The following is a 288,358-nucleotide window of genomic DNA, read 5'->3' as shown; positions in this document are numbered from 1 at the left end:
CAGGATTAACCTCGAGATTGCAATCCCAAGTCAACTTGGGATAATTTGCAAAATAGCACCCGACTTTATGAATTATCCCACTAATTCAAAGATGCATATGCACTCGGGATTATTTCATTCATGGCATCAGACCAGAATGCATCTATGTCTCGCTCAAGCAGGCATCGTTCTTCTTGCGATGGTGGAGATAGGGTTTCTTGAATCTGGAGATTAATCGCGAAGAGGGACGATTTGGGCTAAAATCTTGAGATTGAGCAAATTTGGACTGGTGCAGCACATCCTATTATTACTACATTTCCTATTGTATTGGGCATGCTAAAATGGGCAGATCATAAGCAAAAGGATGCCGAGTGCAACCTCCTGGAAGACTTGGCTTTGACTTTTGCTAATATGTACCTTATTCAATCTATGAAATCATCAATTTTTTTCTTCAATTTGCGAAAACTAGAGCAAAATGCTTGCTGCCCTTCTTGCGCCGATTAAAAGAGACTGTGTATGTTCAGGTGGATTTACCAGAAATGTATACAGGAAAACACTTGAGAATAATGTATTCGGCTAATCAATCAATCATCAATTTATTGGTTTTGCACTTCTCAATTCAATAAGCTTCATTATTTCTTCATGTCAACAGAGACAATGTACACATAAATACCAAGTTGGGAAATACTACTTATGTTTGACCTCTGTATTGTTTAGCCACTGTCAATAATGAATTTGAGTGTTTTAAGGCTTTCATTGACCTTGATGACTACATTTACATGTTTCTGCTGACATATTCAGAATTGAATTATATTCAGAAATTTTATATCATATGATATCATAGCTAATATGGTCATATTTCAAGAAGATTATTCACAATATCAATGTGCCAATTTGTGCATTTCATAAAACTGTACATGCACTCAAGTTGCACCATTTCTGTGAAATCACCCATTTGTGTCGATCGCAAAAGATTTGTCTGCAATAGTGCACTCAAACCATGCATTAATTGACTTGTTTCAAAGTAATCAACCCATTAAAGTCATTACCCCATTTAATTTATTTTGTTGTTTGTTCAATGTATTTTTGTTGATGTATTTTAACTGTTTGTAAATGTATTTATTATTGTTAGTTGGACTACTTGAAGAACAGCTTTAGCTGAAAAGGGTGTTCCATCCATATAAGTGGAAATGAATAAATATATGATTGAATAAATTTACGAATAAATACATAAACATATAAAAGAATAAATAATGGATTTTAAAGACGGCTTGACGATTTAAAATGATTTATTAGCGGGCTAGCAAAATACACATTTTAGTTTGTTTTGATTTTGAAAGGGGGCGTGGTTGCCCGAGAAAGGGCTCGTGACCCGACCCGTAAAGGGCGGGGCAGCGCTTTTTGGCGCCCGCGCCAAAGAATTTGGGCACAATGCCAGACATTTGCCGCGGTTGAGCTATGCGCGGATAAAAGTGCGGGGAATGCTTCATTTTCGTTTTGGCTTTCAATGAAGAGAGATGACGGTGCATGTGTAAAGCGTGCTTACAAAATTTTTTGAAAATTTTCTTTCGGCACTGGCAACTAGGCCTAGGTGGCAGATATTTCGACATTTGTCTAGCTACCTATACCGGATATCTACGCAAAGGATTCATACTTTTATTGGATTATACAGACGCTGATTTCAGTTTTTTACTGTCTTCAGACTTCAGCCTCAGGAATTGTTGCCGTAGAACTAAGACTAAGTTAGCTGTGCCGATTTGTGGACCTAAAAGATTCAGTTTGCAACTTCAGGATTGAATTTTTTCTTGGCGGTTCGCTTGATTGAACTTTGGAGGTGATTGCATCCAGGATTCATTGGACTTGGGCTGAGTGGCGGAGCTTCGAGTCTAACTCTAGTTTCGCGAGTTGATCATGCCAAAGGTTAAGGCCAAGAAAATAACGACCGCAGGTGCGAGGAAGGGAGATGACACACCGAAGAGGAGGCCGGGTCGGCCGAGAGGTCCACGGGCGACGTCAACCCCCGCAAGTGTGGATCTGGGGCTGGGAGGCGGCAACAACGGGCCAGGAAGGAGCGGTGAGTTAAATCCCTCTCAGTCTCAAGTTGTCGATGTTGATGAAAAAAGTGGTAGGCCTAGGTCTAAAGTTGGTGATAAAATGGCAGAGCTAGATCTAGATCTAGTGGGGCGGGAAGGCCAGGCGCCCGTGGGCAGATCTATTGCTTGGCATGAGATAGTAGCTCAGGAGTCGGATACCGGTAGCTCGGGGCAGGCTCAGCCAGCAGTTTCAGCGCCGGCGCGGTCGGCAGGGGTAGCCGAAGATCTAGGCCTAGATCTAGTGGAGGTCGGTGTTGAGAGATCTGAGCCCCAGGCGCCTAGGCTTTCTGCCGTGTTGGGGGCACCGGAACCATTTATTAGCGCATGCGACCCACTAGGTGTGGAAGTGGCTATCTCACTGAAGGAAAAAATTTGGGCAAGTGAATATATAGATTTGGGAGTGCTCCTTAAGCATAATAATGCACGTGATGAGTTTGGGGCCTTGAGTGTAGGTGACACCACTTTGAGTTTGTGTCAATCGGGATCTGGTCTTGGTTTGCAACTTCAACCTCAATCAAAGGCTAAGAAAATCATGTCGGTAGAGCAGTGGACTTCGGTGTTTCTAGTATTTGCCTCAATTTACGCTGAGAAGCACATTGAAAGGAGCAGGGAGCTCATGAAATATATGGATTTGATAAGGCATGCAGCCCGTGCGTTTGCAGGTTATGGCTGGCGTGACTATGACACTCAGTTTAGGAGCAAGCAGGCGCGTTTACCCGGGCGATCCTGGGCGAGCGTCGACGCCGAGTTGTGGTTGATGCTGGTGGCCTCTAATGGTCCGCGGCAGCGCCACAATTTACCCCATGCCCCTCGCCATCAGTTCTACAGAGGGGAGTACGGCGCGAGAAAATCTTTTCCCTTCGGAGGAAAGGGACCCGGAGCCAATGGCACACCCAGCCGAGGCGTGTGCTTTGCCTTTAATAGAGGCAAGTGCATGCGAGGCAAAGCTTGCATCTATGAGCACAAGTGTTCCCGCTGCCAGGCGACAGGTCATGGGGCTAAGCAGTGTAGCCAAGGGCGGGCCGGTTCCAGTCCCGCTGGCAGTAAATAGGTCTACGGCTAGTGCGGTGTCGTCTATTGCTCCGACCCCTATTAAGTTAGCACGTTTGGTGCCCATGTTAGCTACTTATCCTAATCAGGAGCATGCTCAGTGCTTGTATAATGGTTTTAAGTTTGGTTTTTCATTACATTTTGAAGGGGACAGGGTCCCATTGGTTGTTAAAAACCTGAAATCAGCATTCGAACACATGGATACGTTGAAAAAGAAATTGAGGGATGAAATAGACTTAGGTAGGATAGTTGGGCCTTTTGTTGTTCCTCCCTTCGAGAATATGAGGTGTTCACCAGTGGGGTTGGTGCCCAAAAAGGCCCCAGGGGAGTTCCGTATGATTCAACATTTATCGGCACCCAGGGGAAATTCAGTTAATGATGGCATACCGGAGGGGCAGTGTACAGTAACATATTCGTCCTTTGATTCGGCGGTAGATATTGTGACGCAATTGGGGCGGGGTGCCCTTATGGGAAAGACTGACATTAAGTCAGCTTTCAGGCTCTTGCCTGTTCACCCAAAAGATTTTGAGTTGCTTGGGATGTATATAGATGGTCGTTACTATTTTGATCGTTGTTTGCCGATGGGCTGCGCAGTTTCTTGTTCCACTTTTGAATGTTTTAGTACTTTTTTAGAGTTTTGCGCGAGAAAAGTTGCGAAGTCGCAAAATATTGTCCATTATTTGGATGATTTCTTTTTTGCAGGCGGCCCTGCCTCGGAGGATTGCAGGCGGGCAATGCATTGTTTTGAAGCAATTTGCGAACGATTTGGGGTGCCCATAGCGCGAGAAAAAACGGAAGGCCCGACCACACAGTTGTCATATCTTGGGCTGGTAATAGATAGCGTTTCTCAGCAGGTTCGGGTACCGGAGGACAAAATTGAGAAATTAGTAGGGAAATTAAATTGGGCGGTACAGAAACAAAAAATTTCCCTAAGAGACATTCAGTCGATTGTAGGTAGTCTAAACTTTGTATGTAAGGCAATTGCTCCAGGGCGAGCATTCATGAGACGGCTCATTGACTTAACTAAGAGCGTTAAGCGTCCTTTTCACATGGTTAGGTTGACGAGAGGGGCTAAGGCTGACTTGCGGGTTTGGTTGGAGTTCTTGGCACATTTTAATGGTCAAGTTTTCTTCCGGGCTCCAGGCTGGTTTGGAAGCGAGGAAATTCAGTTTTTCACTGATGCGGCGGCTGGCATTGGTTTTGGAATTTTCTTTGGAGGCAGGTGGGCTCAATCCAGGTGGCCTGCTGATTTCCAGGCCGGTAGGAGGTCTATAGCTTTTTTAGAGCTATTCCCTATTTGGGTAGGCTTGGAGATTTGGGGCATGGAGCTAAAGGACAAGAATATATTGTTTAATTGTGTTAATCAGGCCGTGGTGGCAGTACTTAACAAGCAGTCGGCGCTATGCCCTGATATTATGGTTTTGGTGAGGAAGGTGGTGATTATATGTTTAAGCAATAATATAGTGTTGAGGGCTAGGCATGTACATGGATGTGATAATGGTATAGCTGATGCACTATCTCGATTTCAGATGCCGAGGTTCCATGCGTTAGCACCGGGGGCCGCCCGGGAGGGCGTGGAGGTTCCAGTCCGTCTTTGGAAGAGCTGGCTATCGAGAGAAGTCGACTGCTGATGGCTTCTAGGGCAGCTCGAACACACACAACTTACTCTATTGCCTTGGGGGCATACGTGAAATTTTGTAAAGTGTACGGATACGACCCCCAGCTACCCCCTAATGTAGAATGGGTGGCGCAGTTCATTTCTTATTTATCCTTTATGGGATATGCAGGGTCTACTATTCAAACATACATATCTGGGTTGGCATTTTATATGAGTTCATCTGGGCTAAAGGATGTGACCAAGAGTTTTGTGATTACAAGGTTAATTGAAGGGTGTAGGCGAAGTACTTTGAGAAGAGATGCTAGGCATCCAATCACATTGTCTGTGTTAAATAGAATGCTCGCCTACTTGAGGCATGTTTGTGGTAGTCATTACGATGTTTTGATGTACTCTGCTGCTTTTTCAGTGGCATTTTATGGTTTGTTGAGAGTTAGTGAGTTGACAGTAGAGTCCAGGCATAGATGTGAGTCTATTCTGCAGCACACAGATGTTAGGGTCACTGGCGATGCACCGCATCGCAGGGTGGAATTATTCCTAAGGAAGTCAAAGACTGACCAGCGGGGAAATGGGTGCACCATTTCGATACCAGAGTTGGGGACAGTTAGCTGCCCTGTGATGGCGGTTATTCGTTATTTAGAAATCCGCCCAAAGAATGGTGGAGCCTTCTTTTGTTCATATGGTGCTCTCCCGCTAACTAGGCGTGAATTTGGAAACATGATAAAACGATGTTTGACATACGGGGATATGCCGGCGGCAATGTTTTCATCGCATTCCTTTCGTATTGGGGCGGCTACGACCGCTGCCATGGCCGGTTGCTCGGATGAGGAAATCCAACGCATGGGGCGTTGGGTTTCGAGTGCACATCGGAGATATATAAGACTCGACATGGTTAAGTAAAAAAAATAAAAAAAAAAAAAAAAAAAAAAAAAGAACGAAAATATATATGAAATGATGATTTTAGGTTATTTGACATTTTGACCAAAATCAGGTGTAAGTTATCTTCCAATAATGTCACAACGCGTTTACTTTACACGAGGACATGTGCTTTAATCAAAGCCGTGGCCGATGGGTTGTTGGATATTTGGGTGTATAATTCTCAATATATCTGCTTACATGGTATTGTTTTATTTTATTCAGCCCTATTCAGAAGCAGGGTGGTATGTTCAGTGCCAAGAGGCTTGTTTACAAAGGAGCCCTTGTTACAGTATACATTATACATTATACATTATGCATCATATATTATACATTATACATTATACTTTATTACATTCTTTATACAAAATGAAGAAAGAGATGGTACTATATTGATGGGAATGTGTTTATACGTTATACATTATACATTATACCTTATACATTTTACATTATACATTATACCTTATACATTTTACATTATACATTATACATTATTATAAATTGATTGGAATGTGCTCAGACATTATACATTATACATTATTATATATTGGTTGGAATGTGTTTATACATTATACATTATTACATTATACAAAAGGAAGAAAGGGATAGTACTATATTGATTGGAAGGTGTTTGGAACATCAGATTGATCATAACGACCCCCCCCCCCCCCCCCCCCTGTACATGTTGATATCAATATACATGTATCATCAAAATAACTCTGGGCTTAATATTGAATGAGTAAGTGCGGGTTTAATGATATCACACAATTACGAGCATTCTGCTTTTTAGAGAGAATGTTACAACGGTATAATGACGTGTTTAATATCAATGCTTTCAGGATTAAGGGGAGGGGTCAAAAATGTGATTACATACATTGTATCTTGGAGGGGAAAACCCCGTGATGAAGGGGTGGTGAAGGGTAGCAGACCTTTCAGGGGGAAATTTTCATACTTCAAAATTCTGCCCAGCCCTCTTTTCTTGTTTTCTATTACAGGACCTGTGGTGTGGATCATAGGGGACTCGATAGTGTTTTGGGCACATCGCAGGGCGAAGAACACCGGCGAGGCTGACCTTGGACTTGGAACGTCGGTCCGCTGGTTGGGGAAAAGGGGGCTACGAATTGAAGGGGTAAGCGATTGGTTAGATAAGATGGGTCGGAGTGAACCAAAGCCTTCAGTAGTAGTATTGCATGTAGGAACGAATGACATTGAGGCACTGTCCAAGAAGAAGCTGGCTAGTTTGACGTATAGACTTTTTGACGCCAATAAGGACAAATTTCAAATAGTGTGGTCGGACATTTTGGAGAGGGTTTGGTACCCCGCTGGCTGTACAGGAGATCAAGGTAAATTGGACTTAAAGAGAAGGGCGGCCAATAGGTACGCCAAGGCTTTAGCTGCAAGATTTCATGGTAAAGCCATACCGCATCCATCAATATCCCATAATGACATTTCGCTGTACAGAACTGATGGCCTACATCTGGCCGATGAAGGGTTGGACAGATTTATCAGTGAGTTAAAAGTTGGTCTTTCATATCTTCGTTGAGTATGTATTTATACATTTTACCTTAGTCGCTCCGGCGTGACCGACTCCAGACCGTCCGATCCGATAGTATGAATAAGGGTTTTGGCTGGTCTGGAGCCGGTTTCACCAGTGTGTCTATGCTTTCATAATGTATCATTTGTTGTTATTTAGCTGCTCATGCATTTACGTTCAATGTATGCATGCATTAAATCATGTTGGGGTCAGTTATGGATAACCTAGATATACATTGTAATGGAGGAATGAGCAATGTTCCCTGGTACCCCCCCCCCCCCCTGGTAAAAGCACTAAGGATGATAACGTTGGTGAATACTAGTAGAATGATCCTGTAATGGTTGCTAAGATTTATTGAATATCTTGGTAGATACGAGTAAAATTTTGACGTGTTTGTTGGCGGTCGATCATATATAAATAAATTATATATTCTCGTTTGGCGGTAATTTGGCAATTAGGCCACCTGAAACACGTATTTTCCAAGAATAATTGGGTATTTCTGGTCATGCCAGGGCAGGCATGTGGATTTTAATCAATTATGTTATGTTATTATGTAAGTTGCAGGTCCCCACTCGTTACCTAGGTGAGGGGGACCTATTTGTACATACAAATGTTTGAGAACGCTGTTAAACTGAAATAATTGTGTCATGCTTAAAGTTTAATCTTAGCCTGACCTGATCTTAAAGGCGGGCAGGCTGGTCTATAGTCATGGGCATTCATATATCTCTATATGCTATATTTATGTCATCTGTAATCCACCGATAGCTCATAATTAATAGCTGTGCTGGGATTCCGGTCCGGCTAGCAGGGAACCAGTGGGAAAACAGCCATGAATTTTAAACATTGAAGAACTTACGAGGGGGGCCTTCTAGCCGGGGGTTTAACCCCTCTCCGAGGAGCTTATTAAACAAGGGTATCGGTTGGTTACAGACATTATCGGTATATGTATATGTGATGATATTCATACACTGTACACAAAAAGCAGAATTGGTAAAGATGCACATTCATCTCTATTTTCATTAAAGCCACGACAAATCGCAATTCACTTGTTCTTGTTGTTTTGTTAGCCGTGAATAATGGATTTTAAAGACGGCTTGACGATTTAAAATGATTTATTAGCGGGCTAGCAAAATACACATTTTAGTTTGTTTTGATTTTGAAAGGGGGCGTGGTTGCCCGAGAAAGGGCTCGTGACCCGACCCGTAAAGGGCGGGGCAGCGCTTTTTGGCGCCCGCGCCAAAGAATTTGGGCACAATGCCAGACATTTGCCGCGGTTGAGCTATGCGCGGATAAAAGTGCGGGGAATGCTTCATTTTCGTTTTGGCTTTCAATGAAGAGAGATGACGGTGCATGTGTAAAGCGTGCTTACAAAATTCCCACCTCCTCCCCATTACCATCCTCTAGTTATAATTAAGGGGGATGTTGACATATATATCGTGGGGGGATTCTTGCATATTATGGATATGGTTGTGTATTTATTGTCCTTGTGCATTCTTAATGTTATTTTGTTTATTTAGTTTTTGTTTGCAAGGAAGAAGTCAATTCGAAATTACTATGAAGCAGGTTATGCCTCAAACGTTCATGTGAGTTGTCATAAAAATCCAAGTTATGGATGGTTATAGAAAAAATCTGGGGATTGAAATTATAATTTTCTCAGGTCATTTGAGAAGAAATGTTTATGAATTCATAATTTCTATGTATGTTTTATTTTCCTCTACCATGAGCATTATATATGAAGAAATGTTTGATAAGATTGCATAGGCTTCATTTCAGATAAAGTTATTTCTCGGGTCTGCATCGGACTCCTTAGGAATTGGACGGAAGTATTGTCCCAATTTTTAGGCTTCTTCAAGTTCAGCCGAATGTTCAGGTCTTTAGGCGTAGTATGTTGGTATACTTATGTGAATTTGTATGGTAATTTTGTCATGGTGTATTTATTATTAATACTGCCCACCTTTGGTATAGGAAGCAGCTCACGCATCAGTCAGATTTGAGTTATGGTTTTTAAATATCTGTTGTGTGCTGCCCGTTCAGGCAGAAATTGTGAAGAAATGATCGTTTTGGGGAAAGATATTGAAGAAAATATTATTTAGTTTAATTGCATTGATGTATATGTTAATGACGAACACGCATTGGTCATTTACAACGAGTGATACTTTCGTACCTTGCTTCCCTTTGCCAGAGTATGGCCATATTAGTGAATTTCGTTTGGTGAAACAAATTTCTTTCTGAATTCAATTTCCTTTATTAAAGTTCCTTTAAGGGGCTCAATATTTTCAGTGGGATGAAAATTGGATACCTATAGTTGGCTTGAATACCAGCAGTAGTTGATCTTGGCAAAGTGTGATTAGGGGGGGGGGGGGGGGTACAAGTACTTTTGCATTTATATTTTCCAGGGAAGTTGTATTTGTTGAATCTATATGATACTCTATAATGAATGGTGTATGAAGTAGTTGGAGGGTGATGGTATACTTTTCATGGTTAATTTCAGAATCTAGGCAGAGCCTAGGCTGATAGAAGAGCGTAACACGAATCCAAATTCGAGGGTGTTTGACCTGGTCGCACACCAATCCTAACAACGATCGTCGTGCATAAGTGGGCCGTAAGGGAATTTTATCCTCCTGTCCTATTTTGGCCAGTGGGCAGGCGGGTTTTCGCCCTTACTCGTTTTTGGGAGGAGTGTTGACGCCTTGTGTGTTGTTGAAAAACAAGCAGTTGAAGTTCTGGGGGCATGATTTCAGTAAGAGGCGCATTATTAAAGTACCTCCTTTTTTCCTTTCCATGCCAGGGCAGGCATGTGGATTTTAATCAATTATGTTATGTTATTATGTAAGTTGCAGGTCCCCACTCGTTACCTAGGTGAGGGGGACCTATTTGTACATACAAATGTTTGAGAACGCTGTTAAACTGAAATAATTGTGTCATGCTTAAAGTTTAATCTTAGCCTGACCTGATCTTAAAGGCGGGCAGGCTGGTCTATAGTCATGGGCATTCATATATCTCTATATGCTATATTTATGTCATCTGTAATCCACCGATAGCTCATAATTAATAGCTGTGCTGGGATTCCGGTCCGGCTAGCAGGGAACCAGTGGGAAAACAGCCATGAATTTTAAACATTGAAGAACTTACGAGGGGGGCCTTCTAGCCGGGGGTTTAACCCCTCTCCGAGGAGCTTATTAAACAAGGGTATCGGTTGGTTACAGACATTATCGGTATATGTATATGTGATGATATTCATACACTGTACACAAAAAGCAGAATTGGTAAAGATGCACATTCATCTCTATTTTCATTAAAGCCACGACAAATCGCAATTCACTTGTTCTTGTTGTTTTGTTAGCCGTGAATAAATGAATAAATAAATATATAAATGAAAGAATAATTAAATAAGTAAATTAATTAATAGATAAGTAAATAAATAAATATATAAGTAAGTAAGTAAGTAAATAAATAAATAAATGAATAAATAAATAAATAAAAGAATTAAATACGTAAATTAATGAATAGATAAGTAAATAAATAAATAGATAGGTAAATAAATAAATAAATAAGCAATTAGGTCCTTTGCCTGAGATAACTTTAGCTAGGACCTATGGTAAACATGTAATATAACATAGTAATTTCAATTCATTTCCAACAGGCTAAGAAAATTATTGTATATCTAAGAAATAAAATCTCAATCATATGTAAAATTTATAGATGTGTGTGCGGGTGGTGTGATTGATTGTGCGTGTGAGAGTGGAAGGTGCCCTAGCTTGGGAAATCACCACAACTAGGAAATAATCAATCCAACAATCTGTCAGTAGTTACTTACAGTTTGAATGGCAAAGTGAGTGATGCAATTAAATATGAAGAAAATGTTCCCACCATTTGTTTGTTTTCAAACACATTGTCAAGTACAAATTGCATTTATGACAAATGTAAACAAATAGGCTTGAATGAATATTTCAATTATTTTGTTTTTTCAATTGCCATCAAGTATAATACATTTGCCAAAAACTAAGTTTACAAAGTCAAACATTTCTAATACTTTCAAAGACATATATTTTTCTACAGACATACAAATCTTAAATTACAAATGAAATTAAAAAAACAATGACTTAAAATTATCACATTGTAATATTTAAGTTTTCAGATTTACTGATAAGAAAAAAGACAACATTATCAATTTATAATAAAAATTATATTCTACTTTAGTACATATACATGTAAGAAGGTCTAATAATGCTTTGTGAACTAAAAAAAGAAAGATGGGATAGGCTACTGAATTCACTCAATAAGCTGAAATATGTTTTGAGATGATTGAGGTACATTTATTTAAATATCTGTCATCTTTTTTCTTGATTTGTGTTTCAATTAAATTCATGCCAATTAGTTCACATAAAATGTAGCCAAAATCATTACAAGTTTTGTCACCAGACCATTCTTAATTGGCAATGAGGTAGCATAATAGATTGATTAAGATCCAATCAGTTATTTTCAACTTTTTGAAACTGACAAATACAATAGAGTTCTTGATTTAAATGTCAATTTCCTATTGTCAACTGACATTGGGATTAGTGAAAGAATGGATAACATTGGGGGACCAAATAAGTGCCAGAAATAATCACAACATAGATCTTCAATACAATGAATGAATAAATCAATGAATTACATTGTATCTTCTTATCAATGGATATTCCATGTTAAATCAATTACATCATGATCATGTTTAATTCCACTTCCAATTTAATTATGACATTAAGAATGCAGCTATTCTATAAATAAGTTTTGGATAGAGAGAATGGTAATATAATCTATCACTGGAAATATCTTTCTGCTCATTTTATTGAAAACACACTTCTAAACGTCCTTCTGTTTAATCAATATGATTTACTTTTAACATCGCCTATTGTGATTACTTTCATATTATTAATCACTTATTCAAGACCAGTGCATCTTTGAATCTACCACTGGTAATATTCTTAATTACTTATATTCCTTTTTCTTTTCAATGGTTTGTAACATAGTATAGTCAAAATGTTGCATCGTGATTAAGAAAATTTTACAATTTAGTGGGGGACACTATCTGTCATTGGAATTGCATACAAATAGAACTAAAGTCAATCATGCATTTATTTTCATCTCCAGTGAGAAATAGATAAAATGTTGAATGAATTTTGATTCTTGTTTTCATAAATTGCATTAAAAACAAGTCTAATATCAACAACTGTTTCTGAACATGCTAGTCCTGACACCATGTTTGTAAATAGGATTACAATTATAATTTAGATCAATGTAATCATTGCATAGTAGCAAGATGAGCATTATAAGCATGACAAATATCATAAGCCTAGATTTGTATTTCCGTACTTCAGAGGTTGCATAATATCATTTTATTGTCATATGGCGCACTTTTGCACCCCTCTGGTAGCGACCACTGACGCAAATATAAGGAAGAGGATATTGCATTTAATACATCTATTTGGATCAAGGAGAATCTATTTGTATATATCTCATAAACAGATTATCGTACAAAGTTTCCAGAAGGCGATCAATTAATGAAAGGTTTGGGAGGGGCCCGACCAAACAATGATAGCTTGGATCAACGAGGAATTATCCAAACGTTGGACGAGGCTTCCATTTGGCAGAACAGGGAAAGCTGGATTAAAGTTCTCACAAATGCAGTTGTAGAAAAAGGATGCAGATCATTATCTGATCGATAAGCAATGGGTAAACACAGTTTAAGAAGTCATGATCTTTTCCTTTGAATGTTTAACAAATAAATTGAATTAATTTAATTATTTAATCATAAAAGACCAAAAGACCAATAAGTATGTAGGTGAAAGCGAAATTTGATATCAAACAGAAAGGAAAATGTTAATTTTATATCAATGATACATTTTCTTTGTCTTTTTCTTCAACAATTCACTTCCCTTAAAAGCAATAAAATATATATCTGAAAATTCTGATCTTTACTAAGACAATCAAAGATACTGATACCACCGTATTACCTGATATTTGATACTTTCTTGGTATAAAATATATCAAAATGCAATTCTGCAGGAAAAAAACATTGTGCTATAATTTTTTAGTAATTTGGCAGGGAATGGAATATCAATTGGGTTTCTTGGAAAGCCTTGGGACACATGGGTAGAATTGTTTTTTCCATGTCACGTTATGATAATAACTGGGTCATCCTTGATGAGTCATTGATTGTTCAAAGGAAAACAAGGGAATGTTTTTTTTTCATTTTCGTACAAAGATGAACCTATTCAAAATATACAAAGTCATAAGTTTTGAACAAACACACTAATAAAGCTGGATGTCAGATGGTGAGAAATCACATAAGTTTTCAATTTTGAAAAAAAAAGAGACATTACCAAAAGTTGATTATCTCAGGTGTGGAATTGAGGATTTTGTTTGAAAAATATTGATATTCCTCTTCATTCTAAAATCAATAAATATTCATTTATTATTTGTTTCATTCACTTATTTAATTCATTAATCTTCACTCATGGGTGGACTGCCCTTTTAAGCTTAGAGTGGATCTTCTACGGGGTCCAACATGTTAAAAATAAAACAAATCATACCAAAAGTTGATTATAAGGCAAAAATCCTAAGGATACTTTAGGCCTTAACAGGATCTGGTAATTACAAGTACATTTCAAAATCAGGCAGATGTAAATACTTTGATGTCATATCAAATAAATTCATAAAACAGACTTTGAGAAACATGATCAATCAAATGAAGTGAAAAGAAGAATTGAATCGAGTAACAATACAAGTCTATATACAGGGTCTGATGAAGAAGCAGATGGAAGTGTCAAAATCAAGCAACGAATTCAACTTTTGACAGCTTTGTATCTAGGGTATCAAAACAATGCTTCTATTTTCATGATCATGAGACATGAATTTTTTTTCTCTTTGGTTAAGCTTGGGGAAGGATCATATAACCGGGGTACTTTTATCAAGTAAACCGGAAAAACCAAATTAGAAACAATGCAACCAACATTTGAAGAATTAGAAAAACTTATAAAGCCATCAAACCTGGATGGAGCAAACGCACAAAGTGCAATAGTAAGATAGAGGATGGCGGGTGACAAGTCTATAGAAAGTGGCAAAAATACAAACAGCAGTATGTGACAACTGTTCCAAGCAGGCGCCACCTCAAGTAAAATCAGCCATATACCATGGCAACCACCAACTAGTGTATTCATGTTGCGTTTCCTTCCCCCTTCCCTTTTTTGCTCCTTTTTTCTTCATACTGCTTCAAGGATGTAGCCATTCACTGGGATGGATGGGTGCCAACGGTGAAGACAGCGCCACCTTAGCCAAGAACACGTGTCCTGCTTTGAACGTCGAACCCTGCGCCAAAAGCTAAATGCACCTCTGCAACCTTTCATTTCCTGATGTCGACATTAAATACTTCCACAGAACGGCAATTAAAAAAAGTGGTTTACGATGCAACAAACGAACACACCTTAATCAAGGAATCAGCCGCACTGATAGATGACAAGAAAAGATAAAACACTAATGATTCACTATCATTCATTCCTTCTCCATGCATTGATTACTCAATTTCCACCCTCTTTTTAAGCAAAGCAACCAAATCCTCCAAAAACTGCACCTCAAATTCAAAATTCCACCTGTTATTTTTCCAGTTCATCGTACGATAATTGACAAACAGGACTTTTACTGGGTTGTCATCATGACTTCATACGCACACAGCTGTAGCATCGGAAGATTACCAAAAGGGACACAATATGCAACACTATTGGAAAAAAAAGTAATGAAATCAAGTACAAAAGAACAAGAACCTTACTGGTGCCAAGTTAACACAACCCATCACCATCAAATCAAAGTTTCCAGATTATCTAACCATTCCCGATCTGGAGAGCTGTACCCATCATAACAAGCTTGAGCATGAGATTATTCTCATAAAGGCATAATTTAAAGTGTAATATTTCAATAGTTAGATCTCCAGATAATATTTTTGGTGAAATGATATATTATTCAATGTACATATGATTCACAAGTGAAGACAAAATACTGCTTTTACTCATGGTACAATCACACACAGAACTTGGGTTGTATTCATGCAGACAATGGTTCCTTGGAGGGACACATGATGTCTCAAACCCTTGACCTTCCCATAATACAAACCGTAACATTCACCCTAAACCTAAACTTAAACCCTCATTGCAGTCCACACACCTAAGGTTTGACAATACCAAGTTCAAAAGTCCCGAGGGCTGTTTCGTAAGTCAAGAACGACTTTAAGAACGGCTGGGGAACCAGGGCACTTACGAGCTAAATCATCACCAATGACCATTTTAGTGTATACCATTTACCACAAGAAAGGATCACTGGTCGTTCTAAACTTACTAACAGCTTTATGAAACACACACCTGGGATCATTTCCAGTGATCTATAACAATCAATTTTCATTACATCAATCTCAAAAGTAATGTAAACCATGAAAATACATTTTTATATGTGTCTATACACATAATACATGATACCCATTCCGTACACATTTATTTAAGGAAAGTTTGTTTAAAGAGCTAAATCATTCTTATTTATTTTCTTATATTCTTATTTTTTTATTTCAAGCATTGTGTAATTATGGAATTAATTATCATGCTTATAATTACAATTTTTTTTGCCTTGTCAATTATCTTGCAATTCATCCTCTGGTTGCAAATAAATATTTCAAGAAACAATTACCATTACCAAAACAAATCAACCATGAATATCAATTGTAGGATCAGTCGCTAATGCTTGTGCCACGGGACCCTGAATCGATTTTCATAGCATAAAACCATATGCATAGTTTTTTTTTTCTCTCCGATTGTTTAGAACCAATCCAATTCTGTAATTTTTGTTCTTGACAAAGAAGATTCTTGACCTGTTTGCTTCCCAGGGTCCTCTAATGCCTTAATGATATTGTCATCCCACTCTAGTCTTGCTAGTAATTGTGCTAATATACGATCCTTATCTAGGTGTATTCCCTCCTCCATGACTCAGTATGTAAACATGTGATTATTACCCCAAGATCACCAATTAAATCTGATTGACTGGAAGGAGATATATGTTTCCTCAAGGCATGGGATTCATATATTATTCAAACACTGCCTCTTCCATTGTATGACAATGGAAGAGAGCATTTGATACAATACAAATTGTTCTTTTTTTTGTAAAATACATAGCTAATTGTGTGATTTGAAGGTATGACCCCAACAGCACTACAGTAACTTAAAGATAAATTCCAGTATTGGTAACGATCTCAAAATGACATTTTACAGAATCTAATATAATGACCACCCAAGTGTCTGTTTTTATGAATAAAAAATATGTGCCAAAGGATTCTGGAAGAAATTGTGTAATTGCTGAGAAATAAGCAAAATAAGCGCGGATTCGGTCACTTCCGTCGGGTCTTTATTCCAGCAATAATAATACACTGTCCCACGTGTGCCTATCTGTGTTTGTGATCTTCAGTGTGAACATTTTTCAGCGTAGATTTCAAGATTTCACAAAGTTCAGTTTATATAACTGTACCAGATCTAGATCCTTGATGATATACTGACAATTAAGCCTGGTTTTACAGACTTTCTCATGAAATCAGTGTTTACTGCAACTACTGGCATTTCTCTTTAAATGGGTAGAGAGAATTTTGTTACCCATCTGGACAGATATGTTAAACTTACTCTTACATTATATAACATTAAGAATAAAATTATCATCACCAAGAGTAAAAATGGTGGCAGTCACTTTCACAGCTTATAACCACATTTTATAAATTTATATGTCTTATAATTGTTATGGTGTGGATAATAAAAACATTTTTTAGTAGATGTATATATTGTGGTTTATAATGGAAATAATATAATTATATATATCTACATATCTTTTTGTTGGTATAAATCAATTTCTCCAGTACTTACACTCAATTTTACTGTTGGACACACACATTACCACATTAAAAAAAGCGTTTTTTGTTTCTACTTTTTCAAATGCAAAATGTGTCTGGCATCGAACATTTGTAATAAATGCCAATGAGATAAAAATGTGTGTGTTTTTAAATGAAGAGAAGCAAAACCTGGAGAAAGGTGTTTCTATAATGACGTCATTCATATTTAGGGTATCTTTTCCCTTTCATCTGTTAGAGAAAAAAAAGTATTCATAAGGGACAAGTTTTAGTACATTTTACACTTGCTTATAGAATGAAATGTACCCAGAAAGCATTGACATAACTAAAAATATGTATTTATTGTGTTTTTCTTAAATCAGTAGTTACATGTACACATGCCCCCACACAGTATGATATACTGTAAAGATCAGCAACTCTCGTAGGTATAGCACTTCTGCATTCCACATTTTTTGTAAAATTATTTAAAAGAAATATTAAGGTTTTACTCTTCTTCATTCATAGAGTAAGAAAGAGACAATTACAATGCATTTTACATCATGGATGAAGTTCCATTTAGATCCCATGGTGAGTGGTTCGTAAGAGCTATTACAACCTAGATTTTTTAAAACACTGAAGAGAAAAGCCTTGCTTCTCCGGGGTCACCTTACCATCATTGTAATTTCCCTTCATTGTTGTTAATTTGTTTGAATTGTTTTTGTATTTGATAGTTAAACAATAAATTGAATAGAATTGAAAATTAGATTTGAATCACACATGAAATCAAATAAGAATTGTATGAGGGGCAATATTGAAATAAGATAACTTTTGCTACCAATGAAACCCTATTTAATGATACATACTGCAAAGTATGAAAAAATGTGATGAGTGTAAAGAGTTTCATGAAATGTTTATCCTATTCATAACCTCTCCCCTAAAAATTAATAATAGCATTTTTTTAAGTGGGGCAAGGCCAAGAAAAACACAGGGAGAATGAAGAAGGATTAACTTGAAAAGAAGGAGAAAATGTGTGCATGGGAGACTGGTGTCTGGCACATCACGAAAATGGGTGGACCGGTTCCCCCAGGAAATGTTTAATTGCTCTAAATTAGGTGCAAGGTGTCGGAGGGGCGTACAGGAGGATTGGGTTACACGGTGCTTCCATGATCTTCAGGGGGGCAAGTGATCCTTGCCATAGGCCACCAAACACCAGATGTAACAAATTGCTCATTAAACCTATAGGTAGTCTGTTTTGTAGGGAACAGGGGTTTGATGAAGTCCTGCAAAAGCTTTGCTCAAGGGCTTCCTAGCATGGCATTGTGTAACATTACTGGCAATTGGAATACAAGTGGTACATCAATAGAGACCCACAAAAGATTTTTTGGTGTACATAATATTTGAATCAAATCTAGCCATTTTAATAAATCTAAACTATCATATACTGAATGTTCCTCAGAAGAATTTCTAAAACTAATATCAAAATAAAAAAGGTGACAGTAAAATAAATAAGACGCTGATACTACAGTGGCATAATGCAGTGTTAGCACCAATAATCAACAAGCAGTTCATGAATAATCTTCATCAAATTTTAATAAAAAAAGGACAGATATGATTGTTATTTGATTTTTATTTGTTATTAGAATCCACGAAAGATTACCATAAAATGATATGCTAAATAAATTACAATTGTAGTTACTCTTTATGAAATGGGCACTGCTGCTTCAGCCAAAGGAAATATGAATTTAATAAATCCAAGACATTCTGTTCTGACGTGGAGAACCAATATAAAGCATTTAATTGTGATACAGCTTGGTGAATTTGAAAAATAAATTTTACAGATAAATTTTTTTAATCTAAAAACCGAACTGGATCTTGTACCGAGCTCCGGACGGTCACAAAATCATGTTACCAGGTAGGAAGATGTGGGGGGCTCTTGACCGCTGGTCAATCTTAATGGACAATGGAACAACATCTGGTCATCTCCGTGGTATTTATACGTCGGGGGAGGTGCTAATTTTGGCTTGCCCATATCATAACCAGGTGTCATCCCATGGGGCTAAATTTAGATGTGGAAGACAGATAATTGATCTAATTAATCTTGATTATATCCTATATTCCGCCTTGGCAATGGAAGATGGTATATAAGGAAAAGTACATAAAGGAGATAGTGTTAGTTTGTTATTTATGCTATTGTTTGAAAGCTTGTGCCATTCTCCTTCAAGATGATATGCAGATTTCAATTTAAAGGTAAAAGACAGCAGTTGCCGCAAGCAGTTATTTCATGAGAAAGTCTTTAAATCAAGATTAATTGCCACAATATTATCATAGATCTAAATCTGGTACATTGTAATAAACTGATCTTTGTGAAATCATGAAATTTTAGCTGAAAACCAATAATTCTGATGATCACTGACACAAAAAGGCATATGTGGGACAGCGTATTAATATTACTTGGAAAAATACCTGACAATATGTGGAATTCCGTGCTTATGTCGCTCATTTCTCAGCAATTACATGTTTTCTTCCAGTTATTTGGCACATATTTGTTATTTATACATACAAACACTTGAGTGGTCATTTTATCATGCTAATTGGATTCTGTTCAACCTCATTTTGAGATCTGATTTGATTTTTATTTGATTTTGATTTATTGTTTTCTTCTGCATTCATAACATTCATATATAATACAATTTTCATTATGTTACAAACACAATATATCAGTAATTGATTTTGGTATGAATTATAAAGAAAAAAAGACTAAATGAAAAAGAAATTCTAAACAAATATGATCTAATAACAACAACAAAAAAAAACATTTACAGTCTGCAGGAAAAGGGTTATCATTAAAAGCAGATTGCTTGAAAAAAAATGACAACCCCAGAATAAAACTCATTGATATCTACATTTATAAAGCAAAATGGAAAGGCTATTTTGTTCATAATTTTTAATGATGAAGATGGAGATGATAGGAATGAGGATGATGGTGATAATGGTGAAAATGAAGGCCATGATGGAGATGATGATGGTGGTGGTGGTGATGATGATGATGGTGGTGGTGGTGGTGGTCATGTTACATCCAAGGGGCTGATTGAGAACAGCTTTGATGTTTTATTTATTTTCTCTTTCAATGTCAATTTAATAGACAGATATATCATGTTTTAAAGTCCAAATCACTCAATTTTCTTCCTTATTCACCCTTCCACAATTGTATCTACTTATTATTTATTTATCCATTATTCAAAAATAACTTCCAATACTTTAACCAGGGGTCATGCTGAAATATCTTACAAGCTTTCTGGGTCAAATGACCCCTTTCACTAAAACTGGAACATAAACAAACATAAAACTGACAGCCAAGCACAAATACTAATGAAATATTGCAATAACATACAACTATCACCTGGCATTTCCTGTTTATTTTATTCTCTTTTAATATAAATCATCAGAAAGTGTTTTATTAACTATTACAATAGCCAGTTCCCGCAGGGTTTCTATGAACCATTTTAACATTTGATTTCATGTGATTTACGAATGTTTCATTTTTATCAATAATACGAAAAAAAATAACCAAGCAATATTTGGAAAATTAAGTTTATGTTTTTTTTATAATTATAAGTGACACTTTTTCCAAGTATGCAGCTACTTGAAAAATGTACACAACGGTGTCAGATTCAAGTAAAGACTTACATCAACCTTTTCTTTGTTTTTCTTTGTTCCCCTTCCCATTCATATCAATACAAACACAAAATTAAATCAGACATTAATTCTTTTAATAATTGATAAAAAATTTACAGATTTATGCCCAGGTTTAAGACTTCATACAAAGGATGTAACCTAAATATACATTCTGAATAAAAATCTTTATAACGCATCTTGAAATAAAGAAATTTTGTATTTTATTTCATGTAATTTAATGTGATAATTTATAATTTTGCCATATAGAGTGAATAAAACTTGAAAAACAAATTTCTTTATTGATCTTCAAAAAGGGAATTTCTTTTATCATTTAATTCATGCAATTTTAAATGATATCTTACAAGTTTGTGTGGAGTGTAACGAGTTTTAATGAGAAAAGTTACAACATGCATGGTCCTGTTAACAAAATTTTAAATCAACAAAATCAAAATTCTTAATTCTATGATAATATTGCTCTTGACCAATCAAATGACAGCACTTCAGTAGCTTGTAAAGTGACAAGTTTTTTAAACAGGGTCTTGGTTAAAATCCCTTGTGTATCATCATCCTCATCTCCTTGAGGCAAGAACTATCATTACAAAATAAAAACAAAGGCCATCCAACGACAAAGAAATACATACAAATGTAAAAAGATGATGCCCATTTTAGCAGTGGCATGGTTCTTACTTATGGGAAGTAGTTCATAATGATGAATTAAATATTGAATATCACGGTTAGTGCTTGGATTTGCGAAGTAGCGTATTGCCTTAGGCAAGGTGCGCACATGGGCGGGGAAGGGGATGCGCGGTATAATAGTCTTGGGAGCCCCTTCCCAAGATTTAGGGATTAGCTGTTTTTAAATGGTGGGGCGGATCTTGAGATTAACTGGAAAAGGTATTCAGGGGACGTGACCACAGAAAAAGGCATATAAATATAAAGTGTACAGGCACAGCAGTATATTATTTTAGTTTCTAATAAACATACAAACTATTTTTAAAGGTGCTGGGTAATGAAGTGGATATTATTTAGATAATATCCTATGACTAACAAATATGTTGCAATTATTCATATTAAACACCTCTGATACACGACTTAGATTTTAAAATAATTCACAGCATAGAATTTTTTTCTTTATATTCTTCCTTGTATTTGAACGTCCATGTGAGAGAAACATAAAGCAGAACGAAAGATGGTCTTTATTAAGTGCTACGTAAATATTGCATATTATTGTATTTATAATCATCATCATCATCAATGGTAATACACTCAAAATTTCTCTTCCCTCCCCTTCCTTTTCTCTCACTCTCCCTGCCTATTTCTCTCTCCTCACTTTTCAATTTCCCTGGTCCTACTCCCCCCTCTCTCTCTTCTACTTTTCTCTCCCCTTCTCTTTGGCAGTTTAGTCTCCCCCCCGTCCTTATTCTTTTCTTTACTTTATATTTCCCTATCTTCATTATGCCAATACTAGTAATCAGTGTTGAGGGGGAGGGGACTGGACACCAGAGGCATTTCAAAACTTTCATACACCTTACCCCCCATCTCTGTCTCTCTCTCTTTCCTTCTTTCTTCACTCTTATCCCATCGTGCTGCTGTTATGTTTGCTTTGCTTGTTAATTTTCATATCATCTGAAGTAAATGGGCCAGGTATACACGGGGCCCAGGCCTGATGTGACAATATCAATTGCCAATAGTCCTACAGGTTTCCTGTATCACCGGGCAGGAAAGGATTAAACAGCAGCCCAGGTGGTGTCACGTTCAACTATACCCCTAGCCGTCCAAAAGAATCCACAGATATATGCCTCGTCATTGACTAAAGGCCATCGCGCACCGTACAACTGATACACAATCCCATTTTAGAATAAATCACATTTTCTTTATTTTCAGAAAATGTTAGTGAAAAGTATATTGATCTTTATGACTAGATATTCTTTTCACTTTTATTCTAATAATGATGGTAGCATCGTCACAAATTTGAAAGTTAATTTACAATTAATAAAATTTTTATTTTAGTAAGATGTTCCATATTTGCAGAAAATTTCACAATGTTCAATTATCGGGTTGGCATGTTGGAATAAATGTACACAATATATACATGTAGAAAGCTTAGCACAAAGAGAGAGAGATTTTAAAAGAAGAGAAAAAGTGTGAGGGGCTACAGCAAAAAGGTGGGGTAGAAAAAGAAAGAGGGGGAGAGAGAGGTAGAGACAGAAAGACAGAGAAAAGGCTAATTAGTTGATGTGTCTGGTTTGTATTAAATCTACAATGCGGGATAATTCAAACAAATTTTCTATAATTATGGAAAAGAGAGCTCTCCAATACCCCCTGAATGATTCTCAGATTCTGATTTTCTTATTTAGCTTAAATTTAAGTAAATATAAAGAGTTTGAAAGCTTACCTGCTGAAATGTCATTTCAAGATCTTGCCAGAATTTACCAGATATCAAAATTTACTTCTGAGATAAACATGACTTTGTCAAGAAATGCATTCCTCTTTATTGTACATCGCAAATTATAACACTGCTAATTTGAATTCAATAATCATAGATAATAATCTTTTATTGACAAAAAACAACAAATCCTGCTAAAGATATCTACGCTAACCATAAAAAGTTTAAGTGTAACATAACAGGTGTAAATTATTTTTAAGAATATCAATAGCAAACAGGTGATAAGTGTGCCCCTTATTTCAATGCATAAATATTTGTCATATGACATGGGTGTGTCTATGTTGAGAAATATAGGAGATATGATATGATGAAAGCTAATGAGGTTAGCACTAAAAACTAACAATTTGTCATAGCTGTAAAATAGCTATACACAAAAAAAACAAATGGGGGGCCAGGATTTGCTATTTTTGCAATTGTCTTCAAATAGAATTAAATGTATTAATATTAGACAAAATGCTAGCTGTAACTTCAACAAGTATTGGTAATTGCAAATGTACATACATGTAGGTTACATTCCATGCAAAACATTATATTTGATTTTTTTTTAAAATGTTTAACCCCTCATTTCTGAAAGTCTTTGCCTTAGATTTTGAACAATTTGCGATCATTTTTTTCCTCCTGTAATTGGAAATACAGTATCCTTTTCAATAAAGCACAGAAATATTATATTAAAGCATATTATTTAACATGGATACAAGATAAAGAATGGAGAATGTATAGAAGGGAGAATGTATAGAAGGGAGAAAGTATAAAAGGCAAAGTGGAGAGATTATATTGAGAACACATACTGTATATTCTTCTTTTTAAAAAAAATGCCATTAAAAGCCATACAACAAAATATGACTCCATCAATCACGAGGAAAAGTGACTGGAAAACAGAGAGAAAGAAAGAAAATACAGGGCAGATAGTAAGACAGAACAAAAACATATTTTTTTAAGATATGATTTGAAAATAACTAGGAATAGAACATAAAAAGTAGATGATACTAAAGAAAGATGACTTTGCATGATCTATAGTTACATGTAGCACAGTAGAAAGCACACATTGGCACTGCATGAACAAAATTTTCCCCCAAGATACTGGAAATTTATTAATGCACTATTGTTATTTCTCAGAAAACCACAGCGTTTTATGAGACCAACTGGCAGTGCCTGTTCCAACACTGTGTATGCTCGATAAGCTCCATCGGAGCCAGTGCGTCCCCTGACTCACGAGGCACATTACCTCTGCTTCTATCTTTCCTCTAACAATCTACCCCTCCTGCCCCGACGCCCTAACCAAACTGAATTTCCTCTAGCCAACCCCCGAACAACAAACCTAAAATCGGATTTGAGACTTCGCACTTGACAGAAAGAGAAAGACATACAGAGAGGGGGTTATTAGGGTTTGACTTCAGAATAGAATGCACTGGTCATTCTAGTCAGTATTTTTGTAGATTTGTTAGAATTTTATCCAGAAACATTGTCAACTCTGGATCAGGAAGGCAGTCTGGGGATGATTTCATAAACACTCAAACAACAATGGTAACTTTGCCATTATTGTAACAAGCATGGAATCCTTGATTGTGATTGGCTTTTGGGCCATGTTACCAAGGAAGTTGTAATAATGACATTTGTTGTAACTCTTTATGAAACGAACCCCTGATGTGCTCAGGTACAGCTCTGCAAACCTGCAATTTTTTAATGACATAGACCATTTTTCTTATTGAAGAAAATAAAAATCTATATCTTATTGTTAAAAGGAGAATCTGAAGTAGAAGTACTAAAAAAAATCATATCGCCCAATTGATCGTGGGCCTACTGTATATCTCACAAAAATTATTGTTATCTCCTTGAGAAATATCTAAATGTCAGACAGATCCACGATAAAAATATACCAGTGTTTAGGATTTCTCTCTGATATAGAAAGAAAGAGAGAAAGAAAGAGGGAAAGAAAAAGATAATGAGAGAGGGGGGAGGGGGGCACCATAACATTGAAGAAGAAATAATAGAGATTCTATGTGGTGATTTTCTTTGTATTACTAATTAAGTATATTTTGATATTTATTGATAATTTTGATTTTCTTTCATGTACTCAAATACAGTAATGACATTCCAAAATTCAAAATCATATTGAATGGCATAATGGGATAGTTGCTTACATATGATGTCACAGATTCAAGCTTCAAATTCATCATCTCTCTCTAATATCAAGTCATCAATTTTCAACAATCTTTTGAATTAATTTTTTCTCTAATTTTTCAGCTTTTTATCAAAACCAGCTTTTGATAACAGTGAACTTCCCCTTTAAGTTTCACTGAGGGGAAAGACCCCCCAAATACAGCTTTAATGAGGGTCTATTACAAGAGGCGCTGGTGATTACGATGCATCATAACCTCCCCCTTAACACTCTTTGGTTAAGCTTAATCACATTTACCTGAGGACTAATAAACTAATTTAACCACATGTTGTGAGTTTGATTCAACTGATACACTTACACAAGTATAACTGCAGCTATGGGCAAGGATTGTGACCCCTAACTCTCCTTTGAAAAATAATATTTAATGAATAAATTGAATGAATATTTCAATAAATAAAAACCTTAATTTTTATTTTAAAAGAAATTAAATTAATAAGAACACCCTTTTTCAAATAAAACAAGCCGATTAATAAAGCAAGTTGAAAAAATGAAAAGAAATAAAATGATTTATAATAAAATGAGGAAAATACAAGAAAATCAATAAGATTTTTCTTTTGAATCTATAATTGGAACTCTTTACAAGTAGCCCTAAAATGCAAAAACAAATAAATTTGGATAATGTAAGGGGATACTTTAATAAATAATTAAATGGATAATCAGGTTAAAATAAAAGGGAAGTTTTAAAAGAATTATGGTAGAATGTAAAAGCAAATAAAATATGACTTTGATAACATTACAATAGGTGTGACTGGGTATGGGGGAGGAAGTTATGTCAATTCAATTTCAGCTTTCATTATTAACATCACTCTAAATAGAACGTAATGACCACATAATTTCTCACATTTATGAATATGATACTGTTTGCCAGTAACAGAAATCACACCGCAAACAATGATGGAAGGTTTATTCAGACCGCCTCAATCACCAGAGTACCAGTTAAATTACATGAGCTTTTTCAGTCCTGCAAATACCCAATACATGTAAATATTTTCTGCATTCACACCGACACGAAGCAGGCCCTTTCAGGGTAAGTTTTCAAATTTACAAGTAGCACAATATGGTCTGAGAAGCAGGTAAGGCCATAGCCTCTTGTCGAGGCCCTGTCGGCTGCTTTCCCAGCGAACATGGCGAAGCAAGGGAGAGAGCTAAGCAGAGCCCCGCGAGACAGGGCCTCTTGACATCTGAACCAAATTTCACTGACTTTCTTTTGCTTTTCATTGTCTTTACCAATTCACTGACCAAAAACTGGTCGGTGAAAATCATCCAATGAGAGCGCGGGCTGCTATGACCTCATATTGAATATTCATGAGCTCATCTTGAATGGTGACCCGTGGATTCTTGGCGAAGAGTGAAGATGAAATATCAAAGAGCATTGAATATGCCTCTAAAATGCTGAATATTGACCGATTTAAGGATTTGCAAGTCGATGAAATTAAATCTGCACTAAAAGGACGAGATATTTTTGTAAATCTACCCACAGGATATGGAAAAAATGTAATATTTCATGCGATTCCACTATGCGTCAATTATCGATCTCTGCTGTGCAGTGTGAGGGATTGCTGGAGTTTGCTTTAACCCCCTTGACTCGAGTCTGACCAGTATTTCCAGGGAAATTCCGGGGCGGTGATGGGTTACGGCCAGTACTAGTAGTAGTAGTAGTACCACTACTTGAAGCATTTTGTTGGTTATATCCCCTTAAGTGTCCCACAATGAAATGAATCCCCTGCAGAATCGTGGACTACTGTAGTATTCCGAACCCCGGACGAAACAGCTTTGACATTTGATTGGTTTACTAGGTGACCGGTATAATATCATGACTCATGTATATTCATTAGGGAAGATGTTCCTCATGAATATATAATTCAGCTCAGATGTCAAGAGGCCCTGGCTCGCGCCATGCCAGAATATTCTTGGTATTTTGCTTTCACATTGGCGAAAATACCCAGGATTTTCTGATCAGGAAAGATCAGGGTATATTTCCCAATCCCATGATACCTGTATTTTTTAACTTCAAGGCGGTCTGAATACACCTCTTGTACAAGGGGGTGAGCAAGAGGGTGCCAACCCCCATGGGGGCAATAAAATGATCTTATTGGTGTACCCCAGTCACCCATTTATGTCTCCTCTTCCTGCAACAAGAAATGCAATACTTGGGGGAAACCCTTGAAGGAAACTTCCTGGCAAATTGGCGAGGATTAGAATCCTCTTCTTTTTTTTCCTGCTGAGAATCTATTTCTCTAAGCTTTCTTCTAATCATTCCATCAGAGACCCCTAAGACAATTGTTAAGATAATGGGTACATGTGGTAGCGTGTTTGTAGAAAAGAGTCTGGTTCTTATTAAACAAATGGAATAGGAGATAATGGAAAGATTAGGAAACGCCCTGGTGTAGTTAACCCTCTTGTAACCAGAGATGCTCAAAAATACATCTACGGGCAACAACCTTCACCTTGTTTTCAAAATGATATTTCAAATCTCCCTTGGGGATTGACTTAGTACCTGATAGAGATGTAACTCGCTTGTTTTCAATAATCTCTATTACTAATCAATGCTCTGAAAAAAAAATTCCTGCAGTAAAAGTATGTATAGAGCAACCAATTGCATAGTTTTCTACCAGGTATCCTTTAACACCTTCTGTGGGTGGAGAGATGGAAATCTACATTTGATGTCTTACCACAGGAAATTAACCCTGGAGATGAGATTTGAACCCTGCATCTTGCAATTGATAGTCTGAAGACTTGACCACTTGACTATATTGACCTTGTACACAAAGAAAATTTACACGGTGGCCTAGGGCAATTTCGTTCCCAATTATAAGCCCTGAAAAATTAAAAAAAGGAGCAATGGAAATCCCCATTCACCGCAATGATAAAGCTTATCCAATTTTGCAGATTTATGCACTAGGCTGTGAAAAGTAGCTCGAAAATACAAAATTAATTTTTTTACCTAGGTACTTCAAAATGACAACCAAATCAAATAACTGAAGCCATTTCCATATTCGTCATGGCTCCAGCCAAGTTTAATTCATTATAGCTATGACCATCCCATTAATACATCATAATTCTTTTTAATTAAGCAGATTGGACAAGTGGAAGGAAACAGTTCGGCATTGTTTCCGCATTTTTTTTCTTCTTAATTCACACTTTTAATTCTTAAAGCCAAGGGAGGTCGGATTGGCTGTGAGTAACTGGCCAACAGACGCAGGCGTGGCCGAGGAGGTCACACCAAGTTCACGTCCTAACTTAGCCTTCGGAAAACAGGAACCACATAAAAATTTATATTCTAATCGCCATGGTGATTACTTTGTAGGAATGGGTGAAGCAATAAACAATGGTTTGCAGTTCCTCAATTACTATGGAGAAGTGTGAATATTAAAATTAAACACAGATTCCATTCTTTTAGCATGACGTCTCCCGTGCAGGCTCTACTTATATCAGGACCTAAGGACTATTAAGTCATTGATTAGATGCCTTGAGGCTAATCAAACAGTTTAGAAAAGGAATCATGCCATGGAATTTGAAGCCATTACAGCCTTGTGGATAAAGTTCAACTACAAAGGAAGGTCTCCATTAGCAAACATTTTCTAAAAACTAATACAAATAATTTATTAATAGGGCATTATCTCTAGTTTGAGATTACTAGTGAAGATAAATCTATGAATAGTCCTAATAAATTCTTTTTATAACCTATTGTTTGTGTTTATGAAATATTAGAAATATTCAATTTTTGTAGTCCCCCAAGAATTTGACCCAGATATTGAAGATGACTGGCAAAAGAATATTGCTATTGCTGTATTAAAGTAATTTTTATCATTTCGCCTTCCTTTTCTCCACAATTTTATCACAAAAGCACTTTCAGGAAAGCTTACAAAGTCATTCAATTTTTTTTTAGTAGAGAAACAATTAATCATGTTCCATTTGCTGATAATTTATCAATCTTGATTTCCGTCCAAAATGATCAATATATTCTTTTTCCAGTCAAACATTGTTCAATAAATCAGGAATTATGAATGAAATTTGCCCCCTAAACTGTCTGACAGGGACAGCAAGATCAAGATGAAATTGACGCAACTGCACATTGTCAAATAAACGAACGAGAGTGCGGCTCCCCGCACGACTTTGATCTCTCGTCATTATTTAGCGTTTGACATCAGGTGGTTTACAGCCCCCATGCTTGGGCAAAGTTCATCAGGGAAGTGATTGTTATTCTTCAGAAGAAAAGAAAAGAAAAGTATCAGGGTCAAGCCATACATAACCAGGACCACTCCAGACTTTCTTTGCCACGATACATCATGTGGCTCCCAGATTTTTGGCGAGGCACTCCAGAACCGCTGCGCAGGAACCGTTCTCCTTGACATATGGGTGGAAGAGACACACATATTGTCAAGTGCTAATTCTACATTCTTTTGTGTGTCCTAGTATTTGATCAGAAAAAAATGACATATGAATGTTCATTTCTTAACATCTAAATAGCTATAAAAAAGGGAAGACTTCCATTTCAAAAGCATTTTTGTTTCAGGTATTCAAGATACAAAATAAAAAAAGCAATTTAATCCATAAAATGTGACTTCAAATGCACTGCAACTCGATTCACTAGTATTCCCATATACACAAGCCACAAAGTGAAAGTGTGATCATTCATATTGCCTACAGGGAGAAAATTCTTGAAAATTGAAGATTTATAGACTGGATCAGACATCATCAGGCTGAGATAAAAATACAAACAAATAAGTATGAAGACATATCCAATAGAAGACAATAAGATGGAGACAGTCCTTTATCCTGGCAAAAATCCAAAATGCTCCTATAACGAGATGCTAAAAAAGCTGACCCAACTTCTCAACGTTCAAGTTCAAACCGTCAAATGTTGGCCAGATGTTGTACTCAACTTTCACACTTATATAATGTTGCATGCTTGCCTGGAAAACCTCATCTCAAAATTTAAAATGGTGAAGGCAGTTAAGAAATAACTTTTTTTTACAGCAATATGGCAATGATGACAATGGTGGCGACCTCACATTGCATGAAAAGAGTTTCCCAATTCTCATAGATAATCAATTCTAGGAAAAAGAAGTGTGCCACTTATATCATAACTCTAAGAATATTTTTCTGAACTGTTTGTACATCACGAGATACACGATTTTAAGAGCCCAGTGACGACGATAAAGCGTGTTCCCATAGGAGCTGACATGTATGTCACCAGGGAAGAGTCTGGGTCACTTGACGTGTATACAAACATTGCGAGTAGAACCACCCCACACATCTCAACCAATTGCCTTACCCCGCTTCCAAGGGGCCCGACCCTGCTGCACAAATGCATGCGTGCGACCAGGATGGACCGACTTTGGGATAAGACATGGCAGATACTCCTCCTCCTCTCTCTTACTGAACTCTGGGATAATACCCCTAGCACTAGCAGCGATAGACCAACAGCTGGACAGATATCACTTTGCATTTAATAATGACTAAATGGTTTGATTGTTGTTCAAAATCAAGAAGAATTCAAATTAAGTAGATGAAGACAAATATTAATCAGATGGGAATTTTTTTCTTCCTGTTGGGATGTCAACCCTCTGTTTATGCAAAAAACATACCCTATATTGCACCAAAACTGCACCAAAATAGTAAAGCTAAATAATGATAATACTTTGTTCCCCTATGCATAGCGCTGATTAACAGTTATAACCACGCATAATGAAACTTCATAAAAAAATAATTGTAATACATAAAACATTGAGGGTCAGATCACCATTTCAACATAGAAATTGGTTGTTCTTTGGTCCAAAACGTTGGAAGTATTTTATCCCTCGAAGCAAAACCCTAACCAAAACCCTAACCCCGTCATTCACCTGATTTTCATCCAAGATCATTAAACAAATAGCGAATAGGTATGAGTGCGATGGTGTGAGATTTCGCATGAGGTGAAAGAAAGATGCTGTATTCAACGGCATGATCATACCACATTTTGGTTTCAAGAGGGACTTCACGAAAAACCAATAGTCCCTGTCTATACCAAGGCCATGTTATAATTGAACATGAGACATTCACAGAAATGAAAGCAAAAATGACTGTCTGTCGGCCAAACTGAATACACTCTTTATTCCCAATTACACCTGTTTGTTCTGGTCAAATTAATCTCGGAATCGCTGTATGTGATATGACTCAGTCTGCATACCGTCTGGTATCCCTTCGGTCTTTGCATCTCTGATGGTTTAAACTCTGCTCTCTCTGTTTTCATGTATAACAACTTTCAGTACAACATGTATCTTGTCCCTATTGCCCTGTTCCTTGACATTTTTTAAGTAAAGACCAGTTTAAGGATAAAAACTTTCATAAACATGTACATGCAGCTTCATATGAATGTTTCAAAGTGCCATCTACTAGTACATTATTACCCATGCATTAGCAAAGCTTCCAGAGGAGCTATCAAAAGGCACTTCTGCATTCGCAGAATTTGTGACTATCAGGTACCAATCTACGTCAACTGGACGAAGAGAGGCAAGTGGGAATAAATGCCTTGCTAATGAATTGGTATTGCTAAGAGGAGATTTGAACCACAGACCTTATATTTGAGTCTAGAGACTTATCCTCTAATCTACAAAAGCTCTTCTATTCAGAACGTTAAATCTGTGCTTCTCTCAGCATAACCAATTGTTTTCATGAGCAGCATCAATTCAGTCTCTAAGAACTTGGCGTTTAGATTATAGCCTCAAAGTAATTCACTTTTTTGTTACCTTATTCTATAAGATTCAGTCTTATTGTGGGAAGATTGCGGCAAAATATTTTTATGATTTAAACATATTTAGCTCTTTATTATCATTTAGTATTGAGCATTCATATGCATGTACTGGATCACCTCCCGGTTGTAACTCATTTACCCTGAAGTTACTGAAGTCCCATCATTGTTGTTTATTCTTTTGGTATATACTGTCATTACCTTCCTATCAATCTATCAATCAATCAAATATTCTTATAGATTCTCTCCTAACATTACTATTTCTGCAACCACCCTTTCCTGGACCCCTATCCTAAAATATAAAATAGAAATGCAGAATAAAATCTTCCACAAAAAAAAGTGGAAGAAGAAAAATCTGAAAACCTCCCAAATTCCTACCAGATGTCTTTGCGTGAAAAGTGATGACTCTGTTTGGTTTTTCGGCGACAGTTTAGACAAGGGATTTTCGGCAGGTTTTGCAATCGGGAGGGAGGAATGCGTCGACCTGCATAGATTCACACGTGGAGCATGCCGGAGACAAGGGGCAGGGAAATGAAATGAGGTCGTGCCAAGGCCAATGGCGCTTCTGCAAGGCCACGATTGATGGATTCGAAATCATTTCTTAAAGCCTTGACAGCTCTGATGAGAGTTAGATCTTGCTGGAGTTAGCCCGGGATCCGCATCCAGCTACCGCTGATGATCAAACTACGTTAATGTCTGACGCGAGACATTCCTCACTTGGTTAAAAGAGACATTCTTCTTTTGCCACCCTGCACCACAAAGATGCAGATAAAACTAACGGCACTTCTACATGCTAATGGACCAACCTCCTTATATTTGTTCACTTTTGTAGGATAAACATTTTTTCAAGAAGCACAATTTAGTAGATATCTGCCAAAATAAACTCTATTAAATGAAAGATGCAGATTTTTTTCACCAGTATTTAACACACACACATTTTCATCAAATGTAATATTATGATAATGTATAACAATGAAAACCATTTCTTTTAAAAGGTTTGTCACTGTTAGGATCCTGTACATATGGCCTGTGTAGAACTAGTCACTGATTAAACTCTCACATGTACCAGCATGGTAGACAGTAGATGGGAATTAGAAACTTTTCCTGGGATATACATGTATAGGCATACAAACAGTGTAGGGAAACATAAAATATCATTCAAAATAGCAGGTGATCATGCCAAATAAACTCTTCGAGAATTCTCTTTCCGACCAAAAAGTTTTAAAAATATAGATCGACCAAATATTGGATAAAATCAATCCAATTCATTTTGCATGCAATTTTTTTTAACCAACTGTTTGTCATTTCATATTCTAACCAACTTAATGATAGGTTGGTTGATCAATTTCTGCGAGTGTACGCAGCAACGGTGATATGGTATCATATACTAAGTATTATTGAATGTGTGAGGGAGCAGCCTTGTTCTATACATTGTTTCACCCCTCCATACCTCTCCCCATCCATCACATCTCATTCCCCTCTCAGTCCGACCCTAATCCAAGAATGGCTATTTCAGTCCCACACAAATCCTTTCATCATTTCTCCCTGCATAACTTAAATGTTCCTCCACAGTTTTGTCTGCATCCCTCCTTCTCGCTCACTCCACCTCTGGAAGCTGAACTGGATGCGGATAAAAATGAATAGAGAAAATAACAGTGGGAAGAGGAAATGAACAATTTTGACTTTAAATATACAGAATTTTTTCAAGGTTTTTTTCAAATAAAGTTCCTTCAAATTAGATAAGATAAATAAAGCAAACTCTATATATACAGCTGCTCAAATCTATGTTAGATGAGAACATACCTTGATAAATACCATGTAGGACACATATAGTTGTCTTCATACATGTAAGGAAGAGGGGCGATGCATTAAGAGGTGTTAATGACAGCCTATCTAAATCCATTAATTCTCTATCTAGAAATTACAGTAAAAAAAATAAGGAGAAAAGCAAATCATTAGGAATCATTAACATTGTCATTGGATTTGGGTTTCCCCTTATTCTCCACTCCTTGGGGAACACACAATAGGGGAAAGAGCTCCCAAGCACAATTCGCCTAAAACAATACAATCAAATTCTTAACATACACCCATTTATAACCCGGGTGGAGAGTGGCAAATGTAGATCCACATCTTCTGGAGTATGCCAGGGTGGGATTTGAACCAACAACCATCTGACACTTCTGCACGTAGATGCATGCTTTGATACCATTCAGTGACAGGTAACCAAAACAGAAAATTCAGAGGAAAACTATATACATGTACATGTAATTCAACAGATAATAATAGAAACATTGATGGTGCTCTATATTCTCTGAAATATTTGATTACATGTACCTATGTCCTTCGGATCTCAAGAAAAAAGGCAGGGAGGGGTTGCGGTGGTCATCACCCATCTAGAGCTTAGAATACAAAGGTACATGTGTGGAGAAAAACAAAAGACAATGTCAATATGAATATTTATTGATAGGGTATCTAAAGTATTTGTCAGGGCAAATTATGGAGCTTTAACAAAATTCAGGTGTCTACACTTCACAGAACTAAGAAAATAAAACACATTCCAATACTATTTTTATACAAAGGAATGTAAATTTTTACTGTTATGTCTTCCATGAAATGAGTCAAATGAATAACAGATCTACATGTACCAACTCCAAATAAATTGGGTTTTAGCATAAGCGATCAAAAGCCTAACATTATTAAGAATATCAAACTTTGTGAAATATATTAACTTTATATGTAGAATGACAATGCAATTTATACCCTTTTCATAAACCTATCCTCCAATTAGCCGCCTAAGAGTAATGCGGATAATTCAATAAAATTGCGTTCATAAACTCCGAAAATAAGCCGCATTATTTTTACGAGCGCCCGTCCTGAAAAAGGGGGATAATCGCCATGACAACTGGACACGCCCCCTCCGATGCGGTTGTGTTGGAAAAGGGTGACCTTGTGACCGCACCATGGCAATTATCCGCATAATTTGGAAATGCATTCATAAACTCAAAATCTTGTCCCGATGCTGCTATTATGCGGATAATAGCAGCATCAGAGTAATGCGGATAACTCTTGTCCTCCTCCAATTTTACGACCAAATTATGCTGCTATTAGCCGCCTAATTCATTTTAATGGGGTTTATGAAAGGGGTATAATCTCAATGTTTTATTGGTATACATACAGGGGAAATATTGACCACCAGCACAAGCTGAAGGGTCACTTTACAGATAAGTGAAGTACAATATGATTACAAGCAAACAATTAAAAAGTACATAATGTTGAATTTAATAAAAAATCAGAATCTTCTTTCCAGATATAGCAGCCTCTTTCATGAAACGGATGGCATGCCGGTAAATAATGAAAGGGATGTCTAGAATAACATTGTTTTTCACTGGATCCATTATTCTGGTATTCCAACTAACATTGTGATGATCTTTACCAATCAAAGCTGGTGCCAGGAATCCGGTGATCTCCTAAAATCTGACAAGACTGTCTTTGAGGTGTCCTACGAATACAACTCACTTGAATTAAACCTAGGCAATGTTGATTGAATGTCAGATCAGTATAATTATGCCATCACTGCTCAGTTAAATTGCGCTATTTTGTATAAAATAGGATAACCGTGCAGTGCGCCATGCATCCCATCAAATAGAGGGTCTGTCGATAATTGATATCACTGGAGGTTCTTCTCTCCTGAAAGTCACCATGTCGACCAAAGTGGACCATTTATAAAGATGAATAAAAATAGGGGTATACAGATCTGGAGAGAGAAGAAAGGGACGGATGTTCTCTTTTGTCAACTATTTAGAGAAAAATAAGAAGGCAATAAAGTATGAAAGGGATGGGAATGTACGAGAAGAGATAAGGAGAGAATAGGAATGGGGGGAAGGGCGAAAGTCGTGGGATTAATCCATTCTATCACAAAGACATAATTGAATGTAATTTATTCTAGAAGATGTTGCCATAGGAGGAAAAGTGGGGCGTGGGGAAAATGGGAAGAGTTCTGTGGGGGGTAAGAAAGAGACAGGAGAAAATAGGCAAGGAAACATGGGGATGGATTTCAACAGAGTCAAAATGAAAGGAGAACGAGGGAAAGGGGGATGGGGTTAAAAATCTTGAAATGAGGTCTCAAATAATTCAACCATAGATGCTTAAAAATGAATGTGCAAAAATGAGGTGAATACTGACTGTCAATGAGACAGGTGTAGGCAGGAGGGGGGGGTGTAGTCAACCAGAAGAGTGTGGTGATGGATAGATAAAAGGAGATGAAGATTGAGAAAATTGAGAAAGTAGAAGAAAGTTGGATTAGACAAAATATTGCAAATACAGAAAGACGGACACAGTGAATGGGGAATCGTGAGCATTGGGGTGATTACTTCAAACTTATTGGAGATTCTTTGGTTGAAGAGATGGGATGACAGAGAGAGAAGAGAGAATAGGGAGGGGGGTCTATGGAATTGAATTTGACCCTAGTCCAAAGCCATATACTACCCCCTGCAGGGGAGAAGAGTGACGACTTCATTTATGAGAGCCAAGACCACAGGGGTAGGCTAAAAAAAAGATCCTCAAAGATTCTTCATCACCACTTCATCCAGGTCACGTTCACATGTGGACTTGAACCACATAAACGTTCACTTTAGATGCATACATCAAGAGGATTGTTCACACCTGAGCAAAAACTGAAAACGAAATATCGCAGACACAGGTTAGAGCCACGTTGTCAATTCTTTTAATGATTTAGGAAAACTTAAAATGAAATCTGGTGGGTGCATCATAGAGCATATTGTACGTTATGAGTGACTTTACGAACTAGTGATCCTTTCTTAGCTTTCAATACCCTTTACCATTAAGATTTGGTGCGCATAATTAACCACAAGATAGGATCACCAGTCGTACATCAAGGCACTCGGAACTTACAAACAGCTTTATGAAACACCCACCAGGTCCATGATATGCCAAAGAAGGTATATCATTCATAGACATGTATTTTTTTCAAATAAAAAAAATCAAATTTTTCAAAGATCACTTTGCTGGACTTCAAATTCCAAAAAGAAAAGGGCATTTTCCTGAATCGTCATGGAGATAGGTATCATCAGTAATTTTTTATTGACAATGAAAGCAACACTGAGCGTATTATTTCTTAACTCAGGGACAGGTCTATACTTCATAAAGAAGTTTTGAGTATTTTCTTGTGGAAGTATTGGTGTTACTAACTATTCACATTGTATCACTTTCAAAACTACTTCAGGAAATCATAAAAGGTACACTGTTTATGTTCTGTGATGTCATAAATAAGTGAAGTTCACTTATCGGCTTCTTCCTAAATTTAGAATGCCTGAGAATATTGAGAATACACAGGTGTGTAGGCTTCTCTCAAGAATGTAGGCATTTTACAAAAGAGTAACAAATTTCTTTTGTATCCATCCGAATGCTTACTGTATCTGTGTAATATCACAATATTATTTAGAAATAGAAAAATTTTACCTGAATGAAATTAAACACAAAGTATTACCTAAATCAGTTTACTACCTATGCATGTACATACTTTAACCTCATATTGTGACTTCATTCTCGGTGGCCAATGAATATAATTCAGTTTGGAACAGGCTGAAAAAGAATATACCGGTAAATCATTTACTGTATCTGAACATTGTCCTTCTCCTTAAGCAACCTTTAACACCTTCATTTTTGCAGCAACATAAAAGGAGGGTAATTGTTCTTGGGAACATTTTTTTTTATTTTAAGTGCAACATATTTTTAGAACATTCCTAGACATCATGAGATGCCATTTGAACTTTTTGCAGTTAATTCTCTTCTACAAGCAATTTTATTTATGGTCATCCTTTTCCAATACAAGAGTCAGATACACAGATACCCAATAAATCTTTTCCCAGAAGTTCGCTGCTCCTTCTTCCACTCGCCAAAATCACGGACCGATCCAATGCCACAGCAGACCTGTTTGCTGCTCCTCAAAGCATTCCTCATCCCACTACTTCCCTATGGTAATGACTGGCTGGTGGTGAGAGCAAAATGCCTGCTGCCTCCGGCTACACATACCATCTCTGTGGAACTACACAGGATGAGTAATAATTTCCTCATCAAATGCTGCATGAAATGAAACGAGATATAAATATTTGTTGGACCCCCTACATTTTCTGATGGTGTAAAGTTTAGGGATGTGCCTGTCTATGTATTGGTGTCCTTAGATGAGGACACAGAATTGTATCCCCCTGGGTGCTTTAGGGGCCAGTCCTCTTTGTAGGAGGTTAATAATTGCTAGTCTTATTACTAGACTCTACATGAATACAAACAAGAAAAGAGCTCACCATTATGGCTTTGCTTTTGTGACAGGGATGATTTCTCAAATTTTACTCTTGATGCTATCTGCATGTAATGCACGTTCACTTAATTTGTGTCATAAGTCCACCATAAAGGAGTTTTCCTTTACATGAAAAAAAGACCAATTTCCACTAAAAAGACCAATGAGGCTGCATCAACAGGATACTCCTGGTATGGCAAAATCCCAGCCTTTTATTCTGTGTTACATAATAATAATAATAATAATAGCCAATTATACATCAGCCATCTAGCTAGAAATAACCTATTCCACGGCAAACTATTATTGTTACGCTAGCTTTGAATATCTCAATCTGCAACTACCAGTGTTCAATACATTAAAGGAATCAATATAGTCTGCAGGCACAAATCCTGATTGAAACTGATTGAGTAGGTCTCCACGCAAAGACTAGCACATGTAAAACTTGCTGTTTCAATCCTGAGCGAGAGGGCCTTCAGTACACAAGGCATTATAGGCTGCACATTCAGACCCATAACTCGAGTGAAAGTTTTGCACAGCAGACTAGAATCAATACTGCTAGGACATCTTCCACCTAACCTGGGTCAAGTGCAGCACAATGAATATCTTGCTGAAGGAAAATATATCATGGCCGGCCATGCATTCTATTAGAACTTCCTTAGTTTGGGATCTATATCTTGGAGTATTTCATGAAACAAATATAAAAAGCTTTTTAAATAACTATTTTGATTTGAACAAATCAGAAGCAAGGATTTCAATAGCTTATGACAACTAGTCAGTGAAAAATCACTATTTGCTTGGTGAAATGCTCCCTCGACACATAGGCAACTGCTTTCAGTCGTTAGCCTGACCTGGAAGCGCTCTTTTGGTCGGACTGATCCATTACAAAACAATTTGTCTCTACAATTCCCCCAAGGGGTTGTAAGAAGTACATTTTATGCCTGTTGAGTGTCACTCTCATCTATACTTTGAGCCTCAAGGGTCCAGGGTCTCAGCATGTACCAATAATATTTTGATATAGATTTTTTTTCAGTGCAGATAAAGCTATGAAGATACAAGCATTGAGCAAAGCAAGGGCATTTTTTCAATGACACATTAGTTATGAATGTACCTATAAGCATACAATATACTTAAGGTACCAGGCATGTTTTATTCACATGGCAGTCAAAATTGCCCCTAAAATTGGCAAAATGGAATATACTTTGGGGCGACCATCTTTTCTTAAGGTGCCCCAAGATCTACCACAAGTAATTTCCAAGAACATTTAGAAAATCAATATTCTGCATATGCTTTTACAGCATAATTGCTCGTTGAGCAAAGCAAGTAACCATTCAAATGAAAGACATGGCCCCGAGAATTCAGCAATCACCCCAAATGTGGCAAAAAAAAACCCTAAAAAATAAAGATTATTTCCTATCCTGTCCTTATGTTCAACATGAGTACCACATAGCATGCTCCTATGAAATCTTTGACATTGTGGACACATCAGTAGAGTTGCCCGCTGACCAAACAAGCCTGCTGAAAGGTTTGATGGTTCCAAGAAGTGGTCATTCATGAGTCACTCCAGTCATGGTCACACTTTAGTTTAACCATGCTCAATTACACTTGAATGGTGTCCAGTTATTCTAATAGTCAAGGCCTGGTCATTTGATATTTCACCAAGGGGTCAATTTCAGCACAGATTGCTTTGACAGAGAGCCTAGAAGATTGGCAGATTCTGTGTCAAAAGTTGTGTTGGTGTTGGAGAAAAAAATAGGTTGGTTTCTGGTTTGTGTTTGTACTCTGCCTTCATTTTGCAAACTCATCCTGTGAACAGGTTTAATAGCAATGACTGTTGCCAGACTTTGATAGGGAGCTTTCAACTGGATGATCACTTTGTATGTGTTGTACACTAAGCAGAATACCCTTGCACCGTACATGCATGATATGCTATAGTGGATGTAGGCCTTCAATGTAGGCCCTATCTTGCAATTCCACATGAAAATTCACTTCAATAGGTCTGGATGAAATTCTTTCGAGACATGATTTATAGGGTCTACACTTGATTAGGGGGTAAAATGTAGGTCAAAATCATTATTAGGGTATTGTTTTCACCAATGGCAATAACTATTTCACAAACCTGTGGCTATGCTTGCATAGAGCAAAATGGTTGAGTACCCCCTCCCCCATTTGGAGAGTCATATAGGCCTAGTTGTACAATGCCTACTTAGCTTGTTGTATGCGAGCAAATGGGAGACTGAATGTCAAACATTCGTACCATTGCACGCAAGACGTACCATCCAAAATGTACCGTTGCACGGCATTGGGAGGTGACGTCACAATACGATTCAATACATTGCGCTCAGTAAATGAAGGTTAAATACGCGCATAGCTTGCTGGCTTCATGTGCAATGCTGCCCGAGGTCATGTGCACTTGTGGGATTTGCTTTTTGCTTTCAGCTTTTTTGCTCCCTTTTCATAGATACTGCAAGAAAAAAAATCCTTTTCCCCGATATTTTTGCTAAAGTCTGAGGCGTTGTACAACACAAATAGCGAATATTCTTATTCATGCAATGGTGCCAGATTTCGTATTTGGTGAAAGAAAGAAACACTCGATTCAATAGAGCATCTTTCTTTCACCTCATGAGAAATCTCCACCATCTCACTCATTGTTATTTGTATATTATAAAACAGAACTGAGATGGAGAGAGTGGAGTCAAGAGACACAATGGGTACACTGTCATTTACAACATTCCCAGGTCAGTCTTTTGCCCAGGTCTCTCTTATTTCCTCACCTCAACAATTAACTCTATCTAGTCTCAGACCTTACCATTAAAATGAAATTTTCACAAATTCAAGCCTAAATCTAGGTAAAATAAAGTGAAATGTATGCAATAAGAATAAAGTAGGTTACACTAAAAGAAATATTATTTTGACATGGGAGACACATACCAAAGAACATCTAGGAATATTTGAGAAATTTCAAAACATTCTTTAGTACTATCGAACCAAATATTCTGTTCAATTTACTTGTAATTCCTTGCATATTATCCGCATGTTCTAATTATGTAAGGTTTCACCAGAACACAATATTGACATCAAGATTAGGATTGCGATGGATCTTAGGAAAATGAAAGCCATCAGAAGGTGAGAATCATTGTATTGGTTTGCACTGATCTTTGGATAAGTGTGACTAATGTTATCAAAAAGCGGATTGTCTAGACCAAAACATGTCATTATGTTACTCCCAGCACATGAAAGAGCTCATTGGAATGATGAAAGTCTTCCCAAAACAACCGAATCTCCATCCTCAGATGCAGCACTCACTGCATCTTGCAGTTTGCTTTAAGAATTAATCTGTCTCTTCAAGGTGGTCGGTCGCAAATAAGGTGTCCTCTGATAGACTCCAATACTGTGCATTGTTCTTGCTCCAGTCCATATGCCTGCAGTAGACTCAATCAATGGGGGCATCGTGGTCTATTGGTTAAGACTCTCGTCTTTCAATCTGAAGGACATGGGCTCGATTCCAAGCCATGGTATGTTTTCCTTCAGCAAGAAATTTACCGTCATTGCGCTGCACTCAACCCAGGTGAGGTAAATGGCTACCAGCAGCAGGTAATTCCTCAAAAAGCTGTATGAACCGGAATTGGTTGACTAGTTTAGCCGGGGTAATATAGGAGCGCCTTGAGCACCTACCAAGTCAGAGTCAGATACATGCACTATACAAATCCTATATTATTTTATTATTTCAATAAAAGAAATACGTATTTGTTAAACAAACGAATAAAAATAGTATCAAGCCAAATTAGCGAAGAAATAAAATAAAAGTTTGAATAAAACAATAAGAGCATTTCAAATCCTAAAGTGGGCAATGAGACTATGTTAGAAACTAAGGACCACATCTTCAAACATTTGATATTTAAGTGGCTTTGTTGCATGGTTTAAACTTGAACATGTGCAAAAGTTAACCTCTTGCATACTGAATATGGCACTGTGACTGATATTCCAATCCAATGGGTTAAGTGAAAGGCAAATGTTGGCATTGAATGGGTTGGTAAAAAGAAGTCAGGCAACAGTACCATTTCTTGGATATATCCAGGGTATACATTCCTGCACACGCCCAGATAATCTTGGGATCTTTATCTTGTCATGTTCTGATAGATACTTTGTCTACATGGAATTATGAGAAGCGACAGGAAAAGGCCAAGCAATGGCCAGGGATGGATGGCTTCGGGAGAATGATACAACTACAGACACACAATATGTGAGATCAAATAAAAATGGAGCCTGCCAAACTCAACCCCCCCCCCCTCAACTTGGCTAGAAGAGAATGAGGTCTGTATAGGCTAGGGACTTGCATGGCATGGGGTGAATTAAACACCACCCCCCTCTCCCTCCCCCTCAAATATTGAAGGTTGACTGTCATAACAACAAAAATAATGCATTATGAATTTATTTTCAAGTATGACTTGTGAAGACTGTTGTAAATGAAACCTATGGTTGATGGACATGTGGGGTTGGTGCACGGGCTTTTTTCTCTTTTTTTTTGCTTGTTTTTCAACACTGGGTATTTGTTCCAAATTGTTACTCTAACATGATGCACAATGTAAACCTATTCAATGTCTTTTAACAAAGCTGTTAAACTAATGAAATGAATTACTTCCGCACTGAGCAGCCTCTTGGCAATTCTACACAAATGACGGACTAAATGGTCTTGTCAAAATGGCTACAACAAAGCGTACCAGACAAGAGAACAACGTGAAACCCTCGTTGTTGTTGTTGCTCTTTCTCTTCAATTTTTTTTCCTATTGGGAGGGGGTGATATCCTGTACTTTGTGCAGGAAGCCTGCATATTTGTTGGGTTTATGGGATATTTGAAACACTCAAAACAAATAGAACAGATACTAAATGGGATTTGATGGACTTACATGCCAGGAATTAAATGCCATGTTGTATGCAGCCTTTCCCACCTTGCTTTTTCCCCCTCCCACCTTGCTTTTTCCCCCTCCCACCCTACCCTACTTTAAACATGAATGATGTGGTGTTTAATGGGGGCTGGCAATAGACTTCTAGCTTTACGATGCCAGCCGATTGAGAATAAGAAGCACTTTACACAGTTGTAAGAAGCATCACCAGTTAGAGGGATTCCCCAGGACGCCATCGATGTGGCAAAACCGTCTGTGCCTTCCAGACCCTAGGTAGACAACTTTGCGTGGAGTAGGAAAAACAGGACGGGGCCCGATCCCCTGCAAGGTCCTGAGAAGCCCTATGAGTAGGGGGCTAAACACCCATCTCCCCATGGAAATGCATCCCCATTCAGACTACTGAAATATACAGTATAGAACAAAACAGGATTAGGATTTTAGCTCCACATATGATTTTTTTTCTCCATTAGAACTCCATCTTAAATATTTACTAGATGAGAAAGGACTATTACAAAATAAAAGATGTGTTGGCTCATCATCGGAAATACAAAAACAGTGATTGAGAAATTGAGAATCAAAGTACAGGAGACTCCAGCTTCTGCTAAATGCATAGTGCTACAAAATAATACCATCCATGAGCAATATTCAGAAAACGAACGATTCTTATACAGCAATAACTTGGAGTTCCTCTCAGGGTGAGGGTAGATGTACAGAGAGCTCTTCACAAATTTGCAGAAAAGCTTTATTCTGAAAAAAGAGTTTCATAGCCATAATTTTACTTACAAAATGTAAGAATCAAACTGCCAAATGCAGTTTGCAGAGCCTACGTGATAGGACAACTACTCCTGTTGTAGAACTGAATCAGAGTGGCATTTGATGCATTTCATCGGTTTTCATGTTTCTTTAACAATTTTGCGTAAATTCCCTATTGTGTAAATGCCTGACAAGATCGTGCATTGCCTGGCTTTGTAAGATTAAGTCAATTTATAGTCTGGGCCCTATTCAGGGTCTTATTGTCATCCCAGGTCTTGGACTATGAGTCTCTGACAGACCAGTATGAGGCCGTTCTCAATACGCTTTCTAAAACTAGTTTACTGGAAACAGATTCAGGAAACCAGTTTGGAAGATCGCTTTGCTAGCGTTCCACTTGATCACACAAAAATGGTTTTCAAAATCACTTCACTTAAAGCAATCTTGTTGCTATGGAAATGCTCTCAGTGGGGTGGCATGTTTTGCGCAAAATTAAAAACCGTAATGTAGGCGTTTGACACCTGTCGTGTGGATTAGCGCGCTCAAAATGTGCGAAGATCACTTTTCAAAGAACGGTTGCATCCTCACTTACGCTAAAACCAGTTAAAATCAGTAAAAATGGCTTCCAAGATCGCTTTGACCGTTCTCACTACACGTTAAACTAGTTACCATTAAACTAGTTTCCAGTAAACTAGTTTGAGAACGGTGTCTATGGATCTTTTTACAGATAAAAAAATCCCAGTCTCTTGAAGTTGTTTGTAGAATTGAGCCATAATGATTTCAAGACATAGACCTTTCCCCCAATAATGCTGACCCAAATTCTGTAAGTTATATTCAGTAGGGGGTATTAACACCATTCTCCTTAGAATTTTAAACTGTAATTGTTGCCAAAACCATTGAATTAGCAATTGAGGGAGGAAGTTAGGGAAATGCAGGCCAGAACTTAGAGGCTTTCTGCCCCCGTATTGAAGCGCCCGCTTAATGGGTTTAACCATAAATGCAATTACGGAGACGGAGCAAATGAGACAAAGTTTCGCTAATCCACCATTAAATGTGATGGGGAGGAGACGGAGATAAAGCAAGAATTGTGTTTTGATCGTTTTAATGGAGGGTGTCTTTTTCTGCACAAATCGCTGCAATTCTAAAGGAGAGAAGTTAGCTGTACTTTTATCTGGTAAAAATTCCTCAAAAGAACTATACCATGCCCCTTCTGCTGTGTATAATACACCTTGACAGAAATTCCTGGCCCCTGATAAGTGTCACGGTATTGGTGACATAAAAGTCAAATCAATTTATACCTCTGAATTGCCAATACACAGGTATCGTGGACGAACTATTCATTCTAAACTTCTACTGGGTTCGAGGGATTAACCATTTGGAGCTGACCATCTCTACCCCTTGACAAGCCATGGTAACATCTAAAGGGTCAACTTGAGGGATTAAATTGAGTCGTCTTGCCAGGGCCCCCACAGCATAAACCTTAAGCCCGGCTCACACTATGCGATTCGCTGCGATGCGATTTTTCAAGAAATCGCATACTGCATTGAACATGAAAGTTCCAAGAAGTAAAATTATTTCATTTAAAGTTTGGCATTATGTAAGGAATACTAAAGTCATTTATTTTTACTTTGCGGCAAGCCCTGTGGTCAGAGTAAAATCGAAATCGGCTTCAAGTCGCAGCCGATGATGACATCACTATGATTCGGATTAGAATTTGTTTTATTCATAATGAATCATAGAAATCAACGATCAATTGCTAAGTTTCACGTTGTGGACCATGAACATCTTGTCACTTAATACTAAATAGGTTCATTATTGCGGATTGAAATAATCGCTAGAGGGTATTCATTTGTCTCACAATATACTATGGTCAACAAGGAAATTCGTGATCACTCTCGCAAAAAGTGTTCACTGGCTTTCTAGGAAATTCGTGATCACTCTCGCAAAAAGTGTTCATTAGCTTACAAGTTTACGAGCTTTCGAGTGCCGCTGCAACTCTTTATCAAGTGACAAGGATTGTCCGATATCGTACTCTATTTATACTATTGTTCTCGCGTTTGTGCGTACGGTCTTGGAGGTTAGTATAAATAGAGTATGATATCGGACAATCCTTGTCACTTGATAAAGAGTTGCAGCGGCACTCGAAAGCTCGTGAACTTGGAAGCTAGTGAACACTTTTTGCGAGAGTGATCACGAATTTCCTTGTTGACCATAGTAGATTGCGAGACAAATGAATACCCTCTAGCGATTATCTTGTCACTTCTTTGACATGTCTCTTTCAACTTCACTTATGTTTCAGATTTCCTACAAGACTACAAGAGTATACTTGGACTATCATATTTTCATTCATTGTCAGCTCAGATATGCTTTATACCCTCTAAAAACGATAGTTAAACCATATAGGTGAGTCCGACTTCAGAGTACTGTAACAAATGGCGGCAATAATTGGGGGGGGATTCCAAAGAAGATCACAATTACTTTCAAAGGGATAAGCAGTAGTCGGGAGTATTGCTATACACGTATGTCAAGAGTATGAATTATCTTTTATGAGGTATATTTAAACTCCCCTCCCCAGTTAGAAATTACCATTAATAACAGCACCCAAACGTTCGCACAGCATTTTACTAACATTTGCAGTTTCAAAATGCCATCATCGATGATTCGTAAAAGTGAAAGATTCCATGAAAATCACAAATACGTTCCTGAAATCATACCGTTGATGGATTAGGAGATGAAAACCTGCCAATCATCCCATGCTGAGAAACATGTCATTCTGTTTGATTGACACCCGGCGATACCAAGTCGTTCCCAGACATATATTCTTGTGTTCTTGTCTTGCTCTGCACCGCTTCTCTATTGTTTCCTCATCTACTTCATTCTGGTCAAGGACTCTTCAGGACACTGGGGGTCGGTAAAACAAAGCTCTGCAACCATCGTAGAAGAGAAACATATACGATCAATTGCATTGATTACAATGTACAATCAATTATAAAAATCAAGGATATGATCAATCGCTAACCTTTGTGTTACGTGACTTGCCCCTCTACTCAAAAACCTTTCCTACAGCATCACTGCATTTGTTATCAAACTGTATATCACCAAGATCCTCTCCTAAAATACAAAGAGGATCCTACAAGGAACTATAGATAATTAATTTCTTGGATTGAATCGAGCTCACATTTTGGATAATTCCAAAGCAATGCTTATTCAAAGTCAAGTGATTACAATATCGGTAACAATATTGGTACATAAAGAGCAATCAAATGAGCACAAACACTACCACATTCAAAATATCTTTTTTAAACCTTTTTTTGATGGCATTTTCATTTTACTCTTGATTAATCTTCTATGTTTAAATCAACTAAAGGGCACAGACCATCAACTTACATGTAACTTTGAACCCAGAAACTCTATCACCAGACCACTGCTCCACTGATCAGTACACTTGCTCTTTAAATTTTGGTTTTGCTGCCTAACCAATGGAAAAATGTCAACACATGTGTGTAACTGTGTATACATGAGACTAAAGTATTTCTTTCAACCAATATTTTGTTTTCTTATTTCCATGGAATCTTCATTCTCTTCTCCGAATTTCATTCTTAAAATCACTTCTTTCTTTATGCCTGTCTTCGTCATAGTCTATAACATACCATCCCTCTCTTTCCCACTCTCTCATTTTCTCTCTCAATCTCTATATTTCTGCATACTAATAAACAAACAAACAATACAGACATTTTTCCAAAGCTTTCTTTCTTTCAATTAAAATATGAATTCAACTTTCTCAACAATCTTCCTTTCCCCTTTTCACTCATCCCTGTCCGCCTGAAATGTTAGCACGTAACCTGTGCCAATCTTTCACTCGCTATACTACCATAACATTTTCCCTAACAAAGGCTAAGGAGATAGTTGGAATGCAGCTCTAGGCAAATATATATCCTCTTCTTGTTGTCCCTTTTCAAGATTGTTTTCGGGATGAACGACTCATCACAAAGCTGCTTTCAGACCAGCCTAATCACAAAAATTACCTGTTATTTCTTAATCGGGCATCCTAAGCCAATCGGAAAAAATGACTATTTTGTCAGTGTCAAAACCAAGTACTTGAAATACCCCAAAGGAATATTCCAACAATAAAAAAATGGTGTTTACAAAAGTATATTACAAGAACTTTTTTTGTGTGATAAATAAAGAATGTGCATCCTTCCCTATGCATGTAGGAATATACACTGTAAAATGTTGTTTAAATTTCAAGCACATTTTCTCAACTCGTCACTCTAACAACTACTGTTTTAACTATTAAAACAACTGTTCAAACAAATTGTTTAAAAAGTTTTAACAACTTGTTGTTCGAGTGACGCGCTTAAAGAATGTGCTATTTTTTTATGTGTAAGTCATCGCACAAGTAGCAATAGGGCGCACACTTAAATCAGACCAAATTCACCATGCGTATTTCATTTCATCCCTTTATTCCTTCATTTAAGTTTGAAAACTATTTCTTAACCTTGAATGTGCAAGATCAATAGAAAAACTTTAAAGACAATTTCCTCAAAAACTACTTGCCAGAGCTCGCGCATGGTGACACCCGACTGCCAGCCACGCAACCAAGTCTTGTTGCAGGTCTGAACATGAACTTTTTACGATTACGGCAAATGTGAATGTGTCGCATAAGTCATCAATTATTGAGGCCTATAAAGTGAGATCTCAATTTTACAAGATTTTCTCTTATCAGGCAGGTGTTAATTCACCTGCCAAGCACCCGGAGCAAGACTGCGCTCACTTTCTCTGACACCCCTCTTGAAATACCTGCTCTTTCTAACAGGGTAGGGATTACAACGTCCTCAATGTACTTACACATGGACAGGCTGGTAGAAGAAATAATTATAGTATTAAAAAGGGGATGTGGTCACTGCCAATCAAGGGTTTCTAATACTGGAAATTAAGGTTAAAGATAGATTGTTCTCACATACTTTTGGTCAGGATTAAGTTTTTATTTTGAAAATGCGATAAATGATGCACCTTTGCAATACGTCATACGCCATGCCAATGGGTTTGGGGGTTTAGAGGGGAGGGATTACTACAAGGCACAGGTGAGCAAGAGTTTCATGAAGGAGAGGTGCAAATATCCACTTTGCGGTTAATTTGACGCAAACTCCGAGTGGTACAATAAAGAGGAACTAAAGTGGAATTTCTGGTGGTAGCAAGTGCCTCTTATTTGGGGGTGGGCCAGCCACTTTACAGCTCTTAGAAAGGTTAAGTTGCCTTTAAGCTGTTGTGGATTGGTTTTAGCTGTCATAACACGAGACTTAAAAAATCACAATTTCCAGATTGACAGGACCGACGACACTTTGGAGCTTAGCACTGGAGGGGCTTCCAGGCCTTTGTAATTAATTTCAAATGTTGCAAAATATGCATTATATCATGAACTAAGAAGTTACAAAATATGCCACTTTAGATTATGCAATGCCTCGTGATAACAACTTTCAAATGCTCATCTGAATTGCACTTGCAGTGTTATCCTCAACGCAAGACCACAAATTTGGCCTCATTTTTCATTTTTTGATTCCTCTCTGAACAATCTTCCAAGGTAAAAACATCACTTTGATTATGTGCTACAGGCTCAGCCAGCATGCAAAATGGACACTAATCCATTCTGTAATCTAGTAATTGTTGGGGATTCTTTAAAGGCATCACATCTTGGATGACCTTGCTTCAGAACAAACTCTCTTCCCTTTCTCTTATTCTATTTTTGGTTGCAGGTGAAGCCTTAAGAGTTGTGCTTGAAAGTTTAGGCTCGCAAGTCGAGCATCCTCCATTCCACAAGATTATTCAACTTCGAGAGAGTGATACTACGGGGCAACGACTTACTTACAAAACCCAGGCTGGAATGCTAAAAGTTCTATGCAGACACCTGTACAAAAGAATGTCAAAATCCATGTTACACACAAACACTGCTTCTTAAGTATTTTCCCCCTCCCAAGTACCTATAAACAGCCTGATCTTCATTACCATACATGCTACACTGTATCTTTGTCTGTATGGTGTTAAAACGAAGCCATGAAATTCATATCATATGCATTATCACCAACACTTTGGGGAAATGCAGGATCCTTTGTACCTGTGTTGCTACAGTGAAAAGCATGTAAAACATGTACCCATTTTACACAGGCTAAAATTTCCTTAACCCCGTACTATAGGTGGGGCTAAATTGCCATTTAGCCCCACCTATAGTGCGGGGTTAAGCTTAGCTCACTTTCTTTTTAAACAGTATTTTTGCAAAGTGGGCTAACCCCACCTTTAGTACGGGATTATTTGGCCCTGCAAAAAAGCAGGGTTATCCCAGCAATTGCGGGGCTAAGAGCGATAGTACGGGGTTAAGATCGCTAGTGTAAAACGAAAGTGGGCTAAGCTTAACCCCGTACTATAGGTGGGGCTAAATGGCAATTTAGCCCCACCTATAGTACGGGGTTAAGGAAATTTTAGCGTGTGTAAAAAGTGTACGAGTGAAGTACTTGTACTACGATCGACAAAAAACACTAGTCCGGGGTTAGCGAGTTTCGTGTGTGAAAAGCAAGCATTCCTTATCCAGGGTTAGCAATAACAATTTGGCATGTGTGAAAAGGAAAAAAAAAATGGTATGGGGTTAAGGATAGTACGGGGTTAGCGATAGTCTGGGGCTAAGAAAATCCTGTGTAAAAAGGGTATTAGTGGTTTAGACACCGTTCTCACTACTTTCCTAAAACAAGTTTACTGAAAACTAGTTTTGTGGAAACTAGTTTAACATATGAGAATGGTTGAAGCGATCTTGGAAACGATCTTCCAAACCAGTTCATGAAGCCAACTTGAGATGTAGTTTTCAAGATTGCTTTTGCCCGTTAACTGGTTTTAGCGTACGTGAGGACACAACCGTTCTTCAGGAAGCAATCTTCACACATTTTGAGCGCGCTACTCCACACGACAGATGTAGAAAGCCTATGCTGCAGTTTCGAATTTCACAAAAAATATGTCACCCCCTGTGAGCATTTCCATAGCAACAAGGTCGCTTTACATGAAGTGATTTTGAAAACCACTTTTGGGTGATCAAATGGGAACACTGGCAAAGCGATCTTCCAAACTGGTTTCCTGAACCAGTTTCCAGTATTAAAACTAGTTTCAGAAAGCATAATGAGAACGGTGTCTTAGTGGCAATCAGTCAAGACTTATTTTGAAGATGTCGTACACATAAACATTAAAATCTACATATCCTTGCTTAAATAATTATATCCTTGACTGCTTACCTTTTAACTATTAAACAAAGATCAAAGATTTACTCAATGAATTTCTTCAGATTTGCTTTATCCATTTAAACTTATTCTCTGAAACTACTCGAAAACAAATTAAACCTTTGAAAAAATTCCATCTAAACAGTGTTTGCAAAAATGAGAACATGAAATTTGCCAAATTGCCTTCAATGTCATCTTTGCATGTAATTATTTCATCTGGCTTTGTATATTTAGAGCATTAGATCTAGATGTACTAAATGTTACAAATGCATTATCAGTCTTCTGCCAAGAGTCTTTATACTTGTGACCTACTGAAATTAAATTGGGTGGTCCCTGTACAGTACAAAACATATGGGAATTACATGTATGTTAGTATCTTTTTGGTGTATTAAGAGCATACTTCTATGATATAAAATCTTCTGGCTTCAAACGGGTACCATTTACATGTATTGTGATTATCCCCTTTTGGCATTTAAAGCAGATGTTGTAGGAACATAAGACCTTCTGGCTCTAAACAGGTACCTTCTATTGCATCTCTCCCCTTTTGGCATATTAAAGCAGGCATTCTATGACATAAGACCTTCTGGCTCCAACAAGTACAATTTATTGTGATTCCTCCTTTCTTCATATAAAGGCAGAATTTCTATGACATAAGACCTGCTGGTTCTAAACAGGTACCATTTATGGTGATTCTTCCCTTTTGGCATATTAAGGCAGATGTTGCATGACATAAGGCCTTCTGGATATAATCAGGCACCATTTATTGTGATTCGCCCCCTTTGGCATATTTAGGCAAGACTACATGTATCTATGACATGAGACCTTCTGGCTTCTAACAGGTACCATTTATTGCGATTCTCCCCTTTTGGTATATTAAAGCAGAAGACATAAGACCTTCTGGCTCCAAAAGGTACCATTTATTGCGTTTCTCTAGGTACTTCAGTTTGATCACTACATAGTGACCAGTCATACCTGAAAAATGCCATTGAGGATGTTATGACCTCTTCGTACTGCAAACCAAGAATGCCATTGACTCAATACATGGTGCATCTTGTTCTGGCATCAAAAGGGTTTAAGGTTAAGAATGAGGTAGGTGAGTTCATCTATGGTCAGTTAGCAGGTTACCTGGAGATTAGATCTAGGTGGCCACTCCTATTCATTTGCCTTCTTACAACTTCACCATTCATAACTGTAGTGGATTACATGCTATGACTCAGATAGAAGTACATGTAAACACAAATACAGAAAGGGGGTGAGAGAGACCCAACCTTGGATGGAGAGAGGCACAATTTTATAGACAAAGATGATGATGATGTTGAGGATGAGGGTGAGGATGAGGATGATGATGATGATGAAGGTGACGAAGATGATGATGATGACAATGACGATGATGATGACGATGATGATGAAGGCGATGATGATGATGATGAAGGTGATGATGATGATGACGATGATGATGAAGGTGACGATGATGATGAAGATGATGATGATGTTGATGATGATGATGGTGATTGTGATGGTGAAGATGGTGATGATGATGATAATGATGATGATCAAGTGAGGGCACTCAGGGTGCAAGATTTTGTCTCATCTTCAGGAGTTTTACAGAGATTTTATTTCAAACTTTCAAACTGAATTAAAATCTGGTTAAATCTGTTCAAAGTTTACAGCTGTGAAATTGATCGAATATTCAGAATAAAATGGGAATGCAAATTCCCAACTTTCATCATTGTTTTTAAATAAATGCAAAGCAAAGGGAAGTTCTGAACAAAATCTTTCCATGGATGGAACAAAGAGTAACCAGTTACAATCTTAATATTTCAAAGCTTAGCAAATGATCATGGGGATGATTTTGACAATTAATCATACACAATAATCGATGCAACAAATCATAGAAATTTGGCCTTCATTTAATCCCTAAGCTTTATGTTACCTCGGGGGTGTTTTACAAGTAAGTATGACTTAAATCGCACTAAGTCATACTTAAATCTTTGTGAAACACCCCCCCCACCAGGAGTAAATAACTCGCTAATGAGTCACAAAGTAAGAAGTAAGTGACATAAGGCAAACAGAATTCGTACAATTTTGAACTTATTTCCTTCTTACAGTGATCAATAAATACCGCACTGCTAAATCCTCTGTAATCTTCCAAAATCTGCTACAATAATACACGTAAGTACACTTGTGCATTGACACAACAATGAAAGTCTATTATCAAATGACAACCATATTTTCAAACGGAATCGGTAGTCGTAAGTACGATGTAAATCTTTATTTTACATTATCCATAAATCTTCAGTCTCGTAAACCAAAGTAATTATTTTTCAGATCTAAAACACTGGGCAAAACTCTCTCAAAAGAGATTACGATTTGATGTAAAATTGAATTGCATGTATCTATGATTTGTAAGATAATGTCTGTCAGATACAAAAATATAACAGGCATTTTTTAAATACATGAACATCTTATGGATGTATGTGATTGAAATGGATTACAATAAAGGAGATCTAAATTTCAACTTCCATTGTTGCATCAACAATTATCTGTATAAATAAAAGCTGTAGACATACATGTATACAGCAGTCTAGAAATACACAGGGCTAACAACAGTATATCCAGTGAAATGCAAAAAAAAAACTAGCACATCAATGATGTGGAGCTCATACGGCATCTCGCAACGAAATTTAAAAAAAAATTAATTTCAGCCCAGTTGACACTGTAGTGAATTATATTGGTGACATAAATTGAGGATATAGAATTGAAATTGATGAAGAAATGACATAGAAGCATTTTTTGTGATCTATGAATAAATTTCATATAAATTAAGCATAAATAACTTTCTAGTCAAAATTTCTTAACTCTGTGTAGAACCTTGGTGAACCCCATGTAGCTCTCAGATGGAACAAAAATAATAAAAATCAATCAACAAATACATAAGTACTTTTTGTGAGTTTTGAAAATATATGAATAAATAAGCATATAATTGAATTTCAAAATTCTGTGTTGAAATTTTGTATCACCACCTTGAGCTATCATATAAAGCAAACAAAATTGAAATTGATCAACAAATGAAGAAGAATTTATTTGTGTGTGATTTATGAATAAATTTTGCATAAATAAGCATAAATAATTTTCCAGACAAAATTTCAAAATTTTGTGTACAAGTTTGGTGAACCTCTACAGCTCTACCAGATGGAAGAAAAAAAATCAAAATCTGTCGACAAATAAAGAAGAGGCATTTTCTGTGATTTATGAATAAATTTCGCATAAATTAGCATAAGTAATTTTCTACTGAAAGTTTTAAAAAATTTGTGTAGAAGTTTGGTGAACCTCATGAAGTTCTACCAGATGGAAGAAAAAAAAATCAAAATCGGTCAACAAATAAAGAAGAAGAAGAAGAGGCATTTTCTGTGATTTTGGAATAAATTTCGCATAAATTAGCATAAATAATTTTTCTACTGAAAATTCCAAAATTCTGTGTAGAAGTATGGTGAACCTCATGAATTTCTACCAGACGGAAGAATAAAAATCAAAATCGGTCAACAATTAAAGAAGAAAAAGCATTTTATGTGAATTTTTAAAAATATGGAATAAATTAATTTTTGCATAAATTAGCATAAAAATTGTTCTAGTAAAAATTTCAAAATTCTGTGTAGAAATTTGGTGAACCTCTTGAAGCTCTACCCGATGGAAGAAAAAAAATCAAAATCGGTCAACAAATAAAGAAGAATTTTATGTGAATTTTTCAAAATTTGCATAAATTTTGCATAAATTAGCATAAAAATTGTTCTGGTCAAAATTTCAAAATTCTGTGTAGAAGTTTGATAAACCTCATGAATCACTACCAGATGGAAGCACAAAATTCAAAATCGGTCAACAAATATTAAAAGAAGAAGCATTTTTTGTGAATTTTTAAAAATGCGCATATATTAGCATATTTAATAAATTTCAAAATTCTGTGTAGAAGTTTTAATTCCCCCACCTAGTGCTATCACATAAAGCAAACAGAATTGAAATCGGACTTGAAATTGTGAAGAAGTAGCATTTTGAAATTGTGGACAGACGACGGATGCCACGCCACGGCATAAGCTTATTTGGCACTTCGGGCCGGATGAGCTAAAAACCAGTCTTGAAAGAGGAAGAAATAACTGCCTATAAAATACATTTACCATTGGTTTGAAAACAGAGTAAATTGCCCCCCTTCCCCCCTCCCACCAAAAAGAGTAAAAATAGCCTCTAATCAGATATATTTGTTTTTGCCCTTCTGTATTACAAAAGATATTATCTTACAACAGTTCCTATAAAATGTTGAAATGGGATGACTAATGAATTAAGGGCTATCAATTGTCCTTCAATATCTTTCACATAATCACCACAAAATTTGAAAACAGATCAATTATAATGACATTTTCATCATTGAGAAAAAACAAAACCAAATGTGGATTCTAAAAATAAAGGATTTCACTACATGGCATGTGATCTGAGCATAATCAAAACAATTCCAATCCCCACACAAAGTGTGTTTACTTTTCAAGGTAAACAGAAATAATGATGACAACTCGCAGACCTCTTTCAGCCATCTGGTAAGAAGTGATGGAAACATATGGCTCAAACTTAAAGGTCAAGTCCACCCCAGTAAAATACTGACTTGAAAAAATAGAGAAAAATCAAACTAGCATAGTGCTGAAAATTTCATCAAAATCGGATGTAAAATAAGAAAGTTATGGCAGTTTAAAGTTTCGCTTATTTTTCACAAAACAGTAATATACACAACTAGGGTGAGTCAGTCGATGATGTCCATCACTCACTATTTTGTTTTTATTGTTTGAATAATCATACAATATTTCTTTTTTTTTATAGATTTGACAACAAGGACCAACTTGACTGAACCATACAGTATCAAACAATGCTAATTCAACATGTTCAGGGAGGAATTAATTGTTATATCACTTGACAATGAGGAGAAAATTAGAATATGTCATATTTCATATAGTAAAATACAAAAGAAATAGTGAGTGGATGACGTCATAGTCTCCTCATTTGCATACCAGCAAGGATGTGCATAACTGTTTTGTGAAATTAAGCGAAACTCTAAAATGTCATTACTTTCTTATTTTATATCCAATTTTGATGAAATTTCCCATGTTATGCTTGTTGGATTTTTCTCTTTTTATTGAAATCAACATTTTGTCGGAGTGGACTTGTCCTTTAACCTTGCAGTTAAATCCTATGTCAAAGTCAATGATTTAACGTAGGTCCTTCTCTGTTTCCACACAGTGAAATAAGACCCTGATCAACTCTATCCATTTGTAGGGGTAAGGTGTATGCAACTGGCAAGTCGAAATAGATGCAGCATTTTGATGCAAGGGTGCATCTATTTTTAGAGGAATCCTCTGGGAAAGTTTCAGCAAAGTCTAGAAAGTGAAAGAAAAGATAGACAGATATGGAGAAACAGAGAGGAGAGACAGATAATGAGAGATGAAAGAAAGAAAAAGAGAGAGAAAGATAGAGAAACATAGGAGAGACAGATAATAAAAGATAGAGAAAGGAACACAGAAAGAAAGATAGAAAAACAGAGAGGGGAGACAGATAATAAATGATAAGAAAGACAGATGAGAGATAAGAGAAAGGAACACGGAAGTATAGAGAAACGAAGAGGAAAGACAGATAAGAGCAAGATAAGACACCGTTCTTACTTCCATCCGAAAACTAGTTTACTGGAAACTAGTTTAAAGTTTAATGAGAGGGGTCGAAGCGGTCCAAATCAGTTGGACAAATCGGTTAAAAAAACCACCTCGCAATGTAGGTTTTTAAGCTCGCTTTGTCTCCTTAAACTGGTTTTAACGTGAGGACACAACCGTTCCTTGGGAAGCAATCTTCACACTGGAGTGTGGAGAATGCCTACTCTGCAGTTTCAAATTTTTGAGAGCAGACCAATAGCGACAAGATCGCTTTCCGTGAAGAAGCCATGAAGTGGTTTTGAAAACCAATTTTGGGTGATCAAATGGGAATACTAGCAAAGTAATATTCCAAACTGGTTTCCCAAACTGGCTTCCAGTAAACTAGACTTTATGTTTGTAATGAGAATGAAAGAGGGGATCGAGAGAGTGTGTGGAGAAGAGATAGCTGTAGGGAGGGGTGGGGTAAAGGTATGCATGCCTGTCTCAACCCTGAACTTTATGTGACAATATAGTGAACATTATTCATCGATAAAACAAGCTGTATTCTTGGAAGTTTCTATAAATACTTCTCATAAGGCTCAACGAAGAACAAAATCATAGTTCTTGCCATAATTCTTTCTCACGAAAGACAGAACTTGCCTTGCAACCCATTTATATTTTAATTCTTGGAAATTTTATTTGATCAGTAGAAAAGGTGTGTTTTAAAAGGGAAAGTGAATACATTCAACAGAGTATAATATGTCAATTGGAATTACTTGTATATAGTGAGTTGTATAACTCATTCAAGGAAAAAAATAGTGTGAAAAAAAGAAAAATGGAAATATCACAAGAATCCTCTCATCAAAATTTTATTCTTTAAGTATTTCAGAAAAAAAAATCAGAAAGCTGCCATGCTGTTGTCATCATACATTTTATGGATGTGATTATTACTTTTTCAGATTTCAATCCAACCCATTAAAAAAAGATGCTTCTACTTTTTGTCAATCTATATGTGGACGGACAATAATCCAACTTTAAACAGATATAAAGAGTAAAATAAAGACAATGACAATGCACTATTTTTTGTTTTAATTAGATCCCCAGTGAAACAAGAATATTGGAATTAGGGGCATTTCTTATTTCTTTGATGAGATCTGGCAAAAATAGCGTGAACATGATGGATACATGAATCATACACGTGGCTCATCTCTTCTAGTTTGGCCCCTACACAAAAGTGTAATCCCCTTCTCGAGCCACCCCATCGCTCGATGACAGATTTCTCTAAGCAGTTTACCTTATTCATAAACATACATTTCTAAATTTGATTGGCTTTGTCTTAGTTGTATTATCTACGTTTCCTGTGATTATGATCTCCTGTTGCTCTCTTCTCCTACCCCCCTCTCTCCCCCTCCCTCTTCCTTGATCCTGATCTCCTATTGCTCTCCCCCTCTCTCCCCCTCCCTCTTCCTTGATCCTGATCTCCTATTGCTCTCTTCTCCTCCTACCCCACCCCTCTCCATCCCCTTCCCCTCACATGGTATTGATCTCCTACACTTTATTGCTCTCTTCCACCCCCTACACCCCCTTCTCTCCCTTCCTACCCCTCCCCCTTACTTGGTCTTGATCTCCTATTGCTCTCTTCTCCTACCCCCCTCTCTCCCCCTCCCTCTTCCTTGATCCTGATCTCCTATTGCTCTCCCCCCTCTCTCCCCCTCCCTCTTCCTTGATCCTGATCTCCTATTGCTCTCTTCTCCTCCTACCCCACCCCTCTCCATCCCCTTCCCCTCACATTGTATTGATCTCCTATTGCTCTCTTCCACCCCCTACACCCCCTTCTCTCCCTTCCTACCCCTCCCCCTTACTTGGTCTTGATCTCCTATTGCTCTCTTCTCCCCCTTCTCTCCCCCTCCCTCTTACTTGATCCTGATCTCCTATTGCTCTCTTCTCCCCCTCGCCGCCTACCCCCCCCCCTCCACCATCTCCCCCCTCCTCCTCACTCTCTCTGTTCTTGTCTATCATTATCTTCCAATTTTTGAGAGTCACTCTAAAGATATCAGCCCCTGCAAAATAATCTGAATTAGTGTTTTTTTTTCTTTTCAAAACCTCAAATACATGTTTTAATTTCATCTCTCATTTCCGGGTTTGAATCCAATCCCACCATGGCACTTGTGCCCTTTGGTAAGGCATTTACCTTCATTTGCCACTCTCCATCCAGGTGTAGTAATAATAATGGGTAACCAATAAGAATAAATTCTTTGAATGCTTGAGTATCTTATCAGGGTAGGCATGTTCGAACTGGGGTAATAGCTGCGCAGCATTTAGAAATATTGTATTTAGCACTATATAGTGGCATATTATTATTTAATTAACAGTGATCTTTAAGTTTCATATGCCTCCAGCTCAAAACAGATGATACAACCTTTCACGATGAAGTGGTGGTGGGGGGGGAGCACACAAGCATCTTCAAAGAAAAAAACAAGAACAAGGACAAGGTGGATCAGATTAGACATTCATCTCTTGGCAGAAAGAAAGTTAACATAAAGCAGAACTCTTAATTACTTCCTGTTGAAGTATTCCACCTATAATGACCATGCAAAGTTGAACAAGGCAAAGTGCAAAATGCAGATTCATGCTCCAAACAATCGAAGAAAACCAATGTCCCTTGCTTCGATTCCACGAGAGGTATCAATTACAAAATCAACCAAACAATTTGTAAAAGAGAGTGATACACTGTGTGGGATCCATATAAAAGATATTTCAAGGCAAAGGAATGACACTCAGTAATATTTTTTATTCATATAATTAGGTATGACTAAGATGTTGGGTCAACATTTTAGAAAGCTATTTGCTCTTTTTTATTGACCCCTCATTCTCATAAATATACTTTTGTACGCTGTGAGTCTTGTGACAATGTTTTTATTTCTGTATCTTATGTATGTTTATTCATTTTTATACCAAGTATGTAAATATAAAATTTAATTGAATTGTATTGGAAACTGAACCAAATTAAATTGAATTTGAAATAATCAAGGCCTGGGCCTTTAAAAAATAGTTAACTGTAAACATAAAAGGAAAAAGACAGCATCTATCGTTTCATTTTTTTCTACACAGTAAAATAACTTCATAGCTTCATAATGGGTGGACTTCACTTTCCTAAATATGTTAGCAATATTATTCTAAGGTATGAGATGTCACCATCTTTTATACAAAAGTCATATGTACTTTCTTACATTCATAATTTTGTTTGAAAGCCTAAAAAAAATTCCATTGTGACACTAAAATTTATTAAAGATTTATTCAAAATATTCATTAATTTTTATTTTCAGTGATATATTGACTAATATATCTCCCATCATCAATTAGTCTAAATTAATCAAACCAAAGTCTTTTCAATCAACTGATCCAAGAAGGTATAGGACATAACTTAAAGAGAAACTCAAGAAGAGAGGAGGGGTTGAGGTTAAAGGGGGGGGGGGGGTAGACAGAGGCCCCTGAAAAGAAAAATAAAAAAAAAATGAAAGAAAGAAAAAAGCCCCTGAAAAGTAAAAATGAAAAAAAAAAGAAAAGAAGCAATTACAAATCAAAATGAAAGATATTGTCCCTTTTCTATTATAAATATAATCACAAATGAAAACGCCATGAACTGTTGAACCAAGGAGGAAACAAAATGCAAAATCATGCTAGGAAGCAACAAGAGGAGAATCCAGACTCCTTTGGCAAGGGAGAGGGAAAATAACGAAGGGACACATATAAAGGAGGGGTACAGAGTAGCAACGAAGGGCAATACAAAGTTATTATTCTATAAGTGCTATTGTTTTATTAATGTTTTGGGAGTGGATTTTCTGGCTGGGTGACCAGCTGCTTGAGTGTTTCCCTCCAGGATTGGAAGGAAGGAGTTAATTTGGCCGAGCTATGGATAGTCGACGAGGATCTGGGCAGGAGAGGCGTCTACTTTTGTGTCATTTCCTATTACACACGCCGGCCGTGCATCTGTTCATTGTGCTGTGTGAGCCAGCGCCGGACTCCACCTAGAGGATCAACGAGCCGAAGGTGTGATTCCACGTATACATACAAAGATAACAGGATGATAGGGTTTACCTAGGTCAGGCACATGGATTGCCTGAGGACTCATTGCATTTTGGTTCATTGCAGATTTGAACTTGGGCAAGGGGTTCAGGGCCATTAGCTGGAAGGGCAGCCCAGGTATAAAGGGGGATGTTGGAGGGAGTCTGGACCTTTTAAGACAGGTTCCCAGCTGAGAGAAGCATGCCAATAAGAAATACAGCAAAAAATAATAATCCATTGTTTGAAGTATAATTACTATGCACACGTTACCCATTTTTGCTAAAGCCAACTTTTAGAAGTAGTGGATAAGTTCCTAATTTTAACAAAATAAATAGAGAAATTACTATTAAATGCAAGATCATTTTAAGTAAAGTCTGTTGAATATTAGTACCTCAAACCACAAACAGCAGAACAGGATTCTAGAAAGGCTGACTTAAGTTATGATGGGCAAAACTTTATGATGATACAAGCTGGCACAATTTCAAAGTTACTGGTGATAGTATTGACACAGGCAGCGAACACAATTGCATGCGCATGCAATAGGGATCTTTAATAATTTGGATCATGGCACTGTAAGTCACTCAGGCAGGTTACCTGAGGCTTTGAAGAGTCTTCAACAAGACCACGGCAAGCTATCCAACTTTGGAAACCAACAGAATACCCATTTAACACCTGGGTGGAGAGAGAGTGGCAAAGTGTAGATTGCCAGAGGATGCTAGGTCATGGTGGGATTTGAACATACAACCCTCTGTTTACAAGAGTCAGAACCACTACACCCTGATGCTTCTATTTCATACTATCTAGCCTTTCATTAAAAAAAAGAATAATATTCCACTTCATCCAGAGATATGATTTACAAAATTATGGACATGAACCCTAAAATAATCTAGTTTACAACTATCTTTAAAGGTTGTTACGGAACACATCAATTTTGAAGATGAAAAAGAGCACACCTATGACCCCCTTCGAAACAATTGAGCAAAACAAGCAACATACGGAACAGGCATTTGGGGGAATTCCCTATTGTTCTTAGGATATCATATGAACTTGAAAAGAGAGGACGGTAAGCATGTGTCTCATCTCATTGCACAAGATGACAGTGATGTCAGAAATGAAGTCATCATATCTTATAGAGCTTGAATGCACAGGCTACCATGAAAGTACATTGTTGTGTAAACTCAAAGAGTACTGCACATGACGCTCATAAAGGTGCCTCTACACAGTAAAAAAAAATAGCATGTTGCTTAAGCCTGTCACTCTACCCTGTTGTTTAAACCTTTTTGCAATTGTTTAAATTTTTTAAACAGCTTGTTTAAAAAGTTTAAACAATAGTTTTTTGAGTGGCTTAAACAACATGCTTCAAATTTTAAACAGCATTTTTACAGTGTAGAATTACGTTCAAAAGGCGACATGAGCATTTTGAAAATGACATTGTATGCTGGTAGAAAATTCGGTTCATTATTTTGCAAACTTTCTGCTACAAATCTCCATGCTATATTATACGCTCAAGAGAGTGCCATACAGTGTCAAGCAAGTTGTTTTCCCCAATGTATATTCAATTCATAAATGGGATGTATGAAGTGTCAAATAAAGTTGTGCCATAGAAGCAAAGAAATCTTGCTTTAAATGTCTACTTTATAGCATCCCAAGCTTAGCATGGACAAAGTTAATTAAATCAAAATTGTAAATTACTTTAACCGGCAGCATGTACATGCATACATGCAGGAAATAAATTGAAAATAATAATGATAACAATGACTGCAATGATAATGGTAGTGATGATGAAAATATTAATAATATGAAGAAAAAAAATAATAATAATAAAAGTAATACTAGTAAAAATAAATGTAATTTTTAAGAGTGTTCATAACGATGCTATTACGTTTAATAATATTTATATTAAAATAACCACCTTTTGAGGGGAAAAATGTGACAATTAAAACAAATACTACAGTTTAAAACTGAACTATATCAGAATTTGTCCTAGTTTTATCTTTACTTGGGACAAACCATCCTGTGAAATCCTTCCTTTCTCATTTCCTCTTATCTTGACTGTTTTACAAGCTTTTTACGACACATATCTGATGTCTGATGACGTAGCCCTCTATTCACCAGCCTGCCTGCTTCCCTGCCCACTACCCCTCCTCCTCCTCATGACTTCATAAGGAAAGACAAACCTCAATGAAAACCGACTAGGGACAGGAATACATTCACACTTTCAGCAAGTGGCCCTAAATGAATGACTCGTATGTGCGAGGATCAGCGGCCCGGCACTTGGAGAGGGGATGACGGATCCCAGGAAATGGGCTCGGATTCAGCAGGAAACAAAAGTGTAATGACTCTGCCCAGCTACGACAGATGCCCAGAGCATTGCAGGACAGCAAATGTTGCCTTCTCCTAGCTGTTCCACCAAATCACCTTCTATTTCTGTCAATTGCACTGGACTTTCCAAAAAAGCCATGTTCTCTCTTTCGCAGTTACCTCTTCACAATGAGGCATTTCTGTAAGATGTGGCATAAAAAAGGATCTGGCAGCAAGTGAGCCCTGAAAATTGCCCAAAGAGATTTAAGCCCTGTAACAATTTAACATTAAGATTAGTGACTGATTATGGGGTTATTTTTTTTACAATTGATCATACACAATAATTAATGCCATCAATCATGGAAATCCTCCCCGCCATAAATTGCTAAACTTCATGTCATGGGTCTTTGGGACTATATTTCAGAAAAAAATTTAAAAATTTAAATAACCCAATACAAATTTTTTGTTCTTTAATTCAATTTTTCAAGCAGGTAATCGCCAGGCCGAGATTAGTGTAAAAACACAATAGCCTTTTGGTCATGTGATAAAATATTACAATTCCTTCTGAAGACTTTCTTTTGCAACATTCTTCTTACCATGACCCCTACTCAAGCTGAACCCATCCATACAAAACAATCATTCAAATCAACTGATACCCTTGACACAAAGCAAAGTGATCAGTGAACTTGCTTTCAAAGCCCTTAAGACAAGAGATGGCTCATTTATATGCCATTTCTTGTAGCACAACACCAATGAGGCATGCTGCTGGGGAGACCAGTAGAAAACGACACCACCTTCACATGAAAGATGACATGGAATAGAGCATGATTTTGATGCAGAGCAAACAGGGTCAGCTATGAATTTGCTGAAGAAGAGTTGGTTGTGCACCAAGTTTTTCCCTCTCAACATAAAATAGTGAAATCAAATTAAGTGATGACACATCATCACTTTATATCTTGTCTCATCACAAACGAAGTCAACACCTTCAGCGTCCTTGAGACAACAGTAAATAATTGTTCAGATTTTAGCACATACACAAATAATGCTTGGAAAACTAATCAGATGTTTGGCGTGAAAAAAGGATAGAGGGATAAAGGAAACGCCGGGTCTACGACCCCAATTTCTACAGGTCCATGAGTCAAATCGGCATGGACCAAAAGAGAGGGATGCATCTTATACCCCCCACGTGAATCTGGAATAAAACAAAAATGCCTGAAGCGGTAATAGTTTGTTCATGATAAATATCAAAAGCTGATAGCTACATGGGAGTATTGAAGTGCCCCCTTCAAGAGACTGTTTAAACATTTTCACACATTCTTCGAAACAATGGGATGGGTATGTCAGAGCACAGTCTTCAAATGCCCTGTCCATCCCTGGCCCTGAGAAGCGGGGTGACTGAATCTCTGAAAGGTTTCTTGGCAGCTCCAATACAAGCTCACCCCCCCCCATCTTAAACAGCTAAACAAACCAGCTTAATTAGCACCCAAGACCTGTGCCCTAACAATGAGGGGATGAGTTTTAAGTTGGTCCTTTGTCAACCCGCTAAACTTTATAATGTCTGAAAGTTGATTACTTGAACAAAGTATCAAGGCACACAGGCACTGTCACAAAAGCACCGCCATGGTGGGTGGTGCAGCACAAGAGAAAGTTAACTTAGAAAAAAGAAAAGTGCCTGCGCTACTGGGTGTTAGCCGAGCACTGGGTAAACACTGCCAATTCCTCAGATAGGAAGACTACACTAATACAGATTAGCATTCTTTGGTCAAACCAGGGAATTGTTTTCCTGGCCAAGACTTAGTCCACTTTCACTCTGGACAATCGTTGCATGAAGGTAAAGGTATTAACCCCCCCCCACACACACACACACATCTTTCCAACTCCCTCTTCAACAGTTTCTCTATCACTCTCTTTCACTCCCTCGGTTTTCTCATCCTTTCTCAACAATCTTGCTGAATGCTGCCTAGGCAACACTGACATCATCACTTGCCATGGCATCCCCAAAAGAATAGCTTAAACACCTTTGTAACATTACCCTCCCTAGGGGTAATGTAAAAAAAAACTAAAGTATCTACATGTGTACAAGTTTTTATTCAAATCATTCCTTCAAGAGGTGGGCAATTTGCCTTCTAGATTGAGGTGAATCATTCTTTAAGATCGATCACATAGACAGAGTAAATACAAGTATAAAAAGGAACAAAAATAGTTTCAAAATATAGAAGTCTATTGTCAGGTTACAATACAGAAGCATGCCATGGGGATGTTGATGAAGGCGCAGAATGGAAGATGGACAGACAGATATTGTGATGCAGTTAAATGGATCTTCACCCCAACCTCTCTAATCTTTGAAAGGCACTGGGGGACGCCATAGTGTCTGTTGTGAGTCCTCAAAGCTCGCAGAAGCCCTACAAAGGTGTCCACTCTGACATGTCGCCTCACAGGACCCATCACAAGTGCCACTGGCTATTTGGCCTGTCCCCGAACCCTCGCACTCAACATCCCTCTCTGCCTATCTTTTACCCTACCTTCTGATAAAAGAGCAATCCCTTTCAAAAGAAGGGGTAGAGCCCGGCCAAAATACATGTACCCCCTGAACTGCACAAGGGGGACCTTCCATCAGGAGAAGTGGTCCTTACAAATCTCTGTTGACAGCGCCCAACAATGCTCACAGACAATGGTCCAATCGTCAACCGCACAACCATCAAGGAGCAAGGGATCATCGGCAATCTACAAGACCTGATGAACAAGAAAGTGACCCTTTGTACCTATACCATGCACATAATCCACCTTTCTTCTTCTAAGTTGTCCCATGTAATATACACTAATCCCATTTGCAGTTCATGCATGTAAAGCCATTGGCAAATAAAATCAAACGATAGCAGTTAAGTCCCCTTTACTACACCAACCTTTGTTTGGGAAGGTCAAAGCGCTTATCAGTTAATCCAAAGTTAAGACAAGAAACCTTATATGTAGGCTACCGTACCAAATATGATTTATATGGATTGTAGCGAACTGTCCTTAGACCACCCCTGCAAGTTATTAGGTGGTTTCAGCCTGCCTCGAAGTTCATCAGTTCGTTAATTTTCTGATCAAGAAATTAACCCTGATCTACCCAAATTAGAAAATACATGTATTTGGCCGTGTGAAAGCAAACTTCATGTATTCTCCCCAAAAGAAAATACCCGCTAAATAGTAGGTACATGTACCTACAAAATTACAAGAACTTTCACAGGGATTTTTTCCAAGGTTGCAGGTATTTTGGCTGTGTGAAGGCAAATCACGGAAACTTTCTTAGCCCTGCGTGAAGTTGGGCACGGGAGCCATGGATGGCTTCTGAGCTAGCGATTTTAAATCTCAAGCCTTGCTTGCTTATCAGACCATAACTGCGCATGCTTGTAACTTCAGGGACTTATTCCAAGTGGTATGTTTTGGGGCCGTGTGAATGCAAGAATAATCATCAGGTATTTTTTTGCATGAAAAAGTTCTTAAAATTTAATGGGGATCCTTGTTATTGAGGTAGTTGAAAACCACCTATTTAGTAATTGGATAATTTTCTTTGTAGGTATTGGTACTCAGCTCTAAAAGATTCCATTAAAAGGACGCTCATTCATAAATCCATAAAATTTCCAATGATATGAAAATGATAACTACAGACTGCTAGCATAAAGACATTGAAGTTATTAGATATCAAATTTGGAAAATCATGCATACTCCATATTCCCTTTTTATTACTGTGTTTTAGCCCCTTTTAATTTACAAATGAAGATTTAAGTAAAATTAACCAATTGTATATACATACACCCTGTTTATAAATAAAACGGAAATGATATATGAATGAGCATAATGTTGTAAATGTACATGTAGATGCTCAATAATGTCAGAAAATTTATGTCCATGTATGTCCAGAAAAGTGAAATACTAGGTGGTTTCATACTGCCTCAAACTTTGTCAATTCGAGGTACATGTATTTTGGCTGTGTTACAGCAAATTACTCGTATTCTCCCCAAAAGAAAATACCCGCTAAATAGTAGGTACATGTATCTACAAATTTAAATTAAAAGAACTTTTGCTGGGATATATCCAAGGTTGCAGGTATTTGGGCAGTGTGAAAGCAAATTACGGGAACTTTCTTAGCTCAGCATGTAGTAGGGCCTGGGCGCCGTGGGTGGCTGCTGAGCTAGTGATTTTGCCTTGCTTATCAGACCATAACTGCGCATGCTCGTAACTTCAGGAACTTTTCCCTGAAAAGTATGTTTCAGGGCGGTGTGAATGCAAGAATAATTATCTGGTATTTTTTAGCCTGAAAAAGTTCTCATACATTAATTGGGATTCTTGTGATTGAGGTGGTTTGACACCACCCACTGTGTATACTTTTGTGTTTGCTTGCTTGGGGTGGGGTTCAGGATGGATACGTTTAGATATTTTTTTTTCATTCAGAAAATGACAAACTCTTTGTCAAACTCCAACAATGTACACATTCACACATACCATAGATATGTATAAACATAGATATGTATAAGGCAAAGAGAAAGTAATGTATACAAGTTTGACAGAATTCGGTCTTGAGATATAAATGACATGGCATGTCACGAACCATGGATCAGATCATCATTACTTCAAATCCTCTCCTCGATCCGCCCCTCCCCTCCCCTTTCCAACCACTTTCATTCTTCCCCCCAAGGTCTGGTTGGAGACTAGGCAGAAGTCAATAAAACTATGTGTAAAAGTTTTGAGCAAAGTTTGAAAAGAGTTAGTCACCATCTATCAGGCTTTTCCTTCTCTGTTCTGTTTGTTGTTCAATGGACCATGCTGGATGGTATTCTCAGAGTTCTAGAAAAAAATCACTTCTACTTCGACTGGTGACAAATTGTCCTGTATTTATGTGCTATACTTTGTCAATTGTCATCCTTGGCAATTTCTAATTCTGGGTCATTCAACCCACTGACATGTGTAAGGAACAGGGTTGGTGTCCAGACATACTGTAAAAGCATACAGGTATGTAGCTCGGTTGGACATCTTGAGCCGCTCAAGAGCTCTCCTCCCATTCAAGGCAAGAGTCACAATCTGTATGGAGCTCGGTGGGCGTACGTGTACAGAGGTATATGAAACAGAAAAGGTGCACCGAGACCTACAGCTTTGCATCAAGAAACAAGATCCTCTATCCAAAAAACAAAACAAGATTGACTATTCATTCTGTTGAAATCTCACAAATTGTCATTAGATTTATTCCTTAACTTTTAGGAACAAGCCTATATCAAGTGAAAGTTGGTGAGACCTTTTTTTTCTTAAATGAGACAAAAATTTAGTTTCATTGTTGCTAAGTACCAAATTTGCTTAATCTTGTCAGATGATCATAGCAGATTACTCTCTCATTCTTTCCTCCTACAATACAATTCCAGCGTTAATTACAAAACACTAAGCATGCTTCTTAACTATTAACCCATTCTTTTGTTGGCAAAACAGTTGCAATAGTCCAAGCAAGCTGGATATCTCCATGCTTGAAGCACCCTTCTATTGTCACGACTAAATGAATGAGATTAAATTTAAAAGCTGATTATCCCATTTAACAGGTAAGTGAAAAGAGCCACTTTGTTGAGCTCAGAGATGGATTGTTCTCAAACTACACACCAAAAAGGTGTATATACATGTACCTACAAGTCAGGGAAAGTTTGGAAAAAATGATGATGGTCTGGAAAATTTGGCAAAGTTACAATATTTCTTGAAACTTAGGTCTGTAGTTTGTTAAAAGAACATGTTTCCTTCATTCATACATTACTTGGAAATATATTATCGCAGTAGAATCTTCATGATTCAGTATGTACGCCTATTCTCGGGTTGGAATAGGATAAGTCACAAATAGGAACTATTCAACCCTCATAATGTTCTCCTTGAGAAGAATCTTTGAAACATGTCTTTACATATAGTATGATGAAATAATGACAGAATTTCGGTACAAACTCCACTTCAAATATTTTAATATACCCAGGTTATTTTTCACGCCTGTTGACATTCCAGGGCATTTACACTTACAATGTACTTTAATAGCAGGTATGCATCATTTCCTAAAATAAATGTAATACCATTATGGTATATATACAATGTAAAATGAAATGTTTACTGTATGTTTCTTAATTTTCTTTCCTGGGGTAACATGTACATGTAGGGCATACTCGCAGACTTAAAATATTGATGAATATCAGAAAATATTTTTACAGCTGGGTTTGAGAAGTATTAGTTTTTCTTCCTTTTTCTACTTATTATTATTTTTTTGCTTCAGGTATAAGAAGTAGGTCCCTAGTTGCATTTAATTATCTTGATAATACCAGATCAAAGTAGAGTTATTTCATGCACTGAAGTCAATCAAGTCTTCATTGTGGATGGGTTAAGCTCCTAAGTATTAAACCGCAGGAGGGCAATCAATCCATTATGTTTCTCCTACAGGGGTTGAAGACTGTTAATTAAGCTGTTAAGACCCATGTCCTTAAGAGTGGCAAAGGAGAAGCCACAGGGTACAACAAAGGAAAGCTGACTTCACAGCTTTTGCTGCTGGGAGAACTTGACTTCTTTTCAATTATCTAAACTGATTACAGGTAATCATGTCCATTATTTACCATAAGAGCGAATAATTTAATCCCCTTCCATATCCATGCATACAGCTCAAGCTTGCAAGCAGCTTACGATGTCAAAAAAATCAATGTAATGAACTACTTGTGAAATAAATATTTTCGTCATGGATGGTGGGTCCATGTATCATATTCAAGGGTAAATCAATGATCATTAAGTGTGCTGAATTCACCCACTGGATGACTTCATTAAGCCAGCATTATTTCCTAATGATTTAATTTGGGTCCTTATTGATCAGGAAAGAAAGAGGTTTGAGATGATCTTCCAATGATTCAAAATGGTGGTAGGGATAATGTAGAGAAGGCTTGTGGATCAAAGAGAGAGGTTTGTAATTCCGAGATTATCCCAAGAGTGGTTTAGAGTCCTTACTTAATAAAAGTCTTGTATTACCTGATGATGGGAACTTATTCAACATGGTAACTGACTCATCAAACACTTTCTGAGCAGCCAACAACTAATCAAAGATGTCAAGTTCTGGTGTTTGCCCACCAGTCAATTTTTATTTAAAAAAACATATAAGAACAGTTTCTTTCTTTTAATTAAGAATCATAAATTTCTGTTTATTTTCATATTTGGGGAGAAAGATCCTTTACACATGCTTGCCCCACATTGTGTAATAGACTTCCAGAAGACATGAAATAATTGAAACTCAATGTTGAGTCTCTAAAAAAACATTCCAAAATCCTTTCTATTCACTATATCTTCATTGAGCACTCTACATAGTTGATATGGCACTCTGTGACATACTTATTATCATTCACCACTTTGTCATTTTTTCAATCAAATTTTATTCAAAAAGAAAAGCAGAACAGTTTTTTTTAATCATATACATGCAAGTTATTGTTAATGTAATACTGTGCTCTTATTCTATAGAGTTAAAAAAACTAAAAAAATATCATCTGAGGGAATAACACCTCTCTGAAAGAGAAAGGAGGTAAATACTGTATCAATCATAGGAAAGTATTGTGAAATCATCACCTAAATTTTTTTCAGTTTATTTCACTGATAAATATAAAACCAATCTAATATTTCAATGAGTCACACACAAACACAAAAGAGTCAATAATGACATTGTTGTGCACAAGTTCTTGTCATCCAGTACAATTTACTCCTTGTATACAATAAGTAATAAACTATTTGACAAAGGAACACTCGCATATTACATCAATTGTTCTATCATCCCAGAAAGGAACCATTATAAACTGGACTTTGTTTAAATAGTCTTTGTAGTGAACTTGGACAATAAACACTGCACAAGTGCTCCAGAAAGTTAAAAGTTCAAGCACTAAACCTTCGCTTTGAAGATGGATTTCCAAAACCAATTTCTACAGAAAATGATACACTCATAGACACGTAGGCCTACAAATGTACTACACTATAGGGCTTACATGGGGGTTTATGTACACACCTACATGTATTTCCATTTTTTAACTTACCAATTGTTTGAAATGTTTGAAGAATTAGAATATAATGTCAGTCAAAAACTATAAAAGGCGGTAAAGGGATCAATGTTTTATATTTTGTTTACAATAGTGGATCACAAAAGAGGGGAGGAGTAGTTAATCCATATCCAAGTTTCATCTATGTCAACCCCCCCCCCTCCCCTTTTTGATAAAAAAAATATGCCTATAATCAAATTTGCATTTAAACAAGAGAAATTAGTAATTATAATAATTAAATAATTACCAATCTAATGAAGAATGAAATATCTCTTCATCTTTCTGGAACAATCAAGATTTCCAACAAGGTATTTTGGTCACCCCTGCCAGGAGAAAAGTCCTTTGCAGGTTTTGTTGCGGTTTTACCCAGCATTGTTTCTCAAGTTTTATAGAAGGTGACCACTCTTTGGAATCTCCTGGGGGAGAGGGAAGTAGGAATGATGAACTTGAATGAAGCTTTGTAGTCTTGAATATAACGACTGATGCAGAGATTTGAATGAAAAATAGATGTATGCCCAAGACTCATTTGTTTGTAGCGTTTCAATTAGTGTAGTTTTATTTTCAGTTATGTCACTTTTTACCAATTGTATTTGTTTTTGTCATTTTGTAAAGCGCTTTGTAGCATTCGAAAAAGGAGCACAATAAGAAATTATTATTTATTACTACATGTACTATTACGTATGTAGAATGTATAATACAGCTTAAAAAACAAATTTTCTGAGTAAATAGCTGTTGTTATTATTCTGCACACATAAAAAAATCATAATTAAATACACTTTAACATGTACATGGGAAGAATATGTATCTTGCATAAGACCAATCCCAGGTTTGATATTTTACAGCAAAGAGAGAAATAAGAAAATTGCTACAGGGACCCTTTTGGGAGTTTCACTTTAGATATCTTAATTGAAAATTTCCTCATCATATATCAGACTGTACATTGTATCACACCGATGTCTTGCATCCTTAATCTTTGTGATGTGAAGTACTTTTTACATGTAAATAATATCAAACTTTGAAACTTAATAATTTTAAGATTATCCAAAACCAATCAGGTCATGTTTTTTTTAGCCCTAAAAGTGATACACAAGGTATACACTTTTAGAAAAGTATTTTAAGAAATACACAAGGTATTTTTAAACATGATAAAAGTATTCGAGGTACTTTTAAACATGGTCTATGGATATCAGTGAAGTGGGAACTAACTATTCCCTAGATACATGAAGGGGTGGGGATAGGGAAAAGATTGGGATACAAATTGTACCGGCAGGGGTCCTGACTAGTTTTGCATCGGAGGGACCATTACATCGTGCTTCTAGGCTTATGGGAAGCGGGGATCTTGGAAAACAGTGGGAAGACCAAAGGACTTCAATGCCAGCTCCTGTATGTGCTGTCCAGGCCTGTTCTCATTATCCCAATCATTGGCAAAACAGTTGGCTATGCTGACGAGATGACAATTTTTGAAGCAAAAGACTATGCACAAGATACATGTACCTTGTACCTTATTTAAGCTAAGTTTTTAACTTGCAATGCAGATGCAACTTAGGAGTGTTGCTTTCTACATGTAGTTGCTTCAGACTATATATCTCAAGCAAAGAGGGACATCTTTGCAAACATTGAAGAGAATACACTTAGGACAAAGCACCTGAAGGTTTCCTATGGCAGGCAATGGATATACATGTATCTTGAGAACCACTCTCAGTGGGGCACAAATAGGGGAAAAGGTAAACAACAAAATAATGAAATAAAGATGATGTTGTAAACCATTGTTAGAGATGGCTAGGAAGGATCGGGGAAGCATTTCATAAAACAACTAGTAAATTTTCACTCAAAATCTTGCTCTGAGCCAATCAGATGCAAAGATTTCAGTAGCTTGTAACAAATACTGAAAAAAAAACGCCATTTGATTCATGCATTGCTCCCCTAATGTTAGAAGGGGCAAAATTTATTTGCCCTGAAATGCACTGGTGCTGTTTTTTTTTCTAAATATTAAAAGGACTTCATGCTAAAAAGTTGAGTTTTGAAAACTCTGTACTTTAATAATTTTGAAATGGGTACAGATGGGTACAAATCATTCCCGCAACCTAAAATTTGAGCATGTTTAGGGCTAATGGGAACGAATCTCACTCACTCCATTCCCTTGACTCAATTCCTCCTTGTGTTTTCAGAGTTTTATCAGAGAAGGCACAATTAAAACAAAAAGTAAACTATTTTAGGTTGAACTCTCACTGTACGGTGTGGCCAAGATGGCAGGGGGTTCCCTATTTTAGGTAATTCACTCTAATCTTAAACACATTTTATTGCTGTGTACTCTCCCTCCTCTTTAAACAATCTCTACCATTATAATACTTCGACATATGTACTTTTTTCCTCTCGTCCAATTTTCTCATAGTTAGCTCGACCAGACTTCAATCTCAAAAGATGAAAAGGTCACGGAGTTCAACGTTCAATGAAGAAGATGAAGGATAAATGTAGCGAAAATAGCGGAACATTATTTGTACTTTAAGTGGGTAAATTGGAGAATTAGATAAAGCAAATCCTCTGCAATTAGACTTTTATATGAATTCTCAAAATGCTTTCACAGAAACTCTTACTGGAGAGTTGCATTCTATTTGATCTTTCAACTAAGTGGCTGGCTAATGAAAATGTGCTCTTTTCATGAGGCTGATTTACTTTGTCTGGAATACTATGCAAATACAACAACTTTAAGTCAATATATTTGTACTTTGGATTAAACTTGTAGCCTAAATCATAAAGAGGAATTTGATAATTTTAATAATAAACAATATGTTCCTACAAATATGCTGGATGCACATACATACCAAGAACTTCCCATATTTTATTTGAATATTTATCTTAAGTCAATAATTGAAAGATATGCTACCATTTCAATGAGAGTCCTTGCACAAGTATGCAGACATCCATTACAACTAATTCTAAAAATAAAGCTTTTTAACAACAGAATGCATAATGCCTTTAATCCCACATGTAATTACATAAATAATTTGTTACAGGAGTCTGCATTGCATTGTATCCTCGTGTCGGTGCAGGAACGCCCTTAGCTTCACACTTCCTTGCACCCTATCGGTGCAGAAACGCCCTTACGCGATGCCATTATGCGCGCAACTAAGAGCATTTCTGTGCGTCAGCAATGTGCGAAAGTATTGTGCTAGGGGCGTTCGTGCAACAACACGACAGTATATCCTCAACATGTACAACAGTTATCATTTTTTCAATCATTTTGCATATTAACTAGTTAAAACATGCATACTCATGGTGAGGTTACGGGAAAGGCAAAAAGCAGATATTTTTTTCATCAGGGTTGGACTTGCTTAATTAGGTATATGACATAAACACAGAGAAATGTAAGTCTATTTGTCTGAAATTGGTAATCTCAAGGCAGCTTACATGGAGGGCAGCACATGCCCAAGTGCAATTCAGACACAGGTGACTTCACCGGCTTACATTTAGCACTCACCACAAAAACTGTCATAGCAACAAAGTTTGTCATCATAAAACGGGCGAAACGTAAGCTACATGTAAGAGGGGAACCCTGACTGGGGAATACCTTTACATCAACATGAATGAAAGTGTAATAAAGACCCGAAAACCACAAGTGAATGCTTAATGTATACAATTGCAAAATCAAGAATAGGGCAATCCCAGTACAACTGAGGCGGACAATTAGAACAATTACTGTTGAACACGTTTGAGGACAATACTGAGGTATGAATACAGAATAGTGTGTCGCTTGAGACCAATAAAGTCAAATATGTAAACAATATACCCTGTGACTGGGGACGGCGACGGTTTGCCGGGAGGAGAGTTACATAGGCCTTGTGAATGGGGAGGAATGGAGGAGAGAGAGAGAGAAAAAACGAGGGGGAACAAAAAATCATCAAAGTCGGAAGGGCTCAAAGGGCGCCTTCGATCCAGAACAAGACCAAGCTTGTCTTTGCCGTGAATCCAAATGGGTAATTTTCTCATATTGCATTGCAATATTAGTAATTGAAAATACATACAAGTATATGATGAGTACACAGAGAATGAATTTTAATATAATGTCTGGCAAGTGGTCGGCAAGCACACAGTGGAAAATTTCATATCCAGCTCAAAAAAAAAAAAAATCTGAGGCTTTTCCTTTTCAAGTTGGATTACTACTGGTGGAATTACAGTATTTGGAGTCTCTGAGCTCTGTTTACAGACCACATCCATTTTCACTTTCAAGTCTGGTGAGTTTAATCAAGAGTAAAGATATATCTTCCAACAAAAATGTTCCTAACAATTTCTGGTCACATTTTGAGAGAGGTATTTCCTATTCTTGAAGCATGTAGAGTATCTGAGCAGGCACAGGGTAAAATGACAACTGTATAACATTTGAAACGACAAGTAGAAAACAGAAAAAATATCATGAATTTCAAAATACATAGCAGTTTGAAGAGCTCAAAGGGCATGTTTATTTAACAAAACCAATCTCTAAAATTGAAAGAAATTGCATTACTTGCATGTGCATTGCAACATACACATAGCACTATATTAGTATTAATACTACATGTATATTTAATTTGTGAACACATACTATTTGTTAAATACTAATTATTGCATTTTGTTGACAAATGTTCATTGAAAAATTACTATAGTGCAATATAATTTTTCTATTTTGCTGATATATTTCACAATTGTTTATTCATTCAGTGATTGATTAATTCATTCAATAAAGAAACTTAGAACTTATTAATTCATTAAATTTATTCATGCATTTCTGTCTGTCTGAATTTGAATTTGAAAAATAGACATACATTGTACATGGATAATGGCAGACAAGCAACACCAACATAGGCCTACATGTAACTTGAAATGTAGAATCTGTCTATAGTTTGCCAATATTAATTTAAAAAATATGCAATATCAAGAAGTGTTGCTGCTACTACTAACTACTACATGTACTAAGATTACCAGGGGCCATAGAACCAGGGGGGTTCCTTCAACTATGGACAAAAACATAAATATTGCAATCTGATTGTGATTTTTTTAATGGTCACCCCGCCCCCTCCCACATTGGGCTCAGCCTCCTCACTTTCAAAACCCGTCCCGCGGCCCCTGACTACTACATAATGTAGAGTTTAGGGTTTACCTACCTTGTAGTAACACTGGCAGGAGGAATTTTTTTAGTGACACATACTTAGTTTGAGCAAATATTTATCAAATACAAGGAAACTTCTAAAGCATAATGTCATTCTCTATAAACTCTGGACTAGTACTAAAATTTGGTTTATCCAATGATTCTTATAACTTGGTCACATTTGCTCTACGGTGGCCGTACGGCAAGTCGAAAACAGCCGTTTTATTAATTTTTATTATTCAAACCGCCTATATTTAGCTGGTACAAAAATGTTTAAACGGCTGTTTTCGACTCGCCGTACAACAATAGTGACCATGGTATTAGGGTTTCAATTTCAATTAATCCAAGGATATGGAAGGCCATGTCTGGATGCTCTAACTGGGCTAAGTCTTAGCATGCTTTGGAAATAATCCTTATATTTACACCATTTTTTTGGGGGGGGGGGCATCTATGATTTTTTCTGCTGAAATTCAGATTTTCCTGTGGTAATTTCTGACAAGTTGTAATTAGGTGATTTGCATGTTATCAGGATTTGTCTTCTGATTTTGATATACATGTACATGTAGCTCTTTGACAAGGCTCCATGGACGTAATTGTGTTTTGTCACCATTACACATCGACATCATTACACAGCAATAAGCAAAACAAAAGACTACACAGTCATGAGCAATCCGATGAGCATTTTCAACCAACTTTATGTATCTCATTGCCCAGACAAGTACAGTACAAGAAAATTTATTGCTCTGTAATGGGGCACAAAATTTCTGTAGGACAACTGACCACTCAAAATGAAGGTCTCTCCCACCCCACACTGTCCATTTTTTATGTGTGAGTAGAGCGGTCAAGAAAGACTGAGCTGATTGGCCACTGACACTGTGTCATATCACATCACATATTAGGTATCAAAATAAAGAGGAATTATAGGATTCTATAAATTAGACATCATAATCAATTTGCCTTTGCAGAAAAACAAACATGGGAATCCCGGTTTCCTTTTTTTCTGGGACGCACTGTATAGATACAATAATTGCACATTGTGGTGTGCGCATGTAGTCAAGGCTATTTCCATCTTTAAGATGGTGACGTTTCAAGATCAGTCCAAGATCTAAAAAAAATTATCGCTGATTGATACGTGTCTGTAAAAATTCAATCACACACACAAACAATTAAAGGTTGATTTTTGCCGCCAGTCAGTTATACATGTAGACTGTATTCATTTTAGTAAATTTTATTCATCTGAACTACTTTTAGAAACATTTGCTTTTAATAAAGTTTCAGAAAACAGGGTTCCAATGCCAGAGTATTTAGGCAGTAATTGACATTTTATCTTTTTTCCCCCAATACCCAAAATAAATTCATTTACATAGTTATTCAAATAGACTTCATCACCCAGTGCCCATTTCATGTGCCTTTCATGCACTTCCTGTTAGCAATGCAAGGCAAGAGCAGCATACATGTACATTTAGAGTTCCATAATGTTATGTGCGACACGAACTGTTGAATGAGTCTAATCCAAATCGATAACTCTGATCACATATCAGCTACCATTTAATAATACTTGTAGGTGATGAAGGCATAATTTGCAGCAAGGTGCCAAAAGCCCCCAGTAAACTGTTTATTTTGATACTTTTTAAAATAAAAATTAGATAAATTTTAAAGCAGGAAATTCCTAGAAATCTTTCGTTGCTATGTTCTATGAAAAATCATAATGAAATAGACCTAAAAATTTTTAATGCTAATAACCAGTTTTGATAGGTAACCACTCCTACATGTAAGTAAGTTGAAAAGATCTTTCGTTGTTATGTTCTATGAAAAAATCATAATGAAATAGACCTAAAAATTTTAATGCTAATAACCAGTTTTGATAGGTAACCACTCCTACATGTAAGTGAGTTGAAAAGATGTGTGCAATAATACACAAATAATGAATTTTTATAAGTGCAATGGACAGAATACTTCACGAGGTGAACGATGAAATGATCAATTCAACAAGGCGTAGCCAAGTTGAATGGATCATTATTTCATCTTTCACCGAACGATGTCTTCTGTCCATTGCACAATTGAAAAAACATTAATTATTTGGTTTATATGACACCTAAATATTGATATTTTTTTCATATGAAATTCATGAATTTCCATGCAGAACATGCTCATGCAATGCAAGTTCGGTCTGTTGATTTACTTCATTTACAACATGTTACATATACGTCATTACAACATGCGCACTGCTGGTGCATGAGCTGCAGCTCAGTCTCAGTGCGCGAATGCAAAGGACAAAATCATATGGATCCAAAATTGCACGGCTGAATGAACGATATCAAACAACCAATCAAATCACAATGGTCTATCTAGGTGTCATATACATGTTGGCTAATACAGTTACTGAGATTGGGATAAACCCTAGCTTCCTGTCTATTACATTTACATGTACCTACACATTAATAACTGTCTTTTCTGGGGATCTATTCAGCGATTACTGACATTTTACTGTCATTCCTACATGCAGATGCACACGTTAGTACTGTATGTTACTGTGAGCGCTAATCAAATACACACGTTGCCCAATACCTTACTTACTTACAATAATGCACATGCATATTTGTCTAGAATTCAAGCATTTTACTAGATCAAGCAGCGAGCATATAATTTCAATTGATGGCTGATTTTTTTTCCTTAGATTCTAACATTTATTTTAAATGTAATATTAATGATCATATATGTTAAATTACAGAAAAAAGTTAACAATGTCTTTTTTCTTGGTTCTCAAAAATCATTGCCGGGGATTAAAAACTGGCAGCCAAGTTTGTATTTATTAGGCTTTTATCAAGGCTTTTGGATATCTTGGCTAATCTATACGAGCGGCAAGTACAGAACGTGTATACACAAAGAGAAGTGACACTAATTGTAATATAGTGCCACTGGTAAAGATAGGAACAATGGTTACATGTATTTCTGGGAATTTATTCAACAATTTCTGACATTTTACTATCATCCCCATTCACCGACGGTAGTGTGTTAGTGGGAGCCCACATGTGTAACAATTTCTTCCGATTTGGGCGACCGGGTTTATAATTTTGTTTTTTTAATTCTAAATGACATTATATTATATTGAACGAATGCCCACTCTAATCTTTCTTTTGATACTATACAAATGCAATAAAATATCAAAAATATATGTTACTGATGATTTATTCCTTATTTTTTTAATTCTTCTGCCGAAGATGAAAAAATGGCAGCAGTGTGTTGCTGCCCTCTTCGTTCAATGAGTTGTGCTTTTATCAAGGCTTTCAGATTAGAATTTTTGATATCCTGGCGATTCAATTCGAGCGACAAGTTCCGAATGCATGCATGTAGATTACAAGCGCAAAGCAGCGGCACAAATCGTGATATATAGCGACTGATAAATATGTCTGTAAGGATAATGACGTCATCCAAGATGGCAACTTACGTTGACCAAAGAAAGGATCGAAGATGACGATGTTTCGATCATCATTTGAAAGGAATTAGCGGTAACTGCGGTCTAAGGTACGATATTTCTGAATTTTATACATTTTTTCGTAAATATGGATGTAATTTCTTTTTCATTATGTGACATTTTATGTAAAAAAAAAAAGGATCGGAAAATCAGGTTTCCGCCGAATGTTAGATCTAACGTTACTGCTAATACGATGTCTGTACGTACGGGCCTCCAAGCTCTTCAGTCTACGTATTGGTGAGTGAGCCAACGCAGTTCAGCGGAACGACCAAAATTAAGAGACTGAATCTTTTGGTCAACATCATCAATAAAGTACATTCCACCATAGACCAAAAGCTTCGGTCCCTGTTATGTTGGTTGTTCAGCTGAACTCCGTTGGCTTCACTCACCAATTACAGAGACCGAAGTTTTAGCGCGATCTGTACAGGGGACTCAATGGCCATATGTTTATGTACTTAAGATCAAATAAAACGGGGAAGTGAATTTGCACGACAGCCGAGGTAAGTCACTGTTTTTGTTCCTTTTAACTTGATTTGTCTCCGTTTTTTGGCAATGCCGAGAGGGAATATTAATTTGCATTTTGGTCACGTTAATTTTCAAAATTTTTATTCATTAAAGACAAAAATTGAAGAGCCCGACGGGGGGATTTTGCATTGCAAGTCCCCTAATGGCGGCAGCACGATAGCGAGCCGTCTGTGTACGAGGAGAAATAAAAAAAAAAAATGTTAGAAAACTCCTCGAAACAGACGGCTGCCAGCTGTCTAAGTCCACCACTACATAGCCAGGAGGCTTCTAGAGAGTAATAATCATTTACTAACGTAAGGTTACTCGCCATCTTGTTTTCTATTGTTCTTCACCCACGTTACCCGACGGAAGCGTCCGTATCGTGGGTGAAGAACAATAGAAAACAAGATGGCAGCGTAAACATCGGGCAAGTCTCTTCCTTCTTTTCATGATATTTTTCTCAATTTTTTGATGAATTCTTGTCTAAAAATAACATCCATAGCGTAGAAATGTCGGAAATGAAGTTGTATCCCATGTACATGATTTAGGGCTAGATCTTTCAGAGAGAAAGTAGAAATCTCAGGGCAAAAGTTTCAGGTTTTTTGGTGGTACACACACATGTATAGAGTATAGAAATGAAGACCTGGCTACGTATGAGAGTAACCTTACGTCAGTATGATTTTTACTCTCTAGAAGCCACCTGGCTACTTGAGCTATCATGTAGTATGACCATGTCCATAACATATATTACAAATGTTGTTTCATTTTTTGGTCGTAATAGGATATTGACATTAAAGTAGACCTAACTGAAAACTAAAGTAAAAGCCCGCATAAACACGAGCGGCAGAGCAAGATCTCGCAACCCCGTCCCCCCGGCCGGCCCAGCGCCCACCACGCCCACTTACCTTCCGCGGAATCTCCCGTGCATGCACAGTCGGTGGCAGGAGAAGCGATATCTTTTCATTGTACAACCAGTAACCAGTGGCTGCCACAACACCAATACCACATATACTTCCTGCAACTGGGCCTACAGTTCTCGACGTCGATGCATAGGTACTCGATTTGTTGCTGTACAGTCGCTGGATGCGACAAAACATTCGCTGAGCTTGCCTTGTAAACAATCTCGAGGAGGTCGCCATTTTCCCTACTGCAGTTCAGTGCGCATGCGTATCAATCAGCTGTTGAATGTAAACAAAGCGGCACGTCGTCTGCTACAACCACTCGCAATATACCGCGTTCTTTCTTAATTTTTTTTTAAACAATATCTTCGATTTTTGTTTTATCGTTACACTTTTTCTCATTCGTTTATTTCTTCAAATATCCCGCATTAATGGTTCTGATAATAGACCCGACTGCAAGATGTTTTGTAAATATATATATATATATATATATATATTTTTTTTTTTTCACAATTAAATGTGTGCTTCAAAAGCCCAGACGATAATTAGAAGATCATCACATCACATATCATCACAATATTTACTCTTGTAAATTTCTTACAGTTATATCAATGACGACCATTTTCATTAAAGTCATATCAAACCATACACCCAACTGACCTCATATTTCAAACGCTATTCATAGCTTTGAATGATAATCTTTGCTCTTTTACTATTTACTTTTGTTAATTATTTATCCCTGATTGGTATGTTTCAAATTGCAAGATATATATGTATATGAATAATTCCCATCTCTAATATTTTATTACCGGTAAGCAATCGTAAAATTTATATCATATCAATCTTAACTTTTTTTAATCTGATGTGATTTTTTTTTCCCTAATAAATGTCGACTTATCAATACTAATGGGAAATGCAAAACGGTTTCCTACTTTACAATGTTCATGATATTGATCAACGCAAACTACCACGCTATATACAAAAGATTCATATTAATTTTACATCATCTCTGTATGAGGTATATTATTTTGTGAAATTATTTTTTAAAATCAAACTTCCTGGTTGTATTGTACCCTGCCAACTGATTTTTAGTCGACACATCCACCCATGTAAACATTTCTTATCAAGATAAGTGTTACCCAGTGAATAACATATATTATTGACATTACGATAACCATTCACTCCTGTTTATAAGGTATTTGATTTTTTATGTTTGGTGCTGGCTCATTACATGTTATTCATTGATCCAATCAGCTTGTATTTGTTTTTTTTTCACGATACTTATTCACACATAACACATTAGAAACCAATATGTTGATTATTATATTTCATAAGCATTTTCCTTGAAAATATGTCAATAAACAGGGAAATTTTACCATTATATCTGAAAATTCCAGATGGATGAAATTCTACGTAACACAGCAAAAACGATCTCAGATTAATAAATGTATTAGACTGTTATTGTGACTTCCTTTTAAAAAATAACATGTGAAACAATATGATTAGAATAGTGTCATTGCTCACAGTTTTAAAGACATCCATTCATATGTATAATTCTTCCCCAAAGTCTAGCCATATTCATTTTAGCGAAACCCGATGTTATAAATCAATAATGGTACCCTTTTTATCCAACCATAATATAATTAAATAAAAACTAGTACTTTTACGGGTAATCACGTGCTCAGATCAGACAATTTGCATTCTTTACATTTTCGTACATTAAATATTCGAGAAGTAATTCGCTATATCATCAAAAAGCTTTTTGTTTTCAGATAGGAAATGTGGTAAAAAAATCATTTACTCATAGTAGTAAATTGTGGATGCAGGACTTCATAATTGGGAGGGGGTACTAACATTATTGACCAGTGAAGTTGTTTGTATTTTTAAAGGCCCTCGTTGCAAGAAAAGACCTATGTCACACTAAAATACTAGATACAGAGAATGAAAGATGGAGAGAGAAAGGGTTTTTTTTCTGGGGGGGGGTCTCCATTGCAAAAGGAGGCCTTACCTAGAAGTATTTCTATCATCTTTCTGTAAAGGGGGGGGGCACGAGGGGTGCTACTTATAGCATGATTTTCATAATGCACCTGTTGGCTCAACAGCCCCCCTCACCCCCCCCCCCCAAATAAAGAGGAGAGAGTGAACAGGCAGGGGGGGTGCTCTTATGCATCATCTGCAAGGAGTTCTTGAGACATGGCATTGGATGTACTTGGTCGCAGGTCTCAAAGTGCACGACAGCCCTAAAACCCGGGGGCCCCAGTAATCTAACATTAAACACTGCCCGTGTCGCACCAGGAGGCAGCTAAATAAAACAAACAGTGGGGAATATATATTTTGAATATGGATAAACAATTCTCCTCCAGCTCTGTAGTCATCTTAATCATTGTCGGCGAGGACGAGGAGAGCCGACAGCGCCGTGTCTTCCATAAAAGAAAAAAAAATCGACCAATTTCATATTCTGTCTCGTCCGCCCTTCACTTTCCCATGCTGTCTCTTTATAAGGTTAGAGTATACATACACTCAGCGTCTCCGATAGAGGAATTATGATATCAGTTTTCCTCTGGAAAATCACTTAAGATTATTTTCTGCACATTTCTGATGCAATAAGCCAAAAAAGGTTGTTTTCAGTCTACACGATTGTTGTACATGCAGTTTACAAACTTTTGAAAAACAATGTATTCATTTCTTTAAAAAAATATTTCCCTAAATTAACAAGCGAATTGGCACTTCTCGATCGCTATGCTCCCTCGCATTAGAGTATATTAATTATTATAACCTTACATTTCATTGTGTAAAACTCCGCAATCTTAAAACAGATAAGTAAAACTGATTAGAAAACTAGTCAGCTGGATGCAAGTGATAATCTATGCTAGTCACATTTCTGATTATATTGTGGACCCCTCAGAAGAACAGCCTGTGGCTGAAGAGGGTCATCCAGCCCCCGAGTGGAAAATAAATGAATGAATGAATAAATAAATTAATTAATTAATAAATGAAATAAACTAAAATAGTTAGAAATAACTAAATTCTAGTAAAATACGACTAGAATAATAACAGTTGCACTCAGCTGACCCTATTAACTAGTCATTTTTTACTGATTTGTTTCTAGAGTGCAGCTCTCACAATTAACACTTATGTTTGTATATATATATATATATATATATATATATATATATATATACATATATATATATATATATATATATATATACACTTGGTGAATGCTATCCTTGTAAAGAAGAGTGCTCAATGTCTAAAACGGTATGATACACCCTACACCATCAAGTGGTCGATTGCCCGACGTGCGCATCCTTATACCAACGAGTCTAAGAGGTGTGACCTGTGCTTATCTGAGAAGCTGCTCATAATGAACGCTGACAAGCAATCACTCTTAAATAAGAGACCGGAACTCATTTCTAAATGCCGTCATCAGAATAAGTTTTACTTGTGCAACTTCAAGAAAGAATTTTCGTAATCGCTTTGCATCTCCTTGCCTAACCCAGTTTCACTGGTGCATTGTCGCTTCATCTCCCCCCCCCGCGCTCTCTCTCTTCCTCTCTTCTCTCCCCCTCTCTCTCTTTCTTTTTCTTTCTCTTTCTTTCTCTCTCTAATGCTCTTTCTTTCTCTCTCTCTTTCTTCTCAGTGGAACCATCCCAGCGCGCTAAATTACCATGGTACCTTGCGCTCCATATGCGTGAAATGGGGTTGCGCGCTCTGCGCGCTTTTTCAGTGAATTGTTAATGTTCAAATGGTATTGCCACTAGCCTTTATTGTTGCCTGAAGATCGCATCTGCGTGAAACTCCGAGTAGCAAATCAATAAAGTACTGATGAACCACACGTTATCTGTGTAACTTTAATTATTTTATATATATATATATATATATATATATATATATATATATATATATATATATATATATATATATATATATATATATATATATATATATTTCGTGGGATGTTGCGTCCCCGGTCATACTCTTTGTTGGTCAATCGCTTCGCTTCTATATGCCAAAGGTTTTTCCTACAGACAGCTCTATTCATCAATGTGTAACTAAGAAGAAATAAAACGTGAATAACACTAACAATTTGAAATGGAACAAGTCAATCTCTTCCGAAATTAGTACAAAGTCTACCAAAATAAAATAACAGCATGAAAAAAAATCAAAATTTAATTCAAAGACAATAAAACATTGTGTAGAAACAATATATTTCAATTTGGATATACAATGCATATAATTCATCCTTTTAATTTTTTTTATCCATTTAAGTATTTGTTTACCTATATAATACTTTATCTATTTAATGATTAATTTATTAAATTTTGGTATATTTGTTGAAATTTTAACTCCGAAAGAAAATCTGAAAACCAATTTTTTATTGTTCGGTATAGACATGAAATGAAATACTCCGAAAATTTACTTTGCCCTATCGATCCTGGGCCCGGCAGCCGCTGTGCAGCGTCAGATCGACGAGGCTCTATCCCTTAATCGTTGAACGCCAAACAGGGTAGCAGCAACTCCCATGTCTTTTCGTCTGACGCGGCCGGGGTTTGAACTCCCGACCTCCCGGTTGTGAGACGGACGCTATACCAACCGAGCCAAAACACCAACACACTCACATAGTTAGCTATTCACATAATCATTAATGCAGTATTCTATTTATTCATTTCTTTAGTTGCTTATTGAATTTATTCATTAACTTTACTTTCATTAGTCATTTGAGCATTCATTCGTTTAGTGAATAGAATCAGAAAATATTGTGCTTTTAGAGAATTTGAATAAATCATGGTCATGTCTAACTGAAATTAAGCATGTAAAAAACCCTTGATAAATCAATCCTTTTATAGCTTTTCCATAGATGACACTGGTACATCAAACTTAGCAGTATAAAGCTTTGGATAATTTTTAGAAAAATAATTATTTATTGCTTCTATAAATTGTATAATTTAATGGGGGCGGGAACTGAATTATAGCATGCTTCTTAACCAAATAACATTGTGAGGTAAAAAAAATGTATGCATTTGCTGTATGTCGTATATGTCTATCAATCAATGTTTATCAACCTTCCATCACGATTTGAGTTGCCTTTAAAATAAACACCGAAAAAAAGTTTAAAGATTAAAAAAACAAATTAAAGTGAAAACGAAAATTCACAAAGACCATTGAAAAGTGAAAAAATGGGGGAATATGATGGAATAATAAATGAATTGAAAACTGGAAAAAAAAAGGATAGGTCGCACGGGTAGAGGATTTATTTGTGTGTATAAACGGTAAAACAATCTAATTTGAATATCCCAGAAGAAAATGATTTATAAAAGTGTATACACTTTTTTTTGTAAACAATTACTCCCATCTAATTCACAATATTATGTTATTTTATCAAATATCTCTAAACGAATACAAATTGACATTAATTGGTTGAGATTATGAAAGATTAAGAAAAATTTGGATATACTTCGAAGAGGAGCATTCTAATTTGAATCCATCAAGGGGAAGTGAATCTCTCTTACAAATCATTCGAGCCCGAAGTAGGTATTGCTATATCGTTTTTGCAGATTTACATCAACATTAAATACGTTTTTTTGGTTTAAGAATCTTATTTACTTTAGTTTAGTATCTCATAGTTGCATTTCTACCTTAGAGACAAACCACGCGTTGGGTGATTTCAAGTCCGGTGTTGGTGTTGAAATTTGGATTGCTTCCCCTTGCTCCAAAACTTATTCAGACTTTGTTATACTGATCCAGATCACATTATTGACATCTCGACAACTAGTGAGTGACTTTTCGGGACCACCTTCATTTTATGTTTAGTGTTATAATCGTGTAAAAATGGACCTAACACCAACACCAAAAGGTCAACACTGAACTTGAAATCAGTGTATATCACATGATTACATTAATGAATTGGTGCTAGTTACTTGGGTGTGCATGCATTGTAAATAAAGCAAACCACGCCATTGGATTAAGAAAATTATTCAACGTCCGGCCTTTAAGAACAAACAATAGCCAAGTAAAACTGTGCGCGTGTGTCGATTACAATAGTCAATTTAGAATAGACACTGACGGTGTATATTCATTTGTCTGATAACCCATGGGTTGAATGTTCTATATTGTGTCACAGGAAACAGACATTTGGGGGCTTAATTTGGCTAATGATACAACCACTGAACTCACTAATGCAAAACCTTAACTCACCAATTTATGTATATTTATCATCGTCTCCTCTCTTTCTCTCTCCCTCCATCTATCAAACTCTCTGTCTACTATGCCTATATGTGGTGCTTTGCCCCCCTTTCCCTCTAAAAGTTTCGATCTCTCTCCCCATCTCTCTTTATTTCTTTCCCCCTTTCTTTCTTCATTTCGTTTCTTTGTCTCTTCGTTTCTTTCTTTCATTCTTCCTTTCTTTCCTTCTTTCCTTCTACCGCTTTCTTCCTTTCTTTCTTTTTTCCCTTTTTTCTTTTTTCTTCCTTTCTTTCTTTCTTTCTTTCTTTCTTTCTTTCATCTCTTTATCGCTGCATATATTTATCTCTCTCTCGCCGATCCCCCTCTACTCGTCATCCCTCTCTTTCTCTCTCTCTCTTCTCCATTTTTAAAACGCCTTTTCTTTTTTTGTTGTTGTCTGTTTAGGTGTGACCCTTCCTGTTGCTATAACAGGTGACGAGTTACATGAACACGGACACTACCCATCGGGCTGTAGACTACATGGAGACGAGTTACCAAGCCGCTAAACCAACGATGAGCCTGGACACCCAGTAGCCACACCACCAAAGATAATAATGCCTGACTGAAAACATTATACCCGTCTCATCCGTAAACTCATCTCAACTTATTCGTCACCATTCGAGACGGTGAACTAAATGAGTGTTCAAGAAATAACGCATTTGTGTTTGCGGATTTTGACGAGGAAGTCCCGTCTTCCGATCTGTTCGCGAAGGAGAGAGAGCAAAAAGTTTACCTTCTTCCCCTCCTATTTTTTTTCTTCTCCGTGACAAACGAAGCGGATTTGTCCACGCCCACTCGATTCAGTCAACGTCATTAGGCGCGTGCGCAGTGTGTTCATGTAGATCCTAGCCTCGATTGGAAGCTGTAAATGACAGTGATGTGAGTTCGTGCGAGATTTGAGACCTTGTCAGACTCGACTAACAGTCCGTTCCGCCTGGTTGGTACTTATCCCCTCTCCTTCCTACATTTCGTCTCCCGGATAACAACCGACATCTAAGGCCTCTCTTGGGATTCTTACTTCGCTCGTCTCCAATAATTCATTCACATTTTACTTTTCGTCAACTCTTCTTTGCCACCTTTATTTTTTTACAATACAAATTGGATTACTTAAACTTAATCGCATGGAGTTTCGACGTGCAAATGGATTTGAACGCGATCGGCTAAACATTCATGGGAATTAATTATTTTTTTCTTCAGAATTTTGGATTGTGAACAGATGCGTTTCATGCTTCGTAGTTCTTCTGTAATCATAATTTGTATTTGATATATTTTTGAAGAGATTGGATTTCGCGTTGGACATCGTCTGTGTGCGACGCGGTTTCCATGAAACCGAAGATGGATGAAAATTATTGGTGGTCGTCGACGATACCGGCGAGTAAGAGAGCCTCGCATGTCATCATCATCGGGTTCTTATGCGTATCCCTGGCAGCGGGGTTATCGGACGATGGCGGGATGCGAACGAGAAGAGAACACGCCGACACGAGGCAACAACACCACAATCAGCACCAACAAATTCACACAATATCAGCAACAATCAGAGACGCTGACAACAGCGCGTTGCTCCAAAATATCTTAGCTTCAAAAAAGAGTGCCAGCATCAGCACGGACTCCGCCGCAAAGGAGGGGCACAAATCATCCAATAGTGTTAGCAATAATATCATTAATCAAATAAAATTATCAAACATTACATCGTCGACGACGACGTTATCAAAATTAACTGCTTCAGTGCTGTCGAGATTAAACTCTTCGCCACCCTCATCATCATCTGGTTCAAATAGAACAGAGCAAGGTGAGAGGTTGCATAGCTGGAGCCCAATGAATTCAGACTCGTCGCTCCAGCACCACCTACGGACAGGCAGCCAGGCCGACGCCGAACCCAGTCGGAGGGTAAAGAGAAAAGCGTCAAGTCGAGGGAGTCCCCTTATTTACAACTCCAAGCAACCGACGCAGCTTTTCTGCCGAACCAACTTTCGCCTTGCCGTTCACGAGGACGGAACGATTAATGGAACGCGGGATAATATGGATGTATATTGTAAGTATCTTATTTCCCCCTTGCTTTTTACAGACTAAAGAATGTCTCAAAGAAGTCTTAAAATGAATGATTGTGAAAGAAACAGAATAATTCATGATTCATATATTACAGTTTAAGTCAATCAAGTTCGCCCGACGTTTCAATTTACTGGAAGATTTGATTTATTCAAAGCATCCTTAACTATTTTAAGGTATACGCACCACTAGTTGCATACATGTTTTACGTTCAGAAGAAACGCGTTAAACGTTGATTGCAAGTCAAATCATGCACCAACATTATGTGTTATTTATATGGAAATTAGACCTGTTTATAATCTGCACCAACTGCAGTGCACTCTGTGTAGGTTTTCTGTTTGTGACATAGGCCAGTAAAAAACCAGAATCCTTGTATGACCTTTAAGATTAAGCTAATCCCCTCATAGTGATTGAAATCAACAGCACGGTCGCCACCACGTTCTTTTGTGATCTATATTGTATAAACGAACTTTCATCCATTTTTCATATTCAAAATGTTGAGCACCGAAAGAGGGTGAAATATGGAATCGAAATGGTCTCAGTTTACAGTTTTTATAGACCATGTTGTAACGAAATGATTTATGTGAGAGATACAACGGATGTTCAACGCAGAGATATCTATTTTATTAAGGTCATGTATCACGAATTCTCGAAAGGACGAGATGTGAAATGAATTGGAACTTTTATGTCTATATATTAATGATTTGTCGATGCTGGTACGCACATCCCCCTTTAACACGTTAAGACCAATGAGTATATTGTATCTTATTGCAGTGTAGACACGAGTTATCTTAATACTTCTAAGGATTAATGCATACTGGAGCAATGGATGTTGGAGGGTTTATGGGGTAAAGACATGCATTCGTCCAGCACATTTATCATAGTATGATTACCCCCTTTCGCTCTGGAGTACCCTCCTCGAGAGAATACTTTAATATCTTCATGTGATTCCACAAGACATAAATTAATGGCGTCTTATTTCCAGTTACGCGTTTTGAAATGTCGCCGATGGCAATTAAGGCAGTATATTGACTATCAAACATATATATAGTTCTCGGACAAGTGATATAATAGTTTCGTTACGTGATAATACAATTTTGACGCGCCGAAGAATTTAAACTCGTAAAATTGGTAAATGAAGATTTTAAAATGAAATCCGACTTTGAATGGAAATGGGGACAAGGTACTCTAAGGGTGAACTTTAAAGAGTGGCATTTGGCGTTCATATTTTCACTTTATTTTCGGGGTCCCCTGGTGGTTTACACCTTAATGACCCACGAGATTTCCCGCTCAATTTTTGATCACGGCTCAATTATCGAGTCTCGCTGCTTGTAACACGTTATAACATGGCGTTGTACTTTATACACTGTATATCGTGTCATTCTCCCTGTGTTTCACGCCGTTAGTCAGGGGAACATTATGAGTCATGTATAAACTAACAGGTGTCTACCGAGAGCTGGCAAAACTTTTCAGTGACTTTTCCCCCTGCCTCCTCTTTTACAAGCCCTTTGACTCTACAACCATATATATACTACAGTATATCAGTATTATGCAGGGCATGGGTATACTTTCGGCATAGTCACGGTGCACTTTTCGATCCATGTTCATGGCGAGCTCAATTTACCAAATATAATTGTTACGAAATGTAACAGCTGACTCGTCCACGGCTTGCTGCGTTAGAGTTTTGCCATCCTACACAATTGTACCACCACTAGGGCTTACGAAGATAACAGTATTCTGCGTTGACCCCTGTTATAGTTGTTGGCACTACCTCTGTGACAGAAAAATGTAGTTTGATCGTATTGAAGGATAGAATATACTCTTATCTATTTCAAAACCACAGTGTCAATCCTGCTCATTTTGAACCTGAATTCCAAAGCGACAATGAAATCACGATGTCGTCAAAGATGTTTTGACTTGTTCACTTGGATCATGGTGATATCCCCATCCTTTTATTATCTTTCTTCTCAATTATATTGAAATAAGTTGAATGACTCGCGTTTAAATGCCGTACGATTCATTCCAAAATATAGACTTTCTACTGCATTTCACCTTAATTGGCCTATTTTAGGTAATAATATAAGTGAATTCTTATCAGTCAGTTGATAGTTTAGTGGAAATTTAATATAACAATCGGTCTGTCGTTGGATATTTGTCGTCGTAAATTCATGGGACAAAAGCTATTCTCAGATCAAGCTTCCACTTTTGATAATTATTAAAAACCCTTTATAAAAAAATCAGACGTGGGTTCGTAAGGAAAAAAAACAAAAAAAGAGAATTCTGCAATCGATAGTTTTCCTAGCATTTGATAAATGGGTATATACCTTCTGTCACTTTTAAACGACCACTCCACTTCTTTTTCTCTCCCTCCAAAAGAAAAAAAAGGTTGACAGGAATTTTGTTCAAAGGGGCTTAAGACTGCAATAGCGCATAATAGGAAACCAGTCACTAAAATGCAGCGGAGTAGCCGAGAGTTGTCATCCTTGTAAAAAAAAAAGTAAATCTTGTCTCCTACATTCAGAGTCTAGTCTCATAAGAGTATAAAGGTAGTTGACCTTTCTACCCGACTGGTTTAGTGATAAGAGTGAAAAGATAACTCCATGTATCCGTTACACTCCATAGAAGAGAGTTGACACAAGACGAGCGCTTTCAACCTTGCCTAAAAAAAACCTTAAATCCCACACTCCACTCCTTTTTATATGCATTGCTAAACTCACTCAAAACCGAATGCCCGAAGTTATTCGGAATACTGAGATTTTATATACTTATCTATCGTTTCAAGGAGTTTTACGTGGCGCGATAAAAGTACCACGAGATTTCGTCAACGCGCAAATAGCTAGCCTCAATTGGTAAATAAACACGACATTCGAGAGAGAGAGAGAGAGAGAAAAGGAGGGGGAGTTGAAAATAGTAAGCATTTCTTGTTTTCGTCATTTACTCACTGCTGGGAAATATTGAAGAAGTGATTCTTAAAATTAAGAAGCTGAGCTTGGGAAACCTGTCATGGGTAGGTTTTTAAGTCTCTGGTATACATCAAAAGTCCCGCACTTATCCAATTGTGTTGGGTAAAGCCTTAATCCCCGGTGTCATATAAGCAATGCATTAGTATGCGTCGTGCAGATGGAGCCCTCTCACTTTGCAGTAAAACGGGGGGAAATAAAAAAGACGAAGAATAAAATTAAAATGTTTTAATTCGCCCGCTGTTCTTGTAGATGCATGTTATGTCATCGGTGCCAAAATATTTCCACCTGAAATTAGATTGGAATAACGAAGTCTCGTATTAGAACAAATTAATGTGACCGGTTATCTGAGTAATTTTAGTAAAATATTAATCTGTGGGAGATCAGTAGCTACTGATTCACACGGACAAACTTATGAAAGAAACATGTTAATGGGTATGCCTTTATAATGGTCTAAAAAGGAGCAACATATTTAATGAAATGATAGAGAAAAAAAAAATCGTATTTGTGATAGTGTAAGAAAGTTATACAATTAGCATATCTTGTTAATTGATGTTGTCATTATCATTAATAATAATCATCATTATTTTCAATATTTACATTTTCATTCCGGTATCATTGATGTTGAAAATGAAATATTAGACGTGCATTGTAAGTAATTTAGGAAACGGGTGTACTTTGGTTGTTAACTAAAGAATAATGACATTTCATTTTTTCTAGAATGAGGCAATCTCCTCATGTTATGTATAAGCCTGTAAGTGGCCTACATCTCGGTATCATATCATCTACTTTATTGAAGGACGATACATCTTTTTATCTTCCATGAAAGATGAAGATATTGACCGATATTTCGACCTGAAAAGAAAGTGATCTTCAACCATATTGACCTCCTATAAAACATAAAACCTTAACATATTTACGACCATATTTGTTGCTTTAGCCCTTAAATCAAGCAATAATATTGTCCACGCAAAAACCCAATATGAACGAACGAGAGAGGGATCTACACTCTATCTTGAATGTTGTTCATTTTAAAATCGTCTTCTTTAAAACATCCAGATGGGAACATTGTACAACAGTGTCATTTTGATTGACATTGTAAATTGATAGTTTGTCTTGAGATTTATGAAAGTGAAACACGTCAGATATACGTAATGTGTTGTATCGTATTTGGCGCCGGTTTATGACGGCGCCACTTTGGGTGTGCGTATTGTACGCATAGCACTGCGGTCAAGAACTGGTATAAATGATCGCCGTCCAATTTTGGCACTGCACTGAAATGCAGATATAACTCTTTTTCCCGCCAAAAGCATTTCGCTTTGTCTTGTTGGTTTCCTCTGTCTTTTCAAATACTGCTAAGATCCCCTCCTACCCCTTCCTCTCTCTCTCTCCCTCTCTTTCCATCTCACTTTCTCTCATCTCCCTCTTTTTCCTTTTCGTTATTTTCAAATTTCTTTATCTTCCAAAATTCGCCCTCTCCCATATTAAAAACTTTCCATATCTTCTTGAATGATCGCTGACGATGTTCTTCCTTTCACTCCTAGCAATATTGTGTCTGTGGTCATCTCTATACCCCATATGAATTGATGCATACTAATACTCATCGTGATTTCTTTCGCTTCTGTCTTCTATCTGATGCCATCTCCCATAATACCAGCGCATCTATGCCCCCACTTTCTTGATCTTGTCCTCATCACCATACATCCTACCACCCTCTCATCAGAAATGAACTTGGCATTTGGACGCAGACAAACACGAGACAAACCAAGCCCTGATGAAACACTATTCAAATCCGTAAAGCGAGCGTTTTATACTTGCTAACAGTGAGCCCACCCCTCCTTTTCATAATCGTCTGACTTTAAAAGCCCACGACCCTCTTTTCAATCATAACACTCTCTCCATAGATCTTCTTTCATAGTTAATCAATCTCTTTCTCTTCAATACATTTTCCATGTTGTCCATCATCTGTTCTTCTAACCCTCCTTTATTCCCGCTTCCTTTATTCTTCCTCCTCTCATCTCTCTCCAACATTTCCCTCTCATCACGAAGCTCTGCTGTTTTACAATGACCCCGCGGGACACAGTGTGTGTTTAATGCAGCCAATTATATGGGTAATGTTGGGAGCTACATATCTTCTCAAATGTATAAACATTTGCTGGCTTGCACGATATATCATTATAATAGGCTCTGCTGTTTTAAAGTAATCAGTATTGGTAGAGAGCAATTACTATTCGTCTTTTTTTCTGTTACAATATTGACTTCATCATGCCGTTAAGATTTTGCTTGGTATACAATAAAGAGACAATTTGACAACATGTTAAGTAAATGAATTAAATAAGTAAATAAATGGATAACTAATAAATGAATAAATAAATAAATAATGAAATGAATAAATAAATGAATAAATGAGATCAGATTGAACTTTTGGAAATTTCCATTTTTCATCTGGTCACTCATCCTGAATAATCACTGATTGTTACGAAGATTTTCGAATGAATAATGGCTGTACACAGCATTTGAATCAAACGTCATTTGAAGATTCAGCGTTTAAATCTTGAAATGTTTATTACTCGCCCTTAACGAATTGACTTAAACAATTCATGGTTCTATTGTCTTGAATCAGTCATTTACCACGATAAGTTTTCGATGGACTCAGATATGATTTTCGTCCTAAAAATTTAGATTTCATAACCGGTAGGCCTAATTGTTTTAATTCGAACTTACATATTTTTTTTTAACTACGATGAGTATATATTACGCCCATTATTCGTTATAAATATCAGTCTATCAAAGCAGTTGCACACGTATAGCGAATCCTACATGAACTTTAATATCCCGTCCATGCAATAAATTTTCCAATTGTATATATACTGAAGCCTGGCTCAGAGCTAACCCACTCAACTAATACGTTGTCAGACAATTTCTCAGTAAATTGAATCACAGACCCCAGGCCTATGTAGAAAATGTAATATTTCCAGAGCCGATGTTGAACTGACTCAACCAAATAGCCAACGCTGTCTGATTTGAAATAAATAATCGGTGGATGCTTTTAGCTGTGAAATGACCTATCAAAAACTTGAAGTATATTAATGGCATCTTTTTTAAATAAAAATCTCCTCTCTAAAACCTTCATGGTATGGTTCTATTGTCTTGAATCAGTCATTTATAATGAGAAACAAAATGTTTGGATGCGGGGCGTCGAAATTCTCAATCCATTTCCGCTAACTTTCTTGTATCCCACACTCCTTTATTCCTTAACCCCTCCCCCCACTTTTTCTCTACCCCTTTCTCTCTCACTCTCTTTCTTTCTCTTCTCCCTTTCTCTTACTCTCTTTCTTTACATTTATATATCTATATTTATATTTCTATCTCCCACTTTCTCTACTTGTCCCCTGCCTCTATCATGATGGTGTTTGTTTGTGGAAGGCTAGCGACACGGTTTATGTCCTATAAACACGGCATCCCCTACACTTGACCGCCTTGCCCTGCAAAACGACCATTGCAAGCTAGGCATGGTAGCCTGTGTATTCTATCTACCATCATGACGAAATATGAAATACATTATTGAGACAAACTCTGGAACGTATAGGCTTGGGGCAATAATCATTTTACTCCTTAAGTGGGGGAATGAAAATCTAATTGCTACAACATCCTAGATCAGGATGGAACCAGAGACACGATCACCCCGGGTTGTTCGTCTAATTTCGACCGTTATCTCTTAAATGATTCGATATATTCACAGGTAGCGTGATCGTGTTCATATAATGCATTGAAATCATTTTATCAATGCATTATGATCATAACATGTTTTCCTGATTTAGACGAGACAAGTACAGTACATTCATCAAGGGCTAAAATGGAAATGTTTGTCGGATTGGCTGTCAAACCATTATAGACTCGAGTTTTATTGGCAAGAAATTTAATATTTATACTTTTAATTATTTGTTTTCACTCTGCTTGTGTATCAAGTCATAATGGATTGCCACCGTCATTTGCATGTATGAAAGCTAATATTTGACACGATTAAAAAAAAATAAGACATGGTGGGAGGGGCAAAGAAAGCGATTTTCAGACAGTTGAAAGACCACGTGACAAAGATCTACGTCGACGGAATGGCCTAGAAAAAGTATTAGTGAAAGCAATGAAAACGTTGATTAATACGAGGTTAAGTGGTTGGGGTTTTCACATTAAGAAGGTATCAATTGCCCCGATAAAATAAGGTTTCTTGCGGGTTTTTTTCTTCACCTCAAAAGAACCCTTTTAACTTCCCTCTAATCTGGTTCTGCTCATAATGTTCCTAGAACATATTTTCTCTTTGAATAAAAACATGCTAAACAGGCTTTTAAAAATACACTTCTCGTGTTTATGTAGCACTAAAAATCAATACGTTTAATTGGTTACTCAAATCCTTATTTTGAGTAAAGAGATTAACGCTTCACCGTTCAGTAAATTTTGCATGAAGTTATTACTTTGACGAAATTTAGATAAAAAAAACGTTTATAGATAATTGTCGTTATGTAATTGCAAATAATTACAAATGTATTCATAATCGTTACCATCAATGTTTCTTTTTTAAAACAAATTTATCTAATCAATACAATGAGGAAGAGCCATCGCATCAGTGTATGGTAACATAAGTATTATCGTGATTACTGAATATGAAAAATAATGTGACATTATGTACGCCTAAATATCATTTACATCATTCTTTTAACAAAATACAATTCGTTTTGTTTTGTTTCGCTTTCTATCACTTCGTCTGCAAGCGAAGCTCTAATGACATAACACCCAAATCGTTTTAAAACAGAAACATGACGCTGCCCTTCGAATGAACTATCTCTCCACTTTCAGTCTGAAAGAAAATCAGACAAAAATCAGCGCTGGCGACTGTCGGCGACTTTTGGCAACGAAGTGTTCACTAAATACAAGTGTGTTTGCTTGCAGCAAATATTAAAGTCAATTTGATATTTTGTTATTTTCCCCGCTCTACCTGTATGCTCATTAAGTTAACATGCATCGGTGGTTTACCTTTGCATTTTCACCATACCTTCACGGGCGGGAGCAGCCATTTTAGATGAATAAGAAAAAATGCGACCGCAATGCAGGCAAATGAAACATCCCAATTCCTATTTGATTTTTATTAATTAATGACTCTGTCCTTCGCACGGAGCTGACTGGGATTATTAGCACAGCGATCGACTTTCGCACCGGAGTTCAAAGCTATCCAATGCTAGAGCGATTTTTTACCTCTCAGTCCAGAATTAGAAAGCTGATTTATTGAATCGAGTGAGAAAGATGAATGCCCATTGAGGTCCGCAAATGAAAATAGTTGGAATAGTTAATTTGAATGACCTTTGAAACGAGGGGAAATTTACGGTATAGGGAACGACACGTTGTAACGTTACGTTGCTCCCCTATATCTGAACAAAGCCCGCGCTATCTACGGTAGATGTATATATAAGGATATTCAAACTTATTCTCTCTGCTCTGATTAAGTTTAAGTCATGCGATACAAATACATCCATCGGCTACGGAAAAAATAGGACCATGAGGTTTATAATTTCGGAAGTTACAAACCTCACAAAGGGAAAAGGGCGGGAAATCGTATTCAAAAAATTCAATTCGTCTTTAGAGATGGAATAATTCTGGATGCGTTGAATGTTTTACTTCTGTTGCATTATGGGGTACGAAAATTATGATAAAGAGAAACCGAAAGAAGTGATTAAATAGGACCCCACCCATGATCTTAATCCCCCATCGTTCATTTTGTTTTAAACTCTGACACAGCGTTGCGGACAGTGACGAGTATTCGATCACTGTCACGCGCAGCCCTTGTGTCGATAATTCGATTTGTTGTTCAAAATCAGCCGCTAATACGCTGAGTTATGAATCACAATCAACACTCCGAGCATTAATCAATTTCTAACAAAACAGATAAGCAACGATGGATTGTCGCGAGATACCGTACAAAAAAGGGCAAGCCCGGTTGCATGTACACCAACTATGCACTTCACCAACAGAATTCTCCCGACAGACGAACTCGACCTTCTGATCATATGCCATGACGAAACATTTGATTTAGTGACGGCGGGGCAGCGCAGCATTGCTCAATACAACTGCAGATTTATAAAATGAATAACAATTATTATTTGGCTTTTATTATTGCGCATATCGAATTGATTCGTTACTAATAAAAAGATTCATGAAATTCTGTGAATATCAAATCAGAAATACAGAATATTAGAATAAATTATATTCCAATTACTTAAAGGGTGACGAAATTGTGGGGCAACACCCCGATTGCAGCATCTATATTTTCTTTCGTTACGTCACCATCCCCACCTCGCTATTGTGTCACTTTATATTCATATTCCGTTATGAAATTAAGCATATTTTAACGCTTTGTGATATTAATGCATGTGCTAAAAGAGCAACACCCTTTATTGCAACATATACGGTGTTTCCTGAAATTACGCCATCATTTTTTCCGTTTAAATTATCGCGGCAGATTATACTTACACCTACTTCGTGACTAATTATTTAATATATTCAAAATCTTTATGGCATATTCTATGTGCTTGCGTTTATGTGTTTACCTGAACTAAAGACATACTTTGCATAAAGAACAAATTGCATATGTACCTACTGAAATTATATTTCGCTCACACACTTATAATCTTTAACTATTGAGAGATCTGACCGCAAAATGTCTATAACTAACGACCATACAATTAAGAATTAAGAATGAGTGTCAAAGTCATTTTCTATTGTGCTGTTTCACTTCGCCCTTTCTCTCGTTTCTCTCTCTTTCCATCTCCGTTATACTGTATTTGATTATCGATAAAAACATGCTTAGCTGTCATTCTAATAAGATTTCAGCATCTGCAAGTTTGATTGGCATTTATGAGAATGAGAGCGAGAAGGGGTTATTAGAAAGAAATTATGACGGCCAGACTGGATGCAAATAATTTCGACATTTCGTCACTCCATACCCCCTCCCTTCAACCTCCACCCATCCCATATCTTGATCGCTTTTGCAGGCGAATCTTTGCCGTTGAAATTCGGTTTTGGCATGGTGGTGCAATTACAAGTTTTTTGTGTGCGTAATTGGTCTTTTGTCGAATTAACTCACAAGTAATAAAGTGGTTAGCACGGACGTGGTCCTAATTTCAAATTGACTTTAAAGTCGTGTAGTAAAATTGTTTTCTTGATTTAATATTCCTCTCTTCCTTTTTTTTTCTCTACCCTTTTTTGCGTCCCCTTCTTTTTTTAAGACGACGTCGATTGTGCAAAACTTTTGCCAAGTCATTATTACGTGTAGATGCATGTATGATCTAAACTGAAGGACTTGTTGTTTTGAAATTCTATCCAATACGGGGATATCGTTTGTCATATATGAGCACGATATACATGTATACTGTTATAAACAAACAGCATATTTACTTCACGCGATTATTATTCACAATTGACAAAATATATGTGTATGTGTATGGCAATGATTAATGGTAATAATATTAATATTAGCCAAATTGTTTCGCCTAGGTTTCTGCAGTCTATATAAACGTACTGCTCCTGGAAAAAAAATTGACCCAAGTTCCAATTCTCTGTTCAATCTTTTCTCGGTCAACAATGGTGACATACTTCTTAGAGAGTATTCAATTTTCTTAGTTGAAGAGCAACATAAATATCGGACTATATACTACTAATACAATAAAATTTAGAAATATGTTAGCCCACGGTAAAGCACACATGTCGTTCTAACGACACATGAACGCAATCCTAGATCATCATGTTTTTATTTGAAAGATAAGAGAGTTGATCACGTTTACATCGGATGAAAATGCACACGGCCTCCTTATCTCTGTGAAGTGGAGATTCATAACTAGATGTTTGGAAAATAAATAGAAATTTACAAACACTTTATTGTGTCTTGAGCATGTAACCCTATACGTGCCACGATTAGCTGATCAGATACAATGATCAGAATGACACTTGTCATATTAAGGGCTGACATTTAAATCAACCCAATTGTGAAGACCCTTCGAATAAAAGAGCTGGAATTATGTTTAAAGAAAGTTTGACGAAGAGGATGTGTGCATTGCATTTATATGTTATTTTGTAGACTGGGTGAACTTAGCCTACCGTTGTAGGATCTCCTGCTGCCTTCCTTAGCAATTCATTTGGTACAGGAAAGTTAATTAGGAAGTAGAGGTAATAACCCAGCCCGAACCCGGTCCAATTGATCAACACGTTCCCTCTGCAGGTTCATATTCGTAATAAATATTCTTCCTTCTTTCTCCTTCCTACGCTCTTGCACTCTATAATGTCCGAGTGTGGTTTTGATGATTGATTTGGAAAGTGTGAATTGCCCGATACCACGAGAACTGATAACGAGGACCGATGATATCATGAAAGTATGCTCGAATACATTGTATAATAATCACAATCATTTATTCCACAGTAATTAACAATAAAGTGAATACCACCTTTTCTGATAAAATCCCATGAATGTGTCAGATTCATCATCCGTAATTGAACTTGGCCTTAACAACCTGCTCTATCACTATGCGTGAATAAGCTATATGGCATGAACATTTCACATACACCTTCATTTCAGAACCGGTAACGGTAAAATGCCGAATGGCGCCGCAATGTCTACGCCAGTTAAGTGGCACCGGCAAAAGGATGTCGTTTATGATACCGCGCCCAGTCCCTTCCTCGCCCAGTTTTACTGTTAATCCGATGCAACTGTGGATATAGATATCTGACTATACTCAATAAAGTCAAGAAGCGGTGGTTGCATACTCTCTGATACGAAAGTTAACATTTGAATTTCACATCATTTGATTCCTTCATCTAATATTCCCATTTAATATGTTTTTTCCATATAATAATAATAAAAACAGTTTTTACATAAAGAAAAAAGGGTACGATATGTAAAGACACCATCTTCACCGGAAAAATGTCAAACATTAAACAAACAAGAATACACGCACAACGTTTTAAATTAATGTGTGTATCGTATACACACACTTTATCACATGCACTTGGCTTCATATACGCACACACGCCAAAAAGGATAGGTTGTTGTATTACATTCCTTGCTAAAGTTGAACTTGAATGAGGAAAGGTTTCTAGACTGGAGTTTGGAAACTTCCTTATAGAACGGATAATATTGATGACTTGCAATGTGAACGTTGTTAGCACTTGGTTGTCTTTAATTGGTATTTTCCATGAGGTCAGTAATTGTTGGTGAATTGGTCATCAATGGTCATTCATTAGGTGTGGTCTTTGAGACAATCTGACTTCCCTTCATTCGGGGGAAGTCATGAATGCAACAGACTAGATCATGTGTTGTCAATTTCGCCACGTAGGTTTCAGATAGAGGCTTTTTTAGCCAACTTGAAGGAAGAATATATCAAGTTAGTATTCACGGTATAGGAAGAATTAATAAACGTTGATTTTAATTTTCAATAATCAAAGACGACATTCAAAATCTTACTTAAGTTTTTTTTTCAGGAGATAGTTGGAACAAGTGGAAATAAATTAGATATTTCAAATATTGTCTGCGTGTAAGCTTTTGGATGTCTTTCGTTGTGATAGCGTATAGAAATCAATAGTTGACATCGTGTGAAAATCCTCTAGAACTATAGACCAAGCTGTCCGTGTGCGGACGGACAACGGATCCGAGAAAGAAGGGCTTGCGTTTACGATCCTAACTTTGCCCTGTGATATTGTAGCTCCAAGATATTTCCATATCTGTTTGAGTTTTGAGTCCTTGATTCCTTGCCATCACATAGCAAAAGTACATTCATTCAAATTGCCGCTATTGTTCTGCGTGTTAATAATGAAAATCTGTCATTTTTAAAAGTCTATTGTGCTCGGCTCTTTACCCATAATTTTTGATTGCCCTTAAGAAGAGACGTGAACAATGGCGCACTAGAAAGGAATGTTATTTATGGCGGTTCTTTAAGACTTTCAGCTCTCCATTTTTTCACTTCTGCTCAGGCCGAGTTAGGCTTGGTTCAACTCCCAATGTGTGTTTTAGGTCAGATTTGTGTTATTTCTGAAAGTAAGCGTTACAAGTAGCGGCGAAGTCTTTGGCAAGTCGCAAAGAGAAAGAGAAATAAAAATCAAACAAAGAAGCAAACTCCGGCGGCCATTTTGTCAGACGCCCCGAGGTGTTTGGTAATGGCAGTAATCGGCCCAGTGGTGAACATGGATTATCAAAACACGTCATAATGGGAAAAGTATACTTGGTTCCTTACGCGCGTATGTCACCCATTCAAAAGCACACATCGCCAAGAAACTGCAAAGTGCCGACGGTTATGTAGAAAGTAACCCAACACACTCAAATCATTTTTCCTTCCTTTCAAACTTTAGGGCCGTCAGTGTTCTTGACTTATCGCAATTTAACGACTGTTGACACAGAATGTTTCTAAAGTAATTTCTGGCATACCGTCCATTTTTACCCTTCAAATACACCGGGTCCTCGCACTGCTTCCCAAGTTTACCCAATTTTCAGCATGACTTCAGAATGTTTCTGAGGTGGGTCATTCATGAGGTGTCAGATGTGTTTTTCGTTCAAACATAATTATGCGCCGCGGTTAGAGCTCTTAACTTTCTGAAATTTGCTCAAACTTTTCATGTCTTTCTTGAACCAGCTTGAACTTGCATTTCTATGTCACTGTTCAATATCTAGCAACGAACAATTCCACATGTTGAACATTTGTAATTGTAATTATTCCTCTGTGAATAATGACTTACAATTAATCTGCTCGTAAAGTTTACAACGTCAACTGTTGGCTCAATGCTTCACTAAACCTAGAAATTGATTTACTGGTTTATAACTGATGGAGTTATTTCCTCATTTCTTTATTTGAATTCTACCTTTTACATATAATAATTGATTTCTACTTTTTACTCAAAACCTACGCTCTTGGTGATAATTCCATGCAAACGCTGTCAAAGTTTTGTATGAAAAAAAAAATCCACACTGGTGCTCTCCAGTCTGGAGTCATTCCCAGGTACGGGGTTCATCGGAGCCACCACAGAGAGATCAAGTTCAAAAGTTTAAAGTGGGTGGGATGAATTATGTCCGGGTCATGACCTCCAAGCCCCAGACTAACCACCAGGTCGCGTGGCGCCAGAAATTGTGTAGTTGACGATTTTTATGTTTTGGGGTGACGATTTCACGAAGGTAGAATTTAAAAGTGGGGTAAAGGGTTTCCTTTGTTCATTTATATTTATATCAAAACATGAACACCTAATCAAAGTTACAGTTCCATATTGAAATTAATCTTTCAAACAATTTTGTATTATAACAACTTAATTGCACGATATCGAAAATTCCCTTTTGGTATTCTAGTAAAAAAGAGCCATCGTGCTAGATAAAAAAAAAAAGACGAAAAAATCAGTCATATCGTTTGATGTTCCCATCCTCTACCTAGGCCCAAAAAGCGGAGTCAAACAAAAACGTTTGCCAAAGTGTCAAACAATGCTATCTAACAATTTGTAACTGGTCGTTTTAAAGAGCAATTAGTTGTCACTTCAAGTGTCGAGCTCATAAGATAATAACGGGACTGGGCAAGAAAGAGAGCCACTTAACAAACCGACCCCAGTCCAAGCAAGATTAATTACACACAATTCGAAAGCAAATTAAACAATGTTTGCACTGGATTTGTTGAACACTCAAAATAAAGGCATCGTTTCTATGGTAGTTGATGATTTAGGTGTGTACAAACATCGTCGGAAATTGTCTCACAGGAATGTTGGGCAGTGTAATTACGGAGAGGGAAATGCGCATGTTCGCGCAATTATTACATCAAGTCGAATCCGGGACACACACGCACACACCAAATGGCCATCACCGTCTTGACTGAGCGGGACTAAAGGTGATACAAAGTTAATCATCAGTTTGGGATTTTCTCTTAGTCTCTTTAGCAAACTATGACGCACAGCTAAGACACGGAGCAGAAGATAGGTAAACAGAACCGTAGACGTCAAGTCTGCCATGGTTTTTAATGACACCTTTTAGGACATGGTCCAGGTCCTTGATCCAAGGTACGGGGATTCCGTCCGAAGGCGTCATCGGAGTTTTTCGGACCCCTTTGTTGATGGTCCGGTCCACCCTTTGAAGAGCAAGCGAGGAATGTTGTTAGCATATGTGCGTGGGTGATGGTTTTTCATTGATTTAATTTGAATACATGGCCACACGTATAGTTCTGGTTTCTTGTGTTTTAGTTGAAGAAGTTATTAAGGTTTCAGTGACGTAGAGGAAGATCGGTATTTGCAACACATTTCAAAGGTGTTACGTGTGTTATCCAGCTCCACCGATAAAACTTCCGCCAGTGAGATGACTAATAGTGGAAACTTTGATTATTTAATTTGAAACAAATTGAAAAGGTACATAATGTGGTGCTGACAATATTGGGAAGCCATCGGAAGGTGTCGATTCCAAGGAGTAAACTTGAATATTTTCTTGTGTCAAGAACGATTTATAGTGTGACAATAAAAATAATTGTTACTGAACATCATTTTATAAGAATACGCCCAGCTCTAAAATTTCACTCAAAATCATTAGTAATACTTATAATACTACATAGTGGTCCACTTATCAATTTGATGGTCATTTAATTCCTCAACTCTAAATATTGTCTAAATTAATTTTTGATTAAGAGTCAAAATATGTCAAATTAATTACTCTCTTCGTACCATATTGTACTAATTTACAAGGCTTTGCGTTCAGGCCTACTTTTGAAATTTATAAATTTCAGAGCTGACGCACTTACCATCAGTTGTTTCTCCATCGGCAGTCCATAACCACTGCGTCACATAAACATGGCAATGAGCCCAACTGACACCGAGAACCAGCCACAATGTATATGGATGGGACTGGGGGTTTGTGGCGCCAAATTGACCACATTCTTCTGCAGAAAGGCAGAACTTTAAAACTGCCACTTCGATAATTCCATTCACAATTCTGATGTTGTTACTTTTATGGCAACTCATTTTGGTGATGGGAACTGTGGCTACTTTTTTTTTGGAATTAGCATTATTTTTTTTGCATCCCCTTTTCCATTATAGAAACCAATTACGCCTCTTTTGTCAGACCATCATCATCCCTCGATTCTCGGGTGGCGGTCGGTCTGCTTAGCATCGAGTCCCGATGATGAGAGAAGGAGAGAGAGAGAGAGAGTTGGAGACGAGTTCTTCTTTTATTTGTTTGTGTGGGTTGGTGATAAATTGGTTTGGGTTCGCCAATAGGCAAGGGGGACTGCGAGTGTGGACGGTTCATCCAGGTTGGTACTCGATATCAAAGTAAAGTGCGATCATTTGTTCAGTCGTCCCACCCTAGACAAATTATTACAGTGCCAGAGAAATACGAGCATCCAACTGCCAAACACAAAGACATCAAACTGGCTAACAAGGTTTCCATCAAGTGCAGTACTTGGGTACACACGTAAAGTGTACTTCGTCGCATTGCAATGTATCGAACATCGAAGTAACTTTGGAGTTTCGTTTATTGTTTATTTCTGAAGAGTCTATTGTAAATATCATGAACATGGGGCCTAATGACATAACTTAGTGAGATTTTTTTAATAACACAAACACAATTGAGTTTACACGTCAACCGTCTACGGATATGTTTTAAAATGCTTAAGGTATCAAATAAGCTTGATGTACGCCAGTCATGCTTTTTAATTATGGACATGCATAATACAACCCGTCCATTCTCGACCCACGTGATTGAGTCAGAATGAGTTACGAACCGTAGTATCGCACGTTAAGTAATTCGGCTGTAGTGAATGTTATGCTATAGTTATTGTTTCAATCCATCTCTATCTGGTGCTGATGTTGGAAAGCAGCGAATAGATCAATGGCATCGAGTATATCATGGATTTGGCCCAAGGTTATTCTCATTTAAAACCGGATGAAATATGAAAATTAGGGGATTTGGTCGTGAGATGAGGAAACGTGATTGTCTGTCGAAATACATCTAAATATCAGTACCTTCAGCTATATTTGTATCAAGCTCACGTAGTATAAAATATGTTTCCTTAAATTTTAGAGGTATAAGGGTTGTAATAAACTCTTTTGATGAAAGCATATGCTATAGGGATGACATGTTGCAAAGGGATATTGTTTACATTGACCAACCTTTCATTTCTATATTAATAATTTATTTCAAAGAAATAATGCTGATTGACACAAAGGTTTCACTAAGAAGTTCTTGCGTCCCACATATGAGACACAGAGAAGGGTAAGGTCTATCACCAACCCCCTTCATCATGTATAAACATACGTAAATCTCTCTCTCTCACACACACACACACCCTCACCCCCCATACACACACACAAACCGCATCATCATGCCCACTGAGTTTTGACTGCAATCATCAGCTGATATGAAAAGAAACATGCAGTAACAGCTCATAACATTATCTTAGAACCACTATCTAGTGCTCTTTGACAATCTCAATTTTAGATTTTGGTTGCATGTACTTTCGTGTGTCACCCCTCCCTCTCATTGAGCTGGGTCCAATGATTCAATATGGAACATTTCTGTTGTTTTTCGTTTCCCGAAAATTTAACTAGTTAATCAAGAATGGCCTTGTGCCATTTGGCGGGCGGCCATTTCTCTTTCAGTAAAAAAAAACCCGGGAAGGGTAGGATTCGTCCGTGGAATATAGTTGAGATACTTGCTGCCTTGCATGCTTACCATGTATTCTGTTTATGTAAGGTTTCGTATGAGAGAAATTATAGTGAAGTTTAAAGGATTGGGGTGGTCCTCATTAGAGGTAAAAGTAGCAAATCAGTGTTGAAGGGCGAGGAATGCGTAGCGTGGCGGGGCAGGTAGGGGGATCTGCTGGCCGCCCGGCCGGTCGACGCTGATTAAAATACCAACCGGGTAACATCTAAAGAGACCCGATGCCTGCTGTCTGATGCGCGACTGGGGGAAACGTACTCTGGTCGACCGAGATAGAATCTCCAAAGGCTATATCTTCAAGAAACAAAAAGTTGGAGATAACTGTTTGTTCTTTGCCCGGAAACCACACAGGGAAGCTCAGGTAGAATGTTTTCTCAAGTTGAAGGACGAGACGGTCTCTACGTGCACATGCTCCATCTCTGGTATTTTGTCTTTGAAAATAAACCGACACCAGGTTATGATAACTCGATCTGCCCGTCTGAAGAAGCATAGTATAGGCATGGTAATAATGCAAAAGATTGTGAAAGGTGTACGCTGGAAAATATAAATGAATTAAATTTGGGGTAAATATGATCAGCATTTGTAGGAACAAATGACAACCACCATTCACTTGATTGAGTGGAAACCCTTTGTAAGGAAAAGAAAAATGCCTCTCAGCGATGGTGTGAGAAGTCGGGTTATTATAAACATAATCGTGACTGTGAAAATCAATTGAAGAGTGTTCAATCTAGGATTTATAGCATATCATCCCAGTAATTACTGGAGTATCTTAACTGATCATATTCTTACTTTCCTGATCTCATCGCCATGATTAATCAGATTTGCGGCATGTGCGAGGAATTAGCATTTTTAGAATGTTGTGCCATTTTTACTTGGCTGCAAAGGCAACGAAACGGCCTTGTGACAGGGCTAGACGCGAGGCCGATACTGTCTACAGGCACCTGTGGCATTGTCTATTGTATCAGTAACAGACTGCGAAGAGTGTCTGAGATTCAACGCTTAATCATTTGCTAATGAAAATGTCATGAAACCATGCGTTCTGGGGGCCCCCGTTACAACGGCAAAACTTTTAAGGCGTCCGCAGACCAACCAACCCCCTTCGGGAGAGGAGCCCCTTCAATGATTTTCCTCTCTTGTTTCCTTGTAACGAGCTGGTCAAACAAAACAGATTTTTCAAGAGTGCACCCGAACTCTTACCGTATTCTCCTTGTGAATAGGAAGAGAAAAAGTGGATAAACTCAGCGCAACCCATGATAGGAATCGTGACAGGAAAATTAGCTGGTCTGGATTTTTGTCAATAGATGTCGTAATACTTGTCACTTTGGTGAAGCCACTTCAACATGTAAAGTGACAGCAGATGCAAAAGTATAATTCTAAATAAAAGATGGAATGGATTATATAATCCCAAAATTATTCATTTTCCTTCCCTTGAATGAAATATACAATTACCCGTAAATGCCTTACTTGCCATAGCAAGAAACATTAGACTTTGGTTTTCTTTCGTTTTCAACAAGTGATATTCATTGACAATCTCGTGGAAACGTTCCAATTTAGAGCCGGAACGGTCCGAAACAAAATGTCATCCTAAATGCAGTCTCAGAAAGCACTCCAAGATTATTTAACATGAATAAATCAATGCCAGCGCGTCTATTAATAAACAAATATAAACCATACCCACTGCAAATGTTGATCAATTGCTTCCAGGGTTCAGATTATACCCAAGTTTGAACGGAAATGCTTTGACTTGTTCAGTCCGCATTGATAATAGTGTATCTTAGATGAATAATTTCTCGATTTGACGAATTTCTTCATCAGAAAGTGACGAGCTCCCCAAAAGTTTGCTTTGTTGAAGAAATTGGAGTGCGTTGAAGAGCAGATTATGAAGCGGCTTAGATAAGATGTTGATTATCCTAACTAACTAACAAATATATATAAACCAAAACACATTTGTGTCTTGTTCCTTATTGGAACATTGGCTAGGACCTGAATCAAAATCTGTCATTTTCCAAGTACTGGTTTCTCTTTTGACGTTGAGTGGTCCAATTCTGGTGTTGTCGTTTTGTGTTCATTTGTGCCATTCGTGGCTTCACCAGGTCTTTAAGCCAGTCCTCATTTACTCTTTGAATAACTTGTTGGTAACACGTGTAACCATATTCTGTTATTCACCTCTCGAGTGTTCAAGTGTGCTTGTTAAAGGACCACTTGAGTATGCCCATCTGCATAGCGATCCAAGCCATTGGCCTGGGGGCGCTAAGCCCTAACGCAAACTTGTTTTCTCGATCTATTTTCTGTTTCATTTTGCGCCCCTTCTCAGCGCTGGCTGGCAAAGATGGTCCAACAACAAGGCGCAGAAAAAAAAATAGCTTCTAGTTCAAAAAATAATAATAAAAGGTAAACATGGGAGGACAGAACAGAAGCAGGGTGTAATAAAGGTGTGTAATTGGAGACGTTTTGCTATATTTTGGTTACGAAATCACGTATAAAGATTAAAAAACATAATTTATGTTCCCTCGCTTTAAATAGAAGAAATTATGTGTATACTGTATATATATATATATATACACACACACACACACACACACACACACACACATATATATATACATACATTTATATATATATATTATAACGAACAAAGTAATGCAGCAAGCTGGAATCTATATTTGATTCTTCTTGATCATGTCAGGAAAAGGAAGGTAAACTTATTGAATTCATTCGGAATTCATCCTTAAAAAGAAGTTGCGTTTCATCACACGTACAGAATGACAAATGATAAGATTGTGACAGTTCCATGCATTTTGAAGATCTTTGATTTCGTATAATGAACTCATAACAATTGTAGTACATGGGTAATTATGCCTAATTACTTCGTAAATGATTGTACCAGTTTGAAGATTAAATCATCTAGTCGAGATACCGAGGCGTTCACCTCGTTTCTTATGTAACTTCGTTTTTATTTGATATTTTAAGTAACGGTTTAAAAGACAATTAGTGCGGATGGTGATTGTTGACAATCAACCGACAAAGATGAGCGAAGCAGCCACATCAATAGTCGGCCCATGATCGGCGGTGCGTTTACATAACGGGCCCCTTCTCGTACAAAGACCAAACCGGTTAGGGTATGGCCAATAACTTGACTGTAAGCAAACAAGAATTAAAAAGGCTACGGAGTGGCTTATTGTTGTCCGTTACTAAGGGCGTGAAATGGAACTCTTCCTGCGGAAGACACTACCAAGAACTTTATTTTTGAGTGCATAATAAATAGCAGAGGAAGAACATTTCACGTTTCCGGTCCATATACTTAACAGTGAAGATGATGCAGACGTTTGCAAGAAAAGAGTTGAAAATATGAGCAGGATATCCGTAGCGAAATGAGGCTTATTGAATTCTCAAAATAGAATATCCCCGCTACGATGTTTAAAGCAAGATTCACTTGTCAAGATAAAATGGGTCTAATTTGTCGGGATTAGGTTCATCTACATTACGAAATTGAAAACTGAGCTACGATAAGTGTAACTTTTGGAACGTGCACACGCGTGCCTCTGGATCATATAGCCCGTGTATCATACTCTCTTGGGGCTTGGTGTATGTTAGTAATGGTATCAGATTGACAGAGTTATTCTTTATACACGTACCAGGGATGTTTATTAGCTACATGATCACGTGGAACATGACTTATTGCCATCCCATTATGTCGTAACATCCTGGTGACGATGGAACATTATTTCGTGTCGTCACCTGTATCAGGCGTTTGACTCGGCACCCTTGAGGTCAACGTCGTTCCATCTGTTTAGTATAATCTCTTATACTTGATCCCAAATCGGTTATTTCGCATTCATTACAATCATGGAGGATATTTATCTACCCCTCTTGAATCAGACAATGTACGATAGGATAGTAAAATAAGATTTCTAATTGGAACTGTAGAGTAGATTCGAAGTTATATGAAAATGGTGTATACTGTATACATGAAGCATGCACAACCAAGTGCATATATTGGCATGAGGGAAATGAGATTTTCTCAAACATCTTTCGAAACTTCATTCGAGACTTTACCCCCCCCCTCCCATATTCTGCTGAAGACTTTCGAACGAATGCATCTACTAAATGCCTGGCAGCCCAAATAAATTTCCCATTTTGCAGACCAACATTGAATTTGAAAGAGCCCATTAACCGCTTGTAGACAACCTCTATAAAATTGCAGCGTGATTTTGATGATAAAAAAACACGCGGGGTCGTAGGTCATCACGGAAAGAAATTCCCTGCACCTGGTACATTGCCCCCAAAACTGGCTTAACCCAGCTACTGCCATTGTCAACCTTAACCAACTATTATATCAGTAGGGAGCAGTCTGTCCCAACGTTAGAAGGGTTAATGGGAGTAGTTAACAGCCAATAGTGGTCTCATGCCAGCTCCAGAAATTTGAGCGCGGACTCCCGACCGATCAAACTAGAGTTTATAGCTAACCTCTTGCTGTGGCGATTGGTTTTTGTCGTGTATTTTTGTTTCCCCAAAGAGAGAGGAAAAAATCGTAATCGAAGTTTTTCGCCTCCTCTCTCTACGTGATTCGGTTTATCGGGGAAAGTAGGCGGTCAGGGGTGGCTTGTTCCGAGGGAAAGCGAACGCTCAGTCTTGGCACACCCGATGTAAACGGGTTTGTTCCCAGTAGGATCCCCGTTGCTACTTGATACGACCCGATAGCCGCCACCCTGCTCCGCTCGCGACAGCCAATTACCTCGTACCTAGAGCCAGGCATGATCCAACTCAAACAATAACGGCATATTAAAAAGCAATCCAATCAGAGAAGTATTCCTGCCCTGTTATTCAAGATGATGAGAGGACAGGGTATCATGGAATGATGGAAATATATTCAATATATCCGCATCCCCGTCTCTGTCTTCTTGTCTCCCAGTTTCTTTGTATCTCTCTCTGTCTCTTTTTTCTCTCTCTCTGTCTCATTCCTTTTCTTTGAAATTAACGACTGTCAGCAGACACAGAATTGTGCGTAATCTCATGGTTATGTGATGACATTTTGGCCTCTTTTGCATATCTTTATGAAGTTACTCTGTGAAATTATTTACGTTCCATTTGCATATGATATAAAAAAAAAAATCAACAAGCACTACTTACCAATTTCCCTTTCTTCTTTCTTTCTTTTGGTTTTCGCCAACAGCTAGCCTTTACATCCAGTCGCAGAGGCGGAGTATTGTTTCCATCAAGGGTCTCAAAAGTCAGCTCTACGTATGTGTAGACGATAACGGAAACCTATACGGAAACGTAAGTAGGGTTTATTAATTTGTAGACGTAATTTTTTGAATGTAGCTCATTGATACCAATATGACCAGATATGATCAAGCTAATTGACATCAAGATGCGTCAAAAATGCAGTTTCATCTTGCAATTTTGTGCACGACATCAAAGTGTGTTCATTGCAAGTTTCATACAAATACGTTGATTGTCGCACAATTTCTTTTGAATTCATGCTATGACGACATGAACCGTTCGACGTTAAAGATGACGCAAGTTATTAACGCAAACCAACGTCAATGCGTTAGACTGGGTATTTATGACATGATAACGACGATAACGCAGCACCATCGATTGATGGAATGATGAAGCAGTCAGATTAATTGTAAAGAACATCGTCTTTCCTCTTCTCTCCTCTCTCTCTCGTGTCTCCTTGTCATTGATATACCTCGCCTTTCTCCACCTTCTTTCACTTTCTCACTCCTCTCTACAACACCTCACTCGTTCTTTTATCTCTTCTTCTATGTCGAGTACGATTTTCATTTTTTTTTGTTTTCCAAGATCAAACCGTAGTCTTTGCACTCATCTCATTAGTCTCTCTTTTTCGTTATCTACCCATCTACAGAGGAGAGTAAGTCGGAACTGTTACTTCCAGGAAAAGCTTGAACCCAACTTCTTCAACACATACGCCTACAAGATGCCAGACAGCACCAACAAAAGGCGGAGGCATCGAACCCTCTTCCTCTCTATCAACAAGTACGGCGAGTCCAGGATCGCCAAGGTCCGCACCCAGAAGAAGGCCCAGTTCATCCCGCTAGTCCCGCCCACGGAGCTCTTGTGACTATCAAGAAAGTGGCGTAGGCGACACAGGTCCGCAAAATAGAGCGACTTCGAGCGCGCACGACGACCACGTGCGACGACAACAGCTCGAGGAAGCCATTTTGGGGAGAGGAGTTTGAGGAGAGAGAGCGGGAGAAACATGGACGATTCATTCGACTTTTCTCTCGGAATTATGATGGCGATTCAACAGACAATCCTTTCATCTTTTACCTGGTGAAGTTTTTGAGCATCCCTTCCCCTGTTGAATGAATAGCGGCCCTATGAGAAATGGATAATGCAAGACCATGGCGCGCTGCTCAGAGCGGTAGACGACGGACTACTTCTAAGTTACGTTCAGAAAACGCAGCGCGCTTCCAACAATAAGCCTACGTCGCAGTGTACGCATGAGGCGGCACACGGACTGTTTAAAAGGACCTTACAGGTAAACTGGTTATTCACAAGACGAAACTGTTGCTTTCAGAAAGAAAACACGTGCCACTGAATAATTTAATGATAATACCACACGCTGCCAAAACAAATGAGAGTTATGCAATGTGATGTATATGCACATTAAATTGGACAAGAACAGAGTAGGAAACCAAAAGGATGATTTTGAGGAGAAAAAAATGAGGTTTAGAAATATTTTGTATTCACGTGTGCTATTGTAATTTAATCAGTCAACACAGCGCATCAAAGAATGAGATAATCACTAGAACTTTATCCTCAAATTGGCAATACTGATGCGCCTTTGTTATTTACCTCATTCTGTTTATGTATTCATGTTATTGTACACCTTCGATCACAATAAGAAATTTAATGTATGTGTGCTACAAGATGACGACTTAACAGGAGACTACCTAACATTTGTTAATTCAATATAAAACTCTGTATCTTTATTAACTGTTGTATCAAAGTTTTACAAAATCCTAAATCTAATTTGTGGAAACGAGCTTGGGGAAAATCGTTGCACGTTAGTGAGAACGAAGTGGAGTTTAAATTCTACGAAGTGTGAAGTGGTGATGTACATTTTTAACCTCTTAAACTCTTTTACCTAACCAAAAACCCTCATCGAATTCTTAACTTAACTAGATTTAATCCAACTTGCGGAGGATAAGTCAATAATGAAATCTATATTCCTCAAAGAAGCGTAAATGACGATGATTTATTTTGCCGCGATTGCAAAATATTTTGTTTACCCCCTTTAACTAATACCATTCTGACTTCCAGACGTTATAGTAATTTCAAAGCTGCAAATATTTGTCAAGATGTATGTTTCATATCTTAACTATTGACGAGAGGGTTTATTCATTATTTTTCACACTTTTTGAGTTGGGAAAGTTTATTTTAAATTTTGCGTTAAATGTGCATCCAATTCGTACGCTTTGTACTGGATTTCTTAAAGTCTCGGTCACACATACAACGGGGACTCAAGCGGATTGCCGTATAAATCGATATATTCATGCAGGTATCGCTTATTATGAGTCGGTTCCGATAAACTATCCACGTGATAGCCGCGATGGTTAACAGTCTAATAAAATCGGACCTTTAACCAGATATATCCGGGTCCAAAACGATCCGATATCAAGTTCAAAATGATCAGTTGTGGAGAGAATCACTTGTTTGACGATTCCTCATTATCCTAGCGCCGATAACGGCAACAAAACTGCATACCCACCCCCCACCCAACCTGCCCCCTTTTTTCTGTGGCAAGTGTATGTTTTATTTTTTTTAACTCTGTCTTTATTTTTTAATCAAAAAGTCTAGAGTGACCCCTTTTTTCTAATAAAAATATATATGACGATATTGCATTTAACGCCGAAATTTGTCTATGGAAAAATGGCGTTATGTAGCACGTGGACAGTCCTTGTGTATATTTTATTTATAGTACTATTTACATTATATAACATTAAAATGTGATTGTTCGCGACGAATCTAAGTGTACTTAATCGCGAAATCTTTAAATGAAACGTTATGTGCATTATTTCTCACAATTGCTGTACGTGTTTTCTTAGAATGATATATGGAATCAGTTTCCATTATGAATATTGTTTTATACATTTGGATTCAACATTTTATTATGATTGTAAGATATCATGGCATAAGATATCATAATTTTCATAATTATCGATGTTATCATTTAGATTTTAAGAGAACAAACTGTACATGTTGTACAAAATGATATTGATCAATTATTATATTGAAAGAAGAAACAATAAAAAATTAATACAGATGTATATCTTTTGCTATGTAAAAAAAGGTTTGACAAAGAATTATATTTTCCAGCCCTTGCTTTAGACAATATTGCATATAAAATTGGACAAGTATTTAGATGAATATATTATACCCTCACACATTGGACACAAATAGTTTATCTGTCATTTCCATATTTTATTTGGAAATATTCATGTACATTTAATTCATGAATAAATATACAAATCATTAAATAACCTGTATTTTGGCCATCATGTGTAACTACAATATCATATATTGTTTGAAAATATATTATGACGTGTATGAAATTTAGAAATTGGATGATATATTCAGTTTTTACATTGATACCAGATAGTAATAAAAGCTGTTCGTAAGGAGATCGATGATCTATGCAAGGTTAGCCTGAAATCTTCCAATATTTTATTTTGAAGTTCTAAACATCGTTTCCGATGCGAGCTGTGACGATATTGAGAACAAAAAATACCACGTGTTCATAAAAAGGACCTCTTGTGTCAAATAAGAATGAATAAACAAGTCACTGTTGAGCAATATTCGTGAGTGGGGATACGTGTAGATTTATTTGAAAAGGTGTTTGTATTATAATGAAAGTGAAAATACAATCTGAGAATGTCGAAGAATATAATATATTTTTAGACGTAATTTTTATACTTTTTAAGTTATTTAAGAATAAAAAAAAGAAGAAGAATAAAGCGAATTGTATTTATTGAGCTCGCTTTGTTATAAGTGAATATGAAGTGAACTACATGCCTTTGACCTTTGAGTGTATTATACTTTATCACAAAATTGATTAATTTTATGCTTATGTGATTGTAAACACATAATAGATGTATAGTTCATGTATATTTGGCATCTATAGCTCAATGGGCGTTGCCAAATTAAAGCCACGCCCATTGTTACAATGTATTCAACAAGTTGTGACTATTCTCCTCTAGAGTCACAATGATTAATTTCTATATCGTTCGGTTTTTTTTCCTCCTCGAGAATGATAAGTATTACTGTCAATGCATTTTGCTCATTCTTTTTATAGAAATGATGGTATTTGATATAATATAGCGCACTTATTGACGAAATTGAGACCCTTCATTATTATTACTCCTATATATATATATATATATCGGAGAAGACATTTTTTTTAATGAAGATTAACATGAAACTAATTCAATCTTTACTTTATTTTCTATAATCGATATTCATATCGTAATCATAAACCATAAATTATGAAAACTTTCACAACTCAATAAAAACAGACAACTGTACTTTCACTTATGCTAAACCAAACGACCTTTTTTTAAGAGAAAGGAAAGATGTGTACTTCAAAGACTTGTTCTTTATGTAAACTCTATACAAGACCACATCATTTTTTTTATACATTGCTTTCTAGCATCTTAAAAAACCCCATGAGTTTTGACGAAGAGCAATTTTTTTTCTGTATATTCATGACCAAACTGTCAGTTTTGTCGACAATGTATCCGTCCGAATTTCAAAGAGCATGATAAAAAAAATACACCCGATTTGAACATTCGGATTATTAATGGCACTAATATTAATTCATAATAGCATGACACTAGCCCTGTCAGTCGGCCAAACCTATTACATACTATTATGACGAAATTCACCAAAGTCAGATATTATTGAGTAATGTAATTCTTTACGTTTTTTGTAGAACAGAACTTTTGATATAATATCTGTATGAGTACCAAGTTTCCCAATTTTTGGACTATTATTGTGAATCATACGAACTGTAAGTGTAACGATGAACTGCATGCGCTACAGAGGAACTATTTAAGAAATTTCCAAAATTTCCTTCGATTTGATAGGAAAACTGACTGAATAAAGTAAGAATTAATTAAAGAGCAAAATATAACACCGTGAATGTTTTTATTGTCTATCGATGTGTGTTTGACGTGAAATGAATTGATGATAATAATGAAATGGTGATTATGTGAGGATGGGGGTTAGGAATGATATAGCGATTAAGAAGCCATACTAGGGCGAAAGAAGGAGAGATAATGATTGTAATTTACCACTAAGAACACCCTCAGAAATATTAATCATTCCAACTTTAAGTGATGCAAACCAATAGCACCTTGAGTCACCTTTCTGATTTGCGAACACCCTTTTAGGCACATCTCTGCACAGTCTTTTAGTGTCGAAAGGTGCAAAATTACAACTTTAATTGTCCCCCAGCATGCCGAGTGTGGCATTGCTAAACATGCAAGGTTTAACATTTTCTAAGAGTGGAGAATAGAATTATCAAAGTAGCTGTTGACGACGATGACGAGAATGAAGAATAGGCTGTGTTTGTTGTTGGTGATGATGGCGATGGTGAGGATCGTTGTTAGGTATGATAATGGTGGTGGTGATGGTTGTGGTGGCGGTTGTTAGTAGATGTGTTCATAGTTCGATGATGTTGAAGATGGCGACCATGACGCTGATTTAACTTCTGAATGTTTCCATGGCGAAGAAGAATAGTGTAGTAGGCTTCATGGTACACCATGTATCTTTCTTGGGCAAGTGTTGGTCCCGTAAAGGACCACCCAATCTCGACGTTTCGACAAGTGTGTTCTTGTCATCCTCAGGAGAATGACGCTGTTTAGGATGATAAGTGGTTTAATACTGGTTTTTAATGTTGTTGTTGTTGAAGAAGAAGAAGATGATGATGACGACATCGACGACGATGGTAATTTTAAAACACTTTGTTATATAAATTAATACTATTTTAAATATCAAATATATTTATGTTAGTGATGATGATTTGCGGATGACGGTATTGACGCTAGTTATGGTGATCAATGAAAACGAATATGACAATGTTTGTGATGATTGTAATGGTGCATGTGGTAGTCTTAGTTACCCTAATCGTTATGACATATTTTTAAAGCAATATTTCAACTTTATGACGCTGATTATGATAATTGGCTGTAATGGTGATGATGTTTACATTGAAATTGTGATGTTGATGATGAAAATGATGATGATGATGAGGATTGTGTTGCGATTGTGATGCAATTGCGTTATGGTGATACTAATGACGACGATTGCATTTATGGTGATTACAACGACAAAGATAATGATGATGATGACGAGGATGGTGACAACGAAGATGACGTCGTTGATGATGCCGGTGGTAATCTCTTAACAGAAACGTTCATTAGTATTCCTCCTGAAGACGGATCAAAAGGCAGATGATAGAGATATTAGCAAAATTTGTCAAGATGGCAACGAGTCAATGGAAAACGAGTTCTAAAATGAGTCTAAAATAATTTTTCCTAAAATATAAAATTCTGACCCAGGTCTCCCCTGAAAATCAGACGGAGTAAGATGCTAGAAATCCCCAACTTTCCAAAAACGAAATGAACAATCATTTTGTTCTATTTTATCAGCCAAGAATGGTTAATTAGTGATAACATGCTATTGTTAAAATACAAAGATGAAGTTTGATAAGATCAAGACATTTGAAAATCATAGTGTTGTCAGGGAAGCGCTATCCTTTATGCTTATAGAAGTAGAACTGGAATCAACAATACAAATATTTTAAACAGGGCGTACGGAGAAATCTGATAAAAATCTGATCAACTTAAGGCAAGGACACCATTTTAGCAAGACTTCTCAAAGGCTGAAGAAAATTGAAAAGAATGAAAATTTCCACCATCTGATATTCTCATAAAATACTTGACCCATTCCGTCAATACGTCTTCATGGTCTTTGTTGAGTAATTCGCTCGGTATTGTATGCAAGTGTGATGTCCGTTGAGTGATGTCCGATCACAATACCAAAGAGGTATCTAAAGGCTAATGATCTATAGAGGCTGGATTATGTCGTGAAATCATAATTGTTATTCTGAAAACACATAAACTGTGCTGATTATCTATCAATGAGATGACGACGATCACATTTAAATGATGGGAAAGATTATTTCACAAATGGCAATTCGAGTACTCAAGAATCTACCACTGATGATAAGCTTTTATTTCAGTGAAAATTGTGTATATTCCACAGTACATATTTATGAAGGTCCATATTACTTTTAGCTTTTATATATACAAAAGCAAAAAGGTAAAAAGATAGACAAAACAAAACACATACTGTCATGATTATGAGCCCACGTAGGTATATCAAACGAATACTTTATGAATCATCACCCCAAATACGATCATTTCGAAATCATGGAAATGCGAGCTTACAATATATTTTTTTTCACATCACAAAATAAAGTCCAATCGTTAAGACTTTCAGGTTGAATATGGATCATGTCTAAGATACTAATGCTTTCCATCGCTTCTTCGCCAAGCGACCACCCCGAATCTCTTTCAAGATCTTTGATACAATTTGAAATATCAAACATGTTATTAAATTGAAAGGTGCCCAAAAGCTGTGTGTTTTCACAATGGACATTATACATGTTTTGGTCCATGGTTTTCGGACAGGTCCAACTGCGGAGTGTATAGGGCGCCCTCATAATCAGCAACGAAAATTCCTCATTTAGCAAAACAAACTCTCAAATTACACACATACACACAAAATATATTTAATAGGCCTGGTAAAGTCCACAAACCTCAGCAAGAAACCCAAATTATCTCCCCTTTTCCATCCTTATCATAAAAAATAAAATGAATTGGGTAAATCGAAGGTCCTTCCCTTTCTTTGACACTGATCTCCATTTATACGCCTGGATCATGAAAATAATAACTGCACAGCACACAGTTTCAAATTAAAATTACTACCGTCATGAACATGAAATAAAGCGATCCTCATAAGTTGGGTGAGATATTCCCCTCTCTTTGTCGAATCTTATCTGTCAGATTTCCCCGTTTGTCAGCACTGCTAAATATTGTACCCGATGATGTCATAATGACGTATGCGGTTGACCACATCTTTTTAATCATGTTAGACATTGGCAGGTCAAGGGACTGAAACGCTTATATTATAAAAGGCTATTTATAGACATGCATATATAATGATTTTCTGATGATATACTTAATGAAATTATTACCACATTTCTCTCCCACATGATATGAATTTGACAGTTTTATAATCCCCCTTTCAATTAACACTTAATAAAACCATTTTTTTTTTCATTGTAACTTCAGTTATCTTTCATAAGTTTCAAACAATTAAATAAATATGGATAATTTTAAGGAATTTCTCAGCTACTTCCTTCCCTCATATGTCATGTATGTATGATAAGTAAGATTAGTTAAACGTTAGTTGGTTGATATCAGGGGTGGATCCAGTGTTCTTTAAATGGGGGGGGGGGGGGAGGGGCTAAAACAGTTCGTGGTTTTTTTTCTTCAAATATTCCGACAACCATTTTCTGACAACGGCAACGAAAGGAGACACAATATTTGAACCCAAATGACCCCTCTCTATGAGAGAAGGACCATTACTATTTGAAAAAAAATATTTTCTTTTCATATTTGATTTGATCTTCATACATACAGAATCACGCGATTTGTCTTCTACATGACTATATAGTATAGCATAGATATAACAAATATATATTGACAATAAATCAGGCATACATCATTTAGCATAAAATTAGTAGCAGAAGATGGATTGCCATTGTTATAAAAAAATGCGTGAAAAATATATTATAATCATAATAACCATATAATCATAATATGAACAGAATGGATAACAGTTAATTACTTATCAATTAAGTATAAAGAGAAGAAAAAAATCTAACAAGCCGACACTTGCTATAATATATAATCAAGAAAAATGAAAACAATGATAATGATAAATGAAGATGATGAAGATGATGAAGATGATGATAACGATGATGGTGGTGATGATGATGATGATGATAATGGTGGTGGTGATAGTGGTGACGGTGGTTGTGGTGGAAATAATAATAATGAAGATGGAAAAGAAATAATAGAACACGATTATGACACAACATATTCCGATAGTAACATGACCTTAACTTTAGCTTTGAATGAGTGTTGGGAGCAAGGGGATTTAATTGAGTCTGGGAGAAGATTCATAAGGTCAGGACCATGATGTCTTACGGATCTCTGGGCAATATGTAGTTTTGGATTGACTAAATGTAAATTAGAAATTAGAAGATGAATAAGATAAGCCACCGTGCCATTTTGATAGAGGTGGGGAAGCGGGGGGCGGGGTTCATGCTCTCTGATAGAAACTAAATTATATTATCAATGCATATTTGTGAAATCCCATTTTTCTGTTTTCATTTCATTTTTATTTGTATTGTTTTCTGAATTTATATATTCCTATTATTTTTGTCGTTATTACAATTGTAATTATTTTTTTATGAAAACGATCAAATTTTCAATTTTGAGATCTGAAGAGAAGATTAATGAACTTTGTATATCTGACATTGGGAAAGTCGATAATTTTCACAATAGGGGTGAATATGTGCATATTGGACGAAATGGTTTTTACACAAAGTGGCTATTGGACGAAGTGAATATTGGATTAAGTGGCTTTTGGACAAGTGAATCTTAGACGAAGTGGCTTTTGGGCGATGAGACTCTTAGACGAAGTGGCTATTGGACGAAATGGCTTTTAGGCGATGTGGTGTTAGGACGAAGTGGCTCTTAAACTAACGGGCAATTAGACAAAACATTTATTGAGCAACTTGGCATTTAGACGAAGTGGGTATTCGACGAAATGGCTCTTACACAAAGTGGTTTTTGGACGAAGTGAATCGAAATGGTATTGGACGATTAGACGACATGGTCATTAGACGAAATGACATTGGACATAGTGGGTATTAGACCATGTAGATTTTAAACCAACTCGTGGTTGGACAAAATTAATAGTAAACTAAATGGGATGAGCCGATATGGTTTTAGAAAATACAGACCAACTAAAATGCCCTCCTTGTGCAGTTGCAGGGTATTTTTTTTAATGAGTACAGATAAGCGAAAAATCTCAGAAGTTACCAAAATCTGCCGTCAATATCCTGCACAATTTGGTAAATTTACCAAAATGTGTCATAACATGGCCACGGCACATTTTGGTAAATTACCAATATATGCCGTAACTTTTTCTTGGTTTTCATTATTTCAAGTTAAAGATTATGCATGCACGAATAGGCACAGGAAAAGGATTAGGGTGAAATACGATATTATTTTCTGAATATCATTTCAAACACTATCACAACCTTGGATTTCTTTGTAATAAAAACGTCGAAATTTTTGCTCATTTGCTTCGCTCGCTTGCATTAAAAAATGTTACGCGATACGCCAAATCAAGCCCCCTCATTTTTTCAGGCTCATTACGCCGCTGTCCTAAATGACCGAAGATAGTTTGACGGTTGCTGTCTCCTTACGGATTCCAGTTGCAAATATAAATCACTGGTCATCATTTCGTGAACGGGCATAATTATGGAGTGAGGTTACCCTGCTCCACCCCGCCGCTTGAACCATTTCCCGATGAGAACAACGCGCGGGCGGCAGTGGCGTAGCTAAGATTTTTTTCCGGGGGGCACCGGCCATTTTTCCGGTGTGTGTGTGTGTATGTGTCACAAGGGCGGATCCGACTTTCGCCAATAAGGGACGGGGCCCAAATTATCTTCACCTATATTTTCCCCGATCAGTCACTTCTTAGTTTTATTCTGATAAAACAACATAAACATGAAATCATCTTATAAGTCTTATGAAAAGTGCGAGCGCGAAGCGCAAGCGATTTTTTTTACTTTCATGTATTTTTTCCTGAAAATTTAATTTTCTGGGCAATGTTATGTGTGATCCTGAACCGCGAACGCATATATATTTTAATATTGCGAGCGCGAAGCGCGAGCCAATTTTTTTTGACATTCCGACCTAAAAATTGGTCATTCTATTTTTTGTATTAATAAATGGGATAGGTATGTAACTAAACAACTGATGCGAGCGCGAAGCGAGAGAGGAAGAAAATTGAGATTTTAGACCTAAAAGCAGGACACTCTATTCATATTTTGTAAATCATAAATAGGATATAGTCAATTGGGTATCATTAATAATGCAATCGTGAAGCGTGAGCAGACAATTATTGGTATTCCGATGTGAAACTGGATAATTTAAGTACATTTTAAATAAAGAACATGCAGGCTATCGCGCATGTTTTAGATTTAGACCTAGAATCTGGGCATTCTGAATACAAATTTTGTTTAATGGAACATCATGGAATACACATAGACAACATGAACTTGGCAAATCAAACAATGTGGCCACGCAGTGTGAGCTTAAAATGCTTAAATATAGACAATAAAACGGACATTTTACAGAGCACTTAAATTTGTAAATTAAAAAAAATAACGAAAGCTCAATGTCCGAGCTAGAATATGTTTCGTATATTGACTTCAAAACTTGCTCCATATCAGCCTGTTAAACAAGATATGAATCTCATCGAACAGGCAATTCTGGCGCGAAGCGCAAGCAAAAATTTTATAACATGTAACATGAAAGATTTGTTTTTTAATTGCAAGTCTTCCCCTCACATTATTTCATTCACTCGTCTTCCTCCTCTTATTCTCCTCTTCCTTTTTTTCTTCTGTCTTCTTCTTTTCCTTTCTTTTCTTCTTTCTCCCTTTTTCTTTTTTTTTTTGCTATGCCAATTTTTTCTGGGGGGCATCTGGGGGGCCACACCAAATCACAGGGGGGGGGGGGGCACGTGACCCCCACCCCCCCGTAGCTACGCCACTGGCGGGCGGGGCGAGGGCTTTTTGATTTACAACCGTTAAGCCAAGCATTTCTGTCAAGACGTCAAGTTACCAAGTATTTTGACAATCTACTTCATGAAAACACGCGATTCTGTATGTATGAAGATCCAATTCTTACCTGGCAGTAAACGAATTTTTTGAGAGCCCACAAGATTCGATTCGCCATAGCCGACAATGATACCATTTACAAAGCTTACCAGAGCTGAAATCCGCCATTTTGAAACAGGTTATTAACATGTTTTATTTGGACTCACAAAGGTAATTAGCATAACACGAACCCAGCTCACAGAAGGACTTGGACCGTTTTGTCCGATGACATTGAAGATTTGATAAACCCTAAAAAGCAATAAAAACAAAAACCACGTAGATATATGCACTAATGACAGCTACCGTATACCGGCCCTAAATAAAACCTTTTTCGGAGGGGGGTAGGCGAAGAAGAAGAAGGAGGAGGATGATGTGGATGAGGAGGAGAAGAAGATGAAGAAGAGGAGGAGCAGAAGAAGGTGGATGAGGAGGAGGAGATGAGGGAGAAGAAGAAAAAAAATATGATGAGGTGAATGAAATGGCGTCATAAGATGGAGAAGATGAATTCAATGACAGCCATGCAGCGTTGGATGATGTCGTGGTACGCAAAAGATTGCACGAGCATGACAAAACACAAGAGTTATACCTCAGTTTTTATCAATGTACCTTTAAACATCTTTCAGTCCAAATTCGCCAGTAGCGACGGACAACATTCTTGAATCCATACAAATCTACTGTTGCATTTTCTCCTTGTAGTCGACAACACAATAAAAAAATGTACACTGTTCGGCAAAATGGCGCACTAAACCAAACCTCATTCCCTTTAACCATCATTTACAAAACTTATTCTTTTTGTATGATGGACATATTTTTGTTCGTATTATCAGAAAAAAAAACGGAGAAAGGGGAATCCATGCTGATGCGTGTATTCACAATATTTGGCTGGATTAAAGGTTTTAGCGAGTGGATTTCTGCCGTCTCTCCTGGCTGAGTTTCAAGCATTGTAATAGATCATAAAGTGGCTTGCTGGCATTGGTGGGGTTTACCAACTCGTGACTGGGGACATTGGTGGTGGTGTTCCCTTGGGTGCGGATGGGGGCACTCCAGAAGAGAGAGTGTGGGGGGGGGGGGGAGGAAAGAGAGTGTGTGTAAGAGGGAGAAATAGAGAGAGAGAGAGAAGGGGGTGGGGCGGTGTAGAGAGGGGGCATATTATATGAAGAAACAAGGGGGGGGGGGGGTTGGGAGCGGAGTGTAGAGAATATTACTCTCACTCTTGTTTAACCATTTGAACTATATGTTGAAAGTGCGTGTAGTTTCGGCGTACTGATAAATATAGATATAATCATGATATAATGGGAAACCATGGGCATTCATGTTCCAATAACATTGAGCCTTGCAAAATACATGTAATCATGCGACTGTGGTTTGGCTTTTCAGTGGTATTGCTAAATTAACTAATAGAATATATTAGTTATAGTTTATTCTTTCTCATTCATCTATATTCTCAAAAATCTTCACTGGTTACCGGTATCTAAAAGAATAGAATTCAAAATTCAAAATCCTACTCCACACATGGAAAACATTGCATGGTCAGTCTCCTTTATACCTTCAAAATCTAATCTCTGAATACATTCCCGTAAGAAATCTACGATCCTCTACTAATAAACAGCTAAATGTACAAAGAACGAATTTAACTCTCGGAGAAAAGGCATTTGCCTCATCAGCTCCATCTCTCTGGAATGCTCTTCCACTGACGATCCGATCAGCAGAATCACTTGAAGCATTTAAAAAATACCTAAAATCTTATCTGTTTTCTTCTTATTTTTGTTAAATATTGTTAGCTAATTTCATTTATTCATGCACCCATACATATGCAAATTATTTTATCTGTAATTCCCAATCCCTCTGCGCCTCGGAATAGTTCACTAGATAGATGGCGCATAATAAATGCTGTGTTTATTATATTTTGCAGGAATCACTCTCGTCACATTAGCCTGCCTACAGGTTGCACGGGCCTAATCACTAGTGGCAGGCCATAGATATTCATTCGAGCCAACCCATTGCTATTTTTTTTATTTTGATATGGCTGATTGACAAAGTGTATGCATATGATTGTCCATCTAACACTGATTCTATTTTTTGGTAATTACTGAACTTCCTTTTCCCAAATTGGGAAGAAATATCACCAATTTTGGACTATATTTTGATTGGCGGAAGGATTAGGGTTATTTTGCTGTTTGAGGTGATGAATCTGCTCCCCCCGACGATGTCTTCAAACACGCCAATCTATTTTTAAAATGAGCCGGTCGAGGGACCCTTCTCTGGTCAGATATGGATTGCCAGATATATATCCTATCCACTGGTAGCAAACATTCGACCCCCGAATTTCATCCTTATTTTTTATGAAGTTTTTAAAGTGCCAATTTAACACATGAGTCTATGGGAATGAATTAGGCCTGTGATACCTTCTGTTCAAAGCACAAAGTGCAAACGAGAGATGGCGCTAGACCCATTATATGTACGTGGCAGATCCACTCCTGTATTGTTCTGCAGAAATAATGGAGAGGTTTGAAGGTGAGAATATAATTGACTTATCATCAAGTTTATTAATGTTAGAATTTAATAAACGAAAATAAAGATTTTGATAAATAATTAATATGAAAAATACAAGGGTTTGTAGATGAATACAAAAAAATGAAGTCTATATTTTAACAAAAGACAATATTTCATTTCTCAACGTCCCCTGACATAATTTTTATCAAATTTACATGGTAAATGGCCTCATCTCGTTTTTATTTGGCTTAAAAGCAATTTTTTAAAGCGAAGCACCCCACTGTCGCCCTCCCCCTCTCTCTCTCGTCAACTCTCTACCTTACCATTTGTGTAACCCCCTACATCCATCTCTCTCTATCAAATTTGTCTTAATGCATTCACACATAATTATGAAAAAGAACATTATTAAGTAACAAAATAAAGAAAATGAGGTTCAAATTACACAACAGTGGGTCAAGCATCTTGGCCCACCCATACATCCTCGCACGCATAAATAATTTTTTTCTCGATAATCACCAATATCTATTACCTCAATCCAAATTTATCACCACAAGTTTAAAAGACCTTTTACACGAAATAATAAACAGTCATGAATTCACTTTCTTTTCATTTTCACATTTATATTTACAGGCGAGTATTCATAATCCTTTTGAAGTGATTACAATTTATTTTCGATTCTTTGTAGTGAGCATGAACACGAATTTTTGCGACACAGACAGATACCTATTGACACAACTTGTCTTTTCTCAAATAGATAAATGGTGTACATTATTACATTAAATGACAAAATATCACAAAAAACATTTCGTGAAACGAACGCGCGCTGACTTACATAAAACAAGTATCATTAATTATTTATTCTGAGAAGTAACAATAATAATAGTAAAAAAAAAAACACAAACACTATTTACTTGTAAGTGTTCGTGGTTTGTGGGGGTACTGATGCAAGGTTGTTCGTTCTTTTCTATTTCGTAACTATTAAAAATAATACAGTCATCTTAAATAAGTATGACGGACTATATAGTTTAGAAGCAAAATATTTCTGAAATAAGCCCATAGAAATATATGAAAGTAAATTTAAATTGAATTCATGAATAGTGCCTTGGAAATCATCACATTGTTATAATTATGTAGTTTTATAATCACTATCTTGACAAGTTAAAAAATATTATGCACTGTAAAAACGCTGTTGAAATTTGTAAGCACGTTGTTTGAGCCCGTCAATCTAACAGCTACTGCTTAAACCATTTAAACAACTGTTTAAAATATTGAATCAAGTTGTTTAAAAAGTTTAAACGAGTACAACAAAAAAGTTTAAACAACTTGTTGTTAGAGTGACAGGCTAAAAAAAACTGAAAAATAGCCTCTTCTGTTAAAAAAAGACATTTGCGATTTTTTTTTATCTATTTGCGCTTGCACTTTGGCAATAGAATTCTGGTAATATCAAGCCCATTTCGTTGCTTACTTTGTATAAAATGAAGTATTGCAAATTCTGAAGTATATGACACTAAATTTTTATCATAGTTTCGTTGTCTGAGCCCGTCTTTGAAGAGTATATACGAATTCATGGAATTCAGAATGTTCAATAAACAAAATAAATATGCATAACACTGATAATTAGGGTTGATAATGATGATGATAATAATAATGATAATAATAACTAATAACAATGATAACAAAAATTATAATAATAAAAAAAATATCCAGGATAGTATACATATGAGCATTTTAATATGGGTTCTGTACCTAATTAAATTTTCTAATAAAAACATTAACTATTGTTTACAAATAAGGAAAAATACAGTGAGGTATATTTGCTTTTTATAATTTCCGGGCTACATTATCTTCAGTTATCACATACATCAAAGACAATACATAAACCAGCTGCGGCAGTCGGGTCCCATTTATACATATTTATTTTAAACATAATAATGTTAATGGCAAGATAATTCATTTCATAAATGATTGTTTTAATAACTATGTATATTGAAAAAAAGGAGGAAACCCAATTTGGACTTAAAGCCTTAATGATTTGGTGTCATGGTATATTATGCTGTATGTTTATATTTTGGCAGGTCTCTCTTATAAAGCAGTTGTAGACTGAAGATACCCCCATGGGTAAATAAAACAAAATAAATCAACTAATATTCTTTTCTCTCATATTTACCCGTTCAAATCTTGGGTACATATATATACATATATATATATATATATATTTTTTTTTTTTGGGGGGGGTAACGCCCATTTCCAGTGTTCAAATCCCTCATCTAGCATGTAAGCCCAGTGGTGGAGGTCCTGTTTTAATGCTGGGTTTGATTCCCATACAGCTCACAAAAAAGACGGGACACTCTGCCCACGCAGAGGCTCGGGGCAGATGCGGGGCAGTCTGATTATAGAGGTGTAACGGTAGCGTAGCATTTGAGGCTGCATGGAAAAGCTTACGGAGCAGTATCATCACTGAATTTGGTATGAACTGAACACTAATTATAAAAAAAATCATTATTCATCTAACAATATAAAACATAGCTGTTCGCTAAAACCACATCCACACCACGAATGCAAACAGAACTGCGAAACACAAAATGGAAATGAGAACGCATCAACAGACTAAGATATGACAAGTCAAGAGACTGTACAAAAATAGAGAAAAGAAACAAATAGATAGACAATCAATGCAGTCGGCAGCATCTCAATGGATTCAAGTCGAAGAACATGTTTTATAATTATCTAAAACTAATTTATGAAAGCGGAGAGTTTTAAAGTTTTAGATTTCAAAATTTTGTAAGTAGCCTATATAATATTTTGATGGGTCATGTGGTTAGCTATAATATCGTGATATATACTGTCTGAACTAAACTTTACAAAGGAATGCAGTCGGAGGGGCACATAGACGCTTTCTTGTGCTATAAATATATATATATCTAATAAAACTACTTAATACACGATAGCTGGAGCGTGATGTACCTCTTTTGATATACTCTCTATCTATAAGGAAATGTTGAAAGAAAGAAGAAAAAAATGGCTAGTTCTTCGAACAAAACATAAACCATATATTTATCACGTGATCAACACGGCTCATAATAATGCATTTATGAAAATAATCCACGCACGGCGTTCCATAGTATCATACATACTTTCTTAATGCTGACAGAACTACTATTTTACACTTCTTATTACCTACAAATGTTGATTTCATAAATTTCTTAAAAATTAGAGAATGCAAAACTGAGTTCAAAATGTACACTGTAGGTATTGTTTCGTCCAATTGTCACCGGAAAACGACTTTTCACTCTCGCCTGTGCAATCAAGCTTAAAAATCTTTTCTCAAATACATTAGTAATAGCTTTTGGCAGTGTTAACCAGTCTTTATGCAACCACATGTCTATGAAATCGTTCTGCATAAAATCATATTGGAAGAGTCATCTCTTCCACAGTCATCTCATACCTTTTGCCACAGCTATTCATTTTTTTAAAGATTTATTTTCAGCACTCTCATATTTTTCCTTCAAATATCATACACTCCGTCCACAATGTTGCTATGCATCCTCGTATGAACGTCATAGTATCGACAATATGCCGGGAAAGTCACACACATGTTGATTATAAGTCACAAAATATATACGTAGTAAAAAAAAATATTACACGCAAGTACTGAGTTGAGTCGTAAAACACCGTTTGTTCTTTAAAAAAACAATTTCTTCGTAAAATACCGCCATCTGTTGACAAGATCTGGACCAATTGAGGAGAATACGATAGTTGACCCGACGCCTTCATTAATGAGTTGAATGATCCTCTTCATTGGAACTGGTAAATATCTCGTGATTTAAGGCAGCAAATGCCACTTTCATAATAATCATTGATTCATCTTCAACCGAAAGTCTTATTATGACTTAAATGGCACATAATAACATGGAAACCATTCCTCTTATCTTCAATTTGGGATCAAATGGATTTGGGAATAAACGATGTTTTGGTGAATAGATAGCCAAAATTTAAAATAACTTGTTGATTCTTGATTAAACGGATCTCAAGGCAGAGTGCCGATCAACCCATAACATAACCCTAAATCCCTGTCCTATATTATTTTGAACATACCATGTCATAGTCGTAATCATTTTACTATGGCAGGCATCTATTTAAATTTTTTTCCTGAATACCACATTGTCACATAAGCGTGTTTCCGTGTCTTTAAAACTTACTTGTCGCATCAGAATAGTCAGCATGAGAGATAGGGCTACTTTCAGTATCAGTCTCTCTAAAACATAAATCATGCATCCCATCACTGTTTTTGAAATGATGTTCTTCAATGTATGCTGTCCACTGTGATAGCTGTCACCACCGCATGTGGTTTACCCGAGTATAGGCTACTCGGACCAGTATTATTCAACTGCTTCTGATAGTTACTTGGTTTGGGGCCTTCTTTAATGGGTGTCAGGAAATTCGTCATGATCCTTAGTAGGTCATTCGTTCAGTTTTGTCCCACAGGTAGTTCATAATACAAGGAAATATAACAATAACAAAATGTGACCTTTGTTATCATTCTAATCTGTACAATCTACATGATCTGTGCAATAATTAATTGCTATACCCTAAGAATCATTCTAAACAACTACAATATTACATGGTGGTATTGTAATATGAAAATGATCGATATGATCAATTAGATGATCATAATCATTAGAAGCTTTGTCTTTTAAAAGAAGAATGTTCGATCCCATGAGCATGATGGACGTCAACGATGTGGAACGAAGTGCATTCGAGCTTCAGTTTGGTATGTGGTAGAAAAGAAAAGATGGAGGATCAGTTAGCCGAGCTCCGAGTTCGTTTCAGGAATTCAAAGTCTGCCCAGAGGCCTGTATCTTCACCTTCCAAAAACGGAGAGCGATGGCCGACTTGCAGATCCGATTCAGACCATCAATATCGATATCACATGAAAAACAAAGTACAAGCATCGCCTATCTTCCGGTCAAATCACCTTCTTAAACCAAATGCTGCAGTTACCTCCAAGAACGTACTTCATTTTCCTAAGATGAAGACCGGGTCATGAGCGTTTCCTTTAGTTAATAACCTCACATTGCTCACAAATCGCAGTGCAACTTTTCATTCCAACAAACAATCGTGCGATTCGCGAAGACGTGCAACGACCAAACACACGAGATCGCAAGTGCGAACTTCGCTTAATTGTGTTCTCTATCCTCAAGCAAATTCACTGTTACAACAGACATGTACCCGTTAATCGTGACTTCAGAGAATTAGAAATAGAGATACAAATTAAAAATCGTAAATCGTAAATTTTCATAGTAAGTTTGTAAGCTTTTCCACTTGCTTCGCTAACCTCCATCTCATCATCGAAAGAGCTATCTTATTCGACAGCGAATAGTCTACCCAACATCATTTCATGTTCATGAACTCAGATCTAACGTAACTTACGAGTTCAAGCGTGATACAATCATCTGCACCTGGTATCAGTTTGATTAATTCTTCAAGAAAAGGAGAAAAACACCGATGACAATGTTCGTTTGGCATTAAAGAGCAGGGATTTGCTAGATTTGATTGTAATTCAAAGGCGAGGAATAATGATAGAGGTATAGGGGAATTGTTGTATATGTCGAAGGTTGCAAGATTTTCGAAGGCATATTCATTTCCTGGCAATGATCATTTGCACTTCGATTTCAAACATGTCGATGCCGAGCTGCAGACTAGGCTTCCATTTTCGATTCCCTGTGGAAAGGACAGACTGGTACCAGAATAGGTTCCCGACAAGGGGATCTCTACACCAATGTTTCCTGGCCCCAGAATTCGCCATCTTCGTCAGAGGTCAGAAATTCCCACCGTTTGACCCATTCCTCATCATCGGCGGATGCATCCCAGGACGTGCGCGTCATTGCAAGTGCCGTCCTGCCCGGGTTCCCGACCATCGTGTCCTTAGGAGGGGTCCCTCTGACCTCTGCAGCATCCGTGCTTCTAGGGGTATCTGGAGTGCTTGGAGGTGTGAACCAAGCTGAGCTAGGTGGTGAACTTAACTCGCTGTTGCTTCGCACCTTACTTACATCACTCACCGACCACTCGATGTGAGTAGGTGTAACGGTAGTGTGGATTGTCTTTAAACCGACTTCTTCTGAAGGCGATGATGTCCGCGGCTTCAGTTCTGGCGCGGGTTCCCGATTGCCAACGGAATTGTTGTTAACCTCGGAATTGTCGAACCACTGCGACCGCTCTAGATACGACCGCCTGGGCATCTGGGGTGAGTACAGGCCCGTGGGCTGCGTTTCAAACACAGGAATCCAAATATCACTCTCTTTTTTCGAGCTACCGGGCTTGACACTGCCGTACTCGGGTGGTTGTGACACAGAACGCTGACGCGGACTCGTCGACGTGACGCGGAACGTTTTCGGCGAAGGGCTTCGACTGTTGGACAGACCCTTATGCTGCGGGATAACAAGGCGAGGTGGTGGGCGGTGGGTAGAGGGTGATGTCCGGGGCGGGGCACTAAATTCAATTCCACCGGCTGGTTGTTGTTCCTGTGACGACTCTACCGAATCATTTTTGCTATCATCGCCCTCGCTTTGCTCCTCGGGATGCTCCGATAATGTATACGCATCCAACATCGTCACTTCATCACAATCAGCTAGCATATTGTTTCTACGCGCACTGGCAGTAGTCCTTGCGCTGGCAGACCCTGTGCGCGGTAACGAGCTAGCCTTCTGACGAGCTACTTCCGCGCTCACTTTGACGGAACCACGGAGAAGCCATTCGTGGGCTCGAGGATTTCCTTTGCGTGTCTCTAAACAAATGTCATCTGAGGACTCGAAAATGTCTGTACCCATGTTGTTACATTCGTGAAGTTCGAGAATGTTTTCAGAATGAGACATGTGGAACTCGCCATCCTCATCAGCTCCCTTGGCTTCCATTGGTTCAGATGACTGAGCCTCTTCACTTTCCTCCGAACTGTGGAAAGAAATAAAACAAATAATCATAAATCATCAGGAAAATGAATGATCTAACATCAATCTTAATAGCAATAATAATAGCAGGGCCCGCTGGGAGAACAGTTTTCGGAACTGAAGTGGCTTCCCTGGGTAAATATACCTATATTATTATTATTACTATTATAATCTTGACGAAGGCCTATAGTTTGTTTCTTTTCTAAAGAGTAAACGGCATTAAAACTAAAACATTCCTTACAAATATCGCAGTAATTTCAATTCTTATTCTGCTAATTAAAGGAGAATAAAAGAGAAAAAGAACAAATAATAGTGATTTTTACTGATTAAAATGATGTTTAGAATAAAGAGTAAACGGCATTAAGACTAAAACATTAATTATCGCATTAATTCCACTTATTACTCTGCTAATTAAAGGAGAATAAAAGAGAGCAAATAGTGAGTTTTAATGATAAAAATTATTTTAAGAATAAGAAGGAGAAGATGAGAGTGAAAAAGGGGAGTGAGAAAAAGGAAATGACGGAAAGGGACGACAGCGAAGAAAAAAGAAGATGAAGAAAAATAAGAAAGTGAAGCAAGGGGAGAGGAAGGGGCACTGAAGCAATACGAAGAAGAGGAAGAAGATGATGAAGAAGAAGAAGAAGAAGACGAAGTAGGAGGGGAAGGAGAAGAAGACGAAGTAGAAGAACAAAAAGGAAGACGACACAGATTCAAGGAAGGTTAAATTTTTTTCAGGCCTCGTGACGGCTTGCGATTTACATACATGTACACACCGCCATCTTAAATAATAATTTCTAAATGATTCAATGCTATAATAATTTTCTTACGATCAATATTCACGACAAATCAGAATCAACTTTATTATTTTGGCAGTCAAAATATTATACACCGATTTTCAGCCATACACAAATCGGCAATTATTTTGGGAATGGATGGGTGCTGGGCCGGGTGTAATAGCTGCAAGAAAAACACCTATGGATGTATGGTCATGCATCTTTTTAAATATGATAGAGAATACTTCGGTTTTTTAATATTACAAGTCAGCGCAATCAAAATGGGAAGGTGGGTTTTAAGCGATTGTACTGTATCATGCTAAAAAAATCATACCAAAGCCCTTTTATCACCTCCTTAAAGCGATTGCGATTATTAAAAGATAAAAAAAAAAGAAAAAAGAAAGATAGTTTTCTTTTAGATTAAAACCAATGATGGAATAAAGAAGAAATAAATAAAAATATGATTGGACGTTGTTCCAATTCCAAATGACATGGGTCTTGTGAATAAGAAAATAAATTAAATATCCATAGTTTAAAAAAGGAAGACACATTTCTCGATCAAACCTGAATTCAGATTATCGACAAAATTATATTTCTTATATCTAAATATCCGTTGAATACTTGAAATTTTATAGGAAACATGGTTAAAATGTAAGCAACGTCTCACAGTCCTTTAAGTATTATTAATATTGTTCAAGACATTAACCAAAAATGATATCAACAAACATAAAGAGAAAGAGAAGGCTGTTCTGTTTCGAGTATAATTCTGTCCTAAACTATATCAGCTTGGCTCCTGACCATCTTGACTTATAGGATTTCAGTAACTTATAAGGTTAAACTTGTCACTCTAGCAAGATTCATTTTATTGCACAGCAGATGAAATAGTGGAATTTGATTGGTAGACACAAAAATTGTCACAGAAAATTTGCATTTCTTCTTCATACTACACTTTAAGAAACAATCTTCATTGATGCTAAACCTAACCCGCATTTACCTTAATCCCTGAAACTTTTTATTGAGGAGATAATCGAGGGCTTCTGCGTCCATATCTTGAAGTCTTCGGAGAACCTCATCGTGCATTTCACCCGAGACCTGAAAGTCATAATAATTATTTTAAAGTTAAAGGTAGAAGACAATAGTTACAGCAGACATATTTTTTATGAAAAAGTCTTTAATATCAAGGTTAATTGCTACCATACTGTCATAGATATGGTTCTGGTACACTGAAATAAAGTTATCTTTGTGAAATCTTAGCTACACTGTTAAAAAAACCCTGATTTTACAGAAAAATAAAAGAAGATTTTGCAGAAAGCAATACCAGAATCATTCTTTAAATTCATGAAACAGGAATTTTTCTGCATTTTAACAGAACAGGTCTGTTAGAAAAAGGGGAAAAGAGTGTTTTATTTAAGGAAATTTGTAAGATTACACACACCAAATACCAATTTCCTGTAAGATTACGCAATCTGGTAAGAATACAGGTGTTCTCGAGACTCTGCTGCAGGAACTTCTTTTAGTTTAAGGATAAATTTTCTAACAGTGTACATGTATTATCGATAATTCTGATGATCACCAACACAAAAGGCAAATGTGGAACAATGTATTAATATTGTCTGGAAAAATACTCGATCTGATTATGGAATTCCGGGATTATTTTGCTCATTTCTCAACAATTACACATTTTTTTCCAGAGCCATTTGCCACAAACATTTGGGTGGTCATTTCATTAAATTCTATACGAATTCAAGATCATTAAAAAAAATTGTATTTATTTTCAAGAATGCTTTCATAATTATGAGGGAAATAAATTCTCTTCCATCATACCTTCGTACCCATTGGCAAACTGTCACTTTATAATCAGTCAAATCATTACTACAAATGCAGTGTGTCAACACAAAGAGATGTCACTTCACAAAGTAATGTGTGAGAAGAACGAAGTATTTATATTATCATCATTTCAACTTTGAAAGGTCCACAGATTATTTCAAGTGGTCTTTATCACAAATAAGTCATATCATATTTTCTTTACATATTTGGTCTATTTTTTCATAATAAATTATCTGAGTGCTTTCAGATTCAATTGATTCAATGTTTATGCCTCCACACAATGATTGCGAATACACATTCCCCACTCCCTGGGGAGTGTTCCAGTCAGATGCTGAATGAGGTGCTCACAGTGATCGTCAAACCACGAATGACTTTTATGCTACCTGATGCCCATTTGGCTCCTAAGTGGAGCGAAGCAAATGTAAATAAAATTCTGAACAATAGATGCCAAGTCCTACATGGATTTGAACCCCGGACCAGATTCCAGAGTCCAGGTATTTCATCATCATCTGAGTACGACCTACCATGAACATCTCATCATGATGGTCGATGAGCCGCTGTACGACATGGATGACGTCACGATTCTCCTCCATGTGGTCGGCGGCGTCGCCCTTCAGTTCCCCTGATTTGGTCCGTCTGAGAATATTTGGACCGAACAGTGTGGCAAGATTGATGGAGTCCATCTTATTCCCAAGTTGCTGTTAAGACAGAGATAAAGAGAGTCGAAAGAAAGGATGGAGATTAGTAAATTCAGCATTAAAAACAGATGATATCAATATCTGTGTCAAACATTGCTGATTGAATGTCTGATATAAAAAACTATGTTTAAATGAATATGAAAATGGGATGTCCTAATTGATCGATCCCACTGCATCTTCAGAAAGACATCACCAACATTATTAAGACCTCCCCATAAGTTTAAAAATCCTTACTTTTGCTGATAAATTCATGCAATTTAATATAAAACACAAAAGCGAGCAACCCCAACCCCATCCCCCACTTGATTTGATCGTCACGTTGAAGTATGTAATACACTATTGTAATACAATTTAACCACATTGACGCCCCTATCAGCCAAACCTGCTGTGATTGGGCAGTAAGTGCCTACCTCGTGACCGTCCGCATCTATGACGTCGGCGGAATGCAAGGCGACGATGCGGAGGAAAGACAAGAGCGCCCTCAGTGTGTCACGGTGTGCAATGGGCAAGAGGTACACCAGTAGTCGAAGTGCTTCTTTCTGCTGCTCAATAGAGTTGGAAAGTTCTGAAAAGTATGTCAAAAGGGGGTTTAACATGATTATTATATTCTTTTCATTCGAAATTTAAAAAAAGAGTAAATATTGCCTAAGGTAAATGATATCAATCTCACCAGTATAATAGTGAAATAACACTAATCCTTTTTTTTTCTAAATGGTGATTATTAGATGAAGGAGAGAGGAGATACAGGGAGCAAGGGATCAGAAGGTACGACGGAGAAATGGATACATGCAGATAACGACTGATAGATATAAAAGATAGACATAAAGATACATAAACACACAGAGTAAATTCGAAATTTCATTATTCCCGTTCCCAAAGAGAAAAACCCGGCATGATCTGGATATTTAACTGTGGTGAAAAAAAAAACAAATAAACATAGGCTTACCTACTTCATATCTTAGCAGCTTATTTCAATATATTGCCCAAAACTTTACGCATACATGGTTTGATTTAAATTGAATATATTTACATATTTCACAAATCATATAATGTAAACAGATATCATAACGCTAAATAAAGGAGATGAATATTCATATAAATGGTACGGATCCAGATGGATCCCAATGAACAATTTTTTTCTGGTGTGGATATGTTCTCTGTCTTCACATTTCTTTCAATACGGATTATGATTTTAGACTAATAACTTACTTGCTGTTCCAACGAATGCCGTGTAGAGTTCTCTGGTTAGCAAGGGTTCCGGCAGATCACGGAAGTATTCCTTCAACAGTGCCCCGACATCGTGCGGTGATATCGAACTATTCAGCTGAACCAAGTCACCAACGTCTAAGTCTTCACGTAACTATTCACAAAGAAAATAATATAAAACAAGGGGAATAACAAGACAATTCAGTCAACTATTAATTCAAATATTACTTTGTTAAGAGGATATATTCAAACACTGTTTGTGTGAGGATATCCAAAAAGTATGGAGGTACAAGAAGTTATGAAAATGGCCTAGGTTTTATGCTCACGGAAGAATTTTCAATAATTATCATTTTAGCATTCTTGGGTATATGGCGTATTTCGGGAGCTTCCCCTATACTGCATACTCAATACCAAAATAACATCATCCATATACGCTAAAATAAAATTTTGAAATCAAAACATTTCAACTTATCAAAAAATCAAAAATTCATAAATGTTGCCTTGCTAATCTTAGACTTTGTTCAAACTTTCACAGATTTTCATTTTTTTCTTTTAATTTTAAAGCAGCTTTCGATTTTTGGTTAGATTCATTTAAAGTGTTTGGTGCGAGTCATGTAGCCAATTAAGAGGGATAAATAAATTGTTTGTGTGTGGGAGGTTGAAGGGGAATGATGGGTGTGGCGGCAAATAAGTAAAAACCAAGCGCAGGAAAAGAGAATGAGGAAAAAAAACATACATGTATTACTTTATTTCTTTAAGAATTAGGATTGTTAAGGTAAACCACCTTTGTTTTTACCTTTTTTTCTAACTATTTAAGCATAGATTAGGAAAGGAAACTCGCTGAAACTATTGTAATCTGAATCGGGCGTTTGGATAATACCCCATCTGAGCCATTATTGTACCATTTACCCAGAAACATCAATAAGGATTACAAAAAACAATTGTGCTCTATCGCTAAATTCTTCCCCTCCCTGAACGAGAAGTTCCCCCACAGAAACACTTTGATTCATATTGAGCAGAACATTAAATAAATTTCTCTCATAATTATTTTTTTCCAACATATTTTGGCGGCAGATCATTTTTTGTGTGCTGAATTGTATTTTAAGCACACTTTTTTATGAGTCATGAACCCCCGTTAATATCATGTTTGTTGTGGTATGAAAATGTTTTAAACGAATGATATGAATCAAAGTAAATCAAATTAAATCAAATTAGAATACATTTCTATATTTCGTTGTCATGTACATGCCATCGTATAGCGATGTAATTAGAGCAGGTTTTGATTCCTATCAAATTCAAATAAAATGAAACGCTATATTTGGACACCTAAAATGTTTGTGTTTTTCAAATATAATTGATTTCCCCTTTCACTATTCATACAAGTCACTACATTACATGAAATACTAATTATTTTAGAGGAAGTACATCTGTGTCGTCTTGTTGAAATATATTTTGATTTTAAATGAATCCTCAAACCATGATAACGAATCATGCGCTGTACTTCACTACACAGTTCGGTAAAAAATCACAATAAAACGGCCACTTTTCTTGCTTCACACGACCATCCTCAGAATCAATCGATCGCTATTGTCTGGCTCTATTCTTGGATGGCCATCTTCGATCCGAATCCTACCCCCACGAGCTTCTCCGAACAAAGACACCCCTTTCAAACGGACACAGGGAGGGGAGAAAAGTGTTCAAGAAGTAAACAGAAATTTCACTTCAAGAAACAACATGATGTCGCATGCAAGAACATTCATTTGGAGAGATCTGAACGATGACATTGCTCTACGTGCATGGAATGCTCAGGTTGGGCGCCAATGAAAGTTGAAACAAGAAGGAACTAAATAACAAAACACTACCATTTGGATTTCACATCGTCTGCTAGCTCTTGGGAGGATTAAGGCTTTACACTTCAAAGACAGGTAATGAGATATATACGAAACCATACCCACTGTGTTCCTAAATGTGGATCCGTCGCTCCAGAGATCATACTACACTGCAAAACGCAGGTGTTAATTTAACACCAGCCTTCACTGCAAAAACGCCGGTGTCGATTTATACCAGCCCGGAATCTACGTTAAACAATACCAGTTTCGTTTTGGTCTAACACCAGGTATGTGTTAATACAACACCAATTAGTATTAAAACAGCATCGGTTTGAGTCTAAACTGGTGTTATTTCAATACTTCTCTGGTGTGGACATATATAGATTCCGGGCTGATGGAACACCGGGGTTTTTGCAGTGGATTTCGGAACACGCCAGAAAAGTATTCAAACACCATAGGTTTTATTCTAAAGTGACTTTAGAATAAAACCTATGTTGGCTTCCAGCGGGCCCTGCATAATATCATACTTGTGGTATTATTACCCTTCTTCATTCCAATACGTCGAGCGCCTCGCAAGTCTTTGATATAGGACTATATGACTCGACCGGTTTCGAACCCACGACCTCCAGTTCATAAGGCGGATGCTCTATATACCTCTAAGCCACCATGTCCATTCTAAACTATCTATTTTAAAGGGGGAGTGAACTGTTTGTGGTCTCTCATTGACTGTGCGTTATAAATATATAGTCTTAAATATACGTTTTCATATCTCTACTAATACTACAGAGAATAAATTGACCTACAATTGTATTTTTATATAGAAACTAAAATGGTTTGAGAGGAAAAGTAATTGTTTTGCTACTTGGTATCATAATTATTGCGGTATAAATGTATTGAACAGTTAATTAGTATGTTATCATTTAAGTGGGTCTACATTACTAGACTACACGAGCATTATGGGTCAGGAAACTGGACAGGTATGAGTATTTGAGGACTCGAAATGGCACTATTGGTCCGTATCTGCTTTAATGGAACAAGTTGGGACCGACTGCACGAAAGGGTCTTTGCAAGGACCGTCTTCCGTTGCGCCGATTTCTGACGATGCCCGTATGTGACGCTTTCAAAAGAAATTATCAGCAAAACATATATCATTCGTCCGTTAAAGTCAACGAAAACAACTGCTCACAAATGATGTAGTATTTATAATAGTATATGAAAACAGTTTAAAAATGAACTAGATAATGTTAATAATTAAAAAAAAAATGTTAAAAGGCGCCTCGTATAGCGCGTCATAATAAACGGGCGACACCAAAGACGGTCCTTGCAAAGACACTTCTTTCGTGCAATCGGCCCTTGGGTTCTTAAGAATTTCTTTTGTCATTACCTTTGCATTCACGACTTATTCAACGGGTCAAGATAATCTCACCATCTAATTGAATATAGCGAGTGGTAGCCCACGCTGTTCCATTAATTTCTGAGATGGACTTTCGAAAGCTTGCCTTTGATTGTTTAAAATGGAGAATAATTCTCCAAGGAAAGAGATTAAATGACTATAAAATTAAGATCGATGTAGAAGGAAGTCGCCTTGAACGTGCAGAGCTTGAATGATAGGATGGAGTTCTACCGGATACTTTTGTGGTACGGTTTCCCTCGAGGAGACCATTCACCAAGAGAGATCAACCACATAGATTAATCTTTGAGGCTACAAGTGAAACCACTAAAATATTCATTCAATCATAAGACTTGAAGTATATTATCTTAGTATATTACCGATAACAAAGCGAGAGACGAGCCTCATGTTCATTTTCGACCGCTCTATAATTTCCTATAGGGCTGAGGTGACGACAAATTAATCTCATTACCATGCACGTTCGTATTTATCATATACTTATCTTCTATTAATAACAACAACCACAATAATAATAGAATAATAATAATAATGATGATGATAATAATAATGATAATAATAATAATAATAAAAGCTAGTTTTATACAGCGCTTTATAATAATGATGATGATGAAGATGGTGGTGATGATGATAGTGATGTTGATGATGATGACGAGGATGATAATGACGACGATATGAATATATTCAAATATAAACATGTTTTTTTTTCTCCGATGGCATTCTATATAATATAAATTCCCTGGAACGTTAGAACGTGTTGAGACTATTAAAAACGTATCATTAAACCGTCAGGTTGTCATGTTTGTTAGCAATTATTTTTTTTATAGTTATACATGACATGCATGTATAAATGCATAACTACAAAAACTGGGATATGTTCCAAACCAGCCTAATTGGGAACATTAAAAAAAAGAAAAATTCATTTTTCAAACAAAATAGTTATATAGTGTGCACTTTTCAGACTACCGTCCCAACAACAGAGGAAAGATAATTTAATACCCAGGGCAAAATGAAATCATTTTTCGATATTGAATCCCTTAACCAATCTTGTGCTGAATAAACAATGTGCCGATGGGAGCAGCTTTGACCAAAAGAGGGTCGATTCCATCCTACGGACAACGACCTTTGCCGATCGAAATATTTCCCCTTCGAAACCAATAATTTGCCCACGTTTTCATGCCAACTAATAAGGATTAGACACGAGATTATACGAAAGTAGCCCCGACTACCACTATGGTAACTCCCATAGGAACTCAGCATGACAGTTTTTTTGCTGGTAAACGCCATATAACCAATAACCTAGGAAACATTTTACGTCTTGCTTAATCAGTCACAGTGGCTGACCTTATAGACGACAGATATTACTCTCAGGCTTTTTTTAAATCAAAGTGGAGACAATGGCAGAGTGGGGATTCGAACTCACAACCTTGCGATTAAAAATATGTAGAAATTATTTTTTTCCTTTGCAGAAACAGATGAAAATTGTTATCCAGTGACCTTAGGTCTTGAATACATTTTGTTCGGAATCGATGCCATTTTTCAACAATATTATACGAATAAATAAATATTATACGAATCAGTCCAACGACTACTCTCCGATAATTACTGAAAGAGGATGAAAGAGTGACATATAAAGTCTAAAATAGGGTTTTTCCAATATTGTGTTAAATGGAGCGTGCATATTTTGTAAGGTAAAATAACCACGAATGCCTGCTTCTTTTGCGAAATATTCTGCGGAAATGATTGCATTTTTGTGATAAATGTAATGAAGCCGGGCCCTTCCTCCTCCATTTAGATATCGGGCAAGTTCGAGTAAACTAAATACACTAATTTCAAGACAAAAAGGGGAGAGTGTGATACATGAGAGATCATCGTTTGCGGCAAAAATAGTTGAAGTTCACATCAACCATTTTTAAATGCAATCGTCATACGAGGAAAGCAAGAGTTCATCTTTATCATGATAATGGTACTTGATCTCATTTGGATAAATTTGACCCCAGTGATTCTTCTAGTGACACTAGCTTGAAAGCGTTTCCTGTAGTCTGTCCCAGTCTGCATGCATCCACTGACCGTAAGCAGCCTGCGAGCAAAATCTACGATATCATAATGATCCTCATATAATGCATTCCAATTAACGCATCCCTAAACTGACTAAACTAAAAACAAAACATAAATATGGATTTCATAAGTTTCTGATAACAAAAATGAAAAAAAAATGTTAACTTTATTACTTGTCGACAGGATTATGTATCCTCATTTATTATATACAAGACTGCGTAAAATTTTGTTGGGATGGTCATGTCAAGCTTCGAACCAGGAATGCTTCCCAACCCTCTTACAGTATACATGTAGAGTGCGTCCCAGAAAAAAACGAAACCGAGATTTAGCGATGATTTATCATAACTTAATCACAAATACAATAGACGAATGACCTACCAATGTAAAGCTTAGAATCTCCTCTTTCATCTGATATTACTATTATTTCTCATTCGAGCATGAGTGAGCAACAACAATTTGAAGAGAGGATATCAAAAACTCATTTGGCGAGGGGTATCTGAATTTTAAAAAGAAAATCACATGCCTAAAAAGTTCAATATCTGCTCTTTAATTTGATACCTTAATCACAAAAAATGGTCGAAAAGTAAAAAAAATACGTTCTCTCGAAACAATTATGCTTGTATTTCCATAATTTCATTAAATAAACGTGTTTTCACCGGTTTCCCACAGAAGCTATCGCATGGTTAACAAAAGACTTAATGCATTGATGATCGTCAACAAAGCGGAGTGTCGAGTGAGTTTGAACGCTAGCCTGTAAAACCTCTTCATTTTATGAAATTATTGAAATTCAAGCCTTATTTCAAATAACCAGAACTTTCTTATTTCTTTATTATTTTCTGCAATTGAGGTATCAAATTAAAGAGCAGATATTGAACTTTTTAGAAACGCGATTTTCTTTTTGAAACCCAGATATAGCCCGCTAAATGACTTTTTGGTATCCCCTCTTCAAATTGTTTTTGCTCACTCATGCGTGAATGAGAAATAATCATGAAAGAGGAGATTCTGAGCTTTACAATGGTAGGTCATTTGTCTATTGTATTTGTGATTAAAATATGATAAATCATCGATAAATCTCGGTTTCGTTTTTTGTGGGACGCACTGTATACATCATTTTACACAATTTGACACTTTTAAACGCAACTTTAGGTAACGGATTTGTAGTGCATAAACCAAGTCTTATCCCAGTCTGATTAATAACCTCTATCCTACATTTGTATTGAACACAATAATACAAATTACACCGGTAATTTGGCTATCGATTTCATTATTTAATGCACAAATATTGATAAAACTTTTTTTTCCACTTTTGTGAGGATTCCCCAAAATATACACATTTATGGTTCCTGTTGTTTTTTCAGAAATCACCTGATTTGCACAATCAAGCAAGTGCGTCATGAGAAAGATGAGACGAGGTATGATGACGAAGCGCCAATGGCTTTTCATCTTGGTCATCGTCAACGGCGTCTTCCTCTACCTGAACTTCAAGGTCCTCACTATCGACGATATCAGACAATTCTCAGAGGAGCTTAGTTCGAACCTAAGAAAGATTCGGCTTCTGGAACACACATACGCCGAACAGTGGTCCTCCATAGCTAATGACAAAGTCGTAGAAGAAAGAGGAGGAGAAGGGAAAGAGTTCGTCTGGGAGAAAGTTGAGAATCTCCACTTAGCGTTGCCCGCGTATGAGAAGATGAGACACACCTTATCTCGACTTCAAGATTTCCAGTTTCTGTTCTCCAAAAGGGTAAACCAGATACGGATCTCTCAAGAGATGTTGACTTACAAGTCAGTCCTGTGGAGAGGTGACGTTGAGCGGCTGCAGGATATCTTCGTGGATGTTCTTCAGACTAACCGTAGCATCAAGGTAGGACTAATTGGTGGCTCACTGTCAGCCTCGGGCCAGACCATATGCCCTGACAGGGCTTGTCTTTTTATTGATCACGTCAGGAAATGGCTTGAGAAGGTCCTGCAGACGGACGTCACGTTACACAATGCTGCGATCTCCTTCGCAAACAGTGATTACTTTGCTTGGTGTACGGAACCACACCTGGATGTGGATGACATGGATATTGTCATATGGGAATTGGCGACGGATGACTACGTCATGCGAGCTCACAATGACAAACTTCGTTACGACCATGCCGCCCAACCTCAAGAACTTCTCACACGCCATCTGAAGGAGCTACCTACGAAGCCTTTCTTGATGTACGTCAATTTTATGTCACCTGAGAACATCCGCAACCGGGATTGCGTCAATTCGGAGTATTACGCGGGAAGACATCTCAGCAGACACTACAACGTCACATCGGTAAGCTGGTGTGCAGCTGTCTGTTCGAGTCTCTGGCAACTTGGGTTTACACCAGATGAACTCATTCACTCAGGAGATTTACTAAGTGAGAGGGCCCACGAACAGGCTGGATTATTTGTCATTAACTTCATGAAAAGTATCCTAAAATCTGTGACTTTTCATCACATGAATCTGACCAGAACAAATGGATTATACCTTCAGAAATTGGTGAAATTGCATGACGTTTTTATGGCCAACTCAAAAGAAGTTCATAAGCGTGAGACACGCCAGCTGCAGCAGCCTGTTTTTAATGCGATTTGGAACAGAGATACAAAAAGAGACGTTTTGAATAGCTCTGGTGATATTACAAGCAAAACAGACTTATCAAAACCTACCAAATCTGTTCAAAAACCAGCGAAGAATGTCCTGCACGTGAACACATCGGGTAGGCATTTTACGAAACCTGAACGGCGTCTTAACCAAAGATCTCGATTTCCTGCAAAGTGGATCCACAACTCGCAGTGTTGGCCGCTCTCCAAACCTCAGTTCATCCCTGACCGCACATTGGCTCTCTCAAGAAACGACGGGTGGGATGAAGGTATCTCCGATAAGGAAAACTGGTATACCAGCATGAGCTCCCAGAAGATCATAGAGTTCTCTTTCGAGATGGCGCTCCCTCTGCCAAACCGAACGTGTATTCTTGCCTTGGCAGTGATGGCTTGTGACTATTGCGGTCAGGCCCTTGCTTGGTTGGACAACCACTTTGATGATGCTGTCCTGGTTGGAGGAAAATACGGAGGCCATGCTTTTCGGGTCATCGAGGTCATGACAGGCGTCCCTCCTGGAAGACATACGTTCAATCTGAAGAGTTTGGAAGACATGCCTTTCAAACTCTCTGCAGTCATGGTCGGTCATAAAGACAATGCAAAGTTTTAGCGAGCAAAATTAATTGTTTTATTTATCTATCTATCTATCCCAAGACTTTGAGGTGCAATTTAAATAAATATTGTGGTTGACTTTGTTGTCTGCGAGCAACTAATCATAGCCGTCCGTCCTTTTCGATACGATGAACATCTAATAATCTGTTATAAAATTCGATCCCTTTGTTTTATTTAACACCTCAAGAGTACATCTCATATCGAGTAGAATGAGTTGATTTGGTTAAGTGTCCTTTTAAAAGTATAATCCATTGGAAATAAATCCATTTAAATACTCATCTAGATCATTCGGTATCAAATAAGATGATAATGATTGAGTCAGTCAATGTACATGTAAACATCTAGTCCTCAGTTATCTCTATCCAGATCATCTATCCCACTCCTTGCCATAAAATGCCTTCGCGAAACAAATTCCAAAACGAGAACATAAAAAACAAAGGAAAAAAAAATCCCAGGGGCTGATCAGGGATACGATCATCTAGTCATCTCAGATCGATGACTAGGATTTCAAAGCTTCAAAACTGTCGGGATCGTTAAGTGCTTTTGTCCCCTCGAATTTGACAGAAGTTGTCAGAAAATGTTTTTGTCGGAAATCCCTCTGCACAGGGGTGACCTATGGCCAGATGTAGATTGGAACAGGGAGAGATGAAGACGAATATTAGCATTTGGCGAACTACCAGTGCACATGCATAAATACACGGGATTTTATCGTACGAGTGTTATGTACTTTCATGTATCATATTTTTAATTTCATTATTTTCATTTGCTGAATAGCACAGTAACATAAACCATGCAAAGGTGGTACAATTCAATTTGAGTTCGTAAAGAATTTGATTAACTGGTTACTGTGGGTGCGTCGTGGTCTAGTGGTTCTGACTATCGCCATTCAAACAGAGGGTCGTGGGTTTGAATCCTAGCCGTGACGTGTTTTCCTTCCGCAAGAAAGTTATCCACACTGTGCTGCACTCAACCCAGGTGAGGTAAATGGGTAACGGCAGGAAATAATTCCAGCCGGGTAATGATAATAGCAGGGCCCGCTGGGAGAACAGTTTTCGGAACTGAAGTGGCTACCCTTGGTAAATGTGTCATTATTATCATTGATGAAGTGTCTTTTTGTATGAATAAAAGAATAAAAAAAGAGTGCCAAAGAATTTTGAAAGAAACGCTGAAATGTCTGACATGGAAGGTGAAGTGGTCAACGGCCTCTAACCGCGTAGCCAGGATTTCATTTTGGAGGGGGCGGTAAATGCACGCGAAGCGTGCCAACACTTACAGAGCGCGCGAAGCGCGCTCCCTAGGGGGTGGGTGCAGGGAGGGGGAGTTTCCCCCTCCCGCGCGAAGCGCGAAGCTTTTAGTGTTTCATAAATTAAAATTAAAAGGAGCCGTTTCTCTTGTCTCTAGTACCTCCAATTTGGTTGACTATATTGCGATTTTGAACCTTGTTTTCAAATGATTTTGAATGCACAAAAGAGGTATATACATGTACAATGGAGGAAATTAAAATGATAATAACTCCGCGCGAAGCGCGGAAGCTAAAGCGTTTTATCAATTTTTCTTGCCATAAGAAGGGTCCCGAGAAAAGGGTTTTCTCAAAGATATATTGAATACTTTCTTTGGAAAGATCAGATTTGATTACAAACAATTTAGCAACAGTGCATATTTTTAACTCGCAAAACAGAGGATAAGATTGGTAGAGGAAGATATTCCTCCCCGCGCAGAGCAATGAAACTCTGAAATTTCAAAGGGCGGACGTTTCATCAAATGTAGATGAATACCCAATCGGCTCTAATTCAATTGATTTTCTAAGATTATTGAACTTCATTACAAGGAAAATAGTGCGCAAAAATAGTTGAAACTTCTGCGATTTATTGAAACTATCTATCTTTATAAAAAAAAGGATGCCTAATTTTTTTGACTTATCCTGAAGCGCTTCATTTTGAATATAAAGAAACTTAAGTGTAATTCAAAATTTCAAACTGAGGGCGCAAAACAGGACAGGAGATGAATGTATACAGGGAAATGACATGAAGTTTAATACAATTTGATAAAAAATATTGTACTTTTTATTTAATACGACACGAATTTCATACCCTTCCTCTTTTTAAATTAGGAACCTGTTTGCCCCCAAATTATGGTTGTTTATAGTAATGAGCTGAAAAGCGGGAGAAGCTGACTTTATGGAGGTGACAGCAGAAACTGATATAAAGATTTTACCCGCCCGGAGCCGACCAGCCCAGAAGTTGCGCGATCAATTGAAAAAAAAAGATAACTTCATATATTTACTTCGGCCTAACCTTACTCAAATTCATGCCCTAATGTATACAATTTTAACTTTACCTGGCAAGAAGCACATAGCTGAGGTGGAAAAACAGGGTTAGAGAAAAGGTGGGGGAAACAATGGAGAACTTCAATATTGTCATCTAACCGCGCGCAGCGCGGAAGCAAAATTCATTTATAAATTTAGAGCAAGAAGAGTGAAGGAGTTTCTCTTTTGAGAAAAAAATAAAGAATAAAAAGAAAAAAACAACACAAAGCTACCTCCCTTTCTTCCCTTTCCTCCCTTCCCTTTTCTCCTCTCTTTTTTCCTTTTTTTTTTCTTTTTGGGGACGTTTTTGGGGGGGGGGGCGACCGCCCCCACCGCCCCCCCTGGCTACGCGCGTGGTCAACGGCCTCTAATAACGTGGCATTATGGAACATTGCTTGGTATAATAATCAAATAATATATACCAGCCAAAGAAGTTCGCAAAGATTGCTCCATCATGGAGCTATAAGCTCCAAAGCTGCATCAAAGCTTTGACAATACTAAATACATTTGGGATACTAGTAGGACTAGTATTTGTATTTCATCTTTAGACATGGTTTTTGTGAACCGGAAAAGCATAAATCTCTATTTGCAATTTCAAGGATACAGTTTGCTGCAGGTCAATGGACACCTGACTGCAAAAAAAAGTAACGGTTGTGCGTCAGAATCGCGCCATGGCTAAAGCTACGGGTAATAATGTCAGTTTTTCATAAAGCATTCTGCAGAGTGGAGACAAGCGCTTCAACAATTTGGATTTTCTTTCCATTCTCGTGAATTATTTCACTACTATTGATATCATGATTACTGTTATTGCTATGATGATGATGATGATTGATATCATGATTAATTTTGTTATCACTATTTCATAATTACAATTATTTTGCCCATACTATCCTCATCATCATTCTTATTATCATGGCAAAAATTATGATACAAATAAAGCAGCAAAGTTATATTCAAACTTTAGCGGCATAGGGTACCGTTTCACGAAACCTTTATCAGTAAACATTGACTCCAATCCTATCGAACCATTCGTACTACGATTAAAAATAATCCAACTTATATGGCCGAGTGTGTACTTTTCCTCCGAGTTCCTTGAAAGGACACCCACATCGTAACATCATCATCGTAACATCGTCACCGCAATAGTACACAGTGTGGTTTATTGGGTGATTGTTTATCATAGCAAAACCTCAAAATGGAGTATGGAACGCTACACGGCCCTTGAACTTACTGATCGGTAAATCGTATGGGGATAAAAATGTTCAGGCATACATAATCCCGTAGGGTAAAGCTAAGCTGGATGCCATTGAATGAATATATCTACACACGTGGTAAAGATAATCAGATAATACAATCATTCTACTTGAAATATATTCATTGTACAAGCTAATTATTTTTTACTTTTGCAATTTCAATGCAAGCTATTAAAAGATGAATTACGAATCGCATTCAATGAAGAAAGATGTTTTTTTTAAATCAAAGTTGATGTTAATCAATCGTTTCATATTAACTAAAACGATATAACATTCAAATACATAAATACAAGGAAACGTGTGTGTGTTTTTTTTTTAAATAAACTAACAAAATAATTTTCGCTATTTTAATATTAATAATATTTTTCTCCATGTTGATACCTTTTTTGGTTATATTCATTATTATTACACTCTTAAAAACAAAGAGCTACGAAGAGCTGATTTTTTCTCGTTCCAATCTGAACTAGACAAATCAGCACTCCGAAGTGCAGTCACTATACACGCTCTTTAAGAACTAAATTAGCTCTTCGTTTTTAGAGTGTATTATTATTATTATCTTTACTATTATTATATCATTACTATTATCATCATTATCATTCGTATCGTTACCATGATCGTCATCGTTTATTATACGTGGATTCGTCCAATATATCAAGGCAATGTTTCTTACTATGCATACAGCATGGTGGAACCAGTCAATAGTTTTATCTATGCACCGGTGCAAAATGACATCAACATTAGATATGAAACTGTTATGGTCATCCATAGAGAGCGTTCTTTTAGGAGACAACGAAGGGCTTGATATATCATGAATATACTGTCTTTCGAACAATGTGATGAAAATGAAGAGAAAAATGTAATAACTTGTGACTTTTAATAAGGAATTGCATTCATACTATATGAATATTATGGTCTAGAGGAAATATGAAATTGTGGTAATGTCATATTGAGCTTTTGACAATTGTGTCTCAGTGACGTAAGTTGTGATTGATGCTCGTAAAAGATTTTGTTGAGGCAACTCAGGAAATTTCCAATACAGCAAAAGTTTTCATCAATAGTGATGTAATAATTTGGTGATCAGGGCGCCAATAGATTTGTTGATAAATTTCAGCTTTAATCTGATAAAAAAACAAATGTATTTAAAAATAATTGACAATATTAATTGATTTTGACAAATGCAACACGTATGCAATATACTATTTCAAGAAGAACTTAAAAAATTACTGTCTCGTTCGTGAAGTGACAATGAGGGGGGGGGGGGCGTTCTTAAATGTGTAAAGGGAGGTGGGGCTAGTGTATGCGCGCGATAGAGAGAGAAAGAGAGAAAGTGAGGGAGAGAGAGAGAGAACAAAACTGAAATTAACGTTTTGAATATTTTGTTTTCCCAATACAAGTAACAAAAGATCCTCCTTGCCATCATTTAAGGTCTCACGAAAACATGATTTGATGTTTCTTTGAAAAAAATTACAATAAAACAAAAGTATGCTACGGTATATTCTGGTTATTAGGTTTTCTTTTGTTCTGTGTCGAAATCGAGAGGTGATTAGATTAAAAAATAAATCTTTGTAAATGCTTATTAATAATTGATATGGTGGGTTTGCTTTTTACCGAGATGTTAAAAGGTGACATAGATGAAACTCAAAGGAAATTACATGATTTTTTTCGTATAAAACCATCGCAACGAAATAGACTAGAAGATAGATGGAGGGAGAGAGAGAGAGAGAGAGAGAGGGAGAGAGAGAGAGAGTGTGTGTGTGTATGTGTGTGAGAGAGGGAGAGTAAGCTCTCTTAAAAAATACATATTTAAATTTTCTGTCTTTATCGTTTCCTCAAGGCAGAGTGTAGGCAAATATTCAATGACAACAAAAGACAAGAAATTCCTGACTATCAAGACCATAAATCCTTCCACCTTCAATGACGAAGTTGATCTTTGATTGTAGACGGAGATAAGGAAACTGCAAGGACAAAATGTCTTAATTACAGATGAACTTGGAATGGTGGAGATAAGAATAGAAAGATGACATTCAGGATAGGACATTTAAATCATATTTACAACGACACAAACGCTGTTTCATTATTGCCAGTACAAGTCTGTGGCTTGTACTGGCAGTTGTTTACTAAATGAAAAACAGTTTTATTTGCAGTGACAAAGTCGTTAGCTGAAGAGGGATTATTTTATATGAATAAAATACAGTATACACTATTATCTTTTATTTCAAAACATGAAAATTATTCAAGCCTTATGTTGCGAACTAAAAAAAAAAACGACTTCCGGTGAATCCCGTGACAGAGTGAGAAAGCATCCTACATGTCCTACCTAAAACGTAATTAAACAAAAAAATACATCCGCATGGCAACGATTATTCCTGATTCCATGAGGACATTTTCGCTCAAGTTTACACTTAATAATTCAAATCGAGTCGTGTCTGAACTGCACAACTTACTCTCGCCTAAAGGTGAAATTCATATTAGAGCAGGAGAAGGAGAAAATAAGATGTATACCTCTTTGAATACAACAAGTTACTCGAACAGCCTCCGCCGGGCACGTCTAAAAATAGACGCTGGTACCTGGACAGGCAGGTCGCGATGCATTATGCCCGAGCATCTCGCGTTTGGCGGATCATGGGAAAATTATGCATCCGTCTTGAAACTGGTACAGTTTTTTTTATCTGCTTGTATGATGAGTGATTGTATGATAGGGGAAAATTTGGAACGATCGGGCCTGTGAATCGTCGTATTTGGTATCGATGGGTGAAGCGGGGGGGGGGGGGGGGTGGTCGAGGACGCGTTCGTCGGGATAAGATCCCATCATGATCGAATGCGTTACTGACAACAAGTGGGACATAATTATGTCAGTATTCAAGTGACAAATGGGGATATGGCTAATTATCATTTATAATGTTCGGGATAGGATACCAGGGCCCTGTTGTACAAAGAGTTACGATTGATCCCATTAATCGTAACTCTATGGAATCCATCTGTGTCATAATTTTTCCTACGAAAAATTTCGACAATGTCCTTTTTATGCAAAGAGAAGCGCAGTGAATTTTCCTGAAAACAATGAATGCATGAATATACATCACAGCTATTTTGAACAAACATGCATAATAGATGTTGACGTTGCTAGCCGTCCATAGTTGCAAAGATCGGATCAATCGTAACTCTTTGTACAACAGGGCCAAGAAATATTCCACGAATTATGCAATACTGCACGAATCGAAGACGAACGGATCAGTTTGGATTATTAGGGCCATTAATATCTGCCCCAACGAGAAGAACATTTCCTTGTATCACATGACGAAAGGCTATTCAATAAAATCAGTATTATTTAACCTTAATGATCACTATTCAAGTCGTTGGGCAATATGGCACGATATTGCACAGCAAGTTCGGTACCAACAAACCTATATAAGGGAAATGATTATATTTGGCGCATTGTACAACGGTAAAATAAGCTGATATTGCACAAGCAGAATATAGAATACACCACTAAAACGCCCCGTATGTATAACTATGTTTGTAATGAGAATTCTTTAAAGAGAAATTCCAGTAGTTGCATTAAACACTGATTTCATGAGAAACTCTGTAAAACAAGTCTTAATTGTCAGTACATCATCGAGGATCTAGATCTGGTACAGTTACATTAACTGAACTTTGTGAAATATTGAAATCTACGCTGAAAAATGTTCACACCGAACATCCCCAGCACAGATAAGCGCACGTGGGACAATGTATAATTATTGCTTAGAGCGTCGGGCCCGACGCTCTACCCGAATCCCGTGCTTATTTGCTGATGTCTCAGCAATTACAAAATTTCTTCCAGAATCCTTTGGCACATGCGTTTTATTTATACAGACACTTTGGTGGTCATTTCATTGGATTCTGTACGAACTCATTTCGATATCGCTACCAAAACTAGCATTTACCTTTAAATACGGTTTCCATTAATTTCTGTTGTCACACGGATAATAAAGAACAACTGCGGTATGATGGCACCCGATCGTGTTTTCAAAATAACGGTCATCTGAAAATTATTTACTCTATCACTTCTGTAATATAGTGTATACCAGAAAGAAAGAAATGCATTTTTATCAAGATAATACTCAAAATAATTTGAAAAAAAAATCAATTTCATACCACCTGAGGCGATAATCACATCGTAATTTGTCATAACAATTCAGTCGACTGATTCAAAAGAACAAACCGCCAAAATAAGCGAAATTTCTTAATTAGTCTGAGTAAACATGAGGGATACGGGGATATGAAGTTACATCAGGAAATGCATTTTCCCTTATCATCACTCAAATTGAAACGGAAAACAAAGTCCGTCATTACGGTCATCGCATAAAAAAACCTCGCTTATTGCATCATCGGATACAGATCCCATGGCACCCCCTGAGCAACCCGGTCCTTCCCCTGGTATCATGGGATCGCATCCCGTTACCATGGTGATATGGATGAGGTTTTCCTGGATGATGGATAGTGTTGCTTCAAGGCGTTGTCTACCGATTCGTCTTTGTAATCTTGGGTGCGTTTCAAGGTGTATATAGGGGTAATCATGAAAGGGGCTGGGGGGGGGGAGGTCTGTGTGAAGATTACAGCAGATCCCCAATGGCGCAACTGTAACTCCATTCCGGCGACAAATGACGCCGCGCCGGTATTAGTTTGTTTTTTAGAAATCCTTAGCTTTTATCCATCCCTTTCATGTCTATTTCCCCGTAAGTCTCGCGAGATCTCATGTTCAAAATGCCTCTCTTCCATCCAGGTCCGTAATTCATACGTCTAACTTCATCGCATTATCCCGGAAAGAAAGTCGGCCATTTCTTTAATTTCTTGATCTGTTGATGCGCTGAAATTCTGTCTCCGTTTTCCTAGCTGACATTTAGTCAGGCAAGGGATCCCTTGCACAAAGAACTGCAAGCAAACTCAACTCCAATAATCAAATGCAACCTGACTTTCAAGCAATGAAGTGCGCGCGTTATGAGACTTGCGTTAGATTTTTATGAGTTGCGTTTAAACGGGTCCCATCATTTTCATAACAACATCTTTCACAAGCAAAACCGCAAGGTTTCTGTCCTTCCACATCTGAAATTGTTGCGATATGATTATCTTCAGACTCTTGAATTTTTGCCACAATTCACAACCAACGAAAAATAACGAAATTATGAATTCAATTATTTAACACGGCGCCAATTTTCTGCAGCATGATACAAGGGAGGTGCTTTCAGCTTTGATGTTGAAAAAAAGTAGTCTAGAAACTGAAAACCTACTTCAAATACTGGATATTACTATATGTAAAACGATCTTTTAAAGTGTGTCGTGTTTCGTGTGATATACTTTTCCATCCATGCATCGTTAAATCTCCAGACATGTTTGATATGAGATACAGAATGAAATCGACGTTTTATTCAACTTCGGTAGAGTGTTATCCATCAATCTAATCTAAATCTAATTTCTTAAAAACTCCCATCTTCATCAAATATGAAATATTTATAATCAAAGACGATTTGCTTTTCCATCATTGTATTATGTAGTGTCCAAATCTTGTATCACATTTCAGAAAGGTTTATTTCTAGTGAACATGACGGGAAAAACTCCTCTCTCAATATTAAAGGTAAAAGACAGTAGTTGCAGCAAACAATAACTATTTCATGAGAAAGTCTTTTAAATCAATATTAATTGTCATATTATCATACATCTAAATCTGGTACATTAATGTAAACTCATCTTTGTAAAATCATGAAATCTCAGCTCAAAACCGATAATATTCTGATGATCACTAACACAGAAAAGCATATGTGGGACAGTGTATTAATATTGCTTCGAAAAATACACGACAATGAACTTCCGTGCTTATTTTGCTTATATCTCAGCAATTACGCATTTTCTTCCAGAGCTATTTGGCACATGATTTTTATTTATACATACAAACACTTTGTTGGTAATTTCATTAGATTCTGTTCGAACTCATTTTGAGATCGTTACCACAACTGGTGGGTGTTTCATAAACTGTTCGTAAGATACGAATGACTTTACGCACGACTGGTGACCCCTTCTTGGGCTAGATGATACATCCCTATGTCATTCATTTAGGACATAAGAACATGTTCCAGTCGTTCGTAAAGTTGTGCGTAACTTTACGAGAAGCTTTCTAATTCTGCTGAAAACTACTGTGGAAAGAGGAAAACCCTTCAAAATATAGATAATCATATTGCTCTATAGATTACTCAAGTGGGACTTGCCCACTTCAAACTAAAGCAATTCTGGTAAAACTGACGATAAACAAAAGAAACCGATGAATAAAATAATGAAATATTCGAATTTGATAGTTATTGTCATGAAATTCAATCCACGCAAGGATGTACTCATGTGGTGCATAATTATGTATGTGGGTGAGGGTGTGGGTGTGTAAGTGTGTGTGTGTGTGTGTGGGAGGGGGAGGGGTAAAGACATGTAGAAGAATTAGAAGAGGGTAAGAAAAGAGGGGGGCAGTATGGACAAAATAAGAGAGGGCGACGTATGTACATGCATTAGCAGATGCTGGGGGTGGGGGTGTACCCAGACGGAATATTAGTGATAACGATCATGAGAAATTCGCAGCACCTAGCATGAAAATGAAGACCCGAGAGCTGGAATGATTTAGAAAGCCCCTTCTTTCGTCAGCCCTAATGACACAGTATGCGAATCTGAACAGCATCGTCGTAAAAACCGAGAACGACTCGGGACTACCCGGATATGCCAGGAATGCAAACTTGATCGCGTTACTTTCGTTGGTCATGACGTCATACGAGGCACTAATGGTCTTACTTAACACTAAATCTTGTGGATATGATGTCCAGATTTCGAGCCGTCCGAAAGACGCTAAATGATAATCAGTCTTTCTTTGTTCGGCATCGTTCCAAGTTCTAACAAGCCTAGACGCTTTACAATGTGGTAGGGGCACAAGAGACTGGCATGAAGTCGACAAGCAGGACAAAGTTCGTAATCACCAACAAGCAACATTTCCCCAAGCATTATCACGTTTTAAAGCTTTTAAGCCATTTCATGAAATAACTTTAAAAAGGGGAAACAGATATCCCCACCGCCACCAAATGTCCTTCTTTCAAAATTTTGACACTATATTTTAGACATGGTCTTGACAGATTTTTGTCAAAATGTGCGTCAAGAAACGGTTGAGAAAAGTTGCTTAGCAATTAATATTGGAAGCATGTGGAAACTAATAATTTAAGCGTCTAAGAGTTTCTTAGAATGTGGGTAATAATGCTTGTAATGCTTTACAATATTCTAAGGGGAAAATGTGACAAGCTCTTTAAAGGAAAGGTTGGTACAGATGACAAAGAAATCATAATGTATCTCTGGCATATTCTTTGTATAATGGTAAAATAATTGGGGCCAGTTGCCATGTTCATGTTCTTATATTTAGAATACAAACTAAAACCACCGAAAAACAGTGACATTTGAAAAAAAGAAAAACATATTTCGAAGTGTACGCGCCTTACCCTGAACTTAATATCATATTTAATAACATTAATAAACAAGTTACAAGCTATCGTTATTAACTACAAAATATACTAAAATGTACTTATATTGTAACTTAGCCATCCAACGGTAAATTCTTTGAAATTCGCAATATGCAGATGTGGCCAGTTTTGGAAAGAAATATACGAAGAAAGACTGTACTATACCAATTGAAAATGCATGCGATTAGTAACTAATAACCATGTAATGCTCTTTATATTCTCATTTAAATCTGAATTTATTTTTTCTCTCGTAAAGTTTTCTTTACATTAGAAAAAAACATATTCTCTTAACAGGTACATGTACATAAAACGTAATGACTATTAATGACCAAATTAATGCAATTTTTTTGGGTCAATATTTTCCATCCACTTCAAAACCCCCCTAAAAGTTCTTGGCCCCGTCTTACAAAGAGTTACGATTGATCCGATCAACCTCAAGTATATGAAAATCCATCTATTACATATTTTTTTCTTCAGGAAATTTGCAAAATGTCCTTTGAAACCATAAAAAAAGCATACTGAATTGTCATGAAAACAGTGAATGTATGAATATACATCATATCTAGAATTTTTTTTGAACACAATAATACATGTTGAAGTTGTTATTATTGGCTTTCCATAGTTGTGGTTGACTTGGTCAATCCTAACTCTTTGTAAGACAGTGTCCTGGCGTGACTGTAGTCAACACCCAGGAAGCCCCAACACGACTAGTCATCCTAATTGCTTAAAAGGATACATTTTGTCAAGCGCAACTGATGTAGAACTAAGGTTGGTACATCAAACAGATATGGCATTGTATTTTCTGAAATGTTAAAAGTTCAAACCAATTGAAAAGCTATTTTTTCCGATGGATATTTGGGCTTTGGATGACACCTGATTTCATTTTCAGATACATCCGTTTCAAGAACACAACACTCAAGTCACAAAACCAGGGATGATAAATCCCCTTGGAAGCAACACTGTCCTAGACGAACCGGTTTTAAGAAGAAAGAGAGAGGGGGCTAAGAAAGGAAACGTCATGCATGGTACAACGGTTACCAAGCTCGAACTTGGGGAAGCATAAATGGTGAAAGAAAGTATATAAAAGACAATTGGGAAAATGAGGATGGATGGTTGAAGAATAGTGGAAGGGATTAGGAGCAAAGAGAGAGATAAAAAAATCGCGGGATGGATAGATAGAAGTACAGAAAGAGAGGGGGAGGGGAGAGAGAAGGGGGAGTCTTAGGGGAGGGATTGCATCTTAAAGCTAAGAAGAGCCCCGGAGTATACTGTGACAAACTGAAATCCGATATAGGCCGTTGCTGTCAATATCTCCAGCTACCGTTAATTGCATGCCTTCAGCTGACAAAACTTGGTCGTTAAAAATACAAACAAAAGCCATCAAGTAAACCATAATTTCAGCAACATGTTGCCTCCTCTGGAAATATTTCTCAAAATATATCATTTCCTTAAGTTTACCCCTTGAATTAAATAAAGAACTCTGCCTCCAAGCCATACACGATCAATTTCCAATGTAATTGGTAATGACGAGATACGCTCCATTATGCTTCTTGTTTCAGTATGGAAATTTGGCTTCTCCGCAGAAACAGAAACTCTGGAAGAAGCACAGTCTTGGGACGTCCTCCAGAAAAGATAGGGTCAAGCCTTTATCGTGTTTTGTTGTAAAAATTAGACCGGAAGAAAGGGACAGAGAAAAAGCGTACATTAAGTACCGGGTAAGTGATATATTCATCTCATAAAGAGGACGCCACGGTTGCCAAAACTAGGCCAAGTTTGATGCAATTTATAATACTTCAGTTTCATTTTCGAAGTCCTTATTTCTGACTCTATCGTTGGATTCCCCGAGCAAGTACTTTGTTATAACCATAACGTAGCGAGACGGGGGTATAGGTTGGCGGCACTAAGTACATTATTCATCACGCACAAAGTTAATATCATATTTCATAAGAATACGAAAGAAAATATTCTAAAGAGATTATTTTTTATAATGTTCAAATCAAATTAAGCGGGTTTTTTTATTAGACTGTGCGTTTTCAACAAATGAAAGGTTAACAATTTCTTTACAGGAAAAAAAGAACCTAAAGAATCTCAACAAGAGGAAATCCTTTGGCAGTCTCGCCTGCATTACGCGATTCAATATAGCAGCAGTGCTGAAGTGCTGAACGACTAATTATTCACAATAAACACCATCATGACCATTCATATGATAATAAAAGTTCATTGACCATAAATGTCATTTGACCTTCATCATGTGACCTAAGACTTGTGCAAAACGATCAGCGATGTCCACATTTCATGAACTAGGTCTATAAACTTGTCAAGTTATGATGCCACTTCAAAAAAAAAAAATAATACCCAGAACATGGCCAAAGTTCTTTGATCCTAAATGACCTTTACCCTTGGTCATATGACCTGACACCCATGCAGGATGTTCACTGATACTTGATTACTCTGTTCAAAGATAATGATGGTAATCCAAAAAAGACCCCCAATATGGCTAAAGTTCATTGACCCTCATGACCTTTGACCTCTGTCATGTGAGTTGAAACTCAGTCAGAATGTTCAGCAATACTTGATAACCAATATGTCCAAGTTTCATGAATTAGGTCTCTATACTTTCTAAGTTACGATAATATTTCAAAAACTTAACCTTAGGTCAAGATTTCAATATTGATTCCCCAACATGGTATACGTTTATTGAACCTACATGGCCTTTGACCTTGGTCATCACCATCACCGTCATCTTCATCATCATGACCATTAAAATCATTATCATCACTTGATCATTATCACCGTCATCTTCGTCATCGAGTAAAAAAAAATATCCACCTACCTGTCGAATCCTCTTCTTTGATCCGCCGACCCTGAAGATGCCTTTTACTCGAACCCCATGCTTCTCAAGATGCTTAAAACACTGGGACACCAACCTCGGAACCTGTGGTTCGAGCGGCGCCAGGCTCTTGCGACGCATCTGCCGGCATTCTTCCATTGCTGCAGTGGAAAGTGAGAGCGCATTGAGTAGCGTAGCATTGGAATCTGTGCCGACTGTCGGGTGGCGGTTGCGTGATGATGACGGGGAACTGATCGAACGAGCAAGTTTGTTTGAACTCTGAAAAAGTAAAAATAATGAAATAAATATATGGGAATACATCATTAAAATGTAAGAGAGAGAGGCACAGAAAGAATACAAAAAACATATTTAATACATGTACTTCAGTTCGGTAACGGGAGTAGGCCAATACTAGAATGGCACCGAACCTCCCAACGTAAGGTCGCCCTCTTTCGTCAATGAATAATGTCTTAATGCAATGAGAAACCTGTATTTTGTTTGCCCTTTCTGTAATCAAATTAGAATAAATAAAACACGCAATGGATCCCAATTAGACGAAACAGGTTTCATAAATTATTTACATGTTGTCATTTTCTTGAAAGGTTGGTCCATGATTTAGAGAACGGAACACCAGAGGTCGAAGAGAGATTCTCAAAGACATACTCTTCCCCCAAAAAAGTGGTTGAAGAAAGGAAGAGACAAGAGGGGGAGAATTAAATAAGATAATGTATCCACATTTTGCTGCACTCAACCCAGGTGAGGTAAATGGGTACCTGGCAGAAATTTATTCCTTCAAATGCCGAGCGCTGGAAGCTAGCTGCTTGAGCTACAGCCGGGGTAATAATATCCAAGTCCTTTGGAAGCGCATGCATAGAGACGTTATTCACAATGTGTTATGCTCTATACAAGAACTGACTATTGTTTTTTTTTATTATTATTGGATATATAGATAGATAGATAGATAGAGAAGGGGGGGGGGGGGTAGAGAGATGGGGTGGTTCTATGCACAACCGGGGTCCTCTCATCTTCAAATTTGTAGAATGGAAATTAATTAAATCCCACTTTTAAATAACTGCTTATTACTGTCTTTAAACCATTCTTATATCAATATGCCTCCTTTGTACTTCACGTAATCGTGTTAATACCTATCATGCTGAGATCACAACGTGATTCATGTTTTCCTGTTGAGAAAAATTATTCATTTTTTTTATTAAGAATAGCAAACCCCAATCTTCATTTTTACACATAACCACCCCACCTTGTTTGCCAATTATCTGGATGATTAAATCTTAATAATCTGCAAACTTTTGCATGAATGGTTCCAGTCAAGCGATCTCTTTCTTTCAGCTCCAAACAGGTCGGGTTAAAAGCTTTTTTGAAATATAAACTTTCTGTTATCATGCGTTGTCTGTATACAGACGCAGAAATATAATAGCACAGTAAATGTTGTGTGTTTTCAAGACAAGATTGTGCTTTCTTATTATAATTCTTCTTACACATCTTATTCATATCTTTACAAATGGGAAACATGTTTTCATATCTGCACCTTAAATAATTGACCTATATAGCACAAAACTCTAAACTGTCAATATTAGAATGACGACGAGGGAATGAAAGGGTAGATTATACAAACGTACGCCCATGTAATATTTCACAAGAACTTTTTTGTTTTGATTTACATTTTTCCATAACATAAAAATACAAGTTATCAAACAGATGTTTTTGGCATGAATCATAGAGAAAATAAATCTTGATAACAGAATATTATAATTCTAAACAAATATGATCTACTACTAAATTACTATAACAAACACAATTTGCAGGAGAAGGAATGTCATAGTAAGCAAATTGCTTGAATGAAAAAATGATAATCCCAGGTTTAAAACTCATTGAAATTAATAATACCTTTTAACATCGTAATGGTAATATCAGTTCATAAATAACAAAAATTTGAATCATTAAGATGGAGTTAATAAGCATAAAGATGATGGTGACATTGGTAAAGATGGGGTGAATGTGGGGTGCTAGTGGTTAGTTATTAAGAAAAGAAGATTTAAACAAGATCCGAGAATTCTTGTCATCATTGCCCATTAGTACTATCAGTTTCTGTTCGTTCAAATCAATAACAAAAAATACGTCGCTTCTATAGTAATATCGTGCGGCGGGAAAGTATCGACATCCTTGTTTGTATGAGTTTTGTCAAAGAATAGTTTAAATGTAGAATATAATGTAATGATATACCATACGTTTAATTGTTTGGCACAGCGGCATAATATTTACTCATGAAATTTAGACACGCGTGATTCTTTTTCGCGAGAGAAAATGTTTTGACTGGATTTTTTTTCAAACTCGTTCAATCGGTAACATCGCTTGTTAAATTGGTTTTAGATTATCTTAAAGGTCTCCGATTTTCTTTAAAAATTAGGAATATCACTGGATTTCATATATTATGAAAGTAATTTTTTTTATTATGCTGCTGTTCATTTTCATGTATTTCAATAATGGTTGAAATTGGGGGTCGAAGACTTGCAGTGTTAGACAAATGAGGTCTTCCAATCATGTTAATAATGCTTTATTCAGTTTTGACTATCCGTTTATTTCACGAACTTTTTTTCGCGCGTGCTTAAAAAAAATAGGGAGCTTTCGCATTTACTACGGAGACACTCTCTATAAAGCATCATTTTCTTTGAAAATGCAATTAAAATCACGATGAAAATCTGACAGGCATTTGTCGAAAGTTGGTAGACTGGGACAGCAGATCACCCGAAAAGTTGCACTGGACGAATAATTGCAAATTTGTCGTTGTCCAGAGTCAAGGGATTCCGATGCTGTCCCGGGTCTATCAACTATGGACCAAAACCTATCAGCTCTTTATTGTGATTTGACTTGCGTTTTCAAGAGAATTGGTGCGTTGTAGAGAGTGTCTCCGTATAAAAAGCGACAAGTACGGATACTAACCGACGACGAACCGCGACACAAGTCAAAGGGGTCCCTTCGTCCATAACATACAAGCATTTTGGACCCCCCCACACACAAATACGTGTTGATTATAATGTTTGACAGTTTATGCCACAAATTCGGGTAGGTGAATATTTCGTGTGTTTTTGATGATTTGTGACATTAATGTCGAGGAATGATATGAACAATTGGGAGACGATGGAAAGGCCATGATTATCGGGTTTCAGCAATGCGATATAGGCAAACCGCTGGGCGTGTAGAAAGGTAAGGGTTGATCGATAAAATGTTGTTTATAATGTGAGTTTGAATGTCACTATATGAAAAGCAACGTGACTTTTGCATCAGGTTGTTTTGAAGAAATATTCAGGACCTCAACTGAATTTACGCCGATTGGTCAATATGCTGACACGGCTGAGAGATAGTTCGACTTAACTGACTATAGCAAGCCTGTCTATATCATTAAGAGATATTTGTTAGAACTCGTCAGAATGACATTTTTTGGTACTTTCTAAAAAAAAATGGAAAACGAATCCAATCGATCGGTTACGATGACGAGGGAAGCCAGGTTTAACTCTCCCGCAGTTAGTCTCTATTCATGCTATTGGTATGGAGTCTCCCACTTTCCTCTCCAAGTTTGAGTAAAAAAACCCCACTTTCTTAAAAGACCGTTTTTTTTATTTGAAACATTTTTGGAGTAAGAAAAGGAAATTCCTTCCTTTTTCCGGCTTATCAGCGTCACCCTTCCGGTCTCACCGCACCTTCTACGTCTGTTACAAGTAAATCGAGAGGGACGATGTTATTTCAGTATATACCCCGTAGCTTCAATTCCGAGAATAACTAAAAGACACCCGATTAATGCGAGAAGCTCTTACAGCTACGATGAAAGGCCTATGTTACATGGGAGGCTAATCAGTTCCTAATATGCACGCCCGTTGGCTGCTTTTCGTACCCTTTGCATTATTTTTAGCTGTGAGGTTGTTTTAATTTTGGTTATTCCGAGACCATTTGAGCGGGTTGGATTTCGACGAATTAGCAGTAGTAGGTTTGAGGGAAAATGGAAGTATTGTCTTGGTGGTTTTAACGCGAAGTGAAAGTGATTATACGACCGGTATCCCCCTCAATGCAATTCTTCTGTAGTAACTTATTGCGGATTCTGCGGTAACTTCACATCTTAGTTAGATAAGTCCGACTGTATAATTCGGTAACAGAAGAACATCAAAAAGACGTTTTCCCAACTATAGCGAAAGTTAAATTTAACCATTAACTTCCGTTTTCTAGAGCTGCTATAGGGGTAATGTTCAATGTCTTATTACCCAATAAGAAAAGTTAACACAAAAGAAGAAAGAACAACATGATATGACCGCTCCTCCAAACGACTAAGCTGCTCTTTATACAAATTGCTCGGCCGATTGTAGGCAACTCGCACGAATAAATCACAAGTGCAAGTATTGTCAGCGGCAGTTATATCCGTCATTAACCCGATGAAGCGTCCTCAAAAACTGAAAGACGTCTCAATGACCTAATTATATCATAAGCTGGGCACACACTACAACAAATTATGTCAATGAGCAAACGGAAAGTAATCATGTCATTTAATTACAAATGACGTATACCATTATCTAACGTCCAGCACTCCGTTGTTGTGACATTAATTGCCACGCAAGTGCAAACGGATCGTCAAGTCTAGGAATGTCGAGAAATTGACGACGAATTGATAAACTCCAAGGATAAAATCCTTGAAATTCCGATTGGATGGCACTTACAGCTTGGAGTGGTGTAAGATGTTTTACGTCGGAATCTCCTCTCTCAACACTTTCTATCCTTTGTCACCGTATGACAAGATACAAATTATCTGAGAGAAAACGTAGAGCTAGTCCCAGGTTCCAGACAACTGGAATGCTAGTATTTCTACATTGACCAAGAAGGGCATGTCATCGATTTGCTCGAGTGGATGTGTGTCTTTTGGCACTTAAATCACAAGACACAGGGTTCAATCTCATCGCGACTCTTGATTTGCCACATTGTTCCTTCCCGGTGCTTAGAAACAATACATGGGGGAATGGATGATATTGTTAAAGAGAATAAAAGAGGCAAATTATTGTGGAACGTTGTGGCCCAGTGATTTCTTTCAGCAAGAAATTTATCCTTTTTGTGCTGCACTCAACCCAGGTGAGGTGAATGGGTACCCGGCAGGATTAATTCTTTGAATGCTTGATCGCTAAAAGGCAGTTCGAGCTAAAGCCGGGGTAATAATAATAACATCGTGCCTCGGAAATAGAACATTTCTAGATAGATGGCGTTATCATTAATATTATTATTAAATGAAATCGATAAATTGATGTTGTGAAAAAGAGGCAAACGGAATTGATTATTTGATGTTCCAAAACAATCATTGCCACAAGATGTGTGATGAATTTCTTGGGATAAGCAATTAAGCTATTGATTAAGCTATCTGTTTGATAAGTACGAAGCTGCCATCAATTAAATGCAAGACTAGGAAAAAAAACCAACCAATGTGGTAAAATGTGGTGATTTCTTATGTCTGTTTCGAGATTTAAACAAACTTCCAACTTCGACGGAAACGACGATTTTTGCTCGAATTCACTACGAAAAGGTCAGCGGTTGTATCCCATCCGCACTTAGCATACTCCATCTAATTCCATGGTAAAACGACATCTATTTATAGATGACTTTCACTTTCTCATGCACTCCCCAGATGACCAAGAATATCGCACATCCAGATACTCCGCTACGTGAGACAGAGGTACCTTCCCCAGGTTTTAGTTCACATCAACACTTCATTCTTGCTTCAGTTATTGTATCATTTCCTACGAGCTTTCAAAAAGCATCCTATTAGCAGGAAGGACCCCCAGGGCCCTGTCTTACACAGAGATGCGATTGATCCGTTAAATCGCAACTATGGACGGCCAGCAACGCCAAAATCTACTATGCATGTTTGTTCAAAATATTTTCTAACTATGATGTTTATTCATGCATTCGTTCTTTTCCTGAAAATTTACTGTGCTTCTCTTGTTTACAAAGAACATTCTGCAAATTTCTTGTAGACATTGATGGATTTCCATAGAGTTACGATTAATTAGATCAATCGTAACTCTTTGTAAGACGGGGCCCAAGCTTGAAATATGATGCACGTATGGCACGTAGCCCTCTTACGTGACGCCACACCCCGTTTTTACAGTTTCACAATGGAAACAAAAGGAACATTTAAAAAAACATACTGAAAATCATTTACTAATATTCTTAGCATAATACTCTGCTTGCGATTCGATGTGTTACGCTACTGCTGTGACTACTCATGCCACTGCACTTGCTACTGCTGGCTACTGACGTACTTCTACTACTACTACTACTACTACTACTACTACTACTACTACTACTACTACTACTACTACTACTACTACTACTGCTGCTGCTGCTGCTGCTGCTGCTGCTGCTACTACTGCTACTGCTACTACTACTACTACTACTACTACTACTACTGCTGCTGCTGCTGCTGCTACTGCCACTACTAATACTACTACTACTACTACTACTACTACCAGACAACTATATACTATTATTACTAACGCAAGTCATCATCTTCTGCTGATAATGCTCTTATTCTCCAATTACATGTTGGCCCAAAGGGAAAACATGAGGGGATGACTCTTATACGGTACACTATTATGAGACATTTATATAAACTAAAATATAACTAGAATTTAATTCGTCATGCGGACGAATTAGGTGGTCTGTCATGATTTGTCATTCAGTGTCGGCTGATGTATGAAATAAATCATTTAGATATCATTGATAATCTTGATCGTAGACATCCTAAGAATAAGTTTTGACCATTACTAAATGTGATTATTGATGTGGTGATGACAATCGTCAGACATACATCTTCAAACAGATACATACAAGATAGATGATTATACCTCACGGATCAACACGGCAATGCCGGCATGATCCGGGGAGGTCCGGGATAGTTTTGCCCCAGATGACTGTGAACACGGCATCAACACGGCAGCTTCACACGGATCTACACGGATCATGCCGGCAGAGCACGTCGTCAACACGGACCAATACGTCAGCAACACGGACCTACACGTCAGCTACACGGACCACCACGTCAGCAACACGGACCTACACGTCAGCAATACGGACGAACACGTCAAATGCGTTATCCATTGAGCTAGCATATTCCCCATAGAGATTACACGTAAGCAAATTTGAGAATTACAATTCCAATTTTGTAAGCGAAATACGGGCATGATCCCAGCATCTGATCAAAAAATGGAGGGCATATTTTCGAAAGCTTACAATCTCGGCTACAACATACTAAAAATTCAGGGAAAACTGACAAGAAACAATGGAGATATAGCTCACGAAATAGAGGAATGTCGAATCTAGTTTTGAGAAAAGGTCATGTCCCATAGAGATTACACGCAAAATACATGTGATATGAAAAAAGTAATTATAATCTGTTTTATCTTGCTAAATTTAAACTTTTATACCTTTAAATTATCATAAAGGATCATGTAAGAAGCGGCAAAAAGAAAAAAAAGTGAAAAAAAATTCATCTTGTTCACCCCAGGACTCGAACCCGCGCCCTTTAGAAAGCAGTCAAAGCCACGATATTCCCCATAGAGAATACACGTAAGCAAGTTTGAGAATTACAATTCAAATTTTGCAAGCGAAATACGGGCATGATCCCGGCATCTGATCAAAAAATGGTGGGCAAATTCCAAAAGCTTAGAATCTCAGCTACAACATACTCAAAGTTTAAAGAAAACTGACAAGAAAAAATGGAGATATGGCTCACGAAATAGAGGAATGTCGAATCTGGTTTTGAGAAAAAGTCATGTCCCATAGAGATTACACGCAAAATGAGGAAAAATGACATGCCTCTTTTAATCGCTGTTTTACGCAATGATGCGTTTCTCAAAACGAATATTTATGTTTACTAAGGAGAAAGAGTACATTCTAAACTACAACATATCGAAATCTGGGCGAAAAACTATCTATATTCGAGAAGTTACAACCAAATTTGCATAAATTTGATGACGTCATTTTTGAAAAAATGAAATTTTTAGTTTAGGCGCCATTTTGATGACGTCACGATATAATTTAGGGACATTGATGACATGAAATCAAATCTACAACTCATACTCTATCGATATATGAAAAAAAAATTGGGGGTCAACGGACTATTTAAAGAGCTACAGTGAATTTTCAATAGGCATGTTTTTGCCCATATATGGCCTATAGTGAGAGCTCGCGCGCACACGTGCTGCAGACTTTAACGGGTGCTAATTTCGTCATTAATGGTCGTAGAAGGTTGATCAAGGTATCGAATTGTTCAGAATTTTATTATTAATGCAATGATGTAAAAAAAAACGGTGTTTCTGCGTTGCGTTAAGGTGTTACGCGCGGAAACGCGTGCGCGCGCGCAAATTTTTGAAATGCTTAGAATGACCTAAAACGTACTCTCGTTTGGTCAAAAAGTGATTTTGAGCATTTTTAAATTTTGACGCGCGCGTACGCGCGCGTCGTGACCTCCAGGTGACCTTTGATGACATGACCTGATGACCCTTGACTTGAAGTTGATGTGATGTAAATTTGATTGATTTTTGATAATTGATAATGGAGATGTGATTGATAATGTGATTTTACAAAATGGCGCCTAGATGACGTCATCATGACGTGATGACCTTGAAAAGCTTATTTTGACGTGTCCATGACAGATCCTATAGATGACATGAAATTCACTGAAATTGATCAAGTCTATTTTGAGATAACTTGGCGACAAGAAAAATCCGTAAAAATAAATAAATAAAGAAATAAAAAGAAAATTCTGACGAAATTAAGAGGTGATCTGTCATAAATGACAGACCACCTAAAAAGAGAAAACAGATGATTTTCTCAAGTAATGATTTTTACGGTAAATACTGTCAAATATCTATAATCAGATTTTGGAGGGGCTGAATTGAAATTTAAGTTAGATATAGAAACTCTTAAAGCTGTCCAATGGAGTAGAATTATAAGATTGTGTGCAGTGAATTGAAACAAAATCGAAATGTTGAAATACACATAATGGAGAAAAGGGAAACAGTGTTTCATGTAACAGTGAGTGTTTCTTTATCCTCGATATTCCTTTTTAGTGTGTGTGGTAATCTCTAAAGGCACTTTCGAAGTTTATTGAAATTCACCCACCGTATTCATAAATGTTTAGACAACGTCACATGTCAAAGAGTCAAATCACTTCTACATCGCTTCCCAGCTTGTCTCCGTCTCAACATGTCTCTTTCATTCCTCTTTTTTTTTGTCTACGTGACAGTATTTCTCCCTTCTGTACATTTACGTCAAGAATCCCGTCATTCTTCGTCTCGTGTTGGTCAAAGCGACGCACAGGGGTGCTGATCCGTGAGTAACGCGCACTCAATTAAAGGAGGGATCGCATTGGAACGCTGCGGACCAAAACATTTTTCTACACGGTGAAGTTGACGGCGGGAAAAACAGAACTCACAAATTTACATGATTTCGATAGCTTGGTGAGGACGCCTGCGTAGATCTGGCTACGTCATCTTGAGGCGCAAATAGAAGTGAGGTTGACTGGAGGGACATTTGGAACGGAAATAAACGAGGTGGATGAGCTTGTTTCCGTGCCATAATGATATACCAACATGGAAATTCCCCTCGATTCATGTCACTTGTGAAATGTGTTTCATGATTGTGTTTGAAGACGCAGAGAGTAAACTCGTGTGAAGATAGGAGATACGTGTATGAAATGGGTAAATATTAATATGTGTGTGTGTGGGGGGGGGGGGCACGGCTGCGTGAGCTTATTTGTGTTGTGAAAATTTAAATTAAAATTCGCGTGTGTATAAACTTTCATGTTTTTTTATCATTTCAAAATTGTATTAACTTTAACTAATTTGTATAGTTACTTTTTCGAAGATTGTGTGTATTGTTAGGATTATGTGGAAGTGTTAGGTAAAGCTTAAGTCTTCCATGTTTGAGAAAGATGAAATGAGTGAGGGATTGAGGTTAGAAGAGAAGGGGGAAGCCTAAGTCTTCCGTGTGTGAGAAAGATGAAATGAGTGGGTAAAGAAGATAAAGGGGACTGGTCGCTTAACATGGGTGCGTAGGAGTGTGCTTTACCAACTGAGCCAACACACCGGTTGGCTGAGAGAGAAAGAGAAATGGTTGTTATAAAAGAGATATAAAGGGGATATGTTTATCATTGAATCTATCAAACTCCATGAATCCTCCCCCTAAAAAAAATCTGCTACCTACCGCCATGGAATGTTCGGAAAGATGATTGACGGTTGAGGGAGTCAGAAGTGGCTGGGCTAGATCCAAACTTTCCCGCCTTTCTCTCTGCTTGTTTGCCTCGTACAGCCTCATCTCTCGATCGTTTCGGATGCACTTCTCTAAGGCGATGCCGAAAACCAGTGGCGCCGAGTTACCATCTAAAGGAAATGGAGAAAAAAAGATGGAATATAATATGTGACTGAGTACAATAGGTCAAAAGAATTCAAACGTCTAAACAGGCAACTTAGGCTTAGATCATTCGGCAACGGCACCTCGTACCATTGCAATGTTTTTTTTGTTCCGATTTCATGTGTAATTGGTTAAGAATAATTATTTAAATGCACATGGCTATAAAGTGTGGACAATAGATTGTCATATGGATGCCATATAGCAGCTACCGAGTCTCGTTCTTGATCAGTTTGAAGAGATGGACAAAGAGTATATCTTTGGAGGAAGGTAGATCGGGCGCCACGTCTAGGGTCAAGCTTAATAGGGAATAATACTAAAAAAAATATTGAAAAAAGGTAGCACTGCGAGAAATGGACAATGCTGGAATGGCGTGATTTCTGCCTTAGCCCCGCCATCACATACATGAAAGGGGTGGGGGGGGGGCAAATCTATTTCCTTTCGTCTTTCACCATTATCTGCCATCATAGTAAGAATTGGCGCAGTTTTTGCCCTAATCACATGACTCTTTCCCTTGATACACAATAGTACCGATGTGTAAATTCTTTTTACTTGTTTAGTTTCCCCTATTTTGGAGGCAGATCGTCGTCATAATATGATGTGTTTTCCTTCTATTCTGGATTCGGTTAACCCTTTCAATTCTGTCCGACATTCCGCCTTGCATACAACGTAGCGCCGGGCGAACACTTGATTGTGTATACGTGCATGCAACATTTCGAAAGGGCAACGGGCACAGGGCAGCGAAGGCACCATCCATCAGGTATTCAGTGAAGCCTGCGCCGATACGGCTCCGGGTGAGAAGCGAGATGGATGATGGAATAAGCCACGGACCGTGAAAATGGCAAGATGGTTTCAGCTATCCCCCACAAGTTGAAATGAAAACCAGGTTTTCCGATTAAGGATGATAAATGGAAGATAACACAGCTAGATTGGCCTGACAAGTAAATTCCCTTCCTTTATGTAGACCATTCAGGTTTACGGGCTGCTACATGTTTACCTCAATGTAACAGTGAACCTTTTTTTTTAAATTCGTTGTAAGCAGGCCTATATCTAGGTTTCATCTTGACTCGTTGAAATTGCATTAACCTCTAGATTACTTAGTTTCGTATTTTTACTACAACGTAAATTAGAAAAGATATTGTATCCAGGCGAGGAAAAAGATTTCATTTCCAATAGAAAATTCTTGCCTGTTAGAGTGAATTGTTGACATGATCATAAACCCAAGGGTATCAGGAGTGCATTCTGAAACTTTCTCCATCACGATGTCGATGCAAGTGTAAACACAATCAGAATAGAGACTGAGTTGAATTCAAAATAATTTGGACACCTTTTCGGATCATGATTTGGGGACTATTCAAGCTCCTGACTAGTCCCAATTGGACGTTGATAGAGTGAAGCTACCCTTTCCCCAAGCTAACGTAGAGGGACTGAGGGGATTGACACCGGGTTGGGGAAATTCGGAATCCATCCCTCTACTTAAGCTCTTGGAAAATTTCTTTTTCCGTTTTTGGTAACTCCCGTAGGTTTATATCCAATTACCTAGGGAACATTTTACGTCTTGGTTAATCAGTCATAGTGACTGACCTTATAGATGACAGATATCACCCTTGGACCTTGTCATTAAAGTGGAGACAATGCCAGAGTGGGGATTCGAACTCACAATCTTGCGATTGTGAGTAAAATTAAATAAATTTCAATTCAATCTAGTTCAATTCTTTATTTCATTTCTATTCAAGCATAATACAAAGTAATATAAATCAAACGTAAAATGATTGTGGATTATCTTATTTAGCAGCAACAACATGCCTGAAATGGGTTATTTGGGAATGTTTTTATTATCTCTATTCAAGGCAATATTCAACGTTTTGTCATAATCACTCATTTAGCCAAAAGATTCACCCCTGTTATATTAAGGGCTTGGTAGAACTTTGATCGTTCCATTTCACGCAATACCTATCATTAATTGGATAACCTACATACACATAACCTTGCACATTCGCTCTTTGATCTCATTTCAAAATGGCGCAGATCATTTCCCCTGATACGTCAGGAGGACCGCCAATCTACCTTCTAGCACGTTTACGATTTCCACCATATGATATGTCTTACTACACTAGACAACGTGACAACATGCTCGGATGGAGTCTCTTTTGGGAGGAAAGAAAATGGGTCTCGTGAATAATTAAACGAGGAACAAGCATAGAGCGTAAATACGAACTCGTTTGAAAATCACGTTTTGCCAAGTCGAATGAAATTATCAATTAATAACATAAGATCTTTAGTACACAAGTAAAACGAATACATATTCTGTAGTTTCACTATCATTGCAAAATCTTATGCAAGGATGTAAAATAGTACTGATTAATGGCAGATTTTAAGCGGGTTGTAGGCATTTCACGTTTGTAATAAATATTTCATACTTAATCACAATTTTCCTACTTTTTTCAATACATTATGGGAAATATAATCATACTTGGTTATTAAACACTCAACCAAATATCATGAATATCAAGCACATCATATCCAAAACGACATATAATCTGACATCAACCCCTTAATTTTTTTGGGTCTAAACGTTCTTTCATCCTAATAATATATCATATGTATTCAAAACTCTTACCTTTATTATCTCTTGTCATATCCCTAAGGCTGTCCAGAAAGCTCGACGTTCGTTGTCTCCCAGATCGAAGCAGACCACCCTTCTTGTGTCGCTTTTGGAGAGGATCTAACAAGAAAATGAGAGATAATCATCGTTAAACCCGAAGCTTTGTGCTTAAAAATACAGCAATCGCTTGTTAGGTATAATTGATTTGAGCAAAGGTTGGGAAGGATAAAGTCGGCAAAGGTCTGGTGAACGTATAATGACGTGTATCACATTTATTTATATATTTATCAGAATACATTTATTCACGGACAAAAGATCAGTGAAAGACTGTTTTCCATCAATGACCTGATGTAAACGGAATCACGATTGCAACAAATAACATCGACAGCATACATGTAAATAAATCAAATTCTGAGTCATTATCTATAGGCAATGCTTAATAAAAATGAATATTTTTACATAAATTAATACATGACAATAAATGCAGTCGAAGTCGAAACAGATGTTCCGATTTACATTTTGGTATGGTTTAAGAAAACGTTGTTACACTTTTTTCCGGGGAGGGGGTGGTTGTTTGTGTATAAACGATCTTTTGCATGATCCACATGTAGAAAAAGAAAAACATATATATAAATCGGTTATTTTCACCGATGTTAGAATGCCAGATCGTACGAAATTTGGCTTAATTTCCGGGATTGGATGTGCGGAATTTCGGTTGTATTCTATCCGGATCTGTACGATTAACCTGGATGGATCTTGACGTGTATAGCGCTCACTGTAATCTATATTTGTCCTGATATGCCTAAAGAAATAAGAGATGTGAAAACACAGAGAAGTAGAACATGCAAACATACGCTCAAGTTTCGCGCCAAACAAATACTTAACGAGATTCTGCATAGGGCATGCTGCATGTGGGATTGCATGTGCTAGATTACTTTTAAAATCTGTAGTGCGATCTATGTTTCCTATCGCTTTCCCGAGGTAATTCTGTGATTTTTTGGGGTCATTTCTCTAAGAGGCACATAGGCTGTTTGAAAAAATAGTCTTCCTTCAAGAACCTTGGAGTACACAGTTTGAAAATAAAAGAAGAGCACCCCCAGAAATGGCCCTTAATTTAAATTACAGATGAATTAGAATAAAATTAAAGCATATTACAGAAATAGAAAAATAGAATAAAGAATGTCAAACAGCTTTATCAACATTATGTTTATAAAAATTATATAAATAGTTACAAATCAATGGTTGACTTTGCACCTGAATAAAGCAACAAAATCAAACAAACAAAAAACACAACAACAACCAAAGAAGGAGTAAAAATGAAAAGGGCTAATATAAACTGTGAATTTCGCAGACGAAATGATTGGTGTGGCTTCTTGGAAAAGTGGAAAAGGCATTAAGTACAATGTTGAACCAAAGTAAGTTGATTAGTGTTTAAAGATTTTTAGGGCAATGCCTTTGCTCTTTTATATTCAATACTTTCACCCACTGTATTTCTACATTTATTTTCTCATTAAAAGAAACCAGAAAATATCATAGAAGTGGAGCGCCTCTGGCAGTCTCACCTGCATTACACGATTCAATATTGCAGTAGTGCTGAATTTGAAAACAACAACTATAATCATTCATAAAACCATTTATATGACAATAATAATATACAAAGTTCATTAACCCTAAACTGCATTTGACCTTGGTCATGTGACCTAAGACCTGTGGAAGATGATCAGTGATACTTTGTAATCCCCAATGTCTACATTTCGTGAAATATATCCATAAACTTTCAAAGTTATGATGGCAATTCAACAAATACCCCAGATATGGCAAAAGTTCATTTACCTCAAAATTGACCCTTGACCTTGGTAATATGATCTGAAACTTGCACGGGATATTCAGTGATACTTCATTACTTTAATATACATGCATTTCCAAGTTTCAGGAACTAGATCCATAAACTATCACATTTATGATAGCAATTCAACAAACACCCCTAATATGGCCAAAGTTCATTGAACATAAATGAACCTTGACCTCTGTCATGTGACCTGAAACTCAACCAGCATGTTTATTAATACATGATTTCTCCTATGCCTAAATTTCATGAACTAGGCTCACACACTTTTTAAGTAATGATGACATTTCAAAAACGTAACCTTAGGTGAAGATTTCAATGTTGGCGATGTTGGCGACGCCGAAGTTAAAGGCGCCGCTTTTCCGACGGCGGTTGCGCGCAGCAGCGCCTTTAGTCTCTCTCTGCTATGCAGGCGAGACAAAAACAATTAAATCTCAACATTGAGAAGTTGTCAGAGTGAAGTTATGAATTGTTGAGGAGTTACAGCAAATAAATCTTCTACACACGCCCATGGAGTGTTCAGGCATCGCAAACGCGAATCACAACAACACCTAATGCCTTTACTGAATGAGAGCGTTTAAACGATTTTTTATCAACGCTGATTTCCCCACATGTCAAAATATGTGTTTGCACACCGTCTTGTACAGTCGAACCTATGAAGTACAGGTAAACTCGGAGTGTGCTTCTCCGAACTCTATCACTGCCATTTTACCATGGACGTCATAGAATTTTGAATCAGATCTATACATTGCGTTCAATCGACACTCAACAATTATGCACTTTAATATATCTTTTTTTTTCAAATGGCGAGATCAACTAATATAAATTGCCCAGTCATAGTTATTTACCATATTCGAGTAAAATTTTGAATTTTCTTTTTTTTTAAATAAAAAAATAATCGTTGCACCAAGCTTGCCGGGACATCTACATTGTATTCACCTTTAACTTATTTGTTTTTAGAGTATGCTAATGCATAATCGCCTTACAAAATACACAATCTTAAAAATGCTGGGCAACATACTGTCCACACAACTATTAGTTGAAATCTGTCCAAATTGGGTAATAAAAACTAACAATTGGGTAATTTTTTTTCTCAATTTGACAATAAATGCCCAGAAGATATATATATATATACATACATATATATACATTTCCCAACAGCGTGGACAGTATGTTACCCTAACATTCTAAGTGTGCAAGTTCAGTTACGACAGGATAACAATCATGTGAATGCAGATATGGTCGAAACTAGACCTCTTTCCAACTGCGGTTCCATTAAGGTGTCGCTTGAACACAACTTATATTATGACAAGTGGGCGAAATGATGGAAGACAATATCAAAGAGATCAGGTGGGCAGAGTCGAGTAGAGGATATCTTTTAATACCAATAAAATCCAATGGCCCTTCTTCTTAAACTATGGCTCCGTTCATAATCATGATGGACGCAAACAGATCTAATGGTGAGGGCAAGGACATCGTTAATAAACTTGACAGAAAAGACTCGACTGAATACATACATCTCCTTGGCCTTCTGTAATGTTTTATTTGAATATCTCTCTTCGCCCACATCTGGATCTCCTTTCTTCTCTCTTCTTTGTTTAACCTATCTCGCTATGTATGTATGTATGCATGTATGCGTGTGTGGGTGTGTGTGTGTATGTGTGTATGTATATGTGTATGTATGTATGTATCTATCTATCACGTTGGATGCCCCATCTTTTCAGTATCTTCTTGTCTCTCTTCTCTCATATGCTCTTTCATGAGGATTATTTTGTATTCCACCAACCAATGCCAACGCCCTTGTGTTTCTCTCTCTGTCTTCCTATACCTCCCCCACTTGCACAAAATACCCACCCATAGTACACACATCGAGTAATTCTTGATTTATATATATATCCATCTTGTGAATATGTATTTCTTCCTCTCTTGCTCATCTATTAAGAATTTGGTGTCCGTCTCTCCCTTTCTTCTTTTATTTCTTCTTCTTCTTTCTCCCCCTTCTCTTCTTCTTCTTCTTCTCCTTATTACTTTCTCTTTGTTAATAACATTGTATCGACAAAATAATGCAAGCTACACCTCTCTCTCATTCTCGACACCTTCGCGATAACCTCTTCAGAATCTTTATTCATTTCGCATTAAAACAATACAACTTATAATTGAATCACATCAACATTTAATATTGTATTTCGTAAAGATGATGACAAATCCGTGCTTTGAATAATTCGACAGCGGTTGAATTGCTACAAAATCCAAATTACCCACGCATTAGCCCATACGTAACTACCATATTTCCCAAATGTATGAAAACTAAATTAAATAAAAGCAACCCCCGCAAATCAATGGAAGAAAGAAAACGAGTAGACAACTGTTCTAATTAAATTTTGATATTTGTGTTTTGGTTGAAATGTGCAATACTTTTCAAATACTGAAACACAATTGTGTAGAGTGTATTAGGAAGAAATAAAAATCCCAAAAAGATAACAAGAAAAAAAAACCCTTTAAACTTTCCTTTTCTTGTCACAAATCTGGAAATACTCCTTACTTATCTTTTTATGATCAACATCATTCTTAGTATGCTCAAAATAGGATTCAGCCTCTATACTAGCTGAAAGTGTCTTATCTTGATAGAGATGGAGTGAAAGAATCAATAGAGTATGGGTTAAATGACACACCCATTATAAAAAAGGAATATATATATATATATATATATATATATATATATATATATATATAAAGGAATATATATATATATATCTCGAAAGGCTTTATAATGACATATATAGAAAAGTATAGAGAGGCAGGTAAGGGGGTTAAACATAGATAAAGAGAGAGAGAGAAGAATATCGGGTGCAGATGAGAAAGAATTGGTGAAAAGGGCATACATATTACACTAATGTTAACCAAAAAAAAAAAGAAATAGGTATTCTGTATCCGTGTGTGTGTGTACTGTGTGGGTGAGTACAATGTTATAAATGAGTATTTGGAAGAGCTTCGTGCGTGGGTAAGGGAGACAGAGAAAGAGAAAGGCAAGAGAGAGAGAGAGAGAGGGGGGGGGGGGGGAGAGGGGTAGAACGAAAACTAAACTGGAGATCGGTGACAAAGTTTGTTCGATCACTGGAAAGCCAGGTCCACGCACGAATGTCGAATTCATTAACCCGCTTTTCGTTCGGCGTCCTTTTGGATATAAACTCCAGCTATCTTTCCCCGCGCATTTAGCATAGAATGCAAACTAGCGGGTAATTGAAGCTCCCAAACTTCTCCAGTTCTCACAGTTTAAGCAAAGGTATCGTATTGACACAGACGCAAGTAACACATTTATTCCACAACGAGAACGGATAGTGTTCTGGCAGCAAGCTATACAGTGCGTATCAAGAAAAAGTTTACACTTTGAAAAAGCTCTGGGAATTAAAAAATATACAACAGGCGGGTAATTTTTTCACATATAATCTTGGGTACGGGTCTCATCTATCCAATGAAAGTAAAAGTTTTGACAGAATGTTACACTTGAGTGAGCACTGTCCATTTTTGTAAAGCTCGCAGAAAACTGTTTGCGCAGAAATGCTCGTTTTCACGCAGTGTCAAGAGGAAAGGGCGAAATCAAACTTACCCTGAGATACATTTTTCCTACATTACCCTTGCACTTTAAGTCAATTAAGATAGAACAGATACATTCAAGCATTTTTAAACAAATTTGCCACCCGAATTGAAATTTCAACACTTAGTAAGCACAACTTTTACCCTTTTTATGCCAGCTGGATCATAGGACATAACTGAATCTGAACAAAAATTTACATCAGACATCTCCTGCACTTTTTTTACTAAGTTTTTATTATTCAAAGTGGGTTGACACTTAATTTTTCATTTAATACTTGTTTCTCCACACTTTTCCCAATCTTGACAATGATTAACAAAATGAAAATCAAGCCTAATTCATTTTATGTAAATCACAGCTCAGTGTAAATCAAATATCGCCTTGATGGCTTTGGTGTGTGGAGGAGTGGGGGAAGGGCGCAATGCACTCTTTGATGTGTATTGGGCAAGGAAACAACTTAAAAGATGTCAAAGATATCTCCAAATCAATTTTACTTGCTAAATTCTACGTGTTCTTCATGATAAAGGTTTACTTTTATTCGCATAGCTATTTCAAAGTTCTGCGCAAATCCAAAAGTGGTGCTCACTCAAGCGGATTTTTTTTTCGATAGTTATATCGTCATTTGCTTAAATGGATCTGTACCAATGTTAAAATGTGAAAAAATCTTCAGGATATTACAAATGTACAATTTTACTGGATTTTTTCAAAGTGTAAACTTTTTTTTGATACGCACTGTATAAGGAGGTTCATCAATATATCGGTTCCGGAGTAGAGGGTATAATGTATGATTACTGAACACTTAAACATTGTTCATAGAGGACACGAACTGAAGAATTTGAAGTCGATATTTTACCAATAATATCATTCTCTGATATTAATAAACACATATTTATTTATTTTATTTATTTATTTTCCACTCGTGAGCTGGATAACCCTCTTCAGCCAGAGGCTGTTCTTCTGAGGGGTCCATAAGCGATGAAAAGATGCATTAACGGATGGTGATTATTTTATCTGACTTTTGAGAAAATATGTCTGAGTATCTAGATGACTGACGGCTTAAAGGGGTACTCTGGACCATGGACTGAAAATACAAATATCTAGATAAATATAGTAAAATTCACCTAGCAAAATGCTGAAATTTACGAAGTTATTGAATTTAGCAATATTTTGCGAAAAAAGTTGTCATGAATATTAATTAAATGGGCTGATGATGCTACATCTTCACTTCCCCTTTTCTTATGTTGTAAATCATAATTATTTCATTTTTTACATAGAAGTGCGGATGATATGTCTCCATTATGATGAAATAAGTTAAAGCAACGGATATCTAATGCATTAAAGCATTTTTCAATTAAAGTTTTCTAGTTCTTGGGGGAAATATCTGAATAAACATGATTTCATATAATAAAATACAAAAGAACAAGTGGGAATATGACATAAGTTTGTTTATTGAATATCATGAAGAACATGCACAGAACTGCGTAACCGAAATAATGTGAATCTTTAAAATGTCAAAACTTTGTTATTCGTTGTCCAATTTTGATCAAAATTTAAGTCTTGTGTTTGTCTATTTTTTCTTCATCTGGTCTAATCATATATGGTTTTAGCCTGGATTATCCCTTTAAGAACCTCTCAAAGACATCCAGTAAGCCTGATGAGGATAAATGAATTACCCCCAAAACGATAGCGCGCCAACCTAGTTTGGGTCGCCGGAATGAGGGACCACCGCTCTAACATCTGAGCTCTCGCGCCTCCTCAATCAATGACGAACAATCAAAATCGCAAGCTATACCAGTTAAATATGAACTCATCTAAATGTTGTCTAAAGAGTATGAAATATGAAGAAATTAAAATGATCTAAGAGGAATGGTCCAATTTATCTTTTTATTACATTTACATTGTTTGCCCCCTTTCCGTAGGACACAATCTGCGTACAAATATTATAATTAATTTCAAATGCGATATATGGAGGTATATGATCAATTCTATTTACTACGTGTACACTATTGATTTATTATTTTATTTGCAGTTTATGGGATAGAAAATGCATAAAAGTTGGGATTAGATTTTCAAAGAAAACCAGCTAGAACTCAGAAAAGAGAAAAGTTGACGATATCTCTAACCTCAATATTAGATTGAAATCCATCTCAGAAGCGGCGGCAAAATCGGATGGAATATTAATGTGTAGCAAAAGAAAAACATCATAGAGGCACCGTACTCGAAATATATCAATAGGTAATTAGACTAAAGGATTGAACCATGCCCTTCTTACTCATCATAAGAATAACGAAATTGATAACAATGAGAAAAATGAAATTGGAATATGTTGAGAATGATATGCATACTGCGACGATAAAACTAGGTTGAGATATCGACTGGTGTTGTTATTACTTCCTTGCATTCTCATTTTCTTTTCCGCAATTAAGTTCTCTCCCATTAGGTAGCCGTAATATTAGAGTCAACTGCTCCTTATCAAAGCCCATCTAAGGCGTGTAAATTATTGATCATAATCATGATAATAGACCTTTTGAAAGCTGGATACTGATTACTGATAAATGCTTTCGAGAGCTATATAGAAACTCTTATCAGGAAACATCCAGACAGAAAAAAAGAGAGAAGAAAAATAAGACCAAAAAGAGGAAAAAAGTGAATTTGAGTACCTTGATTTTTTTCTAACAACTTGGCTATGTAGTTTCTGCAAAACTAAAACGAAAAAAAAACATTAAACTTCTTTATGAGAGATTAGATGAATCAATAATGAAATATTCTGTCGAGTAAATTCTCAATTCTAAAAAGGATATGCACCGCAATTTTACAATCCCTTGAAATTAGGTTATTGACAGTTATTTCAAAGTTTGGAGCGGAATTTTAAAAGCTGTAGAACATTTCAAACAGCAGCTACTACGAGGGAACATAATAATGCTGATGTAATAATAAACCGCCCACACACCAGCACAGACAGCAATGAAGAAAAGTGGTCAAATGAGAAAATTCAAAAGATGACTTAGTTGTGAGAGAATATCTGCTGAATATCAAACCAACAAATTATCCAAGAAACTCCAATAACTAGAACATCATCAAGATGCAGCATCATTACTGTTTAGCATTAACCCAGATATCTCAAATGGAAGGTGCTTTGTAAAGAATACCGGTTATACTTGAGATATCTAAGGTAAAATAAGATTAATTGATTAGATTTAATTAATAACACACCTAATATGACCCAGTTATTTATTTTCCATTTTTATAGTCATCATTAAAGGCTCTCATTTCGTTGATTGTCGTTGAAATACCACGTAGGCAGGCTGGTGCTTTTTCTATGAGCAATTATAGTCATTAAGTGGTCTTTAATAACTTCTTTCACATGTTGTTGTTGTGTAAGATGGAAAAAAAGGAAAAGAACCATGGAAGCATGAAAACGCATTAATTTCAATCTGTGACATCACTTTGAACGAAAACCTTTTAATATCATAATGCAAACGTACTCAACATTTGCAGATGACTTCAAGAAGAGGCATTTTATAACGGACGTCTAATCTCTCCTGGCATTCAAATAGTGCACGAAATACTAGAGATTTATTGAAATGATGTGAATCCTCATGAGAGTGAAATGTTTTTGGATAAAAGATAGTGGTTATCCACCCTGTAGGTCAGGTTCATCCACATCCATTGGTTAAATGGGCCTCGGGGAATGTAGAACACCGATCAGCTTATTGGGTTAGTTTTTGGCTAAAACAACACTCGACGCCCCTTTAATTTTCAAATTAAGGTTAATCCGGACTAACGCAGAAAACCTAGCCAAGAGTATTTTTTAAAAATAAACTTACAAATCTACACCCGTTTATGGCAAAGGAATAATGGCACGGAGTGGATGAGATATTTAGGTAACCGGAGAGATTACTGAGACAAAAATGAGAGGAAAAACGTAAGAAGGAAGAAAACCGGGGGGGGGGGGCGGTCCACCTTTCGTGTTGATTACATTGGCAATAATCTACCACGAAAACAATGAGAAATCATACAAAAATCACAAAATCTAATGAGTTTGCGTCCACTGCCTTTCCTTAAAGGTCAAGTCCACCCCAGAAAAATGTTGATTTTAGTCAACAGAGAAAAATCTAACAAGCATAATGCTGAAAATTTCATCAAAATCGGATGTAAAATAAGAAAGTTGTGACATTTTAAAGTTTCGCTTATTTTTCTCCAAAAGTTATATGCACAACTCAGTGATATGCAATTGAGAGAGTCGATGATGTCCATTATTCATCTTTTTTGTTATTTATTGTTTGAATTGTACAATATGAATTATTTTGAAACTTTACAGAATTGACAATAATGTAAACTTGACTGAGCCACATAATGTTAAACAATGTTCACTCCACATGTTCAGGGATGAATAAAACTCCATTTCACATAACAAACGGGAGAAAATCAATATATTTCATATAGTAGAATACAAAAGAAATAGTGAGTGGGTGACGTCATCAGTCCCCTCATTTGCATACCAGCCAGAATGTGCATATAACTGTTTTGTGAAATCAAGCGAAACTTTAAAAGGCGATAACTTTCTTATTTTACATCCGATTTTGACGAAATTTTCAGTGTTATGTTTGTTGGATTTTTCTCTTTATATTCAAATCCACTTTTTGTTGGAGTGAGCTTGTCCTTTAATGTGTACGAAGTGATGTCGCCTCATGCTACACACATGAAATATACACCTGTATGGGGTATGAAAGTATTACTGCTTTCAAAACGAAAATGTAACGGAAATTGACACGCCGAACTAGTTGTGATTGAGATCCATGTTTCAAATAAGCTTATGTGTTGTAGAACATGGTATTTCAATCAGCGAACCGGAAATGAGACAGGTGTCGCTGTACTGGGGTTTTTTCATCTATCCGGCGCCATCTTGGAAATGTCAACGGTGAATGGCGTGTGAGATGTCGAAAACAACAAACCGTAATGGATTGGTGTAAAATGCATGTTTTGATGTTAGTTCATCGGGAATATGACCCCGACCCGTAAACATACTGCACATCATACATAATTCTATACAGAAAGACATAGAGAGAGAGAGAGGAAGAGAGAGAGGGAGAGAGAGTGAGAGAGAGAGAGGGAGAAAAAAGAGAGACAAACACATGGGGTCGTCTAAACTGCGCGTAAAGTGTAATCCAAAACCCAAGCTTTGTCCACATGTATGTAACTTAATTTTGTTCAGGATGTTAGATAAAGATACTGGTACACAAAGTAATCAACTTCTACAGATAAAACAAAACCGAAACAAGAAATCGTGTGGTTTAAACAGTTATACATTTTGATCATCGTTATATCACTGTGTGGGTTGATAGTACACAGGTTTTCTGATTACGATGAACCCTCTATTTCAAATAATAAAATGCGAAAGATTAACGTGAAAAACAGCCTGTATCTCGTAAGGATTAGAGGAGCTTAGCATGATTAATCTAAAATATCTCTACTCGAGTGTGGGTTACCAGTGCATTTTCAATGTCAGTTGTTGGTTTCTATCCGAGCTTTATTTAAATGATCAAGGATCCGTTTTGCGAATTCATGATTGAGCCTACAGTGAGTGAGAGTGAGAAAGAGGGGGAGAGAGAAAGAGAGGAGTGGGGAGTGTAAGGGAAGTGTGTGAGGGTGTGTCTGCGTGTGCGTGGTGTGTGTGTGAGAGGGGGGGGGGGAGAGGCACAGAGACAAAAGAGAGAGGTGAGTGTGTATGTGTTGGTGAGAGAGGGAGAGAGAGAAAGAGAGCGATTGGGACCCATGTTGATCCCAATTGCTCATACGAATTTTGTACATCTCAATCAATGCTTTCTTTGTTTAATGCACACACTTAACATGCTGTCCACTGTGTTGGGTAATGTATGTTGCCAAACTATAATTTTAAAAGTGCAGTTTTCGTTTCTATTATTCTTTGTTACAACCAAAGTCAGAACCCGAATCTAGACATGTAAATTATTTATTTTGAACTCGTGGAATCAGTTATAAAGCTTACTTTGGTATTTTTTTTTGGTTTCATTTTTGGTGATTACTTCACATCTACCTTAGATCAACATAAAACGTATGTACCATATCACACAGGCTTACTTTGAAACACTTTAATAAAAATCAGTCAGAAATGACTAGTTATACGGTCAGCTGGGTGCAACTGTTATTCGAGTCATATTCGACTATTTTCTAGTCGTAATTGTACTAGAACAGAGTTATTTCTGACTAAAATATATGTAAGAAATATGACTAGACATATCAGTTGCCCCCAACTTACTACTGGTCTAGTCAATTGGTTTATTTCAAGGGTGAAGTTTAACAGTGGGCCCATGAATTACCGTAAAAGCCAGCATAAAATATGAGAATCTTATTTTTTTAGAACATTCCTTACTAGATGGATATCGTCGCCATTGCATGAGTAGCATCTTTTTTTCCATTGGCAATTGATAAGTTCACGAAACATTTTTTTTTCTCGCCCCGATAATATTAAGCAATAGAGACTGTGAATCCCTTATATTATGGTTCTTTCTATTATACACAGATCTACAATGTAGGGTATGCAATAATCGGTCAATTTGATAATTATATCAAATATTTTTTTTACTTGTATTTTTACAAGTTCTTTGTAATTAAAGGACAGGAAACATATTGACAGCTTACACTCAAATGACTACTGGACCGGCCAATAACGTATTGTCTTTCCACGAAGGGGTAGGAGTAGGGGGAAATTTTTATTTTAAATTAAATCCTAGTCTAAAAAAAGCCTGATTAATACACCAAAACTTTCCAGCCTGTATAAGACTTTTGAAACTATTCATTCCACTGGTGGAGGCCCTGAGTATAATTTTTTTATAGTCTGGGCCGAGTGACCAATTGACCATTGAGAGATTTTAATAGGTAAAGGTTAATACGGATAAGCCAAATTAGAGTCTGTATAAAACGCAGACTCTGAGATTCGTTGAGACGGAAGGTGTTGATGTAAGAGAGGGGAGAGCTCAGGGAGAAAAAAGCGAGGGGGGAGGGACAAAGAGAGAGAGAGAGAGAGAGAGAGAGAGAGAGTAGTGGATGGGGAAAAGGATAGAGAGGGGGAGTAATGGGGGGGGGGGGGTAACTGCGAGAGTGCTGATAAGATGAGAGTCGCGCGCCAAATTGAGATTCTACAAATCCAATAATAAGGTGATAATGGCCCGTCTGCTAAGCATATCTTCACTGACAGTCCATCACTCACGTGGGTCAATTAAAAAACAAATAGGACGTAACCATTAAGAGTATTGGTTGAGGTAGGGGGAAGAAGGACCCAAAACTGTGAAATGGCCGAAAGGATACTGAGAGAATGGACAGTGTTTACAATGTGTGTGGAGGGTGGAAGGGGGGGGGGGTGGGAGAAAGATGACCCCCTCCATGCCCTTATTACCAATGGTCTATTACTACGTATTTTTTGTGACCATCAGCAAAAATACCTGCTATCATCTGATGAAAAGATGAAGTATTACACTCTGAATTCCAAAGATTTAAAATAAATCCAGATCACTATTATTATCATTTTTCTTATCATTACTATTATTTTTATATTCATTGTAGTATTATTATAATCATTATTATCATCATCATCATCATTATCATCTGGGAAGTATTTGTTATGTCATTGTTTCAAATCTACCGTAGATGAATAATCAATTAATATTGTACGTGTGTGGATGAGGGTGCCCGCACGTGAGGGTGTGTGTGTCAGGGTGTGTGTGTGTGTGTGGGGGGGGTGGTTGACAGATCGTGAAACCGACAGAGAGAAAGGAAGATATCGAGACAAATCAAGAGTTAGAAATCATAAAGCAAAAAAAAATTCACAACTTGCAAAAATATGCCCTTTCCCTTGTAAGCATTCTTTCAATTCAATATCATTTGAAGGTCGTGCAACGCATCTAAATGCTAATTTCTATACCAATGGATTTGCTATTTGTTGACGATAGTTCTGGAATATTGAGACTGGTGATTTACGCAAGCTTCTTGATATATAATAAGGACAAAAGAAAGAATCAAACGAGAGAGAATTGTAAAATCCTTTCGAATCAAATTTCAAAATTGTAATCCAAAATTTTCAACCAAGACGTTCGTAATTTCTCCCAGGAGTTCGATGATAAAAGATTTGAATAATAAGCAACCCGAGTTTAATGTGAATATTTCATAGACTGATCGATGTTGTAATAATTGGTGTTCATATTCTTTGAATCGTTGGTTGATCCTTTCATTACAATAAATCTGGTGTAAAAACGAAACTGTTTCCACCAGAGAACCTACCTATCGGTATAAGTGATTTTTAACTTTCATTAATTTTATTGATCTTGTTTTGGATACAATTACTGTGCAACTTGAATTTAGAGCTAATTCATTACTGTCTGCTATCATACCCTATCGCAATAACAGCAAAAATAACTACTACAACAAATATTGCTTTTTCTACTACTACTTCTACTACTTCTACTACTACTACTACTACTACTACTTCTACTTCTACTACTACTACTACTACTACTGCTGCTGCTGCTGCTGCTACTACTACTACAAATAATGTAACTTCTACTGTTGCTACTACTTTTGCTATTGTAGGTGCTACTTCTTCTACTACTACTACTACTACTACTACTACTACTTCCGCTACTGCTGATATTGCCACGAATGCTGGGCAACTATACTTGATTCTCAGATATAATAATAAATAATAATAATAATAATTTTATGCAACATTTATATAGCGCTCTATACTATCACCCCGGCTTTAGCACGGCTATCCTGATCGGACGCTTCAGTATTCAAGGAATTCCTTCCTACCGGGTACCCATTTACTACACATGGGTCGAGAGTGGCAAATATATATAAACGCTTTGCCAAAGGACGCGAGTGTTGCGGTGGGATTTGAACCCCGGACCTTGTGGTTCAAAGTCCAGAGATTTATCCACTGAACCACAACACCTCTAAATTATATATGATAATGAATGTCATCACTTGCTCCACACAGTCAAACTAACCCCCTCGTTTATTTCACCCACCTCTCATCCTCGAAACCTGATGACGTGAACAAGCGCAATCAGATCGGTCAGTCGTTTAATAGGGTCTTTCCATTTCCCATTTATCTACTTGTTGGGGGGGGGGGGGCGTCGCGATGCGGCTGGAAATATAAATACCGTGATTAGGTATCGGGTGGGTGAAGGCGATCGAGTTAACCGAACCACGCGGTGTATCAATCTAATAGTAAAACATCGTCCCTTAAACGACGTCTGACATTTTGAAAAAGCCCCCTAGATATATTTGTAGCAGACCATTGCAGATGATTTTATCCCGCGTAAACAGTCCCCAAGAGATCCCAGATATCAAAGGAAAGAAATATTAAAGTTTGTCTTGGACACAGGCACGTTGTATGCCACGTGAACCGATTGTGAGTTTTTGAACTCATCCCCCATCAAGCATTGATTGATCCAGGTTTATCCGCACTTAGATCGAGTCCTTGATGCCTTCAAGCAACCTGAAGAAGTTTCGCCGTAGTATCCGTTTGACAATTATTACTAATCAAAATGATATCAAGGAGATCGGAACGCTTTTGTAAGCTTAAATGATCGTAAACTATGCAATCAAAACTGCTTATAAAGCAATTGATAGAATTCTCGCCTGCCAAGGGCATGAAGGGGGTGGCCCGGGTTCGATTCCCGGCCAGTGCATCTTCTTTTGTAGAGCGTTGTGGCCCAGTGGATTAGTCTCCGGACTTTGAAACAGAGGGTCGTGGGTTCGAATCCCAGCCATGGCGTAATTTCTTTCAGCAAGAAATTAATCCACATTGTGCTGCACTCGACCCAGGTGAGGTGAATGGGTACACGGAAGGATTTATTCCTCGAACGCTTTAGCGCCTATTAATATGGCGGCGTAGCTACAGCCGGGGTAATAATATGATACCAAGTATCAAAGCACAGTTGAGTACATGCACATAGTAACTGCGCTATATAAATGGACATATTATCATTATTATCATAACATTACAAGGGCTATGTATTCCGACTATAATTATTACTCGGTTTCCTTCCTCTAAGAACCGTTCAGAAGCTACTTATATCAGCCCCTATGATACACTTGCGTAACTTGGATAAACGTGAGGGTCAATTACGACACCACCGGTGTTGTCTTATGGTTCCATCCATGACCTTTGCTCCGGAAACAATTGCTCCGATCGAAAATCTGCACGCTAAACCAAACCAACGTCACAAACATAAACTCCATATCTCAATAAATCTAATAATTATCTTTACATGTATTCTGAACCAAAAACACTATTATAACCCTAACCCTTACCCCATGCAAGGAACAAATGTCCAGCAGCAAATACTGTGTCACCTGTTTTTTCTTGATTTCAGTGTTTTAACCGCCGCCCTCTGTAATAGAGGAGCGACAAATACTTCGATAACTACTTTATCTTTATCCATGTTATCCAAGCGGCCACATATTGCCCTAATCTATGCAAAATTCCCCTCACTGTCTGAAATAATGCCCCGCCAAAATTACGCATTTTTCGAACGTGTCTTTTTTGCATGCACACTCAACTAGAGCCCGACTGATCATAACTAGATAGCAAGAAATTTCGCATGCGACGTCCTTGGTTTAAATAAATAGAATAAGATGTAACCCCGGTTCAGCTTGCAATCCATGCTAACCGAATTATAAAACAGGACCGCAGAGAAAATGTTCTCCCAAAATGAGACATTAACCATATAGAATAGCCGTCCACTTAGTGTGTTAGCAGCGAAACGAGCTGTATGGTGATCCGGACGAGAAAATAAAAAAGATATATATTTTCTGCTTTTGATTTCATTTCTATTCCCGGTCGTTTAGAATGCGAACTTTGTTTTCAGTGGATCTCCACTTTTATACCGTTTGTTTAAGCTTACTTTGTATCTTGACTGATATCAAACCTGCTATATTATGAGCATTTTTTCCCTTCAAAATCAATCAATAATTTCTCTGGCTGTAAATCTGAAACCCGTATTAAAGCCATTCAAACCTGTCAAAAGTTATTTAGAGGAATGGGAACTTAACGCCAAACAGTATACTTTTTATATCAACAAGCCTAAAGATCATCGTAACCTTTATTTAAGAAGCATTTATTTACAAATCAAACATGATCGATTTGATAATTAACGGAATAACTTTGAATTATCCATTTCTGTATGAGAATCCGTATAGCGCCAATGCTTAGTTTTGTAATCGAATGCACCGGTGAGACGAAAGAAACATCCGAAGTGCTTCTTGAAAGGCTTAGCGAACAAAGCATTTTAGAATCGTTATCATAACATACGAAAGATTAAATAAAACTAAACATAATACCAATCCTCTATATGTTTATCCTTCATACTCTTTTCACAATCTCTTGAACAACTCGTATTATTATAGTATAAGTTTTGATAATGAAGAGATGAAAAAAAATGTAGAAAACCCCCCGCACAATCATGCATGGAAATTGGAGACACAGCTTTACTATAGGAGAGAATAAGATTAAAATTCATGACGTTTTTCGATAAAATGCCAGGTGATAATTGATGCAAATCTGGTAGTTGAAAAAACACATTTCAATCTCGAAACTTCGTCTTTTTTCTAATCCACCAAGTGCCGTTGGCACGACAACTAATCACTGTTTCAATGAATATTCGCCTTTAAGAAATAGGTTGAGGGAATGAGTATTTTTCATCCTAAAACTTATAGATGATAAAACTAAAAATGGGCAACTCGTTTCCCTCCCAACTTTCGCAGTAAATTTCCGTCAGCTACTGTTTTTCTTCTCTCGTCCTAACTATCTTGTCTGACTTTCTCATATGCATACTAGAAGCCATTTCTATCTGAAATATAGGCGTCATTCATTCTATTGAACTAAAGAATCTGTTATAATCAATTCACTATAGAATAATGAACATTATGACATTTAAATGCAAAAACTATGCGAAATAAATCTCAAAATTCAGGTGTTATCCATGCGTCTATATAACACGGGGATGAGGCAACTGCAAATGCAATTTGTCGTCTCGACAAACTGTTGAAGAATTTAAAACCTGAACCACTTCCCTGACACTGTCCGTTTCTATTCATATTTTTATTCATGTAAATGTCTGTTAAATTATTGTTGGGTTCTGCTTTGGCATATCAACAAGTCGGATTTAAGGCTCAATTCTCCGAATTTTTAATGCTCTTCCGTTTGAAACATTGATGACCCACCAACGGTATGTAATCTAAATACAGTTGATTGCTTACCAATGTCGATATTGGTAACCGATATTTCATTTAAATGTTGAAAAATAAAAAGTTTGTACCATTCGGTTAAAAAAAGGAGTTTGGAAAGTGTTTTCCTAACAAGCGTATTTCTTACTTCTAGGACTGCCACAATCAGGAGAAAGTTGCTGATAAATTCTTAATTCGAGAAAAGAGACAATAAGAAAACAGTATTCCTAAATATTAAGGCCATTGTACTGTACTGTCTTGTAAGGCTTGACTTCTCACTGCCAAGTTATTACATACAACTTACCGCGTGCTACTCTAGGTTACCTTTAACCCTGTGTCAATGGAGAACCAAATACGGAATAATAAACATGATAAATGTAGTATTCTAAACATGCTAAAGGGAAATGATTGTTCAACGTGCGATTGTTTTAATATGAAAAGAACACACGTTTTGGGGGAGCATTACATGATTATATAATTATGCTAAGTTAAAAATTATTTTGTATTCGTACTTTGATTTGTATTTGCATTCGATTTATATTTGTTTTGGAAATGAAATAAACTTCTTGAATCTTGAAAAATCTTGAAAAAGCCATCTAGTCAGTGATTTTCACTGAATTTTGTAAGCTACTGAAATCCTTGCGTCTGATTGGCAGAGAGCAAATTTCTTCTGAGTCGACGTTTCGTGAAACACTCCGCATCACGTTTCGTCCTTACCTCTTGGCAAGATGATAGGTCCTACATTATATGCTTGGAGTCTGTGATATGCGGCCTTTTGCAGATGACGTCTTTCGATCTCTGAAATGTCCGCAATGTCGCCAGACTTGAGTTGCAACCTTCTACCAGTAACACTTTGCCAACAGCAGTTACCCTGATAACAAAAAAGAGAGTGATTCGTTATAGGATTAGTAAATGGGCAATCAAAAAAATTACACATTTTGTAGCAAATACTGAAAAACATTCCCATGGGTTTAAAGTAGAAAAACTAATTCCATTTCATTTCGTTTATTTCAATTTCCAAACGATTACAATATAATGCCTCGTTTCATATATCTTGATATAATAAGCAATATAGTACACAAATATATGTATATAAATACAAAACAAAAATATATGTACAATATTTAAAACTACCACTGAACGCATGAGCAACGGCCCGCCCTTGCGCCGCTGACAACATGGACAAGCTGGTACAACATTATCTAAACACTTACCCTTTTCTTTTTTTTTTAAATTTTTTTTTATTATATAATCAATCAGCACGTATTACCACGTACATAGGGTATTGTAGTGCTATTTCATTTGGGAATATCAGAAGCCCTTGTATAAAACATGAATGCAGCCTTCTCAATGATCACCTCGTCTATAATTTTGATGCCTATTTTTCGAACTATTAGGGGTCTTCAGATTTAGGGTCGTGTGTTCTAGTGGTTAGAGCGCTGGACTCATAATCGCAAGGGTGTGAGTTCCAATCCCCACTCTGCCATTGTCTCCACTTGTTTGTTAACAAGACCCTAGAGTAATCTCTATCGTCTATAAGGTCAGTCAGTATACGATATCAACTTAGACGTAAAATGTTTCGTATGCAATTGGTTATGTACCAGTTTGGCGTTTACGGTATGAACGGCCTTGTCAAGTTCCTACGGGAGCCATCACAATCACTGTCGCATTCTCAAAATGGAAGTCTATCTTCAGCAACTGATCATTTTTTTTGTTAAAGGGTCCAGATGTATCCTTTATGATATAGGATATCAGTAGATGTTTTTGCTGGACTCTCTCATCTGAACCACACAGAACCAGGTATAAGAAAATTGAAAAATATGATAACATCGAGCCGTGGGGGCTAGAACATGTTACATCATTATTGGCTGGAGTAAATGTAGAATTAGAGTGTGGGGGATGAGCATTGTGGTTTTGTTATAACGGGAGGATGCACTGTAACATTTAACAGTCATCAATATCTCTGGTTTCCGAACGCTGTCAATTTCCTTCGCGGTATCTCGAGAGGCTTCCAATGGAAACCGTAAAGGGTCTACTCCGACTTTATCAGGGTATTTGCTTTTCAAAACTACGACTTTTAAATGTGTATACACTGTGCATTCTGCTTGTCATATTATTTGATTTTGATTTTATTAATTTTATGGAAATAAAAAACAACAACCACGACTACGACAACGAATCAAGAGATTACACAAATAACTAAGGGACAAATCATTCTACTAAAATAGATAGACTGATCTTACTTTTTTTTTTGCAAGAGAATACTAGGAGTAATTCTCACACGCCCGATCTCCACCTTACAGGCTCTATAATCTTGAAAATTTCATAATACGTCCCTTTGTTATTTCTACTTTATGACCTGAAGTATCGAATTTTCACTGTAGGTTTACCTAATATTTCATTACAGAATATGTTAATACTATAGGCACACACCCTGAATATGAAAAGTAAAAAAAAAACTATTCCTCTGAAGTTGCGGTAAAGGAGACAAAGAGAATACATTAAAGAAAAAAAAACATAGACTTGAGAAAAAGTCAACGAAGTTTTTTTTTTCCTCCTTTCATTCATTGTTATAGTCTATTCGAAGATTTAAAAAAAGTCACTTTCTCAATTTGATAGGATAACTGCATCAAAATAACATGAGATGCACGTGCAATTTAAATGACATCACAAATGCGGCACTTTTAAGTTCTACACCACCCCGCTCATATTGTTTTCAACCTTCTCCGTGCGAGCCGATTTCTGTTAGTGTATAAATCGAAACAAGTGGCAACTCAATTGTTTGTATGGCAATGTGGTTTTTGAAAATTGCAAAAACAACGTCTTTCAAAATCATCGAGAGGTTCGAAGCCATACTTGAGTTGTGGACGGTAACGACGAAAAACTACCTTACACTGTATTTCGTAAGTTCAGTACTGACAAAAGAAGTTCTTCAATTCCGACAAACTGATTGGCAAGCAGATACAGTGTATAAAAAAAAGTTGTGGTGAGTAGGATAGGTATGGACAACGAGAATATCCTTAGACTATAATCGCATCTATTTTGATTTAGTTCTGTGCTACTCTCATTCAAGTTATTAACACCATGGTCACATTTGTTCTACGGCGAGTCGAAATCAGCCGTTTTAACATTTTTGTACCAGCTAAATACAGGTGGTTTGAATAAAAATGAATGAAACGGCTGTTTTCGACTCGCCGTACGGCCGCCGTAGAACAAATGAGACCAAGGTATATCTAAACGGTTCATGAAATTTGTCGGGGAAGTCTTTAAGTTTTTTCTGTCGTTCAATATATTCAACCTCTCTAAATCAGCTGCGACTCCATCCGAATACACCTATTCCGGTGATTTTTTGAGTATACTGATCTTCCTCCGCGAATGCGAGAAAATTCAGGAAGGATTCGGGAACATTCGCATCCACCGAAACCATTCAAATTAGGCCGAATTTGGCTAGAATCGGTCCAAATTTATTCGGGAGAATTCGGTTTTGGTGTAATACTGGCTTTACCGATATTCCTGACTTTGTGATATGTTTCTTTCTAATAATTGAGTCAGATTTGATACAACAAAACGAGACCCCGGCCCGTAGCATCTTCGCCGTGGCTGACTCATGCATGGTGGTAGCCACCAATGTCCTTCTCTATAATGTTACCACATGAAGGTATTCAGTAATGATGGCCATGCTGTCGTTTCTTCTATCCCACCAGGGACCAATAAGACTAACGTGTCAACAGCATACATCACCATTAATGTCAGCTTTGCCCTATCACATAATTGCCTTCTTGATAACCTCAACGCACAGTGGCTTCTCGAATCCCTTGCCGCCAAATCAGAGAAAAGGTGGCATAACCATCGTCATGATCGTAGCGGGTGTCAACAGAATCAATTGGAAATGCAAGTGAAAGCACGAAAGTTTACATGTACGGCCTCGTTAAAATAATGTTTCTACCATATACCATTTATAGTCATAGAAATGGCCATTTTCACTTACAATGGAGACGACAAAAAAGAGATAATGACAGCCCAGAAGCATCAACTATTGATCATTTGTCAACATCCTTGAACGCTTAGTGTCTCTTGATAGCTATAAAAGAAGCTATAGCGCCCTCATTAAGGTAAGTACATGCAATTTAGACAAGGATCAATTCATCATGACCTCATTATCATAAATTTAGGTGTAATAGCGGATAAACTTTCAGAGGTTTTGAAAATTCCGATCACGTAATTCTAAACATTTATATACTGTTTAAAACAGTATGTAGAATTTTCGATGGATACCTTGTCTACTCTTCCCAATGGTTTTCTTATAGTTCTTCTGGGACTTGACCTCTTCGGAAACGATCATCTTAAATCCATTCTGTAGGTTTATTCCAAATTCGTCTAATGAAAATTCGTCCATTTGCCAACTCGTCTACTATAATTCGGTCTACCATCAGTTCGTCCACTCGACACATGGTCTACTTTTATTTAGTCTAATGCCATTCCGTCTAATAACCAGTTGCTCCAGCTGCCATTTAGTCCATATGCCATTTGGTCTAATTGGGATAAAGTGTTAATTGTGCAAAGTGAATGAACTGACATGGATATTAGACCATAGGTCATGAGACGAAATTGTCATAAATGAAATGGTGATTAGATAAAGTGATGATTGGATCAAATGATTATTGGACCAAATGGTTTTTAGACGAAATGTTGATGGACGGAATAACATTAGACTAAATGAAAGTAGACCATGTGGTGAGTGGACGAGTTGGCAGTCGACGGATTGGAAATTTACCGATTATAGGCAGACTTTAGAAGAGAATGGGTTACAATAATTTATATAGGCGATTTTTGAAAGGCTTTTACAAACATTCATGATGGCTATACAGGAGAAAAGGTAGGAAAAGACATCGATATTTTTTTTCATTTGTAATGCGATACAGGGCGTCCCCGTAGGTAGAATCCTTTCCCCACCTTGTATTTAGTAATTATGAAATTATGAAATCTGATAATTGATAACCTCCCAATTCAAAATTACTATTTTCATAAACAAATAAGAAATCATAAAATCCAATCAAATGTTATGTATACGATTTATTTTGCCTCTTACCGAGAGGCTCTGTGAAAGTTAAATCTATGTATTGCGGCTATCAATGTATTTCTTATGTTACTGTTTTGAAACCCAGGTGGGTGTTTCATAAAGCTGTTCGTAAGTTAAGAGCGACTTTAAAAGCGACTGGTGATCCTTTCCTGTGGTAAATTGTATTGAATTGGCGATGGTTTAGCGATTGAGAAGGGTTCACCAGTCGCTGTTAACTTAAGAACAGCTTTATGAAACGGTTCCCAGGACACATCACATACTGACTACATGTCATTCAGAAAAAACCGATAGAACAGCAATTTCTTCGCCATGTTATTAAAAAAAAGAATATCATCCCCTAATTAAAATCACTATATTCATTAAAGAAAATGATGAAATCAAATCAAATGTTATGTGCGATTTCTATTGCTACATGCCTCTTACCGAGAGGCTCCGTGAAAGTTAAATCATGGTCAGGTCGATATTGCGGCTATCAATATATTTCGTATGTTACTGTTTTGAATCCCAAGACACACACCTTTCTGACTACATGTCACGCAAAAATCCTTTAGAACTGAAATTTTCATAGCAAGTTGATTTTTAAAAAAGAATAATAAACAGATAAATGATCAAATGTCTGGATCTTTATGAAGAATTTTGCAGAATTATTAAATGTGACTCGAATTGAACTGTGCACATGCATTTATGAACAAGTGACTTTGATGAGGTGATCACGAAAAGCTCCACGAAATATCAGTAACATCAAGATAAACCAGTCTATAAATTTAGAATTGTCAAAATATCTATGAAAAAAAAGGCAACGAATAACGGTAAATGGATATAAAGTTCTAATTCATCCTCCAATTCCTTTTTTCATTTATTTTCGGGGGGGGGGGGTGGTGTTTCGTTTAGGGTTTAATGTCCTCTAAGCTCCCCTAAATATCTATCTATTCGCGTTTGGGAGATCAATCCATCAAAGATTAACCATTTACAGCACTCGACTTACTCCAATGGCAATTGTCTATTCGAGCATATTGGGAGCTTGAATTACGATTAATACTTTAATGCTTCAAGCCGATTAAAGACTCTAATATGAGTTACAATTTTCTAAAATGCTTCTCACTTAATCGTCAACAATACGCCACATCATCGTAAACATGCTTTCATGTGCACTTTTTGTCATGGTAGCTACTTAATAGATAGATACACAAACACAACTTAAAGTTTTTAAGCCCCCCTTTTAGCGTTGAATAAGAGCATAAAACATTTAATTCAATCTGTCAAATGAGTTTCAATCGTGTCTAATCGACGTGGTGGGCAACACTAGGTGAATCGCTTCACACCATCTTGAAGAGTCTACTCGCGTCAGTTTTTTATGCTACGATGAAAATAAGGGGGAAATAATTATGCTGACATACGTAAGGGGAACACCGAATGACAATAAATTGTCTGTACATCGACCCCTTTAAAAAATTGAAACGTTGTCCGAAAACGTAGGACGGTTACATTTGGGGCTCATTCGAGACATATGACAGGAAGAGCGCTATCCCCCCACGCATGAGGAAGTTTTTTGTTTATTTTGTTTCCACGATTTTTCGTTTCTATTAACATATGATATGGAATCACGACATGTGGTTTTTCTTCAGTTTTCATTCTTTTTCATATTAGACTTGTGAGGAGTTACCATGACACATGTACAATCCCGACAATGCCGATGAGGGGGGGGGGGGGGTCCATCTCGCTCACAAAAATACATTGTCCTGTTTCTGATCACGTGTTCGAGTGCCCGCTAAGTGGGGACACCACTTTCCCATTAAAATGGTTTCACGGGGAAATGGAAAATCGTGATGCACCCGTATAGAAAAATGGACAAGAGAGAAAAAACATAATTCAGAGATCCCTTATCACTGGTACGGCTGTCCCATGCTCTGTCAGACATGTCACATGTGAGCGATGAACGACCTTTTCATACCCGGCTGCGTCGAAAACTGAAGAACCCTAGGAGCGGCCTAAGAGTTCCTCCATCTTGTCATGCTATGTCTATACTCGGGTACATGGTGACGTGTGGTACGTGAAGCATCCAAAAGCGTTCCAGAATTTTTTGTCTTCTTCATTTTTTGTTGTAATTCGATGGGAAATGGAACCTGCAGCAATGTGGTCATGATGGTGGTGTCCCTAAAAATGGACTCTAAAAATAAGTCATCTCTGTTAATGAGTTTTGTCTATAGATATCAAAAAGAAAACTGACAAAAAACAACAGCAAACGTCTTGCACAATTTTGTGCATTGATTTTGTGCTCCTATGAGCCAGATGCAGTCTGACCTAAGGACACTTCTTGCACCTATTTGTGCTTCTTAGAAAATTTCACAAATCCCTGGGTTCGGAAATCACATTTATCAAAAGAAAACATAGTAGACTCTAGAATAACCTTAATTCTGAAACCCCATAGTGCACTAAAGCTGAAGCCAAACGACGGGTCTATAATTCAAAAGAAGAATAATATCCTTTAGATGCAGTTGAAACCCCAATGACCCCTTTGGACGAGTACAAAGTATAGAACAATATATCAAAAGGGTTAATCTGGGCCTTTCGTCACACTCCTCTTAAAGTTACACTAGGAACCAATCCCTGTGGAGTGAACTGTGAATTCTTATAGAGTACATGATAGTTCCTTCTGAAGCGCACTGTGCACCCTTTTAGACATTTTAAAACCAAAAAGACGAATGTGATGAGGTACCAGATTAACCATTTTGCATTTAGAGGGTATGTTTGCTACTATTATGCTTGCAACAATGTCTTAACAATATCTTTGGATTTGAATCATTATTATTCAGCTAGACTTATACTATAAATTTGGCTGAAATAAGTTTAAAGTTATAGTTAGACGTTCACATGAAAAAAATGAAATAAAGGGTCGAATAATCCCCCAAAAAACTATTTGCCGAATGATAGCGGGAGACAGGACCCTATTTCATAAGAAAATATAATTATCCAAGCATGTCTGAAATTCATTTTCAATCAATCAAAATAATGTCAGGATTTCCGAGGCTTATAACAGCAGCATGCATTTTGCAATTAAGTTTTATGAAACAAGAAACAGATGAAATGAAAGAGAGTACGATGACGACAGATTACTACATTACAGAAATGGCAATCTAAGGTTAAACCGCAAGTATTACGGTAATACCATGCGATTGAACTTAATATCAATAAACGATTTGGTCATCGGCCGTAGATGAAGAACTATTAGCTTGGACAGCACGACTTACATAGTGCATCTACTATCATATGGCTTCTGCGAAACGCTATCCTGCGGAACATTTCTGGCGCCAATTTCGCGGAAAGAATGCTGAAGTATTTTCCCGGTTCTAACTACTGTTGGTCATCTGTTCAATCTTTTAATCGTCTGCAGATTGGTATTCATCTCTTTCGAGGTCGTTCTGCTTACTCATAACATCTGAATTCTATTGCCCTCTTACATTCATCGTGGAGCCATTTAGCCAACAATGGACAATTTATATTTTTTGTTATTATTCTGAACGCTTTCATCTATGTCTTGTAAACCTAAGTGAGTATATCTAAACGTGGTAAATGCTTTTCACAACCCAGATAGATTGTCCAATCAAAGAAAAAAATATGCCATCATAAATTTTCTACAAGGTTATCGCAGCCATACCTACACATCTTCTTCAAACAAAGCTCAAACCAACATGACTGAAATCGATGAACTGACCAAACAAAATAAAAAAACCCCATAAAGTTTATTTGTCAATATTTTATGTTTGTCGATTGGGAAATCGCAAAATATTGGTTTAAACCCTTTATTCCCACTAAATGGATGTACTTTATCTTTGTTATACTGGATGAGATAGTCGTGTGCGACCTTCAAAGGCTTCAGCTAGCTAATACATCGTATTTATAGGGATCACACGTTTCTTCGTGTCATTTCCCTTGCCATTTTCCCATCCGTTTCATAGTGTACGCCAAGGTTATGAACACCATATGATTATCTAGGACGCTATCGCATGTGGAATGGCGCCAATATCAACAATGTCTTCACCGTGCAAGGTTCCCCTGGATTCGACCACACAAACAAGGCCAACACCAAGGTCCCGTATACACAAAACTGAGTGATTGATCGTACAATCGATTTTAACGACTGATCGTCCGTATTATATATAATCTTTTCAAATCAAATTTAGTATTCTTTATAATGAAACAAGTAACAATAACGTACCAAAAACAATGATCACCTCAAATCAAAATCGTATACATTCTATCAAATTACAATTATGCTGCAAGGTACAATCATACAACACAACTCAATAACGTCTGCAAATTTTCATCCAACATAAAGCTATATTGATGTATAAGATATATTTTTTCCATTAATATTTCAAATTGAAATTTTGATTTAGTGTTTCAATTTTCAATTTAATTATTTATTCAAACACAGTTATCCAGATGTATAAAACTACAATTAGTTTTATAATATGACAACCATACATTATATCCTCAGTACTGTTGCCCTACAAAATTTGTGAACTTTTAACCCTAATCTATCCTCCCATCCCCCTTGTCAGTGAACAACTGACTATGGGCTCCAATTAGTGTTCAACTAATACCTATAACAATATTAACATAATGATCCAATCGATTTTAAAATCAGCACGACGATCAATATCAAATTGGTGTTAAGGATCCCGGAACGTTTGCAAGCCAACCTCACTCGAAGAAAGACTTGTTTTACCTGCGACGGGTATAGAGTATGAAGTAGTTTGGTGTCAGTTTGTTGCAGTGACAGACATGTTTTAAACTAACGTTCATAGACCTCAATTCGATTTGATTCAGGTACTTTTTCATTGATGACTCCATTTCTAGAGACAAGCACTTTAGTGATAGGCTTGCTGTAAACTAACGTTCATATACCGACCTCAATCCGTTTTGACACAGGTTTTTTTCCCCATTGATTGCTCCATTTCTAAAGACAAGCATTAAAACAGTTTTCCTGGTGTTCAAATAATAATGCGTACGCATTTCTATTAATGATTTTATGATTTCCACGAACTAATCGTTAAGGTTTCGAAAGATGATACTTGTCAGTAAAATGTTAATTCTTTTTTTCAGAAGCCAGCAGGGCCGTTGCCATCCATATTAACGACCAATGAGGTATAATGTAACGGTTCATCACGCGAAAATTGTTTACCACTGCATATTTCAAAATGGCTATCCCCTCAAATTGACACTTTATTAGTGAGTGTATGGGTTCATGTTTCATGATTAACACCTGGCGCGACATGAATCAGTAGAAGCCAATTTCCAAGAAACACCCGTCCATTTTTTTCTTTCACCTATTTAATCATTAGAAAATACCTTTAGTCTGGTGCCATAGATAATTCCTCACCAAAAGTTAATGAAATAATGAGATTAGATAAATGAAAAAGAATCGTTCATGTCACTAATTCAACCACTACAACTATAGGGGAGCGTTTCACGAAAAGCTTTGTCTGTGATTTTCACTGACTAATTCCCCCTAGCCAATCACATGCAAGGACGTGCAGTAGCTTCTGAACAATACTCAGTAAAAATTACTGACAAGTCGTTCCATGAAATGCTCCGTTTGTTTAAAAACATGTCAGAAAACATTTTTGTTTTCTCTCTTTTATCGGCCATGGAAATAATCATTAACTAATCCCAATTTGAATCGACATCGCAGTTACAAAAATAGCATCTTAGTCCGTACAATGTCAGTGTACTATTCAGAGCAGTCTCGATGTCATAAAATGGTCACGTTTGCTGGTACTGTATGCCGATTGTAATTCTGACCAACAAAAGTACGAAATGCCCTTGTGAGACTTTTGCTGTATACTTGACCTTTAAGTCAAGACAGTTTACCTTGTCGAGATGGTATTCATAGCACAATTTACATCAATAAAAATAAAAACAAAATCGGCCATTCAGTAGAGTGAAGTTTTTGCATATAAATGTGATTTTCTTTTATTGTGTATAGTGTAGAGAGATACTATTAAAAATTTAAATACGAAAATGAAAATTATACAAAAAATAAACAATCAAGAATGAGAATATACATTAGAAATTAGGCAAATGCATGTCACATCAAGTGTCGAAAACATCGTAAAAGGGAACACTGCCTAATAAAATTTGTGCATATATCTTCTATTATAGGCGTAACAAGCTCTCATTTTCAAAGTTTGCAATCAAATTCCCTCCCGAAACCCTCCAAATGTTGTATTTTGCCTTCTTTTATATTTGTATGTTTGATTCGTAATCTTTTCCACTTGAATTTGTTTGAATCTAATGAACTATAGGCACTCAGAGAAATGGCGAGGGCGGATAGGTCTCTGGCTCTTTGACTTATACCGCTCTAATGTTTTATGCACATTTTAGTAACACATTCAAGCGTGGTGAACTAGAGCTGAAAGGATCGCGGGGAATAATCCGATCAAATCTCCATTAGTCAAGTAACAAGTTGGCCTTAAAATTTTGAAGCTTAAGTAGACTCTTGTTACACTTAGGGGACCAACATTTGAATGAACAAAACTACATGCAAATGCCTGGTATATATTAGTTGATTTTTATTTGAGCCCATTCTGACGATTGACGACCTTGTTGTTTTGCCGCAAACTTTACAGAGCTCTCGGTTCAAAGTCATAGATAGTCTGATAAATTACAGAAAGTAACATAACAATAACATTAATAAATATTAATTCGTTGGCAGAAAACCGATGATATCGCAAAACAAACATTTAACAACCATGATTTACCAAAATGATAGGCTTTTCTCATTTTCGGTCAAAGTGCGCGCGTTTGTTTTGTGATGAGGGCGTGTACGGGTGTGTGTGGGTGAGTGTTGTGGAGGAAATCACAACTTTTTTGGGGGTGTATTTGAATTATTTCACTAGATGTTAAAACAGCAGAACCACTAGCAGGCTAAAAGCAATAATTAGGGACGAGTGTACTCCGTCATTAACAGGTCTATTCAACTGTCTCTCAGATGACATTCAAAGATAGCACAATCGCTTAACACCCATTTCAATACGCCCGGGAAGACTTATTTACGCTTCAACCCCTAAATCAATTTGGTCAGACATGACAAATACAATTAGACAATCGCCGTCCAAATTGCCAGCTTTTGAGTTCCATGACAAGTCCTCATTCACATGTAAATGTCATATGCCTTCAGAAAACAAGGGTGACGCGAGGAACACGGCAAATATTTGCAGGAAGGAATGCTCATAGGTGTAGGATATATCTATGATTTCATTATGGGACCTCGCTGGAGGGGTGATTAGCCGGATGTCATGGACATAGCCAATGATTTTCGTCTTCATTTGCGGTGACGATCAAGTACTCTGGCCAACAACACCCTCTCAAATCTCAACACCATACTTGAAGGATTGCTCACGTATCCATTCACTTGGTCAGTCTTTCAGTCGAGTCTTAGAAGTGCTACATTCACAACGAAAAACGATACCAGACTGACCAATGGTACAGGTATATCATTGACGATAATGTAATAGTTTCTGATCGGTCTGGTGTTTGTTTCTTTGATGTGACTGAAACCTTCAGAAGAGCACATCCTTGATTTCAGCCAGTAGCCCCGATTGTCTGTTCAATCATAGATCCAACTAGTACAGGGTCCACGGTATGATCGATACAAAACATGCTTAAACAAACCCGTACATCAAATTTAGTTTTAGTGTTGTACAAAAGTATTTAAATGTTCTTGCACATTAAAGGGTGATGATGTTTCTATCATAGAAGCTGCGAGTTCATTCTTACCTTGAACTAAAAATTTAGTACATGAAAGAATTCAGAGAAAATTATTCATTTATGATACGCGTGCTCTGCAGGATTGACATTTCTTTGGTCAGTAAAAAGTGGAATGTGATTTTTTTTGTTGCTTTTTTAATAAATGAAAACATAATACAATTTTTGTCTCTTTTTGCCGATAACCTTACACCCTAAGCAGCAATTATTTGAATACGTATAATATCCACAATGCATTGATTGATACAGACTGAAAATCGATAAAATCCATGTTGGACGAAAAAAAGAAAGAAAAAAAAAACCCCAAAATAATTCCGTCATACTTTTTACAGAATACAAAATATATCAACATCAAATTCCACGACAAGAGGCCTGGGTTAGTTAGGTCTTCACGTTTTTAATGGGAAATGAAACGAATGGTTATGAAAAAATACGAGGCCGTCATATCGCGATGTCTTTGGCCGTGTTGTTCTTATTTGATTGATTGGTACACCTGCGTATCTAGCTATGCCTATGATTGAGTTCCATTTGAGAAGATGAAATGGTTACATCAATCCATTGATTACGTTACGGTGGTGCTCGCTTGCCAATCATATCCACATCAGAGATTAAAATAAGGAGGACGTATGGGGGGGGGGGGCAAAAGCTTCTTCACTTGAAAGTCACCTAGTTTAATTATTACTCGGGTTGACTAGTTTACATTTACATCTTGTCATCGCCTCTACCATGTCCATCTTATTATTATTACATCATTTACTGCACTCGTAGTAAGATGTATATTGGATAGGGTTCGATTGCACTGGGATGATTTGCCATAACTGAAGCTTAACTTGTCTGTTGTTTTTTCTTTCAATGTTATAATGTAAAGCGGTTCGGGAATGTTACCTTAGAAAGGCGAAATAGAAATGTATATGTATGTAGGCATGTACGTATATATGCATATTTGACTTCACAGTATTTTTCAGAAGAAATAAAGAAAAAAATTACTTTTTCAAGTATAATGTAAAATATATTTCCTTTTAAATACACTTTGATTTCCCACGAAATTAAGTCATTTTCCCAGTAAGATATCAGCTCAGAAAGCCGACCTTTTTTAAATAGTTATCATCAATGTTAAGACGAAAGTTAAGATCTAAGACACGCACAAATATACCCCCACACTAGCCCTCACCCTCACAGAAACACAACACAAAATAATCTAAAGTTTTCATCATCCGTTCGAGCTATTCTTGAAGTCAGTCCTCCAAAACTGCAAGAGCTATAACCTGTGGCAGGCCAACCATATTGAAATTACATGATTAAAGGACTAGAATGGCGGAAAGGGTCAAAGTTTCAAATGATAACGAACAACCTTCGCAAGGACAACACCTGCTTGTAATTCGATTTCAATTACATTTATAATTATTTAGCTACTCTGTCAAAACAAAAAAAAAAAACGCAACAAACGTTACCAGGGGAAAACAAGTACCGATTGGTAAAACATTACGATTACAATGAATTAAACACACAAAAAATGGTTGTCTGACGTGTATGTTATTGTTCAAATGACGACAACATACATTTAAATGACATTCTACGTTCTTATAACTGATGCAGTTACGTTTTGTATATGGCACTCATTACGTCAGCACTTTTTTCCTGCCTTTATCGAACGCAAGGTTCTACCTGCACTCGGCAGATGGGGGCAAGAAAGGTGTCCAAAAATGTAACATGAAGTAAGCAGGGATGGTTTGTACGTGCGATTCTTTGAAAAGCCGGCAGCTTAAGAAGGGGGGTTTGATGTTATATTTGTTTACACTTGAAGTGTTTCCTTTAACTTGTAAAGAACCGTGGACAAACTTTTGACCCCTTTAATCCTATACACCTTCAAAAATACTTGAAAATATGCAAACGCGGTGTTCGAAAGTTATTTCTGTTTACGGGTATAAAGTTTTTAACCAGTGGGATGCTATAGAGAAAACAAAAACGATATAATGAACCCTTTTGATGGGGGGGGACTTCACATTCGATTCGACTTCATTCGTTTGGGGAGGGGCAAATCGATTGAAACCGAATCACATCTTGTTCTATTTCAAGATGTAAAGCTGCCGAACATTTTCCTCTCTTATTTATCATCAAAAGATTGAAATTCTAAAACCAGATGAAGAAATAAATTAGATTTGCGTCATGAGCTCACTTCTTCACTGCATAGACAATTTCAAACATGCGGTTTTTCTGCTTCAGAATCAATCTGTTGATTTCCCGTAAGAAAACTTCCCGAAAGAAAGTACAGATTTGAAAAATTAGGTCAAAGTTTGCAGAACTGCCACAAGACTCTGCAGAAGGCAGTGAAACTTGTCATCGTGTAACGTATTCAAGCAATTGGTATTAACAATGATATTAAAGTACTGTCACATTATACGGTACTTCCAAAACAAGGTCGACTTCAAAGAAAAGACTTTCCTATTCCTAAGCTAAGCTGAGCAAATATGTGGAATCAATGAAACGGTGCAAAGTGCGGATAAGATGAAGTAAAGACATACGCAATCACTTTTTGACACTGTTAAATAGCAGTTCATAAAGGTGTACAAAATGACCATTCATAAACTAAACAACATAGTTCATTTGGAGGACTTTTGCACAATTAGTTCCAGCAAACCATTAAGTATTCCGAGAAACATGATATTAAGTGCTGAATGAGTTCAAGTATTATCATTATGATTATCAAATGTAGTATGAATAAGCATGGACCGTAGGTCCATGGAATAAGACACCTCCTGTTATGGTTGCTTTACAATCTTCGGTAATTACCATATTGACAGAATATCCATCATCTCAAAATGTATCACTCTTATCAAGGATTGCGATGGAAACGAATTGGAATATAACCATCTTTTTGACAAACGAATGAATAAGGATTTTTTAGCTAGACTGATTACTCTCAATGATAGAATATTAATGATAATATGCAACATGTACATAGCAAAAAAAAATTGTAACCGTCACGCATTATTACCCCGGATTATATATCTTAGCTGTCGTTAACATTCATTAAATGTTTTTTTATACGCGGGAGTATTTTGGTACACTGTAAAAAATGAAGTGCTATTTTAGCACTTACAGTGCTTGCATAGTGACTGCACTGCGAGTGCTGAAATTTTAGTTCAAATTTTAACTAGAAAATCAGCACTCGTAGTGCAGTCACTATACAAGCACTTTAAGTGCTAAATTAGCACATCATTCTTTACAGTGTATCACGCTCGGTATTTCGTTCGTTAGTCTGTCTGTCGGTTAGCATATTATCATGCATATCGAGGAATGATTTCATACCGTATAGGCCGACAAATTTACCCCACCTGAGTCAAGTTGACTCGAGTGAGGTAACATTATGTAGTTCAACATACTGTTATCCAAAGGGTGTTTACGCGTATAAGTATGAACCTGCCATCATACAGTGAGCAATGCACTTCTACTATTAAAACATGATGAAAAAAAACATACCATGCCATATTCAAAGTCTATTCCCATTCCCAGACAGTTTTGCTGTCTGGAAACGTTCTGCATTTAGGTTGGCGGTGCTTTAAACAATTCAGATGATCGATACATGATCACGAAATCGATGTAAAGTATTTAATGTGGGTTTAAGCTTGAAAGAAAGTATTCAGCTAATGGTCCTGATGATGCTGTAGGTCAGAGCATTTAAGGTCTTTCAGAAATATTGATTTAAGAGAAGAACCTGGTATTTTATTCATTGAGAGAAAGAGGTAATGGGGAGTTGATATCAAACATCAAAGAAATTTGGCCAAGGATAATCTTACAATTGGTTTGTCATTGAAGATGGTTTGGTGGGAAATCAAGGGACAAGCTTCTTAAGGACCTGATTTTCTGAATAAGCTCTCCACTACTCTTCTATTCAGATTTTTAAACAAGTGTTTGACTTATATTACGTCTATTGATGAATCCAAATTATTTTTCTTTGGTGGGCATTTGATTAAAATCATGATTATATGGATATTTTAATAACAACAAAATGATACTTCTTATAGTTCTTTATATCTCTTCACTAGATTTCATTCATCTTATATTTTCATTTTCCATTTCCGTTTATATATTTTAGGATAGATATTTCATTTCACTTTATTAGTGGATAGAGGTATCAAATTGTATTGATTGCTGCTTTCTAGTAATGTCTGATCAGATCTGGGGTATAGCATGTAGGGTGTGCCGCGTCAATTTGACCCCCTGTCTACCCATGCCCCTTGAACATGATCCTTGGAGTCGGCTTACGACAGGTGGTTCCAGCGTAATCTTGATTCTAACGGGATATCTTTTTCTTTAATTTAAAGTATGAAACCATCCAATACCATGATTACAGAAGACAGCATCTCGAAACTATAGGATCCATATCTTTTCAATCAAGTCCCAAAATCATATCTTCGAAATTGTTCATGTACGTTGTAGCTAAAATAAATTCTCAAAAAACAAAATTTGAAAGCAGTGTGAGTTTTTTGTCGCTATTGTTGCTGCAAACATATTTATTATATCAGTGTAGAGATGTCAGGTGCAAAAAATAGCATAAAGTAATTGATGTTTCTTCTACGGCTTTGGATAAGGCAGCATACTAAAAAAAAAGACTAAAGCGCACTAGTTTGTCTTCTTCACACGATAGGGGTGTTCCTCAAGGGCGCATTGGTGGACCTACATTGTGATTTTCCTGTTCGAAATATAAGGGTATAGAGTAATGCACCATTGTTCACATCTAACGAGTCGATCAAAATTGGAGAGACAAACATTGATTTATATAAAGAATTTATAAATAGGGTTAATGTTCAACTCTGAAGGATTAGGAAGCGATCATTCGAATGCTTTTAATTACCCAGTTTGGGGGAAGTATAAGGAGAGATTGACTAATTCATGTCATTAAACTGACAGGCCATATTCAGCTGTGTACTAGAAAACGTCATTAGATTAACATGATTTGCTCTCTGATATATAAACAAGGCACCGCATTATTTGTATCATATCAATCCCTCAAGGCCTTTTTTTTTCTTCATTAAAAAATTAGTTTATTTTGAAATCAGTTTGATAGTTCCTTCCGTTTAATAAACAAAACAAAAAAAGGAAAAAAAAACATCTTGGCATTAATGGCAAATATAGCAGTTTATCTACTCCGTTTCATGAAAGCATAAGTTGAAAAAATATATTCATATGATATTTATGGCAAGGACTGCTAAGTCTTGGAATATAAAAATACAAAATCATCGTGATCATAAAGTAATACGAGAAATATAATAGGGAGAAAAACGATGGAAAGTGTGTTTTGAGTGAAAAAGAAAGAGAAAGAGAGCGAGTGACCAAAGAAGAGGAGTTGATGAGAAGGTGAATAGGAATCGATACCTACATTTCATTTTTCAAAGAATAAACTATATGAATAGATAACCTTCTTACACGAGCATGAAAACAACCTCGAGTTTTCTTAGAATATCTTAATCATAGAAAATAATAACCACAACTAAATGCACATTCAATGTCGCTCTTTTAAGCATGCCGAGTCTGCCTTTGTATCAAACCAATTGATGAAAATAAATGGAAGAAACGGAGATCGTGACTTTCCAAGTGCGTTTTCATCCACGATTTCATACATCATCACATGCCATTGAAACTACCTTCATCTGTGGTTATTTGGATGATGATAAAGTTCAAGATTATCCCCTTTCACGCATATACATCGTCAAGACGTATATAAAGCGAAGATATCTTTTGCAACGTCATGGCGCCGACCTTGCTACAAAATTTGATGTTGCTACTGCTTCCACTTTTGACGATGTTCCTTCTAATGTAAGTTTGTTGCTACTGCCTCTACTACTGATCGTATTCCTCTTCCTGTAAATACTCCTCCTTCCCCTATTACTACTACTACTACTACTACTACTACTACTACTACTACTACTACTACTACTACTACTACTACTACTACTACTTCTATTGCTACTACTACTACTTCTACTACTACTACTGCTACTACTTCTACTACTACTACTACTACTACTACTACTACTACTACTACTACTACTACTACTACTACTACTTCTACTACTATTACTGCTACTGCTACTACTACTACTACTACTACTACTACTACTACTACTACTGCTACCACTACTACTACTATTACTACTACTACTACTACTACTACTACTACTACTTCTACTGCTCCTACTACTACTACTACTACTACTACTACTACTACTTCTAATTCTAACACTGGCGGATCCATGGGGGGGGGGCACAGCCTGCCCGTGCCCCTTTTAGAAGCAAAATTAAAATTTGTAATGTAAAAATGCCATTAAAACAGGGGTGTGTCCCCTCTTTTAAAAGTGAAGACCTTTTTCCTTGTCAAATTTTTCTTCAGGACAATGTGTCCCCCATTTTTGGAAAATCCTGGATCCGCCCCTACCTGACTGTAGCGGTATATAAACGACACCGAATTACTATACATACAATGTTTAAATTAACACATTTTTGGGGCAAGAGCACAAATCATCTCCCATATTAAATGCATTTTCCATTATGGATGATAGAAAAAAGGAGGATTTTCGACCAAAATTGTGACGTTTCCATGGTAACAGCGAACTTTCGTACCCTTGCAGAGAGAAATCTCCCAGCTGTGCTAACCAACCGAGGAAATGTTGCCTGTCAAAGTTAGATCACAAGCACTGTATCCAGAGACGTGAACAGCGTCACTGGGGACTCCTCAACATTGCACCGTGCCCTCAAATCCTTCCTTCCAAATTAGGGTCTCAAGAGAGCATTTCGTATGTCTTCATACAGCCTTGACCCCAATCTTTAAAGGCGAAAATCACTCTCCATTTGATTAATTTTTCATATCTCATTATTCAGAATATTTCTCTTGAGAAAAATTAAAATTTGAGAAATCTGTGAATAAATACTAGTCATTAAAAGATAACATTTACAGTAGGCCTATGTGATTCTTCAAAGTTGTGTTATTGGAATGTCAGTATGACACATGTGAGTTCTGAATATTAGCATTTTAATCAAATGGCCAATGGTTTAAGGCCTATACCCATATGTTAATGTTTAGCAAGATATTAATCTACAATATGGTTGACTCAGCACAGGTGATGTGAATGGGTATAATTGATTCCTTGAATACTTTAGCACATAAAATGACCGCCCATCCTCCTCGTGTATTCGAAACACGACAGTTTTACAACGCATAAAACAACAATCATGACAATGAACGGTGTTGTTTGAATTTAAATCCAAGTAATTTGTAGAATTGATTTTGGTGTAACAGTGATTTTGCAAGCACTGACAAAAGGATTCAGTTACATTCACCTTTCATGGAACATCAAAGTCTTTTATCATAACAAAACATGGGTGGCGATGATCTTCAGTATTTATATTGGCAAAAAGATTTTCATGAATCACTCTTCAATTTCCTCCGATTATCCATGTTCTTCCTGCATGTCTTGTTTTCATTTCAATCGAAGGCAAAATGTCTTTATCACGACAGGTGCTCAATTCAAACAGCAAAAGGAAAACAAGATACATTATAAAAAATATATATATATCAAGCCGTGTCATGTGACAAGGAGATGCCATTCCAGGGAGGTAGTTTGTTTTGAAATCTCAATAAACCGCAATACAACATACCAACAAAAGTGCAAATCTCTAACAATTATACAATATATCTGTTTATTCAAATCAATGGGAAAATGAAATATGTTAGGAAAATAGAATATAAAAAACTCTACCCATTCTAGAAGATAATACGCCGAAATCTTTCATCATCTTAAATATCAATGTTTGAGTTTTTGTTTTTGTATAGGGCCTATTTATTCATATTCTAATGTTTTCTTCATTTTTTTTTCGCGGGGGAGCTTTTTGAGGAAGATCCTCAAGACTTTTGGGGAAGAATTTTCACAAAATCATTAATGCATGTAATATATATTATTAAAAAGGCACATGTGATTAATTAGAGGTCTCTATCATATTATGTTGATATTACAGGCAGTGTTAAAGAATTTTGAAACGCAAGGAATCTGGCCTTGACAAAAAATGTTTGATTTATTTTGGAAAAGCCCTCCCAGTAGAACAGCATCTGTCTCCTTGTCATAATTCGCTTATCATCATCATAAATTTTCTTCCCAAAAATGGAGGCTTGGCACAACGAAGCTTCACTGTCAGGCTTTGCATCGTTGATCCATGACCTCTGTGACCTTGATGTCACATAAAGGTCACATTAAAGTTTGATGTTCTCAAGTTTGTTGCCAAACATGTGATGATAACATGTTGATGAGTGCTAAGGACATTTTTCATTTTTCGTTCATCTAGTTTGCCTGATAAAATATTCTGAAGGGAAGGTAGGTCTGTCTGATCACGCTTATTTAAGAAAATTTAAACGAAAAAACAGTCTTAGTCTTATCAATACCATAATATTTTATGAAAAATTCTTATTCATAGACATAAGTATGAGAAAATGCTGGTCTTCAAAAGCTTTCGAAATGACATGTTTTTTTTAAGTAGATCGAATAGTAAAGTAAGGCAAACTTTCAGTTAATCTTAATAAATGGAATCCATTGAACAACTATCAAGATGTTCTTGCTGAATTGTAGCACATTTTCTTCTAATGTATATGATTTATCATATTACTACTATTATTTATGTATATTTTGACTTGGTTTTGAAGCAATAAAATCTTTGATAAAAAATATTCGTCATCCCTCCTATATGTTCTTTTCTTACGAAAAGAGAGAGAGAAAAAAACATGATGCAGAGGGAAATCAAAATGGTGTATAATTATGTAACATAAACGTAAACACTAACATCTAAGGCTTATTTGTGACCGTACTTTCGAACAGTGAAGTCCTCATGAACGCGGGTGGTGAGCTAATGTTGAATTTAACTCAGCAAATTTAATTATGAACTGAATGGAAATTAACGAAATGATATACGAGTACATCAATGACGTTTAACGAATCAATATCGGTCTCATTATGGATTATAGGCCTACACACTAAAAAATTTACCCAACGCTTGGTTAAGAATATATTGGTATAAGTAACATCTTAAAATTTTACACCTTGTTGTTCAAAAAGTCATCCATAAAAGATAGTCTTAACCTGAGATGTTACCCAACAAACATGTCCGTTTTTAACTTAGTTGTTGAATTTTCTCAAATACCTTTTAAAGTTGTGTATTGAGTGAGTATACTTGTTTATAAAACCGAGTCAAATGCAGCGAATGCTGTAAAATGCATATCGCCACTCGTGCTCTAACATTCATACGGCGTGATATCATATTTTAAACCCGATTTATATGCATTTCCTTTTAGTAGAGGGTGTGGTATAGGCAGCTGTAATCCAGTTCCATATTTTATGGTTGGTTTGTGCGTGGAGCTAGTAGATCTATGGTTTGTGGCATGGCATTTGGCGCCTCATGTCGCATCATGATCGAGAGAGATTCGACTATATGCTTCCCATGAGAGGGGGAGGGGAGAGATAAAGAGAGAGAGAGAGAGAGGGGGGTGGGGAGTGGGGGAGAGAGAAATAAAAAGTGTGCGGCTGTTTGTGTGAGGGTGGATGAGTAGTCTCTGTTAGCTCCATGGTTTGAGGATGTGTAGGCCTATTATGTGTAGAAGAGCGTGCGAGGTGTGGACGCCCGCGCGTGTGTGCGGTGTGTGTGGGTTTGAATGTGCGTTAAGGGTATACATGAAGTAGAAAGAGAAGAAAATATGAAGGGCGTGTCAGAAATGAAATGAAGGAGCTCATCACTGATCTCGGATTATATTGAAATTTGAATCCTCCCAAGATCATTAATCATTTTTTTTTCAAAATCCTTAACATGCCCAAGCTATTTAAAGAATTTGTTATGGAAAGATCATAGTGGATACGTTTTGAACCATATATCGCAGATTTGATCATATATTCTCGAGAATTATTCAACTCAAATGTCAAATTTTGGAAAAAGGACTAATCCAACTTTCTTTGTATTTACTAATATTGAAAGAGATGAAAATCTGTTGAAAAAAAACCTAAAACTGATATGTTTTTCAAAACAAGTGTGTCATCCATAATTCATTCTGTTGCAAAACCTATAATGCTCTGTACTCCTTCCTGAAAATTACAGTATTCATTGTACTCCCCCCCCAATAGGTATCATAAAATCACGGTTTAATGTAGGAGTTCGCATAAAGCTTATGGCATATTCATCTACCGATTATAAGATCTGTTCAATCTTCCATGAATAGAAAACGCTATGAAAGAAAGTTTCTAAAGATTAGAGAATGACTTTCATGACAATATCCAAACGCTCCCTGAATCGTTAAAAAACTAATAAATTAAAAAACTTCAATTCTTGAAAACGGTGACTCGCAATTGATCGCAGATGAAAACAAGATTTGTATTCGCACGGCAGTTATCATGGGAGGCAAAATAGAGCGGCTTAATAAGGGCTTTTTGTCGAGCAAAAATGACGAATAGATGTCTCTATAAAGTGACAGGTGATTTATATTTTCTCATTAGTGAGAAAGGACAGATGATCTGAAGAGCGGTGATTTTATTTACTAAATAAAATAGGGTTTGAGGGTTTACAACAAGGTGGAACGAACAGAAGAGAGAGGAAATAACGTTGTAAAAAGATAAAGTAGATGATAATGACGACGATGAATGTTGGTGATAATGACGAATTATATGTCACTTTGATGACAAACATTTGTTTAAAACTCTAAACAGTCATCGTCGTCTTCACCGTAATTACCGTCGCCACCATCATCATCGTCTTTATCATCAACACCATCATCATCATCATCATCGTCATAACCTTTACCACCACCATTACCAACAAAATCATCGCAATTATGGTGAAGATGACTATTTTGACGATGATTACCATTCTAGCAACTTCCGGTGATTTGTATAATACTTCTGCTAATTCTGACAAAAGTGACGATTCCGATACCATGTAGATATCCTACATGCATGACATGTATATACTGTACCATTGAAAATAAATGAACAAACACGGATACAAAGGTTGGGGAGAAAGTGTATTTAACAGCAAAATATGTAATTATTATTTTTTTTTCTATAATATCTCATCATATGTGACTGCATGCATTGGCAATATGAGTACTGAAAATGGATAATTATGCATTATGGTATCAGAGGTCATTAAGGACTTTGAGGATGTTTGTTTGTTGCTTTAAAATTAATTTATAAGAGCTTTAACTTTTGTAATTAGGTTTTGGTTTTACCAAGGAGCTTCTCCTTGGTTGTACTGACACGAAACCATACACATGGGACTTCTAAATCCCTGACCGTAGCGTAACCATCATAATAAACTTATGAAGATAAAAAATGCATTTGATAATTCAAAACAGCACGTACAGCGGGTAAAATGTGCGTTATCAAATTCCAATACGAATTATTACTTCAAATAAGCTTATTTTGATGAAACTTAGGTGCTATTTACCTAAAGTATACATCGCTGAGCAACGAATTTTGTATTAATACATCCATTAATTACTAGATTTATGTCCATCAAACTTAATTATTTCTACTTCATATTCCGCTGTGCGGTTTAATGCATGTCATTCGCAGTTATAAGCTACTTACGGTATACTAAAAAAAATCGTAAATAACGGTAAAGTTCGCAGTAAAAACGTTGCAAAGGTCGTCATCAATAAAAATTATGTCACTATCAAGCATTATGGAGTCAATTTATTCTTTCTTTCTTTATTTCTTTCTTTGTTTGTTTTTTTCTTTTTTCTTTCTTTCTTTCTTTCTTTCTCTCTTTCTTTCTTTCTTTCTCTTTCTTTCTTTCTTTCTTTCTTTCTGTCTTTCTTTCTTTATTCATTCATTTATTTATTGATATATTCATATTCCACAAATCCTAAAAGTAAGTAAAAAACCTGTAAGTAAACATCCTTGATTTTTTTTAAATCAATGAACAACAAAGCATGGAAGTCCCGAACATGCAGAGTAGAATTACAAATACTACGTCTACATCTACAACTGATACCGCTTGGGAAAGGGATGGGGGGGGGAGGGGTGCATGCGTCATCGTAAAAAAAAATCGTCGGGCATGACGGTAAGTGTGCCGTGTTGAGGATGGAGTATTAAGGGACATTCTTCTTCTTCTTCTCAAGCGGATGAAATTTCATATCATAATGGCGCCGAGGAGAATAATCGAAGGGTTAGATTAAGGTGTAAGTAGGGGTTACTGATGCTGTTTGTCTCTCACCAAAATTTTACAAATCAAGACAGCAAGAGTTTGGCGTTCGTTATCTGCCTCAGTGGTGTCTCCATCTTTGAATGGCGCGTCAAGATAATTTTCATCTAATAAAACGTCCTCGAAATCGGACTATTTCATTTCTCCTTTTTTGGATACTAATCACATTTGATCTCCTTTTCAGCCTTACAAGAATAACTTTTATTTTTGCATTTTTAGAAATAGATATTCAAAGGTGGATCGGATCGAGCACATTTCTTTTTTTAGTAATACCATGACCAAAACTCTTAATGATTTAAATATAAATTTCATAAGCACTATTTCAGAATGATTAGTACAAAGTTACGTGATATCAGAACACTATGATAAGAATGAAAAGAAATGAGCCTATTCGAGTTTTAAACCACACGGGAAACTTTGATCTGATTACGCTATTTATTCAAACAATGAAAAAATACAAAGAGGAAAGTTGACTGGCTCTGAAAAAAATAAAAATAAAACAGAGAAGTCAAAAAGGAGAAAACCGCATCTGAATGCCAGGATAAAGAAAGAGATTTACTCGTCACATGAGACACCATTGTGACGTCACATTATGCTCCGAAGGCTACCAAATCTTCCGTATCGTTTTATCCACCTGAATGGGATAATTGGGGGTATTTGTAGCGATGATATCCTCCATTATCCATAATGAAGCTTAACAAATCCTTAAAAGCATCTTTTAGAAATGCAAACACAATGACGTATAACAAGCCTCAAATGCGTGTCTTATTAATTTTTTTTTATCAAAGGACACTTTGAAAATTTCAGTCAGCCCGTGTTTTTCCAACCAGCTGATTTCGATCAGCAATTATTGTGTGGACGAAAATTATATTAGAACAGTGTATATGGATCAATTCAAATCTTAATACATCATACACCAACATATATTCACCCCCTCTTATATCAGTAAGAGATTATACTCGTTTTTTTAGAAATAATATTCTAAATAAAAGAACGCGCTTAAATAAGATGAAAATACCATTATTATATTAGCGTAATGGTTTGCTGGTTATATAGTTTAGGTAGTCTGCGTTTTGTAAGGCCAATGACTTCTGACAACAAAAACTTGAATTGAATAATTCAATAGATATACAAGTTTTTAGTTTGCACAGGCGTATTTTCACTCAGGCCTTGCCAATGCATGACTGAAGGAATACAAGAGCTGATCATCACTTGAAACGTACGATTCCCGGTTTTTGAGGCCAAATCTATTTGCCCCAATTGCATCATTAAACAGGGAATATACACAGATGTAAATGACCACAACAAGAACAGGATATGATATTTCACTGAAGCCTTTGAATAGCAGGTCAAATATTACCGAAAAAGGTCATTTATCATCAATATTAAGAGTCAAGCCCATAAAAAACACGTACTTTGTAGGAGAAAAAAATCCACCAAGGTATAGACGAATTTGGCCTCGGTTCAAAATCGTCTTGTCGGTATTCACAAAGGACTCGTTCAAACAAAATTATTAGAAAATAATTTGATTTTATTGAGGCCTTCCAAACGGAGGGTAACTTGATTTGTAACTTGTTGCGGAGAATAAGTATTTGCAACTGGTAAAAGTACAAGTTGCAAATATTCAAATATTTACAATCATTATTTAAGGGCAGTCTTAAAGATAAAAACGTAATAAATATCTGTATTCTACCCTCACGGTGGAGGGGGGGGGGGGGGGGTAATGGGTGGTCGGCTGCTGAACATATTCGCGACGTCTTAATTACATAGTCCTGGTGGGTGTCAAAGGGAAAGTGTTTATAGATTTCATGATTGCATGAGAAGTTTCATGAATCCCTCCTGGTCATGGTTTCGCGTTACTACAATAAAGACAATACAACTGTTTTAAATGGGTATTTCCAAACAAATATTCACTTGAGAATAATAATCTTATGAGTACTATTTAATGTAAATGAAGGTTTTTACTGTATATCTGCTATCTAATTTTACGTTGTTGGTGTTTCTAGTGAAATCTAAGCTTAAACCCCAACAAGCTTTCTTCCAAATCCCCCATACGCGATATCAGAACGTACCAGCACGGTTATGCTCTCGTCGCATCAGACTTACTGTATCACACAATTAAGTATTAGAAAAATATGCAGGCAAAGTTTAAAAGGAACAGTTGTTTCCTCATCATGGTATAATATATCATTTTACTTATCTGCAAAAAATGGCTGATAATAATTAGGATACTTCTCATGATAGTGCATCATTACAATAGCTGATTAAAATGTACATGTATCATGATATAAAATAAGGGTATATCAACTTGCACATTTTGGTTTTGCTTCAATGATTAAATATAATAATATCACCCTACACCCTTGTCCATATTGTATGCACTGAAAAAAATCATAAATAGGCTTATGAAAACGACCTATTGTACCGTAGGTCCATGTTTGTACAAAAAATGAACGGTTTGTAGTTTTTTCCGATTCAATGAGCTTCACTACATATACCTGACGATAGTACCTCATATAGATTTAACATGGATTTAGCATAATCATTATGACGTAACCCCAACGAAAGAGTGCCTAGACGAGACAATTATGAAAATTGTGCAGGAGTGAAATGAAATCACAATCTAGCAACAAGTTTTGAATATCCTTGATAAAATGCAGTTTTTGAATATAGGGTATTCAAGATAAACTTTTACTATACGACGCGACGTTCACTTTACACGATGGGAAAATGATTCGATTTTTTTTTATCAAGCATAAAAGCTAGTAGAGGGAGTACGTGAACTGAAATCAATATTTGCGCATCAACATTTCTCCTCTATTCGATCAACAGAAACTCAGATTATGATCCAATATCGAAACAAATAAATTCAGAATATAACGATGGCTGCTTCTCCTTCTTTTAATATCACTGATCCCTTCAATTTAGTACGTCAGGGAGATGCATCATAAAAATATTTGTCCTAAAGGTCAAATTTGCTTAGCCAGACTTTAATCCCCACCGCATATATATGTTTCTGTTTAATATCGTCAAAAGAGAATTCAGAGGTATACTCGGGACAAAGTCTACTTTGAGGAATGCCTCGGGAAATCTTCGGAGATTAAAGATTGTGCTGCATTTGAATTTCAATACATTTCCTTTGGTATAAAATATATTTTAGAAGTGTATTATAAATCAACTAATGTTCTACAAAGAATCATCGGAGATGGAACGGATCTTTAATCGTGTCACGTGATAAAATGACTGCCATAAAATATATAGGGAGAGCTGCATCTTCCATGTCTATTGATAGAGAGCATTTACATTTTGTTCTTCTATTTATCCTCAATTGAGGCACTTTATATTCCCTAAAAATATCAAAAGATACCAGTTTTACATCAACCAAATTTATATCATATCACACAACAATATTTTACAAAAAAATACAACAAATACAATAAAATATTCCACTTACACTACCAGTCACAATCTAGATGCAGAGCATTTAGATGGTTCCTAACCAAGCTGTATGAATAATGGTTTAAATGTCGTTGATGGTGTACATCAACAAAAAAGCTATATAGGCCTTGGCTAGAGTGCTATTAATGTTTCACCACACAATCGTATATCACCATGCATGGCGGTAGAAAACACCCATGCTGAAACCCTGGGCGCGTTTCATAAAAGTACTTGTCGTCAGACATTTTATCTGACAATTACCATAGGAACTGTACTTCTCAGCCAATCAAAATCAAGGAAAGTTGTCAGATCTGACGACTTGTCGGACAAAATATCGCTGAAACACTCCTCAGGAGGTGAAACATTCAGTATAAAATTGCATTTAGGATAAGAACTATACGCATGCACACATTGAAAATGGAGACTGAAAAAAAGAATCCAGCAATCACCACAAAGCTGAAATATAAATAGATTACAATTTTTTTTATTAAAAGGTCCCGGGACCCAAGTCCTTAAAAACAACACCATTACGGGCATTGTATCATGGAAGTAATAACACGATGTACAAGATGGGAGCTGTGTGCTCTTTAATATTCATTCATAGATCCGAGTTTTAATTATTGAATGAACAGCCGTATTGGTGTTCATCTATTTGAACGGAAGTGAGAAAAACGAAGCCCACAATCGTGTCACAGAATTCGGATAGTCAAGAGTTATGTCAATGGAATTTAAGATTGTGCACTTTTTTCACGTTAACCCCCTTTGTGTAAAGGGATTTCTTTCTCAATGGCCTCCATTAAGTTAAACATAGCGGAAAAAAAGTTTTATTTGTGAATACATGCTATTGTGACAATGGACAATAACCAAAGACGGAGGTTCAATTCTTCGAAATTAGGAACCTGATGCGATTTCCATTTTGACATTTTAACTGGAGATTATGTTTCACAAGTCAAAGCTTTTAACATCATCGTGAAAGTAAACGTTTCACCCATCTCCATAACCTCGAATTCAAAGAAAATGAAAACCTTCCGCGACTTTATGAAGCTGGAACATCGGTATAAAATATGATCAGATACGGAGGTGCTGGCGAGAGACAATCGTGTGGTCTTTCTCTAGTGTAATTTCGATATCAAGATCTTTCCCCCTTCTCTTCTATCACTGTATTAGTTTCTAACTTTTTTTTGCTTTCAGGTAAGGGGCATCTAACCCGATATAAACACTTTGAAATAGAAATAGAACAGGCATGGGTCCCTTTTTAATTTCATTTCCAACCCCTTTACTGCCACCTATCCCCCTTCCTGTTCCCCTTTAATGTACTGGGGTTTCTTTTTCCCCAATAGGAGCCCCCATGCTCCCCTCAAGCTACGCCACTGACCTAACGCGTAGATGGCGAGTAAATCAAGCAAACGACCTCGAATGTTACATGGCTGATGCATTCCGGGGTATGTTGTAACACATGCTTTTACGTTCACTGAACATTTATTTGTACAGATTTCGAGCCCCTATCTCGGCGAAGGGTGCGGAAAAGGTTACCAATTTTTGACGAGTCAATGCATAATGGAGAGACGTATCCAAAGGAGAGGTCGAGCTGGAGACTCCCCCCCTTCTTGTCTGGAATGTAAGTGGATACTAGTAATCATTTCGAAAAGGTAAACTGCATTATTTATGCACATTTTGGGAGATAAATAAACAAAGTGTCCTTTTCCGAAATATATCCTAGAATAACATAAACGAATATTTGTGGGTGATGTACTGCAGCATTTGTCTACACAATGACGTGTCTCTTGTAAAATTCATCTGTTGTAACTATATAATCAGTTCTTGTAACAGTATTCTGAAGCCACCCTTTGGATTTGGGAAAATTCCTCTAACAAATGCTCGCTATTATTCCAGTTTATTACTACAATTGTATTAATTGGCCCGGTGTCATACGGTGTATGAAATGAAAACGCGTTTTTGCCATTTACGTGTCCTCTAAAATAACTGCGATTCATCTTTTTTCTGTATACTGTAGACGAAAACTATTAATCAAGCATAGAGTTGTATGATTATGGTTCATAACTTTTGATATATGCAATCACTAAATTTGTAAGATAAGTCTAGTAAGTGGTGTTTCTTCATTCATTCATTTATTAACTAATTATTGTATTTAATCATTCATTGATATGATAATTCAAATAACATAATTATATGCATAAAACCACTCACTTTCGCACTCAGAAACTCTATTACACAATTGCTCATGTCGGCTTGCTTACACCCCGTCACTCCATTCAACACCCTTTGCCATTCCAATCAAACAAACCAAATACCTCCCCTTACCACCAAGGGGCACCCCCATTCCTTAATTTCTAGATACGCCCGTACGATTGCCTGACCGGGACTGACAATGCCAAAAGGGCTGAAAGTAGATTTCCATTATGCATACCGTTCCTCATCTACCGTGGGGCTCTAAATCAAACATTTTGTCTGATTCAAGAAAAAAAAATGGTTGCTTGGGTTCACATACACGAGAGGAAAACGGTAGCTTGCTCTAAGGAAATAAAGAAATTGAATTTTAAAAGCGTAAAAACAAAATCTGATTATGTTTTTTTTGCGCCTTTTGTCTTGAACATTTAGGTCCTATACTCTTTAATGATTCTTCCTTTTAGTGGACGGGGGGGGGGGGGGTGGAGGGGTGGACTTTGGGCATGTTGGTAGTTCATACCAACAACTTACGGATGATTAAAAATGAACATTGAGGAATGACGATGTTTTGATGATACACGTACTCTGGGCGATCCTGGGATATTTTTTTTTTTTTTGGGGGGGGGCAAGACTTTTCATTTGCAAATGACACGTATGTTTAATATAGAGTCACGCGACAAATTAATGCCTTTTTTATTTTCCCTTCCCTTTCTTCTTTCTCCTCTTATTCCCCTTCTTGTTACACAAATCAGCAGTTTCTGGACAAAACAGCATGTTTGATTTTTTTTCCGTCAGCTCCAAAGCTTAAGACGAAACTGGTGTTCTGAATCAAAAGTTTTTGACAAAGACCCCCAAGCTGTTCTTTGCCATTTAACGGGCATTTTCAATACATTTTCTGTGTTCTTGAGCCCGTCGCCATTGCAGTTGCAAAAAAGGTCGTCTTATGTCTCAATTACAAATACAATTTAAAGCCTCCACTTCGCATGTGCTTTTTGGGACGTTGAGAATCTATTGAAAATGCCCGCCAAATCACAGTGGACAGATTAGAGGTCATTGTCGAAAATTGGTGGACCGGGACAGCACATCGTCTCTAGATTCGGAAAGGTCGAGAAACTGCAAATGTGTCCATTGTCCAAAGACGACACTGCTGTTTTTAATCACCGATTTTCGACAAAAGCTGCCTTGTTATGAAGGGCTTTTTGACAAAAGATTATTAGCGTTATAGAAAGCGTCTGTGACGTGACTGCTAACATACCCTGTTGAATATATGACGACGATTCATCGCGGTGTCCGCATGCAGGCACACCCCCGCCAAAGATCATTTTATCGCTTCATGTCTATTTACGCATGTCTGCGTCGATTGGACAGAATGATAAGGTAGCCTCGATTTAGCCACGCGATTGCAGCATTGCGTAATGACTATTTAATTAATTTATCTCATAACAAGATGAGAGATAGCATTTAAATGGGAAACGCTACTGCTATAAAATGCTTCCTTTTTAATCAAATGAAGTTATTGATATGTAAGTGCTTGGATCAATTATGTGTGAAAAACAATGAATAAAGCCATTTCCGATGTAAGGTTAGAAAATCCCCATTATATCGATAATGTTCATCTTTCAATCAAATAAACCATTTTTGGTACAATTTTAAAGCAAAAGAAAATCATGAAAATTCGTCTAGTAACAAGTCCCTATCGTCTGAACAACACATTTTATTTTTTATTATAAATTTCATTATCTTAATTGTAATTACTTATTTAGTTATCTAGTTACTAATTTTTTTTTATCTATTCATTCATATGTATTCTATTTTATCATTATTAGTATCTATTCATCTATGTATTATTTTGGGGCATTTAATTCATTACAAACCAATAAAACAAGTTGCAAAATAGAATGTACTTTGCATGTAGCCAATCATTTAATGAATAATGCCGAATATTGCCCCCACTCCACAAATGCATAAAGTGCAATAGCTGAAGGAGTCACATTTAAATTCATTTTCATTTAAAACAACAAACACGTAACTGCCGCGAGTGAGAAGAATCAGTAATATTCACTTGACATTGTTTTATTTGGAACGATTCATTCGCAGTTTCCCCACAAAATTGTATTTTCAAGAGGTCCCTTGCCAACGGAATTATAATCACGGTCGGTTATGAATAAAACAAGTTTTGTTTTGATGACATTCTCCCGCGCACGTTGTGCCTCATAATGAAAACAACTAGAAAATTGAGAATATATGAGTAATTCACGGAAATTCAATTGATTTTTGCTGAGTGGCTTTGATAATTCAGATTTCCGACTCCAGCTGTCTTCACTCTCAAACTTTTCTTATCAATTCTTGTTTTACCCTCTTTTTAAAAATATCTTTTAAACGAATTAAAACGTTACCATACCAATATTGAATCTATCTCAATTGAGGTATTGCCTTCAAATGTAACGTTATTATTACTGGTATCCCAAACCAGACATTTTGGAACATCTTCCTTTTCATAAAAAATTGCAAGAGAAATTTCAGTAAACATGGTGAACTCGGTACAGAGGTTAATGAGAAAATAAAAGGAAGATTTTGATATGCTTGTGCAGCTCAAATAACTTACACGCAATAAAAGTTAAACTCCATACGAACTTAGATTAACAATTTGGTAAACATTTACCTATATCGTCAGTAACCAGTTTCAGATATTGCTTCACTAGGCATGCTAGAGTCCACTCTAATCAACGTGATAAATATTCTGCCTCAATTATAAGGGTGAAAAAAGTTATTAATCAGGTTAATTCTACGTTGCATTATAATTCAACATAGTTGTAGAATACTTCAAAAAAGGACCAAAAAAAACGAAATAAAGAAAATATTTCAAAATACTTATAATCACGAGATATAGAAGAAGGAAGTTGAGCTATCATGATTATAGTTTGTTTGTTTACATCCACGTTATGCTGAAAGTTATACTCATTGAATAGGACATAAGCATTGTTATTAGTATTTCTAAAACAGGTACAGTGTCGAATACATTGGAACACGATATAAAAAGGAATCAAAATTTCATGGGAGCGGTATACTTTCTACGAGACAATGATTTCTTAAACATCATCGAATCATTTCGATTGAGTTGTCATATATGACAGTTAAGAACAGCGGGAAAGCAACAAATCAAGTTCATCGACATGAAGAATGACCTGGCCCTAGTTTTGCTTCAAAACGAACTTCTGAGTCGCTGCCAATTTGCATGCCTCATCTTGGACAAGTGGTCATCTGGAAAAGTCGTCATCTCGTTTGCACCCTAGAAAGATGTTGTTCCACGCGGAGACAGATGTATAATTTGATTAATCATCTACGGATAAAAGTTTAATCAATTATCTCGTGCGTGGGTTTTATTTAGTCTATCAGTTTTGTAGGCAAGATGATAAGAGAAGCAACGTGGAGGTAGGAAACACCAGATAAAGAGTTATCAATGACGCCCATGTAGTTATGGCATTCAAAAATGAACATGACGAAGAGGCGGGGTGGGGATGTGTTGTAAGTTTGGGAAGCACAAACTTTGCATCATTCTGGTTCGATTTGCAGATAGAAATAAAAAATCTTCATTGCTACCTTCCTAACTAAATCTGTCAACTTTATACTCTTCTCTGTCCCTGATTATGGCAGGTTTACATGTTCTTGAAATACTGAACACATCAAGCTTTCCTGCACAAAGAAACTTATTCATGAGTGACGTCTTCTTCACCAACAATTCAAAATTCCATAGCCTACAATATAATTACAATGATAACAATATTAGTACATAATAATATTGCCCATTTTATGAGCTATGTAAGAAAAAGCAATGGTGCATCGTGTTGTTTAAGATTCTTTAATTTAAAATTCAGATCCGCATGGAAAAGAATAGTGTTTCACATCAAGATATTGGGATGATTTAGTTGGATAACAGACAGACAATCATAGATATTTGACCAAAACAAATAGTGATATCTTTCTATCATCTACCAGGAAATAAGTTATAGAAAATATCCTTGCTTTCTTTTTCTTTGGGGTTGTTTTGCAAAGTTTACCGCTTTACCAGTACTTCCCACGAAAAGAAATCAAGCAGTAACGCATAACTTTTTGTCACAATCAATTCCAAAATAGATACAGCATGCAATTGTTCTTTACGTTTGTTTACACCTGAATTGCCATTTTGGAACAAATTACAGATATTTCACCGAATAAAAAATTATTATTTTCCTCCATGTTGGACAATATACCCTGCATAATATCGATTTAATCTTTTCGCATATGTCAATGGGGTAATTCATATTAATCCGTTCGAGATAAACATAAAGAATAACGCCTCCGTAACACATTATTTGAATTGAAGAAAACGAATTGTCAAAATGTATTCAGTTCGTATATTTTGACTAATAGCGCAATAGATAAACATCAATGGGGAATACATTACCAAACACTCATAAAAAAGACTTTAACGTGTGAAATTTATGACCGATTAGACTCCTTTTCAATATGTTATTGATTCAAACATGACGTCACAATCACTATTGTCGATTCGTCGTTTTTCAAATGTTTGATTCAAATAATGACTATTGGAACCCGCTGGTATGCAGGTTCTCTTTTGTCGAGCTCTTGAGTATAATCCATCGTAATAATAAAGAAATCGTGGAGTCTGTCGGAGTCCGTTTAAATGAGGCAAACAGGATTTGTTTGGTTAAGATGAATGGCAAATTCCAACTGTGACCGAAAAAAAATTGTACTTTTATTTGACAGTTCTGCACTGCGCTCGAAATTTCGTGGAAGCCTGGAAATGAATTGATTTCAGCGGACAGAAATGAATCTCTTCATTTTTAATCACAGGAAAGTTACATCAAATAATACAATAACGTTGAAGAAAATATTCACGCTTAGAGTGAGAGAGATACATTTTTGTTCACCTCAGTTCCTATTTAACCTTTCTTCTGTGTGTGTATTAGCATGATTTATATCGATTTTTTGGGTGATGATTTGGCTCTGTAATGCTACCTTCACTCATTGTATTTTGTTAGCGGAATCAAATTTCAATAAAGAATGAGAGGGGAGAGAGAGAAAGAGAGGAAGAGAGAGTGGTTTTTATTTGATTTAAAATGGCGCTCAGTAATCTGACCAAAGAAAATGCCGAAATAGGAACGATTACCACTCCGGCGATTACTACCCCGTTAAATAATTGGTCACACGCCCCCCCACAAATCTAAACTCTTTTCATTAATTTCGAATTAATTATAAACCATTTGTACATGACCATACATTATGATTACACCTTATCTATTCACCCTGTAATTAGGTCCAAGACCCCCTGTCACAATTTTCCACGATATCGACCACGCCATGAAACAAGTGTAAATCCCACTATTGCGCTTACAAACCCGAGAAGGAGGAGACTTGATGGTCTCAAACCACTGGTACTATTGTAAGGATAAGCTTTATCGATGAGGCTCCCTTATAAAGGGATCGGGGTGTAAATAGAGGAGTTTAACTCCAATCATTTTAAGAATTGACTTGTGGATTGATCAATACAGCAGAAAAAACACTGAGGTTGTTGAAGATATAAGGCGTGGAGGATATCGAACGAATAGTTTCGATCGGGCATTCCACGAAGGCTAATTATAAATTATATGGCTGTATGGTTATATGGCCTTGGTTGTACCCCCATGTACTAATACAGCAAAAATACTCACTTGAAGATAAGGGTAATTTTTTTTAAAAGATGATTGTTTACTTAAGCGAATGGATCATCGACTTATTATTAATGTGAACAGACAATTGACAATAGAAGGAAGCATTTTTATGAAACAAAATTTGGTCAGTAATTTTCACGATCTATTAATTTGTTACAAGCTACCGAAATCCTTGCATCTGATTGACCCAGAGGAAATTTGTCACTAAAAAAAATCACTGACAGGATTATTCATGAAACACTCCCCAGGTTTTGCAAGAAAAGAACAAACATCAGTCTTGATAATAATGGTCTGCCCCTTCCCAACTGCGACCAACATACGTTTATTTTTATCCATACACCGATATGTTGAATGACCTTCAATCGGACTTGACTTTTGAAGATAATGCCCTTTGCCTCATTAATTGCCACTTCTAATATTGTAGATACAAAGGAACTTTTTTCTTTCAATAATATAGGAACTTAAGTGGAGGGGCTGCGCAATAATATTCGGCAAGGCTTGTTTATCAAACTTGGCTATAAAACATCTCAATAGCCTAAATCCTTCTACCCTGCTATTTCTATATTTCCTCCATGTTCATCCAGAGGATGGTACGATTCCCGAAACTTATTTTTCTCAGACTCATGCATCCACCTCATCTCAAGAGAATCTCCACACGTAGTCGTACATGTATACGACATTCATACTGATGTTGGGGAGCGAAGCAGAATTGCAAAATAAGAGGAGATGTACAACGGGGTAAGATATTAGCCCATCCCCCATGAAGGCCCTTCGTTATGTGACACGAGAATATGAACGCCTATATACATGTATGTAATTTGACTTGTCAATTATTTGCAAACTTCTTTAGTTGCTGAGAACTCTTTTTTTTGGGGGGGGGGGTGTCATATTTGATCTTCTGCCTGCATCTGCCAAAAACTCTTGAATGTTCTTGTTTGAGCTAAAATGGCGATTTCATCAGAGAGATGCTTCTCACCACAGAGCACACTCTTTCCCTTTTCAAAACTTTCCTGTCCCGCCCCAACTAAGAGGATCCTAAACTGGGTCTTAATCTCATTCTTGCAGAACTTAATTTCCTGAAACAAAAGACGTGGCTCGGCTAGAGTAGCCATCACCCTACACCACCGGCATACCCACTGCTTTCAAAGTGAACCAGCTTCGTATTACCGCCGTGGCGAATTCGAGAATCTCACAACGTTTCCATTCTGCGAAAAATATCAATAAATACCATATAGGTCTGCAAATGTTTGGGCAGTTTGGAGTGAAATATAGTAGGTCTATATGAGGTGATAGAAATGAAATAAAGAACGCCTTTGTGCACGGACAAATGATCTATATTTCTCTTTTTTTATTTAATTTATTTACTTTGAATTATCATTGACCCGGGAAATGCAGAGTTCGGCTGGCAACGCTCCGAACAGTTAAACACGAAACGAATACTTCACTTAAAAATAAGGTTATTGGTTTGGGAATAAGATGGAGGGAGTTGGTAAAAATGTTTTTCATACGGGTATGTTCCACTTTTCATGGGCTAGAAGGAAAGTGTTTTAAATGTGAAGAAATTAAGACTTAAAATCGTATGCAAATTATGGAAGGAAGTAAGTGAAATACCTAAAATCACCTGTTAGTTATGATTATAATTCAATTAAGTTCAGCAATATTTTTATTTATATTTTTATATTTATATCATTGACATAGAATTTTATATATTCAATTTCAAATTCTAATTATATTAATTTCGACAGCAAATAAACAGTCATTTTGGCCCAGGCCTCCAGAGTATAATCACAGAACAAATTAAATAAGATTTTCTGAACAGTATAAATTGGGGTTATGAAATATCATAATAGTCAATACGATTGTGGTCAAAGAGAAAATAACAGACTCAACGAAATGAATTTAAACGGTCGTTTACCCTAGATTATTACCTTATATCAACACACTATGACGTCATAAATGAAATCCCACCGAAGTCTCTATCCCTGATGGATTTCTTAATCTTAGTCTGACTTCTTTTCCCAGTCAAAAACTCTGATTATCAACAAATCCTCGTCAATCTCCGTAGCCTTGAAATAAGGGATAAGAAAAACGATCGGTTTCTTCATTTTGATCGCTTGTGCAACTCCCTTTTTTCATGATATAACAATGGACCCTAGGGTCCATGAAATAACCATCATATACCGTGGACGAGATTTGACCTGAATGAGCTGGGATACAGTCACATCAAGAGGGTATTGACCAACGATCCCTCGGTCATTCAACTAGTCCAGTATGAAATATATTACACAAAGGGTTGCAGATGTGACATGATCCTCAACCCGCAACCCTCCCCGCCACTCCACCCATTGGCCCAGACTCTTCCCGCCTTTTTGTAGTTGGCATGAGGCTGCAAAGACATGGTGCGTAACTTGCAAGACGCCACAAGCCATTGTTTCATCTGACGCTAGCTTCCGTCATTTTAGCGTAGACGACTTTTTCAATTCAATTCAATTCAATTCAAGGTTTATTAAAAACATGAGTCGCAGCCAAATGGCTGAATTGTTCATGTATACAAAGTAAAAACAATAAAAAAGACTCATTACATATTTCAAACATTAAAAAACAGTAAACTTTGTAAAAACTGACATGAGAAATATGTGTATAGGCAAGAATACTTTGGCAAAGAAAATTTATATACATGTCTTCATGACTTCTAACGCATCGTTCTGATTTTGGGTCTCATAGATCATGCGTCACTCGGACAGATATATCATCAAATGATTTCATATTCAGAGAAAGTACAGAACCTTTGTAATTATACAAGAATCTATACAACAACCGCAAGAAGCGGCAAAAGTATGAGGGGACTTTCCTGAAAATTATCCTCGTCCAACCACACATGAAATAAGAGGTGAGTGGACTTAATTATTTAAAAATCAGTATAACTTAATGTAGATTTATCGACCATATTTTTCAACTGATCATTTTTTGTTACAAGAATTTAATCAATAGCAATAGGTATGAAAACTACACTAACATTATTTGACTAATGAATAATATCTAAATGATGACAATAACTTTTCTAATAAAGGGAATATCCAACACCATGAAACATTATCTTGGCGTTCTTGACAGGACATTCTCAAAATCTCATTAGAAAATATTCACTTGTCACTCAGGTATAACAAAAAAAAATAGCGGATAAAAAAAAGAAAGATAAAAACTCCTATTTTCTCGCACATATTTTAACAATATTTGCTTTAAATGAAGGTGTAATTGAAAAGGGAAGCAATACACCTACATAATCGTTTATAGTGGAGGAAAATTAGTTGGAAATCAGATAATTGCTCACATCTTGCAAATGCTCTCACCTAAACTTACCGCGCAATTCAGGATCGTTGGTTTGATAGATAGTAAATGAAGAAGACACTCGCAGTCAAAACAATTTAATGTCATTATTATTCCAGCGAAGGAAGTCAACGATGACATTACAGCTGGAGGGGAACATTATCCTTTATCATCTCACAGTAATAACACTCTTTTTTAATCATGCCTCTGCCCCGTGGGTACATCCGTTTGTCTTAAATTGCTTGGCTTTACGACTAAAACACCTCTAAGGTAAGATTGAAAAGTGGAATGATAATCTAGCGATGGTATTAATATCAAGTGACACTATAGGGTGATAACTAGGTATTTTGTTACGGGGGGGGGGGGCTAGATGAGTGAAATGAGTGAGATTTATTGTTTTTAGTATTGATAATCACGGGTTATTTTTATTACACTCCATGACTATTCAATCTTTTCCAAACCACATTTTCTTCTTCTTTTAACCATCCCTTTCATCTTTTCTCCTGTCCTTTCTTAGGTTTCTTCGTAAATGGAAATAGGAAGAGTCACCCCAAGCCCTTCTAGCACACCCCTTGGTTCACACAGCAGAGATTTGGACGACAAGTGATCGAGGGGGAAGGGGGGGGGGTCTTTCTTTTCTAAACACCTCAAGAAGGGAAAGAGGGAATGAAATCGACAATGCAAGACAATTTATATACATGTAAGATGGGGGGGGGGGGAAGAAGAGACCAAACTAAGTAATACAAGTCTTTGCAATCAACATTGAAGACAACTGAGAAAGACCTCCAGCCTACTCTTTATATCATTATCAAGACTTGTCCAAAATAACTCTCATAACAAAATAATATGGAGTAAAGAATTAAACGAAATGCATGGCATATTTCCAGGTAACAAGTAGCTAAAGTTGATTATTGACTGTCAAGGTTTGTATGGTGCAACGACGGGCAAATCCCTAAAATCGCAACAGACTTTCAAAACATTCAAGATGAATGTGTCGCAACATCTGCGGAAGCAATACATGATGTATCGGTTAAATATTCTCCGCCCCTCTTTCCGTGATCACATACTTGGAGCATAAAAAGGCCTCTGTGCGATGTTTGACATTTACGGATGTGTGCTCTTATCTCTTCCCCTGATGACAACGGTTATCCGACATGCGACCCATCACTCATTACAGATGTTGAGTAAATACACATAGTAAAACCGGCCCAGAATAACCGGACGGTAACCCCAGATTTAAAACATATGCTCGATCTCTCGTGTGACAGAAACAGAAAATTCGGAAAACGTACTGCATTTTATACACGTTGCACATTAGACTGACTTCAGTGATCGGAGGTAAGGCAAAGAAGCTTAGATCACAGAGCTATTACAGCTCTATGCTTAGATCAAGTAAATCGGTTTACTTTTTTCGGTTCGGTGTCGAACTGCAATGGTGCAGGAAGTTTGGTTTCTGCATGGAGGTAGTGTAACTGTATTTGGAACCATCAACATTCCGCTAAAACCGATCTTTGATATAACCGATTGATCGGTTCTTTGTCGATCTGAGTCGGTTTCCTAGGTGAAGGATCAATTCCCAGATTTCATTAGTATTCGAGTAGGAGTAATTTTGGTGGATAGAGACATTTAATTAATTTTCAAAGAATTAATCAGGGAAGATTAAGCAAGACATAGGGGTGAAAAAGCGGAGCTACTCATTACTGACAAGATAAGAAATTAATAGTACAGATCATCTCAGGTTAACCGAATTCGTAAATGTCCCGTGAACTGTTACCATAGTAACGCAACTGGTTCACCAAGTGGGGGCTTATCCATCGAAAGTAACTTTAACTGTCAATGCTGGTACTGAGTGCAATTGATCAGGTTTTATGCGTGTGTTTCACTCAAAATAATCATCGGGAGGGAGGGGGGAAGGGGGTGGGGATCATGGCAAAAATCACAATATAACATAGGCCTGCGTGAAAAAGAATAGGGGAAACACCTTGCCTTGTATTACAGGATATCGTCTGAAAAACATTTAATCATCTTTAATCTAGCAAGCCTAGTGTTATGATTTAACAAAGGAGCTGGTATTTTGATTTATAACGTGCTGTATGGCTGGGCTGTACATAGGGGAAAATGGCGGGACAGTTTCCCTAAAGGTATTCACATTGATGCCATTGATGATAATTCCCCCTGCTGTGGGTAATGTCATGCAATTTACAAACAGATCCGTCTTGCATGGAACCTAGCTAGATAATATGTGCCCCTGTGTTATAGTACCCCCTACTGCTGGAATGATGAGATGAGATAGACCACGGGCTTTAGGCGGTGGATGAAATGAATTGGGCGTTTAATTAGTCTGAAATTCATTGTCTGGTTGTTTGGTGGAGGTGTCAAGGGGGGGGGGGGCAGTACCCGTGTGCCTGTGTGTCTGTTTGTTTGTCTCATCTCTCAATTTAATCCTTCACCTCAGGTACTAGGTAGAAAACATAATTGCAGACAGACAAAGATGATAAAAAAGCAAATGTCAATTTGGATGATGGTATGCTAAAGGGTACAGATGTAGATCAAAATTAGCGCGGGAAGTCAAGAGGATCCGGGTACTAAATTTAGGACAGGGGAGTCATCACAAGACTAATTGTTCGCCTGCATGTCGTGGATGAATATTAAATTGTCCAGACGGAAAGATGTCCATATACAGGTCCATTTAATACGAAGTTGCTTTTCTGTACCTCCACTGCAAATCGGCATTTTTATTCACGTAAGACAAATATATGCTTAGTCATTACAGCTATTGAGCTCTTGCAAAAAGTCGCAATTTTTCCGTACTTATGATATATATTTAACACACGGGTATGGTAAAGGTATACATTACTTATTTGCTTGTGGAGGATGATCGAAACTTCACACATGTAAGTATTACCTATTTGAATATACAGGGCAATCATATTAAATATCAAATACATATGTGTGTACTTCAAGTTAGTCAAGCCGAAAAGTGATGACAAAATCCAATTAAACCCCATCAGTTTGGTTCGATAAATAAAGGATTTTGTTCATTAGATAGAGACGGAACCTAAGCATAATCTAATTGAGCTCTATATTTGGCCATGCCTTGACTTTTAAATGCTTCAATATGCTCTGAATTCTGTTATTCTTCTGCTCGTCATATTATATTTTATGCATGATATAAATAATACATTTCAAATAATAATTACCTAAATATATCGTGTTCTTGAGTCAAATTATATTTTTTGTCGTTAAACATCTAACTATTCGAAGTAAGCAACTGCATGAAAAAGAATTGCGATTGATTTGACCAATCGCAACTATGGATGGCCAGCAACGTCAACCTAAAAATGCTTGTTTGTTCAAAGAAATTTTCTAGATATGAATGTATATCCATAAATTAATTGATTTCTGATAATTTGGTGTGTTCTCGATCCTTTGTTTACAAAGGACATTTTACAAATTTCCTGTAGAAGAAATTATGACACTGATGGATTTCCGTAGAGTTCGATTGATTGGATCGATCGTAACTCTTTGTAAGACGGGGCCCAGGTGATCAACATACATCACAATTTCTGGAAATGTATTTTCCTATTAAACGGAGATCTTAGAATTATAGAATAAATCTAAGTGACATGCGTAATGTATGCTTTGCGTATATACACTCTAAAAATGAAGTGCTAATTCAGTTCTAAAGAGCGTGTATAGTGACTGCACTTCAGAGTGCTGATTTGTCTAGTTCAAATTTGAACTAGACAAATCAGCACTCCGAAGTGCAGTCACTATACACGCTCTTTAGAGCTGAATTAGCACTTCATTTTTTAGAGTGAACCTGTCAACTACAACGACGTAGTCTTGATACTTGAAAGTGACAGTTCATCATTATCATTATTATTTTCTTTGAGAAAACACGTTTCATATTCTATTTTAGTAAAACCCTTCACTAATACCTACACAAGGATAATACTTTACGAGACCATGGAATAGACCTTCAAGTTTCACACGCGACCTAATACTATAGCCGTATTCTGCTGGTCGATAAATATCCCTACTACTACTATATCCAAAAAATGCTACCGTAAAATATAAGTTCTGTAGCTAGATGGTTGAAAGCATCGTTCAAAGTTTCAAACAATAGCAAACACAGAAGATTCAAACGGAAAAACATGCGAAGGACTAGTATGGTCGATCTATCTCACTAGTATCATAATCATTTACTTTAAGTTAATTTAACTGAGTTTTGTGCAACAATTCATCAAGACAATCCACCAAGTACAACAAGACATGTCATGTATCAAAGTTCATTACAGTTTTTCACCGATAGTACAAGAATGACACTTTTAGTGTCCATAAGATGTTATGAATGTATAGGAGTCTGTAATCACATGCATGACATACTCCTCTATGCCGAATGTCCACTTAATTACCTGAAATTCGTTTATAATACACATACATAAACACACACATTCGCGTACTCACGCACACTCATGAAATACATGCGTACACAATCCATAGATACATTTTTTTTCAATCTCGTTACATTATTCTACAGTGTATTCATATCCTCAACTACAGATTCATGGTGTTTAAAATAATGGATGCATGCATGCATCAGCGCACGTAATGCTGAGATTTGGCAATCGAGGGAACCCTCAACAGTTGCAGAATACAGGAAGTCGGTTTGTATACATCATGTGTCCGCGTCCTATATTTGATTTATCATTCCCTACTGTGACCCAATTAATTGCTATCTAACAAATTGTCATCATGCATGCCGCTGGTTGCTGGCTTTGGTAGCAAAGCAGGGCATGTATAAAACGGTCCAGCACCGAAGCTTCCGAGGGACGGGGAGCACAGCCTTATTTTTATCAATTCACGATGAAACAGTGTATTCAACAGAATCATCTGTGGTGGTGACGTCACTAAATGGACCGGTGAATGCGCATGCATGATAAATCCCCTCCATCTGCTATTCAGTGTTTTCTCCCGTCGTAACCTCAATAACTGTCTTTATGATAAAGGTCTGTACTACTAGGTCGTAAATCATGTCCGGCATGTCCGTCTAAATGCATAATTTAATCAGATTCTTTCTTATTTTCCTTGTCTGGGACGTGTAACAAAAAGCTTAAAAAATAATCACGGGATGAATATACTATTGATTGCATTGATTTTTGTGTTTGATCAATCATAAAAAAAATCAGCCAAATGATCTAACGCTCAGCTGAAATACTTATTTTTTTAGAATATATTTCATGAAAATAAAACATCGATCACTATTACAAGGTTCCACATAATGCAATGCGACTATTAATGTGTAAGACCGACGGTCTTATTTGTTCAGTTATGGAAACGGGGTCAGCGATCCAAAGTTAAAGGACGGTAGATAAAAATTCGTATCTGATTTGTAGTGTCATTTCCCATGGTCTCCCATACATCGAAAGCCGAGTGGAGGGAAATGTATGAAAGAAAAAGGACGGTAAAAAAAAATCACGCTGTTTTTTTTATCGCACGTATACACATGTTCCCGAGTCTTGACACACACTTCCACCAACTACGCGAACGCACGCAAAAATCCTAAAACATTAAAAAATGTGTATAATACAGGTGAAAATAATGACAGGGAGAGAAATAAGATGAATAGAAAAAGGGTAGTCTCCTGCAGAGAATGATTTCGTACCTATTATAAAGATCGAACTTGCCTCATCTGATGCACAAATAATTGGCAGACTCGTATACCTAAAATACAGATTGTTTTAACGTACTGTTGGCACAATGAGGTCACAAACGTTCAATCAAGGCATAGATTGGTTTAATGACCACCTACTCAAGTCGAATTCAGGGTCTTTCTTCCGATGAGTACGGCTATCTATTACATTAATCCATCTTGCACCTGCGTCCAAATCCACGGAGTTCGTTTTAACTCGTTCTGTTCGAGGACACCATAAAACAGCACGGTATAGGCGAATCGCATTATCGATACTCGGTCGTCTGCGGCGAGGAGCCGTGCAGGGGTTAAAGCGCCATCGAAAATATACAAACGATATAACCTCTTCATCTGTATACATCTTCGTGTTTTCATGAAAACTTTCGAAGAAATCCGGTTTATCCCACGGGAGATTTACAGGACAGAAGACAGTAAAGAAGGAGCAATTTCATTCTTTCTGATTCGACTCAGGTTGTCTCTGAGGAGTGAATCGGACGCGGCAATCGACCTAAAAGTCAGGTAACATGATCTCAATTTCGCGCCATTTTCTCCTGCATGCAAATAATTTTCTGTCGAGCTTCGGGGAACATGCCTGAAATTTCAATTTCTTCTTTTCTCTTTGTTCATCTTCTCTACAACTCGAATAGGCGTCTTTTGTACTGACTTGCAATTATTCCCCATGCAGTTTGAAAAAAACAATTTTAACGAGTAAAAATTAATTCGAGAAAGCAAAGAAAGATAAAAATCGACAAGACGAATAAGGAAACAATAGAAGAGAGTTGAGGTAGAAAGAAGATATCGTTTAACACTATCTGTGGTTAATAATACAAACACAAAATACCGTAATGTAATAATAACAACACAGGTGCACAATAATAACAACATAGGTGCACAATTATCATAGGTGCACAGTTATTATATTTTGATGAAATGTAGCATTGCCTTTTATGGATAAACAAGGGTAAATCAGAAAAAAAGTGATGTACATCAAAATTAAAATACAGAAATTTTAACATTCAGCTCCACATCCGACATGTCCAAATATACCTCCATCTGTAATCAAATTGTGTTTGAGCAAAGCATTAGTTTGGCTTCCATTTCATTACACTCTTCATGCAAAGTGAAAGAACAATACAGACTGTAATACACAGTCTTAGCCGTTTGACCTTACAGATGCGGGGAGAGAAGCCCATGAAGAAGAACAAAAAACGGATAAAGGAGTCATCGGAACGAAATTGGAAACGAATCCCCGACAATCTCTTTTTGTTTCGCTGGCCTCGAGCGGTACATTAGCAAATATTAAAGCCATGACATTATCACATTAGGAAGGCTTAAGTCAAGAGAATGAGCGTTCGTCGGGAAGAAAAGCGATCCATCTTACTTCGTCTGGTCAACATGACCGATGTTTCCTGACCGAGTTACTTATAACTTTTGACCAATGGCGGATGGCTATATGGCTAGGTCCCACTACTCAATGCGAAAGAATCCCATCGAATTAGATTCGATGATGAATATCGAGAAAGTATATTATATAATTTCTAGCAAACATATTCGCAAGTGAACATTTATCTCTATGTGCAGTTATGTGTGTATGTGTGTGTATAATGCGTTATGAGGGTGTGCAGAGGTGCTGTGGTCGAGTGGTCGAAGGTAATTGTCTATACACCAAGTCCGGGGTTCGATTTACTGTATTCCCAAGAGCATTTTTTTTTGCATTACTGGACAAACCTATGCAATTTTATGTTTATTCTGAATAAATAAAAAGTGTGTGTGCAATAAACGAGTGTGTGTTAGCAAGTGTGTGTGGGTGCGCGAGCGCGCGTGTATGAGACCTTCTTGGAAGGCAAAACCAGGGGTTTAGGTCTGCACCTCGCCGAGCTTGCAGGGGAATTGGAGATCGGAAATTGCTCGGCGGGTGTCGAATTTTGCGATGAAAAGAGGAGATAATTGAAGGAACTCAAGGACTTGTTAGTCCGTCAAAGATGAAGACAAGATGCAAACCACTTTATTTACGTCAAATGAAGATCCCTGTCGACATATTGATGGGTGAGCTAAAAGAGTAAAAGAATGCGATATGCAACAGGGTGAAGCTCGATAGAAACGTCATCCCTTAAAGTCAAAATATGCAACAAAATGCTTTAAATCCAAATATATATAGAGGACAGGAGGTTTAAAATACATTTTGCAACCGATTTTAAAAAAAATCTTTAAGGAGGATTGAGTTTCTTTTCCAGTGAAGGACATGATGTAATAAAAAACTCCTTAGACCTAGTGTTATAGGACACTCCTGCTTGTACACTAATTTTGGATATCTGATATGAATTTTCACAAACTGACCGACATTTAGGCCTATAGTTCGTTCCAAAGTTCAAGCATCACTCGGTAGCTGAAAAATATCCCATCTACTGATGGTCAAGTACCGAAGCAAAAGATAACGAATGATTTTGAAAAAAATGAAACGAAGATAGACCGATCTAAACTGCATGGAAACTTCGATATCATGCATACCTTGAAAAAAAAAGAATTTACATGTACATTTTTGTACGATTGACCCTTTTCATTGTATCCTGTACAAGTGTCTACCATTGTTTTCACTAGTCCCTGACTTAAAATTGATTAATTGATTCTTATATCCTCTTACTTTGACCACCGTGAAACTTCAGTACCTGGATTTCAAAAGCATTCTCATTCAGTTTGATCTTTGCGAGGGATATCTGAATAAAAGTAGACAATCAACCTTGTTGTTCGAGATTAGTCCTTTAAGACGAACTAAGCCCAGGATCCTAACACGAATGTGAATAAGAATTAACAAAACCATATGCAAAAAAAACCAGACAAACATTATTATAATAGTATATCTTTTACTGCATGGTATGTGAGAGCTATAAAAATTGAAGACCCATGTATGTAAGAGATTTAATAATTGTTTTCTTGAAAGAAAATTATAACAACCAAATTAATTAGGGAATGACATAAGATTTATTGATAATGATTATTAGGGACTAGTTATATTATTTCCAGGTATTCATGCATTTTCTAAAAATACAAATTATTTTTGTAATTTATTTTTCATTTTTTCAATTTTTATTTTTCCATTCTTATTTATTTATTCATTTATTTAGGCCTATATTATATTCAATTATCTTTTTTTTTTCTAAATTTACATAGGGGTCCTTGGAAATATGAAATTAATGCATTATCAAAACAACCTCGAACTGCAGCCTGACAAGGATTGAGCAAACAACCTTGTTTTTCCCGCATTTTGGTGATTAAACCTCACGACTTCGTCAACCAAACTTTCGGCACAGATCAGGAGGTATATTTCAAGTAATTGAGCGCAATAACTTTCCCAAGTTTTAATACGAATAGAGTCAGAAGGCCATGAAGACAGGTAATGAACGTAAAACCGCTCATATGAAAATCTTAAGCACTATTCCATTTGATGCTAAAACGAGTCATTGACCCTCAATTGAATCCTATCTCGTTGCGATACCGATACTCTCTCATCTTGGCACTCCCAATTAAATCCGACTTACTGACTCTTTCCAAATTGTCGCCTCTTCGTCAACGATTTTGAAGAAGTCCCGAAGACACTTTTGCCCGCATCCTGCATACATCTTCTCTTTCTTCACGCAACCTTTGGCGCACATGCCCTTTCCAAATGTGTCCCCCACCTGCGCCGAGCAGGAAGACCAGGCAGCAAGCCACTTGCTAATGATATCAAAGAAATGGGGGATTTAATTGGAGACTCTTGATGCGTTCTATTACTATCCAAACTTCGCCAGCGATGAAATCGACCTTCCTGGGACTCAGCTGCAACAAGTTCAGCCAAATTAAATTTGCAGTGTAACGGAACGCAAGCTCGGCAGGATATTCACAGACGAGAGAGAAGATATTGCCTTGATTGGTGACAACTAAAACAAGAAAAAACACACGACAGCTATCTCTCCTGGACACCATCTTGAACAAATACCTAATGAGTTTCAATCATTCAGTTGTTGCATGTCATCCATGATCTTATACGATTTTTTTTGTAAGTTCTCGTCTGATCTATAATCAATTTGGAGATTACAACAACTGAAAGTGACAACGGGAATCGTCACTATTCACTGTATACTATATACATCGAGTAATTTGGTAATGCATAATATGCATTTGAACGTATGGCACCCATTAATAATATACATATATCATTCTGAGACCTTTATAACGTTCTTCACTTGTTAAATAAAAAAAAAACAATGTCCAAACTGTTGTTTTGTTTAATTCATTAAGATATTTCGATAAACTCTAGGTTGTTTCGGAAGTCAGTTGTGTCCGAAATTCCTTTGTAGTGTAGTATGCGGAATGAATTCAAGAACGCGCTAAATGTATTGAAAATGTCCGTCAGCAGTTTCGTCCCAAGTTTCGGAGCTGATGAAAATGGCAAATGTTTCGTTTGTCCATCAGGGTCCAGGACGAAACTACTGTTTTGATTCATCAATTTTTGACAATGACTTCTTGGTTGGTCTTTGTCATTATGGCCTATAGTATTATGACAATACTCGTTCAATATTCTTGAAATCGTTGTCGTCGCGGTACACACACACACACCCCCTCACACCAAGTGTCTAATATCCAATGTGCCTGTATATTTGGATTGTCGTGTGAAGGCGAAGAAATGACGGATGTGCTTGAAATCGCTATTAGTCGTATGATTGGCAATGAGATCCCAAGGATCCATCTCTCACAAACAGACACTGTCACAACAAGGATAGAAAGATGATGATTGTGAGTTTCAGGCAAGGAAGAAAATCTATTCTGCCGTTTCCATGGTAATGCCAAATTCAACACCGGAAAAGCCCAGTGTGTTTGTTATCTTATCTCTTTTGAGTTTTAAGAAGCAAATCCAAATGCTACCTGATTCGCAAACCGTGCGTCCGCGACAACAGGTCAAGAGAAAATTGTCGCCCTGGGGATTCGGAATACCGTGGAATGGTTCGTGCTCAAGTTTCCTCCAATATTTCGCGTTTTCTTTCTTGACAATATCGTGAGGGTGTGTTTTTTTTTATTTGCTTGTGTTTTGATTGGATTCTGGTGCATAATTCATTTTATTGATCAAAATAAATCTGACCCATTATTCATTTAATCCTTACATTTTTACTCCCCTCGTTCGAAATGTATGATACGTTGAGCGATAAAATATCAGTTTACCTTAACTGATGTTAGATATTAAGCAATGAGTGTCAGATAATTACACTGACGGATGTATATTTATTTAATTTGAATACAATAGGAGAATTTGCAAAAGTAAACTGCAAATATTTATTATAAAATTGACCATATTCATAACAAAAGTGAAAGCTGATTTACTTCCTGAAAGTGTATAAGAATGATCAGATATTGTTACGTAATTGTATCTGCTTTCCTGTTGACAGTGGTTTAGTCTCACCATCATTTATTCACTTTCATAATAAGCCATGTCGCAATTTGTCACCAAGTGATAAACAAAATTCCAACTCTCTCTGGGCGGTAAAGGATTATATAGAGGGGAAAAGCCAAATCATCTAGGCCAACAGACATTGGCGAAGGGTGAATCAAGATTGTGACAAAGATTCGTCTCTAATATATAACATTTACGTTTGCAAAAAATGAGAGGGACTATTTTCTTGAGCTTTGTTTCATATCAGAAAATAGTATTATTAATGGAGGTCTGTATTTTAAAATCTTCATTGATAAACTTGGACATAATGAGCTGAGGTTGGTTATTTTGTTTGCCTCTGATTCGACGCTTATATGAAATACCGAAAGTACACAGGAAAGTAAAAGCAATGTGATGCAGTCCAGATTTTATAATCGTGGTCATTCACAATTTTCCTTCATTAAATCTATCGATGAGTTATTCAGGAAGACCAAAAGGAAGTCAAACCTAATGAATCCGTTGGCAATCAACCCTGCAAAACACCCTAAATGAGGTTAATTACGTATTCAACTGATATGGCACATTATCATAACCCAAATGAATGATTCCAATGCCCAGTATAGACTATATGCATTAATCAGCTCCATACCAAAACACTCCCCATGATATTTTGACAATTAAAAAAAGATTAAGAATGAACAATGAACTCTAAGTTTTTAATAGAGGCAACGGGCATGGCTCGTGAAGGAAATATCCAGAGTTGCACACCTTTAGAAAGATCATGATGAAGTTTTTTTTCCGGCAAATTCTGCTGCATGAATGTTTAACGTGTTGTAACTTAACTCTTGTAGCAGCATTGGGATTGAGACTTCCATTGTTTATTATGTATACAATGGAACATTGAATCCTAATGATATATTCTTGGAAAGCCTGGGGGCTGAAATATGATTTCCTTCGGGAGGCGCCCAACACCCCACGGTTGATTATGAACTGTGACACCGGGAACCCCTCTAGATCAGTAGGTCACCTGTGCCCAACATGAATGTTGCTTCATTACTCACTAATCATGACCGAAGGGTCGCACCTTACCATCTTGTATTCAAGAGAGCTTAATCAAAATTTCTTCAGAAGATGATGGTTTATGTTTGAGGTGCATTGTGGGTCAATACGTCTCCCGACTGAGTTGAACCCCACTCACCCTAGATATAAACATGTCTGAGAGCGTTTGCTCATTAAACGGTAGTGTGTTTCTTGGGGGCCGCCATTTTGTTTTGACATATCGATCATGACGAGGGGCTGAGGCGCCGACTGAGGAGGAGGATTTTAAAGGAAGAGAAGGATGGGACAAGGATAGGTGAAAGAAAATGTTTATTGATTGAAGGATTTTGAGGAGGATGAAGAGATGGACGACAGAATTCAAGACTTGCTCGGTAATTGCACAATTAGGCTCAAATGATTAATGGCAATTTTGAGATGAGAAAACGGATAGCGAATATGAAAATGAAAAGGAAACTAGAGGAGAGAAGGAAGATATAGAGATACAAATATTTGGATTACATTTTGACATCTTCTAGAAGAGACATAGAGAGAGGGAGAGAAAGGAATACATTCGTGGAAATGGCATAAACCCTTGCACTCACACACACCACAGTGTATACCCACACCCCGTACAACACCCACCAACACCCACACAACTAAAACGGCCGGAAAAAACTAAGAAATAAAAAAAATTAAGAGAAATATGAAGAACCATATTTAATTTCAGAACTGGAGTCACTTATATCAGAGGCGTGCCGAAAGTGTTGCTACAAGAACTTCTGGAAGCCATGGCTTCTTCAGTTTCCACTCAGTTCTTTTGTTATTGTGTTACCGTCGATGAAAACATTATTTTTTTCTGAACCAATATCATGTCATAAAAACAAGATTTGTACTGCCATTTTATTTTCAATCAAACAGTATTATTTCACGTACTTGTCAGTCATTACATTGAAATCAAGATGAAGTAAAAAAAACTGTTGACTGAACTTGAGGCTAGCCCATCCGGGTATCCTGCTGCGCGGTTGTGCCATCCGAAACGAGCTGGAAAAACATACTTGTTTGTGAATGACAGCAAGAAAAACCAAGGGACAATATTTGTAGCACGATATCTATCCTTCCTTGTAAATATAATCGCTGTAAGAGGTGAAATATATGCGTACTTCTCGACACGAAATAAGTTTGAAAGAATCCAGAGATATCGCAGTTAATACGTCGGGCAGTATATTGTCGAGAGGATTGCATCTGTTTCCTTGGTATTCTGGAAGGGTGTCTGAGCCTTAAGAAAGACAGGGGCGTTTTAGAAGCATGAATAAGGCAAAATTAATGCATATACCAGCATTACTAATTATGATGGGCTCAGATTTCCGCCGATGTATTCGAAGGAGACTTTACTTATCATAACCAAAGCAGATCTAGCTTCGAGCAGAAAGTTCGAACATAAAAGAAACGTAACATCGCATTAACTTGGGAAGGTTTTTATAATGCTATATGTAGAGAATAAAATCAAGGCAGTTTCATTTATAGAAGCTTCTTGACATATACTCTGAGGTTCTAGAAACCTTTGAGCAGTAATAAAGTTTCGATGATCAGAACATCACTTGTGTAAATCTCAATCTCTCTCTCTCTATTCCGCACCCATTCTCAGCCCCACCCCTTCTCTCTATACATGCTATAAAAGGCCTAATACAATACTGAGTAATTTAAGGGGTTGTAACAACTTTGAAGGCTGTACTGCGTATAAAAACGACATAAATTCTGTCGGTATAGCTTTCAGTAAGCGCAAAGAAAATGTACTACCAGTAATTTACTTCTAAACCGCTACGATGAATATTGAATTTCCTAAAATGATAAAGAAGGGCAATAATAATAATATTATAGCAGGCAGACATAATTTAGTGAAGGAGTCAAATTTTGGAATGAGCATAAACATTACAAAAAGACTGTCATTTTGTAAAAATCATGCCATTACTTTTGAGATAAATAGTGTTTGTACATTACTTAAATTCTCTTCGAAATCACGAACGGATTAATGAAAGTCACACACAGGGATTGGGGTTATATATTCAACTATGAAATCATGAAGCATGTATTGTCAACAAGCAAACTAAAAGCTGTAATTTAAGTGTCACAACATGCAGTAATCTTTAATTTTATAATGAATGACAGGAATCAATGGACTTACTCGTGTATAAAGTAAGTATATAGTGTTAGTTATTTGTTACCCAAACTGAATCATTTCATTCAAATATCACTTATTGTTCCCTTCTTGGAGAATCACAAGTACAAAAACACAAATCTTCATATTATTCATCTAACACATTTCCGAAGATCTCGATATTATTTGATTATTTTACCTCCTTGGTATTTCTTTTGTACATTTATCCTAAATATTTGGAAAATTACATGAGAAATAGGCTGACTAAATTATGACGTCACTGTGAAGCTTACACCACAGGTAAATTTGAGCAGTTGGACACGACGGTCCACGTCAAACCAGTGTTAGCATTTTGACCCCTTCAATCTAGTTCTGACATAAACGTTTAGAGAAGGTCAATTTTGCAAATCTTCGACAAAACGACGCAAGCCACAAAACAGGTATTTTTTCAAATATGTATTGACAATCATGCCTTCACTTAAAAATGTTACAAAACGTCTGAAGTTTTCATAATGATTATCAATGCAATGCCTTTGACAAATAGAGGTACAGACCTTATCTTAGAAGATGACATGGAAATATTAATGATTAAGGATGGCATCTCGTCACTATTTTTGTCAAAGAAGAGGTTTTGAGTGGAATGCTTCTCAACAGAGTCATCTTGTGTAGGAAATTTACGATTACACAATATCCGCAAAATGTACAATAACTTAAATTTGTTCAAGTTTTATGCCATCATTGAGTTAGTATTTGGGGGGTCTTATTTTTAACTGGTGCTTCAATATTTTCGTTTGTAGGGTGATGGAAAATTTGAGACCGAGTGGTATGAATGTACTAGATAAAAAATATACTGAGCTACAGCGGGATTATTTCAATTCAATCACGTTACTTTAACATAGCAACGACGACATATCATGATAGCAATAAGGGCTTGTAGTCCCCGGTCATTATTAGGTATCCATCAAAAAGCAATACGACAAAGCTCTCCAATTAGACAAGAAGTACAGTATATACGCAAACTAAGAATACAGATAAAAAGTAGATTAACCTCGTTTAAAACATATTGACATTTGAAGATAATCCAGCCTTGTTTTGATGAGGCAATTCAATCCGAGAGATATTACTCGCTGAAAACAAACGATTTATAAACCTCAGGTACTTCTATTCGAATTACATATTCTGATTTCTTTTAATCAGTATTTTCTATGATTGTGGGATTTGGGAATGTTGTCAATAAGCAATAAACTTTTTTTAGGAATACAAGATACAACTACTTTATATTTAACAGCCAAATTAAAACTAAACTATAAAATACGGTCGTAAACACATGGCATATCGATCCTAAAAATCAGGCTAACCCTCGCTCAGAGCAACATTTCTATATTCTTACGAAAAAGAAGCGGGTTGCAACACATTTAGCCATTGTTACTAAATGCAGAATGAATTGTAGCAGAACAGCTCCGGATCATGATTGATTAGGGAAATGAATACCTACCATAAATCAATGTCAAATTTCTTTTAAACCAGGATTCGTTTCTTCACGAAATGAACACCATTTTGACAACAACCTTTTTATTAGATGAAATGCACTGTTGTAGCATTTGAATCAAACAAGGAAGTCACTATTGCCAGCAAATCATAAACAGAGCTGTCATGAAATGCATTATGTCTATTTCTGAATTAGATTTAACTTACTAATTGAGTGTTTTTCCACTATCATTTTTCCATTCAGGGGTTCTCGTGTTTCATGCATGCAGTATTTATATTTCAATTGTTTTGAGGATCATTTAGACTTCCCTGTAATGCTCTCCAAAACTATAAGAACATAGGTTATACAATGGTTTTTACAAGCAGCTCAGTAAATCGACAAATAATGTTTACTTTTTGTTCTCTTGCCGGAATGCGAGGGCGACTTAACAAGCAGGTTGTTTATCGGTGAGCGATAATGAACCTGTAAACAAAGTGCCGGTACGTGAGTTTCTAGATTAATATCAAAGCTGAAGTTCATCTCCATTTGTTATTTTCCACAATTAAACATCCAGGACAGACCAGGGGGGGGGGGGGTTAACCAACAGAGACAGTCTACAAAAGGTGAACTTATCATACGAAGATTACGAAGTGAAGGCGTTATTACAATGTCATCTATTATCTCTCTCCTCTGGCTACTATACATCTCACCGCCCTCTCATGATTTCGGATTTCAAATATCTGACATTTTGCCTCTCTCCAATCACGAGTGGGTAGGGAATCTGATGGATGATGCATGTCAGGCGAACAAATACAACTCATTTCGCCAACCATCAACTTTTCTTTTTACACGTTACCTCAATAAAAATACATTTCTGGGTCGTCAATTTTCAGGCGGGAATTTAATCAAGAGCAAAACGGCTCGCGCTCGGAATGTCCTTCGTTTACCCACGCGCTCTTACATTAATAAACAATACATTTTCTCTCGAAAAGCAGTTATTTCATTTTGTTGACTAAGTTTGACACGTTTTGTTGTCGCGCCGAGCGATATTTCAAATTTCCGTGCCGCGGTAGATGAGGAAAACGTCATATAAAGAAAGTAAATTAATTCAATGCTTCACACAGTCATATCAGTCATATTTAATATACCACAAGTAAAATTCGTTTGGTGGCAAGGAGTACATAGTGCATACCTCTTGATCTACATACTTCCATTTTGCTGTAATACATCCACTCTCTCCACATAAGCAAATTTATTTTCCCAGGAAAAAGGGGCAAGAAACTGGGTAAATTTTCAAAAATATCAAGACAGCGAAGCGACGGATCTGATCAAATAGCCTATATTTTAATCGTACTTTCAAAAATCGATCAAGGAATAATCAGTTGTATTTTTATGGGGGATTAGGAGTATATTTGTCATTAGAAAAGATAAGTTTTGATTCCGTCTATACCCCACCCCTCCCCGCTTTGCGCAGCTGTTGTCGACCATGTACTCTGCATTACGGTAATTACCATGGTAACGTGGCTCAACAGCTAATAGATATCAAGGCTCCCATGGTTCGTAACATGGTGGCAAATTTACTATTACTATCCATGAAAACGGCCCAAGGTATTGAAAAAATGAAAGTAGAACACATCTCACCAATCTGACTGCGTAATGTTTATTCCTTTGCATAATCACCACGCCTTGGTTTATGAGGCAATCAATATGCACACATACATAAATTGCGAACCTTTAGTTTATATAGACTAAAACATGCAAGTTAAAAGCCTATTAGAATCCTGTAATTCAAAGCCCACTTTTAATTCATAGAAATGCATAATCCGCTTTCCTTTATTCCAAAAAGCTTAGCTGCCCATCAAAATGGAAAAGGGTTTTAAATTGTCAGTTTGAAAAAAAAGTAGCGTGATTACTAATATAGCCGGTCCCCAGCACAATCGTATATGAGATAATATGAATTAGGAGAACCGTTTTTTCCTTCCCCCCTTTTTTAACAATGAAACGTTATTATCATCTCTAATTAACTGAAAAAGACACTTCCCCTGAATTTCCTTTTTTTTACATTTCTGTTCATGACGTAATATTTGCATATTATCTGTACAATATTTCAGGTTCATTCTCCCAGAAATTTATTTGGTTTCCACAACTACTCCTTTTGAGGTAAATATAAACTACATTTGCTAATTATCAGAGAATTTAACAAAATAGATGGCCGTTTATCAGATGATGAAATCTAAATGGATTGACTGGGTACTACAATCACTATCTTGTTACATGAAAATTAAAGTTACCGGTAAAGCATTGTAACCCGTTGTCAATCAAAGAATGCATTGCAATGTGATCACCATGCTTATCAGTTTGAAAAAAAAGATGACAAAAGAAATAATATTTCATTATGAAATAAGAAGGTTAATGGCGACATGCACGAGAAAACATCAAAAGGAAATTTAGGACATCGAATTGATCGGGTTCAATGTTCGCTCGGTGACATAATAGAAAAATGAACAAGCTCAAAATATAAAGCGAAATGAAACAGCTTCCTGGTTTGATGAATACACGGGATTTAACATCTACAATTCTTAATGAAGTTCATATCATATTATGCATACCCAATAAAGCAGTAAAATGCCACCAGACATCCTCTTGCGACTAGCTGGTCTTCTCTTATCTATTTTTTTTTTCATTTTTATTGGCGTGACTTCCGTCGTAAAAAATAATTTAGATCTGTCAAGAAAATCTTTAGAACTTTTTGGAGAAATCTAAGACATCAAAGGATATTCGCTTATTTCAAGAGTTCGAAGTAGTTGCATACTTATTAAGAACGATCCCCGTCCTACTTAAATCATCCTCACATGGTGAAGGTTTTTATCTCTCTTTACCCAAAATGGTCCCAAAGATATGCATCAACATGACTCTTCTTCGATCACACATTTGCGATGCCCTAGCATGTCCGCATTTAAAGTGCATCCAACTTACTCGACTCATGATCAAAATACCAATGAGAATCAGTAGAATTTAGTAGGCCCTGCCCAATTAAAATGACATTATGTCACGATTTCATAAACTTCTAGGCCTAGATTAGCCACATCATGGACCCTACTAAGATTTCCCAGTAGGGTCTATGCTCACACCGTGTCAAACGAACAATTAAGAAAAGAGCCTACTTGGTATGAGATCAGCACTGTCTTGGTAACGTCCCAGTCGAAGATTACCAATGATATTCCAATGGTCACCCACCCATCTTCGTCTTAAGGTTTCTCAAAGGGGGTACCAACCTACGTCCAGTGTAGTTGGAAAATGGGGGCAAACACTGATTTGGTTTTAAATCGTTTATACATCCATTGACTATGATGTGCCCCGTCTTAGAAAGATTTACGATTGATCCAATCAATATCGTTGATAGAACGATGAATGTATGAATATACATCATATCTAGAAAATATTTTGAACAAATTTGCATTTTAGATATTGACCTTGCTGGCCATCCATAGTTGTGATTGATCGGATCAATCGTAACTCCTTGTAAAAATATAATTATCATCGGTTGGTTTAGACTCGGTTTCGGGCATTACATCCTAGTTACTATAATGATTATTGCGATTACCTACACCACAAATATTTTCATTTCCTTGCGGTCAACCCTCCCAACTACATCGATACCCCCTCTTCAAAAAGGCACATTTTATCCCCACTGCATTAATTCACAGAGAGAGGGGAGGAGGGGGGTAATCACCAATATGGTATTTACACCTCTATGCCATTCTCCACCAATACCAATGATTCCATGATCACTTGGATCTCCGAACCAATTACTCCTCAAAAACCCCCTCAATGGCCTCCTCCTCCTCCTCTCCCTCCTCCAAAGGCGCATCCAGCACCCATTACAATTGGAGCGAGGGTAATCCCTAATCGATATCATCAACAAGATGTGTCGGCAATCAATGGACAGAGATAACGGGACAATATCTGGCTTCAGTAATCACACCTCACACGGTTACCGACACATGTGGGGACGGTGCTTGAAGACTCGGCAGTCACTCGTAAGTCCCCTCATTTGGACAGGATATAGTAGAATGGTGCGTTTATAGTGCCAACTATATAGCCTATTCATTTTGGATGTCCACTCAGTTTATAGTCTATACTCAGAAGTTATTTTTTAAAACCCGATGATTCTACAAGGTTATTTATAGTCGTTGATTCTCTTAATGTGATCATTTCCATTCTTACCTTAATCCCGAATGACACTAAACGATCCACGGAAATCCGATTTTGGTAATAAATCGTAATAGCATTATGCAATACAGTAACACCAAAGAACCCTAACCTCAAACCGACCAACGATATGATATTTGAAATGACTTTGATAGCTTTGATTGGTCTCGAGGCGATATCGTTTGTGTAACTGAGGCATAAGATTAAAACTATTTTTTTTTGCAAATCAAGTCTGCTTGATTCAGGTTCTGAATGCGCTGCATATGAATTTCATGCAAATAAAGTCCAACAGTTTCGAATCGTAGACAATCGCACGACTGCTTGGAGATCATGATTACAGGAACCGTTTCGTCCATTTACCCCAAAACAAGTAGGTTCATAATGTTGCAGGCTTCATTTTGATTTCGATATCTCTCATGGTCTAAACCTCGATCGAATTTAATCACCGGGATTTTGTGTTTGTCTGCAGTAATGATAATTTTTTTACATAGAAAACAAAACATTCGCAGCGGTGTGAGGGTTTGCCTTCAGCAATAGATCTCCCAATATCACTTATTAATATAGTTTATGATTGTGGTTTAGAGCGTGGATCATAGATAAATTGAAAATTGATAGAAAACAGCAGAAAAAACGAGGGCCTCAGAAAATTTAAATGTATACAATGTATGGTGTTAATCATGCCCAGAAGCTAGTTTTAATGGATTTAGAAACACTTTGGCGACATTTATTGAGGATATAGTAATGTGTAAATGCGTAATTGATTTGATACAAAGCGTTGGCATCAAACTGAAAATATGAAATATTCATACGATCAATACGTAAGTCCGCTCTCTTTTCAACATTTCAATTAGACAAATGGGATTGTTTCCCCCCAAATTTTCCTGTAATTGCCAGTTTTATTCTACAGCGGACAACATGATTTTTGTTTTATATTCGAGTAAGTATTTGAAGGTAGAAAAAAGTAATGATCTTGTTCTTCAACGTTGTCATCCTTCCAGTTTACACGACACCTTATTATTCAATTTTCTTTACTGTTATCATTTTCGTCAGCGGTGACAACTCTCGCATGCCGTGTTCAATTCTCAGAGATATTCGAAATACCGAATTTTCTAAAATCTAAAATAGGATTGACATATTTTCACACATCTTATTATCCTTTATCAAGTGATTCACCACCAAAACCCACAACGGCCGAATAATACGCAAGCTAAACGGATAGGTAGTAACAGTCTTCATCTATGCCTGATCAGATTAATCTAGCAATTGTAACACGCTATAATACTAATCGTTCAGAATATCGTACACTTCAGTGTTAAAATATTTGATAGAATTTATTAGCCTAACTATCAACACAGTCTAACGGTATACACTGTATATGATTTTTTTAGTTTTATGGCGTGCTGCTTTTCGGACTTTATCTTTCCCGTACGGTTATGAAACGAATGTTTTAAAATGCGCGATTTACCAGGATGACTTTGTTGAAAATTTACTTTCCGTTTGCCGATATGTGGAGTGGTGACGACAAAAAAAAAATCTTGGGGCGTTTCATGAAAGGAATTGTCGGACAATTACCAAAGTAGCACTGACTATCTACCAATCAGAATCAAGGAAAGCTGTCAGATCTGACAATTTGGCGGACAAAAGTGTTGATGAAACGCTCCCCAGATCATTTGTCATTATTCGTTACATCTCATTCACAATGTCAACAACAGGGCCCCGTCTTACAAAGAGTTGCCATTGATCTGATCAACCTCAACTATGGAAAGCCAGCAAAGCCCACGTGCATCTAAAATGTTTGTTTATTTCTTTTATTCTAGATATGGTGTATATTATACGTTCATCGTTTTCTTGACAAGTTTTCGTGTGTTCCCCTTTATTTACAAAGGACATTTGAACATTTCTTGTAGAAAAAAATTATGACACCATTGGATATCGATAGAGTTGCGATTGATTGGATCGATTGTAACTCTTTGCAAGTCGGGGTCGAGACCACACTGACTCCTCAGTCGCACCCACGAAACTGACTCCAAACCGACCGATGGTATGCCATTGGTAATAACGTACTAGATTTTGTCGGTATGGAGTCAGTTTAGTGAGTGTGACTGTAGCATTCACCATGCATGCACATTTACGATAAGAGAAGGGAGTACTCACCACAGGGGCCCAGAAAGAATTGGTGAGAACAGGCCCAGCCTGGAGCTTGCCGTGATGGTGTTGGTGATGTCCCTTGCCACGCCATAGCTTCCTAGGGTTGAGTTTCTGACTGGGCGAGCCGGGGAGCTTCATCCGGTGCATTACTGAAGGGGAAGAAGGAGACGTGAGACTATCAGTGGATGATTTAGAGGTTAGGTGATTCGGCGAGGAAGGGGAGAAGGGACTGTCGTCAAAGACACCTCCATCGGGACTCTCGCAGATGGGACTCGGTGAACTCCCCGTGGAGCTACTGCTGTGGTGATGCTGATGGTGGTGATGCCCACCAACTCGCATGCTGGCGGCAAGCTTCTGAAGGTAAGGAAATCGACGCTTTGTCGAAGGGGATGGACTGTAGGAATCCCCTGAAGCTTTGGCGGAATGGTCGGAGTCATTTCCTTGGTCGCTGTTGTCGGTTTTGTGCAGGAGTGTGGTATCCAATGACCGCACAGCTCGTAGCTTTTGCTTGGGTTTTGGGAGCTGGAGAGCCGTCGAATTCGTGACCAAAGCTGGACTAGATCCAGGCCCCGTTGCGGTCATTCGACCTGAAGGGGGTTCCTCCTTATATTTAATAGCTCCATTTATCTTACAGGAATCTCGCCCTGTTGGAGTAGGTTCTAGGCTTTTGGTAGACCTTAACTTCAGGTGTTCCCTTGGGAGAGTTGGACCGGTTGTGCGATACACCAGTACTTCTCGGCGAAGGTCCAACGTCTTCGGTCTTGAGACACGATTTTTCGCGTCAAGTGCCGATACAGCGGACGTCGCCGTACCTTCGCTGTCGGGCGAATCCGACGACGAACTCTCGTCCGAGTCCAGATATTCTATATCCTTGACGGACATTCCGAAAGAGTCATCTAATTCATCGTAGGTCAGTGGCCAATCCATGGTTTGCGTGCTCGACGTCATACATCGCCCACCGTGAAACCTTGTCGTCTTTCGAGGACTATGGATCGACGTCGGAGAGAGGTTGCTTGGAGGTTCAATCAATACACTACCGACATTGCTGGGGTTATGTCGCTGGTGACTAAATTCCATAGTATAAATCACCGTCTCCCTGTCGAGAAATGGTTTGTTATATTCCTGATATAATGGTCCTTTGAAATCACTGCAGTTCGGGGAGAGAAGGTGTAAATTTATGAAGTCATTCTGAACTTTGACACGATACGAAACCTCATTAACGGAGAGCGAGGCAAGTGTTGATAACTTACTATTCAACACTGCGAACTATGGGTTAAAATGGAATGAGGTGCGATGTGTTCGAAAACGTTGCAGATATACTGATGGAAAACACCGAACACAAAATAACTAGCAGACGACGTCGGGCGAGTTTTATCCAAAATTCTTCTATATAGAATTACAAAGCGATAAGTCAACAAAGAAAGCTCAGTATATTAATCATAATACAAGTTAAATTTACGGCAAACAATCACAAGAACGATTTGTCAATAAAATATATCTTTGGCACATCAAATAAAGCAATCTTGGCAACTGACAAATACATCTCAAATAGCGTTCCTCCTGGTCAGTGCGTCCGAGCTGATTGAACGCACGAAGAGTAACTATTGACTGATCGGTGCCTTCATTGTGCGGGCGAGCATTGAGAGTGTTGAGAAAAGGTACGAAGTCTGCGGGCAGTTGCGCACTGAGGTGATGCGCACGCCCTCAGCCCGAAAAGAGGTTGAGTGAGCACGATACAGAAATCCAGATTCAAGCGATTTAGCATATTCGAGGTCAGTGCATATCATACATTTACATGCCTATATTATGCTAACAAAATTGCATAGACATTTCAATCCAAAGATTTACACACCATCTCCCCCATTTTAACGCTTAAATTCAGATATTTTTTCTTTACCCCTTAAAGTTCCATTCTGAAACAGCCTGAAAATTTTGAAATGTAATGCCAAATAAGGACAAAGTTCATGAAACGTTAAGCAGTCCAATATTTAACATTTTCGCCTCGTCTTATGTGCTTTCATCGAATTGCTGCGACGTTTTGTTTTGACAAAAAAATCTAGTCAAGTTATATCTTAAATGCTTTCTATAATGTTTAAAGCACACTTGTCATTGTCGATTAATTATGTCTTTTTCTTTCTTGTTTTAAATAATTTTTTGAAAGAAATAATAACGATACAATCAAATATCCTTGGAATATTACATGATTGTGGTTTGCATCCATCCTTTCTTCTTTTAAATCGTTATTTTGTTGTTGTTGTGTCTGTCTGCCCTACCGATTCGTAAAAATCAGTCTTCTACTCCCCCTCCCTCTCTGTCCCTGTGCTCTGTCCCCTCCCTCCCTCCTTCTTATGCCTTCTGCTGTCGTCGTTGTTTGTTTTTCGCAATTAGCAAGTTATCTCCTTACAATTTATTTCCTGATTTTTGTTCACATTCAGCACATTCAGAGGGAACGTCAACGCACATTTACTTCAGTGCGAAAAGGAAGATAATTATAATAATAAAATTCCAACACTAGGGGGCGCCGTTCAATATTCCTCCATGCCGTCGCATTGGGTTTTTACATGAAAAATCCTTGCTGGTGGAGAGTGGAGATTCTCCCCTCTCTGTCTCGAGTGCAAAAGCCACAATTCATTTGCATGTTGGTATTATTACTGGTAACTGGTGACCTTTTTACGGGGGTAGATAGGGGGAGGATCCAGTCCTGTCCATAAATCATCCAAAAAAGTATAACGTTATGGGCTCTTTAAATTTAAATTTTGCACATAACGATTATGCACATCCTGTCATCATCTAAATGAGGGAGTCAATGACATCATACCCTCTCACTTTCTTTTTTAAAGGAATATCTACTTTATTCTATGACATATTTAAGATTCAATTTTCATAGATTTCATGATAAGAAAAATCTCAACCAAATCACATTGAATCATAAAATGATTATAATTTTACATTTTCCACGGGCCATCACACAAGTTTTTACATTCTTTGAGGGCAAAAAAATCATATTTCATAATAATAACATACAAAGAAATACCGAGTGTGAGACATCATCGGTTCCCTCCGTTGCAGAAAGATTTGCATTCAAACGCAAGCAAGAAAGCAATCGCAATTCCCAAATGCCGCTGTTGATTGGTTGCAAATCAAGTTGCACATGATTTTTAGAGTTATAATTGATTGCAACGTATTCTGCAATGGGCCCTGGACCCCATTTCACAAGATATTTTGCTTTGCTAACAAGTCTTCCTGGAATGGCAACTACCATGGCAAGAGTGAAAATTATGCTTTTCGATTGGCTCTTTTCCAATGAAAGGTGATATTCAAGCAAGACTTGCTATCATACCAACATAAATGAAGTGAAACCTTGACTTCTTATCGTACATAAGATTTTCATTGAGTTTATAACGTTGGTTTGATTTTCCTCTATTTATTATACATTTATATTTTCATTGGAGTGAACGAGACATTTAAGAACACATCGCTGCAGTCATTTTGGATTTGTCTACGATTTGTGAAGAAAAAAAACAACAACCCGAGACAGCTACAAAACTACACTTTTGAGAAAATATTTGATCCTCTTGATACATTCTGTTTGGCCTACACGAATAACAAAAAAAAGACGGTTCAAATATGTGACAACAATTAGGGGTTCAATCGGTCAGATATTTGAATAGAATTAATGAGAACATATACATGTTTAAAATAATGCTTCAGAAACTATTGAATTTCAATAGTTTTAGATAAAATTTTCGGTGTCCCGTCGCCACCGTACTTTTTTTATTGGACAATGCTTCTCCTTCAAACGGAGCTGAATTGTTATGAATTATTAATCACCTAACGTACTAAAGGGATAGTCCGGGATGAAAATATTTATACCTAAATAAATAGAGTAAAAATTCACAGAACAAAATTCTGAAAATTTTTTCAAACAAATAACGAAGTTATTGAATTTGAAAGTTTATCAATATTTTGTGATAATAGTTATTTGCACATCATCATGATCATTAGGTGGGCTGATGATGTCACATCCCCACTTTCCTTTTTCTTAGCTTATTGCATAAAATCATAAATGTTTCATTTTTTCATACAAGTGCAAATGATGTGTCTCCATTTTGATGAAATAAGTTGCGGCAGTAAATAACTAATGCACTTAATCAGTAAGTTGTCAATCCAATTATTTCAGTTCTTGGTAGAAAAAATTTGAATACACCTAATTTCATATAATAGAATACACAAGAACAAGTTGGGATATGATGTCATCAGCCCACCTAATGAATATTCATAAAGACATGCCTAGAACTGTTTCACCGGAATAATGCAAATCTTTAAAATTTAATAACTTTACTTGTTATCAAAATTTGGATCAAATTTTCAGCACTTTGCTTTGTGAATTTTACTCTATTTAGTGAGATATAAGTATCTCCAGCCTGGAACATCCCTTTAAACTACGATATATTCTATTCGCATCCATGGGATGTAAAACACACACACCCATAATATCCACCTTAGCTCGCATCACCCATACATAAATGTAATGCAAAGCACCCCAAGTGAGAGAATGAATAAATAGATAAATAAATACAGAAATACAGTATAGATACATACATAAAAAAAAATAAATAAATAAGTTAAAAAAATAATGAATGATAAATAAATGAATAAGTAAATAAATAAAAAATAATTAAATAAAACATAAACAACTATATATTTTTTCACATGCATTATTATTGCAAAAAAAGAATAAGACACAGCATTATACCAAACATGCATGTATAAAAAGGTGTTTAAATGGGTAAAGAGAGAGGGGGTGGAGGGAGTGAGGGAGGCGGCATAGCAAAGGAGTGTTGAAGATTATTGTTACATAAGGAAAGCTAGCAAGAGAAAATAATCACCGCAAAATAGAATTTGTCATATTTATATTTCTCTCCAATATTCAGCTCAAATACGGTAACGACAGAAATAAATAAAAGAGGGGGTTATTTTTGTATGAAACCAAATTAATTCCACTTAAAAATGTGTAGGTGGATTTTCAAGTGCACAATAAAATTAAAAAAATGAAGAATTAAGTAAAGAATGCTAAACCGAGGCACTCCTTCTTCAAATATCCAGTAATCCTGGCTATATAAGGGAAACATTCTTCATTAAACTTGCAAGAACTAATAACCAATATGAAAAACAACTCCGAATTCAAAGGACGAGCTCCCTCAATGTACTTCACGTGAAGTACGCCATTTTAACGTACGAAGTCGTTGATGTTTAATCTTATGACGTCACAAAATCATGCTCGACCTTGGGATACGACTTTGAAACTCAAGACGACTGTCCTCCGCACTCTCCAATTTCCATACAGTCAAGTCAAACCAAACCAAGCAAGATTCATATTCAGATAAGAAGAGGTTCGGTAAAAAGGGATTAGAAAGGTCTCCTCGAAGTATGAATTGGGAACAGTAATTATGAAATTTGTCATTTAAATGTGTAGGCCTCCACTTATATTGTATAGGAACAGTTTTTTGTTGTTGAAAGTCTTACATTGGAACTTCTCTATCTTGCTTCTGTTTCATTTGAAATATAGCAATTTGACAGTTATTCATAAGTATGGTTCTTTGAGATAAATTCAATGATCGTTGACGAATCATGGTCAGAAATGTGAATTATATGTTGGATTGTATTTGTACTTATTATGATTGTAGAGGGGCGAAAGTCATAGCTTTTGATATTACTTCCTTGATTGACTTCTATTTTTTTTTGATAACAGAAAATCGACATATTACAGAAAAATGAGGAAACCGTTTCATGTACGCCTACATTGTAAGATTACCATACGTGCAAAGACAGGGACGAGGTAAAAATAAAATGGTTATGTAAGCGTCAAAATGCTAATGTAGGCCTATTATAAAACCTTTAACATAAAAACAACCATAATTAATACTTCTAACGCTACAACTTCAACAACAACAACAGAAACACAACCAACTGCTGCTGCTGTTGCTTCTACTACTACAAGTACTACTTCTACTACTACTACTACTGCTACTATACTACTACTACTACTACTACTACTACTACTACTACTACTACTACTACTACTACTACTATACTACTACTACTACTACTACTACTACTACTACTACTACTACTACTACTACTACTACTACTACTACTACTACTACTACTACTACTACTACTACTACTACTACAACAACAACTACTACTACTACTAGAAGTGCTACTACTATACTTCTACTACTACTACTACTGCTACTACTACCGCTACTATACTACTACTATACTTCTGCTACTATACTACTACTTTACTACTACAACTACTATTGCTACTATACTACTACTATACTACTACTAGTGCTACTAATTCTACTACTACTACTACTACTACTACTACTACTACTACTACTACTACTACTACTACTACTACTACAACTACTACTACTACTACTACTACTACTTCTACTACTACTACTACTACTACTACTGCTACTATACTACTGCCACTATACTACTACTACTATACTACTACTACTACTACACATACTTCTACTATTAGATTGTGTTTACATATAAGTTATACGCTATACGGTAATCGCTATTCGCTATTCACTATAAGCTATGGTGGGTCACATGGTCATAGCACGCGTGTCCTATATATTCTTTTGGCGCCGTCAAGCATTGATACCTCAGACGACGAAGGAGATTTCGCCCTTCTCTCATTTGAAATTGGGAAAATAAAAGATAATTATTGCTATCGTGTATTATTTATTTGAAATCTTTTTTATCATTGTTTGTTTATTTATATGGACAAAAATGTATGACAATAAGCAATTTTTTCCCTTCCCTAAAGTTAACTTCTGTTTCAAAAAGAAAAGAAAACAGTTTTTATGCACAAATTATTGATATTCGAAAATAAACCTGTTTTGGAATAACTTCAAGCAAAGAAATTACTTTCTATAAAACTTCTGTTAAACAAAACAGTTAATGATTATTAATGTGGTTGGTTGATCGAGTTAGGGCTATTTGAGCCATATAATTTTACACACCCACAACGAAAATTTAATTAATTAATTAAATAATTATTTAATTAACCAACATAAAATCACCACGTTGAACTAAAAAGAGATCTTTGATTTTTAAGATGTGTTCAAAGAATAGGGAGTCAGTACTTGTAGGTGCATTGCAAATGATACGGATAACTATCTTATGTAGTGATGAAATTCTTTCTATGCATGTTTGACGTGAGATGCCCAAAACAAGAAGGCTGTAGTTCAAATATGGTAGAATAAGGGATGAATAGAGCATGAACAAAGATTGTGGAAGATGTTGATTATACTAATTTTCCGAAAGACTATTTTCCAGATATTTTCAAGTTGTAATTTCCACGAAAGTTTATTGTCTACTAAAACACTGAGAAATTTAGCATGGGAGGCTTGTTTTAAAGAGGTATTGTCAAATATAGTATTTGTGGGTAATGAGACTGAGTTACTAAACGAAATATGATATAGATTCAGTGATGATTTATTAGCCCTTATTCACTGTGTATTATGTTCCGTAACTCTGCATTGATAACATTTACAAGAACATTGGGATTGTGGTGTGAAAAATAAATAAATTAGTTTCGTCTGCAAATGAACTCAAACGACGAATATTTAGCACACATATTATGAAATCGTTAACACACAAAAAATGGGCCCAACAGGCTTTCTTGTGGGACACCACATGTTATGTCTTTAAATTCAGACGTTTGTTCAATTAATAATACTTATTGTTTTCTGTTAGAAAGAAAACTCCCGAACCACTCCAGGGCCTTTTGACGAACACTAATATGGGAGAGATATGAAGTAATATGTTGTGATTAATCTTGTCAAATGCTTTGGAGTATACCCACGGTGTCGGAGTACGAGTCAATTGAATGTGCAACTTTCTCAATAAAAGACAATAAGTGTGAACAGTACTATGCTTATCTCTGAAACCAAACTGGAAGTTAGAAAGAATATCGACTTGTTTCGGGAAAGAAATCGTTCTGGTAAAAAATAATTTTTCCAAAATTTTAGTCAGATATGGATTGCCAGATATATATCCTATCCAATGGTAGAAAACATTCGACCCAAAATTCCATCCTTATTTTTAATGATTTTTTTTAAAGTGCCAATTTAACACACGAGTCTATAGGAATGTTTAAGGCCCGTGAAACCAATATTGTCAATTATGAACGATTAAAACAAGTAAAAGTTTTATCTGCAAGATAGTGACGAAAGTACTTCAAGGTTAGACTATTTAGGCTATTTTCTTTGAAACCCGTATAGATTATTTCAAAGGAGGTGAAGCTTGAAAAGTCAAGATACAAAATAAGCGCTTGATTTCCAACGATTCTAATATTTTCTCATTTTTACTAATTCAAGTAAAAAACAAGTTTTCTCGGAAACCTTGACGTGTGGGTGTCTTTGTTGAGAATTCATAGGTGGGGGAATATTAACACATGCCGAAACGGCTTGAAGTAGGCCAACTGGAATCGAGTAATCGGTGAAGGTTGATATCCCCTCACTTACTTTTCCATCTAGACGTCGCCATATAGCCTCAACGAATTAATGACATTTCGCGATCGTCATCAACATCAACATCACATTCAAATCGTGAAAGTCCAGCCGAATTTGTTTAAAGTGCCGCGCGGGAGTCTGGCGCACGAGCCTAAACCCGTTGTAAAAATACCCCGAGAGGAGGATGGGTGCATTGACGTCACGCATGGAGATTTCCCTCTTGCTTCTAAACTTTGAAGAAGGGAGAGAAGAGTAGAACGGACAGTGATACCTTGAAGAAAGAAAGATAAAGAAAGGATAAACAGATGCAGAGAGAAAGAGAGAGAGAGAGAGAGGGAAGAGGATGGAAGACATGGGAAGAGAAGAATTGAGAAAGGGAAGGGAGAGTGAGAGCAAGGGGTGAGCGAGAGAGGGTATTGGTCGCCATGGAAACTGATCAGTCATAATAACTTGAGATGACTATATAAGATGGTTGTGGAGGTTGAAGCTGTTTAAAGCGTACCCATTATGCGTGCATCGTTTGCTCTTGTGTATTTACATATACAGTCTATAAATGAGTGAGATCCACAAATTGAGAGAGAAAAAATGGAAAGCCTTTCATCAAAAATTTTATTCATTTTTCGTTCAAAGAAGGAAAGAAAATTATATATCAAAACAAAAAACATGGTCTGGATCGCTTTATCTTTCAATAAAGAAACAATAACCGTATGTTACTATGATTTGTAATTCAAAGGATACAATACCCTAAGTTACTTCCGACTTTCTTACAACCTCTACCTCGCGAGTAAAAAAAAAACAAATGACACCTCACAAATCCACAAGTTCACCCAAAAAGTCCATGAACACAATCATAATCATATAATATGGCCTGAAAGATTGTCTTCTCCCAAATAATTTGATACCGCATGGTATGCCTCACGCTTGGATAATCAGTTGCAGTGATGTAACTTTTGATTTGCGCCACAGTAAGGCATGACTGCAATGAATGAATCCAGATGTCAAAGGTGCCATACTCCTATAGGATGGGATCGGAATCCATTGCAAAATATGTTCAATATTTAACGTTAGAATTGTTTAATAAACACTTGTTAGTATCAATTATCGAGTTGATATCAATGAAAAGGGTTACGAATAGTGGAAAATCTTAACTCGGTAATTGCATATTTAAAAAAATAAAATAAAGGAAGTATTTACAGAGTGATGAAAGACAAAATTACTGGAAAGAGCTAGCTATCAACAGAGAAATTATTGACTAAAGGGGCAGAAGAGAGAAAAAGGTAGAGTTGATGGGGGGGGGGGGGGTGTTGAGAGGATGAAAGGCTTGCATCCTGTGTACAGATAATGGATTTTAAACCGTTCGTGCCACCCATTAACAGCCACAAGCAAGTGCTTTTTGAGAAGGGCATTTTTCTTATTATAGCAATCTCTGTATACAGTGTTATAGCATGCAAATCAACAATACACTGAACCTGAACACTATGCGCCGCGCGAAAGCAAATGCTACCATTATGCATGCGGAGTTTATGGCAAGCCAACAATGTCAAATACAGTGTCCAATGCCTGTGTATTCTATTTCTAAGTTCTTAGGTTGAATGAATCCTTTGGTTCCAAACTCAACAAAAATTAAATCAATAAAAAAGGTGAAATAAAAATGCCTTCTTCTTTAACGGACGATTATCGGTCATGTCTGATTTGCGGAGTTTCGTATTAAACATTGCGAAGTTCTCTTCTTGTCTCTGCAATAATAATAATCTGCCAGTCTTGTATGACCTTTGTTTTGGGAAATTAAGAAGAAAACATTTTTTCCCGATATGTGATAATGAGCTATTAACGTTATACCCATGTTTTATCTAAACCCTTAAACTTTCCATGACAGTTATATTTCAGTGACTTGAAACTGTAAATGCTTAAATCCTGTAAACTGGAACTGGTGAAAATCCATTACATGCATCGCAAAAGTTGAAAATCTATCACTGCAAAAAATTAACAAAAATTCAATTTGAATTCACTACTGAATTAATAACATTTTATTTACCCAGGGTAGCCACTATAGTTCATAGGAAACTGCTCTACCAGCGGGCCCTGCATAACACGATAATGTTATTCTTACCCTTCTCCAATCTAAATGCTGAGCTCGAGGCAAGAAGGCAGAAGGTCCCAAGTCTTTGGTATGACTCGGCCGAGGAGCGAACCCACGACCTCCCATTCGTGAGGTAGATGCTCTACCACTGAGCCACAATGGCCGCAGATATTTATATTGTGTTAGTCTTTAGGCCCGGTATGCACTCGACAGTGTAAATGTACGGTGTTGAGAAGAGCACCAGATGGTGTTCTGAAATGACCAAACCATCTGGTGTTAAAATAACAAACATAATGTGTTATGATAACACCAAATGGGTGCTGTACTAACATCATCGCGTGTTGAACTAACATGATATTTTCAGTCATTGTGTGGACGGCTTTCTAAAACACCCGCTATAGTTTGGCTTAACACCACCCTTGTCTTTTGCAGTGTTATAAGGGTACCCAGGCAGAAAATAATATGATTTGAACAGATAACGAAAAATCAGACAAAACATTGAGAATTTCATCAAAAACGGACAAGGAATAACAAAGTTACGACGTTTTAAATAACTGCATTATTTCGGTAAAACATTTCTTTTCATGTCTTCGTGATAATTCAACGAGCAAACAGATGATGTCACATTCCCACTTATTCGTTTGTATTTTAGAACGTGAAATATTTTAAATTTTGTCCTCTAAGAACTAACAAAGTCGATTGACAACTGATTTAATGCATTGGATATTCATGGCTGCAACTAATTTCATTATAAGGGAAACATATATCATTCACACATGTACGAAAATATGGAATAAATATTTTCATATAATAACATAAGAAAAAGGGAAAGTGAGGATATGACATCATGATGATGACGTGCATATGACTGTTTTCACAAAATATCGCTGAACAGTAATATTTAATAACTTTGCTATTTGTCATCAGATTTTGATGAGTTTTTTAGCATTTGCTTGATGAATTTTACTCTATTCGTTTAGATATAATTATTTTCAACCCGGAGTACCCCCTTTAACCTCCTGACTTCTGAAATGTATAATTCCTATTGGGTTTGTACAGGGAAAATCCCGTTTCAAGAGTTAATGGGTTAACATTCTTTTCGTCCATGATCATCATCACACTGGTGCATGTCTCGTTAGATTTGATTAATGGACATCGTCAATCTATACACCGCAGTTAAGAAACAGAAAAGAAAAGGAAGCTTGACAAAATTCAAAGAAGTCGTCTCCCGATCTCGACCTTGGCGAGGGTCGAGGTGAATTTGAGCTGCTTATACAATTTCAAAATGATAAAGAGTAAATATGAAGCAGCAAGTTCGAGTTTTATAACCGTTGTTCGCTTTACCGCGTTTTCTCCCTTCTCCTCAGTAAAAAAATAAAGTCAGTAAAAATTAAGTGTGGCAAATTACAAAGTGGAAAATGTGGGAGTGATAGGGACGAGTCTGCCCGAACCTTACATTCTATCAGCCTTACTCTCTGAAAAAAAATCGAGTGAATAATTTACTACACGGAATGAATTTTACTATATTAAGAATGTTTTTCACTCGTTGATGAGTGAATTCAACCCTTTAAAATGTGAAAATTTGTGAGAAACATTCGTATCTAAATTCACTCTGAGGGGATTGATTTTTGATGTCACTATCAAGGGAGTGAAAATTCAGCATTTTTTTTCTTATAGATTAGTGTTAAGAAACACACCATTCGGTTTCATGAAAGGACTACACTCTTGAGACTTAAAATCATACCCTGGAGTTTGACACCAAACACCAAGTATAATGATAACAGTCAAGATGACATGATAACACCAATCATAATCACCATACATGTATGTTATGATTACACGGGTGTCAAACACCATATATTTAACAAAGGTGCAAAATGATGGGTGTGGTCCCCGGTGAACCCCATTTTTTAAAGTCGTTGCACCACAGTATTTGAAGCGAACTTTAAAAACCAATGAGATATAGTAAAGTCACTGTATTTGGTTAAACTTTCTTGAAGATGTTCGATCGCGGTAAGAGTTCGTGAACGCGCGGGTGTGTCTGTGTGTAGGCCTATATGTGGGTGTTAAGACGAAAAACACCAACAAGTCCCATGCAGCATGAGAGAGTCAATATCTATAATTATGAATATATTTTTAATTATCTCTTTTTAATTTGTGGTTATTTACGAAGGCAGTTTTTTTCTCTCTTTCACCCATTCCTGTCGCCCTATATTCTATTTATATTGCAAAACAGTATTCTATCATAGTGATCTACCTTATTTATCTGATCTGATTTATATCTCGAATGAACGAAGGTCACGGTTCAAACAGAGAAGAAATAAGAGAAATTAGAGATAAAAAAGAAAAGAAAAAAAATCCTACTTCCTCAATTATGCTGATTAATGATTCAATATTCCAGAAATCATTTTTTCCGAGGTAAACTTGCAGAAAAAAAGAGGTGCTAGGTAGAACTTGTTTAAAACATAATGATATCACGGAAAGGATTTAAAACACAATAGTATATGAAATTCTAATAAATGAGAAATTGGCATAAATGATAATGTTAGTTTGTTCACCATTTGCCTTGAATAATTTTATTAAGAATAAGAAAATCCTAACAGATTGGCTGATTGTTTTTTTAAGGAATGGATGTCTATTTTGAACAATTAAATATGGATTTTCATTTGTCATCTTTGAAAAGGTAATTTTGTATTTATAAAATGGATAATTCCTAGATTAGGTAATAAAGATGAAAAATAAATTGACTTTTGTTATGAAATATTATTCATTCCATCATTTTGAAAATAGGACAGCACGCATGACTGGCGTTCGATCATTTAGACCAAGGATTAACAGTCCAGCGAATGAATCAGTATACATGTAATTTATTCGAAAATTGAGAATACAGTTATTAACGACCATCAAAACAGTTATCATATTAATATAAATTATATCCCAGTTTATTGTTTGTTCAAAACATATTGTAGTGCTTGCGTTGGATTACTGATTTTTTCCCCCTTATGCATTGCAATGAACTTTTTTTCTTTCGTTTTGTCACTTCAACTCGACCTTCAAATCTTGTGGTTATGGCACTCCATTAACAGAAGATAGGATGCATGTTCTATGCAAAGATTAACACACACGCACGCACACTTCCCGTACACACGTACACTATTAAATGCATTATATGCACTCAGACCCACTCACACAAATCCGCCATGCCTACAGTACGTATAAGTGTATCGAGGTACAGTTATTGCGAGGGTGGATTTGAAACTGCAGTTCATTTAGGATACATTCCACGCATCACGCAAATGCGAACAAGCTCTGTGACCCGTACGATGGATTTCACTGCATCGCTGGATTGCTGATGCCCGGTTAAGTGTTTGTGTGTGTTTTATTTATTTCATCATAGAAGGCCGAGTAGATTCATTTTCATTACCTCTGCAAAACATAAAACATTAAAATGTACAGTTTTTTTGTTCATCTTATAGTGTCCACTAATGCATCCATAACCTCATAATTTCTGAACATTTGTTAAAATTCCTATCTCGATTATTTCCAGATATGTTTTTAATGGCAGTAAGAAAGTTATTTGGCTTGTTTATTTGAAATACCATCTTAAAATGTATCCATATTAGAAAAGGCAATAAAATTTGCTAATTATTTGAAACATGACAGAAAAATAGACTGAGAATAAAAATAAAAATTAAAAGGCCATAATCGTAGAACAAGGAAATATGAAATTTGTCTACATTCAATCGAGATTATTTACAGGCGTTTTAATAACTACCAGAGAATTATATTTGTATATTTAGAAACATATGATAAAATATTAACCAAAGGAAATTATTGATAGCTGTTTAAATCCTAAAACATTACTGTTCTCTTGAAAATATCAAAATGAAGAAAAATCCCTTATTAATAGATGTTACAATACTCAGTAAAAGTTGGTATCGTTTAGATAAAAATACATCTGATGCAGAAGTTTATATCAGTGTTGTAGTCAAGGCTCAAACCTCCAAGGCCAAGGCCAAGGCCAAGGCTTTAATACCCAAGGCCAAGGCTTCAATAACCAAGGCTGAGGCCAAGGCATGGAAACCCAAGGCCAAGGCCAAGGCCTGAAAACCTCAAGGCCAAGGCCAAGGCATTTCAATTGTACAATATATGGAAAAAAATTAGACAACAATGCTTAGGCGGCATACATGACACACAGGACCAAATGTATAAAAGGTGTGAGCGAGCAAAATTTTTTACCCTTGTACATTTAAAACGAAAATAATTTCATGATAGATCATGTAGATTTAGACATAAAATTAGAATAAATATATAGTTACATTTGTACATTTAATTATTGTTCTAGGCGATTCACATTGCAATAATTATTATTACCAAGGTGATCTGATCGTGGCATGCCCATTCTCCTCTACCTGGGACAGGGGAGGCAGAATGTTTTGGGGTTTTTTTTTTTTGGGGGGGGAGGTCAAAGCCAAAAATGCACTTACAGTATAAGTCAAAATGAAAATTTTGGTGCAGTTCAGCAAAAGCTTTTTTAAGTGATTTCTAATTGATAAGACAGATATTTTGATTTAGGCTTTATTTTCCCGCTATAGAAAGCATAGCGAGCAAGTGGTTTTGAAAAAAAAATCAATTTTGAAGTTGTAAAACTCGATTTTGGGACAATTATGATCACTGTTAATAGGGCATCCTTGCGGGATGTTGTAATAAGATGTAATAAGAAATGAAATTTGAATATTTCGAGCTGTTTTTGTAATCATGAAAAAGGTGTGCATCTTACTGAACAAATTAACGCGAGCACAAAACACAAGCTGAAATTTTTACTGACCAGAAAAGGAAGCTGTTCTGGACTGCATTTAGTGACTCATAAATAGGATACATAACTCACCAATCAAATAATGCGAGCGCAAAGCGCGAGCTCAAAAATTTGTAATATTCCGACCTAAAAACTAGACATTCTAAGCATTTTTTTTGTGTAAATTGAATGCGAACCTTACTTAACAATAATTTATGCAAGCACAATCCAAAATTTGTTGATTTTGAAACCTAAAATTTTGCTCTGTATGCCATGCTTGGCCCCTCAAAATGTTTGGCCCATCATGCCATTGATGCCATAGCCCATTTGGAAATGACGAAATTGAAGTTTGTGTTCAAGTTTACCGAATCTTTTCAGAATATCATTAAGACTTAAAACATTCTTGTTGGTCAAAGAACATAATACAAGGAAAACCTAATGGAATAGAAATCAACCTTGTTATCATTCTTTAGAGTAAGCTATTTTTAAAGTATGAAAATTGTTGTCAAAATTGCAGTCAGATCTGTCAGAATTATTCCTGTCATAAAATCACTATAATCAGTGGCGTACCGTGGGTCACGGCATTGGGGGGCACCAGCAAAAACTTGGAATTGCCTAGTGAGCGCGCAAAGCGCGCCCAGTTGCCAGGTATACTGACCTAATAGAGATATTTTTTATAAGGACAGTGCCAATAAACGGACATGTATCGTACTAGTCAAATAATGCGAGCGCGAAGCGCGAGCTTAAAATTTTTGATATTCAAAGGGACATTACAATCAATCTTTTGAAATCATGATACGTACCTGTCTCGCTAAATAATGCGAGCGCGAACTGAAATTTTTGTAAATATTGACCCCAAACAGGAAGATTTTAAGGACTATTTTTTAGGAATCTTTTATCTATTAAGATTATACACATTTCACCATAGTCATCTAATGGGAGTGCCAATAAGCGCTTGCTGATTTTGTTAGAATTACATCTAAACATGCACATAAAGCACTTGTAATCATGATTAACATACCCATCTCACTAATCAAATCTTGCGAGCGTGAAGCGCGAGCTGAAAATTTAGGAAATTCAGACCTGAAGAGGGGCATTTTAAGGCTTGTTTGTAGGTATTCAAGAAGACCCTATGTAGTTCACTAACCAAATGATGCGAGCGCGAAGCGCGAGCTGAAAATTTTTGATATTCAGATCAGAAAACAGAAAAAGGGACATTTTAAGGACTCATTCTAGGAATTGATGGAGAGCAGGCATCTTTCACCAATCCACTACTGCGAACGTAAGCACGGACAGGAAATGTTTTATATTAAGACCTTAAAATGAGACAATCACTTAAAGTATTCATGAAAAAGAAGCATACTATTGTACATGTAAAAGAATAACTCGAAGTGCGAGGAAATATATTTGGTAGTTTGGTGTATATTGACTTGAAAACGGGAGGTTTTAGTATAACAGGATTATATATCTCGGTAAACAGACAATGGGAGCACCAGGAACAATGAAGACATATGCCCTGAGCAAATTATGTTTCATTTGTATGAAAAAAATGTTTCTTATGTAATGCAACATAACATAATTATAACATTATAACGAACATTAATGTCTTCTTTCCCACTATTTTTCTCTTCCTTTCTCCCTCTTTTCCTCTTTTTTGTCAGCCGATGGGGGGGGGCACGTGCCCCCATGCCCCCCTGTAGTTACGCCACTGACTATAATCCTAATCATAATTATTATTATTATTATTGATATTGATATTGTCATTATCCTTATTAGTCTTGATTACATCATATTACCAATAAATAATATTAATTTTCATCACTTCTCTTTGTTACATAATTATGTGATGATAATTGATGGCACTACTAAGTACACTTACTGCTTCTGCTGCTGCTGCTGACTGGTAGTATTTAGTGTCATTAGATGTACAGAACAATTGAAACATTTATAATTACTTTTATAAAACAAATGAAAGTACAAAATACAAAATGCCTTGAAAATGCCTTGAAATTTCAAGGCTCAGAATCCTCAAGGCCAAGGCCAAGGCCCTCTCAAGGCCAAGGCTTTGAAAAAATAGGCCTTAAGGCCAAGGCCGAGCATCAAGGCACTACAACACTGGTTTATATCATCTCAAAATAAGGTAAAATTGTGATTTGTTGTGCAAATAGTCTTACGGAACAAGTAAAGAAAACAATACTCTAAGAAATATTTATAACAATATTTATAATGGTCAATATAATTATTATGTTGTTAAATATTGTAAGTTTTCATTTCATTAGTTTGTAACATTTAAGTATTGATTTAACTTGTTCGTATTTGTATTAAGTTCTTTTTAATGAGAGTTCCGCTGCGTTGGCCGTTACTGCAGTTGCACTCAAAAGGTGAATGAATACGCGCAGGCTAAATACAGATTTTATGCTTTAAAAATTAGGATAGAATCTTGACTCAACTTGTTAGGAATATTTATTCTAAATTTAAAGGATCCTGTATGAATGACCGTCGGAATTACATCTTATGCACTGCAATCTAAACCCAATTCCACAGCTCACTTGCAAAGGGGGTTAGGTCCATTTTTCATCAAATTTAATTTTTATGTCTCAATGTATAGATTTTCAGTAGCTCTATAAGATGCTACCAAAGAAAAGTTTAAATTCCTCTTAAAAAGTGCACTAAAATGGCAAAGAAAAAACACTTTTTTCAAAAGGAGTTAGATCCATTTCAGTTTAGTTGCAAAAGAGTTTAGGTCCACTTATATATTTTTTTAAAGAATATCATACAAAATATGAAGACATCGACAGGTAAATTTCTTTTATACCCAATTTCATGTTCTTATGGAAGGGTATCATGAAAATTCAGTTTCTCGTAAGAATATTGCAATATGGGAGAATTAAAAAAAGATTTTCTTGGAGTGGACCAAACCCCTTTTGCGACAAAACTCTTCTGAATAACTCATTTTGTCAAAAGGGGTTAGGTCCATTTTTCATAAATTTTTATTGTTTTCTGTCTCTAAACTTTTAGTCACTCTGATGATACGAAAGAAAATATGAAATCAAATGAAAACGTGAATGAAAGTGGCAAAGAAAAATTACTATTTTAATGAAAAGAGAATGGATTAATTTTGGTTTACTTGCAAAAGGGTTTAGGTCCACAATGATATTTTTTTTTATAATAGAACAAAATTGAAGACAGGTAGATTTGTTTTATAACCAATTTTATGTTCACATGATAAGGTAGTACATCATGACAATTTAGTTTCTCATTAGAATATTGCAAAGTGAGAATAAAAAAAAAACATTTTTTTTTGTCGGAATGGTCCAAAGTGGACCTAACCCCTTTTGCAACTAAACTCTTCATATAATGTATATGTAATTTCTAAAAAGAAATACCCCTAAACCCTCGGGTTTGTTAAAAATGAACACTTTCTAGCTATTGACGTCAAAACACCAGTTTCAGCTTTCGTCTTTTTTTTAATGAGATCTATTTGAGAGGGCAAGGATGTTTTTTTCTGATAATTTATTACTGAATGCCTATAGAACCTCCAACTTATCTAGTAATCGTCCATAACGATGATAATCGGTTTAAGGCGTTGTCTTCTGCATGCAGTGTTGACAAGTTTTTGAGAAACAACAATAATAAGATAGCTGAGAAGGATATAATCATTGACATTAAAAGGTCGTTGAGATAATAAGGGTCTTCCAAAGAAATTTCAATGCTGATAATACTTGTGCTTACTAGAAGAGTAGCAAACACAAACATGGCGAATTAAGTGTTATTTCCACTAAATCTGTATCAGTTTATTTCCATGCATATAAACAATAAAGAATTTTCCTTATCTTGTCAATAATGGCAACATCATATGTGAAACGATGAATTTAACTGCACGTGTGCTTGTTGACATCATGGATAAAAATCTATTCAAAGAAGGTCATCACTGGATAAATGTATTTTCATCATAATGTTGTCTCAACACAATAAATAAGGAAAAGCAAACATGGTAAAATTAAACAACTGTTCTCTTCAATAAATGCGTGATGCCAGGAACATTTTGAAGAATTTATGATGTACTTTATATTCATGTAAATGTATGTTTAAATGTTCATTGATGAGAAATGCTGTAATATAGATAGCAAATATGACAGTCCATTGGTAATGATATCAAGTATCAAGTCCTTAAAGGCATCTCAAACACAATCAAGATATTCAATGCTATACACATACATGTATTTTAGGCGTTCTTCTCTTTCTTATATTATTGCAGTCCGGACAATGCATTAAATATTGCTCTATATGGCGCACACGTACAGTCAGAACGGTATAACGCACCCCTTCTGGATAACACTAGTAGTTTTTTAAAGCACGTCTATATATAGACGTAATCATAATATTGACATTTCAAGATCGAGTCGAAATCGCTTTAATGCATGCAGATAGCAAAAAGGGATGCAGGAGTTGTAAAAGAGTTGTAGAAAGAGAGAAGTAGAAAGAGAGAGAGAGAGAGAATAGGGAGCTGCAATGTCGTTGTTGTATTCAAAATCCATTCCTTAACAAGCGAAGAAACGAGCATGTTCTTTTCTCATATCGGCCCCCTCTCCATCCCCTCCTCCCCTCTCTTATTTTCTCCTCTCCTTATCCCCCTTTTCTCCAGCTATTTGCCCGTTTTTAATCTATTCTTCTTGTGACGCATGGATTTACGTCGAGAGAGAGATTATGAACGCAGATCATGCATAAGTAAAACTCCGGGAATACTTGTTTTTCTAGATGTCTTGTGATATATATCATATTATAAATCTACATTGTCTCGGGCATGTTAACTCATGGCAATGCGTCTTGCATTAAACGGCTCGGGGAAACTATTTTTTTGAGCGAATTTAGAGTATCATGATTTGCATCTCCTGTTCTAGTAGAAAAAAACCTATTTTCATACAGGCGGAAAACCCATGTTACGTGTTTTCACGTGATTAAAGATGAATAAGGTATTGAAATTCAATCCTTCTACCTCATTATTTTAGATGTTTTGTATATTCTGTGATTCCCATCGCCAAGAATAGAATTAAATTGACAATCTGACGAGACAAATAACAGAATATTATGGCTTTCAACTTCGTTATCTGTGACTGATTATAAATTGGATAAAATGGAAACCATCGCCCATTTGAAATGACTATAGTTGGTTTTGTATGAAACATTAAAGATGAAGGAATAACAAGTCTATGCCAAAATAATCACGTGTTTCGAAGGGTTTAAGATGGAAGCGACAGGAATCGCAATAACATTTGGGTTGAGTGCAGCACGAAGTGAATATTTTTTTTTGCTGAATGGGATTTGAACCCACTGCCCTTTGTTTCGAAGTCCGGAGACTAATCCACTGGGCCACAACGCTCCACATTACATTATGTGTTGAAAAGATAGGTCAAGTAGTATAGCGTTTTTATTATCTACAATTATACTACGAGTAGATAATGTCGCCCATGAATTAAATCAAAATGATAATCCATGTTTTATTGTTCGAAACAGAAATCAGAAGCAGACATCCTCTTAAAATTCATTTTCCCAAAATTATTGATAATGACCCAGCAGCCACCGAGCAGCACCCGATCGACGTTGCTCTATACAGGGTAGTAGCAACTCCCATCTTTTAACGTTTAACTCCCATATTTTTAGTTAGTAATGAACCTAATTAAGACAAGGAACTACTGAAACTGCCCCTAAAGAAATTATATAGCATAAAATAAGCGTTAAATTTCTAGTAAAGGAGTTTAGTGTTTTAAAATTTTAGACTTATAAAGGGTAGACGATTTAGCAATATAAAACATAAGTGTGTAGTGGATCTAAGTAAGATATATAAATACTGAAACTGCCCCTAAATTAATGATGTAGCAAGTGTTAAAAAGATAGTTTTTAGTAGTTCAGTGATTTGAATCTTTACAACCATTTACGGCAAGATTATTTAGTCCATAAAATAGAGTGGTTGATGAATCTCACTAAGATGTTAAAATGCTGAAATTGCTCCTAAAATGAAATTTTAAAGAAAAATAAAGTGTAAAAGAAGTTTAATCTATAAACCTTTACAGTTATACATAGGTAAAAAGATTCCATATTCCATACGGTTCCGTAAAATAGCGAAGCATCGGAAAGACAACTTATCCCTTTAGAAACATTTAACGTCTGCATTCATGTCGCCGAGAAAGTGATATTTTGTCTCGTCCACTAAAATTGAAAGTGATAATTTTCTACATATTCAATATCGTATCCAGTTTGATTATTATTGCGTTTTGGGTGAGAAAGCAACATTGTGTGGAAGGTATTTCGTAATGATCTAAGTTAGATGTAGAACTACTGAAAGTACCGAGAGGTATTTTCGAAGCATAATTAGGGCAATTAACCGATTTGATCATTGATACATTCTAACATCTACTTTTCGGTGATGGATTTTACCAATAGACACTAGGCATATTGAACTTTTTTAAAGTTTGGGTCTTACCCCGTATAAAGTGTTATTTTTTGGGGATGTTTCTCCTTTTTTCCGTATAACCGTTAGATATGTAAGTAATCATTTATTTATGATAATATTTGGTTGCACTTTATCCCCGAAACGTATGTGAATATTGTATGTTAACCTTTCCCGCGAATATTTTCTGAAGCATTTAAAGAGTGTGTATACAATGTATCTACGTAAGATATGGAACTACTGATGAAAGTGACACTAAAGTACTGCAGAAGCATGTAAAACTGTATTAGAATAAAAAGAAAGTAATTGGTCGCAATGTAATCCCTGAACACTTCCCAAAACGTAAGATTTCAGCATAATAGTTGTGTAAGATGTAGAACTCCTACAACCCTTACTTAAAGGGAAATCCAGCCTTGGCCATAAAATGTTGTGTCAGGAAGGAGAAAAATAAATTTAACAGAATGGTGAAAGTTTGAAAGAAATTGGACAAGAAATAAGAAAGTTATGGCTGCTTTAAAATTGAGATTACTAATACTATGTAGATTTCAAATTGGCAACTCAGTAAGTAAATTATGACAAGGGCCGGGGCAAGGACAACTTTCTCATAGGCCATGTACTTTGTTATAAGGGATTTGTGGTTTTCTCTTAAGTAGCCATTCCCCTGGGGCAGTAATCTAAATATAACCCAGGTAGTATATTGTTTTATGTCCTCATGAAAAAAAAAAAACCTTTGGGAAAAATGACATTTTAGCCAAAATATGTATTGGAGTACATGGAGGAATAGTCCTTGCCTTACATCACTATGACATCCCATATGCTGCCGATTTGAAGTCTCCATGGGTATAGTGATTACCAATATTTACAACTTTTAAAAATTCATAACTTTCTTGATGTTTGTCCAATATTGTTCAAACTTTCACCCATCAACTTGTCTGATTTTTCTTTTCCTTATAAAAACAATTTTTTATTTGGGTTGGATTCCCCTTTAAGTGTAACATAAGGATACAAAGTGATGAAACCTATGTCACAGAGGTCTTTTCTCTCAAATATACCAATGCATATTCTCAATACATCACCCTCTAAAGATGTCCAGTGATATATTCTTAGACCATTGTCTTGAAATAAAAATATTATTATTCGAAACCATGCCGAAGTCCCCAATGTTTGAGTAATGTTCATACTCGGAACGTCTTCAAAGAGATCGGTCACAGTTGAGTTTCATTATGAGCAGTGCCATTTAAAAATCGAATACAAACAAATTCACATGGCAAGTACTTGATTTTGATCCTGAATTTACGCATGGAAGAAACTTTGTTGTATTTATAATTCAAAGGCATAAAAAAACATGAATCCTAGGTCTCGTAATTAAATTGTAATGTATTGCAAATCACTCTAGGTCTATAATTTGCAACATGATGTAAATACGATTTGATTTCTATTTATTTCCGTCAACAAAATACAAATATTTACGGAAATTGCCATTACTAAGATTTTCTCGAAAGTGAACATTTGAAAATGGCATTTGCAATCGACTGCAAAAGCGTTTCGTGTAAATCATCTCAGAACACTAAAGCTTCTCTGCTCACCCAGTATATTTACATATCTCTATCCTTTATGATAGATGGAGGGGTATATGTACCATCCCAAAATGGTTTTCCTCAAAACACTACACTATTCTAACTGCCAAAGGTCTATTAGCTTTGTCCGTTAGGTTCCTCCCATTAGCCTCAGGGATTGAACCTTCCTCATAACATCAACACCATGCGCTGATGACGAAATTAATTTCCATATTTTTGTTTTATCGGCGATGCACTAGCGGGATAGAGTCGCATGGGTTGCCCGGTAATTCTAGAGTCGTAGCATATTTTTTTATGCATAAAATGACATTCAATTCAATAATTTCATTATTTTCAAATCATTAAAAAACACATATAAGATCATATAAATGCATTTCAAATCATTAAGCATATATACGGCAGATAGAAAACACATTCCACAATTATTCATTTACAATAATACATTAGATGAAGGGGAAATGGGGAGGGCAAAAAAGCAAACCTTGTAGGTTGAAATATTCCCCCAGTAACAAAAATAATTAAACTGTGTATACACAAAAGAAATACAAATAGGTAATTCAACATAAAGTAAATTATTATTAAATTAATGATTCATCTTAATGTTGTAACCCTGATGATTCAATCTAAGAAGACACTGAAATTATTTTGGTAGATCATGGAAGACGACTCGGCTTTCGCTACAATTGTGCGTACAAATAAAATCATGTAATCAGTTAAAAAGTTATTAAATGGACGCACACTCTAAAACAGATGAAATGCTAAATTAACAATTGCAATGTTGAAGGTGTGATAACCTTTTCTAAATGTTGCATTTACCATTTAAAATGGTTCGATCCGACACTTAAGTTATTTGATTCAGCTTTATGCCAGGTTGGATATACCATTTGGAGGTTGTCATTCCTCCAACCTTTCAATTGTTCAATTAACATTTAATTCTCGAGAGTGTATTTTACTTTGTTTTATTTGGATCTTATCTTTTCGTAATGTGTAAGAAACAAGAAAATGTTGATGAGTTTTTCTACGCTTGGCTTGTGTTGTCAAACCCGCTTTTAAAAATGGCGTTTATTTAAACATTCATATCTATTAATGTTGCGATGGGCTCATCTACATCCCAAAATCTTTGTACAAAAACGAAAGAGAATTTTTATGAAAAATGAAAAGGTTGGTCGGTTTCACTGACTATTGTAATAAGCTACTGAAATACTTGAATCTGATTGGTTCAGAACGAATTAGTCGGTAAAAATCCTTCTTTACATCTTGAAACACTCTCAAGAGTTCCGCATCTGCTCCAATTTATAGTGAAACATAATTGGTTCGGAATAAATCTATGATATATTATTATGCCTTTGAAAGACTAATAAATGATAGGCCAAGTACTTTTTTTAATTATATATATTCAGTATTAGATATAATCAAGGAAGTTGTATGAAAAACGGCACAAGACGTTATAATGAGGGAAATATCCTGGAGATACCAGGGGAGCGTTTCATGAGAGGACTTGTCGGATGATTTATCCGACAAATCCTGTTTTATCCAACAATTACCATAGTAACAGTGCCTCTCAGCCAATCAGAATGAAGGAAAGATGTCAGATCTCACAACTTGTCGGACAAAAATGTTGATGAAACGCTCCCCAGGATAGGCTATATTTTTCATCATTTTCAGATTGAATAAAACATATTAGTTGGTATTCTTAAAGCCATGGTTCAGTCAAACCTTAGTTAACTTAGACCACACTTTTATGGAGTGCCAGTTGTCAGCTTTTTTAACTAATTAAAATGATAATCTTGCTGCAAATTTTTTTTTCTTCAAAACTTTATAAATTCCTGAAATGGAAAGAATAGGAAAATACAAAAATATTATTACATAAATAATTACAATGAAGTAATTGGTGTATAGTAATTCTGTGTGTTTCTGTTTATGGTAACTCCCGTATAGGAACTCGGCAGGACTAGCGTTTTGCTGGTAAACGACAAGCTGGTATATAATACCTAGATAAGGTTTTAACGTCTGGGTTAATCAGTCATAGTGGCTGACGTCATAGACGACGTATAGTACTCTCGGGTCTTTTTTCTTTCTTATCAAAGTGGAGACAATGGCAGAATATAGATTCGAACTCACAACCTTGCGATTATGAGTCTAATGCTCTAACTACTGGACCACATGACCCGTGAATTGCCACAAATATGGAGCAAAATGTTATGAAACCAGCGTTCCATAGGAGTGTCATTAACATTCTAGTTTAGACTAGGGATTAACCTAGCTTTAATTATCAGGATATCTATATTGTCGCTTAATACTGTCACGTAGACACGTTTGGCAGTAATGCGGGTTGATTCGCATGTCATGATCAGATACATAATATTGAAAGTAACCGGATTCAAATCTTTATTACGTCGTTATCATAATGGTATGATACATTGACCAGTATGACAGCTGAGTGTTGCCAGTCGATTGCTTTTATTGGGGACATTTTCACACGTGAATATGGAATCATCATTGTAATAATGATTACAATTCGTCTTCAGAATCATCGGACCTTTCACACGCTCACTCGAAAACTGATTTGAATTCAAATTCCCGAGCGAAGGTGGTATGTGTCCTCGGTGATTTGTCAATCAAAGCACTGCATCGCAAATATAAACTACGATGAGTGCATGCACTTATTTTTATTCAATTATTGATTATTCTTCATTAGCCTTATTTTCACTGGAATCATTCAAATTACGATTTTTTTACCATGTGAAAGTGCATGTTTTAAACGGTAAAACGTGAGGAGTCAGAAATCTAAGGATATGCTCGTATACATGATAGGCTCATATAATTATATATAAAGATAATGGAAAATCCTTAGTTGAGTGTTTGGTTCGTTTACGTATACAGCTTTACGACTGCAATTAAATACTATTCATTATGCACCTCGTGAATATACCAGAGATACCAGTATATTTTCAAAGGAAGTATTCCATCGTATATCTAGCATTATCTTTAGTTTCCTGTAGATATATGTAATCTGTCTTTTATTGTATACATTTCAAATATATTTCTCACCATTCACGGTTAATGTACATGGGATATAATGAGATGGGGTGGGGGGGGGGGGAGAGAGAGAGAGGGGGGGGGGGCTGGGGAGAGTGAGAGTGGACAAAAAGGAGGAATATAAACACATGTATGAATAATTTAGCACAAAAGAAGGATACAAATAAATAGGCAGAGAAATAAAGGTAAAAATAGACTAAAAGATAGGGAAAAGAGTGGGAGAGATTGAGAGAGAGAGAGAGGGGGGGGGGGGACAATAGGGAGTGATGAGTTGGGAGAAGGAGAGAAAGACGGATAGAGAGAAGGGAGTAAGGAACATGCATATATCGTATCGAAATATACAATTTGTCTTATTATGAAATTTCGAAAAAATACGATGAAACCATTCCATTAAAATTCAAAGGAATTATTCAGACGTAGAGAGGAGAGCATTATTGGAAACAATACTTTGTATTAAGGGAGTCCTTGAATTCTGCACAAACCAATCAATATCATGCCACAGTCAGGGTAAATCGCTATGGATCTTTTCCCCACACACAACAGCCCTAAAAGGTCAGCGTATGATGATTCATTCCATGCAGCATTCACTTGTTTTAAGTCCAAACTAAAGTGGCATATCTAGAGATTTCCGAAAGGGTTTGCTACATATTTTAATTCATCAGAGATAAGAACTAGAAATTTGACGTGTCCAAAGGACCCATATGCCCCCACTTAACGCCATTAGAAATTCATTCAATATGATTGAACTTAATATCGTGCAGAAACCAATATGCATATATATTGAACAAATTAAGACCTTTGAGCCGACCCGCATATAGAATGAGCGGTGACCTTTAACCTGCGGACACCGAATTCGAACTTAGCCTGTATTTTGGTGTCATCTACCTGCACACCAATTGTTTTAATATATCGAATATCAATGAGTTATGCGGAAACCAACTCGCATATATAATGAGCTGTGGCCTTTGACATGCGGACCTCCGAATTCCAACTGAGCCTGTATTTTTGTGCATCTACCTACAAACAATTTTTTAAAATCCATTATATATTTTTCGAGTTATTGCGCAGAAACCAAGTGGGGGGACGGACGGACAGGGGCAACGCAATTATGCTCCCGCATTTAGGCAACGCATGCTCCCGCATTTTATGCTACGCATTTATGCAACGCATAAAAAGGGGATTCTCCATGAAAAAGGGGAGACGAGCGAAATCTCGACGAAGTACAACAGCCAGGGTGGGGAGGTGGGCAGACCCGTCATAAAGCAACTGATATAGTTTTTTTTCTTCAAAATGAAAGGGAAGACGAGCGAAATCTCGACGTAGTACGAAAGCCCACGTGGGGGGGGGGGGACACGTCATTGGACACAAGAGATAAAATACTGAGTATACATACAGTGAAAGAGTCATTAGAACCAGTGGCGTAGAGAAGAGGGCTCGGAGGCACATGCCCCCCCCAAAAAAAATCACGACTAAGAAAAATAAAAGAAAAGGAAAGAGAGAATGTTGAAATATACTATTTTCTAAATATGTCACAATCTAGCACACAATTTCATTTTAAATAAAACATGTCGAAATGTTTGCTGGCTCACTTGTAGCCTATTTTAAAAAATCAATTCCCTTTCATTTTTTTGGAAGCAGCAGTATATTAAAGTTACAAGAAGTCAACCTATAGCCTTAAGAAAAATCTTAGTACAGAAAAATATCAATAACGACAAAAGTTACCGACAACGAATAGAAATAAGTAATCTGATCAACTATCGTATAAGTTGGGAATTAGTATTTGATGCTCAGTAAAAATGGCCGACCTACGTGGGATTATTGGAGTTGGATCCAAGTCATCCGCCCTCTTATGGAGTCGCTATACCCCACCCCTCTCTGGATAAAAAGAAATATGGCTTCAGTGGCTAATGCATGGCTCAAAATAATGTACATGGATAATTATTGGATTGCATTATTACGTAATCAAATCGTGGATAAACATGTTTGCTTGTATACTAACCTACTAACCTATACACATTATGGACGAATAGTGAACAGATAATTATGACAATCAATATCTTTAAATATAAATTTACCTTATTGTAAAGCATGCATGGCAATTAGAAAGTCCGAATTTAAACAATTTTACTTCTGACATAAATAAGCTATAGAAAAAAATATTCATTTATTTATATTTCATTAAACCGATATATTAGGAGCAATAAACAAAAAAATGTCGATGAAAAGGTAAATGAAATATTAATTAAAAAAAATCATTTAACTTAACGCAGTTTCGAAAGAAAGGGTCACAGTACTAAGCTAATATTAGATTCCCTAATTGAAAAAAAAATAGTTTTTTTCATACCCCATAGTCATGATAACTGTGGCTTAATTTTGGTACATTAACGATAACTGCAACAGATTATCAAAGCTATGTTTTTATTTCTTTTTATTTAGTTTTTTACCTTAATCTGTCATGACTTTGAGCTTGGGATATGTACCTCGAAAAAAGTTTGCCTTTGTTGTTTGTATAACTGAGATACAACCCAACAAGAACCCAGATATATGAGCAGACCCTTAATATAAGATCGGATATTGGTCTTAAAAGGTTTCACATAATTATTGAAAACTAGAGATGAAGTATTTCCTATTGTTTTTATTTGCTAGTGATGAAGTCAGGCGCTTCATGAAAAAAATGTTTCTTTTAAATACTATTCCTTGCTTTTTTAACTTTTCATTCATGTTTTTTTTTTCTTCTGACGGTTATCAACAGTTCATGTCCAAGTTTTTTGTCTTTTGTGAGCTGCATTAAGGTCATGTATGGTATCGATAACCTCGCCCTTTATTTCACCAAAGAATAAGAATCAAACATCTGTGCCCATCCCCTGAAGTTTGTTAAAGAGTTTTGCTGCAAAACCAGTAACATATGTATCAGTTCAATCAGCATTTCATGCGTGTTTACTAATTACTAAAGAAGAATTGAAAAAATAAATCCAAAGATTTCAGACTTGCATATCATAATTATCTAAAAAAGATGGCGAATAATATTTAAATAATCATCAAAGGCCCTTCATTTTTTTTTCACTGGGGAAAGAAATTTCCCAAGTTAAATAAAATTCATTGCGTTTTCAGTATAGTAATAAATTACGCAATTTGTGATTATTTTAAGAATGTATCATTAATAAATATACATGAAAAGTAGAGCTCTAAAAATCTATAAATAATCATCAAAACCATAACAAATTGGCACAAAGAAAGAAAAATCAATACTTTGTAAATACGACAGTGTTATAAATATTTTCCTTGAAGTCTTTATTCTAAATAATCTTACGGCAGTATACACTAACGAAAATCGATTAGGACAAACACTTCCTGTTTTATCACCATCCCATTGTAATTTGTAGCATCTGTGTGCAGTAAAGTACTGCCTAAAACAATTAATCAATATCTTAGCGATAAAAAGAGTTACACTCAAATGAAAATCATATCAACGTGTTTTGCCATCATGCTATAAACATTTTTCTCTTGAATAGTGACAAAACTGATATGCAATAAAACAGAAATAGATCAGCTTTATCAGGAACAATTAAAGTCATGATTTCCGCTGTAGTATTGCTATAAATACTCAATAAAATGTTTATCACTTTGATTATGTATATCAATTATGAAAAAAAAAATCCAATATAAAAACATTTTTGTCACGTACCCTTTGATATTTAATAGTGAGGCATACATTTATAACTGATTGCCATTTTTTTCACTCGATTTTCTATTGTGCCAGAAATATTTCATTGTTCATTGTTTTTATCAGCGAATAAATTATACAATTAGCAGTCTTAAAATTAGTTACTGTTCCCTTTTAATGATTTAAAATATTTTAGTTTGATTCATATTATCATTTAAGTAACAATATTTTGTTTCTGTATGTTACTAAGGATAGTTATCTTTTATTTACATTTTGACTTTATTTTAATGTATGATTTGATGATTTATGTTGTTCTTTATGTTTTCATCAGGTCATTGATGAAAAACAATTTTATACAGATCTTTTGTACCTGATTAAATATGTTCTAATAAATAAATAAATGAATAAATAAAAACGACAGAACAGGAACAAATCTTTACCGATTATATCATGAGAAAGTAAATCAAAATTTCCGTCGCTGCATGTATAAATCTTGCAATAGATATTTTTTCTTATTAATAAAAAGGTTATTTCAAAGATAACAGTGAAAATATATGGCATGACATTCGAATGGGGAAAAATACAAATATATGGAATGCTAAATGTGAGACATAAGTGTTTTTTAGAGGATAAGGCCCAATCTTGAGACCAGAACATGACTTTGCCCAACGGTTTTACAGGAGGCCATGGTCATGCTGATGCGGTACCAACGAGACGAAAGAAACAACAATTTCTCGAATGAAATTTAAAGCATTCTATATATTTTATGAACCGAGTAAAGTCAACATGAATATCTGTCTACTCCACTGGCTAGTATAATTAATGGAACGGCTACCATTATTGGTAGATCTTCTTGTGATTTGTATGTTATATCTCATTATGCTTTTGACGTGTTAGGGCTTTAAAGGGTAGCCCAACCAGTTTGTATTGATGATTGATATGGTCCAATAAAGAAAATTTTAAAGTGTGTAGGGTTGAGGGGAATGAAACCATTGGAACAAGTGCACTCTTAACCAAAAAAGGCTAATTTAAAGGTCAAGTCAACCCCATGCAGAAAAAATGTTGATTTGAATAAACAGAGAAAAATCAAACTAGCACAACATGAAAATTTCATCAAAATTTTATTAAACTAAAAAAGTTATGACATTTTAAAATTTCGATTATTTTTTCACAAAACAGTGATATGCACAACTGAGTGTCATGCAAATGGGATGGTCGATGATGTCCCTCACTATTTCTTTTGTTTTCTTATTGTTTGAATTATACAATATTTAATTTTTTACAAATTTGACAATAAGGACCAACTTGATCAAACTATATAGTATTAAACAATGCTTTCCACATGTTCAGGGAGGAATTAATCGTTGTTTCACTTTGCAATGAGGAGAAAATTAAATTAATTCATATTTGATATAATAAAATACAAAACAAATAGTGAGTGGATGACGTCATCAGTCTCCTCATTCGCATACAGACCAGGATGTGCATATAACCGTTTTGTGAAAATAAGCGAAATTTAAAATGTCATAACTTTCTTATTTTACTTCCGATTTTGATGAGATTTTCAGCGTTATGTTTGTTGGATTTTTTCTTTTTATTCAAATCAACTTTTTTTGGAGTGAACTTGTCCTTTAACTCTTAAAGAGCGTGTATAGTAAATGCACTTCAGAGTGCTGATTTGTCTAGTTCACATTCGAACGAGAAAAATCAGTACTCTAAAGTGCAGTCACGATATACACTCATTAAAGGGCAAGTCCACCCCAACAAAAAGTTTGTTTTTCGTCAGCTCCGAAACTTGGACCAAACTGCTGTTCCGTCCGGTTCACCAATTAATTTTCGACAATGACCACCAAAGCTGTTCATTGTCATTTTACGGGCATTTTCAATACATTTTGAAAGTCTTCACTTTCAACATGGGGGCACATTTATGTTTTGACGGCATTTTTACATTACAAATTTTAATTGTGCCTAACTAAGGGGGGGGGGGGGCATCAGCCGGCTGTGTCCCCTGTGGATCCACCAGTGTCTGTATCGTCAGTATTCTTAATGTTCGCCGAGTATATACTAATATTTTATAGGTGCATTGCTTTAAGTCACCACTAAGTTCAAATCTACGGTAGATCTAGATATCGGAAGATAAGAAATACATCGCAGCAAGACCAGGACCTAGTAGAAGATAGACACCAATAGGCCTATCATTATGTTGTTTTCTGTGAATAGGCATGCTTTCTGTTATATAATCAGGTCCGTTACTGTTAACAAGCCTATATATACTGATTGTTTTACAGGCATGGTTAAAAGCCATTACTTCACTTTTGACCAGTCGGGTGGCTGGATTATTCGAAATTCTTAAAGAGCGGTTCATATACAAAATCATATCGTGATCATTCCCGTTTTTTTGTAAACTCGCTTAGTAAATCACCAAACTTCAGAAAAGAATATCGGCCAAATCAATAAAAAATGTATAGAATTTATCATAAAAAATAATACTATTTACGGAGATGTAATAGTAAAATGTTTACTTTAGCTGTAATCCTCAACTTCTCGTCTTCTAAAAGAAATCTGGGGGGGGGGGGGGGCTTTGATCATGCAGGGCCGACCTTGTGAAATTCTCTTCCAAAGGGTTTGAAAAACAACCACCTTCAGAGGCAAGCTGTATAATAGTGCTTTTTGACAGGCAACCATCTATGCTTTAAATTCTATCCTTGTGTAGTTAGAACTTCTTTTTCCTCTTTAAAAATTCTCTGAAGCGCCTTGAGCAACTACTTCAGATTTAAAGTGCGTAAATTACACTAATTCAATGTATTATCATTATCATTATTAATTACGAATTCAATTGTTAATTGGAAAAGGATAAATCGCCCGTTAAAAGGGCCAAGGAAGGATGACGTTTTCACTGTCACTCCTCAGCCTACCCCTTATTGTCCTTTTCACCTTTTGTTGTTGTTTTTTTAGAGTTTAAACGTAAATTCATTACCCCTTAAGTGAGTACACTGCAAAAACACCGATGTTGACTTAACACCAGCCCGGTATGTATATCGATCCAAGACATAGAGGTGTTGAAACGACACCAGTTCAGAATCAAACGCACATTGGTTTAACACTCATTGGTGTTAGCCTTACGCCAAACCGGTGCTGTTTAAACACCTCTCTGGTGTGGACCGATATACCAGGCTGGTGTTAAATTAACACCGGCGGTTTTTAATGCTTCATTACTAAACAAAAAATCATTTAGTATAGATCTGGTAAACTGCGTCAGTTGATACAAACAAGAGGTCATGGGTCACAAACATTTCCGAAATAATATTATTTCTGATAAGCCCCCGCCCCCTAAAAACAGTCATGAAAATTTTGTTGAAGTTGGGGCACCAAGCCCCATGCCCCTTTACAGGTACGCTATTATCAAGTATATATACTTTCATCATATTATGACGAAATTAAAAAGTTTTTTTTTCCATTAAAGATAAATTCCAGTTTTGGTAACAATCTCAAAATGACTTTTTACAGAATCTAATATAATGACCACCCAAGTGTCCGTTTGTATGAATAAAAAATATGTGCCAAAGGATTCTGGAAGAAATTGTGTAATTGATGAGAAATAAGCAAATAAGCGCGGATTTGGGTCTTTATTCCAGCAATAATAATACACTGTCCCACGTGTGCCTATCTGTGTTGGTGATCTTCAGTGTGAGCATTTTTTAGCGTAGATTTCAAGATTTCACAAAGTTCAGTTTATGTAACTGTACCAGATCTAGATCCTCGATGATATACTGACAATTAAGCCTGGTTTTACAGACTTTCTAATGAAATCAATGTTTACTGCAACTACTGGCATTTCTCTTTAAGCATGAACATAATAATGGGAAAAAAACATTTATGAAGATTTCATGTGACAACAATAGGATTTATAAAACAGAATGTAAATTTAGATGTACATGTAAATGAAAATAGAGGATTAATACAAAAGTATCAATTTATTTTGTGTGTGAATTTTCTCAAATTAATACATTTATCTCATTTAGGTAGGACTTTCTGGCTAGAATGCACATGTAATGTGTTAACACAAAGTATCCACAGTATTCCCTAACATAATTACAAAAATGTATATGCAATGCGTTTGATGATCCAAAATATAAGAATATATTTATCACAGGTTCTTGGAATAGCCGCCCCTTATAAAGAAAATTTAAATCCATCATAGAAAAAATATGGTATTAAAATGATCGGTCATGAAGCAAACATGACCAAAACATAAACAGGACAGGCATGACACGCGAGACAGCAGCACCAGGTATTGATCACGTGATGGGGGCATCTTCTCGCGGCGTCTTCCATTTGTCAAGGGTTCAAAGCGTTTTCCGAAGGCTATCAATTCAACGCATTGGTTGTGTACTGCCAGGCTACATGGCCATCAAAAGCCGACTGCAATTTACATTACCCATAACCTGTAGCGAATATCGACCCGGTGTTGGCTATGCTATTTGGGGAACGAGGCGGCGTTGGCTTTTAGGCGACGCTGCAGCTAGCCATCGAGAAAACCCATACAACGTGTACGAGGCGACGTTCCCACTGCCGCCCCTTTTTTCTCTTTTGAAATCCGCGCCTGTGTTATGTCGATGCGCTCAGTTGCGCTTTCAAAAACAATTAGGGTATGTAATGTAATGTACTCATCGTGCTTAAAATACATCGTATGAAAGATGGTGCTATAAAAATGAGCGAGTTCATTGGATTATCGTTAAAAAAAGTAATACCGCGGATGTCCGAACGTTCCTTTCAAGCAATACGATGACCATTATTGAGAGTCATGATGAT

At 36.7% G+C, this 288,358-nt stretch overlaps 3 protein-coding genes across 3 annotated transcripts; 2 read left to right on the top strand and 1 right to left on the bottom strand.

Moving 5' to 3' along the window:
* Positions 1–88,013: 88,013 nt before the first annotated feature.
* Positions 88,014–115,167, top strand: LOC121429921 (fibroblast growth factor 14-like). The gene is made up of 3 exons (XM_041627221.1): positions 88,014–89,674; positions 112,532–112,635; positions 113,231–115,167. The coding sequence occupies exons 1-3, from the start codon at positions 88,966–88,968 to the stop codon at positions 113,444–113,446; spliced, it is 1,029 nt and encodes a 342-aa protein (XP_041483155.1). The 5' UTR covers positions 88,014–88,965; the 3' UTR covers positions 113,447–115,167.
* Positions 115,168–129,174: 14,007 nt separating this feature from the next.
* LOC121426240 (rho GTPase-activating protein 6-like) lies at positions 129,175–254,477 on the bottom strand. The gene is made up of 10 exons (XM_041622848.1): positions 253,407–254,477; positions 192,254–192,407; positions 173,865–173,969; positions 171,041–171,216; positions 160,787–161,062; positions 138,359–138,509; positions 137,560–137,714; positions 136,976–137,149; positions 135,619–135,716; positions 129,175–133,855 (listed from the first exon to the last, which is right to left on the bottom strand). The coding sequence occupies exons 1-10, from the start codon at positions 254,475–254,477 to the stop codon at positions 132,679–132,681; spliced, it is 3,537 nt and encodes a 1,178-aa protein (XP_041478782.1). The 3' UTR covers positions 129,175–132,678.
* Positions 139,984–147,898, top strand: LOC121429830. Its single transcript, XM_041627109.1, has 2 exons — positions 139,984–140,280; positions 145,009–147,898. Exon 2 carries the CDS (start codon positions 145,044–145,046, stop codon positions 146,871–146,873), a length of 1,830 nt encoding a protein of 609 aa, XP_041483043.1. The 5' UTR covers positions 139,984–140,280; positions 145,009–145,043; the 3' UTR covers positions 146,874–147,898.
* Positions 254,478–288,358: the final 33,881 nt, after the last annotated feature.

This window comes from Lytechinus variegatus, chromosome 1 (assembly GCF_018143015.1).
Source record: "Lytechinus variegatus isolate NC3 chromosome 1, Lvar_3.0, whole genome shotgun sequence".
Classification (NCBI taxonomy): Eukaryota; Metazoa; Echinodermata; class Echinoidea; order Temnopleuroida; family Toxopneustidae; genus Lytechinus; species Lytechinus variegatus.
The sequence above is the reverse complement of the archived record's forward strand: the minus strand, read 5'-3'. Positions and strand labels throughout refer to the sequence as shown.

What these genes read in the sequence shown, in the direction of transcription:
- LOC121426240 (XM_041622848.1), bottom strand. Translation starts at nt 254,477, where the DNA reads ATGGAATTTAGTCACCAGCGACATAACCCCAGCAATGTCGGTAGTGTA. An exon ending in ACCTATCATCTTGCCAAGAG is followed by an intron (nt 173,970 to 192,253) that starts GTAAGGACGAAA and finishes TTTTCTTGTTAG; the next exon opens with ATCCTCTCCAAAAGCGACAC. An exon ending in TATGACAAGAGATAATAAAG is followed by an intron (nt 171,217 to 173,864) that starts GTAAGAGTTTTG and finishes CATTTCCTTTAG; the next exon opens with ATGGTAACTCGGCGCCACTG.
- LOC121429830 (XM_041627109.1), top strand. Translation starts at nt 145,044, where the DNA reads ATGAGAAAGATGAGACGAGGTATGATGACGAAGCGCCAATGGCTTTTC.
- LOC121429921 (XM_041627221.1), top strand. Translation starts at nt 88,966, where the DNA reads ATGAAACCGAAGATGGATGAAAATTATTGGTGGTCGTCGACGATACCG. An exon ending in GGATAATATGGATGTATATT is followed by an intron (nt 89,675 to 112,531) that starts GTAAGTATCTTA and finishes TTTCGCCAACAG; the next exon opens with CTAGCCTTTACATCCAGTCG. An exon ending in ACGGAAACCTATACGGAAAC is followed by an intron (nt 112,636 to 113,230) that starts GTAAGTAGGGTT and finishes ACCCATCTACAG; the next exon opens with AGGAGAGTAAGTCGGAACTG.